The 268966-nt window shown below is 45.1% G+C and overlaps 1 protein-coding gene across 1 annotated transcript; it reads right to left on the reverse strand.

Annotated features, from left to right (window-relative positions):
* Window positions 1-44426: 44426 nt before the first annotated feature.
* On the reverse strand, window positions 44427-170087 carry LOC142312949 (uncharacterized). The gene is made up of 12 exons (XM_075351937.1): window positions 169942-170087; window positions 169633-169812; window positions 169427-169550; window positions 169246-169343; window positions 167757-167847; window positions 99178-100460; window positions 77429-77572; window positions 77120-77299; window positions 76914-77037; window positions 76714-76811; window positions 76427-76517; window positions 44427-48218 (listed from the first exon to the last, which is right to left on the reverse strand). Exons 1-12 carry the CDS (start codon window positions 170017-170019, stop codon window positions 46261-46263), a joined length of 4449 nt encoding a protein of 1482 aa, XP_075208052.1. The 5' UTR covers window positions 170020-170087; the 3' UTR covers window positions 44427-46260.
* Window positions 170088-268966: the final 98879 nt, after the last annotated feature.

The following is a 268966-nucleotide window of genomic DNA, read 5'->3' on the forward strand; positions in this document are numbered from 1 at the left end:
CACACACACACACAGCCACACACACACACAGCCACACACACACACACAGCCACACACACACACACAGCCACACACACACACACAGCCACACACACACACACAGCCACACACACACACACAGCCACACACACACACACAGCCACACACACACACACAGCCACAGCCACACACACAGCCACAGCCACACACACACACAGCCACACACACACAGCCACACACACACAGCCACACACACACAGCCACACACACACAGCCACACCCACACACAGCCACACCCACACACAGCCACACACACACAGCCACACACACACAGCCCCACACACACAGCCCCACCCACACACAGCCACACACACACACAGCCACACACACACACAGCCCACACACACACACAGCCACACACACAGCCACACACACACACACACAGCCACACACAGCCACACACACACACAGCCACACACACACACACAGCCACACACACACAGCCACACACACACACACAGCCACACACACACAGCCACACACACACACAGCCACACACACACACAGCCACACACACACACAGCCACACACACACACACAGCCACACACACACACAGCCACACACACACACAGCCACACACACACACAGCCACACACACACACACAGCCACACACACACACACAGCCACACACACACAGACACACACACACACAGACACACCCACAGCCACACACACACACAGCCACACACACACACAGCCACACACACACAGCCACACACACACACAGCCACACACACACAGCCACACACACACACAGCCACACACACACAGCCACACACACACAGCCACACACACACAGCCACACACACACAGCCACACACACACAGCCACACACACACCCACACACACAGCCACACACACACACAGCCACACACACACAGCCACAGCCACACACACACACAGCCACACACACACACAGCCACACACACACACACAGCCACACACACACACACAGCCACACACACACACACAGCCACACACACACACACAGCCACACACACACAGCCACACACACACACACAGCCACACACACACACACAGCCACACACACACACACAGCCACACACACACACACACACACCAGCCACACACAGCCACACCCACACACAGCCACACCCACACACAGCCACACCCACACACAGCCACACCCACACACAGCCACACCCACACACAGCCACACCCACACACAGCCACACACACACACACAGCCACACCCACACACACACAGCCACACACACACACACAGCCACACACACACACACAGCCACACACACACACACAGCCACACACACACACACAGCCACACACACACACACAGCCACACACACACAGCCACACACACACACACACACAGCCACACACACACAGCCACACACACACAGCCACACACACACAGCCACACACACACAGCCACACACACACAGCCACACACACACAGCCACACACACACAGCCACACACAGCCACACCCACACACAGCCACACCCACACACACAGCCACACACACACAGCCACACACACACAGCCACACACACACAGCCACACACACCCACACACACAGCCCCACACACCCACACACACAGCCACACACACCCACACACACAGCCACACACACCCACACACACAGCCACACACACCCACACACACAGCCACACACACACACAGCCACACACACACACAGCCACACCCACACACAGCCACACACACACAGCCACACACACACAGCCACACACACACAGCCCCACACACCCACACACACAGCCCCACACACCCACACACACAGCCCCACACACCCACACACACAGCCCCACACACCCACAGCCCCACACACCCACAGCCCCACACACACACACACAGCCCCACACACACACACACACAGCCCCACACACACACACACACAGCCCCACACACACACACACACAGCCCCACACACACACACACACAGCCCCACACACACACACACAGCCCCACACACACACACACAGCCCCACACACAGCCACACACACAGCCACACACACACACACACACACAGCCACACACACACACACACACAGCCACACACACACACACACACAGCCACACACACACACACACACAGCCACACACACACACACACACAGCCACACACACACAGACACAGCCACACACACACAGACACAGCCACACACACAGACACAGCCACACACACACACACAGCCACACACACACACACAGCCACACACAGCCACACACACACACAGCCACACACAGCCACACACACACAGCCACACACACACACACACACAGCCACACACACACACACACACACACAGCGCCACACACACACACACAGCTACACACAGCCACACACACACACAGCCACACACACACACACACACACACACACACAGCCACACACACACACACAGCCACACACACACACACAGACACACACACAGACACACACACACACACACACACACACACACACACACACACAGACACACACACACACACACACACACAGCCACACACACACAGCCACACACACACAGCCACACACACACAGCCACACACACACACACACACAGCCACACACACACACACACACAGCCACACACACACACACACACACACACACACACACACACACACACACACACACACACACAGCCACACACACAGCAGATCGTCGCGCTTTACTGCCCCTCAGGATTCTCCTGGTGAGAAGAGATCGGTGTCGCTGGATGAGGTGGATGCGTGTGCGATCACTGCAGGTCCTGCCGCTCAGTGTCGGGTGAGTGTGATTGCCGGGTGCCGCTGTGTATAATGAAGTGTCCTGCAGTATCTAACTTTTTTTTTAGCTGCACGGACACTTCATTATTGATCCGGGACTAGGGCTTGTTTTCGGGGGAGGGCTTATATTTAAGCCTTTCTCTGAAAATGCTGAAAATCCTTGCTAGGGCTTATTTTTGGAGGAGGTCTTATTTTTGGAAAAACATGGTAGTGAATAGTTGTTCGGGTTTCCTATTGACTTGCATTGTGCATAGAATACTCGCAAATGGTCAAATGGCGGAGAGGTATTTGGAAAATATTTGCAAAGGCGAATAATTGAAGTATTCGATCATCCCTAATTGCTATACATTATATCAGCAATGAGCGTACTAAAAGTTAAAGTCCCACTTAGTTAATATTTATAAAAAGACTTCACTTTTTTTTGTCACTAAATAGATAGGTACATTTATGTAAATAAAATATATTTGTTCAGCAAACATCAGGAACAAGCCAACTATAAAACTGGAAAAATATTTAACCCCTTCAGTGAACACAGCAAAAATTACATTATACTTTTTACTCAAAGCATCAAACAAAAATTGGACTACAACATGATCGAAAAAACAAGTGTAAATTAAAAGGTATTCTAGAAACTTAATTGTCCTGCAAAAATAAAGATGCCAAACAACTCTATCATGAGAAAAAACTAAATATACAGCTCATAAAAATTATTTTGTTATATTCTATATTAGTATATTTTATTGTGCAAAGTCACTAAAAACAATACAAATCCGGTATCCCTGTAATCATGAGAATAAAGCCATCTTGTAACACACGAGGAACGGTGTAAAAAGTCCTGAATTAATGTTTTTGTGGGGGGGGGGTTTATTTATTTGTTCATTCTGCCTACTAAAAATCTTAATATAAAGCAATTAAAAAATGGTATGTGCATGTAAATGTTAACAATAAAAATGTAAACTATTGCTGTGGCAAACACAATCTTACATGACTGTTTTACTATACCACCAAAAAGATATGTGCAAGCCAAGTAGTAAAAGCATATAATTTTTATTACATTAAATAACCAAAAAATATAAACAAACAATGGATCAGCCCAGAAGGACGGATGATATAATGGGAGACATAGGGCACTTGTTATTGAATAGTGTTTTAGTGTGTTGGTGGGAGGCTGCGGCACTATTACTTCTCCGGACTCGTTGGTAAATGCCCTTCATACGTTTTGATGTTAATGCTGCTTCTGGTTGCAGTCCCGTAGTATATATACATATATATTTATAACTACTATAACTACTTATAGGGGGCTGTAGCCAGTTAGATTGCTCTTACTTTAATATGCATTGCCTATCCTTTTGATAATCCGGTATTCAATAACAAGTGCCCTATGTCTCCCATTATATCATCCGTCCTTCTGGGCTGATCCATTGTTTGTTTATATTTTTTGGTTATTTAATGTAATAAAAATTATATGCTTTTACTACTTGGCTTGCACATATCTTTTTGGTGGTATGTTCATGGTTGGTGCAATTGAGCCTCTATATATATATATATATATATATATAGTGGTCTGGTTGGTGTTAATGACTGTTTTACTAGACAAAGAAAAATGAAAGCTCTCAAAATAGTTTGATGCAAAAAGGTTTTTTGGTTTTTTTTTTTTTAGAAAAAGGGTTTTCACCCAAATCTAAAGACACACAATATAAATCCGTAACTGGTGTAATTGCAACGTCTAATCATGTATACCGCACAGTGAACTGTGTAAAAACTAAATAAAGAATTTATTGACCACCTGTGGATTTGTTCCTTGTGCCTCCCAAAGATCGCAAAAGGGCTCGGCGCACATTTATCCTGAACTTAAAGCTGAGCTCTTAAACAGGAGAATCCGTGAAAATCTCTGAAACACGGGCTTCAGACAGAACCCCTGACTGAAAATTCACTATGAGGCAGATGGAGACTGAGCCGCCACCACGTCAGCAGCCGGGCTGCTCGGATCCGCGGTGGCACGAGGGCGTCTGGACCTGGGGGTCGCGCGGCCGCTCGAATAAAGGGGGTATTTATAGGGGATGGTGTATTTAAAGTTCGTGATGCCACCCGTGGTGTGTGGTAAGGTGGAGTACCACCACTGCAGCTGGGAGTACCCGGTGGCGATGGAGTGGGCAGCCAGGTGTTTAAACCCTCCACGGGTAGGGGGAATGCCCGGGACTCTGATGGCGGGACGTGCCGTTGGGGAGGTAGGGGTCACTTGCGTACTCACTCAGGCCATAAAGTTGACACAGACAACTTTAGTAAACTGGACGCCGCTGAGGGGGAGCACGTTTGGGTCCTGTTTCTGCTGGTGTTGCCTGATGATCTGTGACCTTCCCTTGGCACCTTGTTCTCTTCTAGTTGGCCCCTATAGCTTGAAACTAATCGGGTCCCGCTCCCCAGTGTGACTAACTGAGGGAGCTTGCTCTCAGGGTTCACGCTTGGGATTTCCTGGACCGTTTTAGTGGAAAGTCCTATCCCCCTCGTTGCGCTAGTACCCCAATTTTGGAGCGGGTGTAGAGCGGATCTTGAAGGCTCCGTTCTCGTCGGGTGAAATGTCAGGTTGCCTGAAGTTACTCCCTGACCAAGGTGCCCTGGTCCCAGCCCAGTAATCGTAAAAGACCTCTGACTGTCCTCCATGACAATACTGTGCCCCTTGTCATGCTGTCCACTGGTGGGTGTGGTGCAGAGTGTTCCTAGGATTTTGATTAGCTGGTTTTGGCAACACCATTGGTTAGGGACCCATAACCAAGGATGAGGTGGATATTGCACAGAAGGGCAGATTGCACAATACCCTGTGATGACCTGATTGGCCAGGGCGTCACATTCCCCCTTGGTTAAACGTAGCTCGTCCCCGAGCTACAGTACATCAGAGGTTTATTATTTATTTTTTTTTAAACTAAAGTAGAAAAAAGAAACATTTTTATTCACACAATACATCACTTATTAGGGAGGCTGGTTACTTAAACGTTACGGGAAACTTTTGTGAGTTAATCTCTCCAACGGTGGAACGCTACCGGTTTCAGTAGTAGAGGAGGCTCAACCTGCCCCGTTGCAGCCTCTTCCTGCAACAGTCCAGTCCCAATGTCCCGAATCCAATTAACTCGCCAACCAAACAACCTGACCCCCTGCAAACCTATTGTGGGTCCGTGACCAGGTTAAGGTCACGGGCGTTGTAATAGACGACTCTGGTGGGCACAGGAGGTGCAACTATTTACAAAAACACAAGTTCGTGTTGGTCACAACCAGTCCTGTGACCGTGGTCCATTTTTACTATATATAATTAACGAAGTCCATGTACCGGTTGTACGCATTATAGCCAATCTTCTCGCAAATCAGGTAACTTTCACTCTTTTCATTTAGACCCTGTTGATTAGACACTCATTTTCTAAAAATCTCTACATGAAAAATAAAAAACTTAGTAAAATAACAAAACACCGATACCTAGCAATTTCTGTTACAACATTAAACATTACTGGTACCTCTAGCATTCTTCACGATACCTCCGTGGGGGCTGACCAAAGTTAGCACGGGTTGACCTCAACTCTAGACCCTCATCCCCCCCTGGTGGCACGACAATACTCCTCTACAGGTTCCTCGCCCTCAGTGTTGGGTGTAGCAGGTAGGACCCTACGTGTGCGTGGCAAGGGTACAGGCGCTACTCTAGGTGCTGGAGTGGGTGCAGTGTCAGTAAGCCTTTCCTGTTCTAGTTCTTCCACGGGTTGTGGGAATGTTAACACAGGGACTACTACTGCTCCATTCTGCATACGCCAATCTTCCGGAAAGTCACCTAGGATGGTATGGATCATCCTCTTCTTTCCTTCCACCACTTGAGGCTGAGGTTCATCTGCCACCCTTAAGGGATCTGGGCACTTCTTCAGATGGTCTCGGGATACCGTAGATGTGGTCCTTCCTTGATCCTTGCTGATTAGGCAGGTCTTCTGGTTATCAAAGATGGATGGCTCTACCACATATGGCTCCTTTTCCCACTGATCATCTAGTTTGTGCAGCTTTCTGTTCCTTTTTAATACAATCTCGCCACGGGCGAAGGTGGTTGCTTTTGCTTGTTAAAGTTTCTTTCTTGCCGTTTCCGGGTTTGATTCAAACTCTCGTCAACGGACTTCTGAATCTGTTTGTACTGGATCTGGCGACGCGAGTCCCAATCCGCTCCAGGCACGAGGGTTTCGGGCAATTCGACCTCCATCTCCCAAGTCCACGGGAAGTCTTCCAGATCTAGCTCTCATCAGATAAGCTGGGGTACTTTTGGTGGATCCCACCGGGATGTTGTTATAGATGTCCACAAGGTCTGGTAGTTTTTCAGGCCACTGGTTCCGCTGCTCAAGAGGAAGGGTTTTCAACAGATTGATCACTAGGTGGTTCAACTTCTCACACATCCCATTTCGTCTGCGTATGATAGGGTGTGGTGCTTATCTTTCTTTGTCGCTCCATTGGGAGACCCAGACAATTGGGTGTATAGGCTATGCCTCCGGAGGCCGCACAAAGTATTACACTAAAAGTGTAAAGCCCCTCCCCTTCTGCCTATACACCCCCCGTGCTCCCACGGGCTCCTCAGTTTTTTGCTTTGTGCGAAGGAGGCAGACATGCACGCACAGCTCCACAGATTAGTCAGCAGCAGCTGCTGACTATGTCGGATGGAAGAAAAGTGGGCCCATATAGGGCCCCCAGCATGCTCCCTTCTCACCCCACTCTTGTCGGCGGTGTTGTTAAGGTTGAGGTATCCATTGCAGGTACGGAGGCTGGAGCCCACATGCTGTTTTCCTTCCCCATCCCCCTTAGGGCTCTGGGTGAAGTGGGATCCTATCGGTCTCCAGGCACTGAGGCCGTGCTCCATCCACAGCTCCTGAGGACTCTGCTGGATAGGAGCCGAGTATCGTTCAGGGACATGGCCCTGCTACTTGGAGGTACTCTGTGTCCCCGTGGGGACCGCGCACAGCAACACTCCAGCATTGCTGGGTGTGCTAGTGCACCGGGGACCGCGGCGCTGACCGGGTTAAATGTGCCATTACACACTGCAGCGTCGCTGAGTGTGTTTGTGTATGGGGACTACCGCGCTTACCGCCGCTGCCTTTGTTAACACTGCGGCGCGGCTGGGACTTGTAGTGCGCCGGGGACTTCCGCGCCGGCCGCGCTTGTACGGCGGCCGCGCTTATTACTCGAGTCCCCGGCTTTTGCGGCCTAGTCTTTTTTCCTCCCGCCCCCAGCCCTGCCAGTCAGGGGAAGGGCGGGACGCTGCACAGGACGAGCAGCACTGAGGGCTGGAGCATGCTTTGCATACTCCACCCCTCTCACTGTGCACAGTGGGGCACCAGTTCCCGCACTTTCTGGGTCACGCCCACGGCTTCCTCCTCTCCTCAGGACGCCGGCAGCCATTCCTGTCAGCTCCTTGAACGCTGCAGAGGGGGACAGATTCTGGGAGACCCAGGCAGGGATTCTGGTGGCCTCACAACCGCTTTAAGCGGGTGATAAGCAGCACCTGTGGTGCTAGCCCCATTTGTGCAGAAGTGTAATTATAAATTATATGTTTATAGGATATACTTTACACTGTATGGTGCACAGTTGATTCTGGCTATATACCCTATTGTGTTGCTCAGGGAAGACAACAGCATGGCGCCCACAAAAGGCAGGGGTGCCAAACCACAGGCTTATTATGCTGCCTGCGCCGCATGTACGACCCCGCTGCCGGCAGGTTCCACTGACCCTCATTGTGTGCACTGCTCGGCCCCTGTGGCACTTACTCAGCCGGAGCCTCTGCTAAGGGGGGCCCAGGGGGAGCCACCTGCGGACACTGTCCAGGTGACAGGGACGGAGTTTGCAGTCTTTACGGATAAACTCTCTGAGACTATGGCTAAGATACTAGAAGCCTTGCAGTCCAGACCGGTATCTCAGCACAGGGGCACTGTTGAATCATTGCTCCCTAGCCCCCCTCAGTTGGACCAGCAAGGTCCCCCCGGGGTGTCTCATAGATCCCAGGGTGAGGTCTCTGACACAGACCCCAGCCCCAGACCGACTAAGCGAGCTCGCTTGGAAATTCCCTCGACATCTTCATATTGTTCAGGGTCTCAGCGGGGGGAATCTCTGGATGATGAAGCGGAGACAGCTGATCAGGATTCTGATCCTGAGGCCGCTCTCAATCTTGATACTCCTGACGGGGACGCCATAGTGAACGATCTTATTGCGTCCATCAATCAAATGTTGGATATTTCTCCCTCAGCTCCTCCAGTGGAGGAGTCAGCTTCTCAGCAGGAGAAATTCCGTTTCAGGTTTCCCAAGCGTACACCGAGTATGTTTCTGGACCACTCTGATTTCAGAGAGGCAGTCCAGAATCACCGTGCTTGTCCAGATAAGCGTTTTTCTAAGCGCCTTAAGGATACACGTTATCCCTTTCCCCCTGACGTGGTCAAAGGTTGGACTCAGTGTCCCAAGGTGGATCCTCCAATCTCCAGACTGGCGGCTAGATCCATACTGGCAGTGGAAGATGGGGCTTCGCTCAAAGATGCCACTGACAGGCAGATGGAGCTCTGGTTGAAATCCATCTATGAAGCTATCGGCGCTTCTTTTGCCCCAGCATTCGCAGCCGTATGGGCGCTACAAGCTATCTCAGCAGGTCAAGCGCAAATTGACGCAGCCACACGCACGTCCGCGCCGCAAGTGGCGTCCATAACCGCTCAGACGACGGCATTTGCGTCTTACGCTATTAATGCTGTCCTGGACTCTGCGAGCCGTACGGCGGTTGCAGCCGACAATTCGGTGGTACTCCGCAGGGCCTTGTGGCTACGGGAATGGAAGGCAGATTCTGCTTCCAAAAAGCGCTTAACCAGTTTGCCGATTTCTGGCGACCGATTGTTTGGCGAGCGTTTGGATGAAATCATCAAACAATCCAAGGGAAAGGATACATCCTTACCCCAGCCCAAACCGAACATACCCCAACAGAGGAGGGGGCAGTCGAGGTTTCGGTCCTTTCGGGGCGCGGGCAGGTCCCAATTCTCCTCGTCCAAAAGGCCTCAGAAGGATCAGAGGAACTCCGATTCATGGCAATGTAAGTCACGTCCTAAAAAGACCACCGGAGGTGCCGCTACCAAAGCGGCTTCCTCATGACTTTCGGCCTCCTCACTCCGCATCCTCGGTCGGTGGCAGGCTCTCCCGCTTTTGCGACACCTGGCTGCCACGGGTAAAAGACCGTTGGGTGAGAGACATTCTGTCTCACGGTTACAAGATAGAGTTCACCTCTCGTCCCCCGACTCGATTCTTCAGGTCATCCCCGCCTCCCGAGCGAGCCGAGGCTCTTCTGCAGGCGTTGGGCACTCTGAAGGCAGAAGGAGTGGTGGTCCCTGTTCCTCTGCAGCAACAGGGTCACGGTTTTTACTCCAACCTGTTTGTGGTTCCAAAGAAGGACGGGTCTTTCCGTCCCGTCCTGGACCTGAAACTGCTCAACAAACACGTAAAGACCAGGCGGTTCCGGATGGAATCCCTCCGCTCCGTCATCGCCTCAATGTCCCAAGGAGATTTCCTTGCATCGATCGATATCAAAGATGCTTATCTCCACGTACCGATTGCTCCAGAGCACCAGCGCTTCTTGCGCTTCGCCATAGGAGACGAACACCTGCAGTTCGTGGCACTGCCGTTCGGCCTGGCAACAGCCCCACGGGTTTTCACCAAGGTTATGGCTACTGTAGTAGCGGTCCTCCACTCTCAGGGTCACTCGGTGATCCCTTACTTGGACGATCTGCTGATCAAGGCACCCTCTCAAGAGGCATGCCAACACAGCCTCGACGCTACTCTGGAGACTCTCCAGAGTTTCGGGTGGATCATCAATTTTCCAAAGTCAAATCTGACACCGGCCCAATCGCTGACATATCTTGGCATGGAGTTTCATACCCTCTCAGCGATAGTGAAACTTCCGCTGATCAAGCAGCGTTCACTACAGAAAGGGGTGCAATCTCTCCTCCAAGGTCAGGCACACCCCTTGAGGCGCCTCATGCACTTCCTGGGGAAGATGGTGGCAGCAATGGAGGCAGTCCCTTTCGCGCAGTTTCACCTGCGTCCTCTTCAATGGGACATCCTACGCAAATGGGACAGGAAGCCGACGTCCCTCGACAGGAACGTCTCACTCTCTCAGGCGACCAAAGCTTCCCTTCGGTGGTGGCTTCTTCCCACTTCATTATCGAAGGGGAAATCCTTCCTACCCCCATCCTGGGAGGTGGTCACGACGGACGCGAGTCTGTCAGGGTGGGGAGCGGTCTTTCTACACCACAGGGCTCAGGGTACGTGGACCCAGCAAGAGTCCTCACTTCAGATCAATGTTCTGGAGATACGGGCAGTGTATCTTGCCCTGAAAGCGTTCCAGCAGTGGCTTGAAGGCAAGCAGATCCGAATTCAGTCGGACAATTCCACAGCGGTGGCATACATCAACCACCAAGGCGGCACACGCAGTCGGCAAGCCTTCCAGGAAGTCCGGCGGATTTTGATGTGGGTGGAAGCCACGGCCTCCACCATCTCTGCAGTTCACATCCCAGGCGTGGAAAACTGGGAAGCAGATTATCTCAGTCGCCAGGGCATGGACGCAGGGGAATGGTCCCTTCACCCGGACGTGTTTCAGGAGATCTGTTGCCGCTGGGGGGTGCCGGACGTCGACCTCATGGCGTCCCGGCACAACAACAAGGTCACGGCATTCATGGCACGTTCTCACGATCACAGAGCTCTGGCGGCAGGCGCCTTAGTTCAAGATTGGTCGCAGTTTCAACTCCCTTATGTGTTTCCTCCGCTGGCACTGTTGCCCAGAGTGTTACGCAAAATCAGGGCCGACTGCCGCCGCGCCATCCTCGTCGCTCCAGACTGGCCGAGGAGGTCGTGGTACCCAGATCTGCGGCATCTCACGGTCGGCCAACCGTGGGCACTACCAGACCGACCAGACTTGCTGTCTCAAGGGCCGTTTTTCCATCTGAATTCTGCGGCCCTCAACCTGACTGTGTGGCCATTGAGTCCTGGATCTTAGCGTCTTCAGGATTATCTCAAGAGGTCATTGCCACTATGAGACAGGCTAGGAAACCAACGTCCGCCAAGATCTACCACAGGACGTGGAAAATATTCTTGTCGTGGTGCTCTGATCAGGGTTTTTCTCCCTGGCCATTTGCCTTGCCCACTTTTCTGTCCTTTCTTCAATCCGGATTGGAAAAGGGTTTGTCGCTCGGCTCCCTTAAGGGACAAGTCTCTGCGCTCTCTGTGTTTTTTCAGAAGCGCCTGGCCAGACTTCCACAGGTACGCACGTTCCTGCAGGGGGTTTGTCACATCGTCCCTCCTTACAAACGTCCGTTAGAACCCTGGGATCTGAACAGGGTGCTGATGGTTCTTCAGAAACCACCGTTCGAGCCAATGAGGGATATTTCTCTTGCACGCCTTTCGCAGAAAGTGGTTTTCCTAGTTGCAGTCACTTCACTTCGGAGAGTGTCTGAGCTAGCAGCGTTGTCATGCAAAGCCCCTTTCCTGGTTTTTCACCAGGACAAGGTGGTCCTGCGTCCGGTTCCGGAATTTCTCCCTAAGGTGGTATCCCCCTTTCATCTCAATCAGGATATCTCCTTACCCTCTTTTTGTCCTCATCCATTTCACCAATGTGAAAAGGATTTGCACTTGTTAGATCTGGTGAGAGCACTCAGATTCTACATTTCTCGTACGGCGTCCCTGCGCCGCTCGGATGCACTCTTTGTCCTTGTCGCTGGCCAGCGTAAAGGGACACAAGCTTCCAAATCAACCCTGGCTCGGTGGATCAAGGAACCAATTCTCGAAGCTTATCGTTCCTCGGGGCTTCCGGTTCCCTCAGGGCTGAAGGCCCATTCTACCAGGGCCGTGGGAGCGTCCTGGGCCTTGCGGCACCAGGCTACGGCTCAGCAGGTGTGTCAGGCAGCTACCTGGTCGAGCCTGCACACTTTCACGAAACACTATCAGGTGCATACCTATGCTTCGGCGGATGCCAGCCTAGGTAGGCGAGTCCTTCAGGCGGCGGTTGCCCACCTGTAGGACGGAGCCGTTACGGCTCTATTATGAGGTATTATTTACCCACCCAGGGACTGCTTTTGGACGTCCCAATTGTCTGGGTCTCCCAATGGAGCGACAAAGAAGAAGGGAATTTTGTTTACTTACCGTAAATTCCTTATCTTCTAGCTCCAATTGGGAGACCCAGCACCCGCCCCTGTTTTTTTCTGTACACATGTTGTTCATGTTGAATGGTTTCAGTTCTCCGATATTCCTTCGGATTGAATTTACTTTAAACCAATTTATAATTTTTTATCCTCCTTCTTGCTTTTGCACCAAAACTGAGGAGCCCGTGGGAGCATGGGGGGTGTATAGGCAGAAGGGGAGGGGCTTTACACTTTTAGTGTAATACTTTGTGCGGCCTCCGGAGGCATAGCCTATACACCCAATTGTCTGGGTCTCCCAATTGGAGCTAGAAGAAAAGGAATTTACGGTAAGTAAACAAAATTCCCTTCTTTTGCACCCGTACAGACTGCAGAACTCCTGGAAGATTTCAGCTTGAATGCAAGGCCTTGATCCTTAAGGACTCGATCGGGGTACCCATGCGGCCTACAGAAGTGTGCCTGGAACGCGGTGCTGGCAGTCAAATCTTTAACGGGTACCACCACCAAGAACCGTGAGCAATGGTCGACTATCGTGAGTGCATACGTTTATCCACTCCTGCTGGGGGTCAATTTGACATGGTCCAGAGCCACAATCTCCAGGGGCTGCTTGTTGACAATTGGCTAAAGTGCTCGCTCCCAGTAGGGGGCGTCAGCGTCCGGCCTCTGCTCCCTAGCTGGCTCTAGCTTCAGGTGCACTCTTGCGGCCCCAACAGCCGTAGAGATGTCGCGCGGCGGTGGAACCGGTAGCTCTCCAGGCTCCACTTCCGCCTTGTTAAATAGAAGAACCCACTGCTCTGCAGCCGGGGTTGCAGAGTCCGGGTGCTCCACCTCTGAAGACTGGCCCGCTAATGCGGTCGAGTCTGGTCTGGCCGGTGTCAGGGTGACCGCTGTCGTGACTTGGTCAAGGGACAAATCCGGGGTTCCCGCAGCTGAAGTTTCGTGTATAGGAGCTGATGATTCCGCTGCCGGGGTGGAAGTAGGTAGCGCGGCGTCCACCGAGGACGGGTTTGGGGGCGGTCCGGATACCACAGCTGCATTGGCCAGATTAGGGTAATCAACAGGGACTGGGTAACTGCTTACCCTCTCTTCACATGGGATCTCAATCGCACGGGCTCGCACCGCCATCGCCAGGCTCCTCATCTCTTCCCTCAAGTGGTCCAGTATAAACAGGAACTGCATCCGCATTCTCCTGCACAGCTGCTCCATCTCTTCTTCGATCCAAGTCGCGGTCCCGGGAACAGCACGTTTCGGTGACCAGCTCTGCTCCGCCATCTTGCCTCAGCGCTGTCCAGGAATGTTATGGCAGAGTACTGGACTCCCTGCTTCTTTTCCGCTGCTGCTACATGCCGTCACGCCCCCTTGGTTTTCACTCAGCACTCTTCTCGATGCTGTGGCCCTCTGGGAACTTCCGGTTCCGGCCTCACACTCAGGACGAAGGGCAGGGCTTCTGCTTTGCGCTCTTTCGAGGGGAAGATGGCTTTTTGGGGCGAACAGATGGCGGAATTTCCAGGAAACTCGCGGTTTTCGGTTTTCAAGGCGCATATCACCCAGGTAAGTGGGTCCTGCTCATATCCTGTTCGTGACGCCAGGAATTTTGAGGTGTGCCACCCCTGCAAAGTCCCACTGTTAAAAAAAAGACATATACTGAAGTGGATACAATTTGCCAAAGAGCACCTCAACTGGCATAAAGGGAAATGGAGAAACATCTTGTGGACTGATGAAAGTAAAATTGTTCTTTTTTGCTCGAAGGGCCACAGATAGTTTGTCAGACGACACCCAAACGCTAAAGGCCACTTTACACACAGAGATAAATCCGCGGCAAATCTGTGGTTGCAGTGAAATTGTGGACAATCAGTGCCAGGTTTGTGGCTGTGTACAAATGGAACAATATGTCCATGATTTCACTGCAACCACAGATCTGACAAAGATTTATCTCTGCGTATAAAGTGGCCTTGAGTTCAAGCCACAGGACACGCTGAAGACAGTGAAGCATGGTGGTGCAAGCATCATGATATGGGCAAGTTCCTCTTACTATGATACTGGCCTATTTACCGCATACCAGGGGTCATGGACCAGTTTACATATATCACAATACTTGAAGAGGTCATGTTGCCTTACACTGAAGAGCAAATGCCCTTGAAATGGGTGTTTCAACAAGACAACAACCCTAACCAAAATTTTGTTTCCAGTCCAACAAAATGGAGGTTATGGAGCAGCAAGTCCAATACCCGGACCTTAGGGTACTGTACATTCACACGACCGCCCCGTTTTTGCAGTCTGCAAACAACGGTCCTGTGTTTCAACGGATGCATCCATTGGAAAATCCATGTGACAAGCGTATTCCTTCCGTTCCATTCCATATACGGTCTGTGTGCCTTTTTTTGCGGACCACAAAAACACGGAAGGGTTACATACAGTCTAAAACTAGAAAGATAGATAGATGAGAAAGACATATAATGTCCCACTCCACTGCATTTTGTAATCTTGCACCCTTTAGTGCCTTTGATGTGGCACTAAAGGGTGTTTAGCCTGGTACTTGGCCAAAAAATGAATAATTTAAAAAAAAAATAAAAATATGGGGTCCCCCACAAATTGGATCAACAGCCAAGGTAAAGAGGACAGCTGTGGTCTGGTATTCTCAGACTAAGGAGGTCCACGATTATTGGACACACCCCAGCCTAAAAATAGCAGGCCGCAGCTGCCTCAGAAGTGGCGTATCCATTAGATGTGCCAATCCTGTTGCTTTGCATCAGCTCATCCTGTTGCCCTGGTGCAGTGGCAAATCTGGTAATATATGGGGTTGATACCAGCTGTGTAAGGTCTGCTGGCATCAAGCACAGATTTAAGTTATGTCATGGCATCTATCAGATACCTGACATCAATAAACCAGTCAGTAATGAAAAAAATAAAGGACAAACAAATTTTTTATTGAAAAAACAATCCCCAACACTTTCCCTCTTTCACCAATTTATTGAAAGAAAAAAACAAATCCGGGTCAGGTGTAATCCAATAAGAGTCTCCTACGACGATCCATACTCACTGTCACAGTCAGTGAAGAACAGAATGTTCACCATTGACTGGGAGAGCAGTGTATTGACCTGAGCTAACATCATTAGGTCAGGCCAGGTCACGGCAGGGCATGGCAAGCGCCGACGTTGTGAGGTTAGCTCAGTTAATTAGCTGCAGTGATGAACTGCGCTGAACTTCTGATGTTAGAGCTCGTAACTGAGTTCAATGACCGCAGCGTTGGCACGCAAAGTATGGCGAGCAGCCTATGATCCCACCGGTACTCACAGCCTCGGGCCGCTCATGAGACTTGAGGTGATATGGCTGAATGCATGGAACTCAGTGATGAGCGCTGACGTCACAAGTTCAACGGACTTCATCAGTACAGGTAATGAACTTTACTAACCTTGAGACGGCAGTGCTTATCATCCTCTCAACTGCTTGCATACTGCTGTGAGCCGCTGCGGGGCTGGCGGGGGAGTGTGAGACAGACTGCAGGGGCACCGATAGACGGAAGCCACACAGAAGTACTTCCGTGTATCGTACGGGGATTTTGCAGACCCATTGACTTGTGTTGTGTCACGGTCCGCATTTGTGGAACAGAATTGGACATATTCCACAGTAATGGAACGGACATACGGACACCGATGTGTATTTTTATCGAACTGATGGCACACAGACGTGCTTCTATATGGCATTTGATCCTACACAAAACACATTGAAAAGATAGTCTTGTCAGTAGGTCCGCAAAAAAAGGAATTGAGAAGGACAAACGGAATGGTCGTCTGAATGAGCCCATGATCCAATAGAACACTTGTGGGGTGACATAAAAAATGGTGTTTCTGAGGCAAAGCCAACAAATGGAGATAAATTGGGGGATGTAGTCAAAGCATTCTGGGCTGGAAAAAGAGTTGACAGGTGCCAGTGACGCACCCGTGGGGTTGGGTGCTTACTCGTCAAAAGGCCACGGTTCTTCTCCTGGGACGCCGCGGTGGCCTCGCCCGGCGGTGTCAATAAAGCTTTGGGAAGGAGATTATGGGAGTAGTAGTTTGTGAAGCCACCTGTGGTGTGAGGACAGTTATTAGCCACCGCTGCGGGATTGCTTCTCTCTTCTGGGGTGGATGACTATGCAGCTCAGATAGTACAGCTCTCCACAGGCAGAGCTATGCCCCATGAAGGATGATGGCGGTAGTAGTCTCTGTCGATGCAGGAGCGCGATACTGGAAGTTCCAGCAGAAAATGGATGACACAGATAAAGCAGTTCAAGGTCTTTTCTCTCTAGTAGCACACTGCTTTTGGAGCACCGGGCTACGCTGTAATGGGCTTCAGCCGATCCCGGATACTTCGGAGGACGAGGCCGGTGTTTCCTTCTGTGCGTCACCTTTAGATGTTTTCCCTCCACCCCAGCTCCTGGTCCGTGGAGCGGGTCACGGGTTCCATCCGCACTCCCCGCATACCCTGGAATTCCCCTTCTTTCCTAAGAACCCAGGTTGAGCCTCCAGCTCCAGACCATGGGCCCCTGTCTGTTCGTGTCTTTGCTTCTTGGCTTGTCTGCTTCTGAGTGTGACCTTACACGGACAGTGTCTGGTGCTGACTGCCTATTGTGAGTTGGATGGCTCCTCGCTTCCACTGTGGTTGCCTCGACTCCCAGGTCACAGAACTAGTGGGCATGAGGTCCCATACCTCACTATGGCCACCCCAGCACCTACCCTAGTCCGGTCCCAGTGGCAGTACTCCCGTGTATATGTGTTGGTTGAATGTGATGGTAGTTGTTACTGGCGACGAACTCCTCCGTATCCATGATGAATACTGGACCTTAAGTGAAGTGCAGTACACTGTGGTGCCTGAAGCCGCAGGGGCGCCACATCAGAATTTGGTGACTATGCAACATAGATGTGAAGCAGTTCTAAAAAATTGTTATGTAGCTAAATATTACGTTAATGATTCACAGGAATGCTAAATCCTATATAAAAAGATAGATTTTGAGAATGTAAAGACAAATGCAGACACTGTGTAAAAACATTAAAATTAATACATCTAGTTATCAAACACTTTATAATGGGACATATTATATATGATGACAGTCCTGTCTATATTGGAGGGCATAGCTTATTGATAACAGTACTTAAATTAATATTTAGGTGTCTGTATTGAATATAGATAGTTGCTGACATAGTCATATATATATATATATATATATATATACATACAGTTAGGTCCAGAAATATTTGGACAGTGACACAATTTTTGCGAGTTGGGCTCTGCATGCCACAACATTGGATTTGAAATGAAACCTCTACAACAGAATTCAAGTGCACATTGTAACGTTTAATTTGAAGGTTTGAACAAAAATATCTGATAGAAATTGTAGGAATTGTACACATTTCTTTACAAACACTCCACATTTTAGGAGGTCAAAAGTAATTGGACAAATAAACCAAACCCAAAAAAAAATTTTATTTTCAATATTTTGTTGCGAATCCTTTGGAGGCAATCACTGCCTTAAGTCTGGAACCCATGGACATCACCAAACGCTGGGTTTCCTCCTTCTTTTTATTTTTTAAACATCTTTTTATTGGAATTTAACAGAGTTTCTTTTACAATCTGCTCTTATACAAAGAGCATTTCATTGATGACATTATAATCAAAACAGTCCCGCCCATCCCTCCCCCCGCTCTGCGTGCGACCAGAAGCAACTTAAAATGGTAACATGTAATTGGTATGTGTCCATTGAGCAGTTCAAGAAGGTACCAAGAGGTCTGTCCAAACTGAGATTTAAGTCTATCCTTAAGCACTGTAGCCAAGTTAGGTATAAATAAAGACCATGTTTCAAAGAAACGCTTAGTCAACTTCTCCTTATTCGACAGTGCATCCCGCCAGTCCATTTTGAATATGAACATTAGTTTTGTTTGGATAAACGCTAGAGAGGGTGCTTCAGGATTTACCCAGAGATGTAGGATACTTTTCCTAGTGGCCGAGGCCCAAATAGTTAACATTGCCCTGGTACCTCTCGGAAGACTTTGTTGAGTCTCCTCCAACATGTTAAAAATCGCCCACTGTGGTGTCAGAGCAAACTGAATATTGTATGTGTTTTGTAAGACTGAGTGAACGCTTCTCCATACTCCCTGTATCTGAACACAGTCCCATAAGTGGTGAAACAGGTCAGTGTCTCTTATGCCACATTTAGAACAAGAGTATAAGGCATTTGTGTCCATTTTTGATTGAATTTTTGGAGTAATATATGCTCTATGTAGAATCATCAAGGCCATATCTGTGTAGCTACTGGACGACAGAAATTTACGTTGCAACAGCGTGGCTTGTAAAAAATCCTTTACCTCGAACTCTGGCATGTCTACCTTCCATTTTGCTGGACCTGTTGTTTTCCCCTCCCATGTCCAAACTGTACGCAACATTGAATAAACCTGACTAGTCGAGGACGCCTGGCTTCTTGCCCTCCTAAGAAAGTTATCCACACTTCCTCCAAGATCTCCCTTTGGCTTGTCAACAAGATATTTTTGTGCCAAGCTACGCGCCTGAAGAACAAGAAAAGGCTGACCCACAAAAGCTGGAAATCGGTGTGCCGCCTTCTCGTAAGAAAGCAACGACCAATCAGGCTCCTTTAGATCTGCAGCATAAGCACAACCCTGCATTGACAATGTTTCATAAATCCTCGGAGGGCGACCCTGGAGGAATCTCGGATTTCCAATAAAGGGTTGAAATGGGGAACTTGAAGTGTTAATTTTACCAAGTTTCCTCACCTTACTCCACGTTTGTATAGTATGCCATAGTGTTGGATGATCCCTAACCTCACTCGGTATTTCCTCGTTCCCTAAATGCAGCAATGCTGTTAACGAGACTTGTGAACATAGCTGTTGTTCCAATTGTACATTGGCAAAGTGAGATACTCCTCGCACCCAGTCCACCACATATCTAAAATTTGCTGCTAGATTATATCTGCCCAGATCTGGAAGATTTATGCCCCCTGCCCCTTTTGGTAATTGAAGCTTGATTAAGCTGATCCTAGTACGCCCCTTGTGCCCCCAAATGAATTTTCCAAAGGATGAATTTAGTAGCTTAATATCTGATTTGCGTAGAAGCAACGGGAGAGTCTGAAATAAGAACATTATTTTGGGGAATGCTACCATTTTAATTAAGTGACATCGGCCCGAAAAGGATATTTTCAGATGTTTCCAAGATTGGAGTAGATGTATTAATGAATTTATAAGAGGCTTATAATTAATTTGATATAGTAACAAGGGGTTTGCTGGGAGCTGAATCCCCAAATATTTAATGGACCTGGTACACCACTGGAAGGGAAATAAGTTGTTATCAATTTTACCCGATTTGTACATTGCCAATGCCTCAGTTTTTTTGTAATTTACCCTGAAGCCTGAGGCCTTTCCAAAATTATTCAATGTGTTCATTATCTCTGGAATCGCTTGAGAGGGATTGGCAATAAACAATAAAATATCATCGGCAAAAGCCAAAAGTTTAATTGTTGTCCCACCGACTCTCATGCCCTGAAATATTGCTAAATTATGTAGGGTCCTCAACATTGGGTCCAGAGCCAAATTAAACAATAAAGGTGACAAGGGACACCCCTGCCTCGTTCCCCTCTGTACCTCAAATGGCTCAGAGACTGTATTATTTATAGATAGTCTGGATTTGGGTTCTGTGTATATCATCTTGACTGCTTCGCAAAACCAGGATCCCACCTGGCGACATGCCAAAAGATTATGTAAATAGGCCCAAGAGACCCTGTCAAAGGCCTTGTCCGCATCAAGGCTAACTACTATATGTTTGGTACATCTATCCTTCCTGCTATAAGAGATAGCCCCAATAGCCGTCCTGATGTTATAGGTGATGGATTTCCCGTGCACGAATCCCGTTTGGAAGGGCAGAATAAGATCTGGAATCACTTGTTGTAATCTACCAGCTAGTATTTTAGTAAAGATTTTAAAATCAGAGTTGAGTAATGAGATGGGTCTCTATCCCTCCACCTCTAGTGGGTCTTTTCCTGCCTTACGTAATACTATAATGTTTGCCTCATTGAACCTGTCGGGAATTATTCTATCTGTGACTATCTTATTATACACTGCACATAGATGAGGACCGATAGAGCATCCCAAGATCTTATAATATTCGTTACTAAATCCATCGGGCCCTGGGCTTTTGGCTAGTTTAAGAGTGCCAATAGTTTTTACTATTTCTGAAATATTTATAGGGGCGTTTAGTACTACTCTTTGTTCCTCTGTCAAGATGGGCGCTACGGTACCATGGATAAAATCAGCTTCCCCGTCAACCTCCCTCGGTTCCGCCTCATACAGCGAGCCAAAGAATGCCCTGAACTCCTCCACTATTTCCTCATCTTTTGTTACCATGGTACCATCTTTATTTTTAATTTTGTGGATTCTAGTGGTGGTTCTAAAGGGTTTGGTTAAAGAAGCTAGTAATTTCCCAGGTTTGTTGCCCCATTTAAAGTATTTATGTTTCTGGTAGTCCAGGTTACTAAGTGCCATCTCATGGGCCAAGGTGTCCGCCGCCTCCTTGGCCTCTAAGAAATGTTGTTTTGTCACATCCGTGTTGTTATTTTTAAAATCTTTATATGCCTGCGTGAGAAGTTTTTGTGCTGATATAGTTTGTTCCAGGAGCTTTTTTCTCTTATGGCTGACATATGATATTATCTGACCTCTTACTACTGCCTTGGAGGCAGCCCAATACAAACCAGCGTCCCCACTATGCTCGTGATTATCATTCTCATAAAAGCTCCAGTAGTTTTGTAAAGAAGCTTTGAAATCCTCAGATTGATATAAATATGAAGGAAACCTCCACCTTCTTTCCCGTAGTATTGTGGTAGATAATAACAAATTAAAAGTAACCGATGCATGATCCGAAATACAGATGTCTAGGATGTTGGAGGAAAGTAAATGTGGCATCAGTGCTGGGCTTAGTAGCCAATAGTAAATTCGTGTATGTAAGTCATGGACATGTGAATAAAATGTATAATCTTTATCTATTGGGTGCTGCATGCGCCATGTGTCTATTAGTCCCAATTGATTGACGAGATATTGCAAACCACTATGGAGCGCCAATAGAGGAGATGGCTGGGGACTTGACCTGTCTAAAATTCCATCATGAGCCTCATTGAAATCTCCGCCTACAATTAAATTAGTCATATCCCAACCTGTGATACTTTCGATCAATCTGGCTCTGAACTGTGGATCAGGAATATTTGGTGCATATATGTTTGCTAAGTTGTAGATAGTGCCCTCTATCTTCACTTTCACCAATAATAATCTCCCCATAGGGTCCTCTGAAACCTCCAGAACTTCATGACTAATATGCTTATTGATCAATATAGCTACCCCTCTTTGTTTTCTCGTAAATGACGCTTCTGCGCATACGGCATATTTTCTGCTGTTAAGAAATGGGTGATTGCCCTTCATCCAGTGTGTTTCCTGTAAGAAGACAATATGGCAATTTAAGCGATGTAGATAATTTAAAACTTTTTTCCTCTTAATAGGAGAGTTTAACCCGTTAACATTCCAGGAGCACCAATACAGCGATTTAATCGTGGACACATTTGTGCTCTCTGTGTTAGTCATTTATCCTATTCCAGAAGGCGGAATTAATTGTAAAATTATAAACAACCTATTTGGGTTCCCTCGTCCATCCCAGCGAGTAAATGCGACAACCCATATGAGAGCTAAACTAAAGGTACGCACGCAGAGCCCCCTAACCCCTTCCCATCTAAACAAAAACCTTAATCTAATGGCAATGTCACCTGCCTCTCTGGCAGTCCTGACACTGAAAAAAAAAAGGAAAAACAGGATGAACATCAGAACTGTAGCACCGTGACGTCTCCGATTTAAGTGTCTGTGTTGACTGCTGGCGAAGCTCCATTTTCCTGAAGAAGGTAATTTAAAGCCAACTTAGGATCTTCAAAAGTCCAATTCTTTCCCTCTGTAGTGAAGCGTAGAACAGCAGGATACAGTAGACTGAAGCGAATATTTTTTTCCGACAATAGTTTGCATACTGGATTGAAGGCTTTGCGTCTTGTTGTCAAGGCTGCTGAATAATCTTGGAACAAAAGCAGTTTAGAGTTATTGTAGGTAAGTGAGCGATTTTTTCTAAATGCTGTCAGCAATCTGATCTTAAAATACAAAATTATCCCCGGCACTCCAAGAGAAAAAAGAAACAATGTCTGGGTATTTTTGATGTTTTTTATTGTGAATAGTCTTATCTCGACGTTTCGGTCATACCTTGACCTTTATCAAGAGAATTAATCAGACTATAGAAAGAGAACATAAAAAAACAGAAATTAATACATAATACAGGAGAAGAATTACCAGGAGACACAGCTCCGGTTATTTATATACATTGTACACAAAAGGAGTATACGTTACAATGGTAAGGTACAGAGTCAAAGATATATATAAGATAATAACATCTGTATACACCCAAGAAGAAAGAACAACATCCGAAGTAATTGTTTACCAACTGGAAACTTATCATGTAAGTATCAGAAGAGACTAACAGGTAGACGTACCTATGAAGCAGAGAAATCAGTATGTACATACTACTCGAGGGAGGGAGCAATACGAGTCACCACTCATATGAAGAGGAACTTATCAGGTGCGTATGAGCGCTAGGTGAAAGAAAGAATCATTAACAAAGGAAACCTATGCAGTGATTCTTGACTGTGATCGGTGAATAAGTAATATGTGAATACCTGTGACTGAATAATAGACAATCGGGATCAGCCAGTCAATAGTCTATGGGGTAATCATGTAGTGGTATTCCACCGAGGTAGAAAGTCGTATGTCGTGACTGGTTGTAGAAAAAAGAGAGCGAAATAAAGTAAGTGAGTAAAGCATGAACGGAGAAGAGGAGTAGAAGAAGGAGGGGGGGGGGGAAGGAGAAAGGAAAAGATGGTGAGATCAGGCTGAAGGTAAAGATAAGTGTATATGAGAAGTTAAGACAAGGTACCTGTCCAATAATTGGCTACTGTATAGGTGCCATGCCAATCTTGTTAGTGAGCAGAGGACCTAATGGAGAAATTCTCGAATGAACACATCAGTGAATAGAGAGACGTGTCTCTAAAATTGGTTATACTCCATTCACTACCTGTCAAACAGCATGAAATGGTGTGCGGGAGGTAATGTGTCTCTGGAAACTTGTGACACCAATACATTAGCTATAAGACATATAGCCCACAATGCCAAATGTTCTAAAAATAGAAAGATCTCATGAGAAAAAATCCACAAACTGTATAACATCCAATGAGGTGAGTAACCTCCATCAACATGACTAATATTACTCACAATCTATGAGCAGCCGTGAAATAAGGTCATATAGGAGACCTTCTTAAAGGAGTAGTGGAGTAGGTGAAATTGTCATGACAGTGTCGGTATTACACCTATGCTGCGGACTAGTGACATAAATAGACAGAGGTTAATGCAATGGTGTACTGATAAATCACCAGACCATGGACAAAACTGATAAATAGCATAACAATACCTCAAAAGGGAAACAGCCTATATGGTAACAGTGTCCTATGCCAGGGCTATGCTCAAAAGTGGTAACTTGGAAAAAGGTCAAAGACCTATGGAGAATAAAGAGAACCTGTTAAAGAACATAGATTAACGGTCACAAAAATGAAAGTAAAAGCTCTTACTGATACCTGGTGTATGAGATGATACAGGCTTGTGTCCAGGGGGAATGGTGGCTGGCTACTGAGTTGGTCTGTGTAACTGAGCCGTCTTAAATGCAGGTGGTGATGAGGAGATCGGCTCCAGGTGGAGCTGACTTGCTGCGCATAGGAACGGTAGTGGTGAAGGTTGGTACTGCAGCACTAGGTTTACATAGAGGACTATTAGGTGTTGTGAGTCACGTGAAATACAGTGAGAAGTGGCATACAGACCTCCGTGATGTGAGGGAGTGAGTGCCTCACATGTGACCACTAAAAGCACAGGGGTGAACCGGTGATGTGTGGAAATCACGTAGTGAAGAGAGCCTGTATCATCTCATACACCAGGTATCAGTAAGAGCTTTTACTTTCATTTTTGTGACCGTTAATCTATGTTCTTTAACAGGTTCTCTTTATTCTCCATAGGTCTTTGACCTTTTTCCAAGTTACCACTTTTGAGCATAGCCCTGGCATAGGACACTGTTACCATATAGGCTGTTTCCCTTTTGAGGTATTGTTATGCTATTTATCAGTTTTGTCCATGGTCTGGTGATTTATCAGTACACCATTGCATTAACCTCTGTCTATTTATGTCACTAGTCCGCAGCATAGGTGTAATACCGACACTGTCATGACAATTTCACCTACTCCACTACTCCTTTAAGAAGGTCTCCTATACGACCTTATTTCACGGCTGCTCATAGATTGTGAGTAATATTAGTCATGTTGATGGAGGTTACTCACCTCATTGGATGTTATACAGTTTGTGGATTTTTTCTCATGAGATCTTTCTATTTTTAGAACATTTGGCATTGTGGGCTATATGTCTTATAGCTAATGTATTGGTGTCACAAGTTTCCAGAGACACATTACCTCCCGCACACCATTTCATGCTGTTTGACAGGTAGTGAATGGAGTATAACCAATTTTAGAGACACGTCTCTCTATTCACTGATGTGTTCATTCGAGAATTTCTCCATTAGGTCCTCTGCTCACTAACAAGATTGGCATGGCACCTATACAGTAGCCAATTATTGGACAGGTACCTTGTCTTAACTTCTCATATACACTTATCTTTACCTTCAGCCTGATCTCACCATCTTTTCCTTTCTCCTTCCCCCCCCTCCCCCAACCCAACCCTTCCCCCTCCCCCCCCCCCCCCCCTCCTTCTTCTACTCCTCTTCTCCGTTCATGCTTTACTCACTTACTTTATTTCGCTCTCTTTTTTCTACAACCAGTCACGACATACGACTTTCTACCTCGGTGGAATACCACTACATGATTACCCCATAGACTATTGACTGGCTGATCCCGATTGTCTATTATTCAGTCACAGGTATTCACATATTACTTATTCACCGATCACAGTCAAGAATCACTGCATAGGTTTCCTTTGTTAATGATTCTTTCTTTCACCTAGCGCTCATACGCACCTGATAAGTTCCTCTTCATATGAGTGGTGACTCGTATTGCTCCCTCCCTCGAGTAGTATGTACATACTGATTTCTCTGCTTCATAGGTACGTCTACCTGTTAGTCTCTTCTGATACTTACATGATAAGTTTCCAGTTGGTAAACAATTACTTCGGATGTTGTTCTTTCTTCTTGGGTGTATACAGATGTTATTATCTTATATATATCTTTGACTCTGTACCTTACCATTGTAACGTATACTCCTTTTGTGTACAATGTATATAAATAACCGGAGCTGTGTCTCCTGGTAATTCTTCTCCTGTATTATGTATTAATTTCTGTTTTTTTATGTTCTCTTTCTATAGTCTGATTAATTCTCTTGATAAAGGTCAAGGTATGACCGAAACGTCGAGATAAGACTATTCACAATAAAAAACATCAAAAATACCCAGACATTGTTTCTTTTTTCTCTTGGAGTGCCGGGGATAATTTTGTATTTTTGGAGTATTGACTGTTTCCCTAGAGCACCCGCATTCATAGTGAGCCAGGTCTATACGAATTATTAGCAATCTGATCTTGTCTTGGAAGTCCAGGACCTTAAAAATTACTTGTCTGGGTCTGACCTCTCCATCATTTCGAGGTGGGCCCACTCTGTGGGCCCTTTCAATAGCAATTGGCCCCGACTTTAGATCCAATTTCAAAGCTCCTGGTAGCCATTCTGAAGTGAGTTTCAGTAGATCAGCTTGCCGAACCGATTCAGGGACGCCCACCAACCTTAAATTATTGCGTCTGGACCTGTTTTCAAGATCATCTACCTTGTCCAGCAATACAGCAATGTCCTTATTCGTGCTCTCCAGCATCTCTGAAACTTCCTTTACAGCGTCCTCCATGTCAGAGACCCTCTGCTCCACATCTGTTAGCCTTGAACCCTGGGCATTAACTTGGGTGACTATAACGTCTAATGAAGACTGGAAGGCTGCCAGCCGCCCATCAATCACCGGCATCAAGAGATCCGTGATGGCCTTAGCAGCAGTGGCCTGGGGTGGGTCTGTAGTTGCCTCAGGGGAAGCCCCTGGTGATGGGGGTGCATTTTGGTTTCGTCTTTGCGGTCTAATTCCTTTACTTGGTTGTGTGGCATTGCTCTTACCCACAAATGTATCCATAGTAAGAACTGTAAAAATGGAGCTTCTTTAGAGACTGTGGTGACGTCACAATAACATAAGCTTAATTACATCTGTGTGGTAAACTTGTCCGTTTCACAATTATTTCCACGCTGTGTATGAGAGTGTATAGATGTTACTTGAAAAAGACCAGTCAGAAGGGCAGGAGGCAGGCCAGATGACTGATCCCACTTCTTTTTGTTTTTCACCCTCTTCTATACTGTCAGTGCTGGTGAAGTGGTGAGGTAGGGGTTAATCAAGTTGAGCTGTGATGCACTTCAGGCTTATCTGCCTCTGTTTACTGTTGCAGATTACAGGCCTTGTGCAGCAGCCATTTAAGATGAGACCTGCAGGGATGTATCTGCCCCCTCCACAGCCCCCTGTTTATCTCCTGACCTGCTCTCACAGCCGAATGTCTCCAAGGGCTCTCAGCTCCCTCCTCACTCACAGTATCTCAGACGGTGGGCCTGTCCACGGAGCTCTGTGTGACAGGTAAACACAGCGTGCAGTCCTGTTTGCTGAGCTTGCTGCTGCTCAGTGTTTCACTATTTCTTCTGTGGCAGGGAGGGGAGTGTGTGAGAGTTCACTGAAAACTATGGCTGCCGCTGGAAGCACTTCAGTCCCCTTCCCTGCCTCCTTCTGGATGTTAGTGCCCGATATTTAACCCCTCTCTTACCAGATCCCGGGTGCTTTCCGTTTGCAGTGGCACAGCTGCAGGGGGAGCAGGGAGGATGGGCAGCGTTCCTCTGTGCAGCACAGCCCACAGCCTGCAGCCTGGTGCTTTGTGTCAGAGCACTCCTTTCTTTGTGGTGCAGCATACACCTTTCACCTCCGGAGTATCAGGAGAGCCGGGCCTGATGTGCGCCCCTTGTCCTGGCCTTATCCCTGCAGCCTTGAGATGTTAGGATGGGCCTGGATAACGTTTTTGGCCTAGGCTGCTGAGGAGCTCATGATAAAAGCAGCTACCTCGTAGCTCCGCCTCCCGGAAGTCCGGTTTCCTCCTTCTTAATGCTTTGCCAGGCCTTTACAGCCGCAGCCTTCAGGTCTTGCTTGTTTGTGGGTCTTTCCGTCTTAAGTCTGGATTTGAGCAAGTGAAATGCATGCTCTATTGGGTTAAGATCTGGTGATTGACTTGGCCATTGCAGAATGTTCCACTTTTTTGCACTCATGAACTCCTGGGTAGCTTTGGCTGTATGCTTGGGGTCATTGTCCATCTGTACTATGAAGCGCCGTCCGATCAACTTTGCGGCATTTGGCTGAATCTGGGCTGAAAGTATATCCCGGTACACTTCAGAATTCATCCGGCTACTCTTGTCTGCTGTTATGTCATCACTAAACACAAGTGACCCAGTGCCATTGAAAGCCATGCATGCCCATGCCATCACGTTGCCTCCACCATGTTTTACAGAGGATGTGGTGTGCCTTGGATCATGTGCCGTTCCCTTTCTTCTCCAAACTTTTTTCTTCCCATCATTCTGGTACAGGTTGATCCTGGTCTCATCTGTCCATAGAATACTTTTCCAGAACTGAGCTAGCTTCATGAGGTGTTTTTCAGCAAATTTAACTCTGGCCTGTCTATTTTTGGAATTGATGAATGGTTTGCATCTAGATGTGAACCCTTTGTATTTACTTTCATGGAGTCTTCTCTTTACTGTTGACTTAGAGACAGATACACCTACTTCACTGAGAGTGTTCTGGACTTCAGTTGATGTTGTGAACGGGTTCTTCTTCACCAAAGAAAGTATGCGGCGATCATCCACCACTGTTGTCATCCGTGGACGCCCAGGCCTTTTTGAGTTCCCAAGCTCACCAGTCAATTCCTTTTTTCTCAGAATGTACCCGACTGTTGATTTTGCTACTCCAAGCATGTCTGCTATCTCTCTGATGGATTTTTTCTTTTTTTTTCAGCCTCAGGATGTTCTGCTTCACCTCAATTGAGAGTTCCTTAGACCGCATGTTGTCTGATCACAGCAACAGCTTCCAAATGCAAAACCACACACCTGTAATCAAGCCCAGACCTTTTAACTACTTCATTGATTACAGGTTAACGAGGGAGACGCCTTCAGAGTTAATTGCAGCCCTTAGAGTCCCTTGTCCAATTACTTTTGGTCCCTTGAAAAAGAGGAGGCTATGCATTACAGAGCTATGATTCCTAAACCCTTTCTCCGATTTGGATGTGAAAACTCTCATATTGCAGCTGGGAGTGTGCACTTTCAGCCCATATTATATATATAATTGTATTTCTGAACATGTTTTTGTAAACAGCTAAAATAACAAAACTTGTGTCACTGTCCAAATATTTCTGGACCTAACTGTATATATAGGCTCTTTGGAGGCTGCTAGTGAGTGACGTCATGCGCTCAGCAGAATAACCCTATATGGTTTGGACAGCTGCATATATAACATGACACATAGGAGGAGGGGTGGGGGGCACTCTTGCACATGTTGAAGCTGAGCCGGAATCCATCCAGCCCATCCAAGATGAAATAACACATGCTTTCAGGCCTACAGTATCTAAGGCTTACCTAACCATTCAGGAACCAAGGAAAGATGAATGAAGATTTCTATTGATTTTGTAAGAATTGGACTATTATTGAACTCTTTACGTAAGCTAAGAAATACTATTTTTTTTCCATTCTGTAACTGAACTGTAACTTTATTTTTTGGCAAACCTTTTACTAAATATAAAATACATCTTTATTTTTACATTTTTTGAAGTTCGTCTTTCATGCGCCTTATCGCGTATTTGAAGAAAAATATATTTAAGGGATATATTTTAACACACTGGTATTTTTTTTAACAGCCAATGTTCTTTTTTTTAATTTTCTGTAAAGTAGTTAAACAATCTATAAATATCTCGGCATGTTTTGATTTAGAAAACAGTGTGCAACATTCCCAATGCATGGAAATAAAAACTATTATAACAATTTTGGCCTTAAATCATGTTTTTAAATACATTATTATTTTGAGCACAACTGTACCTGGAAGGAGCACATACATTCTAGTGTATTCAGTAGTGAATTAGCTGGAATGTACAGGCTGCAGTTAGGACCTGGAAGGAGCCTATATATCTGAAATCCTCAGTAATATACACCTGGAAGAAGCCCGTACATTCTAGTGTCTTCAGTGGTGAAATAGCTAGAATGTACAGGCTGCAGTCAGGCCCAGGAAGGAGTCCGTACATTCTAGCTTCTTCAGTAGTGAGTCAGCTAGAATGTACGGGCTGCAGTCAGGACCTGGAAGGAGCCCATATATCTGAAATCCTCAGTAATTAGACTGTGAGCCCTCGCAGGCAGGGTGCTCTCTTCTCCTGTACCAGTCTGAGTCTTGTAATGTTCATGATTATTGTACTTGTTTTTATGTCTACCCTTTCCACTTGTAAATCACCATGGAATAAATGGCGCTATAATAATAAATAATAATAATGTACACCTGGAAGGAGCCTGTACATTCTAGTTTCTTCAGTAATGAGTGTGTTACAATGTACGGGCTGCAGTCAGGTCCTGGAAAAAGCCTGTATATCTGAAATCCTCAATAATATACACCTGGAAGGAGCCCATATATTCTAGTGTCTTCAGTAGTGAAACAGCTAGAATGTACAGGCTGCAGTCAGGCCCAGGAAGGAGTCCGTACATTCTAGCTTCTTCAGTAGTGAGTCAGCTAGAATGTACGGGCTGCAGTCAGGACCTGGAAGGAGCCCGTATATCTGAAATCCTCAGTAATTAGACTGTGAGCCCTCGCAGGCAGGGTGCTCTCTCCTCCTGTACCAGTCTGTGTCTTGTAATGTTCATGATTATTGTACTTGTTTTTATGTCTACCCTTTCCACTTGTAAATCACCATGGAATAAATGGCGCTATAATAATAAATAATAATATACACCTGGAAGGAGCCTGTACATTCTAGTTTCTTCAGTAAAGAGTGTATTGCAATGTACGGGCTGCAGTAAGGTCCGGGAAGGAGCCTGTATATCTGAAATCCTCAGTAGTATACACCTGGAAGGAGCCTGTACATTATAGTGTTTTCAGTAGTGAAACAGCAAGCATGTACAGGCTGCAGTCACGCCAAAGAAGGAGTCCGTACATTCTAGCTTTTTCAGTAGTGAGTCAGCTAGAATGTACGGGCTGCAGTCAGGCCCTGGAAGGAGCCCGTATATCTAAAATCCTTAGTAATTAGACTGTGAACCCTCGCAGGCAGGGTGCTCTCTCCTCCTGTACCTGTATGTGTCTGATATTGTTCATGATTATTGTATTTCGTTTTTATGTATACCTCTTTCACATGTAAATCGCCATGGAATAAATGGCACTATAATAGTAACTATTAATAAAATAATATACACCTGTAAGGAGCCTGTACATTCTAGTTTCTTCAGTAAAGAGTGTGTTACAATGTACAGGCTGCAGTCGGGTCCTGGAAGAAGCCTGTATATCTGAAATCCTCAGTAATATACACCTGGAAGGAGCCTGTACATTCTAGCGTCTTCAGTAGTTAAACAGCTAGAATGTACAGGCTGCAGTCAGACCGAGGAAGGAGTCCGTACTTTCTAGCTTCCTCAGTAGTGAATCAGCTAGAATGTACGGGCTGCAGTCAGGACCTGGAAGGAGCCCGTATATCTGAAATCCTCAGTAATTAGACAGTGAGCCCTCGCAGGCAGGGTGCTCTCTCCTCCTGTACCAGTCTGTGTCTTGTAATGTTCATGATTATTGTACTTGTTTTTATGTATGCCCTTTCCACTTGTAAATCGCCATGGAATAAATGGCACTATCATAATAAATAATAATAATATACACCTGGGAGGAGCCTGTACATTCTAGTTTCTTCATTAAAGAGTGTATTACAATGTACGGGCTGCAGTAAGGTCCGGGAAGGAGCCTGTATATCTGAAATCCTCAGTAATATACACCTGGAAGGAGCCTGTACATTCTAGCTTCTTCAGTAGTGAGTCAGCTAGAATGTACAGGCTCCTTCCAGATCATAGAGGAAGAGTAACTCCGGCACACCGTTATATTTCCCAATTGCAAGTAAAAAAGTGAAAAAACATCAATGTTTCTCTGATTTTTATTGAAAAAAAGGGGGAAAATGATACAGTTGCAGAAAGTCCGCCTATAATGTTTCGGCCTTCATCTCGGCCTTCATCTGGTCGGACAGACCGACTAATTATATAGTGGTCCCGAAATAGACAAGAAGACGGTACTGGTATGGACAGTAAATCACCTTGACACGTCAAGTGTCTAATAATTGAATGGGCTGGTTTGATCTCGGATCAATGATGAAGTCCCATCTATATTAATGATTTGTCCATAGGGATTCTCTGTAGTGTATACGTTATAACTAGCTCAGTAAGAGCTGAGAAGCCAATCCGTATGTAGATGGCAAGATGACAAATAATTATCGGGCCAGGGTGCTGCGTCACTAATTGATGATAGATGTCTGGGGTTAGTGCGGATGGCATATATCGGTGCTTTACTTAGCTCAATGGCACAAAAAGAAATGATGCACATGGATAATGTCCACAAGTTCCATAAGATCCAGGGCTCTAAAACATCCAGGGTTATGGGCTATGAAATGGGCTTGTAGGTGTAGCGGTTGCTGGGTAAGGCATAACCTATATGTAGGCAGACGTGAGGAAAGACCGCTTATGTGCCCCGTGCGTCTGGTGACCACAAAGATGCATGTTTTTGTCCCCCAAAAAAGGAATCTGCAGTAAAAACGTATCCAAAAATGCATGGATTTTTAGTGCGTCTTTGCCTAATATGTTTTTTATGTCAAATCTATTGATAGAAAGAAAACATATAGAATAGATAATAATAAAGAACAGATAGAAATTAAAATAATAGCTCAATAAATAGAGCAATAGCTAGCTTGGACAGCTATTTTTAAATTATTTTTTGGTGAAAAAAAAAAATGACGTGGGGTCCCCCCCCCATTGTTCATATGAACTATTGCTGGGATTAGCCGTGGCTGACTGCCTTGAGGACATCGCAAAAGCAGGGATTGGAGCACCAGGAAGCCTCATGTGCATATTTCCAGTGCATTGTGGGAAGAAGGAAGAGTCTCCTGAAGCTGAAGGATTGCTGAGATCAGCCTGGACTCGCTGCTTTGAGGACATCGCAAAACCAGGAATTAGGGCACCAGGAAGCCGCATTTCCAGACCTGGGCATAGATCTTGTATTTGTGACGCCCTGGACTAGCCAGGTTGTCACAGGTAGGCCCTTAAGGCCCAGTCACACTAAACAACTTACCAGCGATCCCAACAACGATCCAACCTGATAGGGATCGCTGGTAAGTTGCTAGGAGGTCGCTGGTGAGATGTCACACTAGCGACACTCCAGCGATCCCACCAGCAACCTGACCTGGCAGGGATCGCTGGAGCGTCGCCACACGAGTTGCTGGTGAGCTCACCAGCAACCCGTGACCAGCCCCCAGCCAGCAGCACCGCGTGGAAGCGATGCTGCGCTTGGTAACTAAGGTAAATATCGGGTAACAAACCCGATATTTACCTTGGTTACCAGCGCACACCGCTTAGCGCTGGCTTCCCTGCACACCTAGCCATAGTACATATCGGGTTAATTACCCGATGTGTACTCTGCTACGTGTGCAGGCAGCAGGAGCCGGCTTCAGCGGAGGCTGGTAACCACTGTAAACATCGGGTAACCAAGAAGCCTTTACCTTGGTTACCCGATATTTACCTTCGTTACCAGCGTCCCCGCGCTCACGCTGCCAGTGCCGGCTCCCTGCTCTCTGCACACATAGCCAGACTACACATCGGGTAATTAACCCGATGTGTACTGTGGCTATGTGTGCACAGAGCAGGAGCCGGCACTGACAGTGTGAGAGCGGGGACGCTGGTAACGATGGTAAATATCGGGTAACCAAGGTAAGGGCTTCTTGATTACCCGATGTTTACAGTGGTTACCAGCCTCCGCAGAAGCCGGCTCCTGCTGCCTGCACATTTAGTTGTTCCTGTCTCGCTGTCACACACAGCGATGTGTGCTTCACAGCGGGACAGCAACAACTAAAAAATGGCCCAGGACACTCAGCAACAACCAACGACCTCACAGCAGGGGCCGGGTTGTTGCTGGATGTCACACACAGCAACATCGCTAGCAACATCGCTGTTACGTCACAAAAGTTGTTCGTTAGCAGAGATGTTGCTAGCGATGTTGCTTAGTGTGACATGGCCTTTACACAAACACCCCCCCCCCTCCTTAATAAGGTGTCAGTAGCCAAACTACAAAAACCCTTGTCACCTCCCTCCGGGTTTGATGTTCACACCAGGGGGCGGAGCCAGGCGGTTGCCTCTGCCCACCGAGGAGTTCACAAGCCCTGAGGCATGAAAAACAGTAGATGAGTTTTGACAGTGGAGTGGAGTGAAGTTCAAGGGCAGACCTGTGCCTAGGTCTGCCATAGTCTACACCAGGTGTCTGGGTTGGAGCCCAGTCACCTCTGGCAAGGAGGCAGACGGTGGTGGCCGCCTGCAGGAGCTGGGATTACAGCCGGTGGAACCGTAGGGACCGGGGACGGGCAGTGGCCCGCCGGTACCGAACCGGGGAACCGATTGGAAACCGGAGCACTAGGAGGGGTACTCAAACTCAGTACGAGGCCCAGAAACAACAGGGCTGAGTCAAATCAACTGATTGAGGACTGGACTTTAGGACCTTTCCCACCTAAGACCCGACTGAAGACAACAGCCCAACCATTAGGGTAAAGCCACCGCCCAGGCATAGAGACCCGACGGGCCAGCGTCTGCGGGCAAACAGGGCTCTCCCGGCACATACCAAGCTGGGGAGCGGACTACCGTTGCTCAGGCATACGAGTCGACGTTTCTACATAAGTGAGTTGCAGGAGAAAGGCGGAAACCACCAACCTGATAAGGGGAAACCTTAGCACCGATCACCATCTTGTTTGGTTTACCAGAGACTCCAGCGTGTTTGTAATAGTGAGTACAACAGTGCCTTCGGGCAGCGCACCACGCCGCACCGCACCGACACGCCAGCACGCATCCGTTCCCCCGCCTCAGCATCTCCCTCGGGCCCCCGGGACCATCATCCCCCTACCCACGGAGGGTTCAACACCAAGCTGCGCAACACCATCCCCGGGAGCCTAGTCAACGGCAGTGGTGGTGTCCATCCATTCACCACAACCCATGGGTGGCGTCACGAACTCAAATCCCCCTACAAACAACCGCGGCTCCGGCCGTGGATCTCCCCGCCGAAGTCCCTACGTACAGCGCCAGGCACCCCCTTTCAGAGCGACGTGACCCCCGGGTCCGTGAGGAGCTCGAGCCACCTACCAACGAGAACGGATCCAAGCGGCTCGGCTGTCGGCCGAGCCCCGGGGTTGTACACATCCTTGGCCTTTGAATCTTGGTTCATTTGCTGCTTTTAGGTGTGGAAGTGTAGCTGATAGTTTAGAGTCATACTAGGGTCTACGAGTGCCCGTGCCTCCGGTATGTGTGAAAACGGAAGTCAAAACGTACCAGAGACACATGTGTGAAGGGGGCCTAAGAAAGAAGGTTTTTAAGGACTTTATTAAGTGGTGGGATTTAAAAAAAAAAAAAAAAAAAAAAAAAGAGACTAAGTGTTTTTTTTATTAAAATAGGCAGAAAGAAGGCTAGAGAAAAACGATAATTATATAAGTCTTTGAATGCTAAGTTACAATGCTTTTATGCCTTGAAGAAAAATGGTGCTAATCTGGAAGAGGACATAGAAAGTATGAAAAATCAAGAGGGGATCCCACACTTTTTTAAATTTTTTATTTTAAAAAAATTACGTGGGGTCCCCCCATTTTTCTAATGCCAGCCAGGGTACAGCAGACAACTTGGGGGCTGATATTATTATGGTGAGAAGGGCCATGGTTATTTGGCCCTTTCAGGCCTAGCATTAGCAGCCCGCAACTGCCCCAGAAGTGGAGCATCCATTAGATTCTGGCACTGGAGCCAGCTCTTCCAGTTGCCCTACTGCTGTGACAATTGGGGTAATAAGTTAGAGGCAGCCCATAGCAGCCACTGGTGGATTAGTAACGGCAGGCATCTATGAGACCCCTCCATCACTAATCTGTAAGAGGGAAAGTAAATAAACACAAACACCCAGAAAATCCTTTATTTGAAATAAAAGACAAAAAAACCCTCTTTCACCACTTTATTAACCCCTAAAGCACCCTTGCAGGTTCGACGCAATTCATACGAGGTCCCATGACACTTCCAGAACTGCTACATCTGAAACTCACAGAAAGAGCCATAGCACATGACTGCCTGCTGTGAGCTCCACGCAGTGACTGAAGTTAGCTGCGCGATCAGCACCTACATCTGAAGATCACAGCGAGCGCCATAGAACATGACTGCGTGATCAGTGGTGACGTCACTCAGGTGATTTGCGGTCAATGGTGGATAACTCCAGCTGTGGCCGAGACTAACCTGAGTGACGTAACCATTGTTAGCAGCTCAGTCACTCTATGAACCTCAAAGCGAGCAGTCATGTGATTGGACAAGCGTGGGGGCTCATCTGACAATAACCAACCACAGATGGGCGGGGGAAGCAGTAAATATATATGAGCCTCATGAGTGGCCCAGAAAGAAGAATGAGAGGCCGCTGGAGCAGTGTGCAAGCCACCCCTGTGAATCGGTAAGTATGAAGCTCTTGCTCTTACCCCTTTGCGCTGGATTCTGGTCCCCATAGATTATTTTTACCAAGGATCAATCGCCCGCCGACTCCAAGTTGCCGGAGGATTGATCTGCGAGTCCTCCGATCAGTAGTGAGAAATGCAGGGACACAATGCAAAAATATTTGACATGCTGCATCTTTGTGGTCAGCACAAAGATGCAGCCAAAAAAATCCTGCAATGTACGCACAGCAAAAATGAAATCTCAGACTTTGCTGGGGAAGGAAATGCATGCAGTTTTTGTGACCAAAACACCCGAAAAACGCAGAAAAAAACCACAGCATGCGCACAAGGCCTTAGGCCTCCTTCACACGTCAGTGATTCTGGTACGTATGTGCTTTTTTTTATACGTACCAGAATCACTGACATACGCAGACCCATTATAATCAATGGGTCTGCTCACACATCAGTGATTTTTCACTGAACGTGTCTCCGTGCAGCGTACACGCGTGTCCGTGATTCTGCACAGAGACAAGTCCGTTTTTTTCTGGCATCACTGATGACCCATGAACCACACTATGGTGTGATCCGTGTGTGATCCGTCAAACACGTACCAGAAAAAAACTGACATATAAAATAATAAACATTTTCTACTCACCTTTCCATCGACACACTGTGCAGCCTCCGCTCTCTGCAGCTCCTGCCCGGCTCATGAATATCCATAAAAGCAGGAACAGCCGACCCGGAAGTAGCTACAGAGAGCGGTGGGCGGACGCTGCAGAGCCGAGGAGTTCAGCACCATGGACAGCAGGAGCGAAGGCAGGTGAGTAATGTCCATTTGCAATCACGGATCACGTATTGCACATGGACAACCCACGTGTGCCGTGAATCACGGAATACGGAGGGACATGTGCGTGTTTTACTTGTCAGTGAAGAATGTCAGTGTTTTTCACTGATGTGTGAAGGGGGCCTTAGGCCTGTTTCACACGTCAGTGATTCTGGTACGTTTGTGCTTTTTTTTAAACGTACCAGAATCACTGACATACGCAGACCCATTATAATGAATGGTTCTGCTCACAAATCAGTGGTTTTTCACTGCACGTGTCTCCGTGCGGCGTACCCGCGTGTCCGTGATTGCCGCACGGAGACATGTCCATTTTTTTCTGGCATCACTGATGTCCCACGGACCACACAGTGGTGTGGTCCGTGAAACACGTGCCAGAAAAAAAACGTGCTTTTAAAATAAAAATCATTTTTACTCACCCGGCTCCAGCGACGCTCTCTGCAGCCCGTTCTGCCGTCTGCTTCTGAGCCGGCTCATTACTGTCCCACATATTCATTATGCACGACACAGCCGACCCGGAAACAGCTGCTACGGGGGCCAGCGCCGGCCGGATGCTGCACCGCGGGAGCGATCAGCACCATGGAGAGCGGGAGCGTGCACAGGTGAGTTAATCTCTAAGTGCAATCACGGGCCACAGAGAACGGAGCCCGGATTGCACTTAGACAACCCACGTGTGCCGTGATTCACGGCACACGGAGGGACATGTGCGTGTTTTACACGCCAGTGAAAAACGTCAGCCTTAGGCCCGTTTCACATGTCAGTGAACAGTTGTTTAGAATGTGTATATATAATTGCAAATATGTGTGTTTATTGTGCCCACAGAGCGAAACTGAGTGTCTGTGACTATAATACCTAAACAGTAGGCCTGTGTTTGTGCAGGAGGTGTAGGGAACTGCACCGAGTGTGAGCAGGAGGTGTAGGGAGCTGCACTGTGTGTGCGCAGGAGGTGTAGGGACCTGCACTGTGTGTGCGCAGGAGGTGTAGGGAGCTGCACCGCGAGTACGGAGGTGTAGGGAGCTGGACCGTGTGTGCGCAAGAGGTGTAGGGAGCTGGACCGTGTGTGTGCAGGAGGTGTAGGGAGCTGGACCGTGTGTGCGCAGGAGGTTTAGGGAGCTGGACCGTGTGTGCACAGGAGGTGTAGGGAGCTAGACCGTGTGTGCGTAGGAGATGTAGAGAGCATGGCCATCTGTACATGACTGTCTAGATGTGTCCAGGTATACCCACTGCAAGACAACGTAATCGGTCTAAAGATTACAACCCCCACTGTTCATCTCGCACTCATGAACAACTACACAAAACTGTCATCACTAAGGTTTGGTTCAAGCGCTTATCTCCGTCCTCCTCCATCCACCTATGACAGAGACAGAGCCGCCTCCATTTTAGTTTAAGTAGACGGAGAGGAGGCTTACTCCATTTCATCTTAGGTACAATGAGAAAGTCACAGCCGCCTCCTTTTTATCTGTACTTGTTACTGTGGGGACATTTTACTGTGTGGGAGTGTCATGTTCGACCTTCTCAGCACGTGACGTTGGGTGCGCCTGCACAGGTTAATATAAATCCTCTCACTCAATCTCGCACTCAACCTCTGTTTAAAGCTGAAAAGCAAATGTAAAAAATACCGTGACACCGTCCACACACCCCGACACACCCCAGCTACACAACGCACTGCCACCACTCATCAACCACAAGGGGCAGTGAGTCCTCATAATATACACTACTATCTGATAATCAAAAAGGTCACACATTCTCTAAAGGCGATGGATTCTTTAGAACATATAAAGATCAAACTTATTAAAGTTTAATTCATTAACGACCGCTGATACGCCTTCAGGGGCCGTATTACTCAGCATCGCTTTTTAAAGGCGCTGAGGAATAAGCAAATAGCGCCGCACCGCAGGTAAGACTTCTGTGACTGACAACCGTACCTGTCAGTTGACATCCGTGCGCGTCGGCCTCGACCAGTTTTTCAACCAATTAGGGCCTATTAACCCCTTAAACACTGCTGTCAATCACAACAGAGGTATTTAAGAGGTTAAACGGGGCTTAGAGGACCCCCTATGGTAGGATTGACCCTCTACAATTATTGTCACGGGTACCGATCGTTGCCATTGTACCCTGATGACTCCAAGGTACGGTGGCCTGTAAGATCCAGCTATAAGCTTGGTCTCACAGGCTGTGTGTGAATCACTGACAGATCTCATGTGCTGCTGTACACGAGTACAGCAGTTCATGTGATCAGTGATCAGAGAAAACAAAAAATATTAATGTCCCATAAATGAAAAATCCGATTTATAAAAAATGTCACATTACTTATTCCGTTTGGCGAATACCGTAAAAAAAACAATACACCAAATTGCATTTTCCCTTATACTAATGTGACGCCCCTGGACTATCAGGTCGTCACAGGGTACTGCACAAGCTGCCCTTCCATGCAGTATTCCAAGTCGCTCATGGTTCTGGGTCCTATTAACTTGCAGCACAAAGACAGAATTGAAGAGGGACTAGAAAAGGCTGTTAGTGGTGACATCTTGCAATATCTCAGGCATACGTTCATTAGCCTCTTTGATAAATGGCACATGTAATGAAGGAAGGTCCAGACTGCTGATTTTTGGGCTGATCCATAAATTGTAGTGTAAAATAAACATCAGGGAGAGTTGAAGGCCTCCCTTTGTGTGGAGCAACCGGACCCCACCTGAATTGAAAATTGGAATTTATCTGATATTACGAGACGTGTATTGCTCTGTTCATTTCAGCAATTACAAGAAAAATGTAACCTTGCTCATAGATATTTTTCACATCTTTTGATGCACAAATAGGATTATAAATCCCTAAATGCAGCCAAACATGAAGCTGAGCTCATTCTGACATCAGTGATTGTTCTCATACATAAGTTTTCTCAGTATTGATCAGCATTTCCGTCAATGTCAGTTTTTACCATTCAAGTTTGTTCAGAGTTTCATTGGTTTTTCTTGGTTGAATAAATGAACTGATGGAGGTTTCTCAAACATCTAATAAACAGTCCGTGAAAAACAGGCACATGGATGGCATTCTAGTAGTGTACGATTTTTTTCATGGCCCCATAGACTTAACAAATTTGCTTCAAAATTGGACATTTCTCAGTGACTTTGTGCAGACAACTTGGTCTGTAAAAATACACTGACATGTGAATAACTTCATAGACTACAATAGATACGAGTTCTATATGGGAAACACAGGGATAGACCTTGTACAACAAAGAAAAACTGACATGTGAATAAGTGCTGAGGGTAAGTTGCTGTCTGTTACTAAAAATTATCCATAGGGGATATATGACCTTCTGTATCTCCACAAGGTCGGCATATGTACACAGGCCAAAGGCACAAAGTGCTTAGCGGAACCTGCTGATCTTATACACGTTTCTTTGACATAAATTGCTTTAGAGGGATTCAGACGAACTCTCCTACAAAATGTGATTAACAAAGTCATTACTACAGGACAGTATGAGAAAAAGATTTATTCTAAATGAAACGCTCCAGCCAAAAATGAGAGAATCTGGGCCCCGGGCCTGGATGCTTTGGGCTTTCAGTGTGTTAGAAGGAGACAGGGTCCTTGTCTCTGGAGCTTCCCTACTCGGTATAATGAGATTCACTGATCTTATCCATATAAAGAACGTTTGAGTAAAATAGAAACTGCCTAATTATTAAATATGTGAAGCTTGTCTGATCTATAAGTCATGGTATAAAGAACTATGGAGATAGCGCTATTCTTCTGTTCAAAATATGTGATGTTTGCTGTAACCCTAATATTTCTGTGCAGGGGTCTCTGTATAGATAATCTTACCCCAGCATCTTGGATTGAAAAAAGGGAAAAGGAATTGGAGACATTTTATTGTAATTTCCATAAAAAAAAACTGTAATAAAAAATAAGTGATTAAAAAAGTGAATGATTTTCCCACCATTTTCTTACATAGTTACATAGTTACTTAGGTTGAAAAAAGACCTAGGTCCATCTAGTTAAACCTTCCTCCACCAGTTCTACATTTGGTCACTAAGTCATTTATAACCAACTATGTTGTGTGTACTGAGGAAATCATCCAGCCCTTTTTTAAAAGCTGTTATAGTATCTACCATTACTACCTCTTGTGGTAGGGCATTCCACAGTCTGACCGCTCTAACTGTAAAGAACCCTTTCCTATTTAGCTGCCGGAATCGCTTTTCTTCCACTCGCAGTGAGAGCCCCCTGGTCCTTAGTATTATCTTTGGAAGAAATAAGTCATGTGCCAGTCCTTTATATTGTCCACACATGTATTTATACAAATAAATGAGATCTCCTCTGAGACGTCTTTTTTCTAAGCTAAACATATCTAGCTTTTTCAACCTCTCATCATATGGGACGCCTTCCATTCCTTTTAGTAATTTAGTTAGCCACCTTTGAACTGACTCTAACTATGCGCTCTAAAATATTACAACTTGGATACAATAAGTATTTAAACTGATAGAAAATGTACTCAAGGATCTTGTGTGAAGAGCCGACAATGAGAGATACTTTATCTTCAAAAGCATACAAAAGAGGGAGGATTGGCAACTGTGAACTTTTTTGTCTGTGTTAGAATTGGGAGTTATGGTCCTTGTAAAAGCAGAGACGGTACAATGCCGACTGGCTGTGGAAAATTCCGAATACAAAGGTTAATTTCAATGGTTTTTATTATTGACGAGATTCTGGGAGCAATGTCTCCTTTCAAGACAAAAATCACATAGGAATCTTCCACGGCCATGCGGCATTGTCCTGTCTCTGCTTCTACAAGGACTACTACTATCCCCAGGAATTCTGCAGCAGTCATCTATTTGTTTTCAGTAGTGGCGGCATCTCACAACTACCCCAGTTGAGCCTGTTTGTCCCTTCATAGATTTTTTTTATCATCCCCAGATAAGATGCTCTATGCACTACTTTTTCTTTCCAGTATTCAATTTGTAGAAATGGTTAGGAAGATGGAGGGAATGTTAGGCATTTATTTAGGGAATGGCAGAGGGTTAGAATACTTCTTCATATAGTGTCTACAATATATTGGAATATATAACAATGTGAAATATTCAATGAACATTGTAGATTACTTTTTCTATCCTTTTTAATTAAAGATATTAGTAATTGCATATATTTTTAATTTAAATAAATAAACCATATTTTTCAGGCCACATTTTTAAAGCATTTTTCTGTCAGGAGATGCAGATTTGGTGCAGAAATTTCAAAAACCAAATACTCATGTGCACACAGCCTAATCTGGCGCAGAGTTCACCTCAGGTGAACTGACGTCACCACTCTCATAGCTGCAGCTTCATCAGTGTGTCCTTCAGGCCGCAGGGATCAGTCACGTTTTTCAATATAATAGCGCACTGCCACCTTAGGATGTAACAGAGCCAATAATAGCGTGGTGTGGGTTATGTTGGACCTAGGAGTGTTTTGGGGTTTAATAAATTGTAGAAAGAGGGTGTGTGTGTTTTTTTTTTAAAGGATTTTTCTGTGTTTTTCTTTTTACTTACACGATTAATAACGGGGGTGGAAGTCTCAGACCCCTACACATCACTAATCCAGGGCTTCGTAGCAGCTGTGATTTTTGACAAATTACAGCTGTCATTAACTCATATTATCCCCATTGTCACTGCACCAGGGATGGCTGTGGGCTGCTATTTATAGGCTGGGGAGAACCCAATAAGCATGAGCCTCCCCAGCCTAAGAGTACCAGCCCCCAGCTGTCTGATTTATCTTGGCTGGGTATCAAAATTAGAGACAACACCGTTTTTTTAAATTATTTATTTAAATAATAAAACAAAACAAAAACACAACATGTAGGGTCCCTCGTAATTTGATGCACAGCCAAGATAAAGCACACAGCTCAGGTCTGCAGATTGTAGCTATCATTTTATCTGTAATGGGTCTCAAAATACGGGAAACCGCACATCCTGTTTTCTAATTATTTATTTTTACACTCCACTTCGAAGACCCATATAGCTAGTGTGAGGTCAACCAATCACAGACGTTGGCACAGAGGGTGGGGGCACAGTCTGACTGCAACCAATCGCAGAAAGTGTCACAAAAGGTGGGCTGGGGAAGCAGTGAATATTCATAATGGTTAATGAATGGACCTGGAAAGTGTGACAGCCATGCGGAAACGCAGTAAGTATAATTTTCCTGCTTTACTCCCCATTTTACTTCCTTTTGTAGCCCTCTAGCCCTTAGTACTACCATTTTATATATACCTTATTTAGGTTCCTATAGACTTATATGGGGTCCATGGTCAAGCTGGGGTCAGGTCTGGTCCAGAACCTGACTTTATTTCTTTATTTTAGTTATTTTATTAATTTATTTTTTTTATTCCAGCACTGGGGTCTGCTTCAAAAAAAGTTTAAAACTCCACATCACTCAAAAGAAGTTTAAAAATCACACATATTTTAAAACTTATGTGTTTCACACCCAAATAGTAGCAGGTCCTTAATCATAGATGGTATATTGTTTAGATAAATCAAATTAATTTGAACCCATACAAAGAAGAAATGTCTAAAGGGAGGCGCCCAGAGTACTAGTAATTAGGTTACAGCTGGATGAATATAATTAATTCATTCCTGTTATACAACACATTTACTATTTCATTAAGCCAAAAACAATAACATACCTGTAAATTAAATAGGTAAATGATTTGAAAAGGCAGATATATTAAACAGATACATCCTACTGATATTATTACATCTTATACCAACCAACATAATATAAATAAATAAATATACAATTTGTTACCCCAAGAGCATAATCAGTGCTGAAAGGTGTTGAAAATGTCACATTTTTATACACAAAATTATTTTTTCATTTTTTTATCAAGTAATAAAGAATCTCTTGATTTTGTATAGGCAATATTTTGTACTCTTATTAGGATTTTTTGTAGAATATCCCTTCTTCCTAAATCGTTTGTATATAATTCTACATTCAGACATAAAGCTCTGGTCTGAAGAGCATAAACATTTTACTCTTATAAATTCTCCTAATGGCAAATCTTTTATTGCCAGGGCAGGATGGCAGCTGGTAGCATATAATGTGGAATTGCCACAAGGTGGTTTTCTGTACAGTGAAGGATGTATAACATTGTGCTCATCATCTCCTAACAAAAAATCTAAAAAGGGAACTTCTTTGTCATGTATTTTCATAGTGAATTTGAAATTGAATTCATTATTGTTAATATAATCTTTAAATGTGTGAGTAATCTGATCTGATGTTTCAATGGACATGTGCCAGATGACGACCACATCATCTATTACCTAGGGCACCATTTTATAGATTACAAAAAAGGATTGGTTAGCATATGTATATAGCAGAAAGCATAAAGGTTCGCCAAGGACGGTAAAAAAAATCTCCATTAAAATTTAATTCAATTGTTTTTCAAGAAAAATTTAATAACCAGGAGAATGTATTCACATAATGCCAGAGAATATATCTTATATTTATGGATATGATACGTGGTAGCAAGAATAGCTTTATCATGGGGTATGCAAGAATAAAGCGACAAAATAACACAGGTGATCCATTTATAACCATGTCCCCATTTTACATTTTGTAAAGCCCCTGGTAGTGGTTTACTGTCTCTCATATATCCTGTGATGGATTGAACAATTGGTTGTAATAATTGAGCCACCCACATGGATATCGTTCACTGACTGAATTTATTCCTCCCACAATTGGACGGAAAGGGGAGAGGAAAATACATCCTTGTGCACTTTTCAAAATGCGTGAAAAATTGGACAGATCGACATATCCACAATTAGATAATCCTGTACATGCTTATATATTATGCTTTCTTGGAAAGCCATTGACAATAATGCATTTCATTTATTCTGTATAAAGGATAAAGGGTCAATAGTTAATACACGTTAAGTACTAGTATCCGCTAACATTTTTCTAATTTCTGTATTGTATAATTCACTATCAAGAATTACCAAAGCCCCCCTTTTATTCGAGGGACATATGACAATATTGTCATTTTTCTACAAATGATTTAAAGCAGATATTTCTCTAGGGCTTAAATTATATGTTCTGTGGGTTTGTTGAAATCAACTAAATGTTTAATTTCCCTCTTCATGAGATTCTGGAACGTACCCATTTTGGGCGCTTTAGCTGCCACTGGGTAGAACTCCGGATAAGAAGTTTTCAACACCAGTAAGTTAAACATATTATCTTTAGAAGTTTCATCCTGTAATTCCAATAAAGTCTCAGCAAAAATTTGCTCAAACAGGCTCATGTACAGAGGAATGGGAATTTCCATGATATGTGTGTTTAAATTGTCATTTTTACAAATGTGATCAAGAACAATTCTGAGATTTTGACCATGAAAATTTAAACACACATACCATGGAAATTCCCATTCCTCTGTCCATGAGCATGTTTGAGCAAATTTCTACTGATTGATTAAGATCTTAAGTAATTTACATTTCTCATTTAATCATACAATGGTCTCTTAAATGTTTTTTGTACAATTTGTCTATAAAATTTCTCCCAGTGTACGTTATATTTGATGGTCAACAAAATATGATTTTCCAGTAATTCAGGTCTCAAAATCTAGGTAGGAGTATGGCTTCTTCCCTGTGTGAATTCTCTGGTGTATCGTAAGATCCGATTTCTGGTTAAAATATTTCCCACATTCTGAACAGTAAAAAAACGTCTTCCCTGTGTGACTGCTATGGTGTTTAATAAGATGAAATTGCTCTGCAAAACATTTTCCACATTCTGAACATGAAAAAGGCTTCTCCATTGTGTGACTTCTCATGTGTAAAACAAGATTTGATTTCTGTGTAAAACATTTTCCACATTCTGAACATGAAAAAGGCTTCTCCCCTGTGTGACTTCTCTGGTGTTTACCAAGATGTGATTTATCTACAAAACATTTCCCACATTCTGAACATGAATATGGCTTCTCCCCTGTGTGACTTCTCTTGTGTAAAACGAGATTTGAGTTAAATGCAAAACATTTCCCACATTCTGAACATGAAAAAGGCTTCTCCCCTCTGTGAGATCTCTGATGTTCAACGAAAACTGATTTACATGTAAACCATTTCCCGCATTCTGAACATGAAAAAAACTTCACCGCTACGTGCGTCGACTGATGTGAAACAAGGTGTGATTTACGTGCAAAACATTTCCCACATTCTGAACATGAAAAAGGTTTCTCCCCTGTGTGGATTTGCTGATGTCTAACAAGACTTGATTTATCTACAAAACATTTTCCACATTCTGTACATAAAAAAGGCTTCTCTCCTGTGTGACGTCTCGTGTGTACATCAAGATATGATTTCTGTGCAAAACATTTCCCACATTGTGAACATGAAAAAGGCTTTTCCCCTGTGTGTCTTCTCTTGTGTACAACAAGATTATTTTTATGTACAAAACATTTCCCACATTCTGAACATGAATGTGGCTTCTCCCCTGTGTGTCTTCTCTTATGTGAAACAAGATTTAATTTACTTGCAAAACATTTCCCACATTCTGAACATGAAAAAGGCTTTTCTCCTGTGTGACTTCTCTTGTGTATAACAAGAAGCTTTTTATCTACAAAACATTTCTCACATTCTGAACATGAATATGGCTTCTCCCCTGTGTGACGTCTCTTGTGTACAACAAGATTGACTTTTAATACAAAACATTTCCCACATTCTAAACATAAATATGGCTTCTCCCCGGTGTGTCTTCTCTTGTGTGTAACAAGAGCTGATTTATGTGCAAAACATTTTCCACATTCTGAACATGAATGTGGCTTCTCCCCTGTGTGAGTTCTCTGGTGTCTAACAAAACTTGATTGAACTGCAAAACATTTTCCACATTCTGGACATGAATATGGTTTTTCCCTCGTGTGGCTTTTCTTGTGTGTAACAAGATCTGATTTATGTGCAAAACATTTTCCACATTCTGAACATGAATGTGGCTTCTCCCCTGTGTGAGTTCTCTGGTGTCTAACAAGATGTGATTTATCGACAAAACATTTTCCACATTCTGAACATAAATATGGCTTCTCCCCTGTGTGAGTTCTCTGATGTCTAACAAGATGTGATTTCTGTACAAAACATTTTCCACATTCTGAACATAAATATGGCTTCTCCCCAGTATGAATTCTCTCATGCCAAACAAGATGTGATTTCCGTTTAAAATATCTTCCACATTTAGAACAAGAAAATCTATTCCTGTTCGTGTGACTTTTTTGATGCTTAACAAAAGATATTTTGAGGGGAAAACGATTTCCATATTCTGAATTTAAAATTTGTTTCTTTACTTTAAAAGAAGTTTGTTTTTTAATGCCACTTTTGTGAATTTTATTTTTCTTCATCGTCTGTGTTGAATTAGAAGAGAGAACCTGTTTCATAGGATCAGATGATAGATATTTGCTGCGAAGGGATGATGGGATATCTGGAATAATGGCATTCACTTCACTTGTATCCTGTGTCATTTCAAAGACATCTGATTTAAAAATAGAAAATGTCATTTGTCCCTCCGATCTCCTGTCACCGTCATCTGCGAAGTATAAAACCAATTATTTTTAAATAAAATATTCTTGAAATTTATATTTTTCAACATTTTTACTTAAAAATGTCTACATTATTCACTAAGACAATGACAGATCAAACTAAGACAATCAGGGCATGATCGAGTAGAACATGGTGTTCAACTATTCATTTATACTGCTTCCTATATATTGGTATAAAAAGCCACCAAAAATGTTATTTAAATGAAAATATTATCAATATTCCACATTCTGGACATGAAAAAGGCTTCTTTCTGCACCCCATCCTGACAGAAAAAATACAGAAATGTAGAAAGTTTTGCAACTTTATTAAACAAGAAAAACTGAAATATCACATGGTCATAACTATTCAGACCCTTTGCTCAGACACTCATATTTCAATCACATGCTGTACATTTCCTTGTGATCCTCTTTGAGATGGTTCAACTCTTTCATTGGAGTCCACCTGTGTTTACTTAAACTGATAGGACTTGATTTGGAAAGGCACACATCTGTCTATTTAAGACCTCACAGCTCACAGTGCATGTCAGACCAAATGAGAATCATGAGGTCAAAGGAACTGCCCAAAGAGCTCAGAGACAGAATGGTGGCAAGGCACAGATCTGGCCAAGGTTACAAAAAAAAATTCTGTAGTCCTCAAAGTTCCTAAGAGCACAGTGGCCTCCATAATCCTTAAATGGAAGACATTTAGGACCCCCAAACTCTTCCTAGACCTGGCCATCCAGCCAAACTGAGCAATCACGAGAAAAGAGCTTTGGTGAGAGAGATAAAGAAGTGGGACTGGGCACCATAATAATCGAAAAAGTCTCCTCCCTGTATAGGGCCCCTCGGCAGGAGTTAATGGGTTCCTTTCCTTCCTATTCGCAATACACAATGGCACTTGCTAAGGTTGCCCCCTCTCCCTCCACTCTATGTTCTTATCATGGAACACCTAGCCACGGCCATCAGAAACAATCCAAACATTCACAGGATATCTGCATGAAGAGGCCACTGCAAGGCTGCTCTTTAAGCATACGGCCTCCTCCTGTTTATCTCCCAACCCTGTATTTCCTTTCCTTTACTAACTAAAAAATTACAGAAATGTAGCCACCAAAGTAACTTTAGATTAAACTATTCCAAATCAGAGGTCCTCAACATGTCCTTCCCTGACACGGAGGTGGCTCATATTAAAGAAAACTTCCCATTCAAATGGCAAAACTTTGGTAATACTTAACTTGGGGGTTTCAGTTCCTTCTGACCATTCTAAATTGTACCACCTCAACTAACTCCCTCTTTTCACAAGCCATTTTTTCCAGTCTCCAATCAGCTGTTACGAGCTTTGTTTGGGATGGGGGGGGAGAAGACATCCGAGGATAGGCCTTAATAGATTGCATCGACTTAAAAATAAGGGGGTGCCGGTTTACCCAATTTCAAAACATATTTGTCATGCTTGGTGCGAATTCTCGTTTATGAATCTCTACTACACAACCTACTATGCGTCACCTGGATCAGCACCCGCAGTTTGCTACTACGTGATTTAGCTCTGTTATGTTGAGCATCTGTTTTATTTTCCACTGCTTCTGGCACATTATGAGTTAATGCCTGCTAGAGCAGTGGCTGGTTTCTCAGTGAACCAGGTTTGCTAATCCCCATTTCCAGCTGGTCTCCTCCTACTTAAGTATGGGGAATTTTCATCCTCCTACTTAAGTCTGGAGAGTTACCATCACCGAAGATAGTTTCTGCTTGCAGTTGCGAAATCCTGTCTCCGTGACATCCCTCTTTTTGGTGACCAGCGACTTGTTGTTTGCGCTGTTTGAGTACCCTGGTGTGATTTGCTCCTACCCATTTTGGTTTATTACCTCTGATGTCGTTTTGTCTCGCCTCTGTTGTTGTTTGTGGTTTGAGTGTTTTTCAGTTTAATCCCCTTTTCTGTGTCTTGTGGGAAGTTGTTACTTTTGGTCCAGCCATATCCCAGGATTGGGGGATATGGAGGGTTGTATTAGCACAGGTTCAGACAGGAGACAGGGCCAGGGCGGTGGCCTGGACTTCCCTACCTTTAAGGGAACCTTCAGGGTCAGGGCGAACACAGGGTCCACAGTCCTAGGGTCAGCGTAGCCTCCCAGGTGCCCTTCCCACACTCCCTGACAACTTCAGAAAGTAACTCTCCTAATGCAACTGTTGGACAGCCAGCATCAATGGTCCTCTAAGTAGTGGGTAATACTAGAGCAGATTCTGGGGTTCCCCTTCAGCACATCCCATGAATCAGACCGGACTCTAGGGGTGCGTTCAACCCTGAGGCTGACCTTTTCAGAGCCGCAATGAGGACTTGGAATTTGGAAATCAGAAATGGGTTTCTCTCAAAGGGGTTCAACATCATCTCACCTATTTTCTCCAACCCAGTTTTTGCCCCTAGAGTAATGGTAGACAGTTTTTTTTGTCGGTAAAGAAGCGGGGACACACGCTTCTTTCACCTTTTAAAGGGTTCTCGTTGCCCCCATTTATTTCCTTCGTGACCCCGACTCGGGAGGGTCGCCATCCTGAGTTGAATAATTTCAAAATAGGTCATTTCTAGCTTGATCATGCGACGGGGATTTATTTCTCTACCCCTTCCCCATTTGAGAAACCCTTTCTATTAGAGGGGGCTCCCACTCACACCCTCTCTCTTATCTTTGCCTTCCTGATTCAACGGGGTGGGAGGGATGAGCCCAAATACTTAGAAAAATGGAACAGGGAATTAGACCTGGCTATTTCGGAAGCGGTATGGAAGACAGCATTTCTTTTTATCCACAAGTTTTCCATTGCGTGCAGTAAAAAAATGACAAATTCTCACTTGGTGGTATCGGTGCCCTGATACTTTCCACGCTACCTTCCCTTCTTTGGTTGTCAGCTGCTAGCGGTGCAACCAGGAGACAGGTGGTGGCTAAAGACCAATGATGTTAGATGTGTTTCATCTACCTCCAGCCTGAAACCTCTGAATCGAAGGGGAATCTTTGTTTTAAAAGCTCAGAATTCCCACACAAGCAGTAAGAACATATTTCGACCACCTTGGGACTAAGATGGACCACTTTTTTAATTTTTTTTCCAGTGGATTAGAACTATACAGGACCCAGAAACCCAGCGGAGAAGCTGCGTAGAACCCAAAGCTTCCACGGCTAAGTTGAGACTCCACAGTACGCAGCTCTCCTGAAGATCGTTAATCTTCATTATAAAAGATGAAATTATCTTCAACGAGTGAGTAGCTATTAATATCTAATTAATGCAGGATTTGTCATCAATCCTGTAATTAATATCAGTGGGAAATAAATCTTCCTAAGAAGCGATAAGCTGTGATAAGCGGAGGTAAGGCGACAATTAAGCCAGGAATATACAGAAGAGTCTGATATCCAAAGTATACGGAAGATCTGGAAAGTATAATTGTGGATTTTAAAATAGAAATTAATAACATCTCTAATTAAAACAATTTATTATTCTATACAAAACTACTGGGGTTGGAATCCCTTATTAAGAAGATTGCTGCAGCCGCAGCACGGGATTCAGACTTAAGGGTGCTTTACACGCTGCGACATCGCTAGCGATCTCTTTAGTGATGTGACACGCCAGATCGCAGATGTGATCTGCCGATATCGCACATGTGACCGGCGCTATAAAACGACCTATGTGAGATCTCGGCAGATCGCATCTACGATCTGGCATGTCACATCGCTAACGAGATCGCTAGCGATGTCGCAGCGTGTAAAGCACCCTTTAGCGTATTCAATACTGAACATTAGATTTGTACCCTGAAAGAGTGTTAAGGGATATCTAGCATGAACTTGGAAAGAAAGCAGTACTTATACTGATAAAGGTCTGTTACCAAAAATGTAATAATTACAAAGAAGGGAATTTTGTTTACTTACCGTAAATTCCTTTTCTTCTAGCTCCAATTGGGAGACCCAGACAATTGGGTGTATAGCTACTGCCTCCGGAGGCCGCACAAAGTACTACACTTAAAAGTGTAAGGCCCCTCCCCTTCTGGCTATACACCCCCCCGTGGGAGCACGGGTCCCTCAGTTTTAGTGCAAAAGCAAGAAGGAGGAAAGCCAATAACTGTTTCAAAAACAAATTCAATCCGATAAACAATATCGGAGAACGTAACTTATCAACATGAACAACATGTGCACCCGAAAAACAAATACCCTAAGAAAAAACAGGGCGGGTGCTGGGTCTCCCAATTGGAGCTAGAAGAAAAGGAATTTACGGTAAGTAAACAAAATTCCCTTCTTCTTTTTCGCTCCTAATTGGGAGACCCAGACAATTGGGACGTCCAAAAGCAGTCCCTGGGTGGGTAAAAGAATACCTCGTGATCGGGCTGTCAGGCAGCCCTTTCTTACAGGTGGGCCACCGCCGCCTGCAGGACTTGTCTACCTAGGCTGGCATCCGCCGAAGCGTAGGTATGCACCTGATAATGCTTGGTAAAAGTGTGCAGACTCGACCAGGTAGCCGCCTGGCACACCTGCTGAGCCGTAGCCTGATGCCGTAATGCCCAGGACGCACCCACGGCTCTGGTAGAATGGGCCTTCAGTCCAGAAGGAGTCGGAAGCCCAGCAGAACGGTAGGCGTGAAGAATTGGTTCCTTGATCCACCGCGCAAGGGTGGATTTGGAAGCTTGCGACCCTTTATGCTGACCAGCGACCAGGATAAAGAGTGCATCCGAACGGCGCAGAGGCGCCGTGCGGGAAATGTAGATCCTGAGTGCTCTCACCAGGTCCAACAAATGCAAACCCTTTTCAAATTGGTGAACTGGATGCGGACACAAAGATGGTAAAGTGATATCCTGATTGAGATGAAAGGAAGATACCACCTTGGGAAGAAACTCTGGAATTGGACGCAGTACTACCTTGTCTTGGTGAAACACCAGGAAGGGAGATTTGCAAGATAACGCCGCCAGCTCTGACACTCTCCGAAGAGACGTGACCGCCACCAGAAAAGCCACTTTCTGTGAAAGCCGAGAAAAGGAAATCTCCTTCATAGGCTCGAAAGGTGGCTTCTGGAGAGCAATTAGAACCTTGTTCAGATCCCAGGGTTCCAATGGCCGCTTGTAAGGGGGAACGATATGACAAACCCCTTGCAGGAACGTGCGTACCTTAGGAAGTCGCGCCAGGCGCTTCTGAAAGAATACGGATAGCGCAGAGACTTGTCCTTTAAGGGAGCTAAGCGACAAACCTTTTTCCAACCCAGACTGCAGGAAGGAAAGAAAAATAGGCAATGCAAATGGCCAGGGAGAAACTCCCTGAGCAGAGCACCAAGATAAGAATATCTTCCACGTTCTGTGGTAGATCTTGGCGGAGGATGGTTTCCTAGCCTGTCTCATGGTGGCAACAACATCATGAGATAAACCTGAGGTCCCTAGGATCCAGGACTCAATGGCCACACAGTCAGGTTCAGGGCCGCAGAATTCAGATGGAAAAACGGCCCTTGAGACAGCAAGTCTGGACGGCCTGGTAGCGCCCACGGTTGTCCTACCGTGAGATGCCACAGATCCGGGTACCACGACCTCCTTGGCCAGTCTGGAGCGACGAGAATGGCGCAACGGCAGTCGGACCTGATTTTGCGGAGCACTCTGGGCAACAATGCCAGAGGTGGGAACACATAAGGTAGTCGGAACTGCGACCAATCCTGAACTAAGGCGTCTGCCGCCAGAGCTCGGTGATCGTGAGACCGTGCCATGAAAACCGGGACCTTGTTGTTGTGCCGTGACGCCATCAGGTCGACGTCCGGCATCCCCCAGCGGCGACAGATCTCCTGAAACACGTCCGGGTGAAGGGACCATTCCCCTGCGTCCATGCCCTGGCGACTGAGAAAGTCTGCTTCCCAGTTTTCCACGCCTGGGATGTGAACTGCGGATATGGTGGATGCTGTGTTTTCCACCCACGTCAGAATCCGCCGGACTTCTTGAAAGGCTTGCCGACTGCGTGTTCCCCCTTGGTGGTTGATGTACGCCACCGCTGTGGAATTGTCCGACTGAATCCGGATCTGCTTGCCCTCCAGCCACTGTTGGAAGGCTCGCAGAGCAAGATAGACTGCTCTGATTTCCAGAACATTGATCTGAAGGGTGGACTCTCTCTGAGTCCACGTACCCTGAGCCCTGTGGTGAAGAAACACTGCTCCCCACCCTGATAGGCTCGCATCTGTCGTGACCACCGCCCAGGATGGGGGTAGGAACGACTTTCCTTTTGACAATGAGGTGGGAAGAAGCCACCATCGGAGAGAGTCCTTGGCTGCCTGAGAGAGGGAGACATCCCTGTCGAGGGACGTCGACTTCCCGTCCCATTGGCGGAGAATGTCCCATTGTAGAGGGCGCAGATGAAACTGCGCGAAAGGGACTGCTTCCATTGCTGCCACCATCTTCCCTAGGAAATGCATGAGGCGCCTCAAGGAGTGGGACTGGTTCTGCAGGAGAGATTGCACCCCTGTCTGCAGAGAGCACTGCTTGTCCAGTGGAAGCTTCACTATCGCTGAGAGAGTATGAAACTCCATGCCAAGATATGTTAGTGATTGGGTCGGGATTAGATTTGACTTTGAAAAGTTGATAATCCACCCGAAACTCTGGAGAGTCTTCAGTGCCACGTCCAGACTGTGTTGGCATGCCTCTTGAGAGGGTGCCTTTATAAGTAGATCGTCCAAATACGGGATCACGGAGTGACCCTGCGAGTGCAGGACAGCTACTACTGCTGCCATGACCTTGGTGAAGACCCGAGGGGCTGTTGCCAGCCCGAAAGGTAACGCTACGAACTGCAGGTGTTCGCTTTCTATAACGAAGCGTAGAAAACGCTGATGCTCTGGCGCAATCGGCACGTGAAGATAAGCATCTTTGATGTCTATTGATGCTAAGAAATCTCCTTGAGACATTGAGGCTATGACGGAGCGTAGAGATTCCATCCGGAACCTCCTGGGTTTTACGTGTTTGTTGAGCAACTTTAGATCCAGGACGGGCCGAAAGGACCCGTCCTTCTTTGGCACCACAAACAGATTGGAGTAAAAACCGTGACCTTGTTCCTGAAGAGGAACGGAAGTCACCACTCCTTCCGCCTTTAGAGCGGCCACCGCCTGCAGCAGAGCATCGGCTCGGTCGGGCGGTGGGGAAGTTCTGAAGAAACGAGTTGGAGGACGAGAGCTGAACTCTATCCTGTACCCGTGAGACAGAATGTCCCTCACCCAACGGTCTTTGACCTGTGACAGCCAAATGTCGCCAAAGCGGGAGAGCCTGCCACCGACCGAGGATGCGGAGAGAGGAGGCTGAAAGTCATGAGGAAGCCGTCTTGGTAACGGTTCTTCCTGCTGTCTTTTTTGGGCGTGACTGAGTTCGCCAAGAATCTGAGCCTCTCTGATCCTTTTGAGTCCTTTTGGACGAGGAGAATTGGGACCTGCCTGAGCCTCGAAAGGACCGAAAACCAGACTGACCCCTCCTTTGTTGGGGCTTGTTTTGTCTGTGTTGAGGTAAGGATGAGTCCTTACCCTTGGAGTGTTTAATGATTTCATCCAAACGCTCCCCAAACAATCGGTCACGAGAAAAAGGCAAACTGGTTAAGCACTTCTTGGAAGCAGAATCTGCCTTCCATTCTCTCAACCACAGGGCTCTGCGCAAAACCACGGAGTTGGCTGACGCCACCGCCGTACGGCTCGTAGAGTCCAGGACAGCATTAATCGCGTAAGACACGAATGCAGACATTTGAGAGGTCAATGGTGCCACCTGCGGGGCAGATGTACGTGTGACCGAGTCGACTTGTATAAGCCCAGCTGAAATGGCTTGGAGTCCCCATACGGCTGCAAAAGCTGGCGCCAACGACGCTCCAATAGCTTCATAGATGGATTTCAGCCAGAGCTCCATCTGCCTGTCAGTGGCATCTTTAAGTGCCGCTCCATCTTCTACTGCAACTAAAGATCTAGCTGCAAGCCTGGAGATTGGAGGGTCCACCTTGGGACACTGGGTCCAACCCTTGACCACGTCAGGGGGAAAAGGATAGCGTGTATCTTTAAGCCGTTTAGAAAACCGCTTCTCAGGATAAGCGTGGTGTTTCTGGATTGCATCTCTAAAGTCAGAGTGGTCCAGAAAAGTGCTTAATTTACGCTTGGGATATCTGAAATGGAATTTCTCCTGCTGTGAAGCTGCCTCCTCCGCAGGAGGAGCTGGCGGGGAAATATCTAACATCCTATTGATGGACGCTATAAGATCATTCACTATGGCGTCACCATCCGGTGTATCCAGATTGAGAGCGGTCCCAGGATCAGAATCTTGATCAGTTACATCCGCCTCATCACCCATAGATTCGTCCCGCTGGGATCCTGACCAGTGAGACGAAGTTGAGGGCCCCTCATAACGAGCCCGCTTAGGTTGTCTGGGACTGTTGTCTGAGTCAGAATCGTCACCCTGGGGTGCATGTGACACCCCCGGAGCTTGGAAGTGTTCCAGCTGAGGGGGACCAGGGAGCAATGATGCCACAGTGTCCATGGTCTGAGTTACTGGTCTAGACTGCAATGTTTCAAGAATCTTTGACATGGTCATAGACAATCTGTCAGCAAAAGCTGCAAACTCCGTTCCTGTCACCTGGACAGCATTCACAGGTGGTACACTCTGGGTCACGTCCAGCAGAGGCCCCGGCTGTGCAAGTTGCACAGGGGCCGAGCACTGCACACAATGGGGGTCAGTGGAACCTGCCGGTAGAGCAGCCCCACATGCGGTACAGGCAGCATATAATGTCTGTGCCTTGGCACCCTTGCGTTTTGCGGACGACATGCTGTTGCCTCCTTGTAATCTAGGAGGGTATATAGCCGAGAATCACCAGCGACCGTACAGTACAAAGTATTTGCAAACACAAAATACTCAGTATACAAACGGCACAAGTGGGGGTGAGCCCTTGAGGGCTGCTTACCGCCCGCTGAACAGCGGGTATGAGGCCGTAGAATCCCGTGTCTGGGTCTCCCCGTCTCCCCTCTGCAGCTCAGCGTGCAGGCAGGAATGGCTGCCGGCGTTCTGTGAAGAGGGGCGGACCGTGGGCGTGCCACAAACAAAGTGCGGGAAACTGCGTCCTACTGTGCCTGGTGTGAGGGCTGGAGTATGTAAAAAAGACTCCAGCCCTCAGCGCTGATGCTCTGTACAGCGTCCCGCCCTCCTCCTGACTGGCAGGTGCGGAGGCGGGAACGAACGAACTAGGCCGCAAAAGCCGGGGACTGTAGTAATAAGCGCGGCCGTGATATATGCACGGTCAGCGCGGAAGTCCCCGGCGCACCACAAGTCCCAGCCGCGTTGCAGTCCCAGCGGCCGGCGCGACCGTTCTCCCTGAGTCTACCCACTCAGCTAAGCTGAAGTGAGGAAATGGCACAAGCGCAGCAGCGCTGTTGTCCCCGGCGCACTAACACACCCAGCAATGCTGCGGTGTGCGCGCGTATGCACGGGGACACAGAGTACCTTGACGGAGCAGGGCCATGTCCCTGACGATACTCAGCTCCATATCCAGCGGCTTCTCCAGGGGCTGCGGATGGAGCACGGTCTCAGTGCCTGGAGACCGGTAAAATCCCACTTCGCCCAGAGCCCTAATGGGGATGGGGAAGGAATCAGCATGTGGGCTCCAGCCTCCGTACCCGCAATGGGTACCTCAACCTTAACAAGCACCACCGACAGAAAGTGGGGTGAGAAGGGAGCATGCTGGGGGCCCTGTATGGGCTCTCTTTTCTTCCATCCGACATAGTCAGCAGCTGCTGCTGACTAAATAGTGGAGCTATGCGTGCGTGTCTGACCTCCTTCGCACAAAGCAAAAACTGAGGGACCCGTGCTCCCACGGGGGGGTGTATAGCCAGAAGGGGAGGGGCCTTACACTTTTAAGTGTAGTACTTTGTGCGGCCTCCGGAGGCAGTAGCTATACACCCAATTGTCTGGGTCTCCCAATTAGGAGCGAAAAAGAAAATTAATTTTGAGCTAGTGAATTAATAGAGAAAGTAGATCATATCTGATTGAACTGCTTCAAGCTATTAGCTGCGGGAGTGCAGAAGCTGTCATTCATTATCCGTCTGATATGCCGGTGGTTTACAACCTGGAGAAAAATTCTATATAACATACAATTTATATCATAACAATGGTTTAAAATGATATATTATGCTAATGTGGGCAAACATTGCAGGTGCCACGGCAATCTAGCAGAGCTAGGATTATTACGGCAGCTCTGGTGGCATTTATAACTGAATGTTTTATTAAAGTTTTTTTAAACAGACACGGAAAAAGTACATGAATGCATAGATATGTCTCACAAGCATATGAGCAATAACTGTAAACTGAGAATCAGTATACATATCATACTATCACTAATACAATAAAATCAGGGAATGTGAAAAGACAAACAAAACAATACTAGACATGGAGATATAAGGAGGGGGGGGATGAAGTGGTGAGGGTGGATATATTAGGTTTCCATCAAAACCATACCTTAATATTATTCTTTATTGGCCCAATAGGTGTCCCAAAGTGACCAAACGCTCTCAACATGATCTACCGTGTTATTTGACAGGGCAGATAGATACTCCATCCTTCTCACATCTTGGATCCGAGAATGGAGATCTCTAAGTGAGGGTGGATGGGCCGATCTCCAATTACGGGCAATCAGACATCTAGCTGCTGTAGTTATATGTAACAATAACCGCTTCACTCTTTTCCCCAGTTGAACAAGTGGTATATTTAATATATAGAATTTAGGATCCAGGGGAACCCGAAGGCCAGTTACTTTATATATAAGGGATTGCACCAACCTCCAGAAGCACTGGATAATGGGGCATACAAAGAATATGTGTGGTATGTCTCCTCCTGTAGCTGCACACCTCCAACAATTGTCAGGTATAGCTGGGTTTAGTTTATGTAGTAGTGATGGGGTGTGATACCAATACATGAGTAATTTATACTGATTTTCCTTATAGACATAGCTAAAGATGTCTTAGAGGCAGTATCCCAGATCCGTTTCCACATACACAAGGGAATGGTCTCACCAAGGAAATCTTCCCATTTCCTCATATATGTATGATCTGGCTTATCTTCTGGGCAGGGGGTAATTAAAATACGGTATATATATCTGAGATGAGGCCTTTAGTAGAGACCCCAGCTCTGCATAATCTCTCAAAAAGTGTAGGGATAGAGACTTCTAAGGAGGTAAAAAGGGAGTGCATCAGGTGTCTAATTTGTAAATACCGATATTGGGAATTGCCAGGGAGATTAAATTTAGCAGATATCGTGGTGTAGGGGAGAAGGACTCTGGAGTGTGCGTCTACTATGTCAGCAAAGCAAAAGAGTTTCCTGTCACACCATGTTTTAGTCGCTGTACCCTGCATGCCATATGGCATTCTGGGATTAAAAAGAAAAGAAGTCAATGGAGAGTGTTCAGATTTAAGTGGAAACTTTTTGACACAACAGTCCCATATCCTCTTCGTGAAGGCTATAGGGCCCAGAGAATGTGGGTCATGCTTGTTTGATGAGGTGCCCCAGAGGTAGGAATTGGGGTGTATTGGGGCGAGCCATAACTTCTCTATTTCCATCCATCTAGAGAAGGCACAGCGATTAGACCATGCAGGGATGTGGCGTAGATGTACTGCCCAATAGTACCTAGTAATATCAGGGACTCCTAGGCCTCCTCTCAGTTTACTGTCAAACAAAGTTGTTTTCTTAATTCTATGTGTCTTGTGGGCCCAAACAAATTGAAGTATACTAGACTGAATGCTGCGCAACTCTTTGTATGGTACACACACCGGAAGGGTCTCAAATAGGTAAAGTAGCTTCGGCAAGACAGACATTTTGACTGCAGAGATTCTTCCAAACAGAGACAATGGGAGCTTGTTCCAATTGAGCAGGAGCCTTTTTATCTCAGTAAATAAACTAGGATAGTTCTGCTGGTATAATAGCTTATACTTTGATGTTAGTTGTATCCCCAGGTATGTCAAGGATATATTTTTCCATTTATAATTGTAGTTTTCCTGTAAGAAGGAAACTCGCCCCTGTGGAATATTAATAGGCAGGGCTTCCGTTTTGCTCTGGTTGACCCTATACCCTGACAGCCTTCCAAATTGTAGTAATAGGGAATGCAAATTCGGGAGGGTGGTATGTGGTTGGGACAAAATCAATAGGACATCATCCGCATATAAGGATAGCTTAAACTCCTTGTCTCTCACCATTACTCCACGTATATTAGTGTCAATGTGAATAGCAGCAGCCAATGGCTCAATGCACATAACAAAGAGCAGGGGGGACAAAGGGCATCCCTGACGAGTGCCATTGTGTATCTGAAAGGGTTGAGATGCCGCATAAGGAAGTTTGACCGATGCTGAGGGGCATGAATATAAACTTTTCAGGGCAGTGATAAATGCACCTGAGATTCCAAAATGATGCAAGGTTTCAAACATGAATGGCCACCCCAGACGGTCAAACGACTTCTCCGCATCCAAACTAAGAAGGAGTGCTTCACTCTCTGTCTTATTAACAACTTCTACTAAGTCAATAATCTTCCTGGTGTTGTCCCACCCTTGCCTACATGGGACAAAACCCACCTGGTCTTTGTGTATTAGGTGTGGGAGCAGGACCGAAAGACGTAGAGCCAGTAGTTTAGTAAAGATTTTCAAATCAGCATTAAGGAGTGCTATGGGCCTATATTTGGCACATTCTATAGCATCCTTCCCCGGTTTGGGTATGAGCATAATATAAGAATGTAACATACTTGTGGGTATAGGGGAGCCCGTGAGGAAGCTATTAAATAATTTAACTAAATAGGGGGTGAGTCGATCCGCAAATGCCTTGTAGTAAAAATATGTCAGACCATCTGGACCCGGTGATTTTCCATTAGGAAGTAATTTAAGCACCTCTTCCTCCTCTTCACACGTGATTTCTTTATTCAGTGTATTTACAGCACTCTGAGTAAGAGTAGGCAACTTACACTGCTCAAGAAAGGAGTGGATTAGCTCCCTCTGCTTTCCTGGGGCTGTAGGAAGAGAGCTAGGCAAAGAATACAGTCTTGATAGATAATCCTGAAAGATCTTTGCAACTTTAGTGGGGTCATACAAAATATCCCCCCCCGAATCTCTCAAGGCATAAACGGATGAGTTCCCCATATCCTCTCTAAGTTGGCGAGCCAAGAGGGAGTGAGATTTATTTCCTTTGTCATAGTATTTATGCCTGCTATAAAGTAGTAATTTTTCTGTTATATTGACCTCAAGGTCCTTCAGTTGGGCACGAGTCTTTACTATACCTCTAAGGGTACGTATTGATGGGTTAAGGGTCATCCTATTTTCTAAGTCTCTGAGACTTCTGAGGAGCTGATCTCTATGATAAAGTCTATCTTTTTTGATACGGGAGCTTAATGCTATGCATTGCCCTCTAAAGACGGCCTTATGGGCTTCCCAAACCGTAGAAAAATTAGGCACTGACCCATCGTTGTTCTTGAAGTATTCTATCAGTCCTGCTTCCAGTTTGTCTCTGTAGGGAGTTCTCTTGAGGAGGGACTCATTGAGCCTCCAGTGGCAGACTCTTGTGCGTGGTGTTGTCTGATCTAGGGTGAGAGTCATTGGCGCGTGGTCTGACCACGTTATTGCACCAATATCCACATTGTTCGTCAATCTAAGGGCTTGAATGTTGCCAAAGAAGAAGTCGATCCTGGTGTGTGTACCATGAGGGGGAGAGTAGAAGGTAAAGGTTTTTTCTGAGGGATGTTTAACTCGCCACAAATCAAATAAGGCAAACCTGCGGATCAGTCTTCAAAAGGCAGCTGTCAATTTACGCTGAGACGGGCTCGACAATTGATTGTTAATGGTCAACCTGTCTAAAGAGTCAGAGAAAATAGTGTTAAAATCTCCACCCACAATCCACGCTGAGGAGGGAAGGCGTGCGAGTTTGAGGAATACCCGGTTCAAAAAGAGGATCTGGGAGGTATTAGAGGCGTAAATATTACACAAAATGATCGGAAGATCCTTATATGTCCCTTGTAGGATAAGGTACCTACCCTGTGGGTCTGCCAAGGAGGTCGTAACTTGAATGGGACAGGTCCTTGATATCAAAATCGCCACACCGGCTTTTTTCCTTTCCTGGGAAGCTAAAAAAATCGTGGGGTACAGATGTTTAGCAAAATTGCAGTTCCCATTGAGGTTCAAGTGCGTTTCTTGCAAGAAAACCACATCAGCTCGCTGGGTCCGCATCTCACCAAGCGCCATACGCCTCTTAATGTTTGAGTTTAAATTCTTAACATTTAACGTTAACATTTTAACCATATTTTAAGTTGTAGTAGTATAATGCAAAATTAGCATTACATACGAATGTTAACCGGGTATTGCCCATCTCACAACTGCCTAAAAGGCCGACGCTGGATGGCTCTCAATGGGGTACAGAGGATTCCCACACCACAATTAGGGTAGACACATAAGGAATGGGAAAAGACAATGACAAAACACATAACATATAGAGTATAACATTTACATGTCACAAATGTTACCGGAGAGGAGTGAAGCCATGGGCAAAAGCCTTTACCTCCGCCACCGTCCTCTCCGGCCAGGGTCAAAGAAGAAAAAATTGGCATAACGTAAAAAACTTTACCAATATCTAAACCCTAACCTCCTTTACTAACTCTTCCGTAGGAGGAACCAGGGTAACTCTAACCCTTGAAGGGGGTTTGTAGCTATGGACACTCTGATATCGCAGTCAGTATAGGAAGCTAGATTCAAAACATCTACAAGAGGGGAGTATTCAATTCTCACTGCCCTAGTAGCAAACCAATGCAAATTTTATGAGGAGTCATAACCAGATATATTAATATCAAAAAAGAGAAGGAAAAAAAAAAAAAAGTGAACAGCTACTTATGAAAGAAAGAACCAACGAAAGTCCCTGTGATAACCAAGGGAGGGCATGAAGCCACCCCCCCCCATTACCCTCAAAGGGGGCTGCAGCTTGAAACCAGAGATTCAAACAAGGGGCTCCAGTTCCCAGAAGAGAAAAAAAATAAATAAAAATTGTTATCTCAGGTTGGAGCTGGTCGTGCCTTAGGCCGTGATGAGGGAGATCCCCCCCTAGAGTCCACTTGCTGCCAGACTGGATGGGGTGGATTGGATGGCATCTTTAATTCCCAGTTTACCAGGGTTGGTGGAGGGATTCCCAGTTCAGTGCAGAAGGCTGGGAGGTCCCGAGTTGAGCGTAGCACAGCCGTATGACCATCTTTTGAGGCTATGGGGGCAAATGGGCACCCCCAGCGATTTCAGATGCCCTTATCTTTTAAGGATGCAAGTAGTGGCTGCAGGTGTCTCCTTTTCTGTAGGGTGATCCAAGATAGATCAGGAAATAATTGGATCCGAGTCCCTTGATATTCACTTCTCTCTGAGGTGCGGGCTTTAGCCATAATGGACTCTTTTAGTTGGAAGTCGTGGATGCAGCAGATAATGTCACGAGATTGATTTTGAGGCCCCCTGGGGCGTAATGCTCTATGCGCTGTGTCCAATTTTATCCTTTGAGTTGTAGGGCGCTCCAGCACAGTGTTAAATATAGTTTCAAGTATGGCATGGACATCCTCATTACCCGTGGTCTCAGGGACACCTCTCACTCGGATATTACGGCGTCCTCTGTTATCTAGGTCTTCCAGATGTTTGTTAGTTTCACTCAGAGCCTGAGCATAGGAAGTCACGTTTTTCTGTAATTTGATAATGTACTGTCTAGTGGCATCATGTTCCCTTTCCACTGAGTCCACTCTATCTGCCAGTAGCCCAACATCTTGACGGATTGAGTTAATTTCTGACTTACAGGTTTCTTTCACCTCTGAGATCAGGGATTTGAAGTCTTCCTTGGTAGAAGGAGATCCAGATACTTTTTAAATCTTCTATGGTCAAAATGGTATTCCAAATCTCCCAACTCAGTCTCTGATGGGGAGTCACGTGACCCTCCCCTGTCCTCCTGCTGAGACACTAGAGCAGACAGTGAAGGCATAGTGTCTAGGTCCATATCCAATGGATCCGACCACGCACTTTTATTTTTCGCCTGACTGCCCTTAAGGGTTGATTGTCTTTGTGCCTTAGGTGCCATAGGATCTCTCACAGCACAGTTTTTCTTAGTAAGAAACTTGTCCAATGGAGTCACAAACGGCTGTCCCCTTCTTAATCTGATTGATCACCCTGGTCCACTTCTCCTCCTCAGCCCAGCCAGATCGTTACTCAGTCAGTGCAGTGTATTATGTCTCTTTTCAGTATTCCTTATGTATATGAGACTATTAAAGTTGTAGCTGTCCACTTATATCCTCTATTCGGGCGGTAGAATGAGCCTCCCCTCTACTCAGAAATTATACAGGGTTACATTACTCCTTCACAGCTCCCTCATGCGGTGTTTTCTTTGTAGCAAGTCAGTGTCACAGTGGGTAATGTGCAGGGAGCCAAGGAATGTCCACTAGGTGTCAGGGCAGACCTTTTTTCAGCCAAGCACTTAGAGAAAAGCTTTATCCAGTAGGTGGCAGTGCAGAGCTCTGTAAAAGCTTTCCTGTTTTTTTAAGGCAACTGCAGCACAATTTCCCGCCCTCTTCTTCTTCAGCTCTCAAATCCTGCAAAATGGCGTCGCCCACATGGAGCCCTGGTGTCCCGAGGGGGGCGCAATCACAGCTCCTGCACCTCTGGGGTACAACCACTCTGTCACTTGGAAATGCCTCCTTCTCCTCAGGGACACTATCTCTCCTGTGTCTGAACTGGGACAGCACTGAAGGTGAGACTCAGGGCTGCACTCTGATTATGTGGAGGTGCTATGGCATTTCAGGGAGGGGGGGGCAGGGGTCTCCTTCTCTGGGGGAGAAGGCCTTACCTCCACTGTGTCTCGGTGCGTGCTAGGAGCTGTCCCACGGATATAGTTCCAATCTCAGTGTTCTGCTGGGAGCCCTCCTGGAGTTGTGCTCCCAGCCTAGGTCTGTGTCCAGCGCTTGGGGTGATAGCTGGAGGTCCTGGCTTGCACCTTGCTGGCTACTTAGGGGTGCTGAATCCTACAGGTATCTTTCAGGGTAGCAGGGGACCCAAGTTAGGGTGTTTTGCAGCAGATTGTAAAGTTTAAAGAGGAAGTTTTGTGTTCTAAAAGCAGGAGCCCAAATCTCTGGTGGCATTTAAACAGTGATTGAAGCCTGATTGGCTCTAAGATGCTGAGCTGCAACTAATTGGCAAAATATTGTTGAATCTTTGAGATTTTGTGAAGTGGCATAGACACTAAGGCATACCTCCCAACTTTTAAAGAAGGGAAAGAGGGACAAAGTTTGCGGTGCGCAACGCGCGCCACGGCAATTTTTAGGCCACGCCCCCTAACCACACCCATTTTACAAACAGCCACACCCATATCCACTCCCCATCTACACCCATCCAGCAAACTGAAACTGCAGAAGCTGTCCGTGATCACTCTGAGCCGCCACAGATCAGCAATGTGCAGAACAGGCAGGGAGTTAATTACAGGGTGTGCAGGCGGCTAGGACCCAGGAGGAGAGTGAACAGGGTGTGCAGGCAGCTAGGACCCAGGAGAAGAGCTAAACAGGGCATGCAGGCAGCTAGGACCCAGGAGAAGAGCTGAACAGGGCGTGCAGGCAGCTAGGACCCAGGAGAAGAGCTGAACATGGTATGCAGGCAGCTAGGACCCAGGAGGAGAGTTGAACAGGGTGTGCAGGCAGCTAGGACCTAGGAGGATAGCTGAACAGGGTGTGCAGGCACCTAGGACCCAGGAGGAGAGCTGAACAGGGTGTGCAGGCAGCTAGGACCCAGGAGGAGAGCTGAACAGGGTGTGCAGGCAGCTAGGACCCAGGAGGAGAGCTGAACAGGGTGTGCAGGCAGCTAGGACCCAGGAGGAGAGCTGAACAGGGTGTGCAGCTAAGGGTATGTTCACACATCAGGTTTTTGCTGTGCGGCACAATCCGGCGCTTTGCGGGAAAAACGCATGTGTTTTGTTTTTTTTTGCCGCCGGGTGCGGTTTTTTCTCATAGACTATTATTAGCATCGGATTGTGCCGCATGTACTTGCATTTAATCCGTTTTTTGCCGGATGCGGCAAAAATCGTCACTCCGGCGGCTGCACAGGACGCAGAGAGGAACGTTTTTTGCCAGCGGCAAAAAAATGCATAGCGCCGGGTGCGGCATGGTGCATAATGAAAGTCTATGCGAGCCGGATACGGTGTCATGCTTCAAACGCCGGAAGCATGCACCGTATCCGGTTTTTACTTCTGAGCATGCCCAGAAGTGATATAAATTCATTGCTTGTCAGAAAATCAATCACTCTCTCACTCACTCTCTCTCTCAAATTCACTCACTGACTCATTCACTCACTCTCACCCACTCACCGATCACCAGCGCGGGGCTGCACGGCTGTCACACTGCTCCGGCGGCTTCTCCTGATTTGAAAATGCCGGCCGCCCATTATTCAATCTCGTATTCACGCTGAGTGACAGCTGTCTCACTGCATCCAATCACAGCTGCCGGTGGGCGGGTCTATATTGTGCAGTAAAATAAATAAGTAATTAAAAGAAAAATGGCGTGAAGTTCCCCCCAATTTTGATACCAGCCAAGATAAAGCCACACGGCTGAAGGCTGGTATTCTCAGGATGGGGAGCTCTACGTTATGGGAAGCCCCCCAGCCTAAAAATATCAGCCAGTAGCCGCCCGGAATTGCCGCATCCATTAGATGCGACAGTCCCGGGACTCTACCCGGCTCTTCCCGAATTGCCTTGGTGCGGTGGCAATCGGGGCAATAAGGGGTTAATCATGGCAGGCGTCTGAGACACCCTCAATGATTAACCTGTAAGGGAAAGTAAATAAACACATACACCCAAAAAAATCCTTTATTTGGAATAAAAAACAAAAAAACACCCTCTTTCACCATTTTATTAAAATCCCCAAATAGCCCTCCAGGTCTGACGTAATCCACAGAGGTCCCGCGACACTCTCAGCTCTACTACATGAAGCTGACATGAACGGCCTCTCTCTATCAGCTCCACGCAGCAACTGAAGGGAGTCGCGCTGTCAGCGGTGACGTCACTGAGGTAATGCCGGGTTGTGTGCGGTGAAGGTGCGTGCAGGGTAGTGCCGGCATGTGCGGTGATAATGCGTGCGGTAGTGCAGGGGTGTGCGGTGATGATGTGTGTGAGGAAGTGCCTGCCTGTGCGGTGATGATGCGTGCTGGGTAGTGCTGGCGTGTGCGGTGATGATGCGTGTGAGGTAGTGCCTGTCTGTGCGGTGATGATGCATGCTGGGTAGTGCCAGCGTGTGCGGTGATGATGCGTGCGGTAGTGCAGGGGTTTGCGGTGATGATGTGTGTGAGGAAGTGCCTGCCTGTGCGGTGATGATGCGTGCTGGGTAGTGCTGGCGTGTGCGGTGATGATGCATGTGAGGTAGTGCCTGTCTCTGCAGTGATGATGCGTGTTGGGTAGTGCCGGCGTGTGTGGTGATGATGCGTGTGAGGTAGTGCCTGCCTGTGCGGTGATGATGCGTGCTGGGTAGTGCTGGCGTGTGCGGTGATGATGCGTGTGAGGTAGTGCCTGTCTGTGCGGTGATGATGCGTGCTGGGTAGTGCCGGCGTGTGCGGTGATGATGCGTGTGAGGTAGTGCCTGCCTGTGCGGTGATGTTGCATGCTGGGTAGTGCTGGCGTGTGAGGTGACGATGCGTGTGAGGTAGTGCCTGCCTGTGCAGTGATGATGCGTGCTGGGTAGTGCTGGCGTGTGCGGTGATGATGCGTGTGAGGTAGTGCCGGTGTTTGTGCAGTGATGGTGGGGTCTCTGTCTCTCTCTCAGCATAACAAAAAAAAACAAAAAACGGATCCGTCGCATCAGTTTTTTCACAATCTGAGACGGATCCGTTGCATCAGGCACAAACTGGATTGTGCCTGATTGGAAAAAACTGATGTGTGTTAGCCTAAGGCTGCTTTCACACATCCGGTTTTTGCCGTGCGGCACAATACGGCGCTCTGCAGGAAAAACGCAACCTTTTTTTTGCCGCCGGTTGCGGTTTTTCCTACATAGACTTACATTAGTTCCGTATTGTGCTGCATGGGCTTGCGTTTGGTCCGGTTTTTGCTGCATGTGGCAGATTTAGCCGATGCGGCGGCCGGATAGAACAGTGCCTGGCACGTTTTTTTGTCCACGAAAAAAAAGATGCATGGCGCCGCATCCGGCCGATGCAGCGCGATTTGCAATGCATGCCTATGGACGCCGCATGCGTTTTTTTCCACTGCGAATGCTCAGTAGCCTGCCGCAAGTGGCAAAAACCGGACGGGCCGCATGTAAAAAACTTATGCAAAGGATGCGGTTTTGTCGCCTGGCACTAGGCATTGCTTCCACCTGGCCAGAATCCTACTCCACACTGATGAGGGGCAATACCCCGAAACAGCTGTCTGTGGATGGACACCTGGCTTTGGTATTTCCCTTGTCATATCTTTAAACTTGTCAAAAGTTGGATATTGACTAAAATGACCACTTAATATGGTGGTTATGGAGGTCTCCTAAAAAGAGCCACCCCTTGGTTGGGTCCTTCCCGGAGGGATATCTGGCTGGTTTCTGTGTTGAGACTCCTAACAGAGGCTCCACGGACTTTTTTGATTTGCATGTTTCCCAGGGGGCAATGTACCTAGGATTTCACTATCTTGAGCGCCCTCGCTGGCTGCCGTCAGTGTCTTCTCTGGCTGGTCTCCCCGAGATCAGTGATTGTTTTGTCTCATAAGTGCAGACTCAGCAGAAGTGATTGAATTGCTTAATATTCTCAGATCCTGAACCAGACTCAATTGTGGAGAAGAGAATATCTTGGAGAAGAAGGCATCAATCTGAAAAGAGATACAGCTGTATGATAGTGTCTTTGATTTTAACACCGCTATAGCCGCAGCAGTGATATAGTGGAGCAGTGACAGTTACCGTGTTTCCCTGAAAATAAGCCCTAGCAGGAATTTTCTGCATTTTCGGAGTAAAGTTTAAATATAAGCCCTATACGCGGTTCAATAATAAAGTGTTCATGCAGTTAGAAAAGTTAAACAATACTGCAGGAAACTTCATTAGAGAAAGCAGACACCCCCAGAAAAAAGGAGAAAAGACCCTGCAATCATACTCGCCAGACGCAGAACGGGTGGACTTGCAGTGGAACGCACACCCACACACATCAGATCACACACAAACACATCAGATTGCGCACACACATCAAATTCCACACCCAATCACACATCAAATTTCGCACCCACACACACATCAGATCGCGCACCCACACACACATCAGATCACGCACCCACACACACATCAGATTACACACCCACACACACATCAGATCGCGCACCCACACACACATCAGATCCCGCACCCACACACACATCAGATCGCGCACCCACATACACATCAGATCGCACACCCACACACACATCAGATCGCGCACCCACACACACATCGAATCGCGCACACACACACATTAGATCGCGCACCCACATACACATCAGATCGCACACCCACACACACATCAGATCGCACACCCACACACACATTAGATCGCGCACCCACACACACATCGAATCGTGCACCCACACACACATCAGATCGCGCACCCACACACACATTAGATCGCACACCCACACACACATCAGATCGCACACCCACACACACATTAGATCGCGCACCCACACACACATCGAATCGTGCACCCACACACACATCAGATCGCGCACCCACACACACATTAGATCGCACACCCACACACACATCAGATCGCGCACCCACACACACATCAGATCGCACACCCACACACACATCAGATCGCGCACCCACACACACATCAGATCGCACACCCACACACACATCGAATCGTGCACCCACACACACATCAGATCGCGCACCCACACACACATTAGATCGCACACCCACACACACATCAGATCGCGCACCCACACACACATCAGATCGCACACCCACACACACATCAGATCGCGCACCCACACTCACCCCATCCAGCGATATTGATTGATTGCTTCCGGCAAGCAGAGAATCCTAGGATGCAGTGCAGTGGAAGACGAGGACCTGCGGTGAAACTCATGGGGGTTAAACTTTCCCCCAGCCGTGTTTCACCGAGAATAAGCCCTAGCGCAGTTTTCAGGGGAAAAAAATATAGAAGACAGGTACTTATTTTCAGAGAAAAATGGTATAGACAATAGCGAAATTTATCATTTAGGTGCTTACACATCAATAGGATTGAAAAGCTAATTGCCTTGCTAGTTATTTAGTGAACAGTGGGTAATTACGATACAGTGCAGGCGCTCTAAGAATATGTGCTGTGATGCTGATCTGTGTAAGAGCTGAATTAGATTCTGGCATGGATTAACAGGGAATTCTCTAAACTCATTGGCTAGATCTACAGATTAAAACCTTGGCTCGACGAAAATTTTCAAAAAAGACATCTCTAAAATTGACATCTATATGGAAAAAGTCTGGAATTGCCATAAGCAAAGTGAGACTTTTAGTTTGCCTCTGGCACGCATTGGAAATACACTATGTGTGCACGTTGTGCTTTTTCCAGTGTTAACACTATGTTTTGTACTGCAGCGTTTCAGTGCCAAATTGCATGCGTTCTGCTTCCCCAGCAAAGTCTATGAGAAGTCCGAAAATTCAATGCGCACACTTCGTTTTTAAATGCAGCGTTTTGTATGCCAAAAATAGATGTGGAAAAAAAGCAGCATGTCGCTTCTTTTGTGCGTTGTAGCTGCGTTCTCCACCCACTGAAATCAATGATGTGGGTCAAAATGCAACCAAAATGCACTTGGATTGCATTTTTGTTGCGTTGCGCATGCTTTTTTGACAAACAAAGCGCAGGTGTTTCCAATCTCTCTCTCTGTCGATGTCGGTCAATCTCTTTATGTCTGTCGGTCGGTCTCTTTCTCTGTCAGTTGGTCGCTCTGTCTGTCTCTCTCTCTCTGTCTGTCGGTCTCTCTTTCTCTTGTCTGTCTCTCTCTCTGGTGAGTCCGTCACGGGTGACCGCTAATCAGGACGCACACACAGACAGAGCCAAGGGATGACAATGAAGTCGGGTGAAGTTCATCTGAGTTCATTCTTATCGCGTGACTCTGTGTCTGCTGTCAGCGGGCATGTAACAGAGCTGAATTGCCAGGGGAACGCACTGTCAAAAATGCATCCAAAACGCATGCAAAACGCATGGAAAATGCATCCAAAATGCATGCGTTTTGGATGCATTTTTTTTTTTTTTACAAACGCAGTGATTACATTTGTCTAGTCTGCCAGAGGTTGCATTCTTTTCCGCACTGATCAGAATGCAACGTGCGCACATACCCTTAAACTAGGGCTCGCTTGCAGAGGGGAGAGGAGAGATCAGAGCTGATAAAGTGGGGTTTGGTTGCTGTACTTAGAACAGCTAAATAAATAGAACAGTGATTAAACTGTCATAAAGATGTGCAATCTTTTCATATTACAGTCTGCCAATATTGACAAAATAATTGTCCTAACAAAAGGATTGTGGAAAATTTGTATAACAATAAGTGAGAAATAAATATCTCAGACTCTAACTAAATTTTACATATATACAGTCCCTGACAAAAGTTCTGTCGCTTATCCATGTTATGTAAATAAAAGCTTATAACCTGACTTTAAATTCATCCATTGGTTTTATAAATTACTCTTTTGAAAACTGAAAACTTCCCAAATTTGGTTTAGGTTATGAAAATAAAGTTGCTGCAAAGCTGAAATATTGATCATTTAATGAACACAGAAAGGTCAGATTTTGACAAGACAAAAGTTTTGTCGCCTACAGAAAGTAATGTGAAATTCAAACAAATAATTACCTTCTAATACAAAGATATGTTGCATAACATTGGTGAATTAAATTGTGGTGCTATTAGAGCCATATTTAATATTTTGTGTGACTTCCAGGAGCTTGAAGGACTGCATCCATGCGGTTTAACAAGGATTCATACAATTTATTGATGAAGTCATCAGGAATAGGAAAGAATGCAGTCTTAACATGCCTCCCAGAGTTAACTATAATCTTTGGTTTTGTCTTCCAAGCTTCCTCTTTCATCCTATCCCAAACATGCTCAATGATGTTCATGTCTGTTGACTGGGCTGGCCAGTCCTTGAGCACCTTGATCTTCTTTGCCAGGAGGAACTTTGTTGTAGAGATGGATTTATGAGATGGAGCACTATCCTGCTGCAGAATTTGCCCCCTTTGATGATTAGGAATGTAAGAGGTAGCTAATACTTCTTGATATTTTAGGCTATTGATATTGCCTTCCACCTTGCAAATGTTTTGCACACCCCCATACTGAATGTAACCTCGGACCAGGATTTTTCTACCACCAAACTTAACTGTTTTCTGGATCCATACGAGCTCCAGTAGGTCTCCTGCAGTATTTGTGGCGGCTGTCGTGTAATTCAACTGAAGAAATCAGAGAAATCCACCATCTGCCACTTTTCCAGGGTCCATCTGTTTAGCAGGCTGTGGGACTTGGCAAATGCCAAACGTTTTTTTAATTGCCTTTTGTTTAGTGCTGGCTTCTGGCACTTATTCGACCATGGAGGTCATTTCGAGACAGAATCCTACAAACTGTTCTAGTTGACACAGGGGCTTGAGGTGACCAGGCCTTTTGGAGCTCTGCTGCAATGGAAGAGGGGCTGGCTTTGGATTTTCTAACCAACAAAGGTTCCTCCTGAGCCGTTGTCTTGAGGGGTCTACCAGACCTGGGCTTGTAAAAAACATCTCCAGTCTCTTCAAATCTTTTTTTTAATTCTTTGTACTTGACGCTGAGACACTTATGCTTAGGTATGAGTAATCCTCAGTCCTGTGCGAGCCACTTGTAGTGCTGGAACGGCTCACACAGGGGATAAAATCAGTGTGATCACATGCAGAGTGCACACACTAAAAAATGTGTTTAAAAAAGCTGAATGGTGCAGGAGCTGGAAAGACAAATTTGGAGCAAATCGGGTCTTACCCGGGTGGAGATTGGGTGGGAGATGGTGTGGCTGTGACAGTCATGTAAAGGCATGTAGATCAGAATACTCAGCTGCGGTAGTCCCCGTAGCTGAATGTTCAAAGGGAATACAGTGCCTTGCAAAAGTATTCGGCCCCCTTGAATTTTTCAACCTTCTCCCACATTTCAGGCTTCAAACATAAAGATAAATATTTACATTTTATGGTGAAGAATCAACAACACGTGAGACACAATTGTGAAGTTAAACGAAATGTATTGCTTTTTGTAAACTTTAGTAAAAAAGAATAAACTGAAAATTGGGGTGTGCAATATTATTCGTCCCCTTTACTTTCAGTGCAGCAAACTCACTCCAGAAGTTCATTGAGGATCTCTGAATGATCCAATGTTGTCCTAAATGACTGATGATGATAAATATAATCCACCTGTGTGTAATCAAGTCTCCGTATAAATGCACCTGCTCTGTGATAGTCTCAGTGTTCTGTTTAAAGCGTAGATAGCATCATGAAGACCAAGGAACACAACAGGCAGGTCCGTGATACTGTTGTGGAGACGTTCAAAGCCGTATTTGGCTACAAAAATATTTCCATAACTTTAAACATGCGAAGAAGCACTGTGCAAGCGATCATATTGAAATGGAAGGAGTATCATACCACTGCAAATCTACCAAGACCCGGCCGTCCTTCAAAAATTTCATCTCAAACAAGGAGAAAACTGATCATAGATGCAGCCAAGATGCCCATAATCACTCTTGATGAACTACAGCTGAGGTGGGAGAGTCTGTCCATAGGACAACAATCAGTCGTACACTGCACAAATCTGGCCTTTATGGAAGAGTGGCAAGAAGAAAGCCATTTATTAAATATATCCATAAAAAGTGTTGTTTAAAGTTTGCCACAAGCCACCTGGAAGACACAACATAAGCAAGGATGGTTGACCTTAGGGAGATCAACATTCAACACCGCGGAGACACCATCACGTGTTTCTCAACGCAGTGATTCTACAGCAATGCCCCCTGGGAAATATTCAAAACAAGAAAGCCTGCGGAGACACCATCACATTTTTCTCAACGCTAGCAGGAAACTAGCCAGGTCTTTAACCGGGAAGGACCAACCACGGGAAGGGCAGTCTCCAGTCAAGGAGACCACCTATGCTAAACATGGTATCCATCCACAGACAGCTGTTTCGGGGTATTTGCCCCTCATCAGTGTGGAGTAGGAAACTGGCTAGCGGGAGCAATGCCTAGTAGAAGACTACATAAGCAAGGATGGTTCACCTTAGGGAGATCAACATCCAACACCGCGGAGACACCATCACGTGTTTCTCAACGTAGTGATTCTTGAGAAACATGTGATGGTGTCTTCACGGTGTTGGATGTTGATATCCCTAAGGTCAACTATCCTTGCTTATGTAGTCTTCTACTAGGCATTGCTCCCATTAGCCAGTTTCCTTCTCCACACTGATGAGGGGCAAATACCCCGAAACAGCTGTCTGTGGATAGATACCATGTTTGGCATAGGAGGTCTCCTTGACTGGAGACTGCCCTTCCCGTGGGTGTTCCTTCCCGGTGAAAGACCTAGCTAGTTTCCTGCCAGCGTTGAGAAACATGTGATGGTGTCTCCGCAGGCTTTCTTGTTTTGGGAGACACAACAAACATGTGGAAGAAGTTGCTCTGGTCAGATGAAACCAAAATCGAACTTTTTGGGCACAATGCCAAACGATATGTTTGGCGTAAAAGCAACACAGCTCATCACCCTGAACACACCATCCTCACTGTCAAACATAGTGGTGGCAGCATCATGGTTTGGGCCTGCTTTTCTTCAGCAGGGACAGGGATGATGGTTAAAATTGATGGGAAGATAGATGGAGCCAAATACAGGACCATTTTTGAAGAAAACATGTTGGAGTCTGCAGAAGACCTGAGACTGGGACGGAGATTTGTCTTCCAACAAGACAATGATCCCAAACATAAAGCAAAATCTACAATGGAATGGTTCACAAATAAACGTATCCAGGTGTTAGAATGGCCAAGTCACAGTCCAGACCTGAATCCAATCGAGAATCTGTGGAAAAAGCTGAAAACTGCTGTTTACAAACGCTCTCCATCCAACCTCACTCAGCTCCAGCAATTTGCAAAGGAAGAATGGGCAACAATTTCAGTCTTTCGATGTGCAAAACTGATAGAGACATACCCCAAGCGACTTGCAGCTGTAATCGCAGCAAAAGGTGGCACTACAAAGTGTTAACTTAAAGGGGCTGAATAATATTGCACGCCCCACTTTTCAGTTTATTTTTTTTCATAAAAGTTTAAAATAAGCAATAAATATATTGTACTGCATGAAAATCATGTTTTTCTTGAACGATACTGACTTCTTCCTGTACCACTGCTTGAAGAAGTTGTCTTCCAGAAACTGACAGTAGGTCTGGGAGTTGAGCTTCACTCCATCCTCAACCCGAAAAGGTCCCACAAGTTCATCTTTGATGATACCAGCCCATACCAGTACCCCACCTCCCCACCTTGCTGGCGTGTGAGTCGCAGTGGAGCTCTCTGCCCTTTACTGATCCAGCCTCAGGCCTATCCATCTGGCCCATCAAGAGTCACTCTCATTTCATCAGTCAATAAAACCTTTGAAAAATCAGTCTTAAGATATTTCTTGGCCCAGTCTTTAAGTTTTATTTTAGGTTTCTTGTTCAAAGGTGGTCGTTTTTCAGTCTTCCTTACCTTGGCCAAGGGCCTGAGTATGGCACACATTGTGCTTTTTGATACTCCAGTAACGTTGTAGCTATGTAATATGACCAAACTGGTGGCAAATGGCATCTTGGCAGCTTCACGCTTGATTTTCCTCAATTCATGGGTAGTTATTTTGCACCTTTTTTGCCCAACACGCTTCTTGAGACTCTGTTGGCTATTTTCCATGAAACGCTTGATTGTTCAGTGATCACGCTTCAAAAGTTTGGCAATTTCAAGACTGCTGCATCCCTCTGCAAGACAGCTCACAATTTTAGACTTTTCAGAGCCCGTCAAATCTCTCTTCTAACCCATTTTACCAAAGGAATGGAAGTTGCCTAATAATTAAGCACACCTTATATAGGGTGTTGATGTTATTACACCACACCCCTCCTCATTACAGAGATGCACATCACCTGATTTACTTAATTGGTAGTTGGCTCTCAGCCTATACAGCTTGGAGTAGGACAAAATGTATAAAAAGTATCATGTGATCAAAATACTCATTTGCCTAATAATTCTGCACACAGTATACTACTCACCTGGGTAGCCATATGTAGGAATCTCCTCTTTACTCCGCTCATCACCCCTCACATATGTCTCTGTAGTATTAATATGGGTCAGATCTTCACCCTGAAACAAATATTATAAAAGTCACAGACAGATGGAGAAGTCTCATCTATGATCAGCTCTAATCCTGCCATCTCCACCGTTCTCATTACACAAGTATAAAACATATAATACTGGTGGTAAAACAAGACTGAGCACAAGACCTTCACAGCCGTCTACACATCATAGGGAGATTTCATGGCACCTTCTCTCCATCTACCTGATAATCCTGAGGAACATTGGGATCTTCTTGTTTACTATCCTGTGGGAGAAGAGGACGGGGACATCTATCTGGTGTTGTCCTCTTACTGGATAGAACTGGAGGAAACACAATCAGGGACTGAATTAATTCCTCACATACAGATAATTATAGTAAGTAATAGTAAGTATAGCCCGTGTGTATTTAGTCCGGTATATTACCTGGTGATGTGAGGGGCTGGGGAACCTCCATCATGACGTCCTTGTACAGATCTTTGTGTCCTTCTAAATACTTCCACTCCTCCATGGAGAAATAGATGGTGACGTCCTGACACCTTATAGGAACCTGACACATACAATGATACCGTCACCCCCTGATCTCTTCATAGCGTTACTGTATAATGTCCCAGCATTCCCAGCAGTGTCACCTCTCCAGTCAGCAGCTCAATCATCTTGTAGGTGAGTTCTGGGATCTTCTGGTCATTGATGTCCTCATGTATCGGGGGGTGAGGTGGAGGCCCCGTGATTGGGCTTAGGGTTCTTCCCCATCCCTCAGACACAGGGGTCTGACAGCGCTCACTAGAGGTCTTCTTCACTACTGTGTAATCCTGGTTATGGAGAGACACAGTAATAAACCTCACTACAGACATTTCCAGAGTCCTCACCTCTCCAGTTCTGTCCATCCGTTATTCCCATAGATAAGAATGATGTAATGTGACGTCATCAGAATCTCTCACCTCTCCAGTAAGCCGGAAGAGGATGTCTAGGGTGAGGTGTAATATCCTTTTCTCCATCTTGTCCCTGTCCATATCCAAACGAGATAGAACAATGAGGAAAATTCTCTTATATAGAAGATATCCACTGAGAGGATCCGATATTGTAAGGACCTGAATGGAGAGAAGATGACGATGTAACATCATAAAGAATCCATTATAATAATACAATTACTGGGGATAATACCGGGAAAGATATTAGGAGATATAACATGTAGATATCGTATTCTCTCGTCTTGTACAGACTGAAACATAAGTTGAGTTGCTGACTAAGATGTCTCCTCCATGCTCCCTCCATGAGAATAGGATAGGGTCCCATCAAATAAAGGTCACCTTGCCACAGGTTGATGGGCATACAAGAATTGGCCAATTGTTGCCCTAAGAATCTTCATTTTTCTCACCAGTTACAATTAATGCAGTTTAAATGTCTATGTTTGCGTATTTCTTGACGCCTACAGAATGCTGCTGTATCCTTTTGTTTTTGTGTAGTTATAGCACGTAGCACCTGTTCACACTTGCTATGTTTTATTTGGAGATGCAGGGGTTTTTTTGTGCAGTAAATATTGGAGGTGTAGACAGCCTGCTATTCTGACTGTGCTCCTTGCCCATCAGCCACAGGGTCATTGTAATAAATGTCATATCGTATCTGCCCATATAGTTATAGAATGTTAGTCCAGTAGAGGCATGACACTAGGATAGGGTCCCATCAAAGAAAGGTCACCTTGCTGCGGTTATAGGCATACAGGAATTGACCAACGGTTGTCCAAAGAACCTTCATTTGTGGGGGCAGAAAGGGGCCGAGGACTGAGGGCAGGAAAGGGGCAGAAAGGGGCCGAGGACTGAGGGCAGAAAGGGGCCGAGGACTGAGGGCAGGAAAGGGGCCGGGGACTGAGGGCAGAAAGGGGCCGAGGACCGAGGGCAGGAAAGGGGCCGAGGACTGAGGGCAGGAAAGGGGCCGAGGACCGAGGGCAGAAAAGGGGCCGAGGACTGAGGGTAGACGGGTTTCCTCACTTCCGGCCTCTCATAGTTGGGGCGTCTGTATCTATCAGAGGAAAAGGAACAAAAACCTCACGATTCATAGAAATCAGCGAGAGAAAAACCCCAAGAAAATCTCAGAGCTGAAGGGGTTAATGCCCCCTGCCCCAGTAATGGGGAATCTCCACATACCTCCTCCCGCAGAGCCGCACACTAGATATATGGCTGCTCTGTGCTTCCAGGACCTGTGATGATGTCACATGGAGGGGAGGAGTCAGGGGTCACATGATCAGCTCCTCAGTGTATGCAGGGCTCTGCTGTGCTGGGTGTCATGGTGCTGGATGAGGGGAAGGTTATGTGTGGGGTCAGGAGGGGTTTAGGCTATGTGCGCACATTGCGTACAGTTCACTGCAGAAATTTCTGCAGCGATCTGAAGAGCACACGTGCGATTCTAATCGCTGCAGAAAATGTCCGTAGTGAAGCCGATTCCATGCGCTCTGCCTGTAGCTCCTGCCATAGACAGAGCGGGCGCTGCATGCGGAGCGCACAGAAGAAGTGACATGTCACTTCTTAGAACGCAGCGCTTCGGCAGCAGCCGAATTGCTGCGCTCTAAAACGCCACGTGCGCACGGCCCCTGCACAATCTCCATAGATTGTGCAGGGGACGCAGGACGCATGCAGTTACGCTGCGCTACAAAGTGCAGCGTAACTGCATGTATTTACGCAACGTGCACACATAGCCTTACAGTGTGGATGGAGCAGAGCTGGGTGTGTACAAGGTGTACGGAGCGGAGCAGTGTGTGTACGAGGTGTACGGAGCGAAGCCGTGTGTGTACAAGTTGTACGGAGTGGAGCCGTGTGTACAAGGTGTACGGAGCGGAGCCGTGTGTGTACGAGGTGTATGGAGTAGAGCCGTGTGTGTACGAGGTGTACGGAGCGAAGCCGTGTGTGTACAAGGTGTACGGAGTGGAGCCGTGTGTGTACGAGGTGTATGGAGCAGAGCCGTGTGTGTACGAGGTGTACGGAGCGGAGCCGTGTGTGTACGAGGTGTACGGAGCGGAGCCGTGTGTGTACGAGGTGTACGGAGTGGAGCCGTGTGTGTACGAGGTGTGCGGAGCAGAGCCGTGTGTGTACGAGGTGTACGGAGTGGAGCCGTGTGTGTACGAGGTGTATGGAGCAGAGCCGTGTGTGTACGAGGTGTACGGAGCGGAGCCGTGTGTGTACGAGGTGTACGGAGCAGAGCCGTGTGTGTACGAGGTGTGCGGAGCAGAGCCGTGTGTGTACGAGGTGTACGGAGTGGAGCCGTGTGTGTACGAGGTGTATGGAGCAGAGCCGTGTGTGTACGAGGTGTACGGAGCAGAGCCGTGTGTGTATGAGGTGTACGGAGCGGAGCCGTGTGTGTACAAGGTGTACGGAGCGAAGCCGTGTGTGTACAAGGTGTACGGAGTGGAGCCGTGTGTGTACAAGGTGTACGGAGCGGAGCCGTGTGTGTACGAGGTGTACGGAGCAGAGCCGTGTGTGTACGAGGTGTACGGAGCAGAGCCGTGTGTGTACGAGGTGTACGGAGCAGAGCCGTGTGTGTACGAGGTGTATGGAGCAGAGCCGTGAGTGTAGGAGGTGTATGGAGCAGAGCCGTGTGTGTACAATATGAGTGAGGAACAACAAGTTGTTCCTCTCACTGAGAACATTCAATAATTTTTCAACTGGCTAACACGGTATCAAAACTTTTTCACTTGTAACTACAATATGAGGTATCTACCATACCTACAGAGCAGAAAGTATAAAACTGCCAAGACCCACCCACCGGTTCCCCTTCCCCGCCGCGCAATGAATGAGACCACACATGGATTATCTTTTCTTTTGTACTTTATTGAAGGTATCCACGTAACACCATTCAATGTTGATATAAAAAGGTGGTTGCTTGTTATTTTGGCCACAGCTCTAACCACAGGCACAAATCCGCCTTAAACCTGAGGGAGGAGGCCCGATGCCTACGGCCGTCCGTGGCAGGTTGACTCTCACCAAATCCCTCATCCACCGGCCACGGAGTGGCGAAGGCCCAAGCCTGAGCTGCAACCCCCACAAAAGGGTCCTTATGGCCTGTTAGACCCGGTCCTGAATGCCCAACAGGAAAATAGCTAGGCCTATATCATTGAGGTAAAACCATCCTCTAACACCAATCGGCTGATGTTTGACTCCAACGTCTCGTGTCCCAGCACTATACCTCTTCCTGCCGCTACAAATTTGGCGATCCGCATATTAACATGCCGCCTTGACCGTTGCACAGCCGCTATATTCCTTGCCCCTGTCCAACTCAATCTCGGTAATATACTGGACCATACTACAACTACGTTGCTAAAGAAACCGCTGAACCTATCCAGGTCCGCTTGCATGACCGCAAGCAGCTCCGGGATCCTTACGTTTACTAGGTCATTTCTCCCGTGTGAATGACTAGCACTGCTGGGTCCGTGGCTATTCTTCATATGCTCACTACCTCGGGCAGGACCTGTGTCCAGGCCAGGCCCCGATCTCCTCTCCAGTGGAACTTGAGGTGACGAAATCCTAGCACGCTACCACCCGGTCTCGACTCTGCCCGCGTGCTGCCCAGAATATGTGGGAGTGACCTATAATCCAGATGCTAGGTCTCGACGGATCTAGGAAAAAAACTGTTAGCTACTGTAACCAGCATTTTTTATCATAGTGTCAGCGACCATCATTGTATTAGTGTTGTCATAGCCTTGTTGGTGTTTGGATAACTGAAATGAGTGGGGGGTTTTTTTGTTTTTGTGTGTGTGTGTGTGTGTGTGTGTACTATGACGTGATAAACAGTGCACACCTGGTGGCGGGGAACTACGGGACTGAACGGTTAAAGCTGAGGGATGGGGAAAGGTGTAGCAACGACCGAGGCCGGTGCAAGGGTTTGTAGTTAAACTTGGCGGTTAGTAGGGATCAGGGTTACAGTCATATGAAAAAGTTTGGGCACCCTTATTAATGTTAACCTTTTTTCTTGATAACAATTTGGGTTTTTGCAACAGCTATTTCAGTTTCATATATCTAATAACTGATGGACTCAGTAATATTTCTGGATTGAAATGAGGTTTATTGTACTAACAGAAAATGTGCAATCCGCATTTAAACAAAATTTGACCGGTGCAAAAGTATGGGCACCGTTATCAATTTCTTGCTTTGAACACTCCTAACTACTTTTTACTGACTCACTGAAGCACTAAATTGTTTTTGTAACCTTATTGAGCTTTGAACTTCATAGGCAGGTGTATCCAATCATGAAAAAAAGGTATTTAAGGTGGCCAGTTGCAAGTTGTTCTCCTATTTGAATCTCCTATGAAGAATGGCATCATGGGCTCCTCAAAACAACTCTCAAATGATCTGAAAACAAAGATTATTCAACATAGTTGTTCAGGGGAAGGTACAAAAAGTTGTCTCAGAGATTTAAACTGTCAGTTTCCACTGTGAGGAACATAGTAAGGAAATGGAAGAACACAGGTACAGTTCTTGTTAAGCCCAGAAGTGGCAGGCCAAGAAAAATATCAGAAAGGCAGAGAAGAATGGTGAGAACAGTCAAGGACAATCCACAGACCACCTCCAAAGACCTGCAGCATCATCTTGCTGCAGTTGGTGTCAATGTGCATCAGTCAACAATACAGCGAACGTTGCACAAGGAGAAGCTGTATGGGAGAGTGATGCAAAAGAAGCCGTTTCTGCAAGTACGCCACAAACAGAGTCGCCTGAGGTATGCAAAAGCACATTTGGACAAGCCAGTTACATTTTGGAAGAAGGTCCTGTGGACTGAGGAAACAAAGATTGAGTTGTTTGGTCATTCAAAAAGGCGTTATGCATGGAGGCAAAAAAAACACGGCATTCCAAGAAAAGCACTTGCTACCCACAGTAAAATTTGGTGAGGTTCCATCATGCTTTGGGGCTGTGTGGCCAATGCCAGCACCAGGAATCTTGTTAAAGTTGAGGGTCGCATGGATTCAACTCAGTATCAGCAGATTCTTGAAAATAATGTGCAAGAATCAGTGACGAAGTTGAAGTTACGCAGGGGATGGATATTTCAGCAAGACAATGATCCAAAACACCGCTCCAAATCTACTCAGGCATTCATGCAGAGGAACAATTACAATGTTCTGGAATGGCCATCCCAGTCCCCAGGCCTGAATATCATTGAAAATCTGTGGGATGATTTGAAGCAGGCTGTCCATGCTCGGCGACCATCAAACTTAACTGAACTGGAATTGTTTTGTAAACAGGAATGGTCAAATATACCTTCATCCAGGATCCAGGAACTCATTAAAAGCTACAGGAAGTGACTAGAGGCTGTTATTTTTGCAAAAGGAGGATCTACAAAATATTAATGTCACTTTTATGTTGAGGTGCCCATATTTTTGCACCGGTCAAATTTTGTTTAAATGCGGATTGCACAGTTTCTGTTAGTACAATAAACCTCATTTCAATCCATAAATATTACTCAGTCCATCAGTTATTAGATATATGAAACTGAAATAGCTGTTGCAAAAACCCAAATTGTTATCAAGAAAAAAGGTTGGGTGCCCAAACGGTTTCATATGACTGTACATCAGTTATACCTTACAGCCTTATTATTGAAAAACACAAAGAAAATATAGTTCTGATCAAACTTGTTTATTTAACATTAAGTAATTAAAGTTTCCAATATGGAAAATAATGCATTTCCTTTGTGTAGTTTTATTACATGCATACATCAAAATTAAATAAATGATTGTAGCCAGACATTGTTAATCACATTTTTGTAAAAAACATGTTCAAATTAAGTAACAAACATACTAATAACATTTCCTTGTCATTTGTAGATTCCTTGCAACTGGACAATCCATTCGCAGTCTTCATTCTGAATTTTTATTGGGAAGATCGACAATTGGCAAGATAATACTGCATACCTGCACTGTGCTAAGCTTAAGCACCATGTCATGCAGCAGCCTACATCACAGGATTGGATGCGCATTTCAGAAGATTATTTTGACAAAACATCATTTCCTAACTGTATTGGCACTATAGACGGCAAACATATTAGAGTGAAGAAACCACCTAACTCTGCTTCTAGATATTTTAATTTTCACAAGTTTTTTTCTGTAGTAATTCTTGCTTTGGTTGACACTAATTACTGTTTTATTTTTGTTGATATTGGAGCCTATGGCAGTGCCTCTGATGCACGAATTTTCAGAAGTTCACGCTTATCACGTTGATTAATGTCAGACAATCTAAATTTGCCAGCACCAAGGCCTCTACCTGGTACAAATGGACCTAATGCACCATTTGTCACGGTTGCAGATCAGGGGTTTGCCTTGTCTAGGCATTTGATGCGTCCATATCCAAGACATGGATTAGACAGATCAAAAGCCCAATTTAATTGCACCTTGGCCAGAGCACGTTGCTATGTTGAACGTGCCTTTGGCATCATGGCTTCAAGATGGCGCATTTATCAAACCACCATCCAGCTGCAACCAACCACTGTCAAGGTTGTCATTAAAGCTACAGTAATTTTACATAATTACTGTAGATTGAATGAAATCAATGACGAAGATTTGGATGACATGCCTGATCTTAATGCCCCATTAGTAGGTAATGGAAGATTAAGATTCAATTGGGCCCCATCTGGTCTGCAAGTTAGGAATCAGTTTAAAGATTATTTTAGTTTAAATGTGCATAGTAACACAGAATAATTGTGTATTTTTCCTTTTTTTATCTTAAACATTATGTTACATATTCTCAAACACATATGTATTGAAAAAGGGAAAATGTCCATACATAGTTTACTATATGTTCCAATAGTTATTCTTGGATGTATATGTTTATTAAGAACATGTGCTTGTCCAAATTTTTTTTTATTTGAAATTAATGTTAAATATAGGAGTGTAACTACAACATACTTTAATGTATTACGTTGGTGTTACAAATTTAGTCATAAAATAGAAATTTATGATAATGTATTTTTGACTATGTATGCATGTTTCCTCTTTCAAAACACACTGTATTTTTAACATATTTTTTAAATATTTTCTGAGACATTATCCCACAAAACACACCATACTGTATTATGCCATAGTGTCACGCAAACATAATTTGTTTGACACTATGGGAACACAAGTAAGGGACCTGAACATATGCAGATACTGCATATTGCCAGAATTTATATTTTTAGAAAGGTGCATGGATGGAAATGTAGATGGTTATGTGCGTGCATAAATTGTAACAACACATGGAAGTTTTAAGATGGTCATAACCTCCTGTCAAGAGAAAACCAAGATCATACAATGCAGGTCATGTTTTTGAAGTGATAGAGCAACTTGAAAGAATTTACCTATAAATGTTTGTAAAATAATCAGTCACAAGTTTGGGCTGATTAATCAGAAACATTTATGGATGGTTAGTATACAACTGTTTAATTCTAGGCATTAACCAATTTAGATGTAAATATATTTAGTCAAATTATGAGTCAACTAAATCCTCTAGGCTAGTTATGCTTTCCTGTGTAGTCTCCATGGCATTGCCACCTACTGCATATGGAGGCTGCCTAACACTAGATGTTGTATAAGTGATTAAATAGTGTTTTCACCTGTTATTGTTGTTGTGCTCTGCCCAAACATTTCTGTTGTTTTAGGAACAGATTGTTGACCTTGTGACGGTGGTAAATATGGTTGCAATGGAACAGGCTGTGGATGTGTGGATGTGAAGTTGGTTGGGTAACGCTGAGTTTGAAAGTACTGCTGCTGTTGACTATGTTGCATATGGTATGATGGCGGTTGTTGTAGCATTTGGGGGAGTCTATGAACATTACTAACATTACTTTGATAGGTCAGAGAGGTTTGCAAAGGTGCTTGTTGTTGCCCTTGATGGTAAAAAGATGGCTGTTGTCCAGTCATTTGGGAAACTAATGCAGCTGATTGTAGAGATAGACTTGAAGGCCTTGTTTGAGGATCATTAATCAAAGAAGCAGTTGGCCACTGTCTTTGTTGCACTAGAGTATTTGTTGTGAATTAAATGTGTATTCATCAGTTTGGGTTTCCATAGTGTGTAGTGTAGTTGTTGTGTGTGGCCCACGAGGACTACCTCTCCATTGCTCTATCGCTTCAAAAACATATGGGCTCTGGCTCACGTTGGCATGCAGAAATCAGTGTGATTATAGACGCCCTCAACCTGTCCTGCCTATCTGGTGCAACCAATGCAAGAGAGGGTGAGAGGGAGCAACAAAATCTCTCTCCATCACTCTCTGGAATTAGTGAATTCATCATATGAAGTATTCTAGTATAAATGATCTCTGGTAGTGAACGCAATCCTTAATTGACGCCTATGTCTGTGACCACGGAATGTTTGGGCTAGTGACCGAAGGTTATGTGTTGTTGATCTAGGCTGTGTGGCTGCATGTGTTTGTGGGCTCCCCTCGCCAATAACTGATGATGGTCCACTTTGAAGCCCTGTAAATTGGCCTGTGATTTGGGCAGTTGATTGACTTGTCCCCAAGCCCAGATCTGATGAGCCTTCATCTGCTTCAGGCTGGATGGTGTTCTGGCTTGTGGGTTGCTGATAGGATGTTGGCTCCATCTCTGAGGCAGATGTGGCTCTTGCAGACAACACTGCGGACTGCGCCTCTTCACTGTCCTCAAGGTTATCTTCAGTACTGTCATTTAAAAAAAAAAATAAAAAAATTAATGTTTTTTTATTTTATGCATTACATCATCAATAAATTATCATTGAAAATACTTACTTTGGTACCTCCATAATTGGAATTAGGTAGCTCAGCCCATCGTAGTGAATATATTTTTTCTTTTTGGAAGCAGCTGCAGATGTAGCCACAGGATTAAACTCACGGCGGAATTGGTCTTGTGCTGACCGCCATCGCCGTTTAATCAAATCAACTGTAATGAAACAATAGGAAAACAAACATTATTTTTTAAAAATAAGAAAAACCTTTATCCAAAAAATAACAAAAAAAAAAACCAGAAAAAAAAGGTACTGTAAATGATGATATATTGCAACATAACAAGTGAATATACACAAATGCACATAACATACATAATGTATTTAAATATATACCTGACCAATACATCATACCCATGTTTGCATGACGTACATGAACTAATGAAATACATGTATAATGGGTAGTCAAGTATAATAATGATAAGATTAATAAATGGGGGAATTATATTGACCACCACTACATGCAATGCCATTTGTTCAAATATGACAACAGTAAACTCCAAGGAAATACATATATTCTATCCATACTTTAAAAAAAACACATAAACAACTATAGCTGACATATAATGGCCTAGCAGTGCAGACATGGGTGTAGACATCACAAGTAAAAATTAGATGTATGCAGATATGTGTACATTTATGCCAGATGGTTAAAGCACATGAAAAGACAGGGTAAAGTGCATTTAAAGCATGACATGTCATGTTTCCATGATTACCGTATTTTTCGCTTTATAAGACGCACCTGATTATAAGACGCACCCCCAAATTTGGTGAAGGAAAAGAGATTTTTTTTGTAATGTTAAATGGGGTCCATCTTATAATGCCAGTGTCCGTCTAACAAATCATATAGGGTATATGACCCTCATAGCCCCCCATCCTAAAATAAGCCCCCTTAATCTGGATATGGCCCCCTTATATTGAATATAGCCCCCTTAGTGCTGGCACACGTCCCCCAGTGATGCCACATGTCCCCCATTGATGGCACACGTCCCCTTTGCTGGCACACATCCCCTATTTATGGCACATGTCCCCCTGTGCTGGCACGCGTCCCCTATTGCTGGCAGCCTGGCACAAGTCTCCTATTGCTGGCACACGTCTCCTATAGCTGGCACACGTCCCCTACAACTGGCACAGGTCTCCTACAGATGGCACAGGTCTCCTATGGATGGCACATGTCTCCTACAGCTGGCACAGGTCTCCTATGGATGGCATGTGTCCCCCTGTGCTGCCCATGGCCCCCTATGGATGGCACACATCCCCCTGTGCTGCCTATGGCCCCCTATGGATGGCACACGTCCCCCTGTGCTGCCTATGGCCCCCTATGGATGGCACACGTCCCCCTGTGCTGGCTATGGCCCCCTATGGATTGCACACATTCCCCTATGCTGCTTATGGCCCCTATGGATTGCACACGTTCTCCTGTGCTGCCTATGGCCCCCCATGGATTGCACACATCCCCTTGTGCTGCCTATGGCCCCCTATGGATTGCACACATCCCCTTGTGCTGCCTATGGCCCCTATAGATCGCACAAGTCCCCCTGTGTTAGATATCGCCTCCATGCTGCTGCCCATAGTAAAATAAAACACTCTTTCCTTACCTTTTCAGCGCTGTCCTCCTGGTGTCTCCCTCCGTGCTTCTGCTCCTCCACTTCCTGGTTCTCGGTGCCGGTCATGTGATCGGCACAGCAGAGTGATATCATCTCTGTGTGCCTGATCACAAATGGAAGCAGGGACACCGGGGAGAAACGCTGGAGGGGGTAAGTAAAGCTTTTTTATTTTAGGATGAGCAGCAGCATGGGGGCCATATCTAACACAGGGGGGGCATGTGCCATCAAAGGGTGGTGCAGACACATATAATATGCGCCGATGCCCCAGCCCATCACTGCAGTGCGGTCTCAGCACCACGGTGATGGACAGCGGCAGTGCATATTATATGAGCGGGAGCAGGAGATCGAATGCTCCCTCCTGCAGCTTTCACAAGCCCCCAGCACCGCTCCGGAGCTGCCCCCACCTCCCCTGGACCCTGCAGTGTGTGTATATATATATATATATTTATTTATATACCCCCCCCATATATTCGGATTATAAGACGCACCCCCTACTTTCCCCCAAAATTTGGGGTAAAAAAAGTTCGTCTTATAAAGCGAAAAATACAGTATGTACAAAAAATAAACTACTAAAATTCCGCCATGAAAAACAGACCCATACTTTTCTGTATGCCTGTCTCCTGTGTTGCTCAAAATGAGTCAGCACAAGTAATAAATGCATAATATTATAGTTAACAATATAAACCTCCAGCCAAATGAATCACCACATTTAGGTAAAGAGAGAAGCCACAGCAAAGGCTGTACTTACCATATTTAGCTTTCCTTCCAGGGGTGCATTGAGACCATCCATTCCTGGGGTAGACTTGTTCAGCCACAGACATCCAGGCTCTCTCCACCATCAACCTGTCGTGGTATTCATCAACACGGGTGTCCCACAGCTCTGGATGCCTCTCTACTTCCTCAATCAGCCTCTCTGTGTCTATCCTTGGAGCAATTTCCAAAAATGTGGGGTACAGAGAGCTCACTTTGTGAGCAGAGAGAGAGAATGAGCCCAGCTGCAGACACGATTGCAATTGAGGCAGGATATGAGGTCTTGGCGCCAGAATTAATTACCTTAATTGACCTGCTAGATTGGTAACAAGCGTAGCTGATGTTTGAAATAAAAACGCACACGGACATGCTACGTGTCACGTACGTGCAGGCACGGACCCATTGACTTTAGCGGGTCCGTGCCTGTGTGATGCCGGAGAAAAACGGACATGTTGAGCGTGTTGATAAACACAAACACTACAAACAACAAACACAAACACGTACAAACGACACGGACACACGTTCCGTGTGGTTTACGTGTGTGTGCCTGTTATCATAGGGTAACATTGGTGTACGTGTCTCCGTGCTGCCAGTATGTACAAAAACGTACCAAACACGTACCGGTGGCATGGATGTGTGTCGGAGGCCTATAATGAAGCAGATGGAGCCCCTTTAGACTCTGTCTAGTCTTTGTTCTGGCGGTGTGCCATTATTTTAGGTGTTTTTTTAGGTCACAAATGTGGACGACCACAGCTCTGTGCACGCCTAAAAAATGGACAAGAGCGAAACAAACGCTAAATAGAGTCCAAAGTGTCTCCCCTTGCCTGATTAGAGTGAGTGGTTCCATGGGGGTTTTGCCTGAATCACATTTTTGGGGGATTTACACAGAAACTAGTGCTCAGCGGAAACCACAAGAATGTGATCCCAGCCTTATAGTGAAAGCGATGAAAAAAAATGTTTTTTTGCTGTATGAGCCCCTGTGGTGACCTGGGCTGACCTCATGAGGTCATCTCAGGTCACACAGCAGTGTGTACGGCCTCAAGGACAGCTCTCCCAGGCAATGGGGAATGTTCTATTCTTCATTGTCTGGGACAGAGAGTATGGGATCGTCGTGTGAGCCACTAATTGAATTACACCAGACCCGTTTAATGGATTTGCCAGGAAAATAAATTGGTGAAAGAGGGTGTTTATTGTCTTTATTTCTTTAATAATTTTCTCTTTTTATGTTTGTCAGGTTCGCTTTTGGGAAATGTTGTGGGACGTCGCCATGGATTTGTACTTGACTTTGTAAATTTTTTGGTAAAAATTTGAAATAAATTGGTGAATGAGGGTGTAGTTTCGGGGCATTTGCTCAAATAAAATTTTTTCATGTTTCAACTGGATTTGTAATGGGGGTATTTGATAGACGCCCACCTATTACTAATACCAGGGCTTGATGCTAGCTGGCAACTTACAGCTGACATCAATCCCATATATTACCCCATTTGCCACTACATCAGGGAAACAGGAAGAGCTGAGTATAGCAGCAGATTTGGCGCATATAACAGATGCGCTATCTCTGGGGCGACTGCAGACTGCTATTTTTAGGCTGGGAAGAGCCAAAAAAATAGCCCACTCCACCCTAAAAATATCAGGGCTTTTGTAGCCCCCTAGCCCTTACTATCACATCTTTATAGCACTTACTTAGGTCCCTATAGACTTATATGGGGTCCGTGGTCAACTTAGGGTAAAGTCTGATCCCGAACCTGATTTTTTTAATTTATTTATTTATTACAGTCCGGCTTGACCCAGCAAACCTGAACATCTGCAGGTTCGCCCACCCTATTAGTGGAGATACATTGAAGAAAAAATCCAGCACCGTTGTCTGCTTCAAAAAGATTTAAAACTCCACTTAATTCAAAAGAAGTTTAAAAATCACACATTGTAAAACTTTCGTGTTTCAGACCCAAAAGGGTAGTGGGTCCTTCATCATACATAGTATATAGTTTAGAGAAATGAAATATATATGAACACATACAAAGAGGAAGTGTCTAAAGGGAGACGCCCAGAGAACTAGTAATTAGATTACAGCTAGATGAACATAATTAAATCATTCATGTTGTACAATACATTTACTATTTCATTAAGCCGAAAACAATATCATATCTGTACTTTAACCCCTTCACGACCGCGGGCAGTAAAATTACGTCCTATTTTAACGTGACTTAACGACCAGGGACGTAATTTTACGGCCTAAACTTCATTTGATTGCCGTGGCCATAGCAACGGCTTTCAAATGATGTCCCCTGCTGTTTCTTACAGCAGGGGACCTTTGATTAACCCCAGGGGGGGTGGCATCGCCAACCTCCATCGACGATCGATGTGATTGGCTGTTCAAATCTGAACCGCCAACCACATCATTCGCACTGATTTCAGCAAAAATAATGCCCGAATTAGTGCGATACTGTGAGATCCTGCTATGAGATGCCGTAGCAGGTACAGCAGATCATATGTGGATCTCAAACATGCCGCCCCCAGCCCCTGCAGCACTGATTGGAGCGATCATGCTATGACGCGCAATCGCTCCAATCAGTGTGCAGTGGGGCGGTCTGATCTGCAGGTGGCTGCCCTCCCCAGACCTGTGCTGGTCTTGGGAGCCTCCCCCAACATGTCTGCAGCGTGGACTGGCTGGTACTTGTGGTACCACGCCACCGCTGCCGCCGCTGATGTCACCGCTTCTGCGCCTGCTCCACGTGAGTATTCCACACCCCTTGCAGCCCGTGCGCGTTCCCGTTATGGCCCCTGCGCGCTCCCGTTATGGCCCCTGCGCGCTCCCGTGATGGCCCCTGCCCGTGCCCCCCGCGATCTGCCCCCCCACGCCCCGATCTGCCCCCCGACATCCCGATCTGCTCCCCCTGCGATCTGCCTGCCTCCTCTGTCATCTCTATTCTGCTTCCTTCCTTCATGCTTCTCCGGTATCCCCCTCTGCTCTCCCCCTCCCCTCTCCCCTCGACGTCCTCTTACCTGCCTTCACCGGGTCGTCCGAGGTCTTCACTGGCCCGATCACATCTGCCTCCATCTCTGGGTCCTTCTTCCTGGGTCTTCTGCTGATGTGTCCAACGTCCTGCCTGCTGCTCCTGTACAGATGTCTATCTCGCTTGCCTTCTGTTCCTCCTGCTAATTCTCTGGGTACTGTGAGTATAACTTTTTTTTTTTTCCCTGTATCCTGTCCATTTTTACACCTCATCTATCCGTGCGTCCCGCCGAGTGCTGATCAGGGATGCACATAACGTATCAGCATCCCTGCTCAATTTTTGGTGTGACTTTTTTCCGTATCCGCGACACTTTTTGTATCGCATCCATCCATGCGTCCCTCCAAGCACTGATCAGGGATGCACCCCTGCTCAATTTTTGGCGTGACATTTTCTTTTTTTCCGTATCCCCGACGCTTTTTATATCTCATCCGAATGTGCATCCTGCAGCGGTCGATCAGTGCACCGCGTCTGTGCGTTCCTTCTCTTCTGAGCCCCACCATGCGCCCAAACAATTTATTTCCACCACATATGAGGTATCTGCGTACTCAGGAAAAATTGCACAATACGTTTTATGGTGCAGTTTTTCCTGATACCGTTGTAAAAAAAAAAAGCTACCTGGTTGATGCAAACATTTTGTGGTAATAAACAAAAAAAAATGTTCACGGTTCAACGTTATCAACTTCTGTGGAGCCCCTGGGGGTGCAAGGGGCTCACTATACATCTAGATAAATTTCTTGAGGGGTCTAGTTTCCAAAATGGGGTCACTTGTGAGGGAGCTCTATTGTTTAGGCACCATAGGGGGTCTCCAAACATGACATGGCGTCCGCTAAGGATTCCAACCAATTTTGCTGTCAAATGGTGCGCCTTCTCTTCTGAGCCCTGCCATGCGCCCAAACAATTACTTTCACCCACATATGAGGTATCTGCGTACTCAGGAGAAATTGCACAATACGTTTTATGGTACATTTTTTCCTGATACCCTTGTGAAAAAAAAGCTACGTGGTTCAAGTAAAGTTTTGTGGTGAAAAAAAAATTGTATTCATGGCTCAACATTATCAACTTCTGTGGAGCCCCTTGGGGCTCGCTAAACATCTAGATAAATTCCTTGAGGGGTCTAGTTTCCAAAATGGGGTCACTTGTGGGGGAGCTCCATTGTTTAGGCACCTCAGGGGGTCTCCAAATGCAACATTACGTCAGCTAATGATGCCAACCAATTTTGCTGTCAAATGGTGCTATTTCTCTTCTGAGTCCCACCATGCGCCCAAACAATTACTTTCCACCACATATGAGGTATCGTTGTACTCAGGAAAAAATGTACTATAAATTTCATGGTGCATTTTTTCCGGATACCCTTGTGAAAAAAAGCTACCTAGTTGAAGCAACAGTTTAGTGATAAAAATTTTATTTTTTTCTTTTCACGGCTCAACGTTATAAACTTCAGTGAAGCGCCCAGGTGTTCAAAGTGCACACCAAACATTTAGAAAAATTATTTGAGGGCTCTAGTTTCCAAAATGAGGTCACTTTTGGGGGAGCTCCATTGTTTAGGTTCCTCATGGTGTCTTCAAACCCGACATGGCGTCCGCTAATGAGTGCAGCTTATTTTGCACTCAAAAATTCAAATAGCGCTCTTTACCTTCCGAGCCCTCCCGTGTGCCCAAACATTTCATTTCCACCACATATGAGGTATCTGCGTACTCAGGAGAAAATGCACTATACATTTTATGGTGAATTTTTTACTGATACCCTTGTGAAAAAAAAGCTACCTAGTTGAAGCAACAGTTTTGTGGTAAAACATTTTTTTTTCTTTTCACGGCTCAACGTTATAAACTTCTGTGAAGCCCCCAGGGGTTCAAAGTGCTCACCAAAGATCTAGAAAGATTATTTGAGGGCTCTAGTTTACAGAATGGGGTCACTTGTGGGGTAGCTCCATTGTTTAGGCACCTCAGGGGGTCTTCAAACCCGACATGGCGTCCGCTAATGAGTGCAGCTAATTTTGCAGTCAAAAATTCAAATGGCACGCCTTCTCTTCCGAGCTCTGCCGTGCGCCCAAACAATTGATTTTTACCACATATGGGGGTATCAGCGTACTCAGGAGAAAATGCACAATAAATTGTATGGTGCACTTTCTCTTTTCTACCTTGTGAAAATTAAAATTTTATGGCTAAAGTAACATTTTTGTGTTAAAAAGTAAAATTTAATTTTTTCCTTCCACATTGCTTTGGTTGCTGTGAAGCACCTAAAGGGTTAATAAACTTCTTGGATGTGGTTTTGAGCAGAGTGAGGGGTGCAGATTTTAGAATGGAGTCACCTTTGGGTATTTTCTGTCACCTAGTCCTCTCAAAGTCACCTCAAATGTGATGTGGTCCCTAAAAAAATATTCTTTTGTAAATTTTGTTGGAAAAATGAGAAATTGCTGATGAACTTTGACCCCTTCTAACGAAAAAAAAAAATTTGTGTCGAAAATTGCGCTGATGTAAAGTAGACATGTGGGAAATTTTATTTAGTAACTATTTTGTGTGACATACAGTGCCTACAAGTAGTATTCAACCCCCTGCAGATTTAGCAGGTTTGATAAGATGCAAATAAGTTAGAGCCTGCAAACTTCAAACAAGAGCAGTATTTATAAACAGATGCATAAATCTTACAAACCAACAAGTTATGTTGCTCAGTTAAATTTTAATAAATTTTCAACATAAAAGTGTGGGTCAATTATTATTCAACCCCTAGGTTTAATATTTTGTGGAATAACCCTTGTTTGCAATTACAGCTAATAATCGTCTTTTATAAGACCTGATCAGGCCGGCACAGGTCTCTGGAGTTATCTTGGCCCACTCCTCCATGCAGATCTTCTCCAAGTTATCTAGGTTCATTGGGTGTCTCATGTGGACTTTAATCTTGAGCTCCTTCCACAAGTTTTCAATTGGGTTAAGGTCAGGAGACTGACTAGGCCACTGCAACACCTTGATTTTTTCCCTCTTGAACCAGGCCTTGGTTTTCTTGGCTGTGTGCTTTGGGTCGTTGTCTTGTTGGAAGATGAAATGACGACCCATCTTAAGATCCTTGATGGAGGAACGGAGATTCTTGGCCAAAATCTCCAGGTAGGCCGTGCTATCCATCTTCCCATGGATGCAGACCAGATGGCCAGGCCCTTTGGCTGAGAAACAGCCCCACAGTATGATGCTGCCACCACCATGCTTGACTGTAGGGATGGTATTCTTGGGGTCGTATGGAGTGCTATCCAGTCTCCAAACGTCACGTGTGTGGTTGGTACCAAAGATCTCGATCTTGGTCTCATCAGACCAGAGAACCTTGAACCAGTCTGTCTCAGAGTCCTCCAAGTGATCATGAGCAAACTGTACACGAGCCTTGACATGACGCTTTGAAAGTAAAGGTACCTTACGGGATCGTCTGGAACGGAGACCATTGCGGTGGAGTACGTTACTTATGGTATTGACTGAAACCAATGTCCCCACTGCCATGAGATCTTGCCGGAGCTCCTTCCTTGTTGTCCTTGGGTTAGCCTTGACTCTTCGGACAAGCCTGGCCTCGGCACGGGTGCAAACTTTCAAAGGCTGTCCAGGTCGTGGAAGGCGAACAGTAGTTCCATAAGCCTTCCACTTCTGGATGATGCTCCCAACAGTGGAGACAGGTAGGCCCAACCCCTTGGAAAGGGTTTTGTACCCCTTGCCAGCCTTGTAACCCTCCACGATCTTGTCTCTGATGGCCTTGGAATGCTCCTTTGTCTTTCCCATGTTGACCAAGTATGAGTGCTGATCACAAGTTTGGGGAGGGTCTTAATTAGTCAGAAAAGGCTGGAAAAAGAGATAATTAATCCAAACATGTGAAGCTCATTGATCTTTGTGCCTGAAATACTTCTTAATACTTTAGGGGAACCAAACAGAATTCTTGTGGTTTGAGGGGTTGAATAATAAATGACCCTCTGAATAAACTTTTCACAATTTAAAAAAAAAAAAATAAAAAAAGAAATAACATTCTTTTTTGCTGCAGTGCATTTCACACTTCCAGGCTGATCTACAGTCCAAATGTCACAATGCCAAGTTAATTCCGAATGTGTAAACCTGCTAAATCTGCAGGGGTTGAATACTACTTGTAGGCACTGTATCTCTCAGATTTATAGGCATAAATTTTCAAAGTTTGAAAATTGCGAAATTTTCAAAATTTTTGCAAAATTTCCTAAATTTTCACAAATAAACGCAAAAAATATCGGCCTAAATTTACCACTGACATGAAGTACAATATGTCACGAAAAAAACAATCTCAGAATCGCCAGGATCCGTTGAAGTGTTCCAGAGTTATAACCTGTCAAAGTGACACTGGTTAGAATTGCAAAAAATGGCCCGGTCATTAGGGTGTTTTAGTGGCCGGGGGTGAAGGGGTTAAATAACTAAATTATTTGAAAAGGCAGTTATATTAAAACAGATGCATCCCACTGATATTATTCCATCTTATATAAACCAAAATAATATAAATAAATATGCAATTTGTTATCCCAAGAGCACAGTCAGTGCTGAAAGGTGTTGAAAATGTCACATTTTTATGCACAATTTTTTTTTCATCATGTAATAAAGAATCTCTTGATTTCGCATAGGTAATATTTTGTGCTCTTATTAGGATTTTTTGTAGAATATCCTCTCATCCTAAGTAGTTTGTGTATAATTCTACATTCAGACAAACAGTTCTGGTCTAAAGAGCATAACCGTCTTGCTCTTATAAATTCTCCTACTGACAAAATTTTTATTGCCAGGACAGGATGGCAGCTGGTAGCATATAATGTGGCATTGCCACAAGGTGGTTTCCTGTACAATGAAGGATGTATAACATTGTGCTCATCATCTCCTAATAAAACATCTAAAAAGGAGTTTTTCTGTCATGTATTTCCATAGTGAATTTTCAATTGAATCCATTGTTGTTCATATAATCTTTAAATGTGCGGATAATCTGATCCGATGTTTCACTGGACATGTGCCAGATCATGACCACATCATTATGTACCTAGTGCACCATTTTATAGATGACAAAAACAGATTGGTTAGCAATACCAGGAAGCATAAAGGTTCGCCAGGGGCGGTAAAAAGCTGGCACCCATTGGGCAACCACATGTTTGTAGAAAAAAAAATCTCCATTAAATTTAAAACGGTTGTTTTGCAACAAAAATTAATAACCAGGAAAATGTATTCATATAACTCCGAGAGAATATATCTTATATTTATGGATATGATACGTGGTAGGAAGAATAGCTTTATCGTGGGGTATGTAAGAATAAAGCGACAAAATAACACAGGTGATCCATTTATCACCATGTTCCCATTTTACATTTTGTAAAGCCCCTAGTAGATGTTTACTGTCTCTTATATATCCTGTGATGGATTGAACAATTGGTTGTAATAATTGATTCACCCACATGGATAATCGTTCACTTACTGAATTTATTCCACAATTGGACGGAAAGGGGAGAGGGAAATACCCGCTTGTGCACTTTCCAAAGTGCGTGAAAAATTGGACAGATCGACATATCCACAATTAGATAATCCTGTACATGTTTATATATTATGCCTTTTTGCAAACCCATTTACAATAATGCATTTAATTTATTCTGTATATAGGATAAAGGGTCAATAGTTAATGCTAGAATCCGATAACATTTTTCTAATTTCTGTATCGTATAATTCACTATCTAAAATTACCAAAGCCCCCCCTTTATTCGAGGGGTGTATGACAATATTGTCACTTTTCTTCAAATAATTTAAATCAGATCTTTCTCTAGGGCTTAAATTATAGTCAGTGGGTTCATTGAAATCAACAAATTGTTTAATTCCCCTCTCCATGAGATTCTGGAGTGTATGCATTAGGCCTAAAGGGTACTTTACATGCTGCGACATCGCTAGCGATCTCGTTAGCGATGTGAAATTCTAGATCGTAAGTGCGATCTTTCGAGATCGCACATAGGTCATTTTACGCATGTGCGATCTCGAAAGATCGCACTTGCGATCTAGAATTTCACATCGCTAACGAGATCGCTAGCGATGTCGCAGCATGTAAAGTACCCTTAAGCCACACGGCATGAAAATCAGAGCGAGTAAAATGCGATAAAACATCGCATTCCACTCGGACCAATATTAACCTATGTCCCAGCACCCATGAGCGATTATTTTTTCGACCCCAATCGGACCAAGGAAACAATCACAGCATGCTGCGACTGTAATGCGAGACTCTTTCTCTCGCACTCATTCAAGTCTATGGGGTGAGAGAAAGATCTCAGTGCACTCACGGTGTCAATAGCTGGCTACGGAGGAGGGAGATAAATCCCTCCCTCTCCTCCTCCGTGTTGGCCCGCCCCTCCGCAGCGCTGGTCCGCCCCTCCTCAGTGCCGGCCCGTCCCCCGCAGCTCAGGTCTGATCGCATGATCGGACCTCAGTTGCAGGGAAACTCGCATGACACTCAGCTCCCGCTGTGATGCCAGCGTGTGTCGAGTGTCATGTGAGGATCGCAGTAGTGCCCCGTGTGACCTTGGCCTTATAGGTGCTCTTGATGCCACTGGGTAGAAGTTCGGATTAGAAGTTTTCAAGTCCGGTAAGTTAAAAGTAGTACTTTTAGATGTTTCATCCTGGCTGTAATCCCAATAAAGTCTCAGTAGAAATTTGCTCAAACAGGCTCATGTACAGCGGAATGGGAATTTCCATGGTATGTGTGTTTAAATTGTCGTTTTTCAAATGTGATCAAGAACATTTCTTAGATTTTGACCATGAAAATTTAAACACACATACCATGGGAAAATTCCCATTCCTCTGTACATGCAAAATTTCTACTTATCCATTAACTTCTAAAGTAATTTACATTTCTCATTCAATCATACAATGGTTTCTTATATGTTTTTTTTAGTTTCAACCATCTTTTATTGAAAAGTTCAAGACAATAACATTTGAAATATGACATTGCAGTAGCATATGTATAGTTTATAGTGTCACAGCATGAGTCAATCAACAGTACAATATTCTCTTCTAATAACCATGCAAAAATGAATAACTTGCAAACTGTTTTGTAGTGGAGAAGAATTATGAGCTAAAAGTTTGACAGTCATATAGAAATATATCAAATAGGTTGGTGCCATAAAGCCACTGAGTCTAGAACATTCCTGGTTCATGAAACATTATAACTGTCAGAGAACCCTGACCTACTTGAAGAATCTATTTAACTGGAACAAGCATATCAGACAAGAAAGGGAAAAGAAGAAGGAGAGAGGAGGGGAAAAAAAAAAAAAGATACTATGATGTCACCCCTATCTGAACCAGATGCTACATATCGGCAGTGATTAAATTAGCTAGGATAAAGATTAGACAGAGGTCAAGGTGCCCTAAGTACTACATTGACATAGAGACAGCATTTATCGTGTCGCTCGTTAGCTGTGAGTGTAACCAGGGGTCCCAAGTCTTGTGGAATGCTTCGACTGTATCGTTCCTGATGGCCTCTATCTTTTCGTAAAGCATAATATTATGTACCTTTTTATATGTTTTTTTGTACAATTTGTCTATAAAATTTCTCCCCGTGTACGTTATTTTTGATGGTCAACAAAATATGATTTTCCAGTAATTCAGGTTTCAAAATCTAGGTAAGAGTATGGCTTCTTCCCTGTGTGAATTCTCTGGTGTATTGTAAGATCCGATTTCTGGTTAAAATATTTCCCACATTCTGAACAGTAAAAAAACTTCTTCCCTGTGTGACTGCTATTGTGTTTAATAAGATGAAATTGCTCTGCAAAACATTTCCCACATTCTGAACATGAAAAAGGCTTCTCCCCTCTGTGAGATTTCTGATGTGTAACAAAAACTGATTTACGTGTAAAACATTTCCCGCATTCTGAACATAAAAAAGACTTCCCCTCTACGTGCGTTGTCTGATGGGAAACAAGGTGTGATTTATATGCAAAACATTTCCCACATTCTGAACATGAAAAAGGCTTCTCCCCTGTGTGACTTCGCTTGTGTATAACAAGATGGCTTTTATCTACAAAACTCTTCCCACATTCTTGACATGAATATGGCTTCTCCCCTGTGTGACGTCTCTTGTGTGTAACAAGAGCTGATTTACGTGTAAAACATTTCCCACATTCTAAACATGAATATGGCTTTTCCCCTGTGTGTCTTCTCTTGTGTGTAACAAGAGCTGATTTACATGCAAAACATTTCCCACATTCTAAACATGAATATGGCTTCTCCCCTGTGTGTCTTCTCTTGTGTGTAACAAGATCTGATTTACGTGCAAAACATTTTCCACATTCTGAACATGAATGTGGCTTTTCCCCTGTGTGAGTTCTCTGGTGACTAACAAGAGGCGATTTCTCTGCAAAACATTTACCACATTCTGAACATAAATATGGCTTCTCCCCTGTGTGAGTTCTCTGGTGTTTAACAAGATGTGATTTCCGTTCAAAACATTTTCCACATTCTGAACATGAATGTGACTTAGCCCCAGTATGACTTCTCTCATGCCAAACAAGATGTGATTTCTGTCTAAAACACCTCCCACACTTAGAACAAGAAAATCTATTCCCGTCCATATTACTTTTTTTATGCTTAACAAAAGATATTTTGAAGGGAAAACGATTTCCACATTTTGAATTTGAAAATTGTTTCTTTACTTTAAGAGCAGTTTGCTTTTTCATGCCTCTTTTGTGAATTTTATTTTTCTTCATAGTCTGTGATGAATTAGAAGAGAGAACCTGTTTCATAGGATCAGATGATAGATTTTTGCTGTGAAGGGATGATGGGATATCTGGAGTAATAACATTCACTTCAATTGTATCCTGTGTGATCTCAAAGTCATCTGATTTAAAAATAGGAGATATCAGTTGTCCCTCCAATCTCCTGTCACGGTCATCTGCCAAGAATAAAACCAATTATTATTTTTAAATAAAATATTCTTAAAATTTATATTTTCCAACATTTCTATTTAAAAATGTCTATAGAAATGGCAAGTTATGCAGCAAAATTGAATTATTCACTAAGATAATGACAGTTCACAGACTAAGACGATCATAGCATGATCCAGTAGAACGTGATATTCAATTGTTTGTTCATTTCGCTTCCCAAATATTGGTATAAAAATCCACCAAAAATGTTCTTTAAATTTAAATATCAGTATTCCACATTCGGAACATGAAATAGGCTTTTCTCTTGTGTGACTTCGCTTATATGAAACAAGATTAAGTTTAGTTTCAAAACATTTCCACACATTCTGAACATGAATATGGTGTCTCCTCTGTATGATTTCGCTTGTGAGTAACTGTGATGAAACTGCATATATGTATACTGCGTGTTACCTTATGCCTGCACATTATGTGGGGGTCTCCTTCTGATAGGAATATATAGCCACCTAATAGCCACTAGTGTATTAGGTGTTGTAGATTTAATCTATACTAAAGGGGGCTTTACACGCTGCAACATCGCTAGCGATTGCTAGCGATGTCGCCAGTGATAGCACCTGCCCCCGTTGTTGGTGCGATATGTGGTGATCCCTGCCGTAGCGAACATTATCGCTACGGCAGCATCACACGCACATACCTGTTCTGCGATGTCGCTGTGGCCGCCGAACAATCCCTCCTTCAAGGGGGAGGTGCGTTCGGCGTCACAGCAACGTCACAAAACGGGCGTCTAATAGCAGAGGAGGGGCGGAGATGAGATGCCGGAACATGCCGCCCACCTTCTTCCTTCCTCATTGCCGGTGGACGCAGGTAAGGAGATGTTCCTCGTTCCTGCCGTGTCACACATAGCGATGTGTGATGCCGCAGGAACGACGAACAACCAGCGGCATGCACCATCACCGATATTTGGTAAAGGAGCGACGTGTCAACGATCAACGATTTTTGCCGTTTTTGCGATCGTTGCACGTCGCTCCTTGGTGTCGCACGCTGCGATGTCGCTAATGGCGCCGGATGTGTGTCTCTAACGACGTGACCCCGACGATATATCGTTAGCAATGTCGCAGCGTGTAAAGCACCCTTAAATGTATAAGCACCTTGCTTATTATGGTATACCACTGGGGGATTAGTCGTAACTCCAACTCATTTCATGTGTAAAACTTCATAGATTTTATCTGAACGCATGTGCATATTGTTCTTTACTGCTTGAATTGTCCTGGCATCTTATTTTGCTAGTTGCGGTACGTTGGCGCATGCTCACTTTTTTTCTATCAGTGTACTTAGGTAAGTCAATCCATCCCAACGCATATTCACATATAATGCAAGCATAACCTACCTGTTTTTGTACACATGCGCATAATTACGCTCACTACCTAAATAATTATGGTTTGCTCATTGTGCAAAGTTTTTGATCGTGTGCCTTTCTGACTTGCTCGGCTCGCATGCGAATTTCGATCTTTGAGTCCGGACAGTCACCAAGGCACCAAGCCATTGCCCACCGGCGTCCAAACAGGCTGTCGCTACACCTGCACAGTCTTTCACGGATAATGAAGGTACTGGTTCTAACTGATCTATGATATATGTGGGTGTATGTTTCTCTGCATGCTAGCATCTCTTTTTGCCCTTGAGAAAGCCGCACAGGGCTGCGGCGATAAGCGTGGGGAAGGCATCCCCAGGCAATTTACCTATGTGCGTGGTTGATCTCCTTGGATCAGTGCTCTATCTGTTTATCTTTTTGGACACAAATTCACCCACACCTTTTATGGTGCTTATAGCTGGTCGATATTATATGCCTTCCTGATCTCTCTATGATGGTATACTATTGTCTTTATTTGAAGAAAATCTCTTTGTATGCACATTGCTGTCTTCACTAACCCTTGTTCATAGGTCACACCAGCATTGGTAGACAGTAAGTTAACTTAATTTATTTCATGATTTAAAGTTTTTTTTCTTACTTGTGTTTACAGCTAGTATGATATTTATATTTTTTCTCTTCATATTGCTTAGTTGTTTTTTTTTTGCTTTGGGGATGCCTAGTCAGCATTTGGATGCATTTTAATTGTTTAGAACTTTACATGTTTGTTGTGTGTTAATACGCTCTAATAAAGATTTCTAGTTTTTTATATTTACATGGTGATCCTTGTTATATGGCATTCTTTTCTCTCTTTTCTATGTTTGTGATTAAACTGCACCTCGCAGCCCTACCCTGATGTCTCAAATACGTCAGAGCCACATGATTCCGCCTCATCACTTCAGCTTACACTTGACGTTCCGCAACCCCAAGGATACGTAAGGTCCCCTTTGGCGCAGCTTTACACTGCCACCAGTTCCTGGAAAAGATAGAAGCCTAGTCCGATAGGAGGATTATATCGAGTCAGAAACCAGCCCAGGTAGCCTGTGATATTGAACCGAGGTCACAGACATAGGGATTCGTGGGTCGAGATAAAAGAGCAACCCAAGATTAAATTATATATTTAATCGCCTTAAGTGCACACTAGATAAATCAATATATACAAGAGAAATTTACAGATATTATAGTCAGAAATGCAAAAACAAGGTAGTGGCAGAAAAAAGTATATGCAGACACAAATCAGTTACCAGTGTTATTACTTTCAGCATGTTTACTGGATGTGGCCTCTCCCGAGATGAACAGTCCAAAATGTCCGCTTTGGTTTTTATGAACCCCCGATACACCCACATACCTCCCCTATGGTGACCTATGACAGGGCTTGACAAGGGATGTGCCTTCAGGTTCCAGAGAATTATGAAAAGGCAGCTTCCCTCATATCTCCATCTCCGAGCGTCTCACATGAAAGATATTCCTATCATGTTTCCTATTCTGATTTTATTTATCCATAGCTAGGAAACGATTTGTCTATTGTCTTCCAGCAGTCAGGTAATAATTATGTCCCCCAATTAAAGCAAAATACGTTTTAATGCGTCTCACTATCCAGCGGCCGAAAATACGACTGCCATACCTGTGGGAGCTGCACATGTATGGCAGCCGCCGTTTTTCTTAAACAATCAGCTGATGCATGCTCCCCGCCCGGGTCCTTCGCTCCCTGCTGCCCTGTACTTCGCTCCCCGCTCCCTGATGCTTCGCTCCCCGCTGCCCTGTGCTCCGATCCTTGCTGCCCTGTGCTTCGCTCCTCGCTTCCTGGAACTGTGCACCCCGCTCGGTCCTAACTTAGGATCAAGCGGGGAGGCGGAGTGGCAGCGAAGCAGCAGGGAGGGAAGCACCAGGGGGGGGAGCGAGGCATCGGGGAGGGAAGCATCGGACGGGAAAGCCATCAGTGAAGTCTTGCCTGGCTAGCCGCTGCTGTCCGCGGTTCTGTTCCTCTACTTCCGGAGCCGCTCATTACACCTAATGTAATATGCTCTGCATCGCCCTGCCCACTCCATGTGACAGCCGAGTGTGTAAATAAATAAATGGAAAAAACAACGTAGGCTCCCCCCTAATTTTGATAGTCAGCATAGATAACACAGACAGCTGAGGGTTTGTATTCTACCCCCCCCCCACCCCGTGGTAAGAATAGCAATCGGCAGCCGCCCCAGATTTGGTGCATCCATTAGATGAGCCATATCTTTTTTTTTTAATCAGATAAATTTTTATTGCATTTTAAAACTTTCATAAATATAACAAATTGTAAGGGTAGTCCTCACACATACCCACTCCCCTCCCCCTCCCCCCACCCTCTTCCGGTCGACAGTCTCACCCCTCCACTCTCTGCATCCCTCTTTATTCACATAATGACCTGCCCTCCTTATTTCTCAGCCACTGCGATCTTTCCTTTCCTACCTATAGTCTAAATATCCTATCTTTCAGTAGATCAACTGATGCTAATCCTGGAAAGTCCAGCCACTTGCTCCAGATCTTCTCATATTGAGTTTTCCTTCCCCTTTTAATATAAACATTTTTCTCCATATAAATAATATAATTCACTTTTTCAACAAATTCCTTACGTGTCGGTGCTTTTTCAGATAACCAATACAAGGCAATTAGTTTCCTTGCTGCATACAACAATCGTGCCACTGCCAGTTTCTCTTGTTCATCCGCCCCCACTTCATCCACATAGCCCAGCACACACACCAGCGGGTTTCTGGGTAGGTCCACTTGCATCACTGATTGAATTAAATTTAACACTGTGATCCAAAACCCTTGTAAACACGGGCATTCCCACAATATGTGCATGATCCCTGCTTCCTCCACAGTACATTTTGGACACTTGGAATCTGTTCTCACTCCCACTTTCTTCATCCACACGGGGGTTCTATATACTCTGTATATAACATATAATTGCGATAGCCGTTTTGCCTCGCTCAGAGATATTTTGATGACATATTGCAAAATAGACTCCCATTTCTCCTCCCCAATTTCTCCCAAATCTTCTACCCACATTGCATATGCCCCAATTTGTTGCCTCCCAACCGACATGGACAGAAGTCCCCCGTAGACCATCGATATACATCCTGCCGTCCCTCTCTGCGTCCCTAATATATTAATTACACTATCTGATTGTATAACAATTGGTGTTATTCTGTTCTGCGATTCAAATGCGTGACATAGCTGCAGGTATTTATAAAACATACTATGTCCCAGTGGAAAATCTTTTAGCAGTACTTCAAAAGTCTTAAATACGTTTCCATCCATCACTTGTGAGCGGTACCAGATACCAATTCTCCTCCATTGCCCAAATTCTTTAAGGGATAAAAATTCCGGAATGTTGGGGTTGTCCCCCATGGGGGTATATCTAGTGAACCCGGTTACCTGTCTCATCTGTTTGATCTTACCCCATACTTTATCTATCAACGGTATAGTAGGATATAAGGCAGAGTGTGGACGAAACTTCCCGCCTCCAGACTTGCCAGCAGAGGACCTTTTCCAATCACATACTGTAATATTTTCCCCGCCGAGGTCTGCAAACCTGTCACACCCCACCCCACCATGTGTTGGCTCTGGGCAGCTAAGTAATAGCACCAAGGATTAGGTAGAGCCAGTCCCCCTTCATCTTTTGGTCTCTGTAAATATTCTAACCTCATCCGTGGGCGCTTCCTTCCCCAGATTAAGCCTCGTAAAATAGAATTTATTTTATAAAACCTATTTTGTGGTAGCCATACCGGGGCGTTATGGAGCACATAGAGCAGTTGGGGCATTAGTATCATTTTAGATAAGTTGACTCTCCCCACCACCGAAAGGTACAGTTTGGACCAGGCCAAAATCTTTTGTTTGAACTTAAGTAATAGGGGGGTGAGATTAAGACGTTCATACTCAGTCAGTTTATTGGATATCATAATTCCCAGATATTTAAACTCTGACACCACCTGAACCGGAGCACAAGTCACCACTACATTGGAAGGCGTTTCATCTAGTGGCATCAAAACCGATTTGTCCCAATTTATCATGAGCCCTGATATCCTTCCAAAGTTAGACATGATAGATGCGCCATATCTGGCGTTTATCCCAGCTCATCCCAATTGCCCTGGTGCGGTGGCAATCGTGGTAATTGAAGGGGTTAATGACAGGTGATAATTGACACCTGTAATTAAGCCCTGGATTGGTAATATTTAGGTTTCGATGAGACTTCCATATTACTAATCCTGTAAATAGTTAATAAAACACATACACACACAAACACAGAAATCCTTTATTTAAAAATAAACACAAAGACACCCTCTTTAACTCATTTATTAACCCCAAACATACCAGCTCCGACGTAAATCCACAATTGAGCTCCGCTGTATCCAGTCCTCGTATTGAGCTCTGACATGAAGCTGCCGCTCAGAGTAAGAACCAGCACAGAATGACAGCTTTGAAGCCCGCTGTTATCGGAACGATGATGTCAGAGCTGTCATTCTGTGGCTCAGCGTGTCCCTGCCAACGCTAAACTGTGTCGGGCAGCAATGACGTCATCGCTGCCCAACACACTGTCACACCTGCCTAATCTCCGCCGCATGAACTCTAGTAACCCAGTCATTCTGTTGTCAGCGGCAGTAGATAGAGGATTAACCCTCACTACCATCACTAACATGGAGCTGAGCTGATGACTGTGTATTGTACTTCGTATTGGACTACTTCACAGGGATTTTGGGGATTTAATAAAATGGTAAATGAAGGTTTGTCTGTTTTTTTTTTCCAATAAAAGTTTGTTGTCTGTGTTTCATATTTTTATTGCTTTACATATTATAACATGTATAAGAGATAGACAGTTATCACAACAGGGTCATAATGACATTATCCACTCATTTGTGTTTTCTCTCTTTAATCTATAAATCCACAACCTTGAACTTCCCTAACCACCCCCCAATCCATGCAGCTAGCTTTTTTCTGGCTTTTTAGAAGCGGTTCACTTTCCCCCATGAACATCTTCACCAATTCCTTATATCTTTTTCAGCCTAGGTTCTTCCTCTGTCTAAGTACCATGGGCACTTTCAGCTTTCCCAACGATCCACTTATGTCCTCCAGTAAATACCATGTTGTTAATCTGAACGGTGTCATATAGTTAATTACTTCTGCTTCAGTGTGATAGCACAGTAGAAATGCCTTCCATTTACTTATGAATGTTTTAATTCCTTGCTCCTTGTTTCGTTCTGCCTCCCGCCATTCTAGATTGAGTAAGGTTTTAAGCTGCCCGATATAATCTCGCCAAATTCAGATACCCGGTCATATAGCCAGTGTTTTAGTATAGTTCGTTTAACTATTAGACATATAGAGTGGAACAGAATCGGACTAGACCCCACCCCCTCTATAGGTTTCTCACTCTCGACTCACAGTGTAACCAGGTATCTCAGAGGACTCAGAGGTATGTTTTTCTTTCATAACCTTTCCGCCATACACCTTGTGTTTTCCCATAGATCCCTTACTTTTGGGCAGTCCCAAAGACCATGGAAGAGATCTGCATCCCTTAGCCTACACTTTGGGCAATGATTTTTGCGTTCTCTCATAGCAGCTGATACCGGAATGTTGAATGCTATGATTGTCCTGTGCATAATTCGGAACTGCGTATCCCTCCACACCTCGCTCAGTACGCTTTTCCTCAGAACTCTCCATCCATCTAAAATTTGCTGTCCTACCTCTACACCTAGTTCACCCACTTGCCGCACCCAGCCTTTAAAAATTTGATCTGGCTCTTTCTGGATAAATTTCCCTCTGAACCGTTTATATAGTATAGTTATGGAGGGTTTTTCTCCCATGGTAAGAATAAAGTCGTCCATGGCATTATTACGTGTTTCTTCCTCAACCCGTGTCAGCAGGGACATTACCGAACCCTTTATTTGCCCGTATTGTAGCGCTTGGTGTCTCCTCAGCCCAAATTTATCTACTATCTCCTCCTGCTTCATCCATCTGTTTTCTTCCTTATGAAGCAAATACGCCACCTTTTGTATCCCTTTTTCCCTCCACTCCTGAAGCAAGCTGTTTTTCCCCAGAGTCGTGAAGGCGGGATTCCCTTATAATGGCAAATGCTTGGAAATTCGGCATGATAGTTTTAATTTCTTCCTTATTTCTTTCCACGCTGCAATTGTATCTTGGAAGATCACAGTTTGCTTAATTTCAGTGGGAAGGAGTCCCTGTGGCGTATGTAAGAGTGCTACTATGTTCCACGAGTGTGCATATGCTTTTTCCAGCTCCACGTCCGAATGCCAGGCAGTATCTTTCAACCAGTCCACTATGTGTCTAGCCATGCACACTAGATTGTATCCCTGTATATTTGGTAAATTTGTGCATCCCTCCTCCTTGGCCATCATAAGGGTTTGCAGTTTTATTCGGGGGCGACGGCCCTTCCATAAGAATTTTCTGATTGCTACTTCTATTTTCCGTATGTCATTATGCTTTAGCAACATTGGGATTGTTTGTAAGGGATATAATAGTTTTGAGGTACTCATCATCTTTAATAGGTGTATCCTCTCCATGAGGCTAAGAGGTAAGTTCTGCCATCTCTCCAGCTCTGCAACTATTTTAGTAATTACCGGGGGGAAATTTAGATTATAAATCCAGTCTATTTTCCACCCCATTTTTATACCCAAGTATTTTATGCTTTTTTTGGCTTGGGGGATCCCACACATTTTCACCTCTGTTTTTCTGTTCATCTTTTTTCCTGAGATAAAGTATCTCACACTTCGCTTTATTTAACACAAACCCAGAAAAAGTTCCAAACTCCTCAAACAAGTCAAGTACCCTCGGCGGGTCGCTCTCTACTTCGGCCATATAGAGTGTAATGTCATCCGCAAAGTATGCAACTTTTAGAGTTTTGCTCCCTATCTTAATTCCTTTAAATGGTCCATGTTGTTCTAGTAACCATGCCAGCGGTTCCAACGCCAGGTCAAAGAGTAAAGGAAATAATGGGCAACCTTCACGCGTTCCCTTTTGCAATGAGAAAGCGCTCGACAAGTGCCCCAGTATTTGCACTCTTGCCAGTGGGTTGGTGTAAATCGCTCTTATATAAGCTCTGAACTGACCTTCCAATCCCACCTTGTCCAGTACTTGTTCCAACCAGCTCCACTGCACATTGTCGAACGCCTTCTCCGCATCTAGGGTCACAAGCGCCGGCTTCCCTCTCTCCTCCACATCCTTGCCCACTGCGTCAATCGCCAACAACGTCCGCCTGATATTTGTAACTGTGCTTCTAACTTTAACGAAGCCCACCTGCGTCGGAGCTACTATTGTTGGCAGGACTTCTGCTAGTCTATTTGCCATAATTTTGGATATTATTTTTACATCTTGGTTGATGAGGGAAATTGGCCTATATGATGCTGGGTCTTCTGGATTTTTTCCATCCTTTGGTATAAGATTGATATGTGCTAAGTTTGACCCCTCTATCAGAGTATTGCCCTGCAGTAAATCATTTTACCATCTCGTTAGTGTTGGGGTTATCTGCTGGGTCATGGCTTTTTAAAAGTCCCCTGTATACCCGTCTGGCCCCAGTGATTTCCCCGACGGCAAAGATTTTATGGCCACTTGCACCTCTTCTTCTGTGACAAGTCTATTTAAATCACTTAGTTGGTCTGCTGTTAGTTGAGGTAGATTTATTCTCTCAAGGAAAGCATTGCCGTCTCGCAACCCGGCCTCCCCCTGGGTGTAAAATTTTGAGTAAAAGCTTTGTAATTCATTACCTATCTCTATTGGGTTAGTAACAATTTTGCCATCTTTTCTTTTTATCTTTAGTATAGTGCTCTTAGTTTGCCTCCACTTAGCTAAATTAGCTAGAAGTTATCCGCCTTATCCCCAAAACGCCGTAGATCTATGTCCAATTGTGTTTTTCTAGTTCTCGTTTTTCTGCCCACATATCGAAGTTTTTTTTTTTGCTCATTTCCATTTTTCTCTATTTTCTACTGAAGCATCAGTCAAGAATTCTGTATACGCAGCACGTAATTGGGTACTTGTGGTATTAAACTTTGCATTCACTTGCTTTTTAAGCCCAAATACTCGTGCCATCAAGTACCCTCTCATTTCCACCTTCCCAGCCTCCCAATATAGCTGCGGCTTTATCTCATCTGATGCATTGTAGTTTTCAAAATCACTCCACCATTCCTGCATTACTGTTCCAAACTGCTGATCCCTAAGCAAGAAGGAGGGGAACCTTCAAATAAAGTCAGTGCCTCTAGGATAATGGTCAGCTAATTCCAAAGATACTGGCGCGTGATCAGATATTACCAAGTCCTCTATCTTGGACCCCCTGCATCTATCCATTAAATCATTACTTGTCAACAGGTAGTCAATTCTAGACCATGTTTGATGCGGATTTGAATAGAAAGAATACTCTTTCGCTTGGGAACTCCTTTCTCCAGACATCTACCAGACCTAAATCTACCACCAGCTCCGACAGGGGTGTTGGTCTGTCCCTACGATCTATATGCCCGTCCTTTTTTCCTTTTCTATCCTCTACCAGAGAGGACACTGCATTAAAGTCTCCTCCCACAACTGTCTTTTGTCCTTCTCCCTGGAGCAATCTTGACCGCAGTTTAGCATAGAAGGGTCTCTGTTCGGTGTTTGGGGCGTATACATTATGGATTGTTAGTGTGCCTTCCACCCCCTCTAACGTGAGCGCCATCCACCTGCCCTCTGAGTCCCGCTCCACTCCTTTCACCTTGTATGCTAAATGTTTGTGCAACAGTATGAGTACCCCTGCTTTCCTCCCTTCTGAGGGTGATCCCACTACCTCCTCCACCCATAATTTCTTCATCCTGAAAAGGTCCTCCTCCCTCAGCTGCGCTTCCTGTAGTAGCGCTATGTCGGCTTTCAATTTTTTAAGGTGTCTTAATACCATAATCCGGTTCCCTGGGGCTTTCAACCCTTTAACATTCCATGAGACGACCTTCATATTACGTGATTAATATTTCTGGGCTACTTATGTAATTGATGTTCCCTTTGGTGTGTGAACGTCCCCTATGGTTTCCTATTTGTCTATATTCGTGCTGCTGCATGATTCCCCCTTTTAACCCCCCCCCTTACAATCAAATATCAATGTGTCTTAGCACTCCCTTTTTTCTGGCTGGCTTTGTATCCAACTTCCCCGTACTCCCCTCCCCCGACCTTGTGAATAGTAATTAGGTGAGGTAAAGGAGAGAGAGAGGGTAGACGGAAAAAAAAAAAAAAGGGCCTGGAGGGGCAATCCCCCCTTCCATCCTCTCTATTCCCCCCTACATCAAAAAGTCCAAAAACGTGAACCCCCTCTCACGTGTCCTCGCATTTTTCTTCTCCACCGCATCTTTACCACCGATTACATATGTTTACCGATCTCATCTTGTTAGTTTGGACCTTTCCACCTATTTGCTCTCTCTTTGCTGCTGGTTGTTGTCGCCCTTGTGGAATGTCTTGGGAGGTCTTTGCCTTTGCATCTTTGGCGATAGGCTGTTGGAACTTAGACGGTTTCCATCTTCCGCAACTTGTTCTTTTCCTCTTGTCTGGTGTGGCAATGTCCTTCTTTTTGCCTGCTGATCCTCGTCCTTCTTCTCCAAGAAAGAATCTATGTACAGCTCAGCAGCTTTAGGGTCCTGGAAGTTTTTTGGTGTGCCATCTGTGCACCATATTTTCAGGATGGCCGGGTAGATCAGTTGAAATTGCACCTGGTTTCTATATAATTTGGTGCAGCTCGCACTGAACATTCTGCGTCGCTTTGTAACCTCTACTGAAAAGTCATTGAAGAGGACAATTTTGTAATCCTGGAACATCAGGGGTTCTTTGCGTTTCTGAAATGCTCTTATTATGTCCTCTTTATCATTAAAATCTAAGTATTTTGCAATAGCTTGTGTCGGCTTCTGGGGCCCAACTTTATCTGCGGTTTATCTCGGTGGTCCCACTCTATGCGCTCTTTCCAGTCTTCTCTTAGGTTCCAGACCCAGGGCGGACGGAAGGTCATCCTCAAAGATTCTTTGCAGCTATCTTTGCTGTATTGTTTCTGGGAGACCCACTATCCGCAAGTTGTTCCTGCGGGATCTATTTTCCAGGTCGTCTATCTGATCCAGCAGGATGTGCATGTTCTTTTCTAAGAGATCCACATCTCTACTTCTTTGTTCAACTCATCCTCTAGTCTGCTCACACGGCATTCTGCTTCATCCAATCTGGCACCTTGCTGCCCAACCTCATCTGTTAACCCTTTCAGGGCATCTTGAATTGCTGAGGATATGATCAAGGCTATTTCTGCTTTTAAATATTTTGCAACCTCCTGGGCCATGTCTTTATAATTTATTACTACAGGGCCAGTTGAAGAAACTCTTGTTTGTTTTTGTATGCCATGTGTTTCTCCATGTGCTTCACTCTCTCCACTTTCACTTTCGTTTTCACAGTCCTGCATAGAGAGTGTGTCAGGAGCTAATACACAGTGTTTATCATAGTCTGCAGCCTCCTGTTCCATCTCTGCACTCCTCTCCATGCCTGGATCTGTTTCCCTATCGTGCGGCTCTGCCTGCCCACGGACTTCAGCAGTACTGAGCTCCAGGTCTCCTTCATCTCCCCTGCCTCCTCCATGGCTCACCGGCGCTGCTCACCTCCGTGCCATGCAGAGTGGGATCCCTCACTGCAGCTTCCCTTATCTCCTGTCTCCAGCGGTTTGCTCTAGGCAGTGTCAGCACGCCTGACTGCCGACAGCCCTCCGCCATCTTGGGAGTACCCTGCGCTGCCGGCTCTGTTATCACTCTCTGCGCTCCCACACCGCTCCGGAGGAGATACCGCTCCATCACTTGGCCGGAAAGCTAATCAGCTGTTCCGATGTCCGACTTGTGGGCAGGGTTTGCGATATTTGCGAGGGGTGTTTTTCGGTCGGGGTGCTGCGGAGCTCCTCACTTTCACTCCTCTTCAGCCAGCGCCGGATCCGGAAGTCGTCTGTGTTTCATTTTGAATAAAGGTGTTTTGAGTGTGTGTTATTTTACTTTACTACAAGTGAATTAATAAAGTCCGGTTTCAAACGAAGCTGAACTGTATCAATTCATGGCTTAATGTCACCTGGTAAAATACGGGTTACATTAACCCCTTATTGTTACGAGGGGGACCCGGGGAAGCGTGCCAAGTTGGGAAATGGACAGCTTCCGCCGGTCAAGGTCCACTGTGCGGTGTAAGGGACTGCTGCTATGGTGGGTGAAGAGTGAGCAGGTTGCTGCTAGCGATCGTCTGGAATGTCACAGACGATCTATGTACACCGGTCTGCCCTAACCCGTGAGGGTTGTATGGCACGGATCTCACGGCTCGGTGTACCTGTTGCACGGGGAAGCACAGAGGTGCCCACGCACGTGTGCCAGTGGAAGTCACGAGAATATGGCACGAGGGTAGCACAGAGGTGCCCACGCACGTGTGCTTTCAATAACCAGGTGAGTCCGGTGGAGACTCGAGGAGCTCACCTGGGACAGGAACACGGCCTGTTGAAGGGGATACTGCCGGAGCAGCAAGGCAGGAACACGGCCTGCAAACCAGGTGCTGCCTAAGCAGCAAGGGCCAAGCCCACAAAAGACAGTAATGCCTGAGCAGTGGTGTGGCAGCACGCTGCCAGAGATCCAAACATAGAAGGACGGTCGCGCGCCGCCATGATGGCAGGGGGAGCTTTTAAGGAGGTGTAGCTCCACCCAAGGGCGGGCGCGAGGCGGAGATGACGGACTTGACCCAATCAGGGTCCACGACGTCCCAGCCTGGCCAGTCAGGATTCACCACGTCACCAGCCTTGTCATCAAGCCGTGTGACGTCAGTGGGCGAATCAGGACCCACCACGCATTGCACATGCTCACCCTCCTGCCTCTGGGAAATAGAGGCGGGATCCTCGGTCTCACAATGTGCAGAGATAACGGGATTCTCACTGCTTCCCTGAGCAGTAAACCTCTGCACATTGTGCAACCTCGCAGACCTTCGGGGCCGCTGAGCAGGAGGACCCGTGGCAGGCCAGGAATGGGAGACCGCTTCACTCCTTGTAACAGGAGAACCACTAGGTGTCACCCTTCTGCTGCCTCTCTGAGAAGGTATCTCCTGCACACTGCGCAGTCTGGCAGACCTTCGGCGCTTCTGAGCAGGAGCGCTCGTGGCAGGCAAGGAATGGGAGACTGCCTCAGTCCTTGCCTCAGGAGAGCCACGAGGTGTAACATTACCCCCCCCATCTAGGCCCCCCCCTGTCCGTGCTCGAAGGCCGCTATTAAACCCGGGGTGCGGATATGATCCTCCAGTTCCCAGGATCTATGCTCCGGACCACGGCCGGCCCACTCCACGAGGTAGTACCTCCTGCCCCGTATGACTTTTGTCTCCACAAGCTTCGCCACCTCAGGGTCGTCGGACGGGGAGTCGGTTTGAGCCGGCAGGGACCCCCGAGAACTTATTAAGTCGTACGGGTTTCAGGAGGGACACGTGAAAGGTGTTGGCTATAGCCCAGCGTGGAGGGAGCTGGAGTCGGTATGCCACCGGGTTTACCTGCTCTAGTACTTTAAACGGACCCAGGTACCTAGGGGCGAACTTGGCTGCCTGTACCCGTAGGTTAACATTCTTAGAGGACAGCCACACTAGGTCACCAGGGGCGAAGGATGGTGCAGGGCGGCGGCGATCATCAGCCGTTGTCACCATCCGGTCTTTAGCCCTCTTAAGAGCCTCTTGGGTGTTATCCCAGATCTCCCGGGCCTTGGTCGCCCAATCCTCCACTCTAGGATCGGGTGACGTAATGGGCATCGGAACCGGGATTCTGGGATGTTGTCCGTTATTGAGCAGGAACGGAGTCTGGCCAGAGGATTCATGGACAGAATTATTAATGGCAAATTCGGCCCAGGGAAGGTGGTTAGCCCAGTTGTCGTGGTGCGCGGAGATAAAATGGCGGAGGTAAGTTACCAAGGTCTGATTGGTCCTCTCCACCAGTCCATTGGTCTCGGGATGGTATGCGGAGATGTTCAGCTCTATCTGCAGGAGCTTACAGAGCTCTCTCCAGAAGCGAGACGCGAACTGGGGACCCTGGTCGCTCACCACCTTGTCAGGCATGCCATGCAACCTAAATACATGCCGAATGAACAAGGTGGCGAGAACACGTGACGTCGGGAGTCGTGGGAGAGGCACCAAGTGGACCATTTTAGAGAAGTGATCCGTGATGACCCATACGACCCTGTGCCCTGCTGACTTGGGCAGATCTCCCAGGAAATCCATCCCCACCACTTCCCAGGGATGATCCGGCACTGGCAGTGGGTGAAGAAGACCTGCCGGTCTCTGCCGGGATGGCTATTCCGAGCACACGACATACAGGCTCCCACATACTCCTGTATGTCCTGGGGTAGTCTCGGCCACCAATAATGCCTGGTCACAAGGTCTCTGGTCCTTTTGACCCCGAAGTGATCCCCGACCTTGGAGGCATGGGCCCACGATAGCACCTTGTTCCGTAGTTCAGGGGGGAACGAGGGTCTTGCCAGGTGGCACCTGGTCCAAAGAAGTGGGAGTGACCATCCTCAAGCTGTCCGGGGGTAGTATAAGACGAGGCTCCTCCTCGTCCTCCTCCAACACAACCATACAACGTGACAAGGCATCGGCCCGTACATTCTTGTCACCGGCCAGGTGGCGGATAATAAAGCGGAACCGGGAGAAGAATAAAGACCAACGGGCCTGCCTTGGGTTCAGGCGTTGTGCTGTCTGGAGGTATGTGAGGTTTTTATGGTCAGAAAATACCTCAAATGGATGCTTCGCACCCTCCAGGAGATGCCGCCATTCCTGGAATGCTAGTTTCATCGCCAGTAACTCCCTATCCCCTATGGAGTAGTTCCTCTCGGCCGGAGAAAAGGTCTTGGAGAAAAAGAAACACGGATACTTCCTTCCTCGTTCGTTTTTCTGGTACAGGACTGCACCTGCACCGACCGAAGAGGCATCTACCTCCAGTAGGAAGGGTTTGGAGATGTCTGGACGATGAAGGATGGGAGCTCTGGAGAAGTAAGTTTTGAGAGTGTGAAATGCCTCTACCGTTTCCTGTGTCCATGCTTTGGGATTAGCGCCCTTGCGGGTAAGGGAATGATGGGTGCTGCCACCGTCGAGAAGTTGGGAATGAACTGGCGATAATAATTGATAAACCCCAAGAATCGCTGGATCGCCTTCAGCGAGCGGGGCTCAGGCCAGTTTATCACTGTCTCCAACTTCCCCGGATCCATTGCTAACCCCTGACTGGACACGATATACCCCAGGAACGGCAAGGATTCACGTTCAAAAACGCACTTTTCTAGCTTAGCATATAACGAATGGGTGCGGAGCCTCTTAAGTACTCGGATGACATCCCTCCGATGGGTGGCAAGATCAGGGGAGAAGATAAGAATGTCATCCAGGTATGCAACCACGAAAAGATACAAATCCCGGAAAATATCATTCACAAAGTCTTGAAATACGGCGGGGGCATTGCAGAGTCCGAAGGGCATTACTAGATACACGTAGTGACCGTTCCTGGTGTTAAAGGCGGTCTTCCACTCATCGCCCTCTCGGACTCGCACTAGATTATACGCCCCGCGTAGATCCAGCTTTGTGAAGACCTTTGCCCCGCGGAATCGATCAAATACCTCCGTAATGAGGAGCAAAGGGTATTTGTTCTTGATCGTGATTGCATTTAATCCCCTGTAATCGATACAGGGGAGCAGATCCCCTTCCTTCTTCTGCACGAAAAAGAACCCTGCACCGGCCGGTGAAATAGACTTGCGAATGAACCCCTTCGCCAGTCTGTCCTGAATATATTTGGACATAGCCTCCGTCTCTGGAGCAGAGAGTGGATACACTCTGCCCCTAGGGGGCTCGGAGCCTGGCTTCAGGTCTATTCGGCAATCATATGGCCGATGGGGAGGAAGGGTATCTGCGGCCCTTTTGGAAAAGACATCCCTGTAGGCCTCATAAGGTGTCGGTAAACCCGGCCCCCCTGTATTCCCTGAGGACCCAACCGACCTAATGGTAGCGGGTGGTTCGGTAGTCACGAGGTGCTTTCTACAGGATCCTGCCCAGGATGAGATCTCCCCTGTTGCCCAGTTGAGTATAGGAGCATGCTGTCTCAACCAGGGAAGACCCAGTAGGATCTCATCCGTCCCCCCTGGAAGCACCAGGAAGGACACCTGCTCATGGTGTCCCGGTGGTACATCCATCCTGAGAGGGATGGTGATCTGGGTGATGGGATCGAGTAGTAGGGACCCGTCGACTACCCGGACCCTGAGTGGCTTGGGCAACAGAACCAGGGGAACTGAGTATCGGGTTGCCAGGGAGGTCGAAATGAAATTGCCATCAGCACCTGAGTCCAAGCAAGCCAGGGCAGAGAAGAGAGTAGTGCCGAACTGTAACTGGGCGCTGATAGTCAACCTAGAGGGAGAGGTAGCGTCTAGAGTCCCCCCTCTGATAGAAACTAGACGCTGTCTTTTCCCGACGGTTTGGGACAACGGGTAGCTATGTGTCCCCTTTGCCCACAGGAAAAGCAGATGACACAAGACCGAGAACCTGGGGCAGAGGAGATCGCCTTGGACACCTCCATTGACTCCACGGAGTCGCCTACAGGACTGGCTGGGAGACCTGTCTGATGGAAGACGGGATCCAGACGCTTTTTAGGCCGAGAAGACGTGGGTGCTGAAGAGACCTCGAGCCTCCGCTCCGACTGGCGGATGTCTATGCGAGAGGCAACCTGAATCAAGGACTCAAAAGTGGCAGGCACCTCACGCGTGGCCAGTGCGTCTTTGACAAACCCTGCCAGGCCCTCACAGAACACAGGGACAAGGACCTTATCCGGCCAGTCCAGCTCTGCGGCAAGTGTCCTAAAGTGTACAGCAAAGTCCCCGACATACCTGTTGCATGGGGAAGCACCGAGGTGCCCACGCACGTGTGCCAGTGGAAGTCACGAGAATATGGCACGAGGGTAGCACAGAGGTGCCCACGCACGTGTGCTTTCAATAACCAGGTGAGTCCGGTGGAGACTCGAGGAGCTCACCTGGGACAGGAACACGGCCTGTTGAAGGGGATACTGCCGGAGCAGGAAGGCAGGAACACGGCCTGCAAACCAGGTGCTGCCTAAGCAGCAAGGGCCAAGCCCACAAAAGACAGTAATGCCTGAGCAGTGGCGTGGCAGCACACTGCCAGAGATCCAAACATAGAAGGACGGTCGCGCGCCGCCATGATGGCAGGGGGAGCTTTTAAGGAGGTGTAGCTCCACCCAAGGGCGGGCGCGAGGCGGAGATGACGGACTTGACCCAATCAGGGTCCACGACGTCCCAGCCTGGCCAGTCAGGATTCATCACGTCACCAGCCTTGTCATCAAGCCGTGTGACGTCAGTGGGCGAATCAGGACCCACCACGCATTGCACATGCTCACCCTCCTGCCTCTGGGAAATAGAGGCGGGATCCTCGGTCTCACAATGTGCAGAGATAACGGGATTCTCACTGCTTCCCTGAGCAGTAAACCTCTGCACATTGCGCAACCTCGCAGACCTTCGGGGCCGCTGAGCAGGAGGACCCGTGGCAGGCCAGGAATGGGAGACCGCTTCACTCCTTGTAACAGGAGAATCACTAGGTGGTGTCACCCTTCTGCTGCCTCTCTGAGAAGGTATCTCCTGCACACTGCGCAGGAGTATAGTATAGTGCTCTTAGTTTGCCTCCACTTAGCTAAATTAGCTAGAAGTTATCCGCCTTATCCCCAAAACGCCGTAGATCTATGTCCAATTGTGTTTTTCTAGTTCTCGTTTTTCTGCCCACATATCGAAGTTTTTTTTTTTGCTCATTTCCATTTTTCTCTATTTTCTACTGAAGCATCAGTCAAGAATTCTGTATACGCAGCACGTAATTGGGTACTTGTGGTATTAAACTTTGCATTCACTTGCTTTTTAAGCCCAAATACTCGTGCCATCAAGTACCCTCTCATTTCCACCTTCCCAGCCTCCCAATATAGCTGCGGCTTTATCTCATCTGATGCATTGTAGTTTTCAAAATCACTCCACCATTCCTGCATTACTGTTCCAAACTGCTGATCCCTAAGCAAGAAGGAGGGGAACCTTCAAATAAAGTCAGTGCCTCTAGGATAATGGTCAGCTAATTCCAAAGATACTGGCGCGTGATCAGATATTACCAAGTCCTCTATCTTGGACCCCCTGCATCTATCCATTAAATCATTACTTGTCAACAGGTAGTCAATTCTAGACCATGTTTGATGCGGATTTGAATAGAAAGAATACTCTTTCGCTTGGGAACTCCTTTCTCCAGACATCTACCAGACCTAAATCTACCACCAGCTCCGACAGGGGTGTTGGTCTGTCCCTACGATCTATATGCCCGTCCTTTTTTCCTTTTCTATCCTCTACCAGAGAGGACACTGCATTAAAGTCTCCTCCCACAACTGTCTTTTGTCCTTCTCCCTGGAGCAATCTTGACCGCAGTTTAGCATAGAAGGGTCTCTGTTCGGTGTTTGGGGCGTATACATTATGGATTGTTAGTGTGCCTTCCACCCCCTCTAACGTGAGCGCCATCCACCTGCCCTCTGAGTCCCGCTCCACTCCTTTCACCTTGTATGCTAAATGTTTGTGCAACAGTATGAGTACCCCTGCTTTCCTCCCTTCTGAGGGTGATCCCACTACCTCCTCCACCCATAATTTCTTCATCCTGAAAAGGTCCTCCTCCCTCAGCTGCGCTTCCTGTAGTAGCGCTATGTCGGCTTTCAATTTTTTAAGGTGTCTTAATACCATAATCCGGTTCCCTGGGGCTTTCAACCCTTTAACATTCCATGAGACGACCTTCATATTACGTGATTAATATTTCTGGGCTACTTATGTAATTGATGTTCCCTTTGGTGTGTGAACGTCCCCTATGGTTTCCTATTTGTCTATATTCGTGCTGCTGCATGATTCCCCCTTTTAACCCCCCCCCTTACAATCAAATATCAATGTGTCTTAGCACTCCCTTTTTTCTGGCTGGCTTTGTATCCAACTTCCCCGTACTCCCCTCCCCCGACCTTGTGAATAGTAATTAGGTGAGGTAAAGGAGAGAGAGAGGGTAGACGGAAAAAAAAAAAAAGGGCCTGGAGGGGCAATCCCCCCTTCCCTCCTCTCTATTCCCCCCTACATCAAAAAGTCCAAAAACGTGAACCCCCTCTCACGTGTCCTCGCATTTTTCTTCTCCACCGCATCTTTACCACCGATTACATATGTTTACCGATCTCATCTTGTTAGTTTGGACCTTTCCACCTATTTGCTCTCTCTTTGCTGCTGGTTGTTGTCGCCCTTGTGGAATGTCTTGGGAGGTCTTTGCCTTTTAATCTTTGGCGATAGGCTGTTGGAACTTAGACGGTTTCCATCTTCCGCAACTTGTTCTTTTCCTCTTGTCTGGTGTGGCAATGTCCTTCTTTTTGCCTGCTGATCCTCGTCCTTCTTCTCCAAGAAAGAATCTATGTACAGCTCAGCAGCTTTAGGGTCCTGGAAGTTTTTTGGTGTGCCATCTGTGCACCATATTTTCAGGATGGCCGGGTAGATCAGTTGAAATTGCACCTGGTTTCTATATAATTTGGTGCAGCTCGCACTGAACATTCTGCGTCGCTTTGTAACCTCTACTGAAAAGTCATTGAAGAGGACAATTTTGTAATCCTGGAACATCAGGGGTTCTTTGCGTTTCTGAAATGCTCTTATTATGTCCTCTTTATCATTAAAATCTAAGTATTTTGCAATAGCTTGTGTCGGCTTCTGGGGCCCAACTTTATCTGCGGTTTATCTCGGTGGTCCCACTCTATGCGCTCTTTCCAGTCTTCTCTTAGGTTCCAGACCCAGGGCGGACGGAAGGTCATCCTCAAAGATTCTTTGCAGCTATCTTTGCTGTATTGTTTCTGGGAGACCCACTATCCGCAAGTTGTTCCTGCGGGATCTATTTTCCAGGTCGTCTATCTGATCCAGCAGGATGTGCATGTTCTTTTCTAAGAGATCCACATCTCTACTTCTTTGTTCAACTCATCCTCTAGTCTGCTCACACGGCATTCTGCTTCATCCAATCTGGCACCTTGCTGCCCAACCTCATCTGTTAACCCTTTCAGGGCATCTTGAATTGCTGAGGATATGATCAAGGCTATTTCTGCTTTTAAATATTTTGCAACCTCCTGGGCCATGTCTTTATAATTTATTACTACAGGGCCAGTTGAAGAAACTCTTGTTTGTTTTTGTATGCCATGTGTTTCTCCATGTGCTTCACTCTCTCCACTTTCACTTTCGTTTTCACAGTCCTGCATAGAGAGTGTGTCAGGAGCTAATACACAGTGTTTATCATAGTCTGCAGCCTCCTGTTCCATCTCTGCACTCCTCTCCATGCCTGGATCTGTTTCCCTATCGTGCGGCTTTGCCTGCCCACGGACTTCAGCAGTACTGAGCTCCAGGTCTCCTTCATCTCCCCTGCCTCCTCCATGGCTCACCGGCGCTGCTCACCTCCGTGCCATGCAGAGTGGGATCCCTCACTGCAGCTTCCCTTATCTCCTGTCTCCAGCGGTTTGCTCTAGGCAGTGTCAGCACGCCTGACTGCCGACAGCCCTCCGCCATCTTGGGAGTACCCTGCGCTGCCGGCTCTGTTATCACTCTCTGCGCTCCCACACCGCTCCGGAGGAGATACCGCTCCATCACTTGGCCGGAAAGCTAATCAGCTGTTCCGATGTCCGACTTGTGGGCAGGGTTTGCGATATTTGCGAGGGGTGTTTTTCGGTCGGGGTGCTGCGGAGCTCCTCACTTTCACTCCTCTTCAGCCAGCGCCGGATCCGGAAGTCGTCTGTGTTTCATTTTGAATAAAGGTGTTTTGAGTGTGTGTTATTTTACTTTACTACAAGTGAATTAATAAAGTCCGGTTTCAAACGAAGCTGAACTGTATTAATTCATGGCTTAATGTCACCTGGTAAAATACGGGTTACATTAACCCCTTATTGTTACGAGGGGGACCCGGGGAAGCGTGCCAAGTTGGGAAATGGACAGCTTCCGCCGGTCAAGGTCCACTGTGCGGTGTAAGGGACTGCTGCTATGGTGGGTGAAGAGTGAGCAGGTTGCTGCTAGCGATCGTCTGGAATGTCACAGACGATCTATGTACACCGGTCTGCCCTAACCCGTGAGGGTTGTATGGCACGGATCTCACGGCTCGGTGTACCTGTTGCACGGGGAAGCACAGAGGTGCCCACGCATGTGTGCCAGTGGAAGTCACGAGAATATGGCACGAGGGTAGCACAGAGGTGCCCACGCACGTGTGCTTTCAATAACCAGGTGAGTCCGGTGGAGACTCGAGGAGCTCACCTGGGACAGGAACACGGCCTGTTGAAGGGGATACTGCCGGAGCAGCAAGGCAGGAACACGGCCTGCAAACCAGGTGCTGCCTAAGCAGCAAGGGCCAAGCCCACAAAAGACAGTAATGCCTGAGCAGTGGTGTGGCAGCACGCTGCCAGAGATCCAAACATAGAAGGACGGTCGCGCGCCGCCATGATGGCAGGGGGAGCTTTTAAGGAGGTGTAGCTCCACCCAAGGGCGGGCGCGAGGCGGAGATGACGGACTTGACCCAATCAGGGTCCACGACGTCCCAGCCTGGCCAGTCAGGATTCACCACGTCACCAGCCTTGTCATCAAGCCGTGTGACGTCAGTGGGCGAATCAGGACCCACCACGCATTGCACATGCTCACCCTCCTGCCTCTGGGAAATAGAGGCGGGATCCTCGGTCTCACAATGTGTAGAGATAACGGGATTCTCACTGCTTCCCTGAGCAGTAAACCTCTGCACATTGTGCAACCTCGCAGACCTTCGGGGCCGCTGAGCAGGAGGACCCGTGGCAGGCCAGGAATGGGAGACCGCTTCACTCCTTGTAACAGGAGAACCACTAGGTGTCACCCTTCTGCTGCCTCTCTGAGAAGGTATCTCCTGCACACTGCGCAGTCTGGCAGACCTTCGGCGCTTCTGAGCAGGAGCGCTCGTGGCAGGCAAGGAATGGGAGACTGCCTCAGTCCTTGCCTCAGGAGAGCCACGAGGTGTAACATTACCCCCCCCCATCTAGGCCCCCCCCTGTCCGTGCTCGAAGGCCGCTATTAAACCCGGGGTGCGGATATGATCCTCCAGTTCCCAGGATCTATGCTCCGGACCACGGCCGGCCCACTCCACGAGGTAGTACCTCCTGCCCCGTATGACTTTTGTCTCCACAAGCTTCGCCACCTCAGGGTCGTCGGACGGGGAGTCGGTTTGAGCCGGCAGGGACCCCCGAGAACTTATTAAGTCGTACGGGTTTCAGGAGGGACACGTGAAAGGTGTTGGCTATAGCCCAGCGTGGAGGGAGCTGGAGTCGGTATGCCACCGGGTTTACCTGCTCTAGTACTTTAAACGGACCCAGGTACCTAGGGGCGAACTTGGCTGCCTGTACCCGTAGGTTAACATTCTTAGAGGACAGCCACACTAGGTCACCAGGGGCGAAGGATGGTGCAGGGCGGCGGCGATCATCAGCCGTTGTCACCATCCGGTCTTTAGCCCTCTTAAGAGCCTCTTGGGTGTTATCCCAGATCTCCCGGGCCTTGGTCGCCCAATCCTCCACTCTAGGATCGGGTGACGTAATGGGCATCAGAACCGGGATTCTGGGATGTTGTCCGTTATTGAGCAGGAACGGAGTCTGGCCAGAGGATTCATGGACAGAATTATTAATGGCAAATTCGGCCCAGGGAAGGTGGTTAGCCCAGTTGTCGTGGTGCGCGGAGATAAAATGGCGGAGGTAAGTTACCAAGGTCTGATTGGTCCTCTCCACCAGTCCATTGGTCTCGGGATGGTATGCGGAGATGTTCAGCTCTATCTGCAGGAGCTTACAGAGCTCTCTCCAGAAGCGAGACGCGAACTGGGGACCCTGGTCGCTCACCACCTTGTCAGGCATGCCATGCAACCTAAATACATGCCGAATGAACAAGGTGGCGAGAGCACGTGACGTCGGGAGTCGTGGGAGAGGCACCAAGTGGACCATTTTAGAGAAGTGATCCGTGATGACCCATACGACCCTGTGCCCTGCTGACTTGGGCAGATCTCCCAGGAAATCCATCCCCACCACTTCCCAGGGATGATCCGGCACTGGCAGTGGGTGAAGAAGACCTGCCGGTCTCTGCCGGGATGGCTATTCCGAGCACACGACATACAGGCTCCCACATACTCCTGTATGTCCTGGGGTAGTCTCGGCCACCAATAATGCCTGGTCACAAGGTCTCTGGTCCTTTTGACCCCGAAGTGATCCCCGACCTTGGAGGCATGGGCCCACGATAGCACCTTGTTCCGTAGTTCAGGGGGGAACGAGGGTCTTGCCAGGTGGCACCTGGTCCAAAGAAGTGGGAGTGACCATCCTCAAGCTGTCCGGGGGTAGTATAAGACGAGGCTCCTCCTCGTCCTCCTCCAACACAACCATACAACGTGACAAGGCATCGGCCCGTACATTCTTGTCACCGGCCAGGTGGCGGATAATAAAGCGGAACCGGGAGAAGAATAAAGACCAACGGGCCTGCCTTGGGTTCAGGCGTTGTGCTGTCTGGAGGTATGTGAGGTTTTTATGGTCAGAAAATACCTCAAATGGATGCTTCGCACCCTCCAGGAGATGCCGCCATTCCTGGAATGCTAGTTTCATCGCCAGTAACTCCCTATCCCCTATGGAGTAGTTCCTCTCGGCCGGAGAAAAGGTCTTGGAGAAAAAGAAACACGGATACTTCCTTCCTCGTTCGTTTTTCTGGTACAGGACTGCACCTGCACCGACCGAAGAGGCATCTACCTCCAGTAGGAAGGGTTTGGAGATGTCTGGACGATGAAGGATGGGAGCTCTGGAGAAGTAAGTTTTGAGAGTGTGAAATGCCTCTACCGTTTCCTGTGTCCATGCTTTGGGATTAGCGCCCTTGCGGGTAAGGGAATGATGGGTGCTGCCACCGTCGAGAAGTTGGGAATGAACTGGCGATAATAATTGATAAACCCCAAGAATCGCTGGATCGCCTTCAGCGAGCGGGGCTCAGGCCAGTTTATCACTGTCTCCAACTTCCCCGGATCCATTGCTAACCCCTGACTGGACACGATATACCCCAGGAACGGCAAGGATTCACGTTCAAAAACGCACTTTTCTAGCTTAGCATATAACGAATGGGTGCGGAGCCTCTTAAGTACTCGGATGACATCCCTCCGATGGGTGGCAAGATCAGGGGAGAAGATAAGAATGTCATCCAGGTATGCAACCACGGAAAGATACAAATCCCGGAAAATATCATTCACAAAGTCTTGAAATACGGCGGGGGCATTGCAGAGTCCGAAGGGCATTACTAGATACACGTAGTGACCGTTCCTGGTGTTAAAGGCGGTCTTCCACTCATCGCCCTCTCGGACTCGCACTAGATTATACGCCCCGCGTAGATCCAGCTTTGTGAAGACCTTTGCCCCGCGGAATCGATCAAATACCTCCGTAATGAGGAGCAAAGGGTATTTGTTCTTGATCGTGATTGCATTTAATCCCCTGTAATCGATACAGGGGAGCAGATCCCCTTCCTTCTTCTGCACGAAAAAGAACCCTGCACCGGCCGGTGAAATAGACTTGCGAATGAACCCCTTCGCCAGTCTGTCCTGAATATATTTGGACATAGCCTCCGTCTCTGGAGCAGAGAGTGGATACACTCTGCCCCTAGGGGGCTCGGAGCCTGGCTTCAGGTCTATTCGGCAATCATATGGCCGATGGGGAGGAAGGGTATCTGCGGCCCTTTTGGAAAAGACATCCCTGTAGGCCTCATAAGGTGTCGGTAAACCCGGCCCCCCTGTATTCCCTGAGGACCCAACCGACCTAATGGTAGCGGGTGGTTCGGTAGTCACGAGGTGCTTTCTACAGGATCCTGCCCAGGATGAGATCTCCCCTGTTGCCCAGTTGAGTATAGGAGCATGCTGTCTCAACCAGGGAAGACCCAGTAGGATCTCATCCGTCCCCCCTGGAAGCACCAGGAAGGACACCTGCTCATGGTGTCCCGGTGGTACATCCATCCTGAGAGGGATGGTGATCTGGGTGATGGGATCGAGTAGTAGGGACCCGTCGACTACCCGGACCCTGAGTGGCTTGGGCAACAGAACCAGGGGAACTGAGTATCGGGTTGCCAGGGAGGTCGAAATGAAATTGCCATCAGCACCTGAGTCCAAGCAAGCCAGGGCAGAGAAGAGAGTAGTGCCGAACTGTAACTGGGCGCTGATAGTCAACCTAGAGGGAGAGGTAGCGTCTAGAGTCCCCCCTCTGATAGAAACTAGACGCTGTCTTTTCCCGACGGTTTGGGACAACGGGTAGCTATGTGTCCCCTTTGCCCACAGGAAAAGCAGATGACACAAGACCGAGAACCTGGGGCAGAGGAGATCGCCTTGGACACCTCCATTGACTCCACGGAGTCGCCTACAGGACTGGCTGGGAGACCTGTCTGATGGAAGACGGGATCCAGACGCTTTTTAGGCCGAGAAGACGTGGGTGCTGAAGAGACCTCGAGCCTCCGCTCTGACTGGCGGATGTCTATGCGAGAGGCAACCTGAATCAAGGACTCAAAAGTGGCAGGCACCTCACGCGTGGCCAGTGCGTCTTTGACAAACCCTGCCAGGCCCTCACAGAACACAGGGACAAGGACCTTATCCGGCCAGTCCAGCTCTGCGGCAAGTGTCCTAAAGTGTACAGCAAAGTCCCCGACATACCTGTTGCATGGGGAAGCACCGAGGTGCCCACGCACGTGTGCCAGTGGAAGTCACGAGAATATGGCACGAGGGTAGCACAGAGGTGCCCACGCACGTGTGCTTTCAATAACCAGGTGAGTCCGGTGGAGACTCGAGGAGCTCACCTGGGACAGGAACACGGCCTGTTGAAGGGGATACTGCCGGAGCAGGAAGGCAGGAACACGGCCTGCAAACCAGGTGCTGCCTAAGCAGCAAGGGCCAAGCCCACAAAAGACAGTAATGCCTGAGCAGTGGCGTGGCAGCACACTGCCAGAGATCCAAACATAGAAGGACGGTCGCGCGCCGCCATGATGGCAGGGGGAGCTTTTAAGGAGGTGTAGCTCCACCCAAGGGCGGGCGCGAGGCGGAGATGACGGACTTGACCCAATCAGGGTCCACGACGTCCCAGCCTGGCCAGTCAGGATTCATCACGTCACCAGCCTTGTCATCAAGCCGTGTGACGTCAGTGGGCGAATCAGGACCCACCACGCATTGCACATGCTCACCCTCCTGCCTCTGGGAAATAGAGGCGGGATCCTCGGTCTCACAATGTGCAGAGATAACGGGATTCTCACTGCTTCCCTGAGCAGTAAACCTCTGCACATTGCGCAACCTCGCAGACCTTCGGGGCCGCTGAGCAGGAGGACCCGTGGCAGGCCAGGAATGGGAGACCGCTTCACTCCTTGTAACAGGAGAATCACTAGGTGGTGTCACCCTTCTGCTGCCTCTCTGAGAAGGTATCTCCTGCACACTGCGCAGTCTGGCAGACCTTCGGCGCTGCTGAGCAGGAGCGCTCGTGGCAGGCAAGGAATGGGTGACTGCCTCAGTCCTTGCCTCAGGAGAGCCACGAGGTGTAACACCTTATTACCCAGTTTGCCAATGCACCAGGGCAATTGGGATGAGCCGAGATAAACGCCAGATATGGCACATCTAATGGATGTGCCAAATCTGGGGCAGCTGCTGGTTGCTATTCTTACCCTGGGGGGGCAATAACTATGTTCCCCCCCAGGGGGAGAATAACAAACCCCAAGCTGTCTGTTATATCTTGGCTAACTAACAAAATTGGGGGGGAACCTACGTCGTGTTTTTTTTTAATTTATTTATTTACACACGGCTGTCACATGGAGTGGGCTGGGCGATGCAGTGCATATCAGGAGCAATGAGTGGCCCCCGGAAGTAGAGGAACAGCACCGCGGACAGCAGTGGGGAGCCAGGTAAGACTTCACCGACGGCTTTCCCGTCTGATGCTTGCCTCTTCTCTGCCTCGTCCCCCGCCTGGTGTTTTCCTCCCTGCTGCCCGGTACTTCGCTCCCCCGCCCCCTCCCCGCACGATCCTAAGTTAGGACCGGGCGGGGAGCGCAGCACCAGGGAGTGGGGAGCACAGCACCAGGGAGCGAAGCACAGAGCAGCGGAGAGCGCAGCACCAGGGAGCGGGGAACGAAGCAGCGGGCAACAGAAAGCAAAGCACAGGGCAACGGTGAGCGAAGCACAGGGAAATGGGGAGCGAAGCACAGGGCAACAGTGCAACAGTGAGCGAAGCACAGGGAAACGGGGAGCAAAGCACAGGGAAACGGGGAGCAAAGCACAGGGAAACGGGGAGCAAAGCACAGGGAAACGGGGAGCAAAGCACAGGGAAACGGGGAGCAAAGCACAGGGAAACGGGGAGCAAAGCACAGGGAAACGGGGAGCAAAGCACAGGGAAACGGGGAGCAAAGCACAGGGAAACGGGGAGCAAAGCACAGGGAAACAGGGAGCAAAGCACAGGGAAACGGAGAGCAAAGCACAGGGAAACGGAGAGCAAAGCACAGGGAAACAGGAAGCGAAGCACAGGGAAACGGGGAGCGAAGCACAGGGAAACGGGGAGTGAAGTACCTGGGAGCGGAGGACCCGGGTGGGGAGCGTGCATCAGCTGATTGATTAAAAAAGCCGGCAGCTTTTTACCACCCGGCTTTTAAACAATCATGCATCCATTTCAGCCTTTTACTCATCCTCCAGACCGCTTTGTAGAGTTCAGCAGACAATTACTCACATTTCCCATTGACTTACACTGGACTCGCTACTCCTAACGAGTAATTACAAGGATACTCGCGGAGTAACGAGTAGCTTGAATACCATACTACGAGTACCGTGTAGTAACGAGTATACTCGCTCATCCCTAGTGCCGGCCCATCTGGCAGTACTCTTTGAAGCTTCTCTGGGTATAGCAATCGCTTGCCCCATTCCTTAGCGAAATTACTTTTTGTCAGCAAGAGGTCTTGCCCTTACCAGGGAACTTCCACCCTTTAACTAACTTTGTCACCTACCATTTGTTCCAGGACCTTGGGCAATGGATTTCTATCCTGAATAGAATGTGTGGAAATATATGATTGGCAGATGATGGTATGTATGGATCTACCATATGCCTCACAGTAACAATATATGATTTATGTACAAAATATTTCCCACATTTTGGACATGAATATGGCTTCTCCCCTGTGTGAGTTCTCTAAATGTGTAACAAGATGTGATTTATTTACAAAACTTTCCCCATATTCTGAACATGAATATGGCTTCTCCATAGTATAAATTCTCTCATGCCTAACAAGATCTATTTCCGTTTAAAATATCTTCCACGGGGGCATGGCTTGGCTATGAAGTGGTGAGGATGTACTTCACCTCAGCTCCCTAACCTACCCTGGTTATCTGCCGATTTATCAGACCCTCACGCCATTGGCTACAGGCTATGAGTCAGAAAAGAAGAGGGAAAACATTCAGTGGTCAACAGAGGCATACAGTGTAATTTTTCAGGGGTCTCGGCAGTTTCCATCATCCAGGATCCAGAAAACATGGCCGCAAGCTCCCCCAGTCATGCTATAGCGTGCAGCGCAAGGGAGGCATCACAGGATCCTGGTCAGACCTCTATCGGCCAGACAAGGCCACGATGCTCCAGAGTCACTATCAGGAGCTCACCCAGGCTGTTGGACATTGAGGAAGATCCAGGTACACCCGCAGCACTGATTCCCGCTTCCTCTGTTGATATAGCTCTCGTTGGGGAATGGCCCGCCGGTGCCTGCTGCTACCCTTTCCCCTGCAGCCCGGGCTCTGGCCTGCTGTACTGTGGCGGCAAGGGGCGAAGTGGAGGCCTGCGGTGACTCACGTGGGACCCTGAATGGGCGACGGAGATCGAGATGTGGTGGAGTCTCAGATGAGCGGCCGCATGACGAGGAGCTGACAGGCGCGCAATTGACGCTAGCACCTGCCCTCACCTCTCTCATCATACCGGATGATGACGAGGTCACGGCCCTCCAGTGCACTCCACAACCCAGGCACCATGCAGTACAGTGGCTGAAACAATCTCCTTCCCAGACACCGACCCACAAAGTACTGCCGCAATATCAGTGGTTGGGAGTTCAGGGGTGTGATGGTGGAATATGAGGGGGTTGTATAAAATTTTGTGTAGGTTCATATTTTAGGCATGGTGCGCTGTCCATTCTGTGTTTTCCTTGTGTGTACATTGTCCTGTTTGCAGGTTAATCCCCCCCTGCCGGGCTTTTTTCCCTAAGTCTGGGGGAGGAGGGCATGGGATCCACCTGAACTCTCTGCTTACCTGGGGGATTATTCTGTCTGAAGAAGGACAACAGACAAGCAGGAAGATTCATCCTCTGGGGGAGAAGCTGCAGCTCCCCAGAGAGACCTGGACATTTATCCCTTACTGGACTGTATCCGTGTTCCTGGACTATTTTACCCTCTGTGTGGTGGATTATTTTATGGACCTTCTGATTTGCTTGGAATAAAGGATCTCTGGATTGTTCACCCATCTCCCGCTCTTTTGATTGTGTGATATCGGAAAAGGACCCCGTGACAAGGGGTCATGTCCCTTTTGGAAGTGCCTGGCATTTCCCAGTCTCCCCTCCCTATGCATGATGGAAATCAGCCTCAAGAACTATCCACCTGCAAAATTCATACAGGGATAGAGCCTGTAGTGGGACCTGCATGCAGCGCTGCTCCCTGTGATCCATCCATCCTGGCCACCCACGGTGTGGGGGTGTTAGCTGAATTGAGAGACCTCCGAGCCCGCTTCAATATCATACCCTCCAGGGAAGATCTAGAGAGGTTTGTAACAAGGCTTGAAAGTCCTTATCGTACTGAACTCTCTAACTTACAACTCAAATGTCGAGAGAATTGATACTCAAGTACAAACCCAAGCAAATAAAATACAGTCCCTACAGGGAGACATATAGTCTCATCAACAAATCTTAGACGTCCATGCTCAACAACTTCACTACCTTACAGAAGCATTGGACGACTGAGAACTGGGGCCGCCGCAACAATCTGAGAGGGCATTAGGAAGACATCGATTCCAAAGCTCTTCCACGGCTCCTTCAACAGATGTTCAACAAAATCCTAGGAGCCCCTAGAGCTAGACACAGGGCCTTAGGCCCGAGATCTTCAGAGTCTGATCACCCACGAGACGTCATTTACCAGGTTCATCATTATGTGCAAAAGGAGGCCATCCAACAGAGGCTTTGAAACGGAGCTTTCGCCTCCTTTCAGAAGGTCAAGCTCCAAATCCTGCCTGACCTATCCACCTTACCCTTCAGAGAAGTAGAGCCTTAAGATCCCACCTCTCGCCTGAAAGTGAGACATGATGGCCAACTTCACATCCTCCGCTCTCCATGGGACATTGAACTCTTTACTGTGGCTATTAACCTACCAAAAGTGGAGATCACAGAATGGCCCACCATCCCCCTGGAGTTCTCAGGATTTTCCACAGTGCTCTCCCAGGAAAGGTAATCAACGTGACAGAAGAAGCCGCACCGAGAGGATCATCCCTCCCTGAGCTGTGAAAAACCTGTTATTGCCTTGTCAGCTGGCTTTGTTTGGTTAGCCTGCCTTCTTTTTCAGGGAGTCTTTACATGAAGGCTTGCCTTGTGATATTAAAAACTTTTTGCATCAAATGGTATATATGTCATGCCTGTTTTGATATACTATTAACTTAGCCCCAGAATTGAATATTTTGAAGCAATCTCACTCCCATGATCTCTCCTGGACTACAATCTGTGGAGGGGGAATGTCTACCCTGTGGAGTACTGTCGCCTGGGGACATGGGCTGGGGGGGGGTGTTTCCCTGCTTGTTCCAGCCCATGGACCCCGGGGTTGGATATTCAAAAGCTTCTTACTCATACTTCCACTCAATCTTACTACGAAGGCTTGGTATGTGGGCCATCATTATTCAAAGGAGTGAGCTTGTCTGGGGTGGAAAGGGAGCTCCTTCGTAGAAAGTCTATCCCCTGTAGTGGATCGTACGTCTCTTTTTGATGTTTACCTCATTTAGCAGGCCTGACTTTATGGTTCTTTGTCTGCATCTTAGATTTCTATATGAAAGATCAAAGAAAGAGGACCTCTTTGCTGCCTTGCACTTACAGCAGATTAATACCCTGGAACTGTCTCATAACAGACCCTATCTCTGTATATAAAGTAAATCCACTTATATCCTTCGAAAAGAATATACACGATGCCAATACTCCTCATAAAATACATAACATTTTATTAAATCTGGCATAAAAAACATACATAGACAAAGGGCACAACAGGGTAGGGAGAAGTGCAAATGTAACTCACACGGATTGGGGGATGGGTGGGTAGAGACTTACTTATCCCTCATAAGGGATAAGCCCAGGTGGTGAAACACGTTGAGGCGTGGTGGGCTAGACACGGAATCACTCGGATCAGGTCTGTGTGTCACTTGATTCATTGTATTGCATACTGTGCTTATGGTTACTAGTTTGTGAGGCCTCATTGATCCCTTGCATAGCTGGTTGGCAGCCGCTTACACTAACGAGCGGCGTCACGGTCTGTGTTCTGCTTTTACCTGAGAGCAGGATTTATGGTGCTCTCTCTGGTTTCGAGCTACGGGCTGTGACTGGCAGGGGGTGGATGTACGCAGAGGGGGTCCGTCGGACTCACAGCACGATCCACGCTGATACCCAGGTTGGAATTTAGATTGTAATCAGCTGATGGAGGATGCGTGCAGTGAGGTCCGACGGGCTGAACCACTGTGAGCTATGGCTATACCAGATATCCATGACGGTCACTAACCATGTATTTGAGATTGTTTTGGATGGTCCCTTGTGTGCGGTGGAGGGAGCGCTCAGTGGCACTTATACTTATGTTGCTAATGCGATGATTATTTAGATGGAAAACGTACACTTTGTATTTAGGTTTTTTTTTATTGACTAACCCTTGATGCCTTGTCTGAGATTCCCCTCCCCTGGTCACGCCTGCATGACCATCCGGTGTAGTGTTCCATTAGCATAGCACTTATATGTGTAATATTATTCTCACACAGACTGACTTAATTTTGAATGCTTATTCCCTATGACTTATGAGGGATAAGTAAGTCTCTACCCACCCTCCCCCCAATCCGTGGGAGTTACATTTGCACTTCCTACAATAAAGAAGGCATCCTTACACAGAACCCTATCCAAATTGCAGACTTGTTCCGCTCCATTTACAATATGTCCCTGGAGTTCTTAAAACGTAAAAGTTTTAAATATGTTCACCAGACCGCCATCCACAGCCATCCACACAACAGATGAGGAAATGGCAGTCTTGGAGGAGGATTTCTTTGAAGAGGAGATCTCCTCCATTATTAAAGCCTCCCTGAATGGCAAAAGCCAAGGCCCTGACGGATTTACCTCAAACTTTTATACCTCAAAGTTTTTGGAGACCAAATTGTCCCTTTTCTTTCAAATGTTTTTGGCTATATCTCAGGGGACTCCCCTTTTGTTACCCAGTCCATGGAGGCCCATATCAGTGTCCTGCCCAAACCTGAAAAAGATCATACAATTGTCACCAACTATTGACCTGTTTCACTTATCAATGCAGATATCAAAATCTTCACTAAAGGTCTTGCCAACAGGCTGGCTCCCCTGCTTACAGGGATTATACGTACATACCAGGTGGCTTTGTCATGAGTCGAGCGGCAAGGGACAATACAAATAAAATGCTCATCCTCATAGCTTGGGCAAAGGCAAGATCACTCCCTTTATGTCTTCTCTCTATCAACGCGGGAAAAGGCGTTTGACAGTGTCAGTTGGGACATCATGAGGGTTTCACTACGCTAAGTAAGAAAAAATCTCCTCCCTGTATAGGGGCCCCTTGGCTAGAGTTAATGGGTTCCTTTCCTCCCTATTCGCAATACATAATGGTACTTGCCAAGGTTGCACCCTCTCCCCCTACTTTATGTTCTCATATTGGAACACGTAGCAACGGCCATCAGAAAGAATCCATTCACAAAATATCTGCAGGAGGAGGCCACAGCAAGGCTGCTATATATGCAGACGGCCTCCTCTTGTTAATCTCCCAACCACGTACTTCCTTTCCCTCACTAATTAAAGAATTGGAGACATTTATCCACCTAAGTAACTTTAAATTAAACTATTCCAAATCCTCAACGTGTTAAAGAAGTCACCATTTTGCCTCTATAAGTCTATTTCCCTATTAAAGCCAATTAAATTCCATTCTCATAAGCAATGTGATAAACAACTTATGTTCAATTTGGCAGAACATGTGTCCCTGGCAAGACGATGCATTTTTCTCTTATTATTCCCTTTATTTCTCCGCAATCAAGTTTATTCTCAAAACAACATGTGTTGACCCACGGGTTAACTTGTGTTCTTTTAAAATATGTATATTTGACAGAGGTTTTGTTATCACATCCTTTAATATTGTAATTATCATGGTCAAATTGACCCAAAGAATGTTTAATAAAGACAGATTTCAAGTTGTTCTGTAAACATGTCAAAATTGATGAATTACTCTGGAAACATGTAATTTGTCCAAGAAAACATTCGCTCATTGTATAATCTCTTATGTCATCATTGCATATCTATTTTTATGTACTTTAGAAAACCTATATAAACCCTCTGACACAATAAATGTGGGTTATACTCTTAAGCTAAGACACTGTCTATGCGTCTTTCTTATTGAGCGGCTCCAGGATTCGGCTGCCGATCCAACTATCCTCTGCTACCTAAGTAGAATAGAGTCTCCCGGCTTTAACAAACGTGTCCTTGCCTGACACGGAGGTGGCTCATATTAAAGAAAACTTACCCTTTAAATGGCAGAACTCTGCTATTACTTATTTGGGGGGTTTAGTTCCCCCTGACCATTCTCAATTATGTTACCTGAACTACCACCCTCTTTTAACAAACCATTTTTTACAGTCTTCAATCAGCTGTTACGAGCTTCATTTGGGGTGGGGGGCCTCAATACATTGCATTAACTTAAAAGTAAGGGGGGGCCGGTTTACCCAATTTCAAAACATACCTGTCATGTGCGGTGCGGATCCTCGTCTACGGATCACTACTACACAACCTACTATGCGTCACCCTGTTCGGTACCCGCAGTTTACTACTACATGATTGGCTCTTACTTACTTCCAACAAGCGACCTGGTTTCTGCCAGTAGCTCTGTTCTCTGGGGCGTCGGTTGTTTTATTTACCACTGCATCTGGCACATTAGGGGTTAATGCCTCCTAGAGCAGTGGCTGGCTTCTCAGTGAACCAGGTTTGCTAATCACCATTTCCAGCTGGTCTCCTCCTACTTAAGTCTGGGGAGGTTTTTTTTTACCATCACAGAAGATAGTTTCTGCTTGTAGTTGCAAAATCCTGACTTCCATGGCATTCCTCTTTTTGGTGACCAGCGACTTGTTGTCTGCGCTGTTTGTGAGTACCCTGGTGTGACTAGCTCCTACCCATTTTCGTTTATTCCCTCCGGTGTCTTTTTGTCTCACCTCTGTTTGTGGTGAGAGTGTGTTTCAGTTTTATCCCCTTACCTGTGTCTTGGTGGAGGATGTTACTTTGGGTCCAGCCCTATCCCAGGGTTGGGGGTAAAGAGGGTGGTATTGGGACTGGTTGGGACAGGCGACAGGGCAGGGACCTGGACCTCCCTACCTTCAAGGGTACCTCCAGGGTCAAACCGTGCGCAGGGCACACAGTATTAGGGTCAGCTCTGACAATACCATAAAGCAACTCTCCTAATGCGACTGTTGGACAGCCAGCATCAAAGGTCCTCGAAGTGGTTGGTAAAGCCTAGAGCAGACAGGTTCTGGGGTTCCCCTACAGCATATCCAATGGATCAGACCGGAATCTAGGTGTATAATCAACCCTGAGGCTGACCTTTTAAGAGTTGCAATGAAGACTAGGGATTTGGAAATCAGAATTGGGTCTCTCTCACCTATTTTCGCCAACCCAGTTTTTACCCCTAGAGTAATGGTAGACAGTTTTCTTTGTTGGAAAATGGCAAGGATGCACAGTTCTACCACCTTTTAAAGGGTTCCCCATTGCCCCAGTTTACTTCCCTCGTGGCCCCAGACTCGGGAGGTTCACCATCCTGGGTAGAATACTTTCAAAATAGGTCTTTCCTCTCAGCACATGATTGAGAGAAGATTTATTCCTCTACCCCTTTCCCATTTGAAAAAAACTCTATTAGAGGAGGTTCCCGCTCACACCCTCTCTCTTATCTATACCCTCCTGATTCAACGAGGTGGGAGGGACAAGCCCAAATACTCAGAGAAATGGAACAGGGAATTAAACCTGGCTATTTCGGAAGAAGAATGGAGAACAGCATTTCTTTTTATCCCTTAAGTTTTCCATTGCGTGCAGGAAAAAAAATGACACATTCTCACTCGGTGGTATCGGTGCCCCGATACTTTACACGCTACCTTCCCCTCTGTGTTTGACAGCTGCTGGCGGTGCAATCGGGAGAGAGGCGGTATGGGGGCTGTGGCTAAAGACTGATGATATAAGATGTGTTTCATTTAGCTCCAGCCTGAAACCTCTGAAGCGACGGGAAATCTGAGTTTTACAAGCTCAGAATTTCCACACAAGCCATAAGAACATCTTTGGACCACCTTGTGACTAAGGTGGACCACGTTTTTAAAAAATCCCGTGGATTATAACTATACAGGACCCAGGAACCCAGCAGAGTGGGAAAAAGATCCTCCTAAGAAGCGATAAGCTGTGATAAGCGGAGGTAAGGCGACAATTAAGCCAGGAATATACAGAAGAGTCTGATATCCAAAGTATACGGAAGATCTGGAAAGTATTATTGTGAACTTAAGGCTTAAGCCACACGGCGAGAAAAACAGTGCGAGTGGAGTGCGATTAAACATTGCATTCCCCTCGGACCAATTCTAGCCTGTGTGTCAGCACACATGAGCGATTTTCTCAGCCCTAATCGGACCGAGAAAACAATCGCAGCATGCTGCGATTGTAAGCTGAGACTCTTTCTCTCGCACCCATTCAAGTGAATGGGGCGAGAGAAAAATCGCACTGCACTCGCGGTACACCGGTGTACTGCCAGTGCAGTGCGAGAATGGCAATAGCCGGCTATGCAGGAGAGAGGGAGAGAAATCCCTCCCCTCCTGAGTGCCGGCCCGCCCCCCGCAGCTGAGGTCTGCTCGCACGAACGGACCTCAGTTGCAAGGACACACGCATGACACTCGGCTCTGCTGTACTGCCAGCACGAGCCGAGTGTCATGCAAGTGGATCGCAGTAGTCCCCGTGTGGCCCCAGCCTTATAGTAGAAATTAATAACAGCTCTAATTATAACAACAATTTATTCTGTACAAAACTACTGGGGTTGGAATCACTTAGCTCAGCCGCAGCACGGGATTCAGATTTAGCGTATATGCAATACTGAACATCAGATTTGTACCCCGAAAGAGTTTTAAGGGATATCTAGTGTGAACTTGGAAAGAAAGCAGTACATTTACTGATGAAGGTCTGTTACTGAATATTTAATAACTAGAAAAATTAATTTTCAGCCGGTGAATTAATAGAGAAAGTAGATCATATCTGATTGAATTGCTTCAAGCTCTTAGCTGCAGGAGTGCGGAAGCTGTCATTATCCGTCTAATGTGCCAGTAGATTAAAAAGCTGGAGGAAAATTCTATATAACATATAATTTACATCATACCAATGGTTGAAACTGATATTATACTAATGTGGGCAAAAACAGCAGATGCCGCGGCAATCTAGCAGAGCTAGGATTGTTATGGCAGCTCTGGTGGCATTTAAACAGTGATTCAAGCCTGATTGGCTCTAAGATGCTGAGCTGCAACTAATTGGCAGAATATTGTTGAAACTTTGAGATTTTGTGAAGTGGCATAGACACCAAGTCCTATCGGAGAGGGGAGACTGCAATAAGTGCAGTCTCAGCAGAAGTGATTGAATTGCTTACTAATCTCAGATTAGTCCCTAAATGGGACTCAGTTGTGGAGAAGAGAATATTTTGGAGCAGATGGTATCAATCTGAAAACAGATACAGCTGTAGAATAGTGTCTTTGATTTAACACTGCTATAGCAGTGATATAGTGGAGCAGGGACAGTTACCGTGTTTCCCTGAAAATAAGCCATAGCAGGAATTTTCCCATTTTCGCTTAAATATAAGCCCTATCTGGAAATAAGCCCTAGTCACGGGTCAATAATGAAGTGTCTGTGAAGCTAAAAAAGTTAAAGAATACTGCAGGACACTTCATTAGAGAAAGCAGACACCCCGAGAAGAAAGAAGAGAAAAGACCCTGCAATCATACTCACCAGATGCAGAATGGGTGCACCTGCAGTGGAACGCACACCCACACACACACACAGACACATCAGATCGCGCACCTACACACACACACATACACACATCAGATCACGCACACACACACACACACACACACACACACATCAGATCGCACACCCCCACCCCCACACATCAGATCGCGCACCCACACACACAATCAGATCGTGCACCCACACACACGTCAGATTGCACACCCACACAGACGTAAGATTTCACACCCACACACACGTAAGATTGCACACCCACACACACGTAAGATTGCACACCCACACACACGTAAGATTGCACACCCAATCACACATCAGATCGCACACCCAATCACACATCAGATCGCACACCCAATCACACATCAGATCGCACACCCAATCACACATCAAATCGCACACCCAATCACACATCAAATGGCACACCCGATCACACGTCAGTGCACACACACGTCAGATCGAGCAATCCACCCACACATCAAATCGCGGCGCACACACATCAGATCGTGCACACACACATCAGATCGCACGCACACACACATCAGATCGTGCACCCAGCCACCCACCCACACACACACACACACACACACACATCAGATCGTGCACACACACACACACACACACATCAGATCGCGCACCCACACACACATCAGATCGCGCACCCACACACACACACCACATCCAGCGATATTGATTGCTTCCGGCAAGCGGAGAATCCTAGGATGCAGTGCAGTGGAAGCAGAGGACCTGAGGTGGAACTCATGGGGGGGGGGTATCTGCATCCTTTGGGGGGTAAATTTTCCCTCAACCGTGGTTCCCAGGGAATAAGCCCTAGCACAAATTTCAGGGCAAAAAAAAAATAATAATATATAAGATCGTGTCTTATTTTCAGAGAAACATGGTATAGACAATAGCAAAATTTATCATTTAGCTGATGACACTTCAATAGGAATGAAAGCTAATTGCCTTGCTAGTTATTTAGTGAACAGTGGGTAATTACGATACAGTGCAAGCGCTCTAAGAACATGTGCTGTGATGCTGATCTGTGTAAAAGCTGAATCGGATTTTGCCACGTATTAACAGGGAATTCTCTGAACCCATTAGATAATCTACAGATTGAAACCTTGGCTCAACAAAATAAAAAAAAAAACAACATCTCTAAAATTCACATCAGTGTGGAAAAAGTCTGGAATTGACATAAACAAAGTGAGACTTTTAGTTTGCCTCTGGCACGCATTGGAATTAAACTAGGGCTTGCTTGCAGAGGGAAGAGGAGAGATCAGAGATGATAAATTGGGTTTGGTTGCTGTACTTGGAACAGCTATATAAATAGAACAGTGATTAAACTGTCATAAAGATTGCAATCTTTTAATTTTACAGTCTGCCAATATCGACAAAATAAATATCCCAACAAAAGGATTGTGGAAAATTTGTATAACAATAAGTGAGAAATAAACATCTCTAACTAAAGGCCCCGTCACACTAAGCAACATCGCTAGCAACATCGCTGCTAACGAACAACTTTTGTGACGTTGCTAGCGATGTTGCTGTGTGTGACATCCAGCAACAACCCGGCCCCTGCTGTGAGGTCGTTGGTTGTTGCTGAATGTCCTGGGCCATTTTTTAGTTGTTGCTGTCCCGCTGTGAAGCACACATCGCTGTATGTGACAGCGACAGAGCAACAACTAAATGTGCAGGCAGCAGGAGCCGGCTTCTGCGGAGGCTGGTAACCACAGTAAACATCGGGTAACCAAGAAGCCCTGTCCTTGGTTACCCGATATTTACCTTTGTTACCAGCCTCCGCCGCTCTCACTGTCAGTGCCGGCTCCTGCTCTGTGCACATGTAGCTGCAGGACACATCGGGTTAATTAACCCGATGTGTGCTGTAGCTAGGAGAGCAGGGAGCCAGCGCTAAGCATTGTGCGCTGCTCCCTGTTCTGTGCACATGTAGCTGCAGCACACATCGGGTAATTAACCCGATGTGTGCTGTAACTAGGAGAGCAGGGAGCCAGCGCTAAGCACTGTGCGCGGCTCCCTGCTCTGTGCACGTGTAGCTCCGTGCGCTGGTAACCAAGGTAAATATCGGATTGGTTACCCGATATTTACCTTAGTTACCAAGCGCAGCATCTTCCACGCGGCGCTGGGGGCTGGTCACTGGTTGCTGGTGAGCTCACCAGCAACTCGTGTAGCGACGCTCAAGCGATCCCTGCCAGGTCAGGTTGCTGGTGGGATCGCTGGAGCGTCGCAGTGTGACATCTCACCAGCAACCTCCTAGCAACTTACCAGCGATCCCTATCGTTGTTGGGATCGCTGGTAAGTTGCTTAGTGTGACTGGACCTTAAATTTTAAATATATACAAAGATATCCTCCAAGAATAAGCAAAACTAGATAATAGAATATTAATATATCTAACATGCCTAACATGGCACAGAGACAAAAGGGGCTAAATAAAGAAACACAAAAAAAAAGTGTCCACCACTAGAATCCTGCAAATTGGGGAAAATATAGATTCAAGTCAAACAAATGCATCTACTGGAGCAATCCTAACAAGTAACATCAATATCCCACCAACTCAACTAAAGCAACAGAAATAGAAAGGTTGGACGGATAAAAGGAATTCAGAGTTGGATTCAGTTTGGGACACTCCCGCGCTTATTTCAGATATGGATTCCAATGAAATCTCTTATATCCCTAAGAGTAGTTTTGTTAAACAAAGAACAAAACGGAATGTAGCAATTAAAGATAAGCAAACCTGAGATTCGATGTTTGGAGTTTGGGTTTGGAAAGAGACTTCCAAATAAAAACAAAGTTCAGGTTCGAAGTTTGAGTGAGTTGTGAGTGCAAACCACTCAAATGAGCAGCGCTGTGCTTAAGTATGAGTAATACTCAGTCCTGTGTGAGCCGTTTGCAGTGTTTGAACAGCTCGCACTGGGGGTAAAATCAATATGATCAGATGCAGTGTGCACACACTACAAAAAAAATGTTTAAAAAAGTTGATGCAGGAGCTGGAAAGACAAAATTGGCGCAAATCGGGTCTTACCCGGGGGGGGGGGGGATGAGATAAGAGGTTGCTCAACTGGGGTGGTTGTGACAGTCACAACTACTGTAAAGGCATGTAGAAGAGAATCCTCATCTGCGGCAGTCCCTGTAGCCCAATGTTCAAAGGGAATAGGACGCGAAGGGGTTAACCACTGCGCTGCCGTATCATGTATCAGACTGTAAACTTCTTTGGAAAAAATGGTGATTTATTTCTACGAGTTGGTACATGTTTCATTTCATCCTGAAGGAGCTATTGCTCCGAAACGAGTAGAAATAAGTCACAATTTTTTCCAAAGAAGTTTCCAGTCTGATACATCATAAGGCAGCACGGCGGTTAACCCCTTCACCTCCTATTCCCGTTAAAAAGAAAAAAAAAATCCCGGCCTCCCTCCCCCGGAAGTGTTCTGCTTATGGCTGGCAGCATGTGGGTGGAGCCACGAAATGCCCAATTACAGACTTCGATTGAGGTTCGGATCAAATAATATTCTATTATTATTATTATTATTATTAATAATAATAACAAAAACAACAAGCCGGGGTCACAAACCAAACTTTTTTCAGATTCGACTGTGCCTGCCAATGCGAACTTCCAAAGGTTTGCTCATCTCTAGTTCTGACAAAATCTCTTATGCCCCTAAGAATAGTCCTGATTAAGAGCAAAACAGGATGTAGAGATTGACCTCCTTCAATCAGATGCAAGGGATTCAGTGCATTTTAAGGATATTTCATCAAAAACATCTGATAAAACTAAAGAAAGTATGAGGGAATTATTTAAAGAATTTCGTGATATGATGAGGTCTGATATGGACTAAAGATTTAGCAATATGAAGTCCTCAATTGAAACAATTACATCCAGAATAGCAGTTACTGAGAAAGAAGTTGCTGATTCATCAAATACAACAAAAAAAAATATCTAAAATACATCATAAATATAAGTAGATAAAAATATCTAAAGCAATGAAAGACGACATTAATAATGAAGAAATAATTTCATATGCTAAAAGAATGACAGAATAGATTCCCAGAAGTTACTGAATTGGACCTTCCCATTGACCGAGCCCATAGAGTGCCACGTCTTAAACATCTGGCAAGCAACATACCACGAGACGGCATTTTAAGATTACATTTTTTTTTTTTTATGTATAATCTTTCATTATTAAAAAAGATGAACAAGAAAAAGACAAACCAAAACGAGAGACAGAGGCTAGTGGGCGGAGCCAATGACGTAGCAACAAGTGAAAGTGAGCTCCCTTGGATATCCTCAAAAGCAACGATATTACAAAATTTCAAGATTGTGGTCCTTCTACATTAGTGACTCCTTGGACTCTGGAGACCCCCAAGATACTGTAGAAATTTACCTCGTCAAAATCTGAACTGGGATAGCTGAGATATTAACCCCTTCAGCCCCGGGGCACTTTCTGTTTTTTGCGTTTTTGTTTTTTGCTCCCGTTCTTCCGAGAGCCGTAACTTTTTTATTTTTCCGTCAATCTTGCCATATGAGGGCTTGTTTTTTACAAGTTGTACTTTTAAATGAAACCATAAGTTTTACCATATGGTGTACTGGAAAACAGCAAAAAAATTCCAAGTGTGGAAAAACTGCAAAAAAAGTGTGATGGCATAATAGTTTTTGGGATGTTTTATTCATGGTGTTCACTATATGGTAAAACTGATGTGTGGGTATGATGCCTGAGGTCAGTGCGAGTTTGTAACCCGGGCACACAAGAAAAATGAAAGTCTGAAACAATGGTATTTGAACTTCAGTTCGCTTGTTTTATTGATGCAAAGGACAAAAAATTAAATCTGACGTTTCGGCCTTCACATATAGGCCTTCCTCAGAGATAGTCTATGATACAAATTATACAGAAGGAAAAGGACACAATTAGTACATATGCAAAGTACATATAACCTATATGTTTTATGATATGAAAAGCTCATTTGAAGAAATAAACTAGCATCAACAAGCATATAATCACTGATAATAGATTCTCAAAGAAAATTTATACATAAGAAACACAATATCACAATGCTCTGTCACTGAAACGGTATGTACAAGAGAAGGTTTATAACACCTGGGAAGAAGACCACCCTAACTGTGATCAATATAAAAAGACATGGGACATACCTATATGGCTATGAAAGAAAATTTGCATTCGAGTAACTACTCAAAGAGATGGAGACTTCATGATCTACACGACTGCCTAAAATAGACAAGTTAGAGAATACTAGAACCGGCTATAATGAAGAATAAAGGATATAGGTAACATAAGGGACTAGGATACGAGCAGTAATGAGATATAGTTGAACAGAGATGTGCTAGACACAGCAAAGGGGAAATAGTTACCATGAGGCAAGAAAGAGAAAAAGTAAAGGTGATATAGGATGAGAAGAACAAGGGAGAGAGAGAAAGGGGATAAGAAGAAGGACAAGAGAAAGCGGAGGAAGAGTAAAAGAGCAGGGAAAGAAGAAAGAAAAAGCAAAAGGGGAAAGAAAAGGGAGAAAAAGGAAAAGAGAGAGAAGAAAAAGGCACTGTCTTCCACCACTGGGAAAAGAGTGACGAAAATACCTTTGTATACATCAAAGAACCGGTTGGTTGCACACAAGTAATATGAAGATGGCTGACTGGAAGAATCAGTTTATGTAATACTATGGAAGGAAAGAAAAGTTTGAAAAGTATGATAACTTATTATTCAAGTATGAGGGAGTGAGTGTGACTGTTATAGATATGTACATACCTAATCAAATAGTATGTGATAGGAGCAGGGCTGCCACACTGACATGTGCTTTTCCACAAGTGACAGAACGTTAGACTGGTAGCTAATGTGATCTACGGACATGAAAAATAGTTACTATATTAGTACTATTATTGTAAATGAGGGGAGCATATGGCATAGTGAAAATACACATACCCCTTGATCAGACTAGTGCGAAAAATTCCTTTTGTTTTATGGAAAACAGGCCAGTACCCAAAGGGTGTAAGAAGCCTATTGTTATCGTCTGTGGATACATAAAAGTATGGGGATATAAGTCTATCAATGGGATTATAAGCACAAAAACAAACTTGTTATAATAGATAACAAACCTTGATCCTATAAGATAATGGGCCCAGACAGTTCTGAATCAGGGGATAATGTAGCTGGAAAAACGGGATGAATTCCTGAGAGGATAAGGCAGAGAATGAGTTGAAAAGACAGATCATAGCCAGTATGGAAAAAGAGGATCAATCTGTACCTTGTAATGGAGAGACTCCGGTGTGCCAATCAATACCCGTGTGTTCCCTGCGGTGCACATGCTAGCAAGAAGTGAGGTCTATTTAAAGGTGCCTAATTGCTTAGCGAGGGCCACCTGTAGGGGAAATCCTGGACCGGACCGTGAAGCGCCGGAAGCCAAGCGCAGAGAGACCATCTGCGCAAGCGCCCGCAGCGGCCACAGCCGGTCCCATGTGCGTGACTGGTGATGAGACGCACATGTGATCCGGAAGTGAGGTGTTGAACCGCATCCGTGGAGCGCATGGATCACGCATGCGCAGAAGGGCCGACGGGCCGATCGGCGCATGCGTAAGCAGCAGTCACGGAGTGTGAGTGATCAGTGGGAGGAGTGGGCGTGGCGCGAGCGCAGACCGGCCGGAGATGCGGCCGAGACCGCGCACGCGCGGGCACACTAACATCCAGGAGATAATAAGTGGGTGTTGCCGTCAGGAAATTCAGTGCCATGATGAAACCGTGAGTGAACTACAGCGCCTGGAAGATAAAAAGAAACATATAATAATAAATAAGAATCTGTATGGGACACATAAAGATATATATATATATAAGGATATAAAGGAGTACAATAGAATAATTGATGAAATAGAAGAAAGATTGTTCATAAGAAAAAGAATGATCAGAGAGCTCAAGTAGAAAGTCAAAGTAAAAAGTAGAAAGGGAAAAGTAAAAAGGGAAAAGTAAAAGGATCAGACTAAATGAAAGTATATAAAAGCAAGTGAGATATGAAAAGAATTTTTTAATAAAAAATCTCATATTCGCGATTCAAACCCAACGGCTCTAATGTCTGTAATGTGTAGATCCAGTACGCTTCGCGTTCCTTTAGCCTCTGTATTCTATTACCCCCCCTCCTAGGTGGAGGTACATGTTCCAAAACCTGGTATCGTAACTGTGCCACAGTGTGACCAGCCTGAAGAAGTGAGCGGGAATGGGTAGGAGTGTCTGCTTGCACCTAATTGTTGATTTATGTTTACTAATGCGGTCTCGGATATGCTGGGTCGTCTCCCCAACATATCCGAGACCGCAAGGACATTTTATCAAATAGACCACAAATGTTGAGTCACAAGTGAAGAAGTTTTTAATCGGAAAAATACGTCCAGTTCGGGGGTGAGTGAAGGTGCTGCCTTTTGTGATATTGGAACATTGAATGCAATGTAGGCACGGATAATTGCCTGTCCGGGCTGTTTGTAATGTCATCTGTCGCTTTTGTCGCACCAGAGAACCAATATCGGCCCGTACTAACGTATCCCTCAAATTTTTGGGGCGTTTGTTGCAAAAGAGAGGTCTCCTATTGAATTCAGGAATGTTAGGATAGGCTTGGCCCAAAAGCGACCAATGTTTAAGAATGACATTCTTCACCTTTGCCTGAAAGGGATGATAAGTAGCCACAAAAGTGGCCCTAGGGCCTGGTTGACTAGGCTGTCTAGTGACGGGTTCTGGAGCGGCAACCTGTTGAGGGTAACCCCTCGCAGCAAACTTATCACTCATCTCCGCCCTGCGTCTCTCTCTTAGGTCAGGATCTGACACTATCCGGTCGACTCGTTTGATCTGGGAGGATGGAAGTGCCCGCTTAATATGACTCGGATGGGCACTAGTAAAGTGCAGCAAACTGTTCCTATCAGTGGGTTTGATATATAAATCAGTTGAAATAGCACCAGTAGGAGATTTCAAGATGAGTACATCAAGGAAATTAATTTTCTGTAAATCAGAGTGTAAGGTGAAGCTCAGGTTCGGTAGACAACTATTAAGGTCAGAATAGAATGCATTTAGGCTAGAAGAATCACCATGCCATATCATGAAGATATTGTCTATGTATCTCCGCCATGTGACAACATGCGACGAGAACATAGGATGAGGATAGACAAAGGTGTCCTCGAAGTGCGCCATAAAAATATTGGCGTATGGGGGAGCTACATTTGATCCCATCGCGGTCCCTTGAATTTGTAAATAAAATTGATCTTGAAAAAGAAAAAAATTGTTGTTTAATACTATTGTTAGAAGGTCAATGACCAACTTTCTCTGGTGAGTAGATAGTGTGTCTTGCTGATCTAGGAAAAGATTAACCGCCTCAATACCTTGTTGATGATTAATACTTGTGTAAAGGCTCGTAACGTCAAGAGTAACCAGAATGTCATCACCAGAAATGTCATTAGTTGTTCTAAGGAGATGCAGAAAATCATTCGTGTCCTTGATATATGATTTTATAGATGGTACGAAGGGATTCAGAATTTTCTCAAGTGTAATGGCCAAGGGTGATAGAATCGAGTCTGTGGACGCCACAATAGGGCGTCCAGGTGGTTGATTCAAATTTTTGTGAATTTTTGGTAAAGTATAAAATACTGGTGTGATGGGGGACTCTTTTACCAAAAATTCAGACAGTTTTTTATCCAAGGTACCCAGATGTATATGCTCCGTGATCAGATTTTTAATGAGTTCTTTAATCTTGGGTGTTGGATCACGCGAGATAGGCAAATATGTAGTGTGATCATTAAGCTGGGCCTGTATCTCAGACGTGTAGTAAGTTTTGTCCATCACCACAATGGCCCCACCCTTATCGGCTGGTTTGATAATTTCTGGTTGCTCTTGAGACCCTCAATGGCTTGAGACTCCTCAGGTGTAAGATTATGACGGACCTGTAAATGACCATTTCTTATGTCATGTATGACTTTTTTAGTATCAGAGCTGACTAAGCCAATGAAGGTTTCAACGGGGTGGTAGGTTTTGGGTGGTTGAAATGAGCTGCGTATGGTTAAATTAAGGTCCTTGAGTCGGAACATTCCTGGAGTGACTGTCTGTACCGTACTCTCAATGGTGTCTAGGGACTGGAAATGTGTCTTGAGTCTAAGGGACCGAAAGAACCTTCTGAGCTCTTGGTCCAAGGTAAATTCATTGAATGTAGGGGTGGGACAGAAGGAGAGGCCCTTCTGAAGTACCCAGGACTCTGTTGGGGATAGATGATAGGATGAGATGTTGTACAGAATGTTTGTCCTACCTGAGAACGAGTTGTGATTTTTGCCTATCTCGCGTGATCCAACACCCAAGATTAGAGAACTCATTAAAAATCTGATCACGGAGCATATACATCTGGGTACCTTGGATAAAAAACTGTCTGAATTTTTGGTAAAAGAGTCCCCCATCACACCAGTATTTTATACTTTACGAAAAATTCACAAAAATTTGAATCAACCACCTGGACGCCCTATTGTGGCGTCCACAGTCTCGATTCTATCACCCTTGGCTATTACACTTGAGAAAATTCTGAATCCCTTCGTACCATCTATAAAATCATATATCAAGGACACGAATGATTTTCTGCATCTCCTTAGAACAACTAATGACATTTCTGGTGATGACATTCTGGTTACTCTTGACGTTACGAGCCTTTACACAAGTATTAATCATCAACAAGGTATTGAGGCGGTTAATCTTTTCCTAGATCAGCAAGACACACTATCTACTCACCAGAGAAAGTTGGTCATTGACCTTCTAACAATAGTATTAAACAACAATTTTTTTCTTTTTCAAGATCAATTTTATTTACAAATTCAAGGGACCGCGATGGGATCAAATGTAGCTCCCCCATACGCCAATATTTTTATGGTGCACTTCGAGGACACCTTTGTCTATCCTCATCCTATGTTCTCGTCGCATGTTGTCACATGGCGGAGATACATAGACGATATCTTCATGATATGGCATGGTGATTCTTCTAGCCTAAATGCATTCTATTCTGACCTTAATAGTTGTCTACCGAACCTGAGCTTCACCTTACACTCTGATTTACAGAAAATTAAGTTCCTTGATGTACTCATCTTGAAATCTCCTACTGGTGCTATTTCAACTGATTTATATATCAAACCCACTGATAGGAACAGTTTGCTGCACTTTACTAGTGCCCATCCGAGTCATATTAAGCGGGCACTTCCATCCTCCCAGATCAAACGAGTCGACCGGATAGTGTCAGATCCTGACCTAAGAGAGAGACGCAGGGCGGAGATGAGTGATAAGTTTGCTGCGAGGGGTTACCCTCAACAGGTTGCCGCTCCAGAACCCGTCACTAGACAGCCTAGTCAACCAGGCCCTAGGGCCACTTTTGTGGCTACTTATCATCCCTTTCAGGCAAAGGTGAAGAATGTCATTCTTAAACATTGGTCGCTTTTGGGCCAAGCCTATCCTAACATTCCTGAATTCAATAGGAGACCTCTCTTTTGCAACAAACGCCCCAAAAATTTGAGGGATACGTTAGTACGGGCCGATATTGGTTCTCTGGTGCGACAAAAGCGACAGATGACATTACAAACAGCCCGGACAGGCAATTATCCGTGCCTACATTGCATTCAATGTTCCAATATCACAAAAGGCAGCACCTTCACTCACCCCCGAACTGGACGTATTTTTCCGATTAAAAACTTCTTCACTTGTGACTCAACATTTGTGGTCTATTTGATAAAATGTCCTTGCGGTCTCGGATATGTTGGGGAGACGACCCAGCATATCCGAGACCGCATTAGTAAACATAAATCAACAATTAGGTGCAAGCAGACACTCCTACCCATTCCCGCTCACTTCTTCAGGCTGGTCACACTGTGGCACAGTTACGATACCAGGTTTTGGAACATGTACCTCCACCTAGGAGGGGGGGTAATAGAATACAGAGGCTAAAGGAACGCGAAGCGTACTGGATCTACACATTACAGACATTAGAGCCGTTGGGTTTGAATCGCGAATATGAGATTTTTTATTAAAAAATTCTTTTCATATCTCACTTGCTTTTATATACTTTCATTTAGTCTGATCCTTTTACTTTTCCCTTTTTACTTTTCCCTTTCTACTTTTTACTTTGACTTTCTACTTGAGCTCTCTGATCATTCTTTTTCTTATGAACAATCTTTCTTCTATTTCATCAATTATTCTATTGTACTCCTTTATATCCTTATATATATATATATATCTTTATGTGTCCCATACAGATTCTTATTTATCATTATATGTTTCTTTTTATCTTCCAGGCGCTGTAGTTCACTCACGGTTTCATCATGGCACTGAATTTCCTGACGGCAACACCCACTTATTATCTCCTGGATGTTAGTGTGCCCGCGCGTGCGCGGTCTCGGCCGCATCTCCGGCCGGTCTGCGCTTGCGCCACGCCCACTCCTCCCACTGATCACTCACACTCCGTGACTGCTGCTTACGCATGCGCCGATCGGCCCGTCGGCCCTTCTGCGCATGCGTGATCCATGCGCTCCACGGATGCGGTTCAACACCTCACTTCCGGATCACATGTGCGTCTCATCACCAGTCACGCACATGGGACCGGCTGTGGCCGCTGCGGGCGCTTGCGCAGATGGTCTCTCTGCGCTTGGCTTCCGGCGCTTCACGGTCCGGTCCAGGATTTCCCCTACAGGTGGCCCTCGCTAAGCAATTAGGCACCTTTAAATAGACCTCACTTCCTGCTAGCATGTGCACCGCAGGGAACACACGGGTATTGATTGGCACACCGGAGTCTCTCCATTACAAGGTACAGATTGATCCTCTTTTTCCATACTGGCTATGATCTGTCTTTTCAACTCATTCTCTGCCTTATCCTCTCAGGAATTCATCCCGTTTTTCCAGCTACATTATCCCCTGATTCAGAACTGTCTGGGCCCATTATCTTATAGGATCAAGGTTTGTTATCTATTATAACAAGTTTGTTTTTGTGCTTATAATCCCATTGATAGACTTATATCCCCATACTTTTATGTATCCACAGACGATAACAATAGGCTTCTTACACCCTTTGGGTACTGGCCTGTTTTCCATAAAACAAAAGGAATTTTTCGCACTAGTCTGATCAAGGGGTATGTGTATTTTCACTATGCCATATGCTCCCCTCATTTACAATAATAGTACTAATATAGTAACTATTTTTCATGTCCGTAGATCACATTAGCTACCAGTCTAACGTTCTGTCACTTGTGGAAAAGCACATGTCAGTGTGGCAGCCCTGCTCCTATCACATACTATTTGATTAGGTATGTACATATCTATAACAGTCACACTCACTCCCTCATACTTGAATAATAAGTTATCATACTTTGCAAACTTTTCTTTCCTTCCATAGTATTACATAAACTGATTCTTCCAGTCAGCCATCTTCATATTACTTGTGTGCAACCTACCGGTTCTTTGATGTATACAAAGGTATTTTCGTCACTCTTTTCCCAGTGGTGGAAGACAGTGCCTTTTTCTTCTCTCTCTTTTCCTTTTTCTCCCTTTTCTTTCCCCTTTTGCTTTTTCTTTCTTCTTTCCCTGCTCTTTTACTCTTCCTCCGCTTTCTCTTGTCCTTCTTCTTATCCCCTTTCTCTCTCTCCCTTGTTCTTCTCATCCTATATCACCTTTACTTTTTCTCTTTCTTGCCTCATGGTAACTATTTCCCCTTTGCTGTGTCTAGCACATCTCTGTTCAACTATATCTCATTACTGCTCGTATCCTAGTCCCTTATGTTACCTATATCCTTTATTCTTCATTATAGCCGGTTCTAGTATTCTCTAACTTGTCTATTTTAGGCAGTCGTGTAGATCATGAAGTCTCCATCTCTTTGAGTAGTTACTCGAATGCAAATTTTCTTTCATAGCCATATAGGTATGTCCCATGTCTTTTTATATTGATCACAGTTAGGGTGGTCTTCTTCCCAGGTGTTATAAACCTTCTCTTGTACATACCGTTTCAGTGACAGAGCATTGTGATATTGTGTTTCTTATGTATAAATTTTCTTTGAGAATCTATTATCAGTGATTATATGCTTGTTGATGCTAGTTTATTTCTTCAAATGAGCTTTTCATATCATAAAACATATAGGCTATATGTACTTTGCATATGTACTAATTGTGTCCTTTTCCTTCTCTATAATTTGTATCATAGACTATCTCTGAGGAAGGCCTATATGTGAAGGCCGAAACGTCAGATTTAATTTTTTGTCCTTTGCATCAATAAAACAAGCGAACTGAAGTTCAAATACCATTGTTTCAGACTTTCATTTTTCTTGTGTGCCCGGGTTACCTTTTGCCACTAATTTAAATTTTTCTCGGAGGCACCAGCAATTTATTGAGTGAGCCAGACTTTATTCTATATTGATAGTGCGAGTTTGTAGACACCAAACATGTATAGGTTTACTTGTATCTAAGGGATTAAAAAAAATTCACAAGTTTGTCCAATAAAAGTGGCGCACGTTTTGCGCCATTTTCCGAAACACGTAGCGTTCTCATTTTTTTTGGATCTATGGCTCAGTGACGGCTTATTTTTTGCGTCTCGAGCTGTCGTTTTTAATGGTATTATTTTTGAGCAGATGCTACGTTTTGATCGCCTGTTATTGCATTTTGCGTAAAACTTGCGGCGACCAAAAAACGTAATTTTGGCGTTTGGAATTTTTTTGCCACTACGCCGTTTACCAATCAGATTAATTAATTTTATACTTTGATAGATCAGGCATTTCTGAACGCGGCGATACCAAATGTGTATATTTATTTATTTTTTAACCCTTTAAAGGGGTGGTTCACCCATAATTTTTATTGTCTAGATCGATATTATATTGAGAACCAATGTTTCTCTCAAATACCTTGTGTTGTCAATAATGCCTGTGAGAGGCGCTATTGCAGACCGCTGCTCCCCGTCCAGTGACGTACCCGTCCAATGCTGCCTCGTCACATCCGTGCAGCCGGCTACATTCTGAGCCCATCTGCTCCCTGCTCCTCCTCCCTCCTCCCTCACAGCACGTCTCTTGCTTGCAGCGTTCTGCGAGGAGGGAGGAGGGAGGGGGGAGCAGGAGACGCGCCGTGCTGTGCTAGGAGGGAGGAGGAGGGGGGAGCAAATGGGCTGTGACAGCAGTGAAACGCCGCTCACAGCTCAGAGTCTGGAAGACTGTAGCCGGCTGCACGGATGTGACGTGGCAGCATTGGACGGGTACGTCACTGGACGGGGAGCAGCGGTCTGCAATAGCGCCTCTCACAGGCACTATTGACAACACAAGGTATTTGAGAGAAATATTGTTTCTAAATATAATATCGATCTAGACAATAAAAAATATGGGTGAACCACCCCTTTAATTTTCAATAAGGGGAAGGGGGGTCATTTGAACTTTTAGGTTTTTTTTTTTTTATTTATTTTTTAAAACTTTTTTTTTTATTTTACTAGTCCCCCTAGGGGGCTATAGCGATCAGCAATCCGATCGCTCTTATCTATCTGCTGATCACAGCTATACAGCTGTAAACAGCAGATTCAGTCACTTTCTGTTTCTCTCTGCTCGCGACCGAGGGAAAACGAAAGTGAAACTTCATAGCTGCAGGCGTCATCACATGACCCTGTGCTACGATGGCAACCACCGAAAGTCACGTGATCACGCATGTGACTTCCGGTGGGGGCGGCGGTAAGTAAAAAACATGGCCGCGCACATATAGATCTTGCTGCCAGACTTTGGCAGCGAGATTTAAGGGGTTAATGGCCGCGGGTGGAAGCGATTCCACCCGCGGCTAGCAGGCACACATGTCAGCTGTTGAAAACAGCTGATATGTGTGCAGACTGCCGCCGCCTACCCGCAGGGGGCGGGGCTTAACGGCACACGCTCCATGACGGATATATCCGTCCATGGTCGTGAAGGGGTTAAAGACAAAAGTTGGTGATGTGATGTAAGTGTAAATGCACTGCACTGATATATTGTCACGGTTTCCTTACCGCTTCACACCCGCTAATAAAGCACTGCTCTGGTCTCACTGAAACACCTAGTCTTCCCTAAGACCAGCTGAAAAACCTTTTGTCTCAAATACATACATAATTTAATGATTTTATTAAAAATAAAAGGCTCAGTAATGAACTGAGCTCGAGCTGCAGCAAGCGTTGTTGCCATAACAACGGTCTGAAGTAAAGTGAAAGTAAAACTCACAGCTACATTGGAAAGATGGCAGCCTCTTATTATCAATAAAGAATATATTACTGTGGCGCCCTGGACTACCCAGGTCGTCACAGGTAACACACACAAACACCCCCACCCCTAGGACAGTAACATTAGTCACACACAAAACCCTTGTTGCCTCCCTCCAGGGTCTGATGTCCAAACCAGGTGGGGGCGGAGCCAAGGCGGTTGGCTCCACCCACAGAGGAGTTCACAGGCCTGGAGGCGGGAAAAGCAGTAGATCAGGTCAGTTTTGGAGGTTGAGGAGTAAACACTGAAAGTGTCTGGGTTCGTGGCCCAGGCACTGACAGCAAGGTTGGCAGACGGTGGTGGCCGTCTGCAGGAGTGGTGGATCAACGCGGAACTGTAGGACCGGGGTCGGGCGTTGGCCCGCCGGTACCAACCGGGGAGCGAAGTGAAGCCAGCACACACAGGCAGGGCCATCGGACCCCGACCAGGCTTGGAGCTGCCGACAACAGTGAAATCCGAATGTGACTGGAACCCCAGGGGTTTCCCAACAGCAAAAGTCCCGATTGAAGGCAACAGTCCGCACTGTGAGGGTATACAGCCACCGCCAACGGCTAGAGACCCAAGGGCCAGCGCCTTCGGGCACAACGGGCTCCTCCGGCACCCATACACCGGGGAGCGGACTACCGCTGGGAAGCCACAGTAGTCAAACAAGAACACAAAGGTGCAGGGAGAGACAGCCACCATCACCTGTCCAGGGAGAGATACAGCAGCCGGCTGCGGGACCCGTCCATCCAGCCGTTTGGTTTACCGGAGACTTTGTGCCTCATTTGCTGAGTGAGTACACCCGTGCCATCCCGCACTGCGCCGCGCTGTCCCTGCAACACTGCACCTCACTGACCCAGCCTCCCCATCACACCACCGGGCCCCGGGACCACCAATCCCTGCCGACGTAGGGGGAAAACAACACCCCAGCTGCTCCCTACCATCGCTCCCGGGATCCCCGTCACCAGCAGCGGTGGTGCGCATCTTCACCACAACCCGTGGGTGGCGTCACGGACTAAATCCCCAAACCAAGCCAACCCCCCTTTTCACTCACGGGCGAGGAGCGCCGCTCGAGTCCCCGGATCCGGCCCACCGCTTGAGCCACCGAGCAGCAGCAGCAGAAGCCCCGGACCTGAGCGTGGCGTGCGTGTCCCCTCCGCCCGCGACATTACCACTCATCAATGTTTACAAAATAGCATCAGAACAAGTGTGACAATCAGTAAAAGTCATTAATAAATTGCATAAATCTATGCCTCCTATCAGGACCGGACTTGGACTAAAATTCAGCCCTGAATAGGATAACTGAAGTGAGCACTAATATATATATTATGAGTGCAAGCCAAAAATTACATACTATATACGGATAAGGCTGCACATCAAACTTAGATAATAGTATAATGCCTCAAGCATATGGACAAATATTGGAATATACAATGAAAAATGCTACTTGCTAATTTGAACATGTGAATAATGAATTGCATACCTGCCATGAATATTAGGAAAAAGGAGATAATATTCATGGCAGGTATGCAATTCATAATGCCAGGAAAAAGGAGATATTTAGCAATCGCATTGATCAATGTAACTGAGCCCCAAGGCCTCGTCAAGGCATATCTCTATATTGGGGTCCCTAGCTCTGTGACCCTAACTGTGTGTCATCTCATTGCAATTAAAAACTGCTATGGGTGGAGAGGAGTAACTAAGGACTTTCTTATATAGGAGATGGAAAAAACATGGCCGAAAGGGGCGGAGCTGTGTTCACATTCAGAAAAAAACTACATATAACTGAATAGGATAACTGAAGTGAGCACTAATATATATATTATGAGTGCAAGCCAAAAATTACATACTATATACGGATAAGGCTGCACATCAAACTTAGATAATAGTATAATGCCTCAAGCATATGGACAAATATTGGAATATACAATGAAAAATGCTACTTGCTAATTTGAACATGTGAATAATGAATTGCATACCTGCCATGAATATTATCTCCTTTTTCCTAATATTCATGGCAGGTATGCAATTCATTATTGACATGTTCAAATTAGCAAGTAGCATTTTTCATTGTATATTCCAATATTTGTCCATATGCTTGAGGCATTATACTATTATCTAAGTTTGATGTGCAGCCTTATCCGTATATAAAATTCAGCCCTGGCATTTGGGGGTGCACAGGGCCACTTTTCGCATGGTGAATGTGTAATATCTTTGTGCACTTGTAGATTGTGTAATGCGACCATATAACATGTAGTCACGGCTGCGTCCAGTATTACAGCTCAGGCCTATTTATTGCTTTAAGTAGCAGGACCTGGTGAAGCCGCTATTTTCCCTACAGAGCTGGGTCTCGCAGATAATGAAGAGGATGCTGCTCCCCACTTAATGCTGCGGTCATATAGCTGATGGGCAGGGATACACAATCAGTTCCCCCTGAACTAATATTGATGACCTATTCTACAGATAGGTGATCAGGGAAGCTGTTGTTGTCACTGGTGATCATTTTGGACACATACCACTAAGGGAATGTGCAAGACATTTTTGGGGGCAGATCCCACCATGGACACTACTATGAAAAATACTGGAATGACCATCTGCCTCTACTCGCTGTGCACAGGCTCAGGATTTTCTGCATCTTTTACCCACTTCAGGTTTCTAAAACCACCAAGTGATTAAAAGAAGTGACCGCTCCATTCTTCTGGTGTTTTCCACTCGGAACATGTTCTGTATTTTACAATGCAGATCAATGGGAAGGCTCGGAAGATGTCGGAATCTACAACTCACAGCTTGTCTTTAACAATGGTAAGGAGATGCTGGGAGTTGTTGTTATCAGACTGCGGACCATACAGGAACCACAATACTGATAAGACGCAGGCAATATCACAAATAATCATTTACATCCAGGTACCTTTATAGGTGACATCTTCTGAGTCGTTCCCATCCCTTTTGTCTCCACGCAGTACAGACGCCATGATGAGGTTTCGTGCCCACTGCTCATCTCTGCAGACCTCCCGCTTTATTCTTCAGCAGCACTTCCCCACACAGCACCTTTAAAAATAAAAGTATCATTATACTGCGCCATAAATATCTTCCATGCTGTGCCCCTGAATAAATAATTGCTGTGCTTCCTTCACAAAATATCCCCCCCACACTGCCCTTATCCAAAATACCTCCCACACTCTCTCCTTAATATACCCCCCCGCTGCTTCTTTCCATAATGTCCCCATACAGAGCTTCTCTCCATAATGTCCTCTCCACACTACTCTCTTTATACTATACCCCCACACTGGCTCTCTCCATAATATTTCCCCATATTGCCCCTTTATTATTATTTATTATATATTCCCCGCAAACTGCTCTTTTCTAATCCCACCACCTACACACACACACACACACACACACACACACTATAATGCACCCCACATTACCCCTGCCTCACCACACACACACACACACACAATACAATGCACTCTCCATTACCCCTACACACACACACAATACAATGCACCCCCATTACCCCTCCCCCCCCACACAATACAATTCCCCCCCTATTACCCCCCCCCACACACACACACACACACACAATAAAATGAACCCTCCATTACCCCTCCCCCCACACACTAACACACAATACAATGCACCCACATTACCCTTCCCCCACATACACACACACAATACAATGCACCCTCCATTACCCCTCCCCTCACACACTAACACACAATACAATGCAACCCCATTACTCCTCTCCCCCCCACACAATACAATGCACCCCCGTTACCCCTACACAGACACACACAATAAAATGAACCCTGCATTACCCATCCACCCACAATACAATGCACCCCCATTACCCCTACACACACACACACACACACACACACACACTAACACACAATACAATGCACCCCCATTACCCCTCCCCCCACAAAACACACACAATACAATGCGCCCCCCATTACCAATCCCCCCCACACACAATACAATGCACCCTCCATTACCCCTCCCCCCATTCACAATACAATATACCCTCCATTACCCCTCCCCCCACACACTAACACACAATACAATGCACCCCCATTACCCCTTCCCCCAAACACACACAATACAATGCACCCCCCATTACCCCTCCCCCCACACACAAATACAATGCACCCCCCATTTACCCCCTCCCCACACACGCACACACAATACAATTCACCCTCCATTACCCCCTCTCCAGACATAATACAATGCACCCCCCCCCCATCACCCCCTACAAACACAAATTACACTACCCCATCACTACACACTCCTGCTTCTTCCCCTCCCTCGGAATACAGTACTCCCACTCTGCCTGTCACAAAGCTGTGTTCCTTCACATATGTTCCAAGTTATGTGTCCTCAGCCCCTCCTCACTCATCCCCATTAATTAAACCTGTCTCTTCGGCTCCTCCATGGAGCGCTTACCGCTGCCTGATGCATCCAATGTGGCGCCCGCAGCACTGTGATGACATCAGCAAGGTGCTGATCTCATCACGTTGCTGCACGTTGGGGGCGGGGCCCAGTCCCGGCGCACTGTTCAAATGTATTTACGTCTGAAAGACACAAATACATTTGAATAGGAAGGAGGAAGCTGCGATCACCGGCACAGCCACGCTCCTCAGCAGTGTGTGCATGCCGGGCACACTATCCCATAGCAGGGCCGTCACAGCACAGTGCAGTGCCTCTTGGTCCTGCTGCAGTTAGTGTGCCCGGCATGCACACACTGCTGAGGAGCGCGGCGATGACTGAAGATACAGCGGCCCACTACAGGGACCGGCCCACTACAGGGACCGGCCCACTACAGGGACCGGCCCACTACAGGGACCGGCCCACTACAGGGACCGGCCCACTACAGGGACCGGCCCACTACAGGGACCGGCCCATCTGGCATTTGCCAGAATTGCCCTATGGTCAGTCCGGGCCTGCCTCCTATCCAATATGCTGCAAACTCTGCGGTGTCCAATGATATGTGGCAGTCAGGGGATCTGATATAGCTGACAGCGGCAGGTATCCAGGAAAGCACTTTACATTGGATCTGACAGCTCAACTCAACGTAGCTAGGCTGATCCAGGTCCTACACTAGTAAGGCTGCTTTCACACATCCGGTTTTTGCAGTGCAGCACAATACGGCGCTCTGCAGAAAAAACGCAACCTTTTTTTTGCCGCCGGTTGCGTTTTTTCCCGCATAGACTTGCATTAGCGCCGTATTGTGCCGCATGGCCTTGCGTTGCGTCTGGTTTTTGCTGGATACGGCATATTTAGCCCATGCGGCGGCTGGATGGAACGTTGCCTGGCAGTTTTTTTTGTGCTGCGAAAAAAAACGCATCGCGTCGGATCCGGCGCGATTTACAGTGCAAGTCTATGGACACCGGATGCGGCGTCCTGCGGCAAAAACCGCATCCGGACGCCGGATGCGTTTTTTTGCACTGCGCATGCTCAGTATCAAGCTGCATCCGTCAAAAAACGGACAGGCCGCATGGGAAAAACTTATGCAACGGATCCGTTTTTTCGCCGCATCCCTTGCATAGGTTTTTGAGCCGGATTGAGCCACACTGCTAAAACCGGATGTGTGAAAGCAGCCTAAGAGGACTTAATAAAAATATTAAAGCAACCTTGCCTCATACCATAAAGGTTACGAAATAATCTATATAATAAAGCCAATATTTAAAGAGGCAGTAAACCAAAACATATTAAGATGGATAAAGACCCTAAACAAAAAGTGAAACCAGTATATATTCCGAAGAAAACATTCAATCTAAATACGAGTAAAAAACTCCCAAAAAAATAATCCTGGTCCTAGGATTAACTCCTTAAGATCCAAGAGATTTCGGGATTAATTCAAATATGGTAACCCAAACAAATGAAGCGGGCTGTCCATGATCGGCGACCATCAAGCTTAACTGAAATGGAATTGTTTTGTAAACAGGAATGGTCAAAAATACCTTCATCCAGGATCCAGGAACTCATTAAAAGCTACAGGAAGCGACTAGAGGCTGTGATTTTTGCAAAAGGAGGATCTACAAAATATTAATGTCACTTTTATGTTGAGGTGCCCATACTTTTGCACTCGTCAAATTTTGTTTAAATGCGGATTGCACATTTTCTGTTAGTACAATAAACCTCATTTCAATCCAGAAATATTACTCAGTCCATCAGTTATTAGATGTATGAAACTGAAATAGCTGTTGCAAAAACCCAAATTGTTATATAGAAAAAAGGTTAACATTAATAGGGGTGCCCAAACTTTTTCATATGACTGTATCCTGATTGACTACCATGGACCTATTTGTTGGAATACAATTATCCACTTTTGTACAGTCGACCGACTATAAGAGGAATGTTGGATGGTCACGCAGTAGGCCTTCCATTATTCCTTTTAGGTTGCTCATCTTCAAGAGGACTCCCTAAAGTATCCAAAGGAAACTATTATTGGAATATAACCATCCACATCACCACAGTCAACCTAATAGGAGAGGATTTCTGAACAAGCTTATACTGGAGATTCATTAATTTTTTTATTAAAAAGTCATTGTCGGAAAGGGGGAAACATTTTTAATTTTATCCTCCTTTCTTTTTTTCGAACTATTGCCTACCTGAGGTTCCATTTCCACCTTTTTTGGAAAGAATCATATAAGAATCAATTTATATATCTTCTATAGGTGTTTGATACTTCTTGTTGTACACTTACGGGTAAAAGACTTTATTAACCTGTTGGTCTTGCTATATCTATTTACATTGAAGGTATTCCCTAGTTGCTAAGGAAATTTAGTTTTAAATAAGGTTTTTTTTCTTATTTTTTCGCTTTTACTAGATCTTATATACAAAAGATAAAAAGGTTTCTGTTGTAATTATAGTTACTTGTTATTTTTTCTCTCTTTTCTCTGCCTTTGCTTAGTACTGACTCTCTACCCCGCCCTCTACCCTTCTCCCATACCTCATTCATCTTTCATCCTTCCAAATTCTCTTCCCCATCTTCCCTTACCACTTTATTATTAGTGCGTTTAACGCCATGACAACAAAAATCTCGTCATACGATGTGAAAGGATTAAACTCCCCAGCAAAGCGTTATCTGACCTGGAAAGAGATTAAATCCTTTAATGCAGATATTATCTGTATTCAAGACTCAAAATTCACCAGGATGAATCACCCAAATTTCTCCCACAAGAACTATTCAAATATCTACTCAGCCTTGTATGATAAAAAAAAGAAAGAGTCATGACTATAATAAAAAAACTGCCTGAATTTTATATTCCTTTCAGAAGTCAAAGATGACATAGGCAGATATCATATCTTAACTTGCCTAATAAACAACAATCTGTGTACATTAGTTAACCTCCACTCCCCAAATAGCGCACAAATAGGATTTCTAGATCGGGTGATAGATAAAAACACAAGAGGTTAGAGTGGGGGGACTGGTAATTGTGGGTGATTTCAATATGGTTCCAGATAATAACATAAATTCAATGGAACCTAATTGACTCAAAAAACAATCTCTTAAAAAATGGATGATTCGTCAGGAAATGCTCGACATATTTAGGTGCCTTAACACATCCTCCAGGGAATATACCGTATTTTTCGGATTATAAGACGCACTTTTCCTCCCAAAAATTTGGGAGGAAAATGAGGGGTTGTCTTAAAATCCGAATATAGCCTACCGGTAGGGCTGTCTGTGCGGGCGGGCGGGTGCGTGCGGGCGACCGGGTGCTTGTGGCTGCGGGCGACTGGGTGCTTGTGGCTGTGGGCGACCGGGTGCCTGTGGCTGCGTGCTGCTGGGTGTCTGTGGTTGCGTGCCACCGGGTGCCTGTGTGCCAGCTGCCTCTCTGTCCCGATAGCCAGCTGCTTCTCTGTGCGGGTGGGTGGGCAGGCGGGCTGCATGCTGGCTGCCACCCTGTGCATGCGGCTGTGCGGACTGCGGTGTCTGTGCGGCGGGTGTCCCAGTGTGTCCCGGTTTCAAATGATGGCACCGGGTGTCAGTGCATGCGCACATTGAGCTCTTGGATGAGATCTCCATCTACGCACGTGCCGCTCCGGGAGTCAGCGCGTGCACAGGTGGAGCCCTTGGATGAGAGCTCCATCTGTGCATGCGCCGATCTGGGCACCATCACTTGAACCAGGACCGCGGACACACTGGGACACACCGCACCGGCCTGCTCCACCACTGAGCCGTCGCCGCTACTGCCACCACTGAGGTGTCACGGATGCTACCACCACTGAGCAGTCACCGCCGCTGCCACTACTGAGCCGACACCGCCGCTGCTACCACTGAGCCGACACCGCATCTGTCACTACTGACCCGCTGCTGCCACCACTGAGCCGTCACCGCCGCTGCTACCACTGAGCCGACACCGCGTCTGTCACTACTGACCTACCGATGCCACCACTGACTGCCGCTGCCAGCACAGCCTCTGCCTCCTGTGACCCGCTTCATCACCACTGCTGCCCCCCTCTGGTAAGACAACACCGGAGTATAAGACTGACTCCATTTTGGGTTTTTTTTACCTTTTTTTTATCTCTACATTTGGGGTGCGTCTTATAATCCGGTGCGTCTTATAAAATGAAAAATACGGTACTTGTTACTCAGACTCCCACAATTCTTTTTCACGCATAGATCTAATATTAACTAATTCCCTCTCTATCACCAAATTTAGGAAAATAGAAATAACCCTAGAACCAATCCCCTGTCCTGTGTGAAGTGACCCTGGGACCTTCCCCTCAAAATACTTTTTTATGGGAATGTAACCCCTTTTTGATTAAGTCTCTAAGTTATAAACCCCAAATTAAAAAACTAATAAAACTATATTTTAAAGAAAATACAACCGAAGAAATCTGCCCAAAAACAATCTGGAATGCTCACAAGGCAGTAATGAGGTATAATTTCATCAAAATGGGGGCTATCCAAAAAATAAAACAAAAGAGAAAATATATATAATCTACAGACAGAAATAAGCAAAAAAGAAAGTAAGTTGCAAGGATCCCATATTGATTCCCCTACCATTCATAAAGAAATTTTAGATCTTAGGATAGAACTGAAAAATGGGCAAATTTCCTGACAAAATGCTCGAAACAACGATTTCTGTCTTGCCAAAGCCCAAAGGAGATTTGGATTCTGTAAATCATTACAGACCAATCTCGCTTATAAATTCAGACGTTAAAATATACGCGAAATTGATTGCCGAAAGATGAAAAACTATTTTGCCGGGAATAGTAAACAACGACCAGGTGGGATTTATAGAAGGAAGGCAGGCACCAGATGGTACAAGAAAAATCTTAAATTTTATTTTTCATATAAATGAAAAAAAAGATACCATCCCTGATTATATCTCTTGATGCAGAAAAAGCCTTCGACAGAATCAATTGGATGTATCTAAAATTAACCCTCCTCAAATTTGGCTTCAACCAACAAATTATCGATACCATCCTGGCCCTATACTCCAACCCCACAGCAAAAATGTACTCAAATAACCACCTTTCCAGTCCCTTCAAAATATCAAATGGAACCCGTCAGGGATGTCCCTTATCCCCTTTACTATTTATACTAGCTATGGAACCCCTGGCAGAATATATTAGATCCAACCCAGCAATTAAAGTAATTCAAACCAGAGCTCGCCACCACAAATTAGGGTTATTCGCTGATGACATAATTCTCACTCTCTGACCCGATAAACTCCTTAATGGAACTACAAAACACATTGGAAGTATTCACCAAAAATTCATATTATATACTAAATGCTGAAAAATATTAAATTCTTCCCTTTTTTCTAAACAATCGGTGCATTAGCAACATAAAAAATCAATCATCATTACAATAAAATTACAAATAATTTCCAATCCCTGATAGACAAAAACATCAAAGATTTAATTGATAAAGTCCAAAAAGAAGCAACTAATTTACAAAAACATGAAATCACTTGGTTGGGAAGAGTTAACGCATTCAAAATGATATTACCAAAGATGTTATATTATTTTAGATGCATTCCCCTCTTAATCCCCTCCTATTACTTGAGAAAATTACAAACTATCTTGAAATGCTATGTCTGGAACTACAAGAGGCCGCGGATTGCTAGACATATTTTAATGAAGCACAAAAAAAGAGGAGGTTACAGTTTAACAAAATATATTAAATATTACAAAACAAACATAATTAGACAAAGCATATACTGGATTCAGAACAACTGATCTCACGCATGGATGGACCTGGAACTAGATTATAATAACTATGCATCTCTAGGCCATCTTATTTTACGCCATTTGCAAAATACTAACCTTCCTCTCCCTGTACACCCCACCCTGTACTGTACAATCGCGATCTGGAAAAGCTTTAAGGGGAATAAAAATAAACCGGACACTACTAAATTTGAACAGATAAAAGAGTTTCCTCTTACATTCCTGGCCTCTATAGCCAGAGAAAATATCCCCCCAAATTGGAGACAACATCGTCCAAATAAGTTAAAAGATTTATATAATGGAATAGACTTTATCCCCTTCTTGGATATCAAGATAAAATATAATATCTCAGACAATGACTAAAGGATAATAATTGCCTTACGATCCACCATAAAAAACCTACTAGCCTTCAAACATCCAATTCCAGAAATTGTTAGTATGTTATACAGTAACATCGATAATAAGCAAATATGGAGCACTAGGAGCATTTACAACTTCAACGAAGATATTAGTTTTCAAAAAATGGGACTATATGATTAAATGGGAACATAGTTTAAAGCAACAATTTTCTGAAAGGGAATGGGAAAAAGCCCTAAAAGCGACTTATAACTCAAACATGTGTGCTACACTGCACGAATCCTACTATAAACTCCTGAGCCATTGGTACTACTCCCCCTCAAGAATAAGCAAATTCAACAAAAACGTGTCTCCTCTCTGCTGGAGGGGGTGTAACCAAATAGGCGATATAATCCATATTTTCTGGAAATGCCCAATGGTTAAAACTTTATGGTCTGAAGTTTTTATATTGCTGAACCGAATTACAAAATCGAATATCTCCATTTCTTCACATATGGCCCTGTTGTATCTTGGAACTGAAAACATTGATCCATCCCATGTTCCCATCGTCACCCACCGCTTCTTAATTAGTAAAAATGTAATAGCAGCAAAATGGAAAATGAAAGAATGCCCAAATATTAATGAAATCGTTAACATACTATCCACCCATCATAAGTATGAAAAAACACATGCAATCATAAATAATACATTTTCCTCCTACCACAAACGCTAGAGTCCATGTCTCAGTGACACAATAAGATTTTCTTGATTTAAAGGCAACCTTTCTCCAATGCTATTTTAATCTAAGATTTGAATTTTAATTCCCCCTCTTCCCCTTGCTGATTCCCCTTTCTTTCTTTTCTGTTTTCTCTTCTTTTCATTTATAGGCCTTATAGGGTTAAGAGTTATATTCTGTATTTTAAACAATTGTTTAATATTAATAAGTGATCATAACAATATTTTACACAAACTAAATAAGCAGGAATGTTTCCATAAACTCCTTCCCTAATACCCCCTTACCTTATTTTCCCCCTGGTTTCTCCCCTAATAAAATATTCTTACCCCTCTCATCCCTCCCATCTTTTCCTTTTCCCCATTTAAAATAAAGTTATAAACATTTATAGGATATGAGCTATATGTATTGAAAGTTTGAAGCCAATTCATAATTCATGAATATTGTTAAAAGGGTGGTTCACCCATATTTTTTATTGTCTAGTTCGATATTATATTGAGAAACAATGTTTCTCTCAAATACCTTGTGTTGGCAATCGTGCCTTTGAGAGGCGCTATTGCAGACCGCTGTTCCCGTTCCAGTGACGTCACCCATCAAGTGCTGCATACGTCACATCCGTGCAGCCGGCTGCATTCTTCCAGACTCACAGAGCTGTGGGCAGTGTTTCACTGCTTGTAACAGCCCGTCTGCTCCCTGCTCCCTCACAGCAGAACGCTGCAAGCAAGAGACGCAAGGCTCTGTGCTGTGAGGAAGGAGGGAGCAGGGAGCAGAAGGGCTGTTACAAGCGCTGAAACACCGCCCACAGCTCAGTGAGTCTGGAAGAATGCAGCCGGCTGCACGGATGTGACGTGTGCGGCACTTGACGGTGACGTCACTGGAGTGGGAACAGCGGTCTGCAATAGCGCCTCTCAAAAGGCACTATTGCCAACACAAGGTATTTGAGAGAAACATTGTTTCTCAATATAATATCGAACTAGACAATAAAAAATATGGGTGAACCACCCCTTTAAATACACTTTCTTCATGTAATAAAACATTATTGAAAACAAACAAAACGACAGACAAAATTGTCTGCGAACATAGTATAAGTACCACATTACATTATATAAATGTTTATTCTATATCACTAAAAGTAAGACAAAGCTTACAGAACACTTCAAAAACAAATTCTACACTCAGGTAAATGTGCTAAAGACACAAAAGACAATATAAAACCCCCTTCCAAGAAGATATCACATATGATTGAGATATATTATCAGCATTATCCCTAAGTTTGTGACTCTAGAGAAGGCAAATATCAATCATTAGATATGACTATTAAGGGGGACCTCTAACAGAGAAGGAGATAGTTTCCCCGAAATGTGAGTATAGCAGTCGGGACAACCCCTAATCCGTCCGGTAGTCAATAGTCCTATAGTTATTGATCTAAGGGACATCGAAAGTCTATATCCTCAGATAATAAAAAAGGGTATTAACCCTAGAACGCGCAACCATAGAAATCTACCATAGAACACAAGTAACCTAGCAGGCCTGCGAGGCCCCAGGTATGTGTTCTAGGGTTAATAGATGTCATAGCTGCTTATTACACCATAAACCATAGGGTCGCTCATCTAATAACACATGTACCCCTGACCCGACGCGTTTCTCCTCACAATGGGAGGTTCCTCAGGTGTCGTTTGTAGAATAAATTGAACATAACATGGTGCATAATACCAATCACTTTTTCAACATGCAGTATCCTCCAACTTTGCCGAAAATCAATAACAAATTAGTTGCAGGTGGTCCAATGTGTGACAAAAATTAATAATTATAATACAAATTCAATGGACTGAAGCAGGGGTAACATATGGTTAGTCTTGCGGTTAGTCTTATATTAGTTCTTGGCCCTCAAAGGATAGTGCTGTTTGTCCAGGGTACATCCCGTTTCACCTCACAAGAGACCACTCTACATCAAATAGTGACTCTAAGGGTATGATACAGCGGGTTGCCTCAAAAGCATATAATCACCACATGTCCAATTCATGGTCTGGCGATTTCCAAAGTCAACATCTGGCAATGCAGTAGGTAATAGCCAGTTAGGGAACATCAATCATTTCAATGAGATTTCCGTATACATCCCTCGTAGTAGCCCTTGTAATCTGACCCCTTTCAATGACTACAGTGATGCTTTATGATTGATGTTCCCTAATTGGCTATTAACTACTGCATTGCCAGATGTTGCCTTTGGAAATCGCTAGACCATGAATTGGACATGTGATGATTGTATGCGTTTGAGGCAACCCGCTGCTCCTCCTGTTCCTCTTTACACAAAGGTAGAGGTAGTGGTCCTTCTGCTGGGTTGCTGCCCTCCTACGGCCCTCTCCACATCTCCTGGTATCTGCTCCATGCTCTGGACACTATGTTAACAGACACAGCTAACCTTCTTGCCACAGCTCACATTAATCTGCTATCCTGGATGAGCTGCACTACCTGAGCAAATTCTGTGGGTTGTAGACACCCCCTCATGCTACCTCTAGGGCGAGAGCAATGACAAAATGCAAAAGTGACCAAAACAACAGCCAAAAAGGATGAGAACAGAGAAATGGTCTGTGGTCACTACCTGCAGAATCACTCCTTTATAGGGGTTGTCTTGCTAATTGCCGATCATGTCTACCTGTTGTCTCTTCCATTTACAGGAAACATTGATACACAATCAGTATTGCTTCATAACTGGACAGGTTGATTTCACATAAGTGTTACTGACTTGGAGTTACATTGTGCTATTTAAGTGTTCCCTTTATTTTTTTGAGTAGTGTATATACATGTTTGGTATTGCCTAGTTCAGAAATGAAAGATCTATTAAATTATAAAATATCTACAAACTTGGACTGACCTGGGGAATCATAATAACAGGTTAGTTTTACCATATAGTAAACATGGTAAATAAAAGAAAAAAAAAACATTTTGGAATTGCACATAAGGTTCCCTGTTCTGTAATTTCCTTTCTCCAACTTCAGCCGGAGTCTGAGAAGAATCTGTGACTTCTCTGCATTTAGTGGTTACTACTCACCTGGGTAGCCATATGTAGGAATCTCCTCTTTACTCCGCTCATCACCCCTCACATATGTCTCTGTTGTATTAATATGGGTCAGATCTTCAGCCTGAAACAAATATTGTAAAAGTCACAGACAGATGGAGAAGTCCCATCTATGGTCAGCTCTAATCCTGCCATCTCCACCACTCTCATTACACAAGTATAAAACAGATACCGTATTTTTCGGACTATAAGATGCACCAGACCATAAGACGCACCCTGGTTTTAGAGGAGGAAAATAAAATTTTAAGCAAAAAATGTGGTCATGACAAACTGTTATGGGGCGAGGATCTGCTGCTGACACTGTTATAGGGATAATGTCCCCAAATTCTCTACTAAGGTACCCTAATGATCCTCCTGCCTTGAATATAATCCCCATCCTTGTATACATGTACCCCATCCTGGTATATATTCCCATCCTGCTATATACCTCCATCATGCTATATATTCCCATCCTGTTATATACCGCCATCATGGTATATATTCCCATCCTGCTATATACTGCCATCATGGTATAGCCTCCATCCTGCTACATAGCGCCATCCTGGTATATGCCCTTATCCTGCTATATACCCCCATCCATCCTGCTATACACCTCCATCCATCCTGCTATATACCCTCATCCATCCTGCTATATACCCTCAACCATCCTGCTACATACCCCAATCTATCCTGCTATATACCCCCATCCATCCTGGTATATGGCCGCATCCTGCTATATACCCCCATCCTGGTATATGGCCTGTATCCTGTGGCATAAAAAAAAATAAACGTTTATGCTCACCTTTCCTCGCTCCATGCAGCATCGCTCCTCCTCCTGTCAGTGCCGGCAGCAGCGCCGCTGGAGTCTGGAGCCGTCACCAGTGTCTGCAGTATCGCTCGTCCTCCTGTCTGCCTGTCCGCTGACTTGTGTGGAGACTAGTGCTGTGCACAGGGATGATGTCATCGCTGTGCTCACTGCTCTCTACACAGATCGGCTGGCCGGCAGACAGGAGGAGATTGCGATGCTGCAGGGGAACAGTGGCGGGTGAGTATACTTATACTTATTCACTGCGCCCAGCGCCGATGATGATGCGCGGGGAGCAGTGAATACAGCCGCATATGATCACTCCAGGCTGTAGTTGCCAGGGGTTATCATGCTGCCGGTACTTTACTATGCGCTGGCTTCAGCGCTGAGGGATGATGGGCGGGAGGATGGGAGTGCATATGAAATGAGCGGGCCCACGTGGTCATGGCAGGCTGGTACAGCCTGTTCATGCCACCGATGACCCGCTCCACCGCAGCACCCTCATTCCCCGCAGCCACATTCAGACAATAAGAATCACCCCCAACATTTGGGGGAAAAAAGTGCGTCTTATTGTCTGAAAAATTCGGAAATACTGGTGGTAAAACAAGACTAAACACAAGACCTTCACAGCCGTCTACACATCATAGGGAGATTTCATGACACCTTCTCTCCATCTACCTGATGATCCTGAGGAACATCGAGATCTTCTTGTTTACAGTCCTGTGGGAGAAGAGGACGGGGACATCTCTCTAGTGAGGTCCTCTTACTGGATAGAACTGGAGGAGACACATACAGGGACTGAATTCATTCCTTACATACAGATAATTATAGGCCGTGTGTATTTAGTCCTGTCTATTACCTGGTGATGTGAGGGGCTGGGGAACCTCCATCATGACGTCCTTGTACAGATCTTTGTGTCCTTCTAAATACTCCCACTCCTCCATGGAGAAATAGATGGCAACGTCCTCACACCTTATAGGAACCTGACACATACAATGATACCGTCACCCCCCGATCCCTTCATAGCGTTACTGTATAATGTCCCAGCATTCCCAGCAGTGTCACCTCTCCAGTCAGCAGCTCAATCATCTTGTAGGTGAGTTCTAGGATATTCTGGTCATTGATGTCCTCATGTATCGGGGGATGAGGTGGAGGCCCCGTTATTGGGCTCAGGGGTCTTCCCCATCCCTCAGACATAGGGGCCTGACAGCGCTCACTAGAGGTCTTCTTCACTACTGTGTAATCCTGGTTATGGAGAGACACAGTAATAAATCTCACTACAAACATTTTCAGAGTCCTCACCTCTCCAGTTCTGTCCATCTGTTATTCCCATAGATAAGAATGATGTAATGTGACGTCATCAGAATCTCTCACCTCTCCAGTAAGCCGGAAGAGGATCTCTAGGGTGAGGTGTAATATCCTCTCCACCATCTTGTCCCTGTCCAGATACATCCTTCACGGGGCAATCAGGAGAATTCTCTTATAAAGAAGATCTCCACTGAGAGGATTCGATATTGTAAGGACCTGAATGGGGCGAAGATGACGATGTAACATCAGAAAGAATGCGGTGTAATAATACAATTACTGGGGATAATGAAGGAAACATATCAGGAGACAGAGCGTGTAGATGATGTATTCTCTCGTAAAAGGCTGGAATATAAGTTGAATTGCTAAGATATCTCCTCCATGTTCCCAATCAATAGCTATGTCGGCCACTGATCCGGCAACTGATTGGCTGTAGGAACCACCAGTTCATTGGCACAAACCAGGAAATACAGAGACTGGTGAGGACCGAGCACGATGGTATTTTTATTATTTTACAACATTCTATTAAAGGTCCCTCTTAAGGATCCCATACACATTAGACTAAAGGTTGCTGAAACTGCTCATATCACGGGGAACTGATTGAGTAAATACCATGTAACACAAACAAAAAGATGCAACACCACTCTGTAGGCGCCAAGACATAAGCAAACATAGAATATATGACATTTAAACTGCATAAATGCTATATAAAATATACTTAGAAAAATGAAGGTTTTTAGCGCAAAAATGAGTCAAATCTTGTATGACCATCACCGCAGCAAGGTGACCTTTCTTTGATGGGACCGTATCCTAGTGTCATGCCTCTACTGGACCAAAATTCTATAACTATATGGGCAGATACGATCTAGCATTTATTAAAATGACCTGGGGTCTGATGTACAGAGAGCATAGTCAGAATAGCAGGCTGTCTACACCTCTAATATTTACTGCGGAAAAAAACCCCTGCATCTCCAAATAAAAATAATAATAAAAATAAAACCTAGCAAGTGTGAACAGGTGCCAGCTACTATAACTACACAAAAACAGAAAAAGGATACAGCAGCATTTTGTAGGCGCCAAGACATACGCAAACATAGAACTTTAAACTACATTAATGCTAACTGGTGAGAAAAATTAAGGTCTTGGGGCAACAATTGGCCAATTCTTGCATGCCCATCAACTGCGGCAAGGTGACCTTTATTTGATGGGACCCTATCCTATTCTCATGGCCTCTCCTAAACTAAGGAGTGCTGCTGTATCCTTTTGTGTTTCCTGTAGTTGTAGCAGCTGGCACCTGTTCACAGTCACACTATGTTTTATTTGGAGATGCAGGGGGGGGTTTTTGGCAGTAAATATTGGAGCTGTAGACAGCCTGCTATTCTGACTGTGCTCTCTGTCCATCAGACACAGGGCCATTTTAATAAATGCCAGATCGTATCTGCCCATATAGTTATAGAATTTTAGTCCAGGAGAGGCATGACACTAGGCTAGGGTCCCATCAAAGAAAGGTCACCTTGCCGCGGTGATGGGTATACAGGAATTGACCAACGGTTGTACTAAGAACCTTCATTTGTGGGGGCAAGAAAAGGGCCGAGGACTGAGGGCAGAAAGGGGCCGAGGACCGAGGGCAGGAAAGGGGCCGAGGACCGAGGGCAGGAAAGGGGCCGAGGACCGAGGGCAGGAAAGGGGCCGAGGACCGAGGGCAGAAAAGGGGCCGAGGACCGAGGGAAGAAAAGGGGCCGAGGACTGAGGGCAGACGGGTTTCCTCACTTCCGGCCTCTCATAGTTGGGGCGTCTGTATCTATCAGAGGAAAAGGAACAAAAACCTCATGAGGGCCGTTTCACATTTGCGCTATTTTGACGGATTCGGGTTCCGTTACAAATACAGTACAGTTCATTTATTTACAGTGGAAGCGCGACATCATGTGGACACAAGCGGGTACTGCATAACACACACACACGCGCCATAGTAACGCGCTTCAAATGTAAATAAATTAACTGTACTACATTAGTGACGGATTCAGTTTGCGTCAAAACAATGCAAGTGTGCAACTAGCCTGATTCATAGAAATCAGCGAGAGAAAAACCCCAAGAAAGTGTCAGAGCTGAAGGAATTAATGCCCCCTGCCCCAGTAATGGGGAATCTCCACATACCTCCTCCTGCAGAGCCGCACACTAGATATATGGCTGCTCTGTGCTTCCAGGACCTGTGATGATGTCACATGGAGGGGAGGAGTCAGGGGTCACATGATCAGCTCCTCAGTGTATGCAGGACTCTGCTGTGCTGGGTGTCATGGTGCTGGATGAGGGGAGGGTTATGTGTGGGGTCAGGAGGGGTTTACAGTGTGGATGTAGCAGAGCCGTGTGTGTACGAGGTGTACGGAGCAGAGCCGTGTGTGTACGAGGCGTACGGAGCAGAGCCGAGTGTGTACGAGGTGTACGGAGCGGAGCCAAGTGTGTACGAGGTGTACGGAGCAGAGCCGTGTGTGTACGAGGTGTACGGAGCGGAGCCGTGTGTGTACGAGGTGTACGGAGCAGAGCCGTGTGTGTACGAGGTGTACGGAGCGGAGCCATATGTGTACGAGGTGTACGGAGCGGAGCCGTGTGTGTACGAGGTGTACGGAGCGGAGCAGTGTGTGTACGAGGTGTACGGAGCGGAGCCGTGTGTGTACGAGGTGTACGGAGCAGAGCCGTGTGTGTACGAGGTGTACGGAGCAGAGCCGTGTGTGTACGAGGTGTACGGAGCGGAGCCGTGTGTGTACGAGGTGTACGGAGCAGAGCCGTGTGTGTACAATGTGTACTGAGCAGAGCCGTGTGTTTACGAGATGTACGGAGCGGAGCCGTGTGTGTACAAGGTGTACGGAGCGGAGCCGTGTGTGTACGAGGTGTACGGAGCGGAGCCGTGTGTGTACGAGGTGTACGGAGCGGAGCCGCGTGTGTACGAGGTGTACGGAGCGGAGCCGCGTGTGTACAAGGTGTACGGAGCGGAGCCGCGTGTGTACGAGGTGTACGGAGCGGAGCCGCGTGTGTACGAGGTGTACGGAGCGGAGCCGCGTGTGTACGAGGTGTACGGAGCGGAGCCGCGTGTGTACGAGGTGTACGGAGCGGAGCCGCGTGTGTGCGAGGTGTACGGAGCGGAGCCGCGTGTGTACGAGGTGTACGGAGCGGAGCCGCGTGTGTACGAGGTGTACGGAGCGGAGCCGCGTGTGTACGAGGTGTACGGAGCGGAGCCGCGTGTGTACGAGGTGTACGGAGCGGAGCCGCGTGTGTACGAGGTGTACGGAGCGGAGCCGCGTGTGTACGAGGTGTACGGAGCGGAGCCGCGTGTGTACGAGGTGTACGGAGCGGAGCCGCGTGTGTACGAGGTGTACGGAGCGGAGCCGCGTGTGTACGAGGTGTACGGAGCGGAGCTGTGTGTGTACGAGGTGTACGGAGCGGAGCCATGTGTGCATACCTCACAACTTTTCAAGAAAGGAAAGAGGGACAAAGTATGCGCCGCAGCAAATTTTGACCACACCCATTTGGCAGTAAGGGTCATTCAGCAGATGCCCCGGACTGTTCATTCATATTCATAGCAGTCAGAAGTTTTTTATATTTCTGTGTCACTATACGACATGTTGCTTATTTGTGCCTATCAATCCGTGTTCACACGTTGCATAAATTCTGTTTATTTTTGTTTCTGTCTGCACCAAACTACACAATAACAATCTTCTCTGTTCTTTCCATTTTTGCTGCATTTTTTCTGCCTTTTCTCCATTATTTAATGTGTTTTTGGTTCAGATGTGAATCTGCGTTTTTAAGTGTTTTTATTGTACAGAGAAGCTTTTTCCTGCATTTTTTTAAGCTCCACATAGAAACCTCCAGAGAAACGCCCCCCCGAAAACCGCAGAATTCAGGAGCGTCTTTTCATGGAATCACATCCACTTTACTTGGATAATTAAACACAGCAGAATAAATGTGCAAAAAAAACAGCAGAGAAAAATGCAGCATTTACACTACATGTGAATATGGACTAATTGTCCAAGCAAATGGATGAGACGTAATGAAATCTCAGCCCCTTTTGCCTCTAAAGACGCCGCTGAACTGTGCGGATTTGGTGTTTCTTTCTTTATAAGCTTCAGGATTCACATCAGCAACAAACATATCAAATAAGGGACAATGCATAAAAAATACCGCAGACACGCAATAATCAGAGGAGATTGTTATTGCGCTCGTGGCGCGGACACCTGCAGAAAAAATGCCGCATTTACGCTATGTGTGAACACGGCCTCAGTGATACATTTTTATTACATTTTTTATGGGTTTTAATAAAGAAAAATAATAAATTGCGCCATTTTTTTCCCGCCATTTACCGATCCCCATATATAACCTGATCGCTGAGTTGTTCAGGTCATTACAATTACAGGGACACCAAATATGTCCATGTTATTTGCTGATTTGTGATGTTTATTATTTTATAAAGTGTAATAAAATTACATTTTTCTATTTTTTTTTATTATTTTTAGTAATTTTATTAGAAGAAAAAAAAATCCTCTTTTCCTCTCTCTCTAGAAGACAGAACATAGAGACGCTGCTGTGTGCAATGAAGCTGTGTCCTGTGTAATCTGCTGTGTAAGAGGCTGCATTGTAGGTTCATTTATGTAAAATCCTCCCTCTGACATCATCAATCCTAGTGGCTCAACTGCTAGAGCAGCTAGGAAAGCTAGGAGGCTGCTGGAGACAAGTTTTGAATGTTGCTGGTTTGAATCCAAGGTGGTGAAGATAAAAAAAAAAAATTGTATTTGTATTTTTTTCCTCATTTATTTATAGTAGTTTTATGGGAACAAATGAATCTGACTCTTTCCTTCACCTACAAAGAGATGCAGTATTTATCTATCTATCTATCTATCTATCTATCTATCTGTCTGTCTATCCCTCTATCTATCTATGATTCTATCTATCTATCTACGATTCTATCTATCTATCTATCTATGATTCTATCTATCCCTCTATCTATGATTCTATCTATCCCTCTATCTATCTATCTATCTATCCCTCTATCTATCTATCTATCTATCTATCTATCTATCATTCTATCTATCTATCTATCTATCTATCTATCTATCTAGGATTCTATCATTCTATCTATCTATCTATGATTCTATCTATCTATAATTCTATATATCTATCTATGATTCTATCTATGATTCTATCTATGATTCTATCTATCTATCTATAATTCTATCTATCTATCTAGGATTCTATCTATCTAGCTATCTATGATTCTGTCTATCTATCTAGGATTATATCTATCTCTATCTATCTATGATTCTATCTACAGTATCTATCTATCTATCTAGGATTCTATCTACAGTATCTATCTATCTATCTAACTATCTAGGATTCTATCTATCTATCTATCTATCTAGGATTCTATCTATCTATCTAGGATTCTATCTATCTATCTATCTATCTAGGATTCTATCTATCTATCTAGGATTCTATCTATCTATCTAGGATTCTATCTATCTATCTATCTATCTATCTAGGATTCTATCTATCTATCTATCTAGGATTCTATTTATCTATCTAGGATTCTATCTATCTAAGATTCTATCTATCTATCTATGATTTTATCTATCTATAATTCTATCTATCTATGATTCTATCTATCTATCTATCTATCTATCTAGGATTCTATCTATCTATCTAGCTATCTATGATTCTATCTATCTAGGATTCTATCTATCTCTATCTATCTATCTATCTATCTATCTATCTATCTAGGATTCTATCTATCTAGGATTCTATCTATCTATCTAGGATTCTATCTATCTATCTATCCCTCTATCTATCTATGATTATGTCTATCTATCTATCTATGATTCTATCTAACTATCTATCATGTATGTATCTATAATCTGTCATGTATCTATATATCCCTCTATCATCCATCCCTCTATCATCCATCCATCCCACTATCATCCATTCATCCCTCTATCATCCATCCATCCATCCCTCCCGCTATCCCTCCATTCATCCCTCTATCATCCATCCATCCCTCCCTCTATCCCTACCTCTATCCCTCCATTCATCCCTCCATTCATCCCTCTATCATCCATCCCTCCCTCTATCCCTCCATTCATCCATCCCTCCATCCATCTTTGCAGCTGAATAATCTGCCTCTGGTGTCTCACCTGCAGTATAGAGGTCAAGATAACAAAATCTTCCTATGGGTTTCAATACAGGCAGTAGCTCAGTGGTAGAGCAGCTGCCTTTGAAACAATGAACTCACAGTTCCACGGGTTCGAGTCCTGGCCACCTGGAAAATCCAGAGCCAATGATAATTTAATTTAATTTATTCACTGCACTGAGGGGAGGAGCCGGGACATCAGCTGTGAGCCGCAGTGCTGAGGGACACACCTCTAAAATCGTGGCAGTCCCGCAGAAGCCGGGACGGTTGGGAGGTATGGTATGTGTACGAGGTGTACGAAGCAGAGCCACGTAACTACCATACCTACAGAGCAGAAAGCGTATGTATAATCGCAGCTATGTGTGTTTATGGTGCCCACAGAGCGAAACCAAGTGTGTGTGAGTATGATGCCTATACAATGGGCCTGTGTGTTGGCAGGAGGTGTAGGGAGCTGGACCGTGTGTGCGCAGGAGGTGTAGGGAGCTGGAGCGTGTGTACGCAGGAGATGTAGGGAGCTGGACCGTGTGTCCGCAGGAGATGTAGGGAGCTGGACCGTGCGTCCGCAGGAGATGTAGGGAGCTGGACCGTGTGTGTGCAGGAGGTGTAGGGAGCTGGACCGTGTGTGTGCAGGAGGTGTAGGGAGCTGGAGCGTGTGTGCAGGAGGTATAGGGAGCTGGAGCATGTGTGTGTGCAGGAGGTATAGGGAGCTGGAGTGTGTGTGCGCAGGAGGTGTAAGGAGCTGGATCTTGTGTGCAGGAGGTATAGTTAGCTGGAATGTGTGTGCACAGGTGTAGGGAGCTGGACCTTGTGTGCGCAGCAAGCGTAGGGAGCTGGAGCGTGTGTGCAGGAGGTATAGGGAGCTGGAGCGTGTGTGAGCTGGAGCGTGTGTGCAGTAAGTATAGGGAGCTGGACCTTGTGTGCGCAGGAGGCGTAGGGAGCTGAAGTGTGTGTGCGCAGGAGGTGTAGGGAGCTGGAGCGTGTGAGCGCAGGAGGCGTAGGGAGCTGGAGCGTGTGTGCGCAGGAGGCGAAGAGAGCTGGACTGTGTGTGCACAGGAGGTGTAGGGAGCTGGACCATGTGTACGCAGGACGTGTAGGGAGCTGGAGCGTGTGTGCGCAGGAGGCGTAGGGAGCCGGAGCATGTGCGCAGGAGGTGTAGGGGGTGCCACCATCTGTGAATAATGACTGACCAGGTATAACCACTACAAGACCACGTAATCTGTCTAAAGATTACAACACCCAATGTTCATCTCGCACTCATGAACAACTACCCAAACTGTCATCACTAAGGTTTGGTTCAAGCACTCGTCTGTGTTAAAGAATTAACATGATCTACAAGATCAGATTGGTATTATTGTTTGAATTTGCTACACCTAACATAGAATAACATCCAAATATGTATGAAGGCCATATTCAGTGTAATGTGCCTTTAAATATAAAATGATATATTAAGTACTGGTGCATTGGAAGATGTAGCAGTCCTTATCTCTAAAAAGTGGCTCCTGATGCACATGAGATGACTCTGCACGTTCCACATCACATAAGCTGTGTAAGAACAAGATAAAGACCATCTTGGACCATGAAGAGTGGCAAGAATATTATCTTGATATCCATTTGAATCAGGTGGTCTCTGATTTATGTAATATTCCAGATGAACCAATCAGTATAGATGATAAACAAGGGTGTAACCAATCATTATGCAATAGTGATAAGATTGACCCCCTGGGCATTTCCTCAGCTGGGAAACCACATGATTGACGTTGCTAGCTGGCTTCCTCTCGACGACGAACCATTCATTGGGCACGTGGCTTGGCTGATTGCCATAACAGTTTTTGGTGGAGAATGCGGCCTCACAACATCGCCCCCCAACAGGTATAGGACCGGATGCATTTCAAACCACGGTAAGTAACCCTTTGTGTCATCCTGCTTTCACACATCAGTTTTTTGCCATCAGGCACAATCCGGCAAAAACATGAAAAAACGGATCCGGCGTCTGTTGCCGCCGGATCCGTTTTTTCTCCCATAGACTTTCATTAACGCCGGATTGTGCCGGATGGCCTTGTGTTTCATCCGGTTTTTGCCAGATCCGGCAAAATTTACTTGTCCGGTGGCCGGATGAAACGTTGAAGTGAACGTTTTTGTGTCCGGCAAAAAAAGATCGCGCTGGATCCGGCGCCGTATGGTGTGTTTTATAATGGAAGCCTATGGACGCCAGATCCGGCGTAATGCGGCAAAAAAAACGGATCCGGCTGCCGGATCCGTTTTTTTAAATGAGCATGCTCAGTATCACACCGGATCTGTCAAAAAAACTGAAGGAACTGATGGAAAACTGATGGAAAAAACTGATGCAAATGATCCGTTTTTTCGCCGGATCCGTCGCATCAGTTTTTTCGCCGGATCGTGCCTGATGCCAAAAAACTGATGTGTGAAAGCAGCCTTACTGACTGCCTCCTGTACTGTCCTTGTGGTTTGGGGTGTGCCGTGTAGGCATCCTGCTGCCTAGTACCCAATGAGTGTTGCAGTGTCTGAAGGCATATGAGTCTGTGAGTGTGTGTACGGGGGAGGCTGAAAGAGGTGGCCCTGTATAGGGTCCTACCGTGAGAAAGATTGGGCCCCTGCGATACCGCGAGCTGACCCATGTGAGGTGCCTCTGGCCAGGGATTGTGCGATGGATTCTTTACAGCATACAAAAATCAAACTAATGAAAGGGAACGTGTCGTAAAAAAAACAAAACATTTTTTCAATAACTGAAAAAATATAAAGTATTAGGCACTGTGCGCACACTGCGTTTTTACCTGCATTTTTTTGCGTTTTTGCTGCAGAAATTTCTTGAGAAAATGGTTGTAACCTTTCTGCAGACATTCCCCAGCAAAACCTATGGAAGAAAAAATTAGCCGTGCGCACACTGCGTTTTTTTCTCAAGAAAATTCTTTCAGTAGATTTTCTTGAGAAAAAGAATGAGCATGCCACTTCTTTTCTGCAGCTAACTGCGTTATTCACTCCATTGGCTGTAATGTAATCATGAAATAGCGCAGGGAATAACGCAGGTAGCAAGTGATGTGCATTTCATTGCGTTTTCCTGCGTTATTTCCAAGTTATTTCGCGTTTTTCGGGACATAATGTTCATCACTGCCCTGCGTTTGGCAGGGAAGTGATGTCATTATGACAGGAAGAGGAAGTTGAGCAGAGAGTAAACACACACAGATCACACTCACACACAGACACAGACATATAGAATACACACACATATCACACACAGACATATATAATACACATTGAAATCAAACGTACATATTAAAAATAAAAAATGAAAAAAAAAAAACGTGGGCTCCACCGTATTTTTACCGCCCAGCCAAGGTAAACACACAGCTGCGGCCCGGTAATCTCAGGCCATGGTTAATGCCCGCCGCTGCCCCGAGAATGTCACATCCATTATGCGACAGTCCTGGCGTGTTACCGGCTCTTCCCGATTGCCGTAATGCGGTGGCAATCGGGGTAATTACGAGTTAATGGCAGCTATGCACTGCCACTAAGTCCAAGCTTAATCATGACAGCGTCCATGAGACAGCTTTCATGATTAACCTGCAAGTAAAGTGAATAAACACACACCGAAAAATCCTTTATTTTAAATAAAATAACAAAAAAGCCCCCTCTTTCACCACTTTATTAACCCCCCCAAACACACAGCTCCGACGTAATCCACTAAGGTCCCGCGATGCTTGCATCCAGCCTCATTCAGTGAGCGATGCTGCAGGGATAACTACAGGTCATTTCTCATGGTCGGTAATGTGAACACATTACCGCTCGCGAGAACTGCAGTGTGTCCTCACTGGGACTCTATCTATCCATCTATCCATCCATCTGTCTATCTATCTATCTATCGATTATCTATCCATCAATCTATTCATCTATCCATCTTTCTATCTATTATCTATTTATCTGTCTATCCATCTATCAGTCTATTTATTCATCTATCTTTCTATCTATCTATCCATTATCTATCTATTTATCTGTCTGTCTATCCATCTATCTATCTATCCAATATCTGTCTATCTATTCATCTATCTATCTATCTTTCTATCTTTCTATCTATCTATCTATCCATTATCTATCTAGTATCTATTTATTTGTCTATCAGTCTATCTATTCATCTATCTTTCTATCTATTTATCCATTATTTATCTGTTTATCTGTCTGTCTATCCATCTATCTATCTATCCAATATCTATCTATTTATCAATCTATTCATCTATCTATCGATCTATCTATCTATCCATTATCTATTTATTTATCTATCCATCTATTCAACTATCTATCCATTATCTATCTAGTATCTATTTATTTGTCTATCTATTCATCTATCTTTCTATCTATTTATCCATTATTTATCTGTTTATCTGTCTGTCTATCCATCTATCTATCTATCCATCCAATATCTATCTATCTATCCATTATCTATTTATTTATCTATCCATCTATTCAAATATCTATCCATTATCTATTTATCTATCTATCTATCTATCCAATATCTATCTATCAATCTATCTACTCATCTATCTATCTTTCTATGTATCCATTATCTATTTATTTATCTATCTATCCATATATCTATCTATCTATCTATCTATCTATCCATTATCTATCTATTTATTTATCTACTAGAAGGTGGCCCGATTCTACGCATCGGGTATTCTAGAATTTACGTATTGTGTAGTTCATGTATGATTTTTGTTATATATATATATATATATATATATAGATGTTGTTGTGTGTAGTTACCAAGTATTTGTGTAGGCGCTGTACATGTTCTGGGTGTTGTCTGGGTGTGACGGGGGGTGAGAGCGGTGTTGTATGTGTGTTGCGTGTGTTGCGTTGTTTGTGAAGCGCTGTGTGTCTGTAGCGTTGTGTGTGTGTTGCGCGGTTTGTGTGTGTGTGGTGTGTTTTGGGGGGAGGTATGTTTTGTGCAATGTGTGTGTTGTGCGGTATGTGCGTATATTTGTGTGTGCCGCGGTGTTTGTGTGTTGGGTGTTGTGTGTGTGCAGCGTTGTCTGTGTGTGTGGGTGTCTGTGTAGGGCAGTTGTTTGTGGTTCCCAGTGTGTGTGTGTGTGTGGTGTGTGGTGTGTTGTGCAGTGCGCGCGCGTGTGTGTGCATCAGCCTCTCTTCTCTCAGCCTACCTCTCCCAGCCTCCCTCCTCCCAGCCTCCCTCAGCATCAGCCTCCCTCTCCCAGCCTCCCCAAGCATCAGCCTCCACCAGCATCAGCCTCTCTCCTTCCAGCCTCCCCCAGCATCAGCCTCCGCCAGCATCAGCCTCTCTCCTTCCAGCCTCCTCCAGCATCAGCCTCCGTCCTCTCAGCCTTCCCCAGCATCAGCCTCTCTCCTCCCAGCCTCAGCCTCTCTCCTTCCAGCCTCCCCCAGCATCAGCCTCTCTCCTTCCAGCCTCCCTCAGCATCAGCCTCCCCTTCCCAGCCTTCCCCAGGATCAGCCTCTCTCCTCCCAGCCTCCTTCCTCCCAGCCTCCCCCTCCCAGCCTCCCTCAGCATCAGCCTTCCGCTCCCAGTCTCCCCCAGCATCAGCCTCCCCAAGCATCAGCCTCCACCAGCATCAGCCTCTCTCCTTCCAGCCTCCCCCAGCATCAGCCTCTCTCCTTCCAGCCTCCCTCTGCATCAGCCTCCCGTTCCCAGCCTTCCCCAGGATCAGCCTCTCTCCTCCCAGCCTCCTTCCTCCCAGCCTCCCCCTCCCAGCCTCCCTCAGCATCAGCCTTCCCCTCCCAGTCTCCCCCAGCATCAGCCTCCCCAAGCATCAGCCTCCACCAGCATTAGCCTCTCTCCTTCCAGCCTCCCCCAACATCAGCCTCCCCAAGCATCAGCCTCCACCAGCATCAGCCTCCCTTGTCCCAGCCTCCCCCAGCATCTACCTCCCCCTCCCAGCCTCCCCCAGCATCAGCCTCTCTCCTCCCAGCATCAGCCTCTCTCATCCCAGCATCAGCCTCTCTCCTCCCAGCATCAGCCTCTCCTCTCTGTCCCCAGCATCAGCCTCTCTCCTCCCAGCCTTCCCCAGCATCAGCCTCTCTCCTCCCAGCCTCCCCCAGCATCAGCCTCCCCCAGCATCAGCCTCTCTTCTTCCAGCCTCCCCCAGCATCAGCCTCTCTCCTTCCAGCCTCCCCCAGCATCAGCCTCCCTCTCCCAGCCTTCCCCAGGATCAGCCTCTCTCCTCCCAGCCTCCGTCCTCCCAGCCTTCCCCAGCATCAGCTTTCCCCTCCCAGCCTCCCTCAGCATCAGCCTTCCCCAGCATCAGCCTCCCTCCTCCCAGCCTCAGCCTCTCTCCTTCCAGCCTCCCCCAGCATCAGCCTCTCTCCTTCCAGCCTCCCTCAGCATCAGCCTCCCCTTCCCAGCCTTCCCCAGGATCAGCCTCTCTCTTCCCAGCCTCCTTCCTCCCAGCCTCCCCCTCCCAGCCTCCTTCAGCATCAGCCTTCCCCTCCCAGTCTCCCCCAGCATCAGCCTCCCCCTCCCAGCCTTCCCCATGATCAGCCTCTCTGCTCCCAGCCTCCTCCAGCACGCCGTGCTCCTCTGCCGACACTCACACACCCGATCACATCCACTCACACACACCCGATCGCATCCACTCACACACACCCGATCGCATCCACTCACACACACCCGATCGCATACACTCACACACACCCGATCGCATACACTCACACACACAGACACTGACGATATCGCACATACGCGCTCACACTCACAACATCCGGAGATACCACATGCCTCTGGCCATGTGATCCTCCGTCAGGTCCTGGAAGGTCACAACAGCACAGTATCGAGGCCGAGAAGCAAGCGATATCGCCGGATGCTGTGAGTGTGTGGATGCGATGTGAGGTATGTGTGAGGTGTGTGTGAGGTGTGTGTGAGGTGTGTGTGAGAGTGAGTGTGATCTGATGTGTGTGTATGTTTGTGTGTGTGCTGTTATGTGTGTGCGTGTGGATCTTCCGCCGCAGCAGGACCTTGATGCGCTTGTAACCATGCGAGCATGGTTACCAACGTATCCACACCACTCCCGTGCGAGCGGGGGCCGGGGGGGGTGGGGGTGGGGGGGGTAGTACAGTACTCACCTCCGTGACAGCCGTGTCAGTTCTGGGAATGCGCGGGGGGGGGGAGTACAGTACTCACCTCGGTGACAGCCGTGTCAGTTCGGGGAATGCGCGGGGGGAGGGAGGGGGCGGGGCCAGAGCTAGCGTGCATTGCGTGAGGGGGGCGGGGCGTGGCGTGGCCAAATTGCCAATGCCTGCAGGGTGCCGGGGCGAGAGGCCAATCTGTGGGGGGGCGGAGCCTGGGCGAGCGGCTGGCCAATCCGTGTGGGGGCGCAGCCTGGGCGAGCGGCCAATCGGTGTGGGGGGGCGGGGCCATGGCGAGCCCAGCGGCCAATTAGCTTTGTGTCACCGTAAGGACACAATTTTGGAGCATGACAGACAGACAGATAGACAGACAGACAGACAAACAGACAGACAGAATAAGGCAATTATATATATAGATCTGTCTATCCATCCATCTATATATCCATTATCTATCTATTCATCTATCCATTATCTACTTATCTATCTATTCATCTATCTATCTTTCTATTATCTATCTAGCCCTCTACTATCTATCAATCTATCTATTCATCTATCTATCTTTCTATCTATCCATTATCTATTTATTTATCTATCTATCCATATATCTGTCTATATCTATCTATATATATAATTGCCTTATTCTGTCTGTCTGTCTGTCTGTCATGCTCCAAAATTGTGTCCTTACGGTGACACAAAGCTGATTGGCCGCTGGGCTCGCCATGGCCCCGCCCCCCCCACGGATTGGCCTCTCGCCCCGGCTCTCTGCAGGCCCCGCCCCCCTCATGCAATGCACGCTCGCTCTGGCCCAACTGACACGGAGCTCCGACTCCCAGGTGAGTACACACACACACATCAGATCACACTCACTCTCACACACACCTCACACATCACATCCACACACTCACAACATCCTGGGATATCGCTTGCTTCTACACTGGCTCCGTCACGATCCCAGCAGCGCCAGACATACCCTTGCGATGCTGGGATCTTGACGGAGCCCGTGAACGCTGGTAACCATTATACACATCGGGTAACTAAGGTCCCTTGGTTACCCGATGTGTATCATAGTTACCAGTGTACACCGGCTCCGTCACGATCCCAGCAGCGCCAGACATAACCTTGCGATGCTGGGATCTTGACGGAGCCCGTGAACGCTGGTAACCATTATACACATTGGGTAACTAAGGTCCCTTGGCAACCCGATGTGTATCATAGTTATCAGTGTACACCGGCTCCATCACGATCCCAGCAGCGCCAGACATAACCTTGCGATGCTGGGATCTTGACGGAGCCCGTGAACGCTGGTAACCATTATACACATCGGGTAACTAAGGTCCCTTAGTTACCCGATGTGTATCATAGTTACCAGTGTACACCGGCTCCCGGTACACATGTGCAGGGAGCCGGCATTATACTCCTCTCCCCCCAGGACTACTCCTCCTATTACAGTCCTCCTATTATACTCCTCTCTGAGTATAATAGGAGAACTATTATAGCATGGGGGATGTAGCACGATGGGGGGTGCGCAGCATGGGGGATGTAGCACGATGGGGTGCGCAGCATGGGGGATGTAGCACGATGGGGAGTGCGCAGAATGGGGGATGTAGCACGATGGGGGGTGCGCAGCATGGGGGATGGAGCACGATGGGGAGTGCGCCGCATGGGAATGTAGCACGATGGGGAGTGCGCAGCATGGGGATGTAGCACGATGGGGAGTGCGCAGCATGGGGGATGTAGCACGATGGGGAGTGTGCAGCATGGGGGATGTAGCACGATGGGGAGTGCGCAGCATGGGGGATGTAGCACGATGGGGAGTGCGCAGCATGGGGGATGTAGCACGATGGGGAGGTGTGCAGCATGGGGGATGTAGCACGATGGGGAGTGCGCAGCATGGGGGATGTAGCACGATGGGGTGTGCGCAGCATGGCGGATGGAGCACGATGGCGGGTGCGCAGCATGGGGGATGTAGCACGATGGGGAGTGCGCAGCATGGGGGATGTAGCACGATGGGGGATGTAGCACGATGGGGGATGTAGCACGATGGGGGGTGCGCAGCATGGGGGATGTAGCACGATGGGGAGTGCGCAGCAAGGGGGATGTAGCACGATGGGGAGTGCGCAGCATGGGGGATGTAGCACGATGGGGGGTACGCAGCATGGAGGATGGAGCACGATGGGGGGTGCGCAGCATGGGGGATGTAGCAGGATGGGGAGTGCGCAGCATGGGGGATGTAGCACGATGGGGAGTGCGCAGCATGGGGGATGTAGCACGATGGGGAGTGCGCAGCATGGGGGATGTAGCACGATGGGGAGTGTGCAGCATGGGGGATGTAGCACGATGGGGAGTGCGCAGCATGGGGGATGTAGCACGATGGGGAGTGCGCAGCATGGGGGATGTAGCACGATGGGGAGTGCGCAGCATGGCGGATGGAGCACGATGGCGGGTGCGCAGCATGGGGGATGTAGCACGATGGGGGATGTAGCATGATGGGGGATGTAGCACGATGGGGGGTGCGCAGCATGGGGGATGTAGCACGATGGGGGATGTAGCACGATGGGGGATGTAGCACGATGGGGGGTGCGTAGCATGGGGGATGTAGCACGATGGGGAGTGCACAGCATGGGGGATGTAGCACGATGGGGAGTGCGCAGCATGGGGGATGTAGCACGATGGGGAGTGCGCAGCATGGGGGATGAAGCACGATGGGGAGTGCGCAGCATGGCGGATGGAGCACGATGGCGGGTGCGCAGCATGGGGGATGTAGCACGATGGGGAGTGCGCAGCATGGGGGATGTAGCACGATGGGGGATGTAGCACGATGGGGGGTGCGCAGCATGGGGGATGTAGCACGATGGGGAGTGCGCAGCATGGGGGATGTAGCACGATGGGGAGTGCGCAGCATGTGGGATGTAGCACGATGGGGGGTGCGCAGCATGGGGGATGTAGCACAATGGGGGGTGCGCAGCATGGGGGATGGAGCATGATGGGGAGTGCGCAGCATGGAGGATGGAGCACGATGGGGAGTGCGCAGCATGGAGGATGGAGCACGATGGGGAGTGCGCAGCATGGGGGATGGAGCACGATGGGGGGTGCGCAGCATGGGGGATGGAGCACGATGGGGAATGCGCAGCATAGGGGATGGGGCATGATGGGGGGTGCGCAGCATGGGGGATGGAGCACGATGGGAGGTGCACACCTCCCCCCAACACACACACACACACACACACACACACACAGGGAACCACAAACACCGCCATACACAGACACCCACACACACAGACAACGCTGCACACACACAACACCCAACACACAAACACCGCGGCATACATAAATATACGCACATACCGCACAACACACACATTGCACAAAACATACCTCCCCCAAAACACACCACACCCACACAAACCGCGCAACACACACACACACAACGCGACAGACACACAGCGCTCCACAAACAACGCAACACACATACAACACCGCTCTCACCCCCCGTCACACCCAGACAACACCCAGAATATGTACAGCGCCCTACACAAACACTTGGTAACTACACACAACAACATCTATATATATATATATATATATATATATATATATATATATATATATATATAACAAAAATCATACATGAACTACACAATACGTACATTCTAGAATACATGATGCGTAGAATCGGGCCACCTTCTAGTTCATCTATATCTATCTATCTATCTATCTATTATCTATTTATTTATCTGTCTATCCATCTATCTGTCTGTCTGTCTGTCTATCGAATATCTATATATTATCTATATTATTTATTACTGTTAAAGCATTAAAAAACGCAGGGCCCAACCTGCAAAAAAACGCACCAAAACGTGGTAAAAACGCTTGTGTTTTTTCAGTGCGTTATTGGAGCGTTTTTTTTAACGCAGGTGCGCTAATCCTTCACTCTCTAGAGATTTCTTGAGAAAAATCCTTTTTCTAGTGCGCACATAGCCTTAATGTTTTACTGTTATGTTTAAATAAAATGATTTGTTTTTAATTGAGAGAAAAAAAAAAAATGAAAGTTTGATATGTTCCACTCTTAAACACTAGGGTGAGCAGCTGCTGAAATCCGACTGTAGAAGTACTGTAGAAATATCTCACATTACAACTGCAGTAAAAGTGGGTGGAATCTGCTTTCCTGTATGTGATGTCACAGCTCCCTCTCCCAATCCGGGAGTTTCCAAAAAGATAAGGAAGATGAAGCTTAGGATCACAGTGCGGAGCCATTTTGTTGGCGGCCGCAAACTGATCCTAATAAGTCTAAAGTGTCACTAAGGCCAGCTGCATAGTGCTCCACTGTCTCCCTATGCCCGCTCGCTGACAGTCTCCCTATGCCCCGCTCGCTGACAGTCTCCCTATGCCCCGCTCGCTGACAGTCTCCCTATGCCCGCTCGCTGACAGTCTCCCTATACCCGCTCGCTGACAGTCTCCCTATGCCTGCTCGCTGACAGTCTCCCTATGCCCCGCTCGCTGACAGTTTGCCTATGCCCCGCTCACTGAGAGTCTCCCTATGCCCCGCTGTATCTCGCTCCCCCATATACTGTGCTGCCGGCCAGGATCGGAGGTGCGAGGTGACATGCGGCGAGGAGGGGTGATCTGCAGCCTGAGCGGCACTGCACTACAGATGTCAAGCCGTGATCACCGCTTCCAGCCGCATGCACTCACCTCAGACCTGCACCCCCGGCAGCCTGTCCTGTCAGCGATCACAGTAAATAGCAGCGAGGCGTGGAGGCCTGAAGTGAGCACATGCGGGGGAGGGAGGGTGACCGGCAGAGTGCGGCGGGGGGGGAGGGGTGGCAGAGTGGGGAGCAGCCAGGATCGGTTACAATTACCGCTGCCCGACACCAGTACTCACCCCATCCATCCCGGTGGGTGACAGGGGGAAAGTGAAGCACACAGCATACGCTGTGGGCTCCACAAAGATGGCGCTGATCAGCCCAGGGTCTCAGCAGGGAGCTCTCCTGTATTAAGTATAGAGTCGGAGTCTGACTATCAGAGTGAATGCACACAGGACTACCATAAATGAGGTGTGTAACTGTCGATACAGCAGATACAAGATGGCAGCCCCTAGTGCTTCAGTAAAACTAGAATTAAATAAAAACTAAATAAACAGTAAATTTAATTTTGATTAAAAATACTTCATTTCATAATCACTATTATTAATACAACATTAAAAAACGCGACACCTTACCTTTAACGTTTTAACCTCTTAACAACCGCTGATAGCAGTATGGCTCTGTGTTAGGCCCCCTTCACACATCAGTGATTTTGATACATATGTGCTAGTTTTTATACATACCAGAATCACGGACATACGCAGACCCATTAAAATCAATGGATCTGCACACACATTAGTGATTTCTCACTGACCATGTCTCTGTGCGGCGTACACGCGTGTCAGGGTTTTTCGCACAGAGACATGTCCTTTTTTTTCTGGCATCACAGATGTCACACGAACCACACTGTAATGTGATCCGTGAAACACGTACCAGAAAAACACGTACATTTAAAATAAAATTATTTTTAAACTCAACCGTCTCCAGCAACGCTGTCTCCGAACACACCTGTCTCCTGCTTCCAGGGCAGCTAATTATGCTCATGCGTATGCAGTTATGCACTGCACAGCCGACCCGGAAGTAGCTGCAGCGGGGAGACAGTGGCAGCCAGACACAGCATCGCAGGAGATATCAGCACCAAGAACAGCAGGAGCGGGGACAGGTGAGTATGATCTCCGTGTATGATCATGGATAGCACACGGAGATTACATGTTTGCCATAATCACGGCACACGAAGGGACATACGTACCTTTATCACACCAGGGAAAAAAGTCTGTTTTTTACTGATGTGTGAAGTCAGCCTTAGCTGGGTTGGAGGACCTTTCATAGATGACAGTATGTCCCCTGAAGACTCAATATGACAAAATGCGTCGGGACGAATGAAGGGTCATTTTAAGGGTCCAGTCTTGCATAGCGAGCAGTGGACTGTCCTTGTAAGGACGTGAGCCTGTGGGTGATAGCACAGATTTTAGTTTCCTTAGGAGTTTTCAGGGCCACTTGGACAACTGTGGACCCGGTCTTGCTTGGAAACATTCTGCACCCGAACTCTTCTTGGAGTTGGTAAAACCATTCCATTTTCTGTATATTCAATCTGCTTAGTACATGATGACCACTGTCACTGTGAACTATTATGTGTTTGAGTATTTTGTGTTTTTTTTATTTTTATGGTAGAAGGACCACTGTCCATTCCCCAAGAAAAGAAAAAACGCGCACTTTTTGTTTACTGTTTGTTTTGTTTGTTTAATGTGTGGTTTTCGAGTATTATCATTAGTGGCATCCTGGGTGGCTCAACACCAGGGCCACCACTAGGAATTTCAGGGTCCCACACGGGCAAAATTATGGGGCCCCCTTGAGACTCCACCCAGGCTCCACCATAGCTTCCGCCTCCACCCCGCAAACCTTCCACAGTCCGCCACCACTCTTGGAAAAACACACATATACATATAAATATATAATATATATATACACACTGTGTGCAGAAATATTAGGCAAGTTGTATTTTAGAGGATTTTTTTTATTATTGATCAACAACTATGTTCTCAATCAACCCAAAAAACTCATAAATATCAAAGCTTAATATTTTGGAAGTTGGAGTGGGTTTTTTTTTAGATTTGGCTATCTTAGGAAGATATCGCCTACCTGTTTGTGCAGGTAACTATTACTGTGCAGAATTATTAGGCAACTTAATAAAAACCAAACATATTCCCATCTCACTTGTTTATTTTCACCAGGTAAACCAGGGGTGGGGAACCTTTTTACTGCCTTGGGCCATTTGGAATTTTCTACTAACCTTTGGGGGCCGCACAACATTATCAACTTGAAAAATAACCCTGCTATATTTGGTCAAACGATTAATTAGCTCCCCCCTAATGTGGAGGCAGGAGCTGCTTCTCTTTGGTGCGGCTGTGATGTTCAGTGATAGTGATCATCTTGTTTCTCACAGCTGCTTTTCCAGGTTTGTCTCGGTCTGGAGATGTTGGGGGCATATACATCACAGGAGGGGCTGGGGCATATACATCACAGGAGGGGCTGGGGAATATACATCACAGGAGGGGCTGGGGCGCATAAATTACAGGAGACACTGGGAGTACATATCACAGGAGGAGCTGGGGTGCATAAATTACAGGAGACACTGGGAGAACACATCACAGGAGGCGCTGAGGCATAAACATCACAGGAGGGGCTGGGGCGCATAAGTTACAGGAGACACTGGGAGTACACATCACAGGAGGGGCTTGGGCGCATAACTTACAGGAGACACTGGGAGTACACATCACAGGAGGGGCTGGGGCACATAACTTACAGGAGACACTGGGAGTACACATCACAGGAGGGGCTGGGGCGCATAACTTACAGGAGACACTGGGAGTACACATCACAGGAGGGGCTGGGGCGCATAACTTACAGGAGACACTGGGAGTACACATCACAGGAGGGGCTGGGGCATATACATCACAGGGGGGGCTGGGGCGTATACATTACATGAGGGGCTGGGGCGTACACATCAGTAGGGGGGCATGGACAGCCCTGGCGGTGCCACAGACAGCCCTGGTGGTGGCACAGACATGACTGGGGACAAGGACAGCACTAGGTGGCAGCACGGACTGCACTAGGTGGCAGCACGGACAGCATTAGGTGGCATCACTTGGGAGACACAGACAGGTCTGGGGCAGCATAGACATCAACAGGAGGGCACGGACTGGGGGGCATAGACAGCAGTGGGAGGGTACAGACAGCAGTAGCAAGTTCAGAGCACTGGGGGGTACACAGTACTGATCGGTGGCACACAGCACTGGGGAGCACGGACAGCATAAGGGGGGCACAGACAGCACTGACCGTGGCATGGACAGCACTGGTGGCAGCATGGACAGCATTAGGTGGTGCGGACAGCACTGGGGGGCATAGACATCACCCAGGGGGTACAGACAGCACTAGTGGGGCACGGACAGCAGTGGGGGGGTTACACAGCACTGAGGGGGTACACAGCACTGGGGGGTACACAGCATTAGGGGGTACACATTGTACTAGGGGGTACAGAGCACTGGGGTACACACTGCATTAGGGAGTCCACACTGCATTAGGGGGGTACACACTGCATTAGGGGGTACACAGTGTACTAGGGGGTACAAAGCACTGGGGAGCACACACAGCATTAGGGGGTACACACAGCATTAGGGGGTACACACAGCATTAGGGGGTACACACTGTACTAGGAGGTACACAGCACTGGGGGTTACACAGCATTAGGGGGTACACAGTTCTAGGGGTACACAGAGCATTGATTAGGGGGTACACAGCACTGAGCGGGGGGGCAGTGATGGGTTGAGCACTCACAGTGAGGGGGAGTCACACACACAGCACAGGTCCGGGAGGCTGGAAAATCTGCTGCAGCTCTTGTGTGACTTTATCGCAGCGTGCTGTTTACCCCGCCCACCAGAGCACACTAGCACAGGCCGGGGTTAAGCCTAGAATGTATGGGCTGCAGTCAGGTCCTGGAAGTGAGGATCTGGAGAGAGCCCGTACATTCTAGCATCTACCCTCAGGGCATCAGGCAGTGGGATTTAAAGGGCCAGCAGCCGGGAAAAGCGCTGCTGCCGCCAGAGCACAGCGTTCCCCGGGAATGTGCCCGGGAGCCGCATAACAAATCGTCATGGGCCGTATACGGCCCGCGGGCCGGAGGTTCCCCATCCTTGAGGTAAACCAATATAACTGCACAAAATTTAGAAATAAACATTTCTGACATGCAAAAACAAAACCCCAAAAAATTACTGACCAATATAGCCACCTTTCTTTATGATGACACTCAACAGCCTACCATCCATAAATTGTGTCAGTTGCTTGATCTGTTTACGATCAACATTGCGTGCAGCAGCCACCACAGCCTCCCAGACACTGTATCGAGAGGTGTACTGTTTTCCCTCCCTGTAGATCTCACATTTTATGAGGGACCACATGTGCTCTATGGGGTTCAGATCAGGTGAACGAGGGTGCCATGTCATTATTTTTTCATCTTTTAGACCTTTACTGGCCAGCCACGCTGTGGAGTAGTTGGATGCATGTGATGGAGCATTGTCCTGCATGAAAATCATGTTTTTCTTGAAGGATACCAACTTCTTCTTATACCACTGCTTGAAGAAGTTGTTTTCCAGAAACTGGCAGTAGGTCTGGGAGTTGAGATCACTCCATCCTCAACCCGAAAAGGTCCCACAGTTCATCTTTGATGATACCAGCCCATACCAGCACCTCCACCTTGCTGGCGTCTGAGTGGGAGTGGACCTCTCTGCCCTTTACTGATCTAGCCTCTAGCCTGGCCCATCCATCTGGCCCATCAAGAGTCACTCTCACTTCATCAGTCCATAAAACCTTTGAAAAAGACTAAATTACTTACCGGTAAGTGGATTTTCCGGAGTCCACGACAGCACCCACGAGAGAGGGATGCGCCCCCTTCAGGACAGGAAACCTACAGATAAAAAGGGGCGGTCCCCCTCCCTCATCAGTTGGTTTCAGAGTATGTGAGAGGAACCGCGATGGATTAGTAAATAATCAGAGAAACCACCAAATGACACAGAAGAGTGAAAAGAAAAAAGAAGGGTAGGGGTGTAAAGGGTGCTGTCGTGGACTCCAGAAAATCCCATTACTGGTAAGCAATTTAGTCTTTTCCATTCGCCACGACAGCACCCACGAGAGACATGGAGAGAAAATAGACACTTAGGGAGGGATAACCATTTGAAGGACTGATCTCCCGAATGCAAGGTCTGAGGAAGAAGAAAGGTCCAGCCTGTAATGCTTTTAAAAGGTAGAAGGAGAGGACCAGGTGGCACCCTTACAAATACTGTCGATGGAGACGTCAGCCATTTCAGCCCAGGAGGAGGCCATCGCCCTAGTAGAATGAGCCTGTAGATGGGAAGGCAGAGGTTCTTGCTTAACCATGTATGCCATGGAAATGGCATCCCTCATCCATCGGGCTAAGGTATGTTTCGTCACCTGGCGACCTTGTCTGGAACCCTGAAAGGCAATAAACAATGCCCTATCCTGTCTCCAAGGGGCCATCCTAGTTATATAGGTGAGAATGGTTTCCCTGACATCTAGGGTGTGAAAACGACATTCTTCCGGTGTGGTAGGGACAGGAAAAAAGGAAGGGAGGATGTAAAATGATTAAAATTAATACATCTAGTTATCAAATATTTCATAGTAAGACATATACGTTCATAGTTCTGTTTATGTTGGAGGGCATAGGTTATTAATAAAGTTTATAAGGGTAAATATGCCCATATTGAATATACTTGAGTGCTGAGCATGGAGGGATATATTTAAATCCTTCCCGAAGCTTCTCGAAGCTTCTAGAAGCTTACGTAATATGGAACTATATTCAACTGTGTTACACTAGAATGCCCTATATGGTTTGAACAGCTGGTATATAATACACGATGGAGGGGGCTACTGGGGGCTCCTCCACACTGCCTGCGGTGAGAAGACTCCAGTGCTGCAAGATATGACACGCTGTCCAGCTTAAGAGATGACATCCCCAGCATTGCCGTTCAGGAACCAAAGAAAGTTGGGTAAAGACTTCCCATTGATTATTATGGACTAAATGAACTCTTATTTTTGTGTAAGCTATCAAAGTATATTATTTTTCCTTTCCGTAACTGAACCCTGGCAACCATTTTTAAATAGATAAAATACATTTATTTTTTTACATCTTTGGAAGTTCTTTCTTTCATGCGGCTTTATGTATTTGAAGAAAAATATATTTAAGAGTATATTTTTTAACATTTGGCGAGTCAGCTATTCGTGATTTTTTTTATATTTTTTTTGTTGTTCCTTCACTTTGCATAAGGGGGGTCGAAGTTATCAAAGTCATAAGTATTTTAAGTATCTCCTGCAAAGGATCAGGAATCGACAATTTATAAAAATCACGTAGAACCTAGGAAATACGTATAAGTCAAGTTGCATGAATGTTTTTTTTTTTTAAATGAACTTTAAAGTCTTTACAAAGTTACAGGAGTTAACTTTCGACGTATTTTTGAGCAAGAAAGATAAAGTCAGTCCATAAGAAGTATTGGACGTGTTGAATAAGGTGGATCAAGTCTTACAGGATCATCCATCAGATCATCTGATCATTTCAGGTAAGAAAATGGATTTTATCTCTTCATATGTGAAGCAAAGTAAACTTCAGTTCACTTATCCAGATATTTCTAATGTAGAAGAGATTTGGTTACGCTTTTATGAGGAGTGTGAACTTGAGAATTCACGTATAGAATGTGCAAGGTCTTTTAATAGAGAGAAACAGAAAATCAGAAATGTCTGTCATTTAGTCTATGATTTTCACAAGTTAATCGTAGAAAAGTGTAAAAATGGTGGAAATAGACAACCTGAATTGTCAGGAGAGTCAGTGACAGAGAAATCCAAAGACTGCTTAGAACCTGGAATGTCAGTCAGTGATATTGTGAATTCTGACTGTAATGTTGGCTGTAATTTTGTAAATCAGAATTTTGATAATGGCGGCAGACACGTGTTACCTAGTCAAGGTGCCTTTCAAGATACTGAGAAAGAAGCAGGAAATGACGTAGTGAAGCCAGAAGGGGGAGGAGCCAGAATGGGACACGTGCAGAAAAGACACGTGGAGAGAGAAAATGGCGACGATCAGTTTCTAAAAATAGAACAGGCTAAGTTAGGGATTACACTTAGAAAAAATTTATTGGACATATGCAAATTAATTCCCGCATATAATCCTAAAATACATGTTTGCAGAAATTCAGAGGTTTTTGAAGGTTCCATCGAGAAGTTAAATTTAACCAATAGTGAGACGAATCAGTTATTCCGTATGTGGTTACCTCAGCATTTTTTTAGACAATTGGCATTAAAAAAGTCTTCTGACAATGAGACATTTGATTGTTCAAATGATAACGATATCATAAGGCTAAAATATCTCATCTTCTGTGCAAGGAATGAATCTGATCCAAACTATGAGATGTTGAAGGAATTACAAATTGAACAGAATGAGAGTACGTTCTCATTTATGTCCGTTTTTGAACGTTTGTATAGGGCGGTCATTCCAAATGTCAGATTGGATGGAATGATACGTTTATTCATCAAGAAATTTAATTTCCTTGATAATGCAGCCTGTGCAGTGGCATTAAATAAAAAGTCCCTATTCGAATGTACGACATTTATCAATTTTGTTAGAAGTCGCCAAAGTCAATCAAGACAGAAATTAATTAATTCTGAAAAACCAACACGGAAAAGGGAGAGTTTCCGTGAAAAACCAACAGTGTCTCCCAGATCCAGATATTTCTGTGACAGGGAATATGCAATTCGGAGGAAGATGCATACGTGTTATAAACCATACAATTCACCCCAATTTTTATCATCTAAAAGTCTTTTTTCACAGGAAAAACCCCTGTCACCAGTGAAAGGATTGGTCACTGGGATTGAAAATCCCAGACAAATGATGAGTAATAGCTTTGAAAGACAGAAACAGGTGTCTTGTGCAGACTCTTTCCCTGGATTAGGGTTTGATAGCCCGCGACAGGTGGGTGGTTTTTCAGAGAGAGACATTTTCTCTCAAATAAGAGAAAACCTTGAATTACATAAGTTCAAGGATTCCTATAAGTTCAAAGGGAATCTAATAAATCGAATCTTTGAAGAAAAAATTAGGTATGGTCTTCAGTTAAATAAAGTGGATTTCTGGATAAATTAATTTTGCTATTTGATAATCATAAATTTTCATATACAGTGAATATATATATATATATATATATATATATATATATATATATTAAAAGTAGTGATAGTGAATCAAGGTCATATTTTCATTTAGTCAAATGATAGTTAATGTTATAAATTAATAATTTGATCTCTGTATATGAATAATAATATTTAAAATAAAACAATAAGAGAAAGTAACAGATTCAAAGTGTTTCATTTTTATCATAAATATGATAATAATTTTATTCTTTTATTTCTCTCAGAATTTATCAGTAAAGCAGATTGATGAAGTATTAACTTTTATTTTTACATATGTTCTTGTCTTCAATCAGGTAACATATATTTTCTAGTGTAAGGTTAATTTGCGAAAGCATGTTTGATAATAATTATTATTTTCTCAGGTACCAATGGTCAGAGAAGTATACTTGAACTTTTTTATGAATATATATATATCTCCTTTAGAGTTATTAGAAATGTAATCTGAGCTTTGGAAGTGTAGTAAAACTGCTTGCTGTTTTGGAATGGTGTTCCTTGCACGTAACCAGAGCATGACTTGATACTAAAAGCTAAAAATAAATGTTTGTTCCATGGTCATATGTACAGTGTGTAATACATTGGAATTTGTTTTTTTCGAGAAGTACTTCAAATTAGTAACATAATCTTTGAAATGCGCATAGAATAATTGGGAATACAGGGATTTGAGTCCGTCAATGTTTTTATGTGAAAGTATATGTTACAGTCTTGTGTGCATAGATGTGTCAATGAATGATTGATTGTTTGAGCAGCTGCTAAAGTCAAAGTATTTGTATCCAGAGAGAGAGAAAAAAAAAAAGAGAATTTTTGTTTTAACTTAGAAGTTATAAGATATGTATGTATACTATATAGAATAAATAAGTTATAGTACATAAGTATAAATAATGAAGGAATTTATACAAGATATATATTTTAATTCTTAGACATATGTCTTTAGTATAGAGATATTAGGATTTTTTATTAAGGGTTTATTCTGAAGAGTTACATTCTAGAATAAGGTTATAACGTTTTGATTTTCTTATATCTTTTGTGTTGGTCACTTCTTTTATTGGTACATAGATTGGAAATCATTTTTCTTTTCAAATATGGAAGTGATAATTATAATATGGTCTTGAAGATATACAACACAAATTTTAATTTAATTTAATCTAAACATATTAATTTTTATAATATCATATTTCATGATATTGAAAGGGAGAGGTTTGGTCTCAATCACACACATTTATATTTGATAAATATATGTGTTTACAGGATACTTTAATAATTAATATTTCAAGTACAAAGGAAGAATTGGGAATAAAAAAAAAATATATTTGAAGTATATCATAATGCATTTATATACTAAGAGAAGTGTATTATTTGCAAGGTTACATGACTTAATTATTTTTATTGGTTATTGATAGGCTTGGTAATTTTATAAGATACTGGTAATATTAAGGTTATCTGGTAACATTAAGGTTATGTATTATTAAAGACATAGGTGTTATATACATAGAAGGCCTTATTTTTATTTCAAGTTTTATTTTTATTCCGATTTTCATTTTTCTTTTTATTCCTATTTTTTATATTAATTATTGTTTAATATTCACATTTTTAATTAAAATCTTAATTCTACAATTTTTATTTTTTCTTCAGATTTTAAATATCTCAATTGAGAAAACACTTCAATATTTAGTTCAGTAATATCTAATATAAGTATATTACTTTATTAAATATGACTCATATGAAAAGGGAAAAGTTCCATTTTTTTTGGAAGAAAAGATACTTCCTTCATCAATACATACAATTGTTTACTTTCTGGTAATACATTATTTTTATATTAGTATGTTAACACATTAAGGGTGAAATATTACTTATAGTTACACATTTTCTTATAGTAGGTTATTTTATAAATAATAGACAAATCAAATAAATTAAATTAGAGTAATAAAGATGGAAGATTAAGATACATCTAGGTTTACCTTCATATATTTAAAAATAATATATATTATATTTTTAATCAATAATAATTTATAATGGGTATTATTGTGTTTTGATGGTATCATCCAGTCTTTTCTAAAAGGTTATTTGCTTTGGTTTATAATTTACAAATGATCTAACTAAAGCCACATTGTTGCTTTCATATTTATAATATGATACATGTTATAAGTACACATTATATTGTTTCATACTTTATATTATATTTTGGTTACATTCAACACATTGCCACCTATGGGTTTGGAAGGGTAATGCACCAATGACAAAAAAGGTCATTACAAGAAAATACTATTGTCTATACCATTATGCAGTATTTTATTATTCTGAGTATCAATTATATTAATACTTTTACGATAATAATAATGACATGGTATTATAGTATTAGAGTTATGATACGCTGTGACATTTATTAGTGATAGTTATTGCCATATTTGGTATTTAGGTAGGGAATGAAGTCTTCAATCAAGATTACAGAAGATAAAAAGACTTTATATTTTTCCTAAAAGTTAAAAGGGATTCTGCAAAAAGGTCTAAAAGGTAACGTCTCAAATAAGACTGTGAAACATACAAAATACACTTACTGTGCTTGCATCTCAGAAACACAATAGTCCTATGATTTCAGGATGGACAATGACACATGGTCTGTGCATTAAGACCTCCCTAAAGTTACTAAGAAGAGCAATGACGTGTTAAAGTTAACCCCTGTCGTGCTGACCAAGAACGTCTTAACATCTGTTATTCGACAACAGGCAGCATGGAGGATAAAAGGTGACTAATGTAAATTGCACTGCACAGACATCAAAGACTTTTGCTATTCTTCTTCTACACTCATGAACTGTGGTTTATCAACATTGGCTATGGACTTTGTAATAAAGAATAAAGTTTATGGACTTTGATCTAACAATGATAAACGCAATACGGGACTGTACTAAATCGGTAACCATTCATTTTTATCAAAGGATTTATTTCTAAGAGACTGTGTTTATGCCGGATTACATCGGAGATAAGAAGACATCAACTCAGAGGACATCATATGGTGACCGGATTTGGTTTTTGCATTTCTTTTTAGGTCTAGCGAAGTATAGTTATATACATTTTTATATGATTGATCAGTCACAGCCTGTCATAACATAAATCCACATTATTATATTATTGAATTTACAAATTAATTATTCTTCATCATTATTATTGATATTAATCCATTATCGCCAAATAAGGAAAGAAGATTTGTTGTTTTAATGATGTATTAATTAATTTTCGGGGTTGCTCCACCCACTTCAAGGGGGAATTGTAAAATGATTAAAATTAATACATCTAGTTATCAAATATTTCATAGTAAGACATATACGTTCATAGTTCTGTTTATGTTGGAGGGCATAGGTTATTAATAAAGTTTATAAGGGTAAATATGCCCATATTGAATATACTTGAGTGCTGAGCATGGAGGGATATATTTAAATCCTTCCCGAAGCTTCTCGAAGCTTCTAGAAGCTTACGTAATATGGAACTATATTCAACTGTGTTACACTAGAATGCCCTATATGGTTTGAACAGCTGGTATATAATACACGATGGAGGGGGCTACTGGGGGCTCCTCCACACTGCCTGCGGTGAGAAGACTCCAGTGCTGCAAGATATGACACGCTGTCCAGCTTAAGAGATGACATCCCCAGCATTGCCGTTCAGGAACCAAAGAAAGTTGGGTAAAGACTTCCCATTGATTATTATGGACTAAATGAACTCTTATTTTTGTGTAAGCTATCAAAGTATATTATTTTTCCTTTCCGTAACTGAACCCTGGCAACCATTTTTAAATAGATAAAATACATTTATTTTTTTACATCTTTGGAAGTTCTTTCTTTCATGCGGCTTTATGTATTTGAAGAAAAATATATTTAAGAGTATATTTTTTAACAGAGGAGGATCTCCTGACTACGGTGAAACTGGGAAGCCACCTTAGGTAAATAGGCCGGGTCTGTCTTGAGAACGATCCTATCCGGAAAAATCCTAAGGAAGGGAGGATGTATGGGCAGGGCCTGAATGTCGCTGATGCGACGGGCAGAAGTAAGGGCGACTAAGAGGCAGGTTTTGAGGGATAGCAACTTATCGGACGCTGAGGTGAGAGGCTCGAAGGGCATAAGGGTAAGGGCATCCAGAACCAGAGTGAGATCCCAGGGAGGTGGACTGGTTATACGGACCGGCTAGCTGCGATCGCTTGCTATAATGAAATGCATGACCCATCTCTAACCCGCTAGATTGGTATTGTAGAGGGCACCCAGGGCAGAAACATGAACTTTTAGGGTACTGACCGAGAGACCCATATCTCGTCCAGACTGGAGAAACTCCAGAATAGAGGAGATCGGGACCACAGCTGGAGAGGAATCAGGAAAAGGGGCAAGGAAATGTTTCCATATCCGGCCGTACTGTCGGGTTGTGACTGGTTTTCTACTCCGTAGGAGGGTATCAATAAGACGGCTGGAAAAACCGTGGGTGGCTAGTAACACCCTTTCAAATTCCACGCCGTCAAGTGGAGCCCCTTGACGTGTAGATGAAGGAAAGGACCCTGTGACAGGAGATCTGGCCGGGATGGGAGAACCCAGGGTCTGTGACTGACATATGCCTCAGGAGGGAGAACTAGGGACGTCTGGGCAAGAAGGGAGCTATAAGGATGATCCGAGCTTGTTCCTCCCTGATCTGCCAGAGGACCGTGGGTAGGAGAATCAGCGGAGGAAAGGCATAGGCTAGGCTGTACCATCAAGGAACCTGAGAAGCATCTAGGACCGTCGGCCGATCCACCCTGTTCAGGGACCCAAATTGTTTCAACCTCCTGTTGTCTCTGGTTGCAAATAAGTCTATGACCGGTTGGCCCCACCAGTGGACTATCTGGGTGAAAACCTCCCGATGTAAAACCCATTCTCCCTGACGGAGAGTGGGATGGCTGAGGAAATCCGCCTTCACGTTGTCCACCCCCCAGATGTGCACAGCGGAGAGGGACAAAAGATGTGTTTCGGCAAGTTCCAAGACTTGAACCGCCGTCTTCATGAGGGAACATGACCGCATCCCCCCCTTGGTGGTTGACGTAGGCAACCACTGTCCGATTGTCCATACAGAGTTGTACGTGGGTGCCCCTGAGGAGGGGAAGGAAGGATATCAGGGCTCGACTGACCGCCAGGAGTTCCTTCAGGTTGGAGGAAGCATTCGTCTCTTGACTGGACCAGAGTCCCTGGGCCATGGTGTCCCCTAGGTGAACCTCCCACCCGCCAGGGGCTGGCGTCAGTAGTAAAGAGACTGGTGGGGTGAACATGCCATTCCTTCCCACTTGTCAGGTTCGTGTCCGTCAGCCACCAGTTAAGGGAAGCACAGGTGGCGTTGGTCAAGGTCAGTGGACAATCGAGCGACCCCTGATTTGACCTTGCAGCTGCCAGGATTTCCCACTGTAGTTGTCTGGTGTGAAGCTGGGCCCACTGTACAGCGAGAATACAGGAAGTCATCGATCCTAGCAGAGACATGGCGGTCCGGAGGGAAAGTGACTGGTGACTTTGCGCGTGTCGTATGACCCTTTGTATCATTGCGACTTTGTCTGGCGGGAGAAAACAACGCTGTCATCGTGAATCCAGCAGCATGCCTAGGAAAGACTGAAAGGTGGTAGGCGTGAGTCTAGATTTTTGCAGATTCAATATCCACCCGAGACGTCGCGGGGTTGACATAGCATGACTGAGGCGGGATGAACATTGCGCTGCCGTGCTACCCACCACCAGTAGGTCATCTAAATATGGGATGATCAAGGTCTGGTGTTCGCGAAGGTGAGCCGTGACCTCAGCCATGACCTTAGTAAAAATCCGCGGGGCGAGGGAAACGCCGAAGGGCATGGCCGTTAATTGAAAATGGTGAATGGAGTGGTGAATCACGAGTGCTACCCGGAGATATTGCTGATAACGCGGGTGGACAGGTATGTGGTAATATGCATCTTTCAGATTGAGGACCGCCATGTAACAATCGGGGAAGAGCAGTTTCATAGTGGACAGGAGGGATTCCATTTTAAACGGCCGGTATCCCAGTAAGTTAAGTTTCTTCAGATTAATAATAGTTCTGAATGACCCATCTGGTTTCGGGACCAAGAAAAGGGGAGAGTAGAACCCTTGGTCTCTTTGATGTAACGGGACCGGTGTCAGGACCTGCTTATCCACGAGAGTGAGAACCTCCGACACCAATACGTGATGTTGTTCCTTTGATCTCCTGGCGGGTGTAACGCAAAAAAACTGAGGAGGGAGGGACGTGAATTCCAGCCGGAGGCCCTCCGAGAGCAGGTCCAGAATAAAGGAGCTGGAAGTGATGGTCTGCCATACATCCCTAAAAAAATGGAGTCTGCCTTCAACCGGAAAAAACCTGATCATTGTTTGGGGTACTTCCGATGGAAGGAAGGGTTGCCAAACAGGGCTCCCTTGGACCCTGAAGTGGGATGGTCAGATCGGTCCCTGCGTTCGGGTCTGGCGGGCTGGAAACGTCGTTTGTGAAACGGGTGCCTAGAGGGAGGAGTAAACATGTTAGGAAACCCCTTCTTACTATCTCCAGCCTTGGTGAGGATGTCATCCAGCTGGGGGCCAAATAGGAACTCACCCTCACACGGAAGTGCACACAGCCTAGATTTTGAGGATGTGTCCCCCATTCCATGATTTAAGCCAGAGAGCTCTCTGGGCTGCATTAGAGGACCCTGCTGACCGGGCTGCCAGGCAGACAGAATCAGCCGATGCGTCAGCCAGGTAATTAGCTGCATCCTTGAGCAGAGGTAGGAAGGAAAGGATCTTATCTCTCGAGGTTCCGGACTTAAGCTGCCTCTCCAATTGGTCCAGCCAGACCAAGAGGGATCTGGCTGTATATGTGGCAGATATGGCTGGTTTCAGTGCCCCTGCAGAAGCTTCCCAAATCCGTCTAAGAAAAGCATCCGATTTCCTATCTAGAGGATCTTTCAGGAATCCCATATCCTCAAAGGGGCGGGCACATTTCTTGGATGATTTTGCAATGGCCACATCCACCTTCGGTACTTTGCATCATTGCGAGAGGTCCTCATCATCAAAGGGGTATCGCCATTTCGAGGAAGATGGAAGAAACCCACGATGGTCTTGCTTCTGCCATTTCTTACGTACAAGGGATTTGACGGCCTCATTTACTGGGAAGGATTTTCGCTTTCTCTGAGTCAGACCAGCGAACAAGTTATGATCCGCAGATTTTTTTTTTTTTCCTCTGCAATTCCCATAGTTGAGCATACGGCTTTGACTAGGCCGTCTATCCCGTCTAAGGAAAACCACACCTTCTCTGCTTCATCAGAAGAAGATGACCAAGAAGCTGATGAAGGCGAGTCACTATTGCTACAATCTGAGTCAGAGGATGGGGGAGAATCTGGTCGCTGTCGATCCTTCTTGTGCTTCTTAGACCCCTGAAGGGACTTTGGAGAAGCCTGAATTTCTGAGTGGATCAGTTCCCATAGATCCGGAGGAGGAGTTGCTGAAGCCGGAGCTCCCTCCTGTATAGCCTGAATGCAGGACCCACATAGGCGCTGTTTGTAATCCTTAGAAAGGGTTCGGGTGCACAGGGGGCATTCTTTATTATTCTGTTTAGCAGCGCATTTCTTAGGGGCATATAACAGAACTGGAAGGGGAACATCAGTATAGGGGAACATTCACGTAGTTCACTCGCCCATTCCAGGCAAAAGACGGATACCGGCTTCAGAAGTGGAGACGAGGGCTTCGTCTGGTGACCCTTAGAGGATGCAGAGCCGGTTCGGTCCATCTTCCTCTTGCGACCCGTGGAATCTCTGGAGTCGCTGGAGTCCTTATGTCCAGTATCCCTGGACGGAGAATGGTCCAGGGATGGTGAGGTGCGAGGACTTCCCATAATGGAGATGGCCGAAGCACACTCCTACAGGCTCCACTCCACCATTTGTAGTGGGGGTCCACGGCCCTCTCCAGGCCACCCCCTCCGGTCCGTTCCCCTGGAAGTGCTCCTGTGCACTTCTGGGTTACTGCAGTGGAGATCGCATGCTGACGTGGCAGGCCCCGGACACGCCCCCTCCTGCGCACACACGCCGTGCAACCCGGAAGTAGAAGGCACATGGCATAGGGAGAGCCATCGGCCCCACAGCGCACAACATACTCACCAGCGGTCTCCTGCAGGCATCATTTCCCTGGCGGTGCAATCCGGACTGAGGGAAAAAATACGCGATGCACCAGGAGGATTGAGTCCACGAGGGGAGCTCCACCGACCGTGCTTCCAGATCCGAAGCTCCGTCATTCCTCAGCAAACCGCACAGACGCTTACTGGACCCAGGTACTGTAGGTTCCGATCCATTCAGGACAGGAAACCAACTGATGAGGGAGGGGTACCGCCCCTTTTTATCTGCAGGTTTCCTGTCCTGAAGGGGGCGGATCCCTCTCTCATGAGTGCTGTTGTGGCGAATGGAAAATCAGTCTTAAGATATTTCTTGGCCCAGTCTTGACATTTTATCTTATGTTTCTTGTTCAAAGGTGGTTGTTTTGCAGCCTTCCTTACCTTGGCAATGTCCCTAAGTATGGCACACCTTGTGCTTTTTGATACTCCAGTAACATTGCAGCTCTGAAATATGGCCAAACTGGTGGCAAATGGCATCTTGGCAGGTTCATGCTTGATTTTCCTCAATTCATGGGCAGTTATTTTGCGCCTTTTTTGCCCAACACGCTTCTTGCGACCCTGTTGGCTATTTGGCATTGTTTGGTTATCCCGCTTCAAAAGTTTGGCAATTTTAAGACTGCTGCATCCCTCTGCAAGACATCTCACAATTTTGGACTTTTCAGAGCCCGTCAAATCTCTCTTCTGACCCATTTTGCCAAAGTAAAGAAGTTGCCTAATAACTAAGCACACCTTATATAAGGTGTTGATGTCATTACACCACATCCCTCCTCATTACAGAGATGCACATCACCTGATTTACTTAATTGGTAGTTGGCTCTCAAGCCTATACAGCTTGGAATAGGACAACATGTATAAAAAGTATCATGTGATCAAAATACTCATTTGCCTAATAATTCTGCACACAGAATATACATATATATATACAGAACAGACCAAAAGTTTGGACATGCCTTCTCATCTCTACAACAACTATTAACAGGAGACTTTGTGCAGCAGGCCTTCATGGTAAAATAGCTGCTAGGAAACCACTGCTAAGGACAGGCAACAAGCAGAAGAGACATGTTTGGGCTAAAGAACACAAGGAATGGACATTAGACCAATGGAAATCTGTGCTTTGGTCTGATGAGTCCAAATTTGAGATCTTTGGATCCAACCACTGTGTCTTTGTAGAAAAGGTGAACGGATGGACTCTAAATGCCTGATTCCCACCGTGAAGCATGGAGGAGAAGGTGTGATGGTGTGGGGGTGCTTTGCTAGTGACACTGTTGGGGATTTATTCAAAATTGAAGACATACAGAACCAGCATGCCTACCACAGCATCTTGCAGCGGTGTGCTATTCAATCCGGTTTGCGTTTAGTTGGACTGTAATTTATTTTTCAACAGGACATTGACCCCAAACACACCTCCAGGCTGTGTAAGGGCTATTTGACTAAGAAGGAGAGTGATGGGGTGCTACGCCAGATGACCTGATCTCCACAGTCACCAGACCTGAACCCAATCGAGATGATTTGGGGTGAGCTGGACCGCAGAGTGAAGGCAAAAAGGCCAACAAGTGCTAAGCATCTCTGGAAACTCCTTCAAGGCTGTTGGAAAACCATTTCCGGTGACTACCTCTTGAAGCTCATCAAGAGAATGTCAAGAGTGTGCAAAGTAGTAATGAAAGCAAAAGGTGGCTACTTTGAAGAACCTAGAATATAAGACATATTTTCAGCAGTTTCACACGTTTTTAAGTATTTCATTCCACATGTTTTAATTCATAGTTTTGATGCCTTCAATGTGAATCTACAATGTTTAGAGTCATGAAAATAAATATATATATGAAAAAATCTATATCCTGTTTCTCTATATGCTTTTTTATAACCACTATATACTTTTCTATAACCAAGTTTTCTCTTTTATATGAGTACGAACGGAGAATCTGTTTTCGGATGACTGTTACATATCAAAAAAGCAAGTATGCGTACGTCAATGTCACCAGCTGAAGACTGATACAAAGGAACAGAATACAGATGTGGATAATAAAGACTGACTGTATCTGTGCAGCTATGTGGCAAAAACTCTGCATGATAAGGACTCTTGAGTAGAGATGTGCGATGTTCGAGGTTCGCCAATTTCATGCTCGAGTGATTTTGGGGGGTGTTCGAGTCGTTCGACGAACTCGAACGATTTGGTAAAAGTTCGGTAGTTCAGGTTACGTTTGAGAATGGTTCGATCAACAAAAAGCGTAGCTAGTTACTAGCTGGCTTCTCACTGTAATAGTGTGAGTCACTGTGAATCATGATATTATCAAAATTCAGTGTATAGTGTGCAGGGGGGACGGGGTTTAGATCAGTGCTGCTGCCAAGTGCTGAAAGAATGGCGATTGCCATTTTTTTTTTCTAACCGAGCGTACAGTGGGGCGGACCAGGCTGTCAGCAAATCACAGCCACACACACAGCAAAGTGGATTTTTGCCAGACAAGCAAGGGCATGTGTCCTAGGCTGTGCATATCACATGTCCTTGCCCTATAAGACCCAGCCATTTTCCCAGTCACCTCTCCCGCTCCCGCTGCTGTGTGCGCTATAGATATACAGTGCAATCTACACAGCGCTTTAGGGATTAGGGACTACTTGTTATTTCATCCCTTTTCAGGGATACATTACAGCCGTTCAGAGGCATTGTTGCTAGGCAGGTCCGTGCCAACGCTGTGCAGGGCTTTAGATAACAGCGTCTGGCTACATCAACTCAGGCAATTCCTTGCTGCATTTTTTCATTGACAGGGATAGAAACTGAGGCTTCCTTTGCTGTCCTGCTACCTACACCACCTCTGCATTCTACACACCTGCCCATTTTTGCTACGCAATTTTTATAGCAAACAGTGCTGACACTTAGTGGCATACTAAAAGTGTCTGGGATACTAACTTCGTGTTCCTCTGGTGCCAAGCAAGGTACACCACCTCTCGATCTACACACCTGTCCATTTTTGCTACTCAATTTTAATAGCAAACAGTGCTGACTAGAGTTGAGCGCGGTTTGCGGTTCGTGGTTCTCCAGTTCGCGGCTCGAGTGATTTTGGGGGCTGTTCTAGATCGAACTAGAACTCGAGCTTTTTTGCAAAAGCTCGATAGTTCTAGATACGTTTGAGAACGGTTCTAACAGCAAAAAACCCAGCTAATTCCTAGCTGGCTTTCCGCTGTAATAGTGTAAGTCACTCTGTGACTCACACTATTATGAAATTTCAGTGTATAGTGTGCGGGAACAGCGCATTCAGATCACTGCTGTTTGGATAATGGCGATCGCCATTTGTTTTTTTTTCCTTGTCTTCCTTCCCTAAGCGCGCGTGTGTAGTGGGGCGGGCCAGCATGTCAGCCAATCCCAGACACACACACAGCTAAGTGGACTTTTAGCCAGAGAAGCAACGGTATGTGTGATAGGATGTCCATGTCACATGTCCCTGCATTATAAAAACGAGTATCTGCCCGTCCGGACGCCATTATCTCTTCTGCGTCCTTGGTGTCAGACATCACTGGCGCAGCTCCTATAGCCGATACAGCTGTATACGCTCCATACACAGCGCTGGACAGCATAGGGATAGCACTTTCTATCAGTCCTTTTAAGGGCTCATACCGGCAGGGTCAGAGCCATAGGTGACAGGTCCTGAAAACAGAGTTTAACAGCTACACAAGATGACAGCGTCTGTGTAGCTAAGGTCAGGGATTTCCTCGCTGCATTTCCCCATTAGGAGGGATAGAAAGGCAGGCTTCCTTTCCTCTACCCAGAGACCCACAACCCTGCCACTGTACCCTCCTGCCCTTTGCACACTCCAACTCATTGTTACTAAGCCATTATACTAGCAAACACTGAGTGAACTTAGTGGCATCCTAAACGTGGCTATTGGACTTCTGTATAGTCCCAGTAGTGCAAAGATATTTGCAGCACGTCTGGCTGCATTGCACACTCAAACTCATTATAACTAAGCCATTATACTAGCAAACACTGAGTGAACTTAGTGGCATCCTAAACGTGGCCATTGGACTTCTGTATAGTCCCAGTAGTGCAAAGATATTTGCAGCACGTCTGGCTGCATTGCACACTCAAACTCATTATAACTAAGCCATTATACTAGCAAACACTGAGTGAACTTAGTGGCATCCTAAACGTGGCTATTGGACTTCTGTATAGTCCCAGTAGTGCAAAGATATTTGCAGCACGTCTGGCTGCATTGCACACTCAAACTCATTATAACTAAGCCATTATACTAGCAAACACTGAGTGAACTTAGTGGCATCCTAAACGTGGCTATTGGACTTCTGTATAGTCCCAGTAGTGCAAAGATATTTGCAGCACGTCTGGCTGCATTGCACACTCAAACTCATTATAACTAAGCCATTATACTAGCAAACACTGAGTGAACTTAGTGGCATCCTAAACGTGGCTATTGGACTTCTGTATAGTCCCAGTAGTGCAAAGATATTTGCAGCACGTCTGGCTGCATTGCACACTCAAACTCATTATAACTAAGCCATTATACTAGCAAACACTGAGTGAACTTAGTGGCATCCTAAACGTGGCTATTGGACTTCTGTATAGTCCCAGTAGTGCAAAGATATTTGCAGCACGTCTGACTGCATTGCACACTCCTACTCATTGTTACTAAGCCATTATACTAGCAATTTATGCTGCCAGTTTAAGGGCCATAGTTGCATTGTCAGGGATATTTATTCTTTATTATTCTGCTGTTAAAAGCTAGACCACCGCTGCAATCTACACCACCTCTCAATTTTTACTACCACATTTTCAGTGCACAATCTTGTCGCAATCAACATGAGTGGAAAAATGACAGATGCTGGTGGAAAGGGGAAGAGGCGTGGTGGAAAAGGAAAAAAAGGGTTTGTCCGTGGGGAAGGTGGCAAAGCTCCATTATCATCTGCTGAAGATAGACCATCTACCAGCAAAAGTAAGATGTCTACTACTTACCATGGACAATCCAATGTGCTCCCTTTTTTACGGACACAAACAACAGGAACAAAGGTAGATGATGGCCAAAAAAGGAAAATGCTTGAATGGATCTCAAGTGGTCCAACAAGTGCCCTCTCAGCCACCTCAAGTACCGCATCCAAAAAACACCAGTCCTCTGAGTTGTCATCCCAATCAAACTTGCTTTCTCCCAGCTCTGAAGTCTCCATCAGCCCTGCACAGTATGGTGGAACTGAGATGGCTGAGTCTGCAGAGCTGTTCAGTCACACTATAGCCTGGGAATCAGAGGTCTGCTCCCAAGCTACAGTGAGTACAGACCAGGAAATGGTCTGCAGTGATGCCCAGAACCTTTGTGACTCTGATTCAGGCCGTGAGGACCAAGTTTCAGAGCATAATGTTGACCCTTTGTCACAAACTGTAACACCTGTGGTTATAGACAATGAGGAACATACTGATGACGATGAGACGCAGATACCAGATTGTGATGACAACTTAAATATTCGGTCAGGGCAAGAAGAGGCTCGGTCTGAGGGGGAGGGGAGTGCAAATACAACAATTGATGATGAAGTTCTAGATCCCACCTACTGTCAACCCCCAGTCAGGCACTCGAGGAGGTCAACAGAGGCGGTGGAGGAGGATGCAACCGACGACGAAGTTACCTTGCGCCTTCCTGGACAGAGTCGGAGCACTGGTAGCACGTCTACAACTGCATCATCAGCCACCACTCTGCCTCTGAGCACTAGTCGGGGGGGCTCAGCAGGTCGCATGCCCTCTAAGCCTTGCCTAGCCTGGTCCTTTTTTGACATAGAAAAAGATCGCCCAAATTATGTGATGTGTAAAATTTGTCGTGATTCTGTTAGTAGAGGTCAAAACCTCAGCAGTTTGACAACTTCTTCCATGAATCGTCACATGAATAAATATCATAGGTCCCAGTGGGAAGTTCACCGTGCTGCAATGCGGCCTAGCGGAGCGAACCATCCACCGCCTGCCCCTTCCAGTGCATCCGCGCGCTCTTCATCTTCTAGGACTGTGGGGACAGCTGTCACACCTGGTTTTCCACGCACAACTTCCACCACTGTAACCGCAACAGGCAGTTTGCTTGGTAGGTCGTCAGTTGGTTTGGAAGGGGAAACAAGTGAGTGTGTACAGCTCTCTCAGACATCGATAGCACCAACGTTGGATGAAGGCAACATCATGTCTCCGCCTGCACTTTCCTCACAAACCTGCATTTTTCCAGGGACACCCTACTCAACACCGTCTACACACAGCAGCCAGATCTCTGTCCCTCAGATGTGGTCAAATAAAAGGCCATTTCCTGTGACCCATGACAAAGCTAAGAGGTTGACTCTATCCCTCTGTAAGCTCTTGGCTACTGAAATGCTGCCTTTCCGCCTAGTGGACACACAGGATTTTAGAGACCTTATGTCTGTCGCTGTGCCCCAGTACCAGATGCCTAGTCGCCACTACTTCTCTAAGAAAGGTGTGCCCGCGCTACACCAGCATGTCGCACACAACATCACCGCTTCCTTGAGAAACTCTGTGTGTGAACGGGTGCATTTCACCACCGATACTTGGACCAGTAAGCATGGACAGGGACGTTACATGTCGCTGACTGGGCACTGGGTAACTATGGTGATAGATGGTGAAGGGTCTGCTGCACAAGTCTTGCCGTCCCCACGACTTGTGTGTCAATCCTCTGTCTGTCCAAGTTCCGCCACTGCTTCTGCCTCCTCCACCTCATCTGTGTCCTCCACCTCCGCCCCAAGCCTGCCTGGTCAGGCCACCAGCGTTCTCACTGCGCAGAAGGAATCACGCACCCCTCATTACTATGCTGGCAGCAGAGCGCAACGGCATCAGGCGGTCTTTAGCTTGACATGTCTTGGGAATAGGAGTCACACAGCTGAGTAATTGTGGTCAGCTCTGCGGTCCGAGTTTAATAAATGGTTGTCTCCACTCAACCTGCAGCCTGGTAAGGCCGTGTGCGACAATGCTGCAAACCTGGGTGCGGCCCTTCGCCTGGGCATGGTGACACACATGCCTTGTATGGCTCACGTGTTGAACCTTGTTGTCCAGCAATTTTTAACACACTATCCCGGCCTAGATGGCCTTCTGACCAGGGCACGAAAACTGTCTGCTCACTTCCGCCGTTCAAGCGCCGCAGCTGAGCGACTTGCATCGCTCCAGAAGTCTTTCGGCCTGCCGGTTCATCGCCTGAAATGCGATGTGCCGACACGCTGGAATTCGACTCTCCACATGTTACAGCGACTGTGGCAGCACCGCCGAGCCCTGGTGCAATACGTCATGACGTATAGCCTGGGCCAACGAGATGCAGAGGTGGGGCAGATCACCCTGATGGAGTGGTCTCAGATCAAGGACCTATGCACCCTTCTGCACAGTTTCGACATGGAGACGAATATGTTAAGCGCTGACAATGCCATTATCAGCATGACAATTCCAGTCATTTACATGCTGGAGCACACGCTAAACACTATTCGGAGTCAGGGGGTGGGACAACAGGAAGGGGAGGAACTACAGGAGGATTCATATGCGCAAGGGACAACAACATCACCAAGGTCCAGACGTTCATCATCACCAACGCGGCAGGCATGGGACCATGGGGGACAGGGATCAACAAGGGCGCATAGTAGCAGGCGAAATGTTGAGGAAGGTGCAGGAGAACATGAAGAAATGGAGGACGAACTGTCCATGGACATGGAAGACTCAGCGGATGAGGGAGACCTTGGTCAAATTTCAGTTGAAAGAGGTTGGGGGGAGATGTCAGAGGAAGAAAGAACGGGTAGCACCTCTATGCCACAAACACAGCATGGACTTGGTCCGCATGGCTGCGCAAGACACATGAGTGCCTTCTTGTTGCACTACCTCCAACATGACCCTTGTATTGTCAAAATTAGAAGTGATGATGACTACTGGCTTGCCACACTATTAGATCCCCGGTACAAGTCCAAATTTTGTGACATAATTCCAGCCATAGAAAGGGACGCACGTATGCAGGAGTATCAGCAGAAGCTGTTACTCGATCTTAGCTCGGCTTTTCCACCAAACAACCGTGCAGGTGCAGGGAGTGAATCTCCCAGTTGTAACTTGACAAACATGGGACAGTCTCGTCATCTTCAACAGTCTACCCATACCAGTAGGACTGTATCTGGTGCTGGTAACAGCAATTTTATGGAATCTTTTCAGAATTTTTTTAGACCCTCCTTTGCAAGGCCACCAGAGACAACAAGTCTGACACATAGTCAATGGCTGGAGAGGATGATACAGGAGTATCTCCAAATGAACATCGATGCCATGACTTTGCAAATGGAGCCTTGCTCATTTTGGGCTTCAAATCTAGAAAAATGGCCAGAGCTCTCCAGTTACGCCTTGGAGATTTTGTCGTGTCCAGCTGCCAGCGTTGTCTCTGAACGTGTCTTCAGTGCTGCTGGGTGTGTGCTGACAGATAAGCGCACGCGTCTGTCCAGTGACAATGTGGACAGACTAACGTTCATCAAAATGAACAAGTCATGGATCCACCAGGAATTTACTACCCCTGTGTCATCCTGGGGAGAGTAAATGCTTGTGGATTTGGAATGTGCTTGATGCAAATCTAGCTGTGAAGTGTACAACTAGGGCACAAGTGCTGCCACTCAATGGGTGGGTGTGTGTGGGGCACAATTTTTGGAAAAAGGGACACTCCGCTTGGAGTAACCCTTGCTTACATAGTTTTAAAAAATGATCCAAGATGCATACAGCTTGGATCAGGAAAGACTTTGCTACCTACCCCGGTGTCATCCTGGGGACGGTAAAGTATGGCGTATTTTTGAATGTGCTTGATGCAAATCTAGCTGTGAAGTGTACAACTAGGAGACAAGTGCTGCCACTCAATGGGTGGGTGTGTGTGGGGCACAATTTTTGGAAAAAGGGACACTCCGCTTGCAGTAACCCTTGCTTACATAGTTTTAAAAAATGATCCAAGATGCATACAGCTGGGATCAGGAAAGACTTTGCTACCTACCCCGGTGTCATCCTGGGGACGGTTAAGTATGGCATATTTTTGAATGTGCTTGATGCAAATCTAGCTGTGAAGTGTACAACTAGGGCACAAGTGCTGCCACTGAATGGGTGGGTGTGTGTGGGGCACAATTTTTGGAAAAAAAGGGAGACTCCGCTTGGAGTCACCTTGCGGTGTTTTACATGATTTTAGAAGGGCATGCCATGCCTATATCTGTGTTTCGTCCTCTTTTTTCCTCGTAACGCTGTTTTGTTTTCGCATGAGAATTTGTCCTTGTCACTTTCCCATGTGTTTGTGTTGTGTTGTGAGTTGTTTGTCACCTTTTGGACACCTTTGAGGGTGTTTTCTAGGTGTTTTTATGTGTTTGTGATTGCCTGCCATTGTTTCCTATGCAGTTCGAGTTCGACGAACCGAACTCGAACGGGAGCTCCGTTAGCCGAACCGACCTCGAGCCGAACCGCGACCGGTTCGCTCATCTCTAGTGCTGACACTTAGTGGCAAATGAAAAATGTGTCTGGGATACTAACTTAGTGTTCCTCTGGTGCCATGCAAGGTACACCACCTGTGCATTCTACACACCTGCCTATTTTTGCTACGTAATTTTAACAGCAAACAGTGCTGCCAGTTTTAGGGCCATAGTTGCATTGTCAGGGATAGTCAGTGTTGGTTCTTCAGCTGTCAATAAAGCTAGACCACCTCTGCATTGTACACCACCTCTGCATTTTTGCTACGACATTTTAAGTGTCCAATCTGGTCACAAACAAAATGAGTGGCAAAAGGACAGATGCTGGTGGAAAGGGCAACAGGCGTGTTGGAAAGGGAAAAAAGTTTGTGTCCGTGGTGGAGGTGGTAAAGCTACAGTAACATCTGCTGAAGAAAGGCCATCTTCAAGCAAAAGTAAGATGTCTACTACTTTCCGTGGACAATCTGATGTGCTCCCTTTTTTATGGAACCGAACTACTGTAACAAAGGTAGATGATGCACAAAAAAAGAAAATGCTTGAATGGATCTCAAGTGCTCCAACAAGTGGCCTCTCCTCCACCTCAACTTCAACATCCAAAAAACAACAGTCCTCTGAGTTGTCACCCCAATCGCACTTGCTTTCTCCCAGCTCTCAAGTCTCCACCCGCCCTGCAGAGTATGGTGTAACAAAGATGGGTGAGTCTGCAGAGCTGTTCAGTCACACTTTAGCCTGGGAATCAGAGGTTTGCTCCCAAGCTGCAGTGAGTACAGACCAGGAAATAGTCTGCAGTGATGCCCAGAAGCTTTGTGAGTCTGATTCATGCCCTGATGACCACGTTTCTGAGCATAATGTAGACTCTCATTCACAAACCGTAACATCTCTTGGTGGAGACAATGAGGAACACACTGATGACAATGAGACTCAGATACCTGATTAGAATGACAACTTAACTATTTAGTCAGGGCAGGAAGAGTTTAGGTCTGAGGGCGAGGGGAGTGCAAACACAATGGTTGATGATGAAGTTATAGATCCCACTTACTGTCAACCCACAATCAGGCACTCGAGGAGGTCAGCAGAGGCGGTGGAGGAGGATGAGACTGATGACGATGTTAGCTTGCGCCTTCCTGGACAAAGATGGGGTACTGGAAGCATGTCAACAACTGCATCCTCAGCCACAACTCTGCCTCTGAGCACAAGTCGGAGTGGCTCTGCAGGGCGCATGGGCTCTAAGGCTATGTCCGCACGTTGCTTTTTACCTGCTTTTTACCTGCTTTTTTGCTGCTTTTTCAACTACAGCGTTTAATGCCAAAATGGTTGTGTTCTGCTTTTCAAGCAAAGTCTATGGGAATTTGGGTTTCTTGTCCGCACTATGCAGTTCAAACTGCAGCCTTTTTGTTGCAGAACTTTGGTCAAAAACTCAGCTTTGCAGTGCAAAACCCAAATGGCAAAAACAATTGACCTGTCAATTGTTTTTGCCATTTGGGTTTTGCGCTACAAAGCTGAGTTTTTGACCAAAGTTCTGCAACAAAAAGGCTGCAGTTTGAACTGCATAGTGCGGACAAGAAACCCAAATTCCCAAAGACTTTGCTTGAAAAGCAGAACACAACCATTTTGGCATTAAACGCTGCAGTTGAAAAAGCAACAAAAAAGCAGGTAAAAAGCAGGTAAAAAGCAACGTGCGGACATAGCCTAATAGTTGCATTGCCTGGTCCTTTTTTGACATCACAAAGGATCACTCAGCTCATGTGATCTGTAGGCTGTCGCCAATCTGTAAGTAGAGGCCAAAAACTCACTAGTGTTTCTAGTTTTACTAATGGCATACTGTTGGGAGTTTTTCTAAGAGATCAACCCACCATTGAGATGTACAAAGGCTTTTAGAATAATAATAAAAAAAAAAATAAAAGCACTCAGGTGTGCACCTCCTCATACTACTGAACGAGGAGCTTATACCAGCGACACTTTGTTTGGTCTAATTTCCTCCTAGCTAGCATTCAGTAACGCTTGATTTGAGATTTTAACAGACATTCGCTGTTAAGAAGGAGGTTTCCGAAACTATGGAATTTCTCCTTGACAACAGTATATATTGAAAGTCTTCATGCAAGGCAAATGAATTGGCGTAATCCTCTATGTATGTGTATATTTACAATGTGGTCCTCGATAATTGAATCACCCTAATTTTCTCTACTATATTTGTCCTCAGCCTTCTCTTTTCTTTCCTCTACTTATATGGAAGAAAAATAACATTATTGAATGTGGATACTTGGGATAAAGAAGGAAAAGATATCTGGCGGGACTTTTTTTAATCATAAAGGTTTTATTGAGTTTTCAGAAAATACAACATTCTTATACACAACATCAGAAACAGGAGCATTGAATAGTACGATGTGGGAAACCTCGAGTCGTATCAAACTATCAATCTGGGACATTAAATACCCCTTATAACATCAACTTAAACAAAGGAGCAGGGAGGGAGGGGGGGGGAAAGCGGGGAGGAAGCTCTACAAGGCATCACTCAACAAAGCCAATTTATTTATGGTGTTGGTGTCGGAATCTGAGGGGGGGGCAGTGCATACCGGGAAGTGGCCCACGGATGCCATTGTTTAAGTTTCATCGTTCTTTTCTCTAGGGTGGGGGCCAAATTAGTTTTGTATATCCAGTGTAGGTTGATCCTCTCAATTAGTTCTCTTTTTGTAGTGGGGCTCACGGACCTCCATTTGTATGCCACACAGTACCTGCCAGCTATGAGAGTTTGAGAAATGATGTTTTTCAGTAGGTCGGGGATCCCATCCAAGCCAATATGTAACACCGCTAGGGTTGGGTTTGGGGACAGGCAGAGACTAGTGACTTCATGGATTAGATTGAACACCTCTTGCCAGAAGTTGGATATTTTGGGGCAAAACCACCACATGTGACACATGGAGCCCCTGTGGTTGCAGCCCCTCCAGCACATTGGTGACATTTGTGGGGAAAAGGACGCCAGTTTGGTGGGGGAGTTGTACCATCTCAAATGAACTTTTTTTAATTGCTCTATATGATTGAGACATGAAGAAAATTTGTGGATCCATTTGGAGGCCGCAAACCATTCTTGTGCCGGAAGCGGAGAAGCTAGATCTTTTTCCCATTTGAGCATATATGGCAATTGTTTGTCCAGTTGAGGGGAATTTAGCAGGTTATGGATATATGAAAGGCCTTTGATTTTGCTATTTTGAAAGAGATTTTTAATTGGGCCGTGGTCGGCTGTCGGGGAAACCGGGGGATGAGAAGCGGACTGAGGGAAGTGCCTTATTTGAAAAAACTGGAATAGACTGTGTCGGGGGAGGTTGAATTTAGCACACATTTCTGAATACGGGAGTAAGACGCCCTCTCTATAGAGGTCTGCTAAGATGATTGGGCTTCCATGCGTCCATGTGGCAAGGTTCAGATTCGGAATAAAGGCTTCCAGCGATCTAAGAGGTATGCTGGGACCCAAGCATGTGACACTGGCTTACTCCATAAGGACCAAGCTTTCTTTAGCGCTGCTGTGGTAGGTAGGAGATCGCCGGGGGGCAAAGGGGTTAGGAGCAAGGAGTCTATGAACTGTTTAGGGGAGTGGACCCGTGCCCAGTTGTACTCAATCTGTAACTATCTCGAATCTGGATTATTTCTCCACCAGTCCTGAGCCGGTTCTAGGATAGCGGCTCTATGGTAAGTTAGAATATTGGGAATACCCATTCCTCCACCATTCAACGGGGCATGCATACATCTCAGGGCTATTCTAGGTTTTTTCCCCGCCCATATAAATTTACTCATCAGTGAATGAATTTTGGTGAGATACCGTTGTGGAGTAGTTAGGGGGAGGCACCGAAGTAAGTAGATAACTTTAGGGAGGCAGATCATTTTAAAGGTCTGCATTCTCGCCACCCAAGAGAGCGGAAGGAGAGAAAGGCGAGTAAGTTCTCTGTCCAGGGAGGTGTGCAGGGCCAGCAGATTTTTCCGGATCACGGAGTGAAGCGGGGCCAGTATAATACCCAGGTAGGAGATACCCTTGTCCTCCCATTTGAAAGGGTAAAGACGAGAAATAGTGGACCTGGCTGAGGCCGGCAGGAAGAGCGGAAAAATTAAGGACTTGGTAATATTAAGCTTGTAATACGAGACTTGAGCAAAGGAGGGCAGGATCTCCATTATATGTTTTAGGGACATCTCTGCATTAGTGCAAGATAAAATCACATCATCTGCGTAAAGACTGATAACGTGGTTTATATTCCCCACTTGTATCCCCGTGATCTGAGGGCATTCACGGATAGTCTGCGCCAGAGGCTCTATAGCCACGGCATAGATGATAGGGGAAAGGGGGCACCCCTGGCGCGTCCCATTGGTTATTTTAAAGCTCCTAGATATAAATCCGGATGCTAGAACTTTGGCGTTAGGGTTAGAGTGTAGTGCCGTTATGGCGGTAAATATAGGGCCTTCAAAGCCAAACTTGGCCAGGACAGATTTTAGATATCCCCAGTGTACCCTGTCAAACGACTTTTCTGCGTCCAGGGACAGGAATACACTGGGGACTCTCCTCAGCCACCGCGATCAGGTCCAACATACGCCTCGTCCCATCCTTCGCCTGCCTCCCCGCTACAAACCCTACTTGATCCGGGTTAATCAGTGAGGGAAGGACTTTATGAATTCTAGCTGAGATTATTTTGGCGTACAATTTTAAATCGCAGTTTAAGAGGGAAATTGGCCTGAAGTTTCCTGGTGAAATAGGGGGTTTTCCAGGTTTTGGCAGGGTAGTTACAATGGCCTCTAGGTTATTTGGAGAAATATCTGCCGTGGCTCGCCAGGTGGAAAAAAGCCTCAGGAGAAATGGAGAGAGGGTGTTGAAGAATTGCCTGTAGTAGGAGTTAGTGAGTCCATCTGGGCCCGGAGCTGAATTTCTTTTGGCTGTGGAAACCGCCTGGCGTACCTCTTCCAGAGAGAAAGGGGAATTTAGTTGTTCTAGTTGTGCAGCGGATAAGCGAGGAAGACTAATATTGTTTAAGAAGGAGTTGTCGTTTGGGTAGGCTTTGGGGCGGTGGGGTCATTTTTAAGGTTATAGAGAGACTGATAGAAATCGTCGAATGTATTAGCTATTTCCGTTGGGTTGCGAATCGTGACATTAGAACCCGTCATGAGGCATTCAATTTTATTTTGCATTCCTCGTTTTTTAACCCTCCTGGCTAGTAGAGCACCCGCCCTGTCACCCATCATATAGTACCGCTGTTTGGGGAATCTTAAGTTTTTCTCATAGTCTACCATCAGCACCTGGCGGAGTTGTGTTCTCAGTTTCTTGAATTCGTCAGATGTCGATACGTTTGGGGCAGATTTATTGTGTGCTTCCAGAAACACTATGTGGGATAGTAGGGCCTTGGAAGTGGCCTGACGCCTCTTCTTTTCCCTAGTGGCGATTTTAATGAACGACCCCCTAGTAAACGCCTTGTGTGCAGACCACAGCGTTTCCTCTGACACCTCTTTGTTGTCATTAAAGCTAAAGAACTCTGCAACTACTTAGAGATCTGTCTGCAGGCCAGAAGGGAGTCATTCATGCGCCACCGGGAGAACAGGCGTGCGGTTTTGCTCCTGGATTGTCAGGTAAATGGGGGCGTGTTCGGACCAAGCTATAAGTCCAATTTTTGAGTCTGAGCAATCCATAATAAGTGAGCTATCAACCAGAAAGTAGTCCAATCTGCTGCATGAGGTGTACCGAGGTGAGAAGAATATGTAGTCCCTTTCATTTGCATGTTGGTATCTCCATATATCATGGAGATGCCTTTCCGAGATTATTGTGTTCATCTCCTTCCTCTGTACAGCAGTATTGGAGCAATCCAGAGTGCTGGACATTATCATGTTAAAATCCCCGCAGATTATTTGCTTACCCTCTAAGACATTTGAAAGTTTGGAAAGAAACCTCCGCAAGAAGCTGATCTGACCAGAGTTGGGGGCGTAAACGGATGCAATAGTATACTTAGATCCATTTATGGAGCAATTAATAATGGCGTATCTACCTTCAGGGTCTAAATGTTGTGAATACAGTGTGAACGCAACCGTATTTTTTACACAAATGAACACTCCAGCCTTTTTTTTTTTTTCCACAAGCCAGCAGTATGAAAGGAAATTTAGCATTATTTAACCTATGTGAGTCTCCTTGAAGGAGATGAGACTCCTGACCAGATATCACATCACATTTGGATTTAACCACTTCCCGCCAAAACATGGATCTCTTGGCCGGGGAGTTCAGGCCCCTAACATTTATAGACATACAGTTCAATACCATTGTGTAGGAAAAAAAGTCTTTTGCCTAGAGCTGCACGGGGAAAAAGGAAGGTTAGGTAGGAAACAGATAACATTAACAATATTAACATCACTAACATTACTGATGTAGAGGACATCAGACCTCATAGAAAAAAGCCCAAAAAAGGGGCTTGCGGTATGGTGGTAAATTACCGCCATGGGGGCTCAGGGTCCTGGTTAAACAGAACCAGCGGACCTAAAAAGTAGCAACTAAGTCTCAGCCGCAACTCAAGCATGTCTTGTAACTCACGCAACGGACCACTCTTCATTCACTTTATCCTTTTGGGGAGATCCTGTGGCTCTTGGAGATCTAGCCGGAAGATTTGTCAAGTTCCATTAGGCTAGGAGTTTCACCAACTGTTGTGGGGAATGGCAGACGTGGGTGTTTCCTGCTCTGAAAAGCAGGATCTTTTTTCGTTCAATAGATTTTTATTGATTTTCAAATTATTAAAATACAGAAAGAAAAACACTGAAGAGATTTGATTAGTCACTTGCGCGATGAGAATCAGTATATCACTTTGGTAGGAATTTGATTCAGTACACTGTTAACATTCTGACAAGGTGTATCACCTGAATTGTCAGTAATAGCAAATCCCCAAATCAGGGAGAGATATAAATAATAAGAAATATCTTGTATATTCAGGCATGTATACAGGTAAGTTACCAATTTTGGTCTCCCAACATGGAGAACTCTCAATCCTAAAAGAAAAAAGAAAAACATTTGAAGTAGGGAAAGAAGAGGAGTAAACTATAAAGTAAGAGGAAATGAGGAGAAGAAGAAACACGGAGCATTGCACTTTATGTCAGGGTTTGCCGATATAGAGAAGAGGATAAGAACGCCTCCCAGTGAAACCAAGTCTTGGAAACTATATCTCTTTCTTGTTGGGAGCACGCGATCAGCGACTCCATACGGTAAATTGCAGCCACCTCCGCAAACCACTCCTCCAAGGACGGGGGATCCAGCGATCTCCAGTGTCTGGGGATCACTGTTTTCGCAGCCTGTAGTAGGTGTTTGAGCAATGATTTTTTATACTTGGATTTGGACATGGGGAACATGTATAACAGGATTGCTTCTGGGGCTGGCGGAACCAAGACATCCGTTACTTCCAGAATAGTCTTGAGAACTCCTTTCCAAAAGGCGCTCAGGGTCGGGCACGACCACCATATGTGTGACATTGTTCCCACCTCTGCTCCGCAACGCCAGCATATATCCGGAACCCCTGGAAACCATTTATTTAATGTGATTGGAACCCTATACCACCTTGATATGATCTTATAACTTGTCTCTTGTGATTTAGATGCTATAACTGATTTATGTGAGAGGGAAAAACATTTATCCCATTGGGTTTTCGTGAAGGTTTTCTGTAATTCTGATTCCCAAGCTTTACAAAATGGGGGCAGAGAGAGAAGGTCTTTTTCAAAGAGCAATTTGTAGATGACCGAGGTCGTGTGTGGAATAATAGATTTTGTAAGGCAGAGAGATTCAAATGTTGACAAGGGGCGTATTAGTGTTCCTTTCTCAGGGATTGACGCAAAAAAGTGTTGGAGCTGATTGTATTCAAATTCGTGGCGTGGATTGGGAGGAATGTCACCTAGGATCGTGTTGATTGGTAACAGTACCCCGTTAGGAGCAACGTGGCATAGTCGTAGGGGACGGGTTTTGGGGCAGCCCAAAAACGTCGAAGCGGTACATCCCGGGCCAAACTTCGGGTTTCCTGAAATGGGGAACATAGGGCCGTTTCCATCCAGCAACTCTTTTTTCATATAGGGGCCACTCAGGGTTTTCAGAGTGTTAGCTGTTGTGTAGGATATGTCTGGGCTATTTAGGGGAGGGGGTGGGCGCAGCCACGGCAGGGCACGGAAGGGGCAAATTCCCTCCTTTTTGCCAGGGTTCCTGCAGATAGGTCTGGAAAAATGGCCAGGTGCCGGAATTGCTCAGACAGAGGTAGCTTCTTCCTCAAATTGCAGCAGGGCTTCTTTGGTCTTGTAAAAGTGCAGGCGAGCTAATGTGTCCCGGGGGGCATCAGCACTAATGGATTTGGGCTTAGGGACTCTGTGTATTCTGTCCACCAAGAAATCAGCTGCGGTCAGGTCTGGGAGCAACTCCTGCAGCAAGGAGCCTAGAAAACTTTGCAGCCCCTTGTCTGGTATGGCCTCTGGGATTCCTCTAATTCTTATATTGTTTCTGTGGGACCTGTCCTCCAGATCCAAGACCTTGGTGTGGAGCTTTTGCACTTGTTCCTCCAGTGCTGCGTTGGCATCAATGAGGTTATTGTGTGACTTTGCCAGCTCCCCCATTTTAGATTCAATATGTGCTGTGCAGCTACCTATGGCAGCTATATCTCCCCTCAGTTCAGCCACCATATCCTTCCAATCCCTATGCAGTGATGAGCGGAGGGCGCTGAGCAATTTCTGCATGGTACCTTTTGTCAGTGGTATATCTACAGCATCAGCGTCCATGTCTGGGTCTGCTGTGGATCCCCTCCTGGAGGAACGTGAGGAAGCTGTGGAGGAGGACGCCGCCGCAATGTTCCCTCGCCCCGCGCTGGAGAAGAAGTCTGTGACTTTCGCCGGGGATGGCTTTTTCTGGGACTTTCCCCTTGGCATGCCACGTTCCTGAGTACCTCCGCAGCACTTTCCCCCCGCGTGCAGAAAGGTAGATATCGTTGGTAAGTTGCAGTGGGACGGTTAGGAGTCGCGATGGCTGGAGCTCAGCAGCTAGGTGATAGCCTGATATTTATCTATGGCCAATACCGTATCTATGGCCAATACCGTAAAAAAACATCAAAAATGACACTTTCACTCATACTAACACACAAAATGTTAATAAGAAGAGATGAAAAAATCATGTTAAAACAAAAGGTAGAAATGAATGAAAATGCCAAACCGTCCCGCAAAAAAACAAGACCCAATATGGCTCATAAGGAAAAAAAATAAAGTTACAGCACTCTGAATATGGAGATACAAAAACAAATTATTTTTGTAAAATATAGATTTTAGTATGTAAAAGTAGTAAAGCATAAAAAAGATATACAGTTGTGCTCAAAAGTTTACATACCCCGGTAGATTTTTTGCTTCCTTGACCTTTTTTCAAAGAATATGAAGGATAACACAAAAACATTTTTCCACTTCTGGTTAGTGGTTGGGTGAAGCCATTTATTGTCAAACTACTCTATTTTCTCTTTGTAACTCTTAATGACAACCAAAAACATCCAAATGACCCTGATCAAAAGTTCACATACCCCAGTTCTTAATACCATGTATTGCCTCCTCTAACATCAATGACAGCTTGAAGTCTTTTTTGGTAGTTGTTGATGAGGATCTTTATTTTCTCAGATGGTAAAGCTGCCCATTCTTCTTGGCAAAAAGTCTCCAGTCTCTGTAAATACCTGGGCTTTCTTGCATGAAATGTGCGCTTGAGTTCTCCCCAGAGGTCAGGAAACTAAGATGACCACTCAGAACCTTCACTTTGTTCTGCTGTAGCTAATGACAGATTGACTTGGCCTTGTGTTTTGGATCGTTGTCATGTTGGAATGTCCAAGTACGTCCCATGCGCAGCTGATGAGTGCAAATTTGCCTTTAGTATTTGATGATAACATGCTCCATTCATCTTTCCTTCAACTTTGACCAAGTTTTCTGTGCCTTTGTAGCTCCCACATCAGTAGTCCACCTCCGTGGTTTACAGTAGGAATGGTGTTCTTTTCATCATAGGCTTGGGTTTGATTTTGGTCTCATCACTCCAAATTACCTTGTTCCCTGAAGTTTGGAGGCTTGTCTCTGTGCTGTTTGGTGTATTGTATGTGAGATACTTTGTGACATTTGCGAAGTACTGGCTTTCTTATGGTGACTCGACCATACAGCCCATTTTTCTTCCTCCTTATTGTACATCTTGAAACAGCCACACCACTAGTTTTCAGTGAGCCCTGTATTTCAGCTGATGCTATTTGTTGGTTTTTCTTTGCATCTCGAACAATTTTCCGGGCAGTTGTGGCCTAAATTTTCATTGGTCTACCTGATCATCGTTTGATTTTTACAGAGCCCCTGATTTTCCATTTGTTAATCACAGTTTGAACACTGTGAGAAGCAATTCAAGAAGGCTAAAATATAACTTTTAATCCTAATATATTAAATCCATTATTAGGTGACAAGTAATCAAAAGCTCCTTAGTGTTCTGACAGCTCGGATGTTACCATATGCTGAGATAATATGGTGACTAAGGAGTAAAGATATAACAAACTAAACAAAAAAACACAATAAACACAAATAATGATTGAGTCAATTATTTCACTCAAATGGACAGTGATATATAGTGAGCAAAAAAAAATAATCAAAAGAAACTCAATATAAAAAAGAATAGTATACACTGGTTCTCAGAGGAGAAACTGACAGTATTATATACGATATTGATGAGGATAAATTGAAACGATCTCACCCATATCAAATAGCTTGGGGTACATCAGGGTTTTCTCTGTGTGGGTCCTTCAATTTTCATCTTGTTACTGACCCTACATATCCCTAGGGAAACTCACTTTAACTGACACCCACAAGCTTATGCCCTAATAATGGCAGACAACAGCTAACCCTCACTTAATATCCCTATACCATTCCTAGCCTTCTCCCGACGCGTTTCATCTTATAGGAATTATCAGGGGACTCCGGTATTGTGGTAGAGGTCAGAGGTCCTATGCCCAAGCTCCCAAAAGACACAATTGAACCAGAGCATCAAAAAACGAGGGTATATAATAGATGGCAATCAAACCACATAAGGGCCAATCATTAAACTCACCAATGGTGATCCAGAGCTCCAGGTGGATCCAGACTAGACATTCAGTGCCATAAACGTAATAAGAAAATGCGGTCTCCCCACATGTAGGACGCATGTTCTGTGGAACGCAAACAGCGTGCGTTCCACATTGATCTCCATCCAGGAGTGATGGACACATCCGGGTGTCACATGACAACAAACCGGAAGTACATCACATCCAAGGTGGGACATTGCTGTATGTTACTGCGCAAGCTCCAGCTCCGGAGTGCAGATTCAGCACTAAGTCCCAAAGACAGAGAATAATAAGAGTGGGAGGGATGCTGCTGCATCGTCACGCGCATGCTCCATTTCTGGAGCGCAAACACTGCAATGTAGAACAGCGTGCGTTCCACATTGATCTCCATCCAGGAGTGATGGACACATCCGGGTGTCACATGACAACAAACCGGAAGTGCATCACATCCAAGGCGGGACATTGCTGTGTGTTACTGCGCAGGCTCCAACTCCGGAGCGCAGATTCAGTACTAAGTCCCAAAGAATAAAGTGAGTGGGAGGGACGCTGCTGCGTCGTCATGCGCATGCTCCATTTCTGGAGCGCAGACGCTGCAATGTGTTCATACATCAGAGGTGATGTGGACAGTGGGCGTGACAGAAACGTCACAAACCCATTGTAAATCAGCCATCACGTGTCCAGGGAAGTGTGTTTAGTTCGTGACACTGGGTTACATACGCCAGAGAGCGTGAACAGGCACATAAGAAGGAGAGCCTCCATGGTCAATAAGCCCCCAGGTCCCGGATCGACCACAGGTCCCACACTATGGCAGCAAATCAACACCTCCAATGGATGGCATAAAAATTCATGCAGTAACCTGCACAATAGATGTACCAACCCACTTCTCACAATTAAAACACAGTGTCCACAGATTTATACACTACAAAAGTGGGTCGCTTGATAAGAACTTCTAAAAAGGGGACTCTCTTTTGTTCCCACATGAAACTTTAATGTCTTTGAAGCCATAAAAGATCTCAATTTATTTTTACGTAAGATCAGATGGAGAAAGCATTTCCTGCGTCAGGATGGTAGGCTATGCCAAGACCTGGAGATACCACTGGACCTACTACCGGATGTCCGGTTGTTGGAAAGTATTGGCGCTATTGACCCCAACCTTCAGGGTAAAGGACCCTTTACGGATCTGAAAAATAAATGCACGAAATCCCCCCCCCCAGTGGGTGACCAGTCAGCGATTGACATTTTTGAAGAACTGGTGACTCGGGAACTCAGGTCCATCTCCCGGTCTTCCCATTTCACACCTTTCAATTTGACAAAGGGAGAGATGGAAACATTGAGGGACTTTGAACATGACAACCACATTGTCATCAAACCCTCAGATAATGGGGGCAATGTGGTTGTCATGGACACTGATCAGTACGTGGAGATCTGCACTAAAATCTTGGGTGATAAGACAGGGTATGAAAAACTTTCTGTAAATCCAACTAAATTATATCTGGAATAACTCAAAAATATTCTTGATGAGGGCTTCCAGACCCAAGTAATTAGTAAGACGGAGTATGAATTTCTATTTGAGAAGGAGCCAACAATGGCAACATTTTACTGTCTTCCAAAAATTCACAAGGGCCTCCGCCCTCTAAGGGGGATGCCCATTGTGTCTGGAATTGACAGTTTGACCCAAAACTGTGGGGTTTACCTGGACAAAATCCTAAAACCTTTTGTGTTCTTGGATATTCTTATCCAATAGAATAGTAATGGCAGTATATATACACATCTACCTTTCACAAACCCACGGCCACTAACTCTCTCCTCAGATGTGAGAGCAGCCATCCCTTTCACTTGAGAAAGGGGATCCCCAAAGGACAGTTCCTCCGGTTACGGAGGAACTGTTCTGATAAGCGGGTTTTTGAGACCCAATCAAGAGAGCTCCGTGACAAATTCAAAGAGAGGGATTACTCTAAGGAGATCCTGAAAAAGGCCTATAGCGAGGCTAAGAGTGTCTCTAAAGTGGAGTTGTTGCTGAACCGAGACAGGCCATCTAATCAGGACGGCATCTCTCGATTCATCACGACATTTGACAATGGTGCCACTGAGGTCCGTAAGATCCTGGAATGCCATTGGCCCATCCTCCTTATGGATAAAGATGTGGGGTCCCTTCTACCTGCGCGACCAATGATCACCAAATCAAAGGGGAAGTCCCTGGGTGACAGGCTAGTACATAGCCACTTTGAAAGACAGCATGAGTCAAATTGGTTGTCCAGGGAGATAAAAGGGTGCTTCAGATGTCCGAAATGCATAGCATGTCCCTACCTGGAGGTTGGAAAAACATTTAAAAGTAATGTGCTTGATAAGAACTTTGAAATACGCCACTTTATCAATTGCCGTACTCAGGGAGTAATCTATAAGGCCACGTGTAGATGTGGCCTCGAGTACGTGGGCAAAACGATTTGCGAATTTAGACGCAGAGTGGGAGACCATCTTGGCAACATTGAGCCAAACCTCTAGCTAGACATGTTTGGACGAAGCACGGTGGAGATCCCACTGTCATTCGTTTTATAGGCATTGACGTGGTTCCTAAACCTACGAGGGGGGGCAACTGGGACAGGCGGATACTCCAACAAAAGACTAAATGGATCTTTAATCTGGATACTTCCTCTCCGACGGGTTTGAATGAACACCTTCAATTTGCCAGTTTCATTTGAAACAGGGGGGAAAATTATCTGCCAATGATAACCTTATATTCACTTATATGTAAACTGTAACCTTTATAGTTCATGAGGGATGGACAATGAATTGATCTGTCCTCATATCTGGAGCTTGAATATATGTATACCGTTGTATTGTTCAGGCACTGATTGAACTATTTCTAAAGAGTGTATAACTGAATAGACTAGCAATACACATAGAGTTTATCATGGGTCTTGATGAAACAGTGGTGGCCTGGGAGCCAGACGGTTCCATTATGAGTGAACTACATTATTTCTCCCGATTTTTGTTTCGCATGGTCTATTTATTATAACTAAAGAGAAATAAATATATATGCTTCACTAAAATAATCTTATCAATTGACCCACTTTTGTGGTGTATAAATCTGTGGACACTGTGTTTTAATTGTGAGAAGTGGGTTGGTACATCTATTGTGCAGGTTACTGCATGAATTTTTATGCCATCCATTGGAGGTGTTGATTTGCTGCCATAGTGTGGGACCTGTGGTCGATCCGGGACCTGGGGGCTTTTTGGCCATGGAGGCTCTCCTTCTTATGTGCCTGTTCACGCTCTCTGGCGTATGTAACCCAGTGTCACGAACTAAGCACACCTCCCTGGACACGTGATGGCTGATTTACAATGGGTTTGTGACGTTTCTGTCACGCCCACTGTCCACATCACCTCTGATGTATGAATGGGCAGCGTCTGCGCTCCAGAAATGGAGCATGCGCATGACGACGCAGCAGCTTCCCTCCCACTCAATTTATTCTCTGTCTTTGGGACTTAGTACTGAATCTGCGCTCCGGAGCTGGAGCTTGCGCAGTAACATACAGTAATGTCCCACCTTGGATGTGATGCACTTCCGGTTTGTTGTCATGTGACACCTGGAAGTGTCCATCACTCCTGGATGGAGATCAATGTGGAACGTACGCTGTTTGCGTTCCACAGACCATGCGTCCTACATGTGGGGAGACCGCATTTTCTAATTACGTTTATGGCACTGAATGTCTAGTCTGGATCCACCTGGAGCCCTGGATCATCATTGGTGAGTTTAATGATTGGCCCTTATGTGGTTTGATTGCCATCTGTTATATACCCTCCTTTTTTGATGCTCTGGTTCCATTGTGTCTTTTGGGAGCTTGGGCATAGGACCTCTGACCTCTACCACAATACCGGAGTTCCCTGATAATTCCTATAAGATGAAACGCGTCGGGAGAAGGCTAGGAATGGTATAGGGATATTAAGTGAGGGTTAGCCGTGGTCTGCCCTTGTTAGGGCATAAGCTTGTGGGTGTCAGTTAAAGTGAGTTACCCTAGGGATGTGTAGGGTCAGTAACAAGATGAAAATTGAAGGACCCACACAGAGGAAACCCTAATGTACCCCAAGCTATTTGATATGGGTGAGATCGTTTCAATTTATCCTCATCAATATCGTATATAATTATACTATGTTTCTCCTCTGAGAACCAGTGTATACTATTATTTTTTATATTGAGTTGATTTTGATTATATTTTTTGGGCTCATTATATGGACCACTGTCCATTTGAGTGAAATAATCGACTCAATCATTATTTGTGTTTATTGTGTTTTTTTGTTTAGTTTGTTATATCTTTAGGCTCCTTAGTCACCATATTATCTCAGCATATGGTAACATCTGAGCTGTCAGAACACTAAAGGCCGCTTTACACACTGCGATATCGGTACCGATATCGCCATCGTGCGTACCCACCCCCATCGGTTGTGCGACACGGGCAAATCTCTGCCCGTGTCGCACAACATCGCCCGGACCCCTCACACATACTTACCTTCCCAGAGACGTCGCTGTGACCGGCGAACCTCCTCCTTTCTAAGAAGGCGGTTCGTTCAGCGTCACAGCAACATCACAGCAGCGACACTGAACCACCGCCCAATAGAAGCGGAGGGGCGGAGATGAGCGGGACGAACATCCCGCCCACCTCCTTCCGTCCGCATTGTGGCCAGGAGGCAGGTAAGGAGAGCCTCCTCGTTCCTGCGGTGTCACACGGAGCGATGTGTTCTGACGCAGGAACGAGGAACAACTTCGTTACTGCTGCAGTAACGATATTTGAGAATGGACCCCCATGTCGCCGATGAGCGATTTTGCACGTTTTTGCGACGATGAAAAATTGCTCATAGGTGTCACACGCAACGGCATCACTACAGCGGCCGAATGTGCGTCACAAAATCTGTGACCCCAACGAGAACGCTGTAGCAATCTCGTAGCGTATAAAGCCCGCTTAAGGAGCTTTTGGTTACTTGTCACCTAATAATGGTTTTAATACATTAGGATTAAAAGTTATATTTTAGCCTTCTTGAATTGCTTCTCACACTATTATTGTCAAGTGGCCTCCCTCGAACGAGGATTGTTGTCATTAACAGTTTGAACACTGCTCACTGGCATTATCAATTCCTTGGCTATCTTTTTGTACCCTTTCCTGTTTGTACAGTTTAACTATCTTTTTCCATAGATCCGTTGACAATTCTTTTGCTTTCCCCACAATCCAGAAACATCAGTGGCTGGATGAAAGATGCAAGAGTCTGTCTGGATCCCAGAAACTCAGCTTTTATGCACACACACTGATTACAAGCAAACAGGTCACAGGTGAGGATATTACCTTTATTAGCCATTAAAACCCATTTGTGTTAAGGCCCCTTTACACACTGAGACTTTCTAGCGATCCTACCAGCGATCCCGACCTGACCTGTCTCTAAACAGTCGCTGGCGAGTTGTCAAACAGACAGATCTGGCCAACGACGCAGCAGCGATACGGACCTGCAGAACGACCTAGCTGGTCTTTGGGGACGTGTCACACAGCAGCTATTTGACGACTCACACCTATGTTAGGGGCATGGTGTTTGGCGCTGAAGCCACCTAGGTGTCCATTTTAAACGTCCCCTTGAGCTCCGATTGGTGATCACTAGTGCGTTCTTATTGGCGACCCCGAGCTTGGAAAGATTGGCAAAAGTCGTGCTTGTATATACTTTGTTCCTGAGCCTACGGGCTGGGTTCTAAGTCGCTAACGATGTCGTTGTAACGGTGTCAAACACACCGATGCATGCTGCGCAGCAGGAAACAAAGGACCAAAAAATGTTTCTGAAAGATTTGTAGCAATCAGCGACCTCACAGCGGGGGCCAGGTCGCTGATGCGTGTCACACACTGCAGTGTCGCTGGGAAGGTCGCTATTACGTCACAAAACCGGTGACGTTACAGCGATATTGCTAGCAATGTTGCAGTGTGTAAAGGGGCCTTTACTTTCTGTGCATTTTATCAGATTACCAGGGTATGTGAACTTTTGATCAGGGTCATTTTGATGTTTTTGGTTGTCATTTTGATTTAAAAAGAGAAAACACTGTAGTTTGACAATAAATGGCTTCATCCAACCACTAACTATGAGTGGAAAAATGTTTTTGTGTTCTCATTCATATTCTTTGAAAAAAGGCCAAAAAAGCAAAAAATCTGCGGGGGTATGTAAACTTTTGAGCACAACTGTAAGTATGAAATCACTGTAAAAATACTGACTCGAAGAATAAATTGGTCTTATAATTTTTGCCAAAAGCAAAAGAATATATGGTATATATACATATATTATATATAAATATAACAAGTGAATTGCTGGTTTTTTTTTTTTCATTCTTCATCTGAAAAAATATTAAAAGAGAACAAAAAAAATGTTATACTGCAAAATGGTACCAAAAATCACCAACTTGTCACTCAAAAAATAAGCTCTCGTGCCAAAAAATAAAAAAGTTACAGGTCTCAGAATAGTGAGACGTAAAAAAATTATTTTAAAAAAAGCATTTTTAATGTGTGATAGAAGTAAAACATAAAACTATATAAATCTGGTATCGCTGTAACTGCACCGACCCACAGTATAAATCTGTTCTATCACTAATTCTGCATGGTAAACCACGCAAAAATAAAAATAAGAACTATTCTTGTATCACTGTCTATTTCTTCATTTTACCATTCAAAAAATTAAATAAGACTTGGCTGATATTTATCCTGCTCTCTCTGCTGAGCTTTGCGTTAGGGTTTACATGTAAATTCCAAAAACTGTGATAAAGACAAAACCCCAGTCGGACCCATTCATGATAATGAGGCAGATGGAGCCACTTTAGACTCCATCTAGTCTGTGTTCTGGCGGTGTGCCATCATTTTAGGCATCTTTTTAGTGCACAAATGTGGACGACCACAGCTCTATGCTCGCTTAAAAAAATGGACAAGAGCAAAACAAACGCTAAAAGGAGTCCAAAGTGTCTCCACCTGCCTGATTAGAGTGAGTAGTTCCGTGGGGGTTTTGCCTGAATCACATTTTGGGGGGATTTACATAGAAACCCGAACGTAAGTGCTCAGCGGAGAGCACAAGAATGTGATCCCAGCCTTATAGTGAAAGCGATTAAAAAATGTTCTCTACCCAAAATGTTACTAATAAAAGCAATAAAACCCCTAACTTACCCCCACAAAACCAGCCCCCATTCAGGTACGTCATCTGTCACTTGAAATATCAGGGTGGGGAGGTCCCACGTTACTTCTAGAACAAAAGCTCTGGATAAGGGAAATGGCTCCCACCCCCAAATAAAATACTATGAAATCTGTGTTCCCAAATCCAAATGCCCCCTCCTTCTGCGCAGGGCTGTGGAGTCAGAGTCGGTGTTCATTTTGGTGGAGTCGGAGTCGGTATAAATTGGACCGACTCCTAAAATATATAATAAATTGGATACAGTTGTTCAATACAGAATATGCTGATTATTTTTTCATAGGAATTTATAAAAATAAGAACTATACTTGTACCGTTGTCTCTCTCTTCATTTTACCACCCAAAAATTTAAATAACGCTCGGCTCATATTTATCCTGCTCTCTTCGCTAAGCGTTCCGGGAAGGTTTACATGTAAATTCCATAAACTGTGATAAAGACAAAACCCCAGTCAGAACCGCTCACTATAATGAGGCAGATGGAGCCACTTTAGACTCCGTTTAGTCTTTGTTCTGGCAGTGTGCCATCATTTTAGGTGTGATTTTAGGTCACAAATGTGGACGACTACAGCTCTGTGCATGCGTAAAACATGGACAAGAGCGAAACAAATGCTAAACAGAGTCCAAAGTGTCTCCACCTGAAAAATGTGATCCCAGCCTTATAGTGAAAGCGATGAAAAAAAAAAATGTTTTTTGCTGTGTGAGCCCCTGCGGTGACCTGGGCTGACGTCATGAGGTCATCTCAGGTCACACAGCAGTGTGTGCGGCCTCAAGGACAGCTCTCCCAGGCAATGGGGAACGATCTGTTCTTCATTGTCTGGGACAGAGAGACCCTTATTGGATTACACCGGACCTGTATTAGGAATTTGCCAGGAAAATAAATTGGTGAAAGGTGTCTATTGTCTTTATCTCTTTAATAATTTTCTCTTTTTATGTTTTTCAGGTTCGCTTTTGGGAAACGTTGTTGGACGTCGTCATGGATTACTTTGGACATTTTTTTTGTAAAACAATTGAAATAAATTGGTGAATAAGGGTGTAGTTTCGGGGTATTTGCTCAAATAAAATGTTTTCATTTTTCAACTGGATTTGTAATAGGGGTATCTGATAGATGCCCACCCATTACTAATACCAGGGCTTGATGCTAGCTGGCAATTTACAGCTGACGTCAACCCCATATATTACCCCATTTGCCACCACACCAGGAAAACGGGAAGAGTTGATTACAGCAGCAAATTTGGCGCATATACTAAATGCGATCTCTGGGGCGACTGCGGGCTGCTATTTTTAGGCTGGAAAGAACCAAAAAAACATAGCCCTCAACACCCTAAAAATATCAGGCCCCAGTTGTCTGCTGTCCCTTGGCTGGTTTTGAAAAATTGTGGGATACTACGGCCTTTTTTTTAAAAATAATTTGTTCAAATTATTCAAAAATCAGCGTGGGATCCCCCAATTTTTAAAAACAGCCAAGGGACAGCTGAGGGTTGCAGGTGCTGCTGTACTTGTGCTGGTTATGAAAATTGGGCAGAATCCCACATTATTTGTTTTCTAAAATTAGTCATTACTTCTGCTAAATAGCTGTACAAGCTAACTAGCTATGTATCTGTTCATCTATCTAGTATTTATAATTTTTCTTGCTTTTCTCATCTTTTACACATAAAAGAACATTTATTTCAGTTACATCCAGAAGGTGTCACACGGATGCCATCCGTGTCTTACACGCACCCATAGACTTGTATGGGTCTGTGTGAGCCGTCAGACTGGAGAAAAACGGATATGTCTCCGTGTGTGCCGCACAGACACATGGTCCGTGTGAAAACACAGACATGTGAGTGAAACCATAGCAAATAATGGGAACGCGTGGCATCCGTGTAAAAAACGGATGCCACACATACCAAAAACACGGATGTGTGAAAGAGTCATTAAATGTCTATATAAGAGATCTGACTTGGAACAGAGGTCAACGGAGACTAAAACTAGAAAAGTTACTTGGGCTCAGCATGATGCAGGACTGGCACCACCAAATCTGTTGGTCTATTACATTGCAGCACAAAAACAGCATTAGATAGGGACTAGGAATGGCTGTTAGTGGTGACATCTCGCAATATATCAGGTATCTGTTTTGGAAAATGGCAGTTGGAATGAAGGAATATCCAGACCACTGACTTGGTCTGATCCATAAATTGTGGTGTAAAATAAAACAATCAGGGAGAGTTGACGGCCTCACTTTGTATACATGTGTGTGGAGCAACCGGACCCCACCTGAATTATCACAATTGTATAGTTTTGAAAACTGAATTTCATCTGATATTACGAGACTTGTATTGTTCTGTTCATTTCAGCAATTACAGGAAAAATGTAACTTCCCTCAGATATTTTTCGCATCTGACAGTCTTTTGATGCACAAATAGGATTAAAATCCCTAAATGCAGCCAAACATGAAGCTGAGCTTATTTTGCCATCAGTGATTGTTCTCGTACATAAGTTTTCTCAGTATTGATCAGCATTTCCTTCAGTGTCAGTTTTTACCATTCGAGTATGTTCAGAGTTTCATTGGTTTTTCTTGGATGAAAAAATAAACTGATGGAGATTTCTCAAATCTCTAATAATAAACAGTCCGTGAGAAACAGACAGTACATGGATGGCACCCTAGTAGTGTACGATTTATTCATTGCCCCATAGACTTGTATTGGCAAATTTGCTTCAAGATTTGACTCAAAATTGGACATTTCTCAATGACTTTGTGCAGACAACTTGGTCCGCAAAAATACACAGACAAGTGAATAACTCCATAGACTAGAAGAGGTGCGACCTCTATCCAGGAAACACAGGGATAGACCTTGTACATGAAAAACTGACATGTGAATCAGTGATGAAGGAAAGTTGCTGTCTGTCACAACTATAAATTATCCATAGGGGATATGTGACCCTCTGTTTCTCCACAAGGGCAGCATACATATAGAGGCCAAAGACCTGAAGTGCTTAGCCGAACCTGCTGATCTTATACACATTTCTTACACATAAATTGATTACATTTAGATGGATTCAGTTGAACTCTCCTACAAAACGTGGTTAACAAAGTCTAATTACTACAGGACAGTATGAGAAGGGGATTTATTCTAAACGAAATGCTGGAGCCAAAAATGAGAGAATCTGGGCCCCGGGGCTGGAGACTTCGGGGTCTTTGTCCCTGGAGCTTCTCTGCTCGGTATGAGACTCACTGATCTTATTTATATATATAAAAAAAATCAGTAAAATAGAAACTGCCTAAATATGAGGAGCTTGTCTGATCTATAAGTCATTGTATAAAGAACTATGGAGATAGCGCTATATTCTGTTTAACATATATGATGTTGCTGTAGCCCCAATATTTCTGTACAGGAGTCTTGTATAGATAATCATATCCCAGCATTTTAGATTGAAAAACGGGAAAAGAATTTGAGACAATTTATTGTCATTTTCAGAAAAAAAAACATGCAATAAAAAATAAGCAATTTAAAAAAAGTGATTGATTTTACCACCAATTTCTGTGCGGTCTAAAATATTACAATTTGGATACAAAACTGATAGAAAATGTGTTTTAGGAGCTTGTGTGAGGAGGTAAAGAGCTGAGGCTGAAGATAGTCTTCAAAAGTGTACAAAACAGGGAGGATTGGCAACTGGGAACCTCCTTGTCTGTTTTTGAATTGGGAATTACCGTATTTTTTGGACTATAAGACGCACTTTTTTCCCCCAAATGTTGGGGGAAAGTGGGGGGGCTGCGTCTTATAGTCTGAATGTAGGGCTGCGGAGAATGAGGGTGCTGCGGTGGAGCGGGTCATCAGCGGCACGAGCAGGCTATAGCAGCCTGCTGTGACCACGTGGACCTGCTCATTTAATATGCATGCCCATCATCCCGCCCATCATCTCTCAGCGCTGAAGCTGGCGCTGACAGGTGGGCGGGATGATGGGCGGGGAATGCGCGCATATACAACAGCCTGCCCGCATGATCACCCCTGGCAACTACAGCCTGGAGTGATTAAAAGAAAAAATCTGTTATTGTGTCCTGGGGAATTAGGGGTTATTTCTATATTGTTATCACACTCATTATTGCACTTTACAGTATTATAATAATTTGACCACAGTGCCTCATATATTTCAGTGAAATTTATTGCCTTTAAAATTAAAATCTGGGTGTATTTGTCCTGAGATTGGTGACACAGTCTCCAATTTGTGTATACTTATTTCACAAGAATTGATATATTTGTATGATTGCACATGCACTTCAAGAATTTTTTGATATTCATCTTTAAATTTAATATTTACTAGCTGTAGTACCCGGGCGTTGCCCGGGATAGTAACTGTCTCTCTGTCTCTCTCCCAGTCTCTGTCTGTGTGTCGCTGTCTGTCTGTCTCTTTCCTTGTCTGTCTGTTTCTATCTCTCTGTCTGTATTTGCATCAGTCTGTCTCAATCTCTGTATCTGTCTGTCTCTCTCTTTCTCTGTCTCTTTGCCTGTCTGTCTCTTTGCTTGTCTGTCTCTTTGTCCGGCTGTCTTTTTGCCCGGCTGTCTTTTTGCCCATCTGTCTCTTTGTCCGGCTGTCTTTTTGCCCGGCTGTCTCTTTGCCTGTTCTGTCTCTTTCCTGCTGTCTCTTTCCCGACCTGTCTCTTTCCCTCTCTGTCTCTTTGCCCATCTGTCTCTTAGCCCGTCTATCTCTTTGCCCGACTGTCTCTTTGCCCGGCTGTCTCTTTCCAGGGCTGTCTCTTTCCAGGGCTGTCTCTTTCCAGGGCTTTTTCTCTTCAGGTCTGTCTCTTTCCCGCTCTGTCTCTTTCCAGGACTGTTTCTCTCCCGCTCTGTCTCTTTCCAGGGCTGTATCTTTCCCGCTCTGTCACTTTCCAGGTCTGTCTCTTTCCAGGTCTGTCTCTTTCCAGGTCTGTCTCTTTCCAGGTCTGTCTCTTTCCAGGTCTGTCTGTCTGTCTTTTTCTGTCTGTCTCTATCCGTCTCACCACCGTCATTTTTTTACCTCACACATAAACTTGTTATACTAACAGTTTATTTTGTTCCTATAGCAACCACTGACAGTTGCTATTTATAGCCTGCAGCTCCCACCTCCATTCAGTTTAATGGCTGCAGGATTTTTGTAGAGTAAAGGGGGCTTTACACGCTACGACATCGCTAATGCAAAGTCGTTGGGGTCACGGAATTGTTGACGCACATCCGGCCGCATTAGCGATGCCGTTGCGTGTGACACCTATGAGCGACTTTGCATCGTCGCAAAAACGTGCAAAATCGCTCATCGGTGACATGGGGGTCCATTCTCAAATATCGTTACTGCAGCAGTAACGAAGTTGTTCCTCGTTCCTGCGACAGCACACATCGCTCCGTGTGACAACGCAGGAATGAGGAAGCTCTCCTTACCTGCCTCCCGGCCACTATGCGGAAAGAAGGAGGTAGGCGGGATGTTCGTCCCGCTCATCTTCGCTCCTCCGCTTCTATTGGGCGGCGGTTCAGTGACGTCGCTGTGACACTAAACGAACCGCCCCCCTTAGAAAGGAGGCGGTTCGCCGGTCACAGCGACGTCACCGGGCAGGTAAGTATGTGTGACGGGTCTGGGCGATGTTGTTCGGCACAGGCAGCGATTTGCCCATGTCGCACAACAGATGGGGGCGGGAACTAGCGATATCGGTACCGATATCGCAGCGTGTAAAGCGGCCTTAACTGGAAAGCGCGGGGTTACATTTTCCTGCCCAAACATAGTCTATGACATTCCCTGTGTCACATGGAGTGTCTGTGCAAAATTTCGTGATTGTAAATGCGACGGTGCGGATTCCTTTAGCGGACATACACACACACATTCAGTCATATGAAAAAGTTTGGGCACCCCTACTAATGTTAACCTTTTTTCTTTATAACAATTTGGGTTTTTGCAACAGCTATTTCAGTTTCATATATCTAATAAATGATGGACTCAGTAATATTTGTGAGTTGAAATGAGGTTTATTGTACAAACAAAATGTGCAATCTGCATTTAAACTAAATTTGACAGGTGCATAAGTATGGGCACCCTTATCAATTTCTTGTTTTGAACACTCCTAACTACTTTTTACTGACTTACTGAAGCACTAAATTGGTTTTGTAACCTATTGAGCTTTGAACTTCATAGGCAGGTGTATCCAATCATGAGAAAAGCTATTTAAGGTGGCCACTTGCAAGTAGTTCTCCTATTTGAATCTCCTATGAAGAGTGGCATCATGGGCTCCTCAAAACAACTCTCAAATGATCTGAAAACAAAGATTATTCAACATAGTTGCTCAGGGGAAGGATACAAAAAGTTGTCTCAGAGATTTAAACTGTCAGTTTCCACTGTGAGGAACATAGTAAGGAAATGGAAGAACACAGGTACAGTTCTTGTTAAGCCCAGAAGTGGCAGGCCAAGAAAAATATCAGAAAGGCAGAGATGAAGAATGGTGAGAACAGTCAAGGACAATCCACAGACCACCTCCAAAGACCTGCAGCATCATCTTGCTGCAGATGGTGTCACTGTGCATCGGTCAACAATACAGTGCACTTTGCACAAGGAGAAGCTGTATGGGAGAGTGATGCGAAAGAAGCCGTTTCTGCAAGCACGGCACAAACAGAGTCGCCTGAGGTATGCAAAAGCACATTTGGACAAGCCAGTTACATTTTGGAAGAAGGTCCTGTGGACTGATGAAACAAAGATTGAGTTGTTTTGTCATACAAAAAGGCATTATGCATGGAGGCAAAAAAACCACGGCATTCCAAGAAAAGCACTTGCTACCCACAGTAAAATTTGGTGGAGTTTCCATCATGCTTTGGGGCTGTGTGGCCAATGCCGGCACCGGGAATCTTGTTACAGTTGAGGGTCGCATGGATTCAACTAAGTATCAGCAGATTCTTGACAATAATGTGCAAGAATCAGTGACGAAGTTGAAGTTTCACAGGGGATGGATATTTCAGCAAGACAATGATCCAAAACACCGCTCCAAATCTACTCAGGCATTCATGCAGAGGAACAATTACAATGTTCTGGAATGACCAATCCAGTCCCCAGACCTGAATATCACTGAACATCTGTGGGATGATTTGAAGCATGCTGTCCATGCTCGGCAACCATCAAACTTAACTGAACTGGAATTGTTTTGTAAACAGGAATGGTCAAATATACCTTCATGCAGGATCCAGGAACTCATTAAAAGCTACAGAAAGCGACTAGAGGCTGTGATTTTTGCAAAAGAAGGATCTACAAAATATTAATGTCACTTTTATGTTGAGGTGCCCATACTTATGCACCTGTCAAATTTAGTTTAAAAGCGGATTGCACATTTTCTGTTAGTACAATAAACCTCATTTCAAGTCAGAAATATTACTGAGTCCATCATTTATTAGATATATCAAACTGAAATAGCTGTTGCAAAACCCCAAATTGTTATAAAGAAAAGGTTAACATTAATAGGGGTACCCAAACTTTTTCATATGACTGTACATACACACATACATACACTGAGCTTTATATATTAGATATTTGAGTATTTTGAAGCATATTCATATTAATATTTTGTGATGAATTGAGCATCAAAAGACCAACCCAATATCTGCAATATAGTTTCACTGTACAATTGATGAGTGAATATTATATGACTCACCACGTATATTATACCATAATTACAACTTTTGATCAGCTTATGGATAATTATGTAATCTGCCCTGGTGTTTTTTATTGTACCATTCTCCATTTGTGTTTTTTTTTCCTATTTATGTACTGTGTTTGTCATTCAATAAAGAATATTAATTTTATTATTAATTACTTTTGAAGTCTCTTTTTCGGATTTATGCTGCAGCAACCGTCTATTCGTGTTTAGTAGTTGTGGTTTCTCAAAACTACCCCAGTTGAGCCTGTTTCTCCCTCCATAGATTTTTTTTATCATCCTCAGATAAAATCCTATCTGCGCTACTTTTTCTTAGCAGTATTTGATTTCTAGAAACGGGAGTTAGGAAGAAGATGGAGGGAACGTTAGGCATTTATTTGGTGGGATGGGAGAGGGTTGGAATACTTCATATAGGGTCTATAATATATTGCAATATATAACAACGGGAAATATTCAATGCACATTGTAGATTACTTTTTCTATCCTTTTTAATGAAAAATAATAGTAATTGCATATATTTTTAATTCAAACATACCATATTTTTTGGGCCACATTTTTAAAGCGTTTTTCTGCCAGGAGATGCAGATTTGGTGCAGAAAATTCAAAAACCAAATACTGAACATGCGCACACAGCCTAATCTGGTAATCCGGCACGGAGTTCACCTCAGGTGAACTGACATCACCGCTCTCCTAGCTGCAGCCCCGTCATTGTGTCCTGCAGGCCGCAGGTATCGGTCATGTTTTTTTAATGTGATAGTGCACTGCCACCTTAGGATGTAACGGAGCCGGGAATAGCGTTTTGTAGATTATGTTGGACTTGCAGTAGTGTTTTGGGGTTTAATAAATTGGAGAAAGAGGGTGTGTGTGTGTGTGTGTGTTTTTTAAAGGATTTTTCTATTTTGTTTATTTCTTTTTACTTACACAATTTGTAATGGGGGTCTCATAGACCCCTACCCATCACTAATCCATGGCTTTGTGGCAGCTGGAATTTTTGACAAATTACAGCTGTCATTAACCCCTAATATTCCCCACATTACCACTGCACTAGGGCAATCGGGATTTGATGGTTAAATGCCAGGATTGGCACATCTAACTGATGCGCCAATACTGGGATGGTTGCTGGCAATTTGTAGGCTGGGGAGAGCCCGATAAGCATTAGCCTCCCCAGCCTAAGAATACCAGCTCCCAGCCATCTGGTTTATCTTGGCAGGGTATCAAAATTGGTGGCAACATCATGCTGTTTTTTATATTTATTTAAATAATTAAAAAAACAAAAACAAAACCACAACATTTGGGCTCCCTCGTAATTTAATACACAGCCAAGATATATCACACAGCTGGGACTGCAGAATGTAGCTGTCATTTAATCTGTGATGGTATCAAAATACGAGTAACCAAACATCCTGTTTTTTAATTATTTATTTTTACACTCCGCTTTGGGGACCCATACAGCTAGTGTGAGGTCAACCAATCACAGACCTTGACACAGAGGGTGGGGGTGCAGTCTAACTGCAACCAATCGCAGACACTGTCACAAAGGGTGGGCTGGGGAAGCAGTGAATATTTATAAGGTTTAATGAGTGGACCTGGAAACAGTGTGACAGCCGCACGGAAATTCAGTAAGTATAATTGTCCTGCTTTACTCCCCATTTTACTTCCTTTTGTAGCCCCCTAGCCCTTACTATCACAATTTTATAGCACTTATTTAGTTGCCTATAGACTTATATGGGGTCCATGGTCAAGTTGGGGTAAAGTGTGATCCCGAACCTGATTTTATTTATTTTATTTTTTTTACACTCCAGCTGGATCCCTCAAACATGAACATCTCCAGGTTCGCCTACCCTATTAATGGAGATACATTGAAGAAAAAATCCAGCACCGTGGTCTGATTCATACATTTACTATTTCATTAAGCCAAAAACAATATCATATCTGTACTTTAAATAACTAAATTATTTGAAAAGCAGATATATTAAAACATACATCCCACTGATATTATTCCACCTTATATAAACCAAAATAATATAAATATGCAATTTGTTACCCCAAGAGCACAGTCAGTGCTGAAAGGTGTTGAAAATGTCACATTTTTATGCACAATTTTTTTTTTCATCATGTAATAAAGAATCTCTTGATTTCGCATAGGTAATATTTTGTACTCTTATTAGGATTTTTTGTAGAATATCCCCTTATCCCAAGTCATTTGTGAATAATTCTACATTCAAACAAAAAGCTCTGGTCTGAAGAGCATACACATCTTACATCTTGCTCTTATAAATTGCAGCTGGTAGCATATAATGTGGCATTGCCACAAGGTGGTTTCCTGTACAATGAAGGATTTATAACATTGTGTTCATCATTGTGTCATGTATTTCCATAGTAAATTTTAAATTGAATTCATTGCTGTTAATATAATCTTTAAATGTGCGGATAATTTGATCCGATGTTTCACTGGACATGTACCAGATGATGACCACATCATCTATGTACCTAGCGCACCATTTTATAGATGACAAAAATGGATTGGTTAGCATATATATATACCAGGAAGCATAAAGGTTCGCCATGGGCGGTGAAAAGCTAGCACCCATTGGGCAATGTTAAAAATATATCCCTGAAATATATTTTTCTTCAAATACGTGATAAGTGCATGAAAGACAAACTTCAAAAATGTAAAAAATAAATAGATGTATTTTATATCTAGTAAAAGGGTTGCTAAAAATTCAGTTACAGTTCAGTTACAGAAAGGAAGAAAAATAGTATTCTTTGTTAGCTTACGTGAGGAGTGCAATAATAGTCCATACTAAATCAATAGAAATCTTCATCCATTTTTCCTTGGTTCCTGAATGGTTAGGCAAGCCTTAGATACTGTAGGCCTGACAGCATGTGTTACTTCATCTTGGATGGGCTGGATGGATTCTGGCTCAGCTTCGACATGTGCAAGAGTGAGAGAGAGCCCCCCTCCCACCGTGTGTCATGTTATATTTACAGCTTTCCAAATCCATATAGGGTGATTCTGATGAACGCATGAGGTCACTCACTAGAAGCTTCCAAATAGCCTATATATATATTCAATTTCAGCATCTATCAATATTCAATACAGGTAACAGTACTTAAATTAAGATTAAGGTATCAATAAATTCTGCCATCTATAGATCTATTATCTGGATGTATTATATTATAAATTATTTAATAAATGTGAACTTTTTACAATTCCCCCTGTGGAGGGAAAACTACATAAAACCCTCCAAATGAATTAATACATCATACAGATAACAGATCTTCTTTCCTTCCTTTGGCGATAGTGGATTAATATCAATGATAATAATAAAAATAATAATAAATTTGCATTATTCATGTTGTATGTTCAACAATATAATAATGTGGATTTATGTTATGGTAGGCCGTGACTGATAATCATATAAAATACATAATTATACTTTCCTAAACCTAAAAAGATGCAAACCAGATCTGGTCACCATCTGATGTCCTCTGGGATGATGTCTTCTTATATCCCATGTAATCTGGCATAAGCACTGTCTTTTGAAATAAAACCTTTGATAAAAGATGAATGGTTATCAATTTGATACAGTCCAATGTTGCATTTATCATTGTTAGATCCTTAAACTTTATTCTTTATTGCAAAGTCCATATCTTAAATCAAAGTCCATAATCAATGTTGATAAACCACAGTTCATAAGTGTAGAAGAATAGCATAGTTCTTTGATATCTGTGCAGTGTAATTTACATGAGTCACCTTTATCCTCTGTGCTGCCTGTTGTCATTCCTGGAACAGGTGTTGAGACGTTCTTGGTCAGCATGACAGGGGTTAACTTTAACACTTTCTTACTCTCCCTGGTAACTGTGGTGAAGTCTTAATGCACAGAACATGTGTCAGGGTTGCAACATTGTCCATATCACCATCTTGCTGTAGTCCAGAAGTGGTAAGTGTATTGTATTTAACACAGTCTTATTTGAGACGTGACCTTTTGGACTTTTGGATATCAGCTTTTGCAACTTTTTGTGGAATCACCTTTGACTTCAAAAAAATAATAAAAGTCTTTTATCTTTCTGTAATCTTGATTGAAGACTTCATTCCCTAATCTAGATACCAAATATGGTAATGATACTACCACTAATAAATGTCACAGCATATCATAACTCTAATATTATAATACCATGTCATTATTATTATCATCATCGTAAAAGTGTTAATATAATTGATACTTAGAATGATGAAATAATACTGCATAATGGTATAAACAATAGTATTTTCATGTAATAACCTTTTTTGTCATTGGTGTAACTACCTTTCCAACCAATAGGTGGCAATGTGTTTGAATGTAACCAAAATGTAATACTAAATATGAAATAATATTATATGTACCTATAATATGTACCATATTATAAATATGAAAGGCAACAGTGTGGCTTTTTTAGTTAGATCATTGTAAAATTTAAGAAAGGACTGGATGATTCCATCAAAACACAATATTACTCATTACAAAGGATTATTATTGATTTAAAATATAATATATTTAATATAGGAAGGTAAACCTAGATGTACCTTGATCTTCCATCTTTATTACTACTCTAATTTAATTTATTTTATTTGTCTATTATTTATTAAATAACCTACTATATAAGAAAATGTGTAACTATAACCAATATTTCATCCATATTGTGTTAACATACTAATATAAGAATAATGTATTTCTAGGAAGTAAATGAATGAATATCTCGATGAATGAAGTGTTCTTTTCTTTCAAAACATTGTAACTTTTACTTTTAATGTGATTCATATTTAATAAAGTAATATTCTTATATTAGATATTACTTAACTAAATATTGAAGTGTTTTCTCAATTGAGATATTAAGAATTAGATGGAAAAATAAAAATTGTATAATTAAAATTTTGATTAAAAATTTAAATATTGAATAAAAATAATCAAAATAAAAAATAAGAATAAAAAGGAAAAATGAAAAATCGGAAAAAAATAAAAGATAAAAGTTGGAATAAAAATTAGGCCTTCTATGTATATGACACTTATGTCCTTAACACATAACCTTAATATTACCAATATCTTATATGATTTCCATACCTGTCATATCATTAACCTATAGAAATAATTAATTCATGTAACCTTGCTGATAATACTCTTCTTTAGTATATAAATGCATTGTGATTACCATACTTCAATTTTTATTCCCAATAATTTTCTTTGTACTTGATTAATATTGATTATTAAAATATTGTGTAGACATGTGTCTTAATCAAATATAAATATAATTAGGACCAAACCTTTTTCTTTTAATATCATTAAATATGATGTTATGAAAAAAAAAAATCAAAATTAAATTAAACTGTTAAAACTGATGGTCCTCTGGCGATTGGTACCTGAGAAAATAACAATAATTATTTAGCATTCTTTCGTGATTAGCCTTACACAATATAACATATATGTTACCTGTTTGAGGATAAGAACAAATTTATAAATAAAGAATTTAATACTTCATCAATCTGCTTTACTGAGAAATTCTGAGGGAAATAAAAGAATAAAATTATTATCATATTTATGCTAAAAAATTAAACACTTAAAATAAGTTATACTTATTCCTTATTATTAAAAAAGAGAATTTTATTTACTTACCGTAAATTCTTTTTCTTATAGTTCCGACATGGGAGACCCAGACCATGGGTGTATAGCTTATGCCTCCGGAGGACACACAAAGTACTACACTAAAAAGTGTAGCTCCTCCCTCCTAGCATATACACCCCCTGGTAGCCAGTCCTAGCCAGTTTAGTGCAAAAGCTGAAGGAGGACATCCACCCACAAGTAGAAATAGAGCAAAACCCGGAACAACCGGAACCTCTGTCTACAACAACAGCCGGTGAAAACACACGGAACAAGAAAACTGCCAACAGGCAACAGGGAGGGTGCTGGGTCTCCCATGTCGGAACTATAAGAAAAAGAATTTACGGTAAGTAAACAAAATTCTCTTTTTCTTCATCGTTCCTTATGGGAGACCCAGACCATGGGACGTTCCAAAGCAGTCCATGGGTGGGAATAAACAGAAAAACTGAGAAGTAGGCGAAACCTAACTTCACAAATGGGCGACAGCAGCCTGAAGGATGCGTCTGCCCAAGCTCGCATCTGCCGAAGCATGAGCATGCACTTGGTAGTGCTTCGAAAAGGTATGCAGACTAGTCCAAGTGGCAGTCTGACAGACCTGCTGAGCCGTAGCCTGGTGCCTGAAACCGAAGAGGCACCGACAGCTCTGGTCAAGTGTGCCTTGATCCCCGGCGGGAGGCACTTGAATACACTGGTAGGTATCGGAAATGGCCGACCTAATCCAACGAGCTAGGGTCGGCTTAGAAGCCGAGAGGCCCTTACGCTGACCAGTGGTCAGCACAAAAAGAGAGGTGCACCGCCTAAGAACAGCGGTGCGAGACACATAGATCCAGAGCGTCAGCACCAGATCCAGAGTACGCAACGCCTTTTCAAAGCGATGAACAGGAGCCGGACAAAAGGAAGGCAGGGAAATGTCCCGGTTAAGGTGGAAGCAGAAACCACCTTAGGGAGAAAGTCCGGAGTCGGACGGAGAACCACCTTGTCTTGATGAAAAACCAAAAAAGGTGACTCCGAAGAGAGTGCAGCCAAATCAGAGACTCTCTTGAGGGAAGTTATGGCCACTAGAAAGACCACTTTCTGTGAAAGACAAGACAAAGAAACCTCCCTAAGAGGCTCAAAGGGGGGTTTCCGGAAGCCGTGAGGACCGGATTAAGGTCCCAGGGCTCCAAAGGCCGCCGGTAAGGCGGAATGATGTGAGATGCGCCCTGCATGAAGGAGCGCACCTGAGCCAGCCGGGCGATACGCCGCTGGAACAACACTGACAGAGCCGAGACCTGTCCCTTGAGGGAATTGAGGGATAGTCCTAGCTGCAGACCGGACTGTAGAAGGGACAGGAGGGTCGGCAAGGCAAAAAGGCCAAGAAGCATGGTCGGAAGAATGACACCAGGACAGGAAAATTCTCCAGGTCCTGTGATAGATTTTGGCCAAGGGATACTTCCGAGCCCGAGTCATAGTGGAGATGACTTCAGGAGGGATACCAGAAGTCATCAAGATCCAGGACTCAAGAGCCACGCCGTCAACCTGAGAGCCGCAGGATTCTGGCAGAAAGACGGACCTTGTGAGAGAAGGTCTGGACAGTCCGGGAGATGCCATGGCACCTCTACGGACAGATGGAGCAGGTCAGGGTACCAAGCTCGCCTGGGTCAGTCTGGAGCAATGAGAATGACCCGACGGCCCTCCATTCTGATCTTGCGCAGGACTCTGGGCAAGAGCTAGAGGGTGAAACACGTAAGACAGACGAAACTGGGACCAATCTTGAACCAGTGCGTCTGCTGCAAAAGCCTGAGGATCGTGGAGCGAAGATCCACGTCCGGAGTGCCCCACTTGCGGCAGATTGACCGAAACACTGCCGGATGCAGAGCCCACTCGCCGCTGTCCACGGTTTGACGGCTAAGATAATCTGCCTCCCAGTTTTCCACGTCTGGGATGTGGACTGCGGATATGGTGGACTTGGAGTCCTCCGTCCACTGAAGGATGCGTTGAACCTCCAACATTGCCAGGCGGCTGAGTGTCCCGCCCTGGTGGTTGATGTAGGCAAACGCTGTCGCGTTGTCTGACTGGACTCGAATGTGCCTGGCCGCCAACAGATGGTGAAAGGCTAAGAGAGCTAGAGGCACAGCTCTGATTTCCAGCACATTGATCGAGAGGGCTGATTCGGACGGAGTCCAAGTGCCCTGCGCTCCATGGTGGAGATATACTGCTCCCCAGCCGGATAGACTGGCATCCGTGGTGAGGATCACCCGGGACGGGGCCAGGAAGGAGCGTCCCTGAGACAGAGAGAGGGGCCGAAGCCACCACTGAAAGGAGCCCCTGGTCTGTGGCGAAGCCACCAACCCGTGGAAGGAGGAAGTCCGCTTGTTCCAACAGCGGAAAATGTCCAGCTGCAGAGGACGCAGATGGAACTGGGCAAGGGAACCGCTTCCATTGACGCCACCATCTGACCCAGCACCTGCATTAGGTGCCTGATGGAACGACGTCGGGGCCTCAGCAAAGAGCGCACCGCCAGAGGAGGGACTGCTGTTTGACTAAGGGCAGCTTCACAAGTGCCGGCAGAGTCACGAGTTGCATCCCTGGGTACGTGAGCTTCTGGGTTGGAGTCAGAGTGGACTTGGACAGAATGACAAGCCACCAGAATTGGCTAGAGTGGCGAGAGTGAGCGAGGCACTCCGCTAACAGTCTGCACTGGATGAAGCCCTGACTAGAAGGTCGTCCAGGACAAAAGGATCACTGCCAACCCCTGGAGGTGCAGGACCGCAATCACTGCTGCCATGACCTTGAGAATACTCGAGGGGCCGTGGCTAACCCCAAGGGAAGAGCCACGAATTGGAAATGTTCCACTCCGATTGCAAAACGTAGCCAACGCTGGTGTGAAACTGCGATTGGCACATGCAGATAGGCATCTCTGATGTTGATGGATGCTAGGAAATCTCCTTGGGTCATTGACTGATCGCAGAGACTCCATGCGAAAATGCCGCACCTGAACATGCTTGTTGAGAAGCTTGAGATCCAGGTCGGAAGGCACCGTCCTTTTCGGGGACTAGGAAGAGATTTGAGTAGAAATCTCAGAACCGTTCCCAGTCGGGAACCGGTACGATTACTCCATTGGCCTGCAAGAATGCCACGGCCTGTGAGAAGGCGGCGGCCTTGGAGCAGGGGGGAGTTGACAGAAAAAATCTGTTTGGCGGGCTGGATAGAATTCTATCCTGTAGCCGCGGGAGAAGGTATCCCGCACCCACTGATCGGAGAGGTGTTGAAACCACACGTCGCCAAAGTGGGAGAGCCTGCCACCGACCAAGGACGTTGCTGACGTGGCCAGATAGTCAGGAGGAGGCTGCCTTAGTGGCAGCAGCTCCTGCGGTCTTCTGAGGACGCGGTTTCGTGCGCCAGTTGGGTTTACGGTCCTTGGCTGAGTTAGTGGACGAGGCCGAGGGCTTAGAGGAAGACCAGTTGGAGGAACGAAGGGAACGAAACCTCGACTGGTTCCTGCCCTGGACAGGTTTTGGTTTTGGTTTGTGGCATGGAAGTACTCTTCCTGCCAAAAGCTTCCTTAATAATTTCATCCAGTTGTTCACCGAATAGTCTGATCCCAGCAAAAGGGAGCCCAGCAAGGAACTTCTGTAGAAGCATCTGCCTTCCACTCTCGAAGCCACAAGAGCCTGCGGATAGCGAGGGAATTAGCCGAAGCCACCGCAGTGCGGTGAGAGTCTCCAGCATGGCAGACATGGCATAGGATGAAAAGACTGAAGCCTGGAAGTTAGGGCAACCATTTCGGGCATAGAGTCCCTGGTGAGGGAATGCATCTCCTCTAGAGAAGCAGAGATGGCTTTGAGAGCCCGCACTGCTGCGAAAGATGGGGAGAACGAGGCCCCTGCCGCCTCATATACAGATTTGGCCAGAAGGTCAACCTGGCGGACAGTGGAATCCTTAAGAGAGGTGCCATCAGCCACTGATACAACTGTCCGGGCTGAGAGTCTAGACACCGGAGGGTCCACCCTTTGGTGAATGAGCCCACTCCTTGACCCCTTCTGGTGGAAAGGGAAAACGGTCATCAGAACCACGCTTTGGGAAGCGTTTGTCAGGGCAGGCCCTGGGCTTGGTCACAGTGGCCTGAAAACTGGAGTGGTTAAGGAACACACTCCTTGTTCTCTTAAGCAAGGTAAACTGGTGCTTTCTTGCCAGAGAGGGTTGCTCCTCTGATACTGGCGGATTGAGGTCCAGTACAGAATTAATGTACGCAATCGAAACACTAATATCTGCGTCACCCTTGGACAGATCAATGGGGGACATGGAGGTAGCGTCCGAGCCCCCAGTAAAGGGATCCTCCTCGTCCTGCGAGTCAGCTCGTGAATCAGAGCCGCGGGACAAGGAAGGAGAGGGGACCCTGCGTCTCCTCAGAGGAGGATGGGGTCTGAGACCAGAAGAAGAATCCTCTGTGGGCCTTGCTGAGCGAGCCGTAGCAGCAGAGGCGCCCTGAGAAGGGGGCTAATGCATGCTCAGCAGAGTCCGGGACAGCTGTCCCATGGAGAGAAGGATTCTACCCAAGCCGGGGGTTCAGCCACCGGAGCCGGAGCAGCCGGAGGGACCACTGGGGATGAGACTCCAGGCTGAGGCACCACCATGTTAGAGCAGGAATCACAATGTGGTTATGTGCTCGGGACAGGCAGTACGAGCCTACATGCAGTGCATATTGAGAGCCTTGCAGCCTTACTTCTCGTGTGAGACATGCTGCTGAAGTGGGGGCTCTAAGCAGAATGACCCCCAGCAGAGTATATAAGCAGTATATAAGCAGGTCCACAACCGGAGGTTGTGGCTTGCCAGACCGTTTGACATTGTCTCTGTGCCCTCCAGATCCCACAGCCCGGACCCCCAGAGAGATGCTGCAGTCAGCGCCGATCGCTGTGCAGACATGGCATAAGAACGCTGAAAAAATGGCGCCGGAGCGAGGAGAGGGGGCGGGGCCTACTCTAAGAGCGGGATCGGAGGGCCAAGGAGATATACAGGGGAGGGAATCTTTCCTCAGAGAGGAGTGTCTCTCCCCTGTGCCGAACAGCCGCTGGGCGGAGCCGCACTGTCCCTCTGCATGACTGACATGCAGGGGCAGTGAAATCGAAACTAGGCCTCAGGCGAAGCCGGGGCCTAGATTTAACAATGCGGCCGGCAATCAGGCACCATCGGCGCGGTTCTCGGGTGAAAACCAGAGAACCGGCCGGGAATGTCAGAATACATACACAGCACACTCTCCCCCACATTAAAGTACAAGGGACCCCCTGAAAATAACGTCTCAGATACTTAGCTTGTGAGACGCAGGGCCAGGTCCCTGAGGGATGAGTGCTCCGTCTGGCAGGATCCTGAAAGGGCTGCGGATGGAGACCGGTCTCCTGCCAGGCAGGGAGAACCGTGCTGGCTCCCACTTCAAGCCAGAGCCCGAGGGATGGTGAATGAGCGCGGCATGTAAGGCTCCAGCCCTGAAATCAACCTTAACAACACCGCCGACACAGTGGGGTGAGAAGGGACATGCCGGGAGTCCAGGGTTGGACCCGCTTTTCTTCCAATTCTTTTCCAAAAATCAAAATCAGATGAGAATGCATGTGTGGATGTGTGCCTCCTGAACACAAAGCATTGAACTGGCTAGGACTGGCTACCAGGGGGTGTATATGCTAGGAGGGAGGAGCTACACTTTTTAGTGTAGTACTTTGTGTGTCCTCCGGAGGCAGAAGCTATACACCCATGGTCTGGGTCTCCCATAAGGAACGATGAAGACATTTAAATATTATTTATATACAGAGATCAAATTATTAATTTATAAAGTTTAAACTACAATTTCTTAAACTAAATGGAAATATAACCTTGATTTTATGGTCACTAATTTTAAGTATATAATATGCTATATTAAGACACACACACATATATATATATATATATATATATATATATATATATTTATATATATATATACATACACATACATGACATGTAATGCATAGATTCACTGTATATGAATAGTTATGAATATCAAAATATAAATCACCATATTTTATTAATTCAGAAATCCCCTTCTACCCAAACTGAAGACCAACCTCATTTTTTCTTCCAAGATCCGATCTTTTAAGACCATTTTTAAACTATTGGGATTTTTTAAAATATCTTGTAACCCAATTGTTTCTTTTAAATGAGAAAGAATGTCTCTCTCAGGAGGACTCACCAGCTGTCTTTGGGTGTCAAGTTCCCTGGGAGACATTTTTCTCATTAGTGACAAGGGGAGATTTGCACAGGACATCTGATATGGTTTGTAGCTAACGTGCAATTTCCTACGAATGTCATATATTTTGTCACAGGAATATTTTGTTTTCGTTGACGTTGATTCTGGTTTTTCATAAAATGTCACGGTTTTTGTTTTACGGCATTAATTTCTGTTTTGATCGTTTTTGGTGATTCCTAACGAAATCAATAAATTTCGTACATTCGAATAAATTCCTTTTCTTTAATGCAATAGTACAGGTTTTATCATCAAGGAAATTACATTTCTTAACGAATAAATGTACCATTGCATTCGATCTGACATTTGAAATGACCGCCCTACATAAACGTTCAAAAACGGACATAAATGAGAATGTACCCTCATTCTGTTCAATTTGTAATTCCTTCAACATCTCATAATTTGGACTAGCTTCATTTCTTTCACAAAAGATGATATTTTTCAATCTATTGATGTCATCATTTGGACAATCAAATGTCTCATTGTCAGAAGACTTTTTTAATACCAGCTGTCTCAAAAATTGTTGTGGTATCCACATATGGAATATCTGAGTTTTCTCACTATTGGTTAAATTGAACTTTTCAACAAAACTTTCAAATATTTCTGAATTTCTGCACACATGTATCTTGGGATCAGATTCAGTAATTAATTTGCATAAGTCCAAAAGATTCTAAGTTTAATTTCTAATTTAGTCTGTTCTATTTTTAGAAACTGATCGTCGCCATGCTCTCTGACTCCTCTCTGCACGTCTCCTTCTCTAGTTCCTCCCCCTTCTGGCTCCTCTTTGTAATTTCCTTCTCTGGCTCCTCCCCCTTCTGGCTCCTCTTTGTAATTTCCTGCTTCTTTTCCGGTGTCCTCAAGGTCACCTTTAATGGGCAGCACATGTCTGTAGCCATCTTGATGACATTTACAGCCAAAATCATTTTCTGACAATTCATGACAATTCAGATTGTCCATTTCCACAATCTTTAAATTTCTCTAACACTAACTTGTGAAATTCATGGACTAAATGACAGACATTCCTGATTTTCTGTTTCTCTCTATTAAAAGACATTGCACATTCTACACGTGAATTCTCAAGCTCACATTTCCCATAAAGGCTTACCCAGAGCTCCTCTACATTAGAAATATCTGAGTATGTGAACTGTAATTTACTTGTTTAGAAAAAGAAGAGATAAAATCCATTTTCTTACCTGGAATGACCCAACCGTGAATGGATGATCCCCTGAAACTGGATTCACCTCGTTCAGCACGTCCAATACTTTATGGACTGACTTATTCTTTTTCCTTCAAAGACACGTCAAAGGATGATCTTCTGTGGCTTTGCAAACTCTTCAAAGTTCATTTAAAACATTCATGCGACTTGAAACTTATTCGTATTTTTGGGTCCTGCGTGATTTTTATAAATTGTCGATTCCTGATACTTTACAAGAGATATTAACAATTCTGTCCTCCCTTATGCAAAGTGAAGGAATAAGTACAAAAAATTAAAAAAAAAATCAAGAATGGCTGGCTCACCAAATGTTAAAAATATATCCCTTAAATATATTTTTCTTCAAATACGTGATAGGTGCATGAAAGAAAAACTTCAAAAATGTAAAAATTAAATAGATGTATTTTATATCTAGTAAAAGGGTTGCCAAAAATTCAGTTACAGTTCAGTTACAGAAAGGAAGAAAAATAGTATTCTTTGTTAGCTTACGTGAGGAGTTCAATATTAGTCCATACTAAATCAATAGAAATCATCCATCTTTCCTTGGTTCCCGAATGGTTAGGCAAGTCTTAGATACTGTAGGCCTGACAGCATGTGTTACTTCATCTTGGATGGGCTGGATGGATTCTGGCTCAGCTTCGACATGTGCAAAAGAGAGAGAGAGTCCCCCTCCCACCGTGTGTCATGTTATATATACAGCTGTCCAAATCCATATAGGGTGATTCTACTGAACGCATGAGGTCACTCACTAGAAGCTTCCAAATAGCCTATATATATATATATATATATATATATTAAATGTCAGCATCTATCTATATACAATACAGATACCTTAATCTTCATTTAACCCCATAACGACGGCCTAACGTCTCAAGACGTCGGAAAAACAGGGTACTTATTCTGTTCCGACGTCTTGAGACGTCAGGCCGGAAAAAGCTTGTAGCGCCCCCCAGTGACGGAAAATCTCGGGGGTTTCAGCTACCGGGAGTAGCTGATACCCCCAAGATTATGAATCGGGGTGTTTTTTTTGGACCCCCATAATGTGATCGCCGGTATACACCGTATACCGCCAATCACATAAAAAAAAAAATGGCAAATAATACTGATTTCTTTCTCATCTGACATGATCAAACATGTCAGATGATAAAGAAATATAAGCCCCCAGTGCCCCTAAAGCCCCCGGTACGAGAGAAATCAACCCCCACCACCCCCACCTTCTTCGGAATATCCAAAATGGCGCCGACGCGCGCCGAAAACTGCCGCCGCCGGCTATGCATTAATTTCCCTCTGATCTGAAATGATCAAACATTTCAGATCGCAGGGAAATGTCCTCCCCCTGACCCCTCCTCCGGGACACCGAAGCCTTTTGGTCCCCCGGAGCCCCCTCCGGTTCTCCAGAGCCGCCCCCCTTCCCTCCTCCGGAGCATGGAAGATGGCGGCGCGCAGCGCACAGTAGCGCGCGGCCGCATTCATCCTGCTCTTTCTGCCACATGTGACACGTCACATGCAACAGAAAAGTTGTCCCCAGGTCCCGCCAGGTCTCCCGCCGTCACCCCCCCGTCTTCCCCGTTACCTGGCTGCTGCTCCGTCCCTGCGATCACTGCTCCTCCTTCTGGAAAGCTGGCGGCGCATGTGCAGACAGCGGCTGTCAGCTGGATTCTTGCAAGCAGGGACGCTGACCTCACTGCTGCACTGTGGACCGGTGGAGAGTGAGTGCAGTAATGTGCAGCCACACTCCTCACATGGAGAGCCTGCTGTTCTAGAAAATGGGGGGTACGTTGTGAGCGTGCCCCTCATATTCTGGAATGAGGTTACTGCAGGTCACTCTGTCTTAGGTTGGACCGGGGCAGTGTGAGTGCAGTATTCTCAGATTACTGCACCCACACTGTTCATGGAGAGCTTGCTCTTCCAGAAAATGGGAGATACGTTCCCTGAACATGCCCCCCATATTCTAGAAGGTCCAGAGTCGTCGAGGGACCTCCAAAATGGATTACAGCGACCGGAATTTGTTTATTTTCAATAAATTGGTGAAAAAGGGAATGTTTCGGGGAGTTTTTTTTCAAATAAATTTTTTTTTTGTCTTTACTTTTTTCTATTACTGACTGGGTTAGTGATGTCGGGTATCTGTTTAGATGCTGTGACATCACTAACCCCAGGGCTTGATGGCAGGTGACATTACAGCTGGTATCAACCCCGTATATTACCCAGTTTGCCACCGCACCAGGGCGCGGGATGAGCTGGGGCAAAGCGCCAGGATTGGCGCATCTAATGGATGCGCCACTTCTGGGGCGGCTGCGGCCCGCTATTTTTAGGCAGGGAAGAGTCCAATAACCATGGCTGAGAATACCAGACCCCAGCTGTCCGCTTCACCTTGGCTGGTGATCTAATTTGGGGGGGACCCCACGTTTGTTTTTTTTTAAAAAAAAAAACACCTGGGGAGCCCTTCAAATTGACCTCCAGCCAAGGTGAAGCTGTCAGCTGTGGTTTGCAGGCTACAGCTGTCTGCTTTACCCTAGCTGGCTATCAAAAATAGGGGGGACCCCACGTCGTTTTTTTAATTATTAATTTTTTGGGGGGCTAAATACAAGGCTAGGCATCCTTTAGTGCCACATGAAAGGCACTAAAGGGCGCCAGCTTAGAATATGCAGGGGGTGGGACGTTATATATGTTTGACATCTATCCATTCGTCCATTGTAGCATTTTAGGCTGTGCGCCCATGATCAGGGTTTGCAGCATTTTGGGCGCAGTGTTTTCCCTGCGTCCATAACGCTGCGTTGTGCAGTAGAAGCACAGTGGAAGGATTTTTAGAAATCCCGTGCCCACTGTGCTTCTCTTCTCCGCAGCATAAACCGACCTGTGGTGCAGCTTCCCGAGCCTCAGCATGTAAATATATGCTGCGGAGACAAGAGTGTTCTCTGCAGGTAGCATAGAGGCTCCACAACAGCCTGAAGCCAAATCGTGGGCATGGGCAGCTGTGTTCTCCCGTGGACAACACTCACATCTCTGCAGGAAGGCTGACACTGGGTACTAGACGCTGTGTCGCTGGATCATGGCCACATAGCCTAAAAGTGAGAAATTTGTTGCTACAGCAACATTTTTGTGAAGTACCTGTGGATTCATAATGCTTAATATCCTCCTGAATAAAATCCAGAGTAAAAGATAAAGAAAAAGGTTTCCAGCGCCAAGGATGAAGTATAAAATCCTTTTTTATTAAATGACAAAAAGTAAAAATCCAGCAGGTACCATATGCATGTCAGAAAATTGCAGAACAACGCGTTTCGATGCTTCAGGTCTTAGTCATGTTCTGACTTTAAGTGTGACCAGCTCCCTTTTATCGGATCCCTCCTCCACTAGTTATAATCACATGTGTAGGTTTACTCAGGGCAACTCCTCACATAGTAATTGCAAGAGATCCGGCAAAATAGGAGTATACAATGGTAAATTCGTATGGATGAAACATATAGAAAGTGACATAAAACTACATAGAACAAAAAAATATATATAATCACATACATGTTAAAAAGTGTGGACAAAGTCCCCTTAATGGATAATATAGATTCAATATATAATAATCCAACAAATCCCTCTATATATCAACATATGTGTAGGTTACAAACCCTAGAGAAAGAGATTTTATTGAAAATCAAATTTATATTAGAGATCAGGTTTTATTTTTAATTTTTAATGTTTAATGCATCCTATCAATTTCAATATACCATATGAATTGCATACAAATAATGTAGTATATTGAAAGATGTATACCATGCACCAATCCAGAACTCAGTAATTATTTCAAAAAATTGAATTCCAAAATTTTATAGATGTAAACATATAAGTGAAAAAACGCATAATATGAATTAGGGTGTAAGCCATATAAATCTCACTGAACACAATCCTGATATAAAAAGACGAACAGAGGATCTAGTTATATTTAATAATGTAATATCAGATCCTGGCGGCTATTCAAACCCTCTGGGTGTCTAGTATTGAGGGTGAAGATCCAGAAGGATTCTCTGTTAAGCAGTTTCCTTCTGTGATCTCCACCCCTAATTGGTCTGTATACTTGTTCTACACCCATGAATTGGAAACCACTAACGTCTCCTTTGTGTACTGAGGCAAAGTGTTTAGATGCCGCAGATATAGCAATCGCGTTCTGTTTACAGGCATCAGAAAGATGTCTCCTAATTCTGACTTTCAAAGGACCCATCGTACAACCTGTATATTGAATATTGCAAAACTTGCATGTTATTAAATATACAACAAAGGTCGTATTACAATTAATTAGGGTATTTTTATGAAACATTTTTTGATTTGAAGTGGACTGAAAGGTTTTTCCCTTTTGTGCATAGTTACACGCTTTACATTTATTTGCACCACATTTGTAAAAACCTTTCAGGGTAATCCAGGAAGATCCCACCCTGTGACCAATATCGCTCAAAAAAAGGCTTGGAGAGAGAATGGTACCAAGAGTAGGGGCTCGTTTAGCAACACATTTAATGTTGTTTTTTGTTACTTGTTTCAAAATTGGATCCTCACCAAGTATAGGTAGATATTTTTTCACTATCCCAGTAACAAGATCATATTGTCTACTATAGTTAGTGGAAAAAACAATATTTTTACTTTGTTTCAATTTATTTTTATTTGAGTTTTTATGCAGTAGATCTGATCTATTAATTTGTGCTACTATTGATTTAGCTCGGTTGAGGACCCAATTAGGGTACCCTCTATCTGAAAGTCTGTCGCAAATTAGAGCTTCTTCCTTAGAATAGTCCTTGAATTGGGAACAATTTCGTTTCGTTCTAATTAATTCTCCTACAGGAATATTATATTTAGTCTGTAAATGATGGCATGAGTGCTGTTAGGATGGAATTGGTGGCAGTGGGTTTACGGTATGGTTTAATAATGACCCTATCTGAGTTGTCAATACATAGTGTAATGTCCAAAAAATTCATAGTTGCCATATGATGAGAAGATGTAAATTTTAAATTAAAATCATTATCATTAATGTAGAGGAGAAAGTCCTGTATGGTATTTTCTGGACCCGACCATATTATAAGCAGGTCGTCCAGATATCTGCCGTACCACTGCAGACATCCGGAAAACCTGTTTTGGTCAGTATATAAAAAATCTTCCTCCCACCTTGCCATTACAATATTTGCAAGTGAGGGGGAGAAGCGGGCCCCCATGCTGACTCCTCTGCACTGTAGGTAGAATTTTTTATCAAATGAAAAATAGTTATGATTCAAGAGAAAATCCACTGAGGAAACTATGAAATCTTTGAGACAGGTATCATAATCGCTGAACCTATCTAGGTGTTGTGATAGGCAGCGTAATGCAACATTATGAGGGATGGACGGATATAAAGATATCACATCACATGAAAGCCAAATAAAATGTTTTTTCCACTCATAACCATCCAATGCTCTTACCACTTCCTTTGTATCCCTGATGTAGCCTGGTAAATCAGGGATCAAAGGTTGAAGAAACTGATCAATCCAGCCTCCCAAATTTTCTCCCAGTGACCCAATACCTGAAACAATCGGTCGTAGTTGGGGAGGGAAAAGATTTTTGTGAATCTTTGGGAGGCAATGGTAGATTGGAACGACAGGATTTTTATTGAACAAGAATTCTTTTGTTTTATCATTAATGGCACCAGTACAATTTCCTTCCTCCAAATTTTTTAATAATATATTATTGTAATGTTTAGTTGGATCACCATTCAATTCAATATACGTATCGGGGTCCTGTAGATCTCGTAATACTAATTCTCTATACAGTCCTGAGTTCAGTAAGACAGTGGCTCCCCCTTTGTCCGCCTCCCTTATTATAATATCAGGATTAGCCCTCAATTCCTTGAGGGCCAATCTTTCCCGATGGCTCAGGTTATCTCTGGGGGGGACCATTGTCTCACTCAACTCAATAAGGTCCTTAACAATAAGTTCCTGGAATAAATCCAGAATTTGGGGTCGTGATTGAATAGGATAATATTCCTTATTTGGAAGTGGTGGTTGTATACTGGTGACAGGTCTATCCAATGATAAACCAGTCTCAGCAGAAAGGAGTCGTAGGGTCATTAAGCTTTTTTGTTCACAAAAAGAGAGGAGAGAAACATTAGGATTAACATTATCAATATCATAGTCTTCATTAGTATCCTGTGGGAGAATCAATTTGTTACTATCAAAAAAATGGCACTTTAGCGTGATATTACGTGCAAATTTATTCAAGTCCAGAATAGTCTGAAAGATGTCAAAGTTGGTATTAGGGGCAAATCCCAATCCCCTACTAAGTAGAGATATCTGTTCTTCAGACAAAATATAGCTGGATAAATTCCACACAGGAATAGTTACCGTATTTTTCGGACCATAAGACGCACTTTTTTTCCTCCAAATTTGGGAGGAAAGTGTGGGGTGCGTCTTATGGTCTGAAGCTGCGGGGTAGGGAGCTGTGGGGGAGTCAGCGCTATGCAGTGGGATCACAGTAGGCAGGGAGGGTCGCTGCTGCAGGATGCCGGCTGCTGGAGAAACCACGTGTGCCCGCTGCTTAAAGTCAGTGAATATTCATTAGCTGCTCCCCGCCCACCTCTCTCTGCAGTCAGCGCGTGTGAGGAGGAGAGCAAATGAATACTTGTGTAATGTAAACAGCGGTCACACGTGGGAGCTCCAGACGCCGGCTTCCTGCAGCGGCTGGGGAGACTGTGTGTCCGCTGTGTAGGAGGCAGGAGCAGGGGGACGCTGCACTCATGTATGGCCGGGGGGGAAGTGCAGATCACTGGAGTATCCAGGCCAGAGCACGGCATACCTTCACAGCACAGCCGCAGTCTCTGTGCTGAGGGCTCAAATTACTTTCACTTTGCTCCTGCTGCCTTTACACTAGAAACAGTCTCCCGTAGCTGACAAGGACCTACAGTGATGTAATGCAGAGGGGTGGGCAGAGCAGCACAGAACAGCACAGTGCCCGCCTCTCCATTACATCACTGCAGGTCCTTCAGATATGTGACTTTGTTTGTAAAGCCAGGACCAAACTGAAGCATGGTGAGCAGCACAACAGTAAAAGTAAGGCAATAAATAATATATAAAGGCATTACTGTACACCTGGATGGGGTTGGATCATATACACACACACACATATATATATAATCTATCTTTACACAAACATACACACACATACACACACTATATAACTATATACACACACACACACACAATCCAGATTGGAGGATCACACACATAATGATGGGGAACATACATATTCCACGATGGGGGCCATATATACCTGGAAGGTACCCAGAATGGAGGATATGAGGACAGAATTTGGGGATATTATTACCTCAGTAACACTGTCAGCAGTAAAATAACAGTGTGTCATGACCACATTCTTTTACTTTAATTTTATTTTTTTCTATTTTTTCCTCCTCTAAAACAAGGGTGCGTCTTATAGTCCGGTGCGTCTTATAGTCCGAAAAATACGGTAATGTTTCTGATGCTGGTAGCGGAGTAGGGGAGTATTGTTTCTGATGTTTCCTACCCGTTCGTCTTGTCCGTTTTTTGGCTTCTTTTTTAGGAATGGTTGTGTTGGATTTCTTGTTTTATTTTGTTTAGAACGAGTGACAATGCCTGTTAAATCTAGTGAGGAACTAGAGAGATCCGTTGCTCCATCTGAGGTGGAGGGGAGAGACATGTCACCTGCAGAATCTGAGCAATCAAAGTCCACTCTGTTGTAGCTAGAGTGACGTCTCCTTCTTATAATGGATCTGGGTTTATAATTCCAAGTATAGATTTCGTTTTTGGCATAATCATTGGAGTCTCTCAAAAATTTCTTCTTTTTAATCTCCATGATATTATGTTGCAATTTGGACAATTTGGATTGTATTTTATCATAGGAGATTTTAAAGTTTTCCGTATTATTAAATTTTTTGAGTGAATCCTTAATGTTGGTGATATTAGATTTAATCTGTGTAAGTTCCAATTCCTCCTGTTGTACAATCAGGTTCATTAATTTTATAGAGCAGTCACTCAAGATGATATTCCAACTATTAATGAACTCTGTATTGTATTGGCTGGTGGGAAATTTTCTTATACGTAAACCCCTAGGTATCATACCTTTATCGATGTAATTCTTTAGGGAGGTTGAATCCCACCAGGTCTTGAGTTCCTTAACCATATTCCTTTCAAGATCCAACATAAATCCTTGAAGTGAATCCTGTTCAGATGTGAGGGTGGTTTTTGATGCGTTAAAAATTGATGCCACTTTAGAGAGTCTGTTGGAGTAATCCTCTTTATCCATAGGGAAGTCCAGACCAGGTTCCGACATGACAATATAAATGTGAATATAATAAATATATAATATGAACAGTCAGGAGCAAGGAACAAAGCCGAGATAAATGTATCAAGGAAGAGAGGAAGTTCCGCTCACCAAAGATTGACCTGCTGGTGATATTAAGAGTCCTGCGCACGGAATATGGCTCGGCAACCATCCAGAGTAAAAGATAAAGAAAAAGGTTTCCAGCGCCAAGGATGAAGTATAAAATCCATTTTTATTAAATGACAAAAAGTAAAAATCCAGCAGGTACCATATGCATGTCAGAAAATTGCAGAACAACGCGTTTCGACGCTTCAGGTCTTAGTCATGTTCTGACTTTAAGTGTGACCAGCTCCCTTTTATCGGATCCCTCCTCCACTAGTTATAATCACATGTATAGGTTTACTCAGGGCAACTCCTCACATAGTAATTGCAAGAGATCCGGCAAAATAGGAGTATACAATGGTAAATTTGTAAGGATGAAACAAATAGAAAGTGACATAAAACAACATAGAACAAAAAATATATATAATCACATACATGTTAAAAAGTGTGGACAAAGTCCCCTTAATGGATAATATAGATTCAATATATAATAATCCAACAAATCCCTCTATATATCAACATATGTGTAGGTTACAAACCCTAGAGAAAAAGAGATTTTATTGAAAATCAAATTTATATTAGAGATCAGGTTTTATTTTTAATTTTTAATGTTTAATGCATCCTATCAATTTCAATATACCATATGAATTGCATACAAATAATGTAGTATATTGAAAGATGTATACCATGCACCAATCCAGAACTCAGTAATTATTTCAAAAAATTGAATTCCAAAATTTTATAGATGTAAACATAGTTTTTTATATACTCACCAGAACAGGTTTTCCGGATGTCTGCAGTGGTACGGCAGATATCTGGACGACCTGCTTATAATATGGTCGGGTCCAGAAAATACCATACAGGACTTTCTCCTCTACATTAATGATAATGATTTTAATTTAAAATTTACATCTTCTCATCATATGGCAACTATGAATTTTTTGGACATTACACTATGTATTGACAACTCAGATAGGGTCATTATTAAACCATACCGTAAACCCACTGCCACCAATTCCATCCTAACAGCACTCATGCCATCATTTACAGACTAAATATAATATTCCTGTAGGAGAATTAATTAGAACGAAACGAAATTGTTCCCAATTCAAGGACTATTCTAAGGAAGAAGCTCTAATTTGCGACAGACTTTCAGATAGAGGGTACCCTAATTGGGTCCTCAACCGAGCTAAATCAATAGTAGCACAAATTAATAGATCAGATCTACTGCATAAAAACTCAAATAAAAATAAATTGAAACAAAGTAAAAATATTGTTTTTTCCACTAACTATAGTAGACAATATGATCTTGTTACTGGGATAGTGAAAAAATATCTACCTATACTTGGTGAGGATCCAATTTTGAAACAAGTAACAAAAAACAACATTAAATGTGTTGCTAAACGAGCCCCTACTCTTGGTACCATTCTCTCTCCAAGCCTTTTTTTGAGCGATATTGGTCACAGGGTGGGATCTTCCTGGATTACCCTGAAAGGTTTTTACAAATGTGGTGCAAATAAATGTAAAGCGTGTAACTATGCACAAAAGGGAAAAACCTTTCAGTCCACTTCAAATCAAAAAATGTTTCATAAAAATACCCTAATTAATTGTAATACGACCTTTGTTGTATATTTAATAACATGCAAGTTTTGCAATATTCAATATACAGGTTGTACGATGGGTCCTTTGAAAGTCAGAATTAGGAGACATCTTTCTGATGCCTGTAAACAGAACGCGATTGCTATATCTGCGGCATCTAAACACTTTGCCTCAGTACACAAAGGAGACGTTAGTGGTTTCCAATTCATGGGTGTAGAACAAGTATACAGACCAATTAGGGGTGGAGATCACAGAAGGAAACTGCTTAACAGAGAATCCTTCTGGATCTTCACCCTCAATACTAGACACCCAGAGGGTTTGAATAGCCGCCAGGATCTGATATTACATTATTAAATATAACTAGATCCTGTGTTCGTCTTTTTATATCAGGATTGTGTTCAGTGAGATTTATATGGCTTACACCCTAATTCATATTATGCGTTTTTTCACTTATATGTTTACATCTATAAAATTTTGGAATTCAATTTTTTGAAATAATTACTGAGTTCTGGATTGGTGCATGGTATACATCTTTCAATATACTACATTATTTGTATGCAATTCATATGGTATATTGAAATTGATAGGATGCATTAAACATTAAAAATTAAAAATAAAACCTGATCTCTAATATAAATTTGATTTTCTAATCCAATCAATTTTTATTGTAGGAAGTTACATTACAAAAAAAAGGAGAGATTCAGGTATCATTGGCAATAATACACAAAGAAAACAACGCTGTAACATGTGGTAGTGTCACCTTTGATTATGATTCACATTACCTGTCACACCACCACCAATCATGTCTGATGCAAGTTGCAACTTTTTTAGGTTAATCAATACCCAATACGTATAGAATCAACCTACCAATTTACTCTTTAATCCTCAAAATGAGGGATCCAAACAACCAGAACCAGAGAGTAAGAAAGGAAGATAAGAAAAGGGAGGGGAGAGAGAGGTGGGGGAGAGGGGGAGAACCATGGATGGTTGCAAGGAGGCAACCAGGGAGGGGGAGGGGGGAGGGAGGGAATTGGATGGCGTTTTGGGGTAGCCCGAGCAGTAACAACAACAGAGATTTAAACACCTTGACTATTGACATGTGGTATGGGTGAACACCCTGCGTAACACACACTTTGAGCCTATTTGACCCGTTTTTAATTATCAACAGTTTGCCCTGGAAACAGATGCCTGACAGGGGATGCATATACAGAGTTTAACCACGTGTCCCAAATCTGAAGTATTTTGTTTTTGGCGCGGATGGAGTGAGCCAGACAGAACTCGTATTGGCATTGGAGATTAATTCGGTTATATAGTTCAACTAATGTAGGCGTCTTTGGGGATTTCCAGTGCAAACTTATGCAATATCTGGCAGCTACTAGAATGTGAACTAATAAACCCCTGGATTCCCAAGAGAACTCCTCTATACCCACGTTTAGCACTGCCAGAGCCGGATTCGGATTAATACGATTGCCTGTCAGCTCACCCATCAGGCCAAACACCTCCAACCAGAATGAGAAAACCTTGGGACAAGCCCACCAGCAGTGACCAAGAGTACCCCTTTGGAGGCAGCCCTTCCAACAATGTGGCGAATAATTTGGGAGGAACTGTGCTAAGTTGGCTGGGGACCGATACCATCGCAGGTGTACTTTTTTCAGTTGCTCCAGATCATTTATACACTTGGAATATTTTTGGATATTTGCTGATGCCGAGTGCCAGTTTGAAGGTGAGGTAGAGACACTCAACTCCACGTCCCATTTATTCATATAAGGAGATTTTTGCTCTTCGGGGGGGTTATTGAGCCATTTGTATGTCGAGGAGATACCTTTGGATTTAATTATCTTTTTAAATACCAAAGCTTTTGTTGTAGGTAACAGAGGCTTTGACTTTGGAGGAAATTTAGAGGCCAGAAAATGACTAATTTGGATGTGTTGATAGAAACAGCCCTTTAAAGAGGGGTGTTCCCGTACTATTTCATTAAAGGGGTTAACACCCAAATCAGAGTATAGATCCGCCAGCACTGTAATGCCCGATCCCTCCCACCTGGCCAGATTCAAAAAGGGGATTTGAGATTCCAACGACTTGAGGGAAATCTCTGAAAGAGGAATCTGAATCTTATGAATCAAGTCATTTCGCCAGACCTCCAGGGAGGCTGACATGGTGGGAACACACGGGGAGAACCGTGAACGGCTCAAATATTCTGCTTCCATCATTCTTCTGACCGAGCCCTGGCGGGACAGGAAATTTTCAATCTGAGCCCATCTATGTGAATTACCTGGACGCCACCATTCCTTTAGTGATTCAATTAGTAAGGCTTTATAATATGCCGTTATGTTTGGGGTGCCCAATCCCCCTAAGTCATATGGGGGGTATAACACTTTACCTGCGACCCTAGCCCTTTTATTACCCCAGACAAATTTGTTAGTCAACGATTGAAGTTTCATCAGGGTTTTGTGAGAAATTTTGATGGGAAGGCATCTGAGCACATACAATATTTTGGGTAAGAAAACCATTTTAAAGGACTGTATCCTGGCCATCCAGGACAATGATATTTTTTCATATCTTCCCAATTCCTTTTCTAAATTTTGGATCAGAGGTTCCAAATTTTCTTTAATTAACATCTGCGATGGTGTCAGCTTAATACCCAAATAAGGTATCCCCCTGTCGCACCATTTGAATTGAAAGGCCCCCTCCAGCGCACTCCTGGCCTCCGCCGGTACATTAAACGGCAGTATCAAAGACTTTGCTGCATTAAGCTTATAATACGACACTTTAGAAAAGTTTGATAATGTGTTCACCACTGCTGGAATCGACACTGCAAGGTTAGAACAGGAAATTATCACATCGTCTGCGTATAAACCAAGTTTATGTTCAAATTCCCCAACTCTTATACCAGAAATGGCTATGTTTTTTCGTATAGCTTCCGCCAGAGGTTCTACCACTAAAGCAAAAATAGCGGGAGACAATGGACACCCCTGGCGGGTGCCATTACTTATTTGAAATTTAGATGACAGAAACCCCGATGCCAACACTGACGCATTTGGGTAAGAGTAGAGGGCTAGAATGGATGACTTGATGTTCCCCAAGAACCCGAATTTTGTTAGAACTCTCTCCAGGTATCCCCAGTGCACCCTGTCAAAGGCTTTTTCAGCATCAAGAGACAGGAATGCACTGGGTTCACCCGATATCTCCACCAGTCCAATCAAGTCAAGCATCCGTCTGGTGCCATCCTTAGATTGCCTCCCTGTCACAAACCCAACTTGATCTGGAGCCACTAAGGTCGGGATCACTTTGTGAAGTCTATCTGCCACTAGTTTGGCATAAATTTTAACATCACAATTTAGGAGTGAAATGGGCCTAAAATTACCCGGGGTGTCTGCAGGTTTCCCTGGCTTGGGTAGCGTGATAATTATCGCTTCTAAGTTGTCTGGAGAAATTGACCCTTTATTTTGCCAAAAATTGAAGGTTTTTGACATAAAGGGGGACAGAGTGGATGTAAATTGTTTGTAATATTCGTATGGCAGCCCATCGGGGCCCGGGGCAGAGTTAGACTTAGTCATTTTGATGGCACCTAGGATTTCATGTGTAGTAAAGGGAAGATTAAGTTCCTCTAATTGCTCATCTGAGACCCGGGGAAGATCCAGGGTGTCTAGGAAACCCTGTATATCCACTTGAGTCGGCTGTGACGTATTGGAATCATATTTTAGATTATACAGGGCCTCATAGTATTTCGCAAATGCTTCTGCTATTTCAATGGGATGTCTAGTGATTGTTCCGTTCGGGTCCCTCAGGAATTCTATTTTAGATTGGATCTCACGTTTTTTCGTCCTTCTTGCCAATAAGGACCCCGCTCTATCCCCCATAGCATAAAATGTCGATCTATTTTTTTTAAGATTATGTTCGTATTTTTGCAGGAGTAGGGATCTTAGTTGGAATCTATGGGTTACAATTTCTTTAGTCAAGTTAGGGGATGCTTTGGCTTTATTCAGGGATTCAAGGTGATGAATACGGGTTAATATATATTTAATATCTGCGTCTTTTTTCCGTTTTTGGATGGAGGCTATTTTTATGAGCTGCCCTCTGACTACGGCTTTATGAGCAGCCCACAGGGTCTCGTCAGAAATTTCCCCATTATTATTAAGTTTAAAATATTCTGTTAACACTGACTCTACTTCATCATGTACCTTCTGCCTACCAAGCAAGCTGGTATTCAGTCTCCACCTAGGGGAATTTTGAACATTAAAGCTACCCTGAACAGACAAAGAGATCGGCGCATGATCTGTCCAAGTAATTAAACCAATATCAGCTGCCACACAATTACTTATAGATTTGCTGTCGACCAAAAAAAAATCAATTCTACTGTATGAGCGGTGCCTGGAAGAGAAGAACGTATAGTCTCTTTCTGATGCGTGCAAATATCTCCAGATGTCATGAAAATGGAATTCATTGATGAGATGCTTAAGTTCCTTAGCATGTGGGATGCTGGTGTTGGAGCAATCCATGGAGCGTATTACAGGTATATTAAAGTCTCCACAGATGATTTCCGCCCCTGTGGCAGTATCTTTGAATGCTTGGAAAAATTTCCTAGCAAAGTTCAATTGTGATGAATTTGGGGAGTAGACCGTTGCCAAGGTATAAGGGACGCTGTTGATATAACAAGACAAAATAATATATCTTCCATCCGCTCCATAACTGACATTTATCAATTTAAAGGCCACTGAGTTCTTTATTAAAATGGCCACTCCTCCTCTTTTTTTTGAGTCATTAGCAAAAAAGGTGTGTTGGAAGCTTGGATGAAGTAGCCGTTTATTATCTGTGGAAAGAAGGTGGGTCTCCTGAATGCACGCTATATCACAGTTAGATGCCTTGACCTCTCTCCACATCATTGACCTTTTTGCTGGGGAGTTGAGTCCGTTCACATTAATAGACAATATCTTAATTCTCATATTGGAGCCGCAGGGGGGGTTGAATTCCCAGGAACGCCATCAGGGATGAGAGGGGCTAGACCAGCAAGGAATTGAGAGAAATTTCCAGAAAAAATTAAGGAACATTTGTGAGAAGAGGAACAAAAACAAAAAAATTCCAACAACACCGGTTTGCCCCAAGTAGGGTGCCCGGTGTATAACCGCTCGCCATAGGCGAGAACATCAGGGGGGCTACGTGACATCCCGTGTCACAGGAGCAGGGACAGCAGGTGCCATAAGCAGGAAGGAGTCCCAGCTAAGCTACTAACCATTCAGGGTTAACCCTGTCTGGAGGGCCTCTATGATTCTCCTGCCCACCAGGGTTTGGTGGGTGGGCTATTCCCCAGTCATCCAGCAATTTGCCCAGCTGAGGAGTATGACATATGTGAGTGCCTCCATCTTTGAAAATTATCATCTTCACCGGAAACCCCCACTTGTACTTGATGTCTTGATCTCTAAGGAGTTTAGAAAGGTGGGCAAATTCTCTTCTTTTATTAAGAGTTGCAGCAGAAAGATCTGGGAAGATTTTTAGTCCCATGAAAGTGTCTGGCAGGGCTGGATTTCCCCTCAGTGTGTGCAGCACAGCTTCTTTTGTTTTATAGAAATGAAGTCTAGCCAGGACATCTTTAGGCAGAGCTGGATCTATGCCTTTGGCTTTAGGGACTGTATGAATCCTGTCCACTATCAGGTCTCTGGTGTCCCATCCAGGGAGTATAAGCTGCAGAAACTTGTGGAAGTATTCCTGGAGGTCTTTATCTGCTACTGATGAGGGAATCCCTCTGATTTTTAGGTTATTTCTTCGGGATCTGTCCTCTATATCACTGATTTTAAGTTTTAGTGCCTCCACCTCCTTTTCCAAAGCTGTGTTAGCATCTATCAGATTGTTATGTGATGTTGCAAATTCAGCCATCTTAGTTTCTACATGCTCTGTGCGAACCCCTAGAGACCTGATCTCTTCCTTCAGCTCTCTTACTATTTCTCTGAGATCAGCCTGCAAGGAAGCCCTCAGCGTTTTCAGCAGAGCTTGCATTGTTTCCTCTGTCAGTGGAATGGCTGTGCAGCCTCTTAAACAGCCTGTTTCTCCCTGTGAGGAGTGGGAAGAAGCTGAGTGTGAAGCCATCTTGCTTGGTGAGCAGAGATCCCTATCCAGGGGGTAGAAGTCTGTCAGTTTGGCTGGAGTGCCAGTCTTTTTAGGTCTCCCCTTAGGCATAGCTGGGGGCTGGGGTTACTCACACCTCCTGTAGCTGGTAATCCTGTTATCTGTGAGCTGATAAGAGCCGGTTTATCCTGCTGTCAGCACAGAGCTCTCCTTCAAGCAGCCGTCGCCATCAGCGTGCAGGCCACGCCCCTATAAATTTGATTTTCAATAAAATCTCTTTCTCTAGGGTTTGTAACCTACACATATGTTGATATATAGAGGGATTTGTTGGATTAT

This window comes from Anomaloglossus baeobatrachus, chromosome 5, assembly GCF_048569485.1.
Source record: "Anomaloglossus baeobatrachus isolate aAnoBae1 chromosome 5, aAnoBae1.hap1, whole genome shotgun sequence".
NCBI classification, from domain to species: Eukaryota; Metazoa; Chordata; class Amphibia; order Anura; family Aromobatidae; genus Anomaloglossus; species Anomaloglossus baeobatrachus.

What these genes read in the sequence shown, in the direction of transcription:
- LOC142312949 (XM_075351937.1), bottom strand. Translation starts at nt 170,019, where the DNA reads ATGTATCTGGACAGGGACAAGATGGTGGAGAGGATATTACACCTCACC. An exon ending in CTTACCTAGATTTTGAAACC is followed by an intron (nt 77,573 to 99,177) that starts TGAATTACTGGA and finishes ATTCAGGTCCTT; the next exon opens with ACAATATCGGATCCTCTCAG. An exon ending in TTGAGCTGCTGACTGGAGAG is followed by an intron (nt 77,038 to 77,119) that starts GTGACACTGCTG and finishes TGTATGTGTCAG; the next exon opens with GTTCCTATAAGGTGTCAGGA.